The 288,358-nt window shown below is 43.6% G+C and overlaps 2 protein-coding genes and 1 long non-coding RNA gene across 7 annotated transcripts in view; 2 read left to right on the forward strand and 1 right to left on the reverse strand.

Moving 5' to 3' along the window:
* Nucleotides 1-88,458: 88,458 nt before the first annotated feature.
* On the reverse strand, nt 88,459-206,364 carry gdpd5a (glycerophosphodiester phosphodiesterase domain containing 5a). Of its 2 annotated transcripts, none has more exons than XM_084320141.1 (16): nt 206,062-206,364; nt 173,370-173,544; nt 143,577-143,680; nt 142,400-142,493; nt 142,235-142,294; nt 142,044-142,142; nt 138,229-138,322; nt 135,959-136,104; nt 134,416-134,498; nt 125,537-125,687; nt 123,166-123,387; nt 120,891-121,036; nt 92,742-92,889; nt 91,470-91,552; nt 90,175-90,287; nt 88,459-89,689 (listed from the first exon to the last, which is right to left on the reverse strand). In XM_084320141.1, the coding sequence occupies exons 2-16, from the start codon at nt 173,484-173,486 to the stop codon at nt 89,595-89,597; spliced, it is 1,755 nt and encodes a 584-aa protein (XP_084176267.1). In that variant the 5' UTR covers nt 173,487-173,544; nt 206,062-206,364; the 3' UTR covers nt 88,459-89,594. The 2 variants fall into 2 exon arrangements, with proteins under 2 accessions (XP_084176267.1, XP_084176266.1); XM_084320140.1 differs by having other exon boundaries at nt 123,148-123,387.
* A 51,586-nt stretch (nt 206,365-257,950) lies between these two features.
* On the forward strand, nt 257,951-260,977 carry LOC311233317. The gene is made up of 3 exons (XR_014620027.1): nt 257,951-258,058; nt 258,177-258,241; nt 260,750-260,977. It is a non-coding gene; the product is annotated as an uncharacterized lncRNA (long non-coding RNA).
* A 12,119-nt stretch (nt 260,978-273,096) lies between these two features.
* Nucleotides 273,097-288,358, forward strand: part of serpinh1a (serpin peptidase inhibitor, clade H (heat shock protein 47), member 1a) — a 21,425-nt gene continuing 6,163 nt past the window's right edge. The window contains exons 1-4 of one of the 4 annotated variants that reach the window (XM_084319642.1): nt 273,097-273,279; nt 284,423-284,473; nt 285,930-286,556; nt 287,106-287,204. In XM_084319642.1, coding sequence (XP_084175768.1) covers nt 285,959-286,556; nt 287,106-287,204 — 697 coding nt within the window. In that variant the 5' untranslated portion in view covers nt 273,097-273,279; nt 284,423-284,473; nt 285,930-285,958. The remainder of the gene's footprint in view (nt 273,280-284,422; nt 284,474-285,929; nt 286,557-287,105; nt 287,205-288,358) is intronic. The other 3 variants (XM_084319644.1, XM_084319641.1, XM_084319643.1) reach the window with 3 other exon arrangements.

Genomic DNA, 288,358 nt, shown 5'->3' on the forward strand with positions numbered 1-288,358 from the left:
GCGATTGTGTACCAGCGATAAATGACTGGTCACCCCAATAAGCCAATCGCCTAGCCGATTTCCCCTGGAGGACCGGCTTGCATAGGGGTTCCCACACCATATCCGGACAGAGGAGAGCGGCCATCGGACTGTCAAGCCGAGGCACGCCCTCCCCCATACCTTTGACTAACCCCGACACCCGCGTAACTGGTACGTAGGTGGGAGTTAGTCCCATGATGTTGGACACCGCCTGACCCCGACGAACATAGGCCCCCATTGAGGGGAAAAATGGGTAGACAACGTCCACCCCTCTCACTGGGTGACGCTGCCAGGGATGACCTATGAGATCATCAGGGACAGGTGCAGGCAATGGCAGCGGCAGCGGCACGCCGTTTGCGGCGGCGGCTACCGCCATGAGCTCGGGAAACAAAGCCCGCAGTTCCCCCTGCGGACTTTCCTCCACCGACCCCGCATCCCTCACATGCAGCAGGCTGCGACTGGTTAAGGAGCCACAGTCTGATGTGGCCGACAGTAGGGCATCCTGCTGATGAGGCCAAGGTGGTTCCTCGACATCCTCGAACAGGGAGCCCCATGGAGCCATTTCTCCCCCCTCCGGGGTCTCCTGAGGAGGGATACTCTCCTCCACGGGACCATCATACAAGAATCCGTCCGCCTCTTCCATGAAGTCCTCAGTTTCCATCGGAAGTCCAGAGCCGGACGCATCCTCGCTGGTCTCCAGCAGTTCCCCAAACCCAGGCCGTTGGCGTCTGCATGCTACCATCTTGCGACGTGAACGGGCAGACGCGAAAAGTTTGCGTCGCAAATCCTCTGGCTCCAAGACAACCCCCCGTTCACCAACGGACGATTCCCCGGAACCAGAAGAACCAGAGTCAAGATCAGGCCATCGCCGGAGCGACGGCACTGACTCCTCGGCTCTTCGGAGAGGCAAACTATCCATCGGCTGTCTCCTGGGCTGGGTCGGCAACCATGAAAGTGGCAACAGCCCAGCACCAAAACGCACGACGGAGGCGGGAATGGAGAACCGCTGGTGAAGAGTAGGTCTAGCGGGTCTACTCTCCGCGGAATACATTATGACCCAAACTTTTTCTTTACAACAGATGTGAGAGAAGAAAAAATTAAGCACAATGTAAACTCGTCACAACTCTTTTCAACTAACAACACGTCAAGTGGGGTACTACCGGGCACTTCCTTGTGGTGAAAGCGAGAAGGAGGAGAGCAGGTGACCACACACCTGCTTATGAAGGTAAGCTGATGAGGGGTGTGGTCAGACTAATACTGGTATTAAAGGTACATTTGTGGAATTTATTCAGTGCGCGTGCACGTACGCGAGGGAGTGCATGAGTGATGCCAAGCGGATCCCCTAATGATACAGAACTAGTCAAGCTGTAAGACATAGAATATGTATTTTAACACAGATGTATAGATAATATTCCCATAACAGGAGACAATTTATTTAACATATAGCTGTGGTTCCCTGAGTGTGGTGTGACCCCATGTTGTTTCAGACAGGCAGCTGTACTTAATTTAATTAAAGCTGAGTTGATACACTTTTCTTTATCAATCTAGTTTTAACTTAATATTAAATCAATTGGCCCTATGAATCAAAAAGTTACATCAATATAAAATCACAAACCATGTTTGCATGTTTCAACCATACATTTCCATTTATTAAAAAAAAAGAAAAAAAATTATAATCTTTTTAATTTTAATAATTTTTTTTGACCTCCTATAATAGTGGGGGTCGCGGCCTGAAAAGTTTGGGAACCCCTGCTCTACAGGGTGGACAGAACAGCTGATGGCTCTGGGAAAAACAGAGGTGGAGAGAAGCAGGAGGCAGCTTCTGTCAGACCATATATGGGAAGTTTGATTGATTGTAGCCACGCCCCCTTTGAGATGATTTATGACCCCTAAGTCCCGCCCCCTTCTCTGATTGGTCGAGGATTCAAGGAGGCAGGACTTCCGGTTTCGGAGGGGAGGGGCATCCGGTTTAGGAAGGGGAGGAGTTATAGGGGGATGGACTTCCGGTTTCATTTTTTTTTTCAAAATAAACGTTTTTTTTTTAATTGTTTTTTTTTGTCAGATATTTTCAGAATAAAGTTTCAGAATACATTTAAGAAAAATACAATGTGTATGTGTGTGTGTGTGTGTGGGGGGGAATTAAGAAAAATACAATGTGTATATGTGTGTGTGTGTGTGTGCGTGTGTGTGTGTATGTGTGTGTATGTGTGTGTGTGTGTGTGTGTGTGTATGTTTTCTTGGATAAATGCATGTTTAGGGGAATATTTTATAAGAAAAAATACATTGTCAAAATCTTTAGACACTTGTGTTCAGAAAAAGAAAAATACAATGTGTCTATCTTCAGAATAAAGTTTCAGAATAAGTGTGTGTGTGTAGAGGATTTAAGAAAAATACAATGTGTGTTGTCTTAAAACCCCATGCCTGTGTGGCATGCATGGATGTGTTAGTTTAAGCAGAAAAGGCCCAAGCGGCATTCATCTCCCCCGCTGTTTCTGTCTCCCTCTCAGTAGACTGAATATCTCTCCCTCTCTGTCACATTCAGAAACACTAGACTGTTTCTCAGTAGACTGGTTCTGAAATGACAATCCTCCAACGCTATGACACCCCCTTCGCTGTCATAGAAGGAGGAGGAGTATGAGGATAACGAATTATGCAGCTCCTGTCAGACCCCCTGGTGAGATTTATGACTTTAGAAGACAACCCCTTTTTTTCAGGGATATCCAGCTCCTGTCACTGCTAGTAGATTTACGACCGTGTCCGACTTCCCCTTTCTGGGGAAAAGCTTACGGCCCCCTAGGCGTGTGCGTGCGTGTGTGTGTGTGTGTGTGATTCTAGGGTTTCTCCTTAGTGATCAGAGGTGTCAAAGCGTGCCATGCTTGGTGATCCATAATGTTTTTACAGAAGGGTTATAGGCTTGAATGTAGCGTTAATACGGTCCGGTGAAGCGTTTTATTTAAAATAGATTCTTTTAAAAAGGTTGCATTACAGTGTTTTGTATTATTATTCACATTAATTATAAAAGTTATATGTGATAGTTTAGAGTTGTGCTGAAAATATAAAGTACAGAAAATATCTGTCTGTGAGGGTCTGTGTGTGTGTGTGGGGGGTGTGAATTGAGGCCCTCTTAGGTGTTAAAACACCCCATGGTGGCGTGAAGTTTAGGGGAGGGAAGGCATACAGAGTTAGAGTAAAACTCTGACATATTTACAGGTATCGTTCAAATACATATGGTTTATATTTTTGTAACATGAAAGTTAGTGTAGAACCATGTAGTCATATCATAATTTTTGTTCACACAATGGAAGGTGTCACATGAACACAATTTTAAACAGGTACTAGAATTAACGGATCAGATCCCAAATCCACTGTAACCTCAAGCCTACTCACAAAAGCTATGGTTAATAAAACGTTCTATTATTCTAACCTATATGGGCACTTGTACAATGGACATTCAATTCCATCCATTTAATTCACACAACATATATATATATCTGAGTTAGGGGGCTAGGGGTTAACGTTTATGAATGTAACATAAAATCATTAGAATTGTTATCGTGTAGCAATAAAACACAAAGTAGATTCATGAGAACATGCAAATTATTTATTAATTTCAGATTATTTGTCTTGTTCCAAGACCAGATGACATTCGAAGGAAATTCAAGATATTATATGAGATGTTTTTAAAAGGGGGAAGGAACTCATTTACTAGATTGAGTCAGACCGGGGTCAGAAGGTGTCCAGGGCTAGGGGTGTCTGTCTGCTGACAGTTTGGGACACAGTGCTTACAGAGATAGCTGCAGTTATTATCTCTTATTTCTTTATTAAGATATAAATAGAGCAATGCCATAGAGATATTAGAGTCTTTGACAAGGTTAAGAGGTTACAGATCAGAGAAAGACTTTTGTCTTGTTTACATCAGAGTCCCTCATTTTCAATTCATCAGGGCCTATATGACATACATGACATACAGATAGATAGTATTGCTACATCCATACATTTAGGACATAACAGATTGCAAATACACCAGTGTTTGTGATAAAAAAAAAAAAAAAAGAGTGATAACTTGTAAGTGTGTGTCTGTCCAAGCTGTTTTAACTGTTTCAATAGGGTATTTCATATGTCTTAAATTAATAAATTAAGACTTATTTCTGGATATAGATCACTTCAACGCATGAATGTCCATAGACTGTTTCAATGGTACACCTGTATTTATAAACCATTTATAGGTCAACTACCCTTTTTACTATGGTTCAAACCACAACATCACATCAAACACTATTTATATGTCACAGTATCCAGAAAATAGCACAGAGTTTTGGGGAAAAGGCCTTCTATGCTAGCTATGTCTATAAAGGACTTTTAAAAAAAAACTTTGAATATGCAGACCCTCAATACCATATATGATTTTAAAGTTCCAAATTAAGGGCATTTAAAGAATGAGACCATTCAATATAGTTTGCTTCACTACATAACGTGGTGTTATATTTTATATTTATGACCTGACCATCTCTCCCATACCAACCTCCTGCAATTCGTTACCTTCCATCCTCTTTTTACCTCCGAAAAACCCATTCAGTATAGTTTGCTATACCTCAAATGTAACCCCAGGGCCCACTTTGCCTTTTTGTATGTCTCAGACTGCTTTTTTGTGTATTTTTAGGTCTTTGTTGTTGCTGTCATTTGGAGCCAGGTCTAGCTAAGAAAGGGGTCAATGATCTCAAATGACTACTTGGTAAAAGGCATAGCATCTTTCATGCATGAATTGGAACTATATTGTGCTACACACGAGTAAATCAGACATAATATTTGCAAACACTATAGTTCTAAACAGTGTATTACAAAATCTTTGTATCTACTGTAGACAATATGCAATTATATCATTGTCACCTGAAAACATGTTACAGGATATTTAGCAGAAACTATGGTAAATGTAAAAAACATGATATCACATAATCCTATTGAATTCTGAATTTTTGTTTATTGGCTGAGGGTCAATGATACACTTAAAACAGACATAACAACCTAGTTTTTTTTTACCTGTTTACACAATGATAAGAAAAAGAGTAAAAAACAATGTGTTTCAATACAGATGTATTTTAGAAGTTTAGTACGGTGACCTTTTCAGGGCCGCCTGGGAGAAAAAAAATTCATACAGTCAACATATTCTTAAATAATAGCGCTGCCCGAGGCTGGGCATGATACAGTCAACATATAGCAAGAGAGAGAGAGAGAGAGAGAGAGAGAGAGAGAGAGAGAGAGAGAGAGAGAGAGAGAGAGAGAGAGAGAGAGAGAGAGAGAGAGAGAGAGAGAGAGAGAGAGAGAGCTCCCGTTCTACAGTCAATATACAGTGTTATCGCTTTGTAACACTGTACAAATTTCTCCACAACACACATGTACAAGTGGCAGTAATGCAGAAAATCCAGCAAGGGAAGAAGCAGTGTAGAAAACAGGTGGAGTTTTTGCCTAGCAATGGGAATGCTTTGGCTGTACTGTGTAGATAGAAGTACACACTCTAGTGTTGATGTCTTTGTTTACAAGGCTTCAGGTATGGTTGCTCTGCTACAAACACAGTAGAGCAGCCCTAGTAGGGGCTAGGAGGTAGGTAATGTTCAGAAAATATGTGTCTGTGTGGGTCTGTGTGTGTGTGTGTGGGGGTGTGAATTAGGCCCCCTTAGGTGTTAAAAACCCCACATGGTGGTGAGAAGTTTATCAGTCTAGGGGTCCTGCAGAGTTAGAGCAGAACTATGGAAGGGTTCACATAACATAATTATGTATAAAAGAAAAGGAGTTAACGTTTATGAATGTAGCATAGAACCACTAGAGTTGTTATTGTGTAACAATAATGCACAAAGTAGATTCAAGAGAACATGCAAATTATTAATAAATTTCAGACTACTAAATTTGTCCTGTTCCCTGACCATATGACAGTCGAAGGAAACTCAAGATATTGTATGAGGTGTTTTTAAAAGGGCGAATTAACTATTTTTAGTAGATAGAGTCAATAGTCAGAAGGATCTCTGCATGTAGGAGGATAATACTAATTTGTCAAGGGTTGACATATATCACCCCCATGACACCTCCCTCCTTTGTAAGGCGCCGGTTACACCTTAGTTTCGTTTTCGGTTTCTCCAGATCGCAATGCAACGGTAGCCAAGTGAGACATACGTTTGCAACCCGAGTACTTTCGTTTTGTCACCTGAGCACAGTGATGTAGTACACTGCCAAAGCAGTAGGTGGCAGTAGGTGGCGAACATGAAGGCAATTTCAACCAATCAGAACTTGAATGTGCCAATACACTTCCTGCAAAGAACATGTCAACAAGGCGGGCGCCTATGGGCGCCACCATCTTTGCCTATTTTACCCAATGCAGCAATTCTTTTTCAGCAAAGTCTAATAAAAGTGCAATAAACAAAACGGATACATTCACTGTGTGTTCTGCCTGTCATTTGTTGATGAAACAAAACTAACATCAACACAAGTGACCACCAAGAGCGGATAGTTTAGTCTAAAAAAAGATCGGTAGCTACAGTTAGCTGCATGCTAACGTCAATGGAATATGCCATTATAACAATATAGCATTGTGGCTAGAAGCTAACGTTATCTCACGCTAGTTAGCCAGCACCAAACTGATGATATCGGGAGCTATCAGTAGTTAGATAACATTAGAGACAACGCTGTGTGTATTAAACAAAGGTGAATAGATGACTGGGCCATTTTGTTTAATGCTTGTTAAGTTGAAAGAGGAGCTTTGAGCTAACAGGGTCTGATAGCTAATGCTAGCTCGTGTTAGCCAACCAATCGGTAATGCTAGCAGAATGAATGGATGTAAACTTTATTTAACATATTGCATAATGGGTACAATACAATACGGCTCAATACAAACAAATGCAGACTGTTGTAGCTTGGACTGGGGTCCTTATAACAATAATTTGACAACACATGGTAGCTGCAGCTATTTGGGACAGTCACCGGAAGGGCACGCAGATGGTATCTACTGCGCATGGGCGTTTTCGCAACAACGGCTCCGTGCAGACTACACGACTGTTGTCGGCGAGTTTTTGGCGCTACTCCAAAACGCAAACACAATTTAGCGTTTCAGCTAGGGCCACAACGTATCCGCCAAAAAACGCATTTCTGTGTAAAAGGGACATCAAACGTATTCAAAAAACGACGACAAAAACACTAGTGTAACAAGCACCTAAGACAAGCAACCTGGTGTTGTAATTACGGTGATTAGACTCGTTTGCCTGTTTTCATTTTTTATCACGATGTATGGGGATACAAAATCTATATAATAATAAGTTGTATACCAACTGTCATGCAAGAATGCAACTCTAATGTGCTACACAAGTAAAACAGACTATTTGCAAACAGCATTGTTCTAAACAGTGTATTACAAAATCTTTTTGTATCTACTATAGACAGTTTGTATTTATATCTTTGTTATATGAAAACATGTACTTTGGTAAATGTAAAAACATGATATCACATAATCCTAGTGAATTCTGATTTTTTATTGATTGTCAATGATACACCTAAATTATAAACATCTAAAATCATGAAACAGACCGATACAGTTAAAATATACGTTTACACAATGATAAGGTAAAAACAAAGTGTTTCAATACAGATGTATTTTTAGAAGTTTTAGTATGATCATGCCCCATTGGTATTTTCTTTAACCTCATCTAAGGTATATTATACAACTAGCACATTTCTGAATTACTTTGCATAACAGTGTCTAGTTAAAATAGTTTTTTAGCCACACTAAATATTTGTGTAATATACTCAATATCTCGATATGCATTAAATCCTACAGCTACACACGATAGGAGATATTCAAACAGCTCAAAGATGATAATTCTAAGGCAAATAAAAATCTAACTCACTCACCATAGTTGAGTTAGTGTGTAACATAAAGCCATTATTTATTAGAGTTGTTGATACAATACTTCACATGCAAGACAGCATACCAATAAAATATTTATTAATTTGCAGAAAAAAGCTAAATGCAGAGTATTACCGGCGGAGGTTGATTGATCCTTGTCCCGATGATTGAAGGAAATTCACTTTAAGAACCATTTAGCATGAAACATCTTAAAACAAAGATGTATTTTTATTCATTATAACCATGAAAATAATACAATGTTAGTTTTTACCGTGATTATCTTGGTCACAGATAGGAATGTATCATTCACATTCAATTATCCAAATATACAGGATGTGTCAGATGCGTGTGCGAAAGTTCCCAGCACTATGCAGGGTTTTACATAGGCTACTAACAAAAACAATTCATATTGTTTCAGTGATGGCCTGATTGATAGGTCTATTGTTGACTTGTCTTATTTCTACATGAAAGTTATGCATCGTTCACACAATAAAGATGTGTTTGTGAAAAGATTATGTATAATATCTGGATTGATTCACAGTGCCCTAGGTAGCGATACACTATACCCCGTTACAGGGGGTATAGTGGATCGATTATATTTTGTATGAAACATCTTAAAACAATGAGGCATTTCATTTATAATATCAAAACATGGAACTCTTATGTAGAATGATGTAAAAAGAGTTCTACTAATATATTTCACTTAAAAAACGTGTACATAAAGATAAATATCCGACCCCAGAGCCCCGTCTGAGTGTAAACAGGTTTTGTACAGTATATAACATGAAATCCCATATGGTCTAGCGCAGGGGTCAGCAACCTTTACTATCAAAAGAGCCACTTTTCCCCCGTCCCACAAAATAAAATGCTCAGGGAGCCGCACAACCTATTTACCCTTAAAATGAAGATAACACAGTGTATAACATTTTATATATCCCCAAGCATACCCCACATTTAGCATAAAACGCCTGACAATTGCATACCCAAAGAAATTTGCGATTTATTATACTTTATACTTATAGCACACATGTTGTTGCATTAATGGGATTATAAAGCAACAAAAAGAAAAATTTTGGCTTTTTAATTGCTCTTTTTACCTGTTATAACAAAGGAAAACCTCAAACTCTTATGAAGTGGAGAAAAAATACTGGCTGTGTAGACCTATTTTTAAATAAAACACAGAAGAGGAGACAAAACACTGGTGTCTGTAGACCGACTTTGAAATAAAACCCTGAACTATTCAGGTATATTTGAGTCCTTCCCTTATTTGTGGAACATTTATAAAATAAAAGTAGTCCACTTTGAAAAAAGACTACCATGTGTACTGTAGACCTACTCTGAAATAAAACACAGAAAAGGAGAAAAAACACTTGCATCTGTAAACCTACTTTGAAATAAAACCCTGAACTATGCAGCTCTATTAGAGTCCTTCCCTTATTTGTGGAAAATCTATAAAATAAAAAGTACATTTTTGATTGTTCGCAAATTTCGCACCACATATCAGGCATACAGGTAAGCCTTTTGTTGACTAAATATCTTAGTTGATGAAATATTTGTTCATTTCAGTGTCACAGTATGACATCGATATCCCAAAAAAAAATAAAAAATAAAATATTTTTTTATTTTTTTTTTTGGGCCAGGGAGCCGCAGCTGATTGGCTAAAGAGCCGCATGCGGCCTCGAGGCCGCAGGTTGCCGACCACTGGTCTAGCGGTAAGTATGTCCTGGTTTCAACAGGGAGGCGCGGGTTTGACTCCTGCTATGGGAATTACACCTTTTCTATACATAACAAATGTGATGGTATGTTTTATTGTAACTTTTTGACTGTTTGGTTGTTTTAGTGCAACACTGCTATCAACGACATCTAAGAAGGGAGATCCCCTTGAAAGGGTCTGAGGTACATTTTCGTCCTATTGATAGGTTTTTACATACCTTTGCAAGGATATGTATGACTGTGTTGCAGTCATTTATTTTAAATTTGGTGGACTTTATGGTATTTATGGCTTATTCATGATTTATTGTGATACTTCTTCTTGAATTGTTTAAAGAAGATGTGTTTGACCCAAGGGGACATTAATGTATGTATTGTAGGACCTTACAAATAAATATGATTTGATCAAGGTTCTAACAAATGGTTAAAATGTTTTCATGCATTACATTTACATTTAACAGACAGTGGTGACATTTTGAAGTTTTAAAGGGATCACATTAACAGAGCTGAAGATAGTTACACAACTGGATAATATTTGTATTATTACTAGGAGGAACTTAGAATCATTCAAAGCAATTATTACACCCTTGAGGTAGAAAAACGCAGTTGGGTATATTATAAAAATGTATTAAAGAATATTGCAGATCAAGTTGTAACCTTTTTTATCAATAATATAAGCGTGCATAACATCGATAATGTGATTAATATTTAAAGTTTCTAAACACTTGTGATTTTTCAGCTTAAAAGCCGTAACATCCACTATTACAGTGTATAAGCAGGTGTGTTCTGTTAAAATTACCATTCATATGATCTAAAATAGTAACTAAGCCGTTTTCAGATAGAAGACTTTCATCCTTTGAGAGTGTCTCTATCATATCATTATATAGCAAGCCTTTCTCTCTCACAAGCTTCAACATATTTTCAAAAAGCCTTAAGCGCACGCTATTGACATTCACATTTACAGTGTACAACTGGGCATCGTTGACTTTATTAGCTATAGCATGTTTTAAAAGCAATGCAATATCATAGTTTATAAAACTCGTAATACAGCTGGTAGTCATGCTGAAGAAATTCCCCATTTCCGATTATATATGCTACGATCCTGATACTTTAAACAACAGATGATACTTCAAAGTATTTGTCAAAGACTGTAAGAAATGTGGTAGTGTTATGGTTTGACACCGACCCCAAACGCAACGACACAAGAGAGTAGGATTCAGAGTTGCCAAAAACAAGGGCTTGTTTATTAGACTAAATAAACAGCACAGACTTGGAAGAGTTCAAAACAAAGACTGGAATACAAGCAAGGATGAATGTTGCTGCTCTGCAGCTTCTCCCGGGATGGTAGTCAGGGGAAGCAGACGCTGATGTCAGAGCCGCTCTGCAGACTTCTCTCGGCAGAATCTCCGAGGTGGTTGCGGGACCGAGAGAGAGAGAGGGAGCGAGTTAACTCAGAGTGCAGGTGGAACAGAGCAGGTGAACAGGAGAGGTGACTTGTACCCGAAAACAGAGTTATCCAAGTGACTGAATCTTCGGTGTAAATACACACTGTGAGTAACGTTCCAAACACAATCCCAAGTGATAGATATCTTCGGTGCAAAATAAACACTGTGAGCGAAGTCCCAAAATACAAATCCAATGTGATAATATCTTCGGTGTGTAAACACACAGTGGGAGATGTTAGGCCAAAATATTATCCCAATGAAACAATCCAAAAAAGGCTAAACGCTGGGTGAGTGACTGTCTGATAAAAAGCTGGAAATCTTCAGTGTTATATAAACACACGAAAAACGGAATTGGATCAAAGACAGTCATAAAAAACTCACCCAGGCGTTGTGCGTAAAGAGCGTTGGAACAGAATGGAGCGAGCGCGTCGCCTCGGGGAAAGGGTGTCCAAGAGGAATGCTTCTTGCATATCCTGGAGGCAAAGCACAGGGAAACAACAGCAGGCAGCAGGAACGGCGAATGCAACTGAAATATCAAAACGATCCAACAAAACTTGAATGGGGAAACGGGGTATAAATAATAAGGGAATGCTTAATTGACAAGCAGTGACAGCTGAGGGATGTGATTGATAAGCGTGTGGACGGGGGAGAACCAATCAACGACGTCTCTGGGAAGAAGCGTGTGAATAGGGGAATGCAATGATTAACAGAAAACAATTGGAAACAGAGCGAGTAGGCTTAAAGGAACAGAGCGAGTGGGAGAGCAGCGGACCAATCATCACAGTACTTCAAGAAGCCCGTGGTGGGGAAAGAACCAAACCTTACAGTACCCCCCCCTCCACGGGAGCCACCCGGCGACCCACTCGGCCCCGGCCTGCCCGGACGGGACCCAAGGAAGCCGGCGATCAGGGGCACTGGAGAGGGGGACAAAGACAGAGGCTCGGAGAGGGGGACCGGAGACGTGGACAGAGGACCGGCGAGGGAGGCCGGAGACGGGGACTGGGACCCGACAGCGGAGGCCGGGCACGGGGACTGGGACCCGACAGCGGAGGCCGGGCACGGGGACTGGGGCCCGACAGCGGAGGCCGGGCACAGGGACAGAAAACCGGCGAGGGAGGCCAGAGATGGGGACTGGGACCCGGTGAGGGGGCTGGACGGCACCCGAAGACACCGGGCATGACAGGAGGGGCTCCACCCCTTGATGGTACCGGAGGACCAGGCGATGTGGGGCTCGTGCAGCGCGAGCCAGGGCCTGCCCAGGACCACAGGGACAAGAGGAGAGCTGGTGACGAAAAACTGGAGCCTCTCAACGTGGTCACCAGCAACGGTGAGAAGGACTGGACAGGTGCGTTGAGTGACGTCAGCCAGGCGGCGATGACCCATTGCGAAGACCTCCAAGGGCCTCTCGAGGTCCTCAAGTGGAATGTTGGCCCGGGTGGCAAACCCAATGTCCATGAAACTCCCATCAGCACCAGAGTCCATGAGTGCACCCACCGTCGCCCGCTGGTCCGCCCAGGCTAGGGTGACGTCCGCCAGACGGGTGGGTGGTGCACGGGTGGGGGAACAGGAAAGACGGCTCACCAGGATCTCCCGGGGTCCCGGCGAGCTTGGTCCTCTTGGCCGGGCACGGCAATTGGAGACACGGTGTCCATCCCGGCCACAGTAGAGGCAACGGCCGGAGAAGAGCCTGGACTCCCGTTCGGCCGGGCTAAGGCGGTTGCGTCCCAGCTGCATGGGTTCCTCCTCGGTCACGGCTCGGGAGGGAACAAACCCACCAGTCACGGAGGGGGCAGGGCGGTCAGCACTGTAGAGGCGGCCGCCGGGAAAGGGAGCCCCTGAGCGGAGGTCGATGGCACAGTCGTAAGGCCGGCGAGGCGGAAAGACCTGAGCCCTGGACTCCCTGAAAACCCCCTCGAGGTCGTGGTACTCGGGGGGTACGTCTGGGGTACAGAAAACCTCCTCGAGGTCGTGGTCCTCGGGGGGTACGTCTGGGGTACTGAAATCCTCCTCGAGGTCGTGGTCCTCGGGGGGTACGTCTGGGGGTCCCCGTCGGGTTCTCTCACGTCTTCTCTCCTGGAGGCGTCCGTCGATGCGAATGGCGAGGCTGAACAGGTCCTCGAGGGAGTTAGGCTCCTCCCGGGTCGCGAGCTGGTCCTTGACTGCATCACTGAGCCCCCTCATGAAGGTTAGGCGAAGTGCTGGATCGCTCCAACCACTCTCCACCGCCGCCAGTCGAAACTCCAGGACGTAGTCAGTTACCCCACCGCTCGCCTGTCGGAAGGTACCCAACCGGGCTCCAGGGTCCAGACCACGGGCTGGATGGTGGAACACCCTGCGGAGCTCAGCCACGAAGTCTGGATAGGAGAAAACAAAATCTGCGTCCATTGCCCAGGAGGAAGTGACCCACTGGGCAGCCCGGCCTGAAAGCAAGTTTGTCATATAGGCCACTTGGGCCCCTCTAGAAGTGAATCGACTTGGTTGATGACGGAAAACCAACTCACATTGCATGATGAATGTGGCACACTCCTCGGGATTGCCGTCGAACAGCCATGGGACGGAGAGACGGGGTTCCCGAGGTGCGGGATCGGGAAGCGTGGGAACTGCTGGGGCTGCGGGGAATGCTCCTGAAGGAAGTGAGGGAAGTAAAGCGTTAACGGTGTCGCACAGCGTGTGAAGCTGAACGAGAATACCAGATTGTTGTCCTGCCAGAGCGGCCAGGGACCCTTGAATAAGCTGGACCTGCTCCCTGAGTTCCAGTACAGCTGCCGCAGCCGCATCTAGCTGTAGGCTGTGTTCCCTGGCTGACTCTAACTGGACTGCCGCTGCTGTGCTGACTCTCTTGCGGGCGCAGACCGCGCAGGCCAGTACGAACTCCTTGACGTCGCTCCTCATGGTGGGCCACCAGAATCGACGAGCCAGGAAGGAGAACGTGCGATGAACGCCCCGGGTGGCAGGCGAACCGGCTGGTATGGCCCCACTGGAGGACCCGGGACCGGACTGAGTTGGGGACAAAGAGACGATGAACCGGTACATTGCCTGGAGCGCGATGGAAGCGTAGGGCACGCCTTACCACCCCCTCGATGCCCAAGGTGACGACTCTCTCTGTGTCGGCTGGGGTCGTCATATTGGTTGGATCGTAATGTTATGGTTTGACACCGACCCCAAACGCAACGACACAAGAGAGTAGGATTCAGAGTTGCCAAAAACAAGGGCTTGTTTATTAGACTAAATAAACAGCACAGACTTGGAAGAGTTCAAAACAAAGACTGGAATACAAGCAAGGATGAATGTTGCTGCTCTGCAGCTTCTCCCGGGATGGTAGTCAGGGGAAGCAGACGCTGACGTCAGAGCCGCTCTGCAGACTTCTCTCGGCAGAATCTCCGAGGTGGTTGCGGGACCGAGAGAGAGAGAGGGAGCGAGTTAACTCAGAGTGCAGGTGGAACAGAGCAGGTGAACAGGAGAGGTGACTTGTACCCGAAAACAGAGTTATCCAAGTGACTGAATCTTCGGTGTAAATACACACTGTGAGTAACGTTCCAAACACAATCCCAAGTGATAGATATCTTCGGTGCAAAATAAACACTGTGAGCAAAGTCCCAAAATACAAATCCAATGTGATAATATCTTCGGTGTGTAAACACACAGTGGGAGATGTTAGGCCAAAATATTATCCCAATGAAACAATCCAAAAAAGGCTAAACGCTGGGTGAGTGACTGTCTGATAAAAAGCTGGAAATCTTCAGTGTTATATAAACACACGAAAAACGGAATTGGATCAAAGACAGTCATAAAAAACTCACCCAGGCGTTGTGCGTAAAGAGCGTTGGAACAGAATGGAGCGAGCGCGTCGCCTCGGGGAAAGGGTGTCCAAGAGGAATGCTTCTTGAATATCTTGGAGGCAAAGCACAGGGAAACAACAGCAGGCAGCAGGAACGGCGAATGCAACTGAAATATCAAAACGATCCAACAAAACTTGAATGGGGAAACGGGGTATAAATAATAAGGGAATGCTTAATTGACAAGCAGTGACAGCTGAGGGATGTGATTGATAAGCGTGTGGACGGGGGAGAACCAATCAACGACGTCTCTGGGAAGAAGCGTGTGAATAGGGGAATGCAATGATTAACAGAAAACAATTGGAAACAGAGCGAGTAGGCTTAAAGGAACAGAGCGAGTGGGAGAGCAGCGGACCAATCATCACAGTACTTCAAGAAGCCCGTGGTGGGGAAAGAACCAAACCTTACAGGTAGTACCATTCGCATGACGACAGGGTATGGTTATGTGGGTGTGTGTCTAGATGGATGTATTTCTGTATGGGGTGGGGGCGAAGCTGCGACGGGTCTGTATGACGCTATAGAGGGGGTATGTGTAGGATAAAAACCTATATATCTAGAGAGTTCCCTCTTAGAGAGATCCTAGAAAAAAAAAAATGGCGAGCAGTCTAGCTACATCTACTATACGCACGTCAGTCCGAGTAGCGCATTTTAAGGCCGAGTTACTTGCACCATCCAGATTTGGTAGCGAGTTTTACACCGAGATATGGCCCCTCAGGGATGGGGTCCTCGGATTCTGTTATGATGTTAAATTTGAGAGAGTTGTCTTCTACAAGACCCCTGTAGGCGCCGTAATGGAGGTCTCTTTATTATGATTCAGTATTCTAGTTTTGTTGTATTATTAGTTGTACTGTCACTTTAGGTGGTGGGCGTGCTCACGGGGGTGTGGCGCTAATGGGAGCGTCTTATGGAATTTCATTCACCTTTTCACGTTGACAGTTCACAGAGGTTGACAGTTCTCGGGGAGAGGGGGTGAGAGTTAGGAGAGGAGAGCATATTTTCTTTTGACCGCAATAACGCAATACCGCAAAGTGCAAATCGTATTTTGTTTGTCTCATGATGAAGCGAAAGAATAAATGCCTTAAAAGTATTTCCTGGACGTGGAACAGAGTTATTTCATGTCGCGCGTCAATTGTTTGAACTCCATGGCTCAGCCCCTCGGCACTATCTGTCTATGACAGTCTACTGCCGCAACATAGTCAAAAGAAATTTAAGCAAGCAAACAAAAGCGTTGATAAGAAGGAAATCAACAATATTGACATTACGGATTCCTCGAGTTGCCTCGGGGCGCTGATCTTGAGGGCATCACTGAGACGCTTGGATCATCGCTGCATTGGAGGAGCGCACCATCACTTCTGAAAGCCTGACACGCAGACCAGCAATAAGAAGCTAAGTAAATTGTTTTATTCAACTGTGAAGCCTTTCGTGTTAAAGAACACAGTGTGAATTAGTTACTTTGCTTGTCCATTGGGGATCGGTTTGTTGACTGGCTGCGTCGTCTTGCGCTCATGGACGTTGCGCGGCCTAAGCGGCAGCTAATTGATTGATGGATTGATTGTTCATTAAAGAGGACTGTGGATTATTGAATAATTGCACCTGAGCACATTGAAAAATGGCATCGGGAGGATCAACTGTTGATACTAATGGCTCATCAAAAACGGATGGGAAGAAAAGAGAAATTAAACTCGCTGCCAAAGGCATGGCCTATAAATTGAAGACACTTCATAGTGAACGTCACGCAAATGTTCGCAAAATGAAAGGTCTTATGAAGGTATTAAAGCAGCTTATGGACGATAATGACAATGCTTCACAGGTGCAGTCTGAATTGGACAATTTGAACCAAATGGTTGAAGATACCACTCTGTTACACAAATCCGTAATCTCTTTAATTTCTGAAGAGGAACATGAAAAACAAAACGAATGGTTTGAAACAATATTAAAATGCAAAAAGGGATTCATGGATGATGTAAGGCAGTGGCTTTCTGAAACTGGGAGACAAAAATACAGTACAAGTGCCAATGTTTGTGTACATGATTCCCCCATACCTGTAACACAGCAAGTAACTCCTGTTGAAATACCTGATGAACACTGTGATGTAATTAAAGCTGATGATGATGAAATCAAACCAAGTGACAGTGTGTCAAATTCTGGAAGCAGAGGTTCAGCCTATCGAAGCTCTGTTGGGCCTAGGTCTAACATCTCAACCACGTCTTCCGCACGCAAAGCTGAATCTGACATGGCCGCTCTAATTGCAAAACAAAGGCTATTAAAAGATAAGCACGCAATAGAGCAAGAGGAAGAAGAAGAAGAGGAGCTGCTAAGGAAGAAAAGGGTACTGAAGTGGATTTCCCAAGCTATTTCGGTTCTGCTCTGCTCAGAACCGGGTTGCGTTAGTACTCTGCGTTGTGATTCAATACTTTAAAGCTCTGGGAATCACTTCTCTTCTTTCAGCGGTGCAGGCAGCAGGAATTAGGAGGAAAGGTAGTATAACAGTTGTTTAATCAAAGTTTAAGAGTGTATACAAATTACAATAAGAATGCTATAGTTGTGATCAAAAACACTGTGCCGTAAGTGATACAACTAGACTAAAGAGAATGATAGTTGATTAGTTGTTGAAAGTCTTTGTTTCCTGCTGATAACAAAGAGTTGGTTTTCCCTCCAAGAAGTTCCTTTGTCCTTGCCGCCTGCTGCCTTGTGGATGAGATGGTAGAGAGGTCTTGTCGTGTCGGTTGGGTTGTTCAGAGTCCTTCTTCCCCCCATCACACCCCATTATATCCCCAAGGCCCAGTGCCTCGGAGTGATGACCTCATCACATTCTTTCCTCCAATGCCAGGCCGGCTTAGCTTGCATTTGAAAATAGGGGTTTGGCTTATAGGCCAAACCCCCTTCACATTAACCCAGATAATATTTTCCCTGTATTTTTACTTAAACACATTACTTGAATACTTTGATGAACCTCAAGATATATTGATTACATAAACACAGATATATTTCTTTATCACTAAGTCTGCTGACTTTCAGAAAATATCTAACAAATCTAATCATTCTGTTAGCTTACATCAATATTTTATAAACTGAATAGAATATAACTGAATAACAGATCAAATCAGAACTGGATAGAATAGAATACAAATCAATACCATAGATCAAGAGGATAGAACAATCAATTAATCATATTGAACATAAATGAAAACAGAACAGACACATTAACTAATTACCTAATTTAAGTATGACCAAACCTAATTATATTTTAACTTACGTCAATGACTTCAGAATTCAAGATTACAAGTACAATATACCAGGAAATAGTTAGCTTGTTTGGAGCTCAAATTAAGGATTTCAATAGTGATCTTCTCTGTGTGTGTGTGTGTATGTGTATGTGTAAATGTGTGTGTGTGAGTGTGTGTGTGTGTGTGTGAAAATGTGTGTGTGTGAGTGTGTGTGTGTGTGTGACTATGTGTGTGTGTGTGTGTGTGTGTCTATGTATGTGTGTGTGTGTATGTGAATGTGAATGTGAGTGTGTGTGTGTCTATGTGTGTGCATGTGTCTCTATGTGTGTCTGTGTGTGTGTGTGTCACAGGAGACTCCAGCCTAATAGTCTCACATTGATGCAATCACTCCCGAAAGGGGAAGAAGATTGACTTGTTCAAACAGTTTAGGTGCATGTCCTTGTGTCCCCCAGGCCATAAAGCAGCTGATAACACTTCATGGGCGCTTTGACCCTTTTAACCTCATCACCTCATTGTGTTTGCTAGGACTTCCTGTCCCACCCTAGGAACCAGATGGTTCTATTGTTATAAACATTCTACCTCAGTAAACACACATAAGTTACTACTCAGATTTTAGCTTTTACAGCCGGCTATTTTAAGTGGCCCGGGACACAATCTGTTGGGAGGATTCTTGTGTTGACTCACTCAGGCAGCTGTTATCCCTAAATATAATACCTTAGTTTGATTGCTGTTCCACTTTGACTGTTTCTTTAAGACTTTTACACCACAGTTTGATTAGATCTTTGATGATCTATTTTGGGATTTTACCACAGTTCCCCACTTGGATAGTTTACCTATCCTTAATATGTCAAACATAGATATCAATCTCTACACACTACTATCTAGATAACACTTAAGACATTTTAAATCATATTAGGATAACATATATATGGTTTGCCACACTCAGATCCTAAAATTCAAATTAGCAATTTCAGTTTTTGTGATCGTGTGTACAGTCTTTAACAACTTGTTCTCGTACCAAGATCAATTTCCATTGGTCTCAACTGTGAGTTGTCAAATTCTGACTTGGAGCATTGAGGAGGGGGGTCCATGTTTTCTAGATTTGACCCGGCCTCCTCTTTATTGCTCAGAGCTGGTGCAGTATCACGACTGCTGGGTGCAACTCCCCATTCTGGGAGGTGGAATTTAGAAAGCAAATTGCCTTTCTCATCACACTCCATCTTCTGTCGAGCACATCTTGACTCGTGTTGACCTCTATTAGGGGGTAGGACCCCCTGCTGTATTGCTGGTTCAGTTGAACCCGGAGCTCTTTCCTCGGGTGTCGCTGTCACGGCTGTGAGGAGGTCATCGCTGGCTGCCCAACCCCCGTTGACCCTCGGATTAGTGGAAGAGGTTTGTTTCTCCTCCCCTCCGCCTGGTCATTGATAGGGGCGATAGCAGCTCCCCCCCTTCGCTTGTTGACCCCCTGGTCAATAGTTGAGGCCTTGCTTCTGTTGACAGCCGGAGTTGTTGCTGAGGCCTAGCCGCCTGTCTCCTCGTTGGTTGCCTGTCGTTTCCCTCTGAAGCCTCAAGACTTGGTCACTGCGTTGGCCGAGACTCTCCCGGCCCGAGAGGTAGGCGTCTCCTGGTTCTCCGCAGTGTTGTGGTTCCCCATGGAACCGCTGGGTAGACACTAGCCAGTGTCCTGGATCAACAGTACCGATGGAGTCCTCGGTCTTCCTTGTACCACACTCTGATGACTGCTGATTCCCCAATCTCCCATCCTTATCCTGCAGTGAATATATATCGCTTCGGGGGACAGTGCAGGTCACTTCTACCACAACAATTGATTGAGAATCCTTACTTTTCCTCCCTCAGACTCTCTTTACTGGTCTGAGCTTTGACAACTTTCTTTTCCAAATCATTTATCTATATATTTCATGGCTTCTAGATCATTAAATTTCAAAATTCTGAAAAATTCACATGGCTCTCATTATATTATGCTGTCAAAACAGTATACTCCTCCACCTCTCGATGTGGAATACACATTCAAACATCGTTACCTCTGCTTTTGGACAGCTGCACCCCGGACCGGACGGTCAGCACTGACACATCCACTCTCCCAGTAACCTGTGTGTATGGCAACAAATCACAGTCCGCCTTAAACACACATCTTCCACACCACAAGCCAATTATCAATTGCACATGTTCACACCCTACACAAGACTAATTTGGCCAATAGCGACCAAACCTATTGAGCTTCATTAATGTACAGAGAATCATGCTTCCCAACACTTTCACCAATCACGACACACCCCCAGCCCCTAAAACCGGGTATTCAATGGGCGGAGAACAAAAATCCATAACTAGCTCATGTTCCTTCACTTTGTTCCCAGTCCATTTTACAGACATATACTACCCCGTCCTGATGTGTCGAGATCACTCCCAGCTTGCCAGGTACCCTAAGAAAAAATATACAGAAAGAAAGAAAACAGAAAACCAAACACACAAATAAAACGCTGCCAAACCAATAAATGAAAAAATAAACCAAACTTGTGAGCTTTTTCTTTTTTCTTCTGAGCTCATTTTTAACTAAGAAACAAAAAGGGAAATCAAATGAATAAACAAAATGTACGCTCCCGGCCTAAGTCAGGAATCGCTCGTAACACACTAGAAAAGAGAAGTAAAAATAAAAGTAAATAAACACCTATCCTATTGCTCATAACTGTTAATACGCTTCTATCAATACTATAAAATACTAGAAACAACTATGAGTCTTTTTAATTTCTTAATCATGCAGTCCACCCTTTGATCAATCTGAATGTTGACCAAGCATGGATAATTTACTGATCACTAGCTGCCGCAGTGTCACATCATCACACTGTCTAATATTGATGAACTGTTTAACATAATTTGATCCTCGTTAGTCTGATTAGTTCATGCATTTGTCAGTCACTCATACATCCGTTTTTAGTAACTTTCATTCATAATCTAATCACCTAACACCTCTATTTTTTTTTTTTTATTCTATTTTTATTCTAATCTAATTAGGAGCATATTTTATCATTCAATATATCCCACCTTTACCCTAGTCAGTTGCATATATTTTTATTCTGCCGGTGGCCTCTGCAGACATGACCTTTGAAAATGACCTTTCACTCCACAGATCCAACAACACTGGCGGTCTCCCCCAGGTTGTGAGACCCGGTGGGTCAGTCGCCTGTGACCGGATGACACTGGGGTCATCGGGCCCCGAACATGTCCTGGTGGTATGCCATCATCGCCATGGTTCCCTGGAGCCTGTTCGGAGGAGAAAGCCACGTACCTATTTGGTCCAGTCACAGTTCCTTGAGAGGGGCCCGTGGTTGGGAGGGGCCCGCCACCTGTTTCTGTACAAACACGCCCTGTTGTGGATAGATGGTCCCGCTCTGCACAGTCCCGAGAAATGTGTCCGAGGGTCCCACACGACCAACACTGCACCCGCCGCACACGGTAGCCATTCGGATTCCTGCCTCTGCCTCCACCTCTTCCTCGTGGTTGCCACCTCGTGGGTGGTCCTATTGGGGTTTGTTGTTGTTCCGGCACGGGACCCCCTTGTGGCCCCAACTGGGCCCGTCTCTGGCCATCTGGTTCTCCATTGGAACCTGTCTCCCCTCCGGGCTGTGTGGACTGGATTAGGCCTTGGAGGTATTCCACCACCTGTCTAGCCTCGGCTAGCTGTTGTTCTAGAGGGAGGTACGTCTTCCCCTCTTCCCCCACCCTGGCCCTTGCTGACTGATTCCTAGTCATCGGGCCACATCCCTCAGTTTGGTACTGATGGTGGGGGTGGAGAAAACCTGGGCACGAGACACAGGTGGGCTGTAGAAACTGTTCATGTGGTATCCCATACCTGATGTCGGTCTCCGTACGGCCAGCGTCAACTCCCTGGGACTGCTGCAACAACATCGCTCTCCTCTGTTGCTTTCTTTGTCTCTTGGTTAACTGGCAGTTAGTGTCCTGCAACGGACACTTCAGCGTGGATCGACTCGGGTAATACAGTTGTCGCTGGGTCGCTTGCTGCAACGACTCCCTGTGGCGGAGTAAAAGACATTATTTCCAGTCCCTCCGTCACACTGGACACCAGAGGGGAGTCTATCACATTCCAGTCAATCAGGTTAACGTCACCGTCCAATTCGGTCAATGTAATGTCTGCAGAGGTTATCAGCATTACCCCACTACCGACATTATTTCTTTTTATCACCTTTCGTAATCTCTTTTTCTGTTTCTTAATTTGGGTACGCATTCTATACCGGCCTCCTTTAACCACAAGGTTCTGTAATGGCCTGAATCTCTTTGGCCATTTTTTCGTCACTTTTATTGTGACATCTCCAGTCGTTGAAATAGACAGATTGTCTACCCTTTCTATGGTCAGTGCATCTAACCCTCCGGTTGCTCCTATCTGTGTATTTTCCATTCTCACCTTTCTTCAAACACTCGTAACGTCACCGTTTGGAAAGCAAGTTTCTCTGTATTCAAACTATTTTTACCAAACTTGAGTTAATTTCACTTCACACTTCTATATTGGTGTAAACAGGAATTGATAATCTCGCTCTTGTGATACTATACCCCCTGACTGTCAACAGTCTCTTTGATTTCCCTGTTGGGGTTCGGAATTGTCAGCGCTGGCCATCCGTCCTGGAGCAGCTGTGAAGAGAGAAGCAAAAAATACACTTAATTATCAGTGACATTTCCCATTCACAATCCATCATTTGTCTTTAAGCATGGAATGTCGGGCATCTCCTATACTAAGATCACTTGAGAGCATTTGTGCAATTTTCGTTTTTGATTTATCAATGACACAGCCTTAATCTTTTTCCCAGTTGTCTCCATCGGAAAACCAGACTCTCAATCCTGTTGTCATGATCCTCCTTAACACAACTCCGGGGAACTTATTTTGCATCAGCCGTTTCCTTCTGTTGGTCAATCAGAAATTTGTTATTTACAGCCTATCATTTCTAAACATCTGTATTGGACATGGTAATTTAGGTGCATAATCTCACTTTTACTCTAATTGTTCTTTGCAAATGACTATGTGTATGTGTAACTATATTTATTTCTGTCCGTGAAAGCCTAGTATGTATTTCGCTCATATTACATTATACATCTCAGTAACATACATATTTTCCATTCATAATATCTCACACAGTTACTATATCTCCCCCGTAACACCTAACCCCTTAGGTGTTAAAACGCGCTTCTCACGAGAACAGAAATCAATTTTCAGTGCCTTATGTCACTGAAGTCCCCGTGCATTTAGAACAGTGTCACACAACCCGTTCATAACCACAGGCCGCCGACACCATCCCCACATTGAAAATCCTGCCGACCAAGGCAAGCAAGGCCCCACAATCCACCGCCAGATTAAAACACAACAACCCAACCTCACTTTACCAGCACACTAACCCCCTAATGAAAACGTTCTGTGAGCAGAATCCAAACATATTCATCCTGTCCACTTCCGCCCCCTACCGCATTCCTAAATAAACTCCACCCTCCCCTTAACAATGGACGCTTGGTGCCCTCCCAAGATGGACGCCGGCGCCCCTGCTAAGATGGACGCCCCCTCGCGAGACATCCCGAGAGCCCCGTCATGCCATGACGTCAGCACAGTTAGCTTAGCTTCGCTAGCCACGTCGCGGGCCGTCAGACCGCGCACCCTTACGACGTCACAACCGGCGACCATTCTAGCCGTTAGCGCGGCTAGGTAGCATTAGCTTAGCTTCACCCATGATCCCATAAAAACGCATCCCAACGACCCATCGACCCGTCCCGCCGCGCGGGCCGTCTCCTCGCAATGTTAATATAACACCACATTCCCCACAACAGAATCCCATTTCCCTCAAAACGCCAGTGTAGTGATCTAAACAGAAATACAAAAACATAACAGCCCTCAGGCCGCCTCAAAACACTAGTTTGACCCCTCTGTCGTCACCACCGGCGAGCTTAGAACGACTTCCGGGTCCCCGTCTAGATAATCCCAATCACCTTAAACATTATACATCTATTTTATCCGCCACGAATATGAAAACTTTTAAGTGCCTTACACATCCCCGTAATCTCAAGACACTATCGATCGACCTTATACATTTGAACCTATGTCTATTTGCCCGCCGTATCCTCCGGTCACCTCAGAGGCTAATACAACAGCTAACTGCTGCTGCGTTCCACGGGCCCCGAAAAACCGGCGTTATCCTTACATTTCCCCACGGCCAATCGGTGACTTAAATTACATAATAATACAACTATACTCTCACACGTCCCACCAATCACTCCTAACCATAGCCATTCGCCAACTAACCATAGCCATTCGCCAACCATACATTCATACACGCTTCCTAACACAAATAAAAAATACAAAATCAGCATTTACGCACATTACCGTCTCTCGAACGTCGCACGGCAGCGCGACTAGTAAACACGAGACCAAACGTAATCGCACACACTTTTATACTGAATGTTTAAGCTTACCATAGCTTCATAATCGAATTCCCACTAAGTACTTATCAGTCATCTCGACCGAATTGTTTTTAAGCACATTGTTTTCGTATCACAGCGCACGTAATTCAATCAACATGCCGGTTTCGCTCAAGATTAAAAAGGGATCTCCGGACCCAATTCGATATTATACCTAAGGACGAATATATATCTTCATTTAATTCGGCCGATTGGTTCCTGCAGACACGTCCTGACTATCACGCGATCAGCCAGTAAACCATTCTATTATTGAGCCTCTTGAACACACCGGCACCCCTACCATCTATTAATTACTACGTGTTATTCCTGTAATCGCACAGACCAAGTTCCCCGATCATGCAGGGGCCAAACTCATCTTTACCATACCTGATTTGCATGTTCTAAATAACAACAGAGCTCTTCTTATACACAGCTCTCTCCCCATTCAGAACAAAAAAATCTTAATCAACCATTACCCGCGCCCTCTTCCTGAGAATAATTTTTAGGGAATTTATATACTCAGAACGCGCCCCTGTCGCACACACCAGATCGCCGCGCTTCCTAGCCAGAAAAGCCTTTTACCTGCCGTCATGCGACGCTAATCCCATTACACCATGATCAGATAGTCTGTGCACCCAATACGTCATCATATTACAACAATATGAGGTCTTTTAACTACTTCACATAATTCCACATGAAGCAATTGCTTTACCCAACCCCTTGTTGTTCGAACTGAGCAGCCCATTCTTCTTCAACACTCACCTCTCTCACAGGAACGAAGCTCACGCAGTTGTGTCCCCGTCGTCCGCTGATGAGGTCGATGAGTGAAGGAAAAAAAATTTCTCGTCCTGGGCCGCCACTTGTTCACGGGTCAAACGGCACCAAAATGAAGTGGATTTCCCAAGCTATTTCGGTTCTGCTCTGCTCAGAACCGGGTTGCGTTAGTACTCTGCGTTGTGATTCAATACTTTAAAGCTCTGGGAATCACTTCTCTTCTTTCAGCGGTGCAGGCAGCAGGAATTAGGAGGAAAGGTAGTATAACAGTTGTTTAATCAAAGTTTAAGAGTGTATACAAATTACAATAAGAATGCTATAGTTGTGATCAAAAACACTGTGCCGTAAGTGATACAACTAGACTAAAGAGAATGATAGTTGATTAGTTGTTGAAAGTCTTTGTTTCCTGCTGATAACAAAGAGTTGGTTTTCCCTCCAAGAAGTTCCTTTGTCCTTGTCGCCTGCTGCCTTGTGGATGAGATGGTAGAGAGGTCTTGTCGTGTCGGTTGGGTTGTTCAGAGTCCTTCTTCCCCCCATCACACCCCATTATATCCCCAAGGCCCAGTGCCTCGGAGTGATGACCTCATCACATTCTTTCCTCCAATGCCAGGCCGGCTTAGCTTGCATTTGAAAATAGGGGTTTGGCTTATAGGCCAAACCCCCTTCACATTAACCCAGATAATATTTTCCCTGTATTTTTACTTAAACACATTACTTGAATACTTTGATGAACCTCAAGATATATTGATTACATAAACACAGATATATTTCTTTATCACTAAGTCTGCTGACTTTCAGAAAATATCTAACAAATCTAATCATTCTGTTAGCTTACATCAATATTTTATAAACTGAATAGAATATAACTGAATAACAGATCAAATCAGAACTGGATAGAATAGAATACAAATCAATACCATAGATCAAGAGGATAGAACAATCAATTAATCATATTGAACATAAATGAAAACAGAACAGACACATTAACTAATTACCTAATTTAAGTATGACCAAACCTAATTATATTTTAACTTACTTCAATGACTTCAGAATTCAAGATTACAAGTACAATATACCAGGAAATAGTTACCTTGTTTGGAGCTCAAATTAAGGATTTCAATAGTGATCTTCTCTGTGTGTGTGTGTGTGTGTATGTGTATGTGTAAATGTGTGTGTGTGAGTGTGTGTGTGTGTGTGTGTGTGTGTGTGTGTGTGTGTGTGTGTGTGTGTGTGTGTGTGTGTGTGTGTGTGTGAAAATGTGTGTGTGTGAGTGTGTGTGTGTGTGTGTGACTATGTGTGTGTGTGTGTGTGTGTCTATGTATGTGTGTGTGTGTATGTGAATGTGAATGTGAGTGTGTGTGTGTGTCTATGTGTGTGCATGTGTCTCTATGTGTGTCTGTGTGTGTGTGTGTGTCACAGGAGACTCCAGCCTAATAGTCTCACATTGATGCAATCACTCCCGAAAGGGGAAGAAGATTGACTTGTTCAAACAGTTTAGGTGCATGTCCTTGTGTCCCCCAGGCCGTAAAGCAGCTGATAACACTTCATGGGCGCTTTGACCCTTTTAACCTCATCACCTCATTGTGTTTGCTAGGACTTCCTGTCCCACCCTAGGAACCAGATGGTTCTATTGTTATAAACATTCTACCTCAGTAAACACACATAAGTTACTACTCAGATTTTAGCTTTTACAGCCGGCTATTTTAAGTGGCCCGGGACACAATCTGTTGGGAGGATTCTTGTGTTGACTCACTCAGGCAGCTGTTATCCCTAAATATAATACCTTAGTTTGATTGCTGTTCCACTTTGACTGTTTCTTTAAGACTTTTACACCACAGTTTGATTAGATCTTTGATGATCTATTTTGGGATTTTACCACAGTTCAATTAAGAACGCAGGAAGAAGAGCAAGAGGAACAGCTAAGGAAGCAAAAGGAGCAAAGAAGGAAAGAGGAAGAAGAGCAAGAGGAACAGCTAAGGAAGAAAAAGGAGCAAAGAAGGAAAGAGGAAGAAGAGCAAGAGGAACAGCTAAGGAAGAAAAAGGAGGAACTAAGAAAGAAGAAGGAGCAACTTGAACTTGACATGGAAATAGCTTCAGCAGCGGCTAAAGTCAATGTGCTAAGAGGCTCTGGAGGATCTCGTATTTCAACTAATATGTCTGTTGTATCTGATGGCATGAGCTCTTATTTCCGAAGAGGACAAAGGAATGTTCAGACACTCAGTACTGAAGCACAAACCACTACAACCACAGATCAGAATCTACAACCACAACCCGAATTGTCAAGACACACAGGGGTCAAGGGACAAAGGACGTTACAGTGCCCTCGAGCACAGCCACGGATTCAGCACCAAAGCGTTCACCCTGCACCACAACAAGCAATCAGCAGCAGCAACATAATCACTGTTTTAGAGAAACAGAATGAAATAACAGCTTTGCTAGTCCAACAACAGTCTCTTTCATTCTTGCCTAAAAGAGACATTCAAATTTACGATGGTGACCCTTTACATTTTCACACCTTCATAAAGTCATTCGAGCACAGCATTGAACAGAAGACTGACAACCATATGGACTGCCTGTACTTCCTTGAACAGTTCACTAGGGGGCAGCCTCGTGAGCTTGTCAGAAGCTGTCAGCATATGGCTCATGACCGAGGGTATGTGAAAGCTAAGGCTTTGCTACATGAGCACTTTGGGAATGGACATAGAATTGCTTCTGCCTACATGGGAAAGGCTCTTTCATGGCCACCAATAAAATCAGAAGATGTCAGAGCTCTGCAAGCATACAGTCTCTTTTTGAGAGGATGCTGCAACGCCATGGAAGAAGTGGAAATGATGTACGAGTTGGACATGTCTGCCAACATGCTAGCCATCATTAGAAAATTACCTTACAAGCACAGGGACATATGGAGAACTGTGGCCTGTGACCTGCAGGAAAGGCGTGGCCATAGAGCTAGATTTCCTGACATTGTTGACTTCGTTGAACGACAGGTGAAAATTGCAAGTGATCCAGTGTTTGGCAATATACAGGACACACCATCAGCAGCAGCACCTAAGGATGTGAGGAAGTCCAGCAATCAACCATATACAAGGGCAAAGGAAAGTAGCTATGCTACCACCATTGCAACAATTGAAAGGAAAGAGGAACCTGGAACAAAGATGGAGAGAAGTTCATCTGGTACAAGGTCTTGTTGGTTCTGTGGAGGTGGACACACATTGGATATGTGCTTTCTATTGGAAAGGAAGGCGCATAGCGAGAAGATTGGCTTCTTGAAGAATCATAATGTGTGTTTTGGCTGTTTGTCCATTGGGCACTTGAGTAAAGAATGTAGGCAACGCCTCTATTGCAAAATATGCAATCTCAGGCACCCTAGCGTACTTCACATGTACCACAAGGAGGAGGGAACAGATCAAAGGCCAGCCAAAAGAGAATCGGAGACAGCAGTGGGCAGTGCTCCGATCTCTGTACAATCCAGTGGTCTTACAGGGGCCGGTGAGAAGGACTGTACACTCTCTATAGTACCAGTACAGGTCAAATCTAAAAAAGGACATGTTACAATGACTACCTATGCCTTCCTGGATCCCGGTAGCTCAGCATCTTTCTGCACTGAGCGGCTGATGAGCAAGCTGAACGTCACCGGAAGAAGAACAAGTATTCTCCTTAGGACTATGGGCCAGGAGAAAGTGGTTGAAAGCCACATTATTTCAGACTTGGAAGTGGCTGCGTTAGATGGTGACTGGTTTTATGAACTCCCTGACATTTACACACAGGAAAGCATGCCAGTCCACAGAGGCAACATTCCGAGACAGAAAGACCTTCGAAGATGGCCTCACTTGGAACATGTTTACATTTCTGAGATTGACTCTGGGATTGACCTGTTGATAGGAGCCAACGTTCCCAAGGCATTGGAGCCTTGGTGAGTTATACGGAGTGTGGACGAGGGTCCATACGCAGTCAAAACTGTGTTGGGTTGGACTGTGAACGGACCTCTCGGAAGAAAATTGGACAACCAGAATCGTCCAAAGAACGGGAGTTTGGCAAGAGACAAATCAAACCTAGCAGAGGACAGACAAGCTGCCACTTCAGAGAAAGAGCTACAAGAGGATTTGAACCGAAAATTGGAAAAGAAAGAAGAGCGAACAGACGATTCTGTTGCTTCCAAGAGAGCGAGGCGGCGTGACAGAAACGTAGACAATAACATTAAGTTTGAAAGCAACAATTCTGAGGACCATCACATGGATTTCAAGCCTGTGTCCCAGGAAAAATCGAAGGACAACATTGATACAGGAAAGAAATTCAGAGCTAAAAGAGAATCAAAGAAGGAAGCACTGGCAAGTCCAAAATCGAAATGGCCAGTTGAAGATTCATACACAACTGACTCTAGGGACAAAGCAAACGATGACACTACTTCTGAAATGCCCCGTGGCTATAAGAGCCAAATTAAAACGAAGAGATGTCCAAGGAAGAGGAAGCGGTGCCGGCTCAAAGACAAAAGGTTTGCCTTCAACAGGAAAGAGAGGTGAAAAGAAAAGAGAGCCGTGAGAACATCAGAAAATGAACTTCATCAGGAAGCGGAAGAGCCATGAGGACATCAGATGTTCATATTCATTGAACCCCATAGACTGACACATAGATACACACCCATAGACTGACACATAGATATACACCCATAGACTGATACATAGACATACACCCATAGACTGATACATAGATACACACCCATAGACTGACACATAGACATACACCCATAGACTGATACATAGATATACACCCATAGACTGATACATAGACATACACCCATAGACTGATACATGGAGACGTGCACCCATAGACTGATACATGGAGATATACACTCATAAACTGACTTTGCCACTTTGGATTACAGTTTTTTGTTTTTTTCTGACTTGACTGACCTAGCGATCATAAAGATCCCTCCTTAAGGCTATGTGCTAGTAACCTCTGGCCCTAGGATACGATTAAGAAAGAAGAAAAGGACATTTGCGAGAAAATTATAAAAAAAAATCGAAAAAAAAAAACTTGTCAATAATTGTGCCTTATATTTAATGTTTTTCTTGTATGCTCCTACATAATTTACAATTGTGTAGTTATTACATGTGAATAATTAGGGGCCGGTAACCAAAGAAGCTATTGTTTGAGTAATTAGGGGCCGGTAACGAAAAAGAACTATTGTTTGAATAATTTAATGTTTTTTCCTGTAGGCACCTACATATTTTACAATTGTGTAATTATTATATTTGAATAATTAGGGGCCGGTATGTAGGCGCCGTAATGGAGGTCTCTTTATTATGATTCAGTATTCTAGTTTTGTTGTATTATTAGTTGTACTGTCACTTTAGGTGGTGGGCGTGCTCACGGGGGTGTGGCGCTAATGGGAGCGTCTTATGGAATTTCATTCACCTTTTCACGTTGACAGTTCACAGAGGTTGACAGTTCTCGGGGAGAGGGGGTGAGAGTTAGGAGAGCATATTTTCTTTTGACCGCAATAACGCAATACCGCAAAGTGCAAATCGTATTTTGTTTGTCTCATGATGAAGCGAAAGAATAAATGCCTTAAAAGTATTTCCTGGACGTGGAACGGAGTTATTTCATGTCGCGCGTCAATTGTTTGAACTCCATCGCTCAGCCCCTCGGCACTATCTGTCTATGACAGTCTACTGCCGCAACAACCCCCTTGGAGAATTTCCAGGGTGCTGGAAGAAGATCTGAGATAGACCTATCGGAGAGTGAATTTTGGCAGCTAAAAAAAGCTTCGTATAAGGCTATGGATGGATTAGTGGGTAGAACGCTTAAGGATGGGCAGATATTCACCCTGGTAATAAGCTCGATAGACTACGGGTATGTGTATTACGGGCGGATATCTATAAAAAGTACTCCGGCTTTTGGTGTAGAGACTAATCTAACCATCTTCTCAAGGTTCCTTAATACAAGTCATGAGTATTTCCTCTTCTCAGTACCGGTACCGGCCTGGCTAGAATGTCTACGGACATGCGGAATGGTTACTAACGAAGGGGTTAAGGTGAGGATAGACCTGGCAGATCTTAGAAGAAGGCTCCTTCCAGCCGACGAACCAGAGGAGATGGAGTGGGAGTGACCCAGCGAGGGGCGGCGGATGGGGTGTGTCAACCCTAAATCATCCTTTTAAAAGACGTACAGTGCATTTGTACTTTTAGATAGCAATCATGGCTTTGTATATGAGACATGAGGCTGATCCTTCTAACTCTGCATTGGATACACAAACAAGCCTGTCCCCATTATATACGCCTGACAAAATTAAGACACTACCCTTTGGCGGGTATAGTTTCATGGACCCTCCTTCACAGCAACCAAACTTTGCTTTGTATGTGAGACACAGGGAAGATCCTTCTAAGCATGCATCGGATACACTAGCTCGCCTGTCTCCACTATACGCTCCAGATGAGGAAGTTGAGACATTACCCATAACCATGTATGGTTCAACTAAAACTCCTTCATTGCTAAGCCTCCTAGACACCCCTAGGACTAGTTACAGCCCTCTTTCAACGATTTGGGAGACTTCATCGCCGGATTCATCACCGCCAAACCCTGTCAGGTGTATGGATGCCTCTCCTAATAGCCCCTGGTACACCCCTCTTACATCAGAATCTGATGTATTCCACCCTGACCCGAAGAAATACCTATCGTTGATGTAACCAACAAAGCATCATCACAGCCATCCTCCGCCTGGGGTATGGTTAAGAGACTGTATCCTACTAGAAGAAAAACCCTCCAGTTCCCAATGGAAGTAGTTACTCTTAGAGCCTTAGTGACCGCAGCGGAGCTGTCAGGACAAGTGTATAGAAACATTAGATATTAATCACATTATCGATGTTATGCACGCTTATATTATTGATAAAAAAGGTTACAACTTGATCTGCAATATTCTTTAATACATTTTTATAATATACCCAACTGCGTTTTTTCTACCTCAAGGGTGTAATAATTGCTTTGAATGATTCTAAGTTCCTCCTAGTAATAATACAAATATTATCCAGTTGTGTAACTATCTTCAGCTCTGTGAATGTGATCCCTTTAAAACTTCGAAATGTCACCACTGTCTGTTAAATGTAAATGTGATGCATGAAAACATTTTACCATTTGTTAGAACCTTGATCAAATCATATTTATTTGTAAGGTCCTACAATACATACATTAATGTGCCCTTGGGTCAAACACATCTTCTTTAAACAATTCAAGAATAAGTATCACACTAAATCATGAATAAGCCATAAATACCATAAAGTCCACCAAATTTAAAATAAATGACTGCAACACAGTCATACACAGTGGTGCAGTGGCAAATTGACAGTAGGTCAAACGCTCCACGCGCGTGCGCGCGCGCATGCACAGTTTTTTTTGGCTGCTCTCGTCCTGCAGCTGGATACTATTGCCTCACAGCGCGGCCGTCAGCGCGCGGCCCAGAGAGCGCCGCTGGCTCTGCGGCTCTGCAGCTGCATGCTTCTCCGGGAGTCCGGTTGGATAATGCCATGTAAAAAGCGATTGCGCGTACTTCAGCCTCAGTGACCGAGGTATAACGCCGTTATACCGAGTTATACCAGCACTGCACCACTGGTCATACATATCCTTGCAAAGGTATGTAAAAACCTATCAATAGGACGAAAATGCACCTCAGACCCTTTCAAGGGGATCTCCCTTCTTAGATGTCGTTGATAGCAGTGTTGCACTAAAACAACCAAACAGTCAAACAGTTACAATAAAACATACCATCACATTTGTTATGTATAGAAAAGGTGTCATTCCCATAGCAGGAGTTGAACCCGCGCCTCCCTGTTGAAACCAGGACATCCTTACCGCTAGACCATATGGGATTTCATGTGGTATACTGTACAAAACCTGTTTACACTCAGACGGGGCTCCGGGGTCGGATATTTATCTTTATGTACACGTTTTTTAAGTGAAATATATTAGTAGAACTCTTTTTACATCATTCTACATAAGAGTTCCATGTTTTGATATTATAAATGAAATGCCTCATTGTTTTAAGATGTTTCATACAAAATATAATCGATCCACTATACCCCCTGTAAGTAAGGGATAATGTATGGCTACGAGGTCATTGTCGCAAAATAATTGACCGACACGTAGTTTAAAATACCGAGGCGCCGCGCCGAGGTGTTTTAAACGTCAGTGAAGGTCAATTATTTTGCGACAATGACCGAGTAGGCTATACATTATCCCGCTTATTACATGGCTAACTTACTAACAATATACCTAATTCATTTGACAAATCGCAGTTGTTCTGTGGCTCTGTCAGCCCAAATAAAGTGATTATTATTATCGCGGGCAGCCTCTGTTCTGGCTCCGCTGACACTCCGCTGTCAGTGCAGCGCTATACATTATCCCGCTTATTACATGGCTAACTTACTAACAATATACCTAATTCATTTGACAAATCGCAGTTGTTCTGTGGCTCTGTCAGCCCAAATAAAGTGATTATTATTATCGCGGGCAGCCTCTGTTCTGGCTCCGCTGTAATCTACACACACTCCGCTGTCAGTGCAGCGCGGCAGGTGTGTCTGATTTGCTGCACTGATGTGGGCTTGATTGCCAACAGCTGCGCACTGCGGTCATTATTGAAAAAACAGCGGTCATTATTGAAAAATAATGACCGCTGTCGGGGGGCTATTGACCAATCACAAGCAAGCATTTCGGCGAATGTGAAAACGCCATGTAATAACGGGGTATAGTGTATCGCTACCTAGGGCACTGTGAATCAGTCCAGATATTATACATAATTTTTTCACAAACACCATCTTTATTGTGTGAACGATGCATAACTTTCATGGAGAAATAAGACAAGTCAACAATAGACCTATCAACCAGGCCATCACTGAAACAATATGAATTGTTTTTGTTAGTAGCCTATGTAAAACCCTGCATAGTGCTGGGAACTTTCGCACACGCATCTGACACATCCTGTATATTTGGATAATTGAACGTGAATGATACATTCCTATCTGTGACCAAGATAATCACGGTAAAACCTAACATTGTATTATTTTCATGGTTATAATGAATAAAAATACATCTTTGTTTTAAGATGTTTCATGCTAAATGGTTCTTAAAGTGAATTTCCTTCAATCATCGGGACAAGGATCAATCAACCTCCGCCGGTAATACTCTGCATTTAGCTTTTTTCTGCAAATTAATAAATATTTTATTGGTATGCTGTCTTGCATGTGAAGTATTGTATCAACAACTCTAATAAATAATGGCTTTGTGTTACTTTCATACATGTTAGCCATACTACACACTAACTCAACTATGGTGAGTGAGTTAGATTTTTATTTGCCTTAGAATTATCATCTTTGAGCTGTTTGAATATCTCCTATCGTGTGTAGCTGTAGGACTTAATGCATATCGAGATATTGAGTATATTACACAAATATTTAGTGTGGCTAAAAAGCTATTTTAACTAGACACTGTTATGCAAAGTAATTCAGAAATGTGCTAGTTGTATAATATACCTTAGATCAGGTTAAAGAAAATACCTATGGGGCATGATCGTACTAAAACTTCTAAAAATACATCTGTATTGAAACACTTTGTTTTTACCTTATCATTGTGTAAACGTATATTTTAACTGTATCGGTCAGTTTCATGATTTTAGATGTTTATAATTTAGGTGTATCATTGACGATCAATAAAAAATCAGAATTCACTAGGATTATGTGATATCATGTTTTTACATTTACCAAAGTACATGTTTTCATATAACAAAGATATAAATACAAACTGTCTATAGTAGATACAAAACGATTTTGTAATACACTGTTTAGAACAATGCTGTTTGCAAATAGTCTGTTTTACTTGTGTAGCACATTAGAGTTGCATTCTTGCATGACAGTTGGTATACAACTTATTATTATATAGATTTTGTATCCCCATACATCGTGATAAAAAATGAAAACAGGCAAACGAGTCTAATAACCGTAATTACAACACCAGGTTGCTTGTCTTACAAAGGAGGGAGGTGTCATGGAGGTGATATATGTCAACCCTTGACAAATTAGTATTATCCTCCTACATGCAGAGATCCTTCTGACTATTGACTCCATCTACTAAAAATAGTTAATTCGCCCTTTTAAAAACACCTCATACAATATCTTGAGTTTCCTTCGACTGTCATATGGTCAGGGAACAGGACAAATTTAGTAGTCTGAAATTAATAAATAATTTGCATGTTCTCTTGAATCTACTTTGTGCATTATTGTTACACAATAACAACTCTAGTGTTTCTATGCTACATTCATAAACGTTAACTCCTTTTCTTTTATACATAATTATGTTATGTGAACCCTTCCATAGTTCTGCTCTAACTCTGCAGGACCCGGGCCTAGACTGATAAACTTCTCACCACCATGTGCAGGTTTTAACACCTAAGGGGGCCTAATTCACACCACCACACACACACAGACCCACACAGACACATATTTTCTGAACATTACCTACCTCCTAGCCCCTACTAACTCAGATATATATGTTGACTAAATTACATTTTATTTACCCTAGAACTGTCATCTTTGTGTTGATTGAATATTTCATGCTGTGTGTAACTGTAGGATGTAATGCAGGTCACCATACTAAACTTCTAAAATACATCTGTATTGAAACACATTGTTTTTTACCCTTTTTCTTATCATTGTGTAAACAGGTAAAAAAAACTAGGTTGTTATGTCTGTTTTAAGTGTATCATTGACCCTCAGCCAATAAACAAAAATTCAGAATTCAATAGGATTATGTGATATCATGTTTTTACATTTACCATAGTTTCTGCTAAATATCCTGTAACATGTTTTCAGGTGACAATGATATAATTGCATATTGTCTACAGTAGATACAAAGATTTTGTAATACACTGTTTAGAACTATAGTGTTTGCAAATATTATGTCTGATTTACTTGTGTGTAGCACAATATAGTTCCAATTCATGCATGAAAGATGCTATACCTTTTACCAAGTAGTCATTTGAGATAATTGACCCCTTTATTAGCTAGACCTGGCTCCAAATGACAGCAACAACAAAGACCTAAAAATATACAAAAAGCAGTCTGAGACATACAAAAAGGCAAAGTGGGCCCTGGGGTTACATTTGAGGTACAGCAAACTATATTGAATGGGGTTTTCGGAGGTAAAAAGAGGATGGAAGGTAACGAATTGCAGGAGGTTGGTATGGGAGAGATGGTCAGGTCATAAATATAAAATATAACACCACGTTATGTAGTGAAGCAAACTATATTGAATGGTCTCATTCTTTAAATGCCCTTAATTTGGAACTTTAAAATCATATATGGTATTGAGGGTCTGCATATTCAACGTTTTTTTTTAAAAGTCCTTTACAGACATAACTAGCATAGAAGGCCTTTTCCCCAAAACTCTGTGCTATTTTCTGGATACTGTGACATATAAATAGTGTTTGATGTGATGTTGTGGTTTGAACCATAGTAAAAAGGGTAGTTGACCTATAAATGGTTTATAAATACAGGTGTACCATTGAAACAGTCTATGGACATTCATGCGTTGAAGTGATCTATATCCAAAAATAAGTCTTAATTTATTAATTTAAGACATATGAAATACCCTATTGAAACAGTTAAAACAGCTTGGACAGACACACACTTACAAGTTATCACTCTTTTTGTTGTTTTGTATCACAAACACTGGTGTATTTGCAATCTGTTATGTCCTAAATGTATGGATGTAGCAATACTATCTATCTGTATGTCATGTATGTCATATAGGCCCTGATGAATTGAAAATGAGGGACTCTGATGTAAACAAGACAAAAGTCTTTCTCTGATCTGTAACCTCTTAACCTTGTCAAAGACTCTAATATCTCTATGGCATTGCTCTATTTATATCTTAATACAATGTATTAGTTTTACGAAATAAGAAATAAGAGATAATAACTGCAGCTATCTCTGTAAGCACTGTGTCCCAAACTGTCAGCAGACAGACACCCCTAGCCCTGGACACCTTCTGACCCCGGTCTGACTCAATCTAGTAAATGAGTTCCTTCCCCCTTTTAAAAACATCTCATATAATATCTTGAATTTCCTTCGAATGTCATCTGGTCTTGGAACAAGACAAATAATCTGAAATTAATAAATAATTTACATGTTCTCATGAATCTACTTTGTGTTTTATTGCTACACGATAACAATTCTAATGATTTTATGTTACATTCATAAACGTTAACCCCTAGCCCCCTAACTCAGATATATATATGTTGTGTGAATTAAATGGATGGAATTGAATGTCCATTGTACAAGTGCCCATATAGGTTAGAATAATAGAACGTTTTATTAACCATAGCCTTTGTGAGTAGGCTTGAGGTTACAGTGGATTTGGGATCTGATCCGTTAATTCTAGTACCTGTTTTAAATTGTGTTCATGTGACCCCTTCCATTGTGTGAACTAAAATTATGATATGACTATATGGTTCTACACTAACTTTCGTGTTACAAAAATATAAACCATATGTATTTGAACGATGCCTGTAAATATGTCAGAGTTTTACTCTAACTCTGTATGCCTTCCCTCCCCTAAACTTCACGCCACCATGGGGTGTTTTAACACCTAAGAGGGCCTCAATTCACACACCCCACACACACACAGACCCTCACAGACAGATATATATTTTCTGTACTTTATATTTTCAGCACAACTCTAAACTATCACATATAACTTTTATAATTAATGTGAATAATAATACAAAACACTGTAATGCAACCTTTTTAAAAGAATCTATTTTAAATAAAACGCTTCACCGGACCGTATTAACGCTACAGTCAAGCCTATAACCCTTCTGTAAAAACATTATGGATCACCAAGCATGGCACGCTTTGACACCTCTGATCACTGAGGGGAAACCCTAGAATCACACACACACACACGCACGCACACGCCTAGGGGGCCGTAAGCTTTTCCCCAGAAAGGGGAAGTCGGACACGGTCGTAAATCTACTAGCAGTGACAGGAGCTGGATATCCCTGAAAAAAAGGGGTTGTCTTCTAAAGTCATAAATCTCACCAGGGGGTCTGACAGGAGCTGCATAATTCGTTATCCTCATACTCCTTCTCCTTCTATGACAGCGAAGGGGGTGTCATAGCGTTGGATGATTGTCATTTCAGAACCAGTCTACTGAGAAACAGTCTAGTGTTTCTGAATGTGACAGAGAGGGAGAGATATTCAGTCTACTGAGAGGGAGACAGAAACAGCGGGGGAGATGCATGCCACTTGGGCCTTTTCTGCTTAAACTAACACATCCATGCATGCCACACAGGCATGGGGTTTTAAGAAAACACACATTGTATTTTTCTTAAAGGGGAACTATCTTATAAATGGCCTTTTTGAGTGTTTAGCATTGTTTCCTAGCTATGTGAACTTATATTAATATGATCTATGTCTCAAAATTCTCATATTGGCGCATTCTTCCAATTCTCCTCTCACAATATTCACCCTCACTGAACTGAGTCGTTTGAAAATGTGACTATATGTGATGTCATATAGTCACTGCTGCATGTTAATGTTGAGATAGACGACGACGCTCCGCAGTGGTTTAGGTGGCACCTGCAGCCCAGGCTCAAAACAGCTCGAAATCTTGAGGTAGAAAAATGCTGTTTTTGAGGACTTGATTAGAAATACAAAACAATAAATAAAAAAAATATATATATTACAGAGGTGTTCCATAGACTCACAGGAATTGTGTAAAAGTGCCCAAATAGTGAAAGAAATAGTAAAATAGTTCCCCTTTAAATCCTCTACACACACACACTTATTCTGAAACTTTATTCTGAAGATAGACACATTGTATTTTTCTTTTTGTCTATTTTGTGTCATCCAAGTGTCTATTTTGACAATGTATTTTTTCTTATAAAATATTCCCCTAAACATGCATTTATCCAAGAAAACATACACACACACACACACACACACACACACACACACACACACACACACACACACACACACACACACACACACACACACACACACACACACACACACACACACACACACACACACACACACACACACACACACACACACACACACACACACACACACACACACACACACGCACACACACACACACACACACATATACACATGCATTGGAGGCTTTTAATGAGGGCCGGACTGGGGAAATCATTCAGGCCAGGAAATATAGTGCAAAATATAGCCCCAGTCAGGCCACTTTTTAAGCAAGGGGTCTGGGGGTTGCCCACCAGGACATTCTTTGTTACAAAGACTTCGTTTCCTGCATTCTGGTGCAGGAATTCTTTTATTTGTACCCTTTAAATGCCAGTGTTTGTGATGGCATCACAAATTATTGTTAAAAAACAGGCTAGCGTATGATTAGCAACAACACTGATTTTGATGGATTTTCTGTTTTTTTGTAATGTCAGATTGAAAAAAATACAAGCTTTTATTCAACTTCAGCCCTGATCATAACACCACATATTCATTTTATAATTCTAACCCTTTAAATGCCAGTGTGTGTGATGGCATATATTTGCAATATATCAAATGCAAAGTAGATTTTTCTGGGGGGGATTATTACAGGCTAGCATGTGTCAATGATTAGCAACAACAGTTTTTTGTAAGGGCCCCGCCTCCACCAATCACATGCGGCTCCCCACCTAGGTTATCTAACTATTGCGCTGCTGCAACTAGAAACACTGGCCTGGCCTGCTTCTAAGTTCAGTGGCCTGACTGCATAATCATCTGGCAACCCCCCCCCCCGCGGCGGCTCGCGACCCCCACTTTGGGAACCCCTGCTGTAGAGAGTGCGGCCTGGTAGCTCAATAGCACTGTCATGAATCCCGCTAAGCCAGGATTCTGTGAAAACCATGACATTGCAATCCTTAATCCATGTATGATTGATGATCTGTAGCCGCAGTTCATCAATTTAGTTTGCCAGAGACTGCACATTGGTTAGGAATATGCTGGGTAACGATAGGGAGTGCAGTGTTACCCTAGCTTAGCTCTCAGTCCTCTGCGTGCACGCCTCTTCTATTTACGTTCTATGTTGGGGGGGGGGGGGGGGGGGGGGGCGGCGAGCCTCGCATTGTGCACGTGCCGCCATCTTGGAGACCATTACTTGAGCAAATTCAAATGAGGGCAGTTTTACAAAACATCATGTCCTCCTTTGCCTCCCTAGGACCCGTCGGAGTCTCACACGTCAACATTGAAAAGCTGGAACAGAAGGTATGGGGTTTTGGAGAGCAGAACACATCTTATTTCTGTGACTCCTCATCAGCTGGAGTGGTTAACCCTTTCACTACCACAATACCAAAGGGTTAACCCTTCATTGCGACAATACAGAAGGTTAACCGTCTGTAGTGTGGTAGTGAAAGGTTAACCTTCTGTATAGTGGTAGTGAAAGGGTTAAGTTAGTTCAAAGGTCTGACCTAACAATTGGATGTCCTTAATTAAAGCACATTATTTGGGTAAGGATAATTCCTGTTATTTCCAATCTAGACCCTTTTTTCGATCATCTGGTATCACTGATTGATTCCAATAAATATCTTGTTGACCTCAAATGAGCAAGTTGTACTATCCAACAGGGCAACTGTAAAGAGAGCTTCAATTTGTTTGCTTGTATTTTACTGTCTGGAATAAATGTTCTTTGTCTCTGTAATTTCAGGTCACATGTATCTACGTCATTGTCGGACTGTGCAACATTAGGTACAAGTTAATTTTCATATACAAACTTCCCATTTCTTTACATGTTTGAAGACTATTAGGCTCAAACTGAACGTACCTTGTATTTTTCTGTAGTTTGCTATTATCACAAGTCAAGTCCCAAGTATCTCAATGCCGAAAAAGTCCAAGTAAAATAGGAAAAAGGCAGGTTTAAGTCAAATAGAGAAAAAAGTCTAGAAAACGAAAGCTACGAGTTTTCAGTGCTTTCAAAAGGCTTTACAAGTGGATTATTACGGTGGTAATATCATGGCATTTCCATCATTATCTCCAACAGACTATGAGATGGGTTGACTGTGTGTGTGTGTGTGTGTGTGTGTGTGTGTGTGTGTGTGTGTGTGTGTGTGTGTGTGTGTGTGTGTGTGTGTGTGTGTGTGTGTGTGTGTGTGTGTGTGTGTGTGTGTGTGTGTGTGTGTGTGTGTGTGTGTGTGTGCGTGCGTGCGTGCGTGCGTGCGTGCATGCATGCGTGTGTGTGTGTCACTCAATTGTTAATCACATTAGAACTGGTTTGTGACCTGGCTGATGAAATCAGGTCCCTTCGTGGTCAGCCAGTATTGATTGGTGTGAAAGCTCCCCATCGTTGTGACATCTGAGCTCTTGCAATCGACATATTTGTCTGGTATTTTGGGCATATTGCTTTCTAATAACAATTTGTGCAGTTTACTGTTTAATAACCAATCAAAAATATACTACACTGCTTCTTTTTCTCTCCTAGCCGACCCCTCGTCTGTTGCAGACAATATTATAAACATGAATCAACATGTCTACTGGAGGTCATGCAGTAAGCAAGACTTATCTCATCAAAAGAATGGCCATAGCAAAGGTAAGGAAAGGCAAGGCCTAAATGTTTACAATGATATACCATGGTTTTCATATGCTCAGAGACCAAAACCTGGAAAGATCACTGTTGATTGTATGTATATTGTAAGGTGATGTTTATAACAACTGCCTACACTTACAATATTTGTCTATAGGGTAAATGAAAAATACAGTATGACAATTTTGTATTTCCGGTACCATATCTCAGTGTATGTAAGTAGAGAAAAATTACATTCTAGACATGTTGGAAAGTAGTAAATTCCCACTTCCTACTAAGACAAATGCAATGGAATGGCCCTAGAAGTCTAAACTCCAATTATAAAACACAGGCATGAAATTACACAATTATGGTGGCATTCAATGTGAACAGCAAACATATTTGTAATCTTTAAAATACACGTTTCACACAGCTTTGATTCTGGAATGATACCCATGTGGTAGTGGTAATGAACTTGTCTGCATAATATATCGTTAGTGCTCAGAAACTATAGTCCCAACAAACATCTGCCTCTTGTGGGTTTTCCGAGCCCGACCCATGATGCACAGAAGTTGTACTTTTGACCTCCTCCTGGCTGGAAATGTCCAACTTAGAGTGGAACGCAGCATCACTAACCTGTGTTGATTGTTTCTCCAGAGACGTGTGAAAAGTCCTCTCAGAGCAGTGTACTAACTAAGGACAACAGAATGGACCAACTGAACACTGAGATGAAGGATAAACTGTTAACTAAGGTAAAACTTCAGTATCACATCCGGTTATATATCGCATAGCTCCGCGTCTACTGCAATACTCTTCCATATCAGTATTAGCACTGAATACATTTTCACATGCACCTTTACACACCTCATCTGCCTGGCCACACCCCCATCCGCGCCTCTACATAAGCAGGGGTGTGGCCATACTAACAGCTCCTTCTTTAGTTTTCACCACGGCAAGTGCCTGTATACACCACTTTGAGACTGCTGAAATATTGAAGAAAGGAGCTACGATGCAGGAGCTATGTTGACATTCAGGGGCGTAGCTGGGGGGGGTAGCTTAGGATGATTCCAAGGGCCCAGCACTGGAAGGGGGCCCAAAAAAAAAAAAAAAAAAAAAAAAATTTGCTAGACATCACTCAGGTGTATTATTGATGCTCTCATTGATACTATGTTTGTTAAGTGTGTGTGTGTGTGTGTGTGTGTGTGTGTGTGTGTGTGTGTGTGTGTGTGTGTGTGTGTGTGTGTGTGTGTGTGTGTGTGTGTGTGTGTGTGAGATATATAGAGAGAGGGGGGGCTTTGGTAGACTATTGCATTGCATTGAAGATGAACGCAATGCGACATCCTTTACTAGGCTCACCCACCAACAGTGCAGGTGCTGAACTGCTGATCCGAACGCGCGCTCGCATTCACTGGGGGCCTACAAATACATTCGTTCATGGGGCCCAGAATCTGGAGCTACACCCCTGTTGACATTATATCTTTGTTTTCTCTCTCACTATTTTCGAGGAAATACAGCGATAATGTCTTCGCCACTGGGGTGTCTAGAAAATGATGATCATTCTGACCTCCACCGGCATTTTCGTATTAGGGGCTCGCGTCGCTGGCCTAATCCCCACCTGCATTCCTCCAAGCTGCAGCTGGACAGGTATTACCTCCGCTGCTGCAGTTGGACTTTGCTTGAGAGGCGCTCGGCTGTTGTGAGAGCTAGCTGCCTCTCCGTGTGAATGATGGTTTTGATATGCGAGCGCCAGTTGTGTTGCTATGGGGGGAATGGCTACACGACTTATGAAAGCCGGCTCCAGGCTGGTACCCTTTTTGCTGCCTCTTAGCGGCGTGGAGAGGGTTCTGGTTTGACGCCCACACTACATGAGCTCCTCATCGGGATTTCTATTTGCCTGGGACCGTGTCCGAATCTGCGGTTCAAACCCCCGGATCTCTGGACGAACGGATACTCTCTGTCACCGTGCGAGGCCCCACCTTTCAAGATGAAAGTTACCCAGCGCGAGGGAAGTGGGTTTGGTGTTTCATTATAAGAATTCCTCCACACTCTAGTCGGCTGCAGCCTATGAGGGAATTGTGCCGGCACCGCTGTGTCTGTTAATCACCGTTCTGAAGACTGTTTTGACTTCTTTCCTCTTCTCTCTTCGGATGAGGAGAGGGACAGACGGCGGCTGTCTGAAGTGTTGGCCTATATTGTGTTCTCTCGTTGTACAGTTTCGGTGATAGCTGCTTGGCTTACGTTCTAGCTGGGTTGTGCTACCTGTTAGCCAGTTAGCTGTTAGCTGAGACGCTAGCTCTGTATGCTCGCTCGGCTGGGAACGTTAGCCTGATGCTACCAGTTAGCCTGGAGTTAGCTGTTAGCTTATGCTACACTGTTGAACATTAGCCGTGAGAATAGCAGGCCATAACACTCTGACTACGACATCATCTTTGACAGAGGATGTAGTCGGCCCTGCACCATGATCGGCTGTTGGAGGGGGGCGTCTTAGCTTCTTTTGCCCCGCCAGCGAGGACCTTCGTCAACGTGGAGACCAGTGTTGCGGTCCTCTCAGCCTGCGTTCATCGGTGCAGGTAAGGGTCCTTTGGACACTTAACGCCTCTTCTTTCCTTCCCTTCTGAATGTTTTGTAATAACGATGTTTTTTTCCAAAACGTATGTTGCTTCACTACATTTGGGGATGCGACATGTGTTGTGTGTGAATTGTCTTGATCGCTGGTATAGCTTTCTCTCTACCTAGAAAACGGCGTTGTTTTTTACGTGAGTAAAAATTAACTGGTTTTGTTGTATGATGAGAAGTTGTGTGTTCATGTAACGTTAGGCAACGTAGTTGAGCTCACAACTGGCTGGGTTAATAACCCTGCAAAGCTATGCATAGTGGCATGTGATCGAGGGGTGAGTCCCTCTCTCAGCTTGTGATGACAATAAACAGGTGGCGTGTTCACATATTAACAGGGCTGTACCTGTTCAACCGAGTCGTATCAGGGGTAAGGTGGTGAGGGGTGGTTTTTCCCCCCGGTTTTCCCCTGCCCCCCCCCCCCCCCCCTCAAACATGATTTTGTTTACAATATATTGTTTCACTATGTTTGTGGGGATATGGTGTAACCCCTCAGCTTCTGCTGGGGTTGTGCTCCTGCTTAGAGAAGCAATTTTTTTCTAGAAAAGATTGTTTGGTCGCTGTGGACTTAGCAAGGCCTGTGACCAGTACTTAATCGAGGACTTGTGTCTTCTCTCGTTATGAAAAACGGCGTTCCTCTTACGGTAGTGAGAGTGTACTTTTGCCTTTTTTGTTGTGATGGAGGGTTGTGTGTGTCGTTAAGATCCACAACTGGGTTAGGTGTTGGCCTACAGAAGTCACATGTGTAAGCTCTTGTACCAGGGCCCTTAAAGGGGCCCTCTCTTGGTCTGTGTTTTTCTTCCTTTAGGAAAGGTGTACAAATTCAGATGGCAGGTTCGCACATGAGTCTATGTGAAGCTGTTAACGCTTCATGTAGCACGCTATGACTGGTGTCATGGCTCTGCTTTGTCATTGCATCGTATCAGGGGTGAGGGGTCATGAGGGGGTGAACTGGTAAAACCTTCTTCCCCTTTTTCTGATTGGTCAGGGGTCAAAACCTCCTGTCCTTCGGGCTTCCTGTCACGTTGCTGGATCAGCGCGTCACAGGGTAGGGAGGGGGGGGAGGGAGTTTCCTGGTCCCACGCCATATTGGGCGGTGGGCCACGGAATTCCCCCCGCCATAGAGTACGTCACTGGGCGCGTTTCTATTGGTTGTGAGACTTCCGTGAGTTATTCAGGCTCCATGTTGTGGACCTCTGTTACAGGGAGTTTCAGAGCCTCCTGTGAGTTTAGACCCTCCCTCTCAGTGAGGGAGCCTCCTCAGAGTTTCAGAGCCTCCTCCTCAGATTGTCAAGGTGAGTAGAACTTAAAAAGAAGTTCTGCTCTGTTGTATGTGTATTGAGCTTGGTGGGTGATGCAACGCAGTAGAGACGATTTGTTCTTCTGCTCTGCTCCCTACTAGTAGTGTGTATATTGGGTCAGAGCCTCCTCCTCAGGGAGTTTCGGAGCCTCCTCAGTGAGTTCAGAGCCTCCTCCTCAGAGAGTCCTAGTCCAATTGTTACATAGCTCAATGTTGCAATATGTCTTTTCAATTTATTGCTCACGTGGGAAGTCTCTCTGGGGGTTCCCCATCCCCTCCTTTATGGAGCAGGTTGACAGGGTATTGTTTAGGGAGTTCCCTGACTCCTCGCCTGTAATGGTCTGTTGAGTCATGGGATTCCCCCCGTCATAGGGTACGTCGCTCCCCGTCCCCTCTTTTATGGAGCATGGTTGACGGGGTGTTGTTTTCCCTCAGCCGCGTCGTATGGGACCCATGTCCATTGATATGTTTTGGGTCTCGACGTGTACATAGTGCTGGCCCTGGGTGCTTTTGATAGGAACCACACATGGGCTTGCGCGCCTTGGTTGCTCATCATTGAAACGGCATTTTTATGGGGCAACTGGGATGGAGTTTGTTTCTTCCGAGCGCCAGTGTACTAGGCTTGTCTCGACGAATTCTCGTTCATATCTGGGGGATGTTAACAGAATAGATCAAAGCATTGGTAGAGGGGTCTCACGCCCTTGGGGTGGGCCACTGGGCGCGGTACGAAGGGGACTGTCTAGGTGGCGCCCTCTATAATGTTTTGAATCGACATGCGTACCTACCCCCCTCCTGGGACTGGGGATGGCGGCGTGATTAGGGCACGGGACTGATTCTGGTTGCGCCGGACCAGGTCAGTTAACCCGTTGTCCACCGGGGCGCAGATCTGCTGTTCTGGTACCTTGAGGGACTTGTGCTTTTTTCGGGGGGGGAAATGCCGGGTCGGCTCGGGCGTTCCAGGGTTTGACGTTATGGAGATGTTCGTGGTTATGTTACTACGTGTTACCCCTCACTGTTGCTTGGTCCATGTTGTGTTGTACCTTGCGCTGTGCTGAAGGAGCCTGGTCGTTCTCCATTCTTTTTTGCCCCTCTCTTCTCCTGCTTAGGCAGGGCTGGGAGGGGGCTGTTGAGGTGGTTCTTGTAGAACTCCTCTGGCATCCCTGTGTACGTCCCGGTCCGCCGGGCCCGGGTTCGAAATAGTTTTTGTCGACCTGTTGGCCTGGGTTAACCCCTTCTTGAAAACTGAAACACTTGTACTGCGGTATAGCCAGTGTATACCCGCAGTTGTGTTTTGGAGTTTTAACATGGAGCCTCATGTTAGAACCAAGGGGGTGGTTGGTTCCCTGGTGTGTTGGTAGCGGAGTCAACTCTCGGGGTAGGCCGGGTTTGGCCCCGTCTACCTGTGAGTGTGCCCCCGTACCTTTCATGACGTCTGCCAATCATGTCAGCAGTCTGGAATGTTAACGGCCACCACACCTACTGCCATTGACACCTTGGTTGGCCGACCCTTGCGTATTGTCACCACCGGGCTGCGTGTAGCTTATTAACAGCGGAAGAGTGCGTCGCGTGCTTCCGCGTTTTCTCTGATTGGCCATGACGCCCATGTGACCGCGGCAGAGCGAGAGAGCTGCAGCGCGGAAATAGGCTGTCTATTGCCTCGCGCTGCAGCGTGGAAATAGGCTGTCTATTGCCATTCTCTAAGACAAACTCTAACCTTAACCAGCTCCTTAACAGCGCCTAAACTTAACCCTTCTAACCTTAACCAACTCCGAAACAATGCCTAACCTTAACCTTAACCATGCCTAACCTTAACCATAACCAACTCCGAAAGAATATTGCCATTCTCTAAGACAAACTCTAACCTTAACCAGCTCCTTAACAGCGCCTAAACTTAACCCTTCCAACCTTAACCAACTCCGAAACAATGCCTAACCTTAACCATAACCAACTCCGAAACAATGCTTAAAGTTAACATGCCTAAACTTAACCGGCGAAAGAATGCATGTTAAAAAAAAAAAAAAAAAAAAAATTGAAGGGAATCAAACTTGTCACCAACGGACCGCATGATCCACAGCACGGCAGCGCTGCCAGTTGAGCTAAGCGTCGAATGAAAAACATCTGGGATTACGGCTACATAATGCCGCAAGCTCTGCCGCTCCGCTCTGCGGCTGCCGCGGGGCGTGTCGCAGCCAATCAGGGAAAACGCGGAAGCACTCGGCAGCACTCTTCCGCTGTTAATAAGCTATAGGCCACCGGGCTGCAGCAGCCTACACACACAATATCGTAGCCTAGGCTGCCTATAATAATGCGCAGACTGGGTCGGCATTGCCTCCCCGTGCCTTATATACCCGCCGCCTATGCATGTAAAAGTTGCCTATGTAACACCAGCCTTACGAGGAAATCCTTTTCATTCAGTTTGGACTCTTAGCGAAGTTTGGGCCGGGCACTGTGGTCATCCCTTTGTGTCTGCCCAGAGAAATGGATCCATTCATATTCTATTTCAAGTAAAATATCTCTTTGCTCTGCTCTATTGACCATATTATTAACAGTATTAGGGCTGTACCAAATGTAATTTAAAAAAAAATTATTTAAAGCTTCTATTGAAGTATTCTGTCTTCTGTCTGTCATCATATTTTATGACGTAATGATCATATTTATTTTTAAATATCCTCAAACTAAATCCTCGATTTGAATAGAGTGATTCATCTGATTAAATTCGTATTTTTATTATTATTATTTTTTTTATCAACTTTCTTTAGTGAATATAACTTGTCAGTTTCGTCAACATAAATAATCCAATAAGGGTACGGTTGGTACGAAAGTGATGGTGACGTCTTGATGGAGTGCAGAGCGGATGCAGATAGGCTACATCATTTATGATAAATGTTTTATAAGAAATGTTATGACGAGTCATATACTATAATAATAATAATAATAGTATAATACTATAATATTAGTGTAGCCTAATCTTTATCTGCAACTGTGAAGAAAAACCCCATTGGTTTAAATAGAATGAATAGACACATAAGAAAATATATTTAAAAAAAGATTATTCAAATGTTGATTTAGAATTCGAATGTCAACGTTATGAACAAAGCTTCGAACTATTCGGTACAGCACTATTATCTATTGACCATTATTCACATGACAGCCATTTTGCTCTTACGTATGTCATATTTAGGTTGGGAACAGGGTGGAAGGAAATCCCAACCTGAGCACGACATAAGAGCAAAATGGCTGCCGTGTGAATTCAGTAAATGCATCCGTCAGGGGGAATAGTGACAGAGGTAAGGTTTTGGTCATCTCTTTCATGTGCACCCTGTGCTCTCCTAAGACACACACACAGCAGGAGGCTAACAATGTTTTTATTCGCGCGCACACACACACACACACACACACACACACACACACACACACACACACACACACACACACACACACACACACACACACACACACACACACACACACACACACACACACACACACACACACACACACACACACACACACACACACACACACACACACACACACACACACACACACACTTTCTGTTACATATGCCCCACTTGATAATCAGGCTAGTACATTAGGCCTAACTGAACCTAGGAGCTCCACCTGATCTTTAGTTTAATCTTAGCACTATCTTCTCTGGTTAAACCAATCTTAAACAGAAATATTCATTGATAATATACATATCAGGTTTTATTACAATCACCCATGGAAATTTGATGAGGGAGAAAGAGAGAATTTGCAGTCTTTGCGGTTCATTCCCACACTTTTAAAACCCCCCATTTTCCTTGACGATAAGCAAAGAAAATCGCATATACAATATAAGATAAGATAAGATAATCCTTTATTGATATATATTGCATATATCTCGCTTCAGCGTATATACACTGAATACATTTCAAAATGTACCTTTACATGCCAGCATTCATCTGGCCACACCCCCATCCGCTTACCTACATAAGCAGGGGTGGGGCCACACACTCATCTCCTTCCCAACAAATTTCACCACAATGAAAAATCAAGGGCCGCAGCGGCGTCTAGACGCTGAGCGTCACTAGCATTCACAGAACTTGGTTATATACATAACCTTACGTTCTGTTTCATGCTAGCTGCCGCTCAGCGTCATATTGCATAGCAGGAGCTGAGCGGGAGCTAGAAGCTCGACAAATGTACCCCGCTGAGGCCCCCCACAACCATCAGACCGGGGAGGACCGAGCCCCCCGACCCTCCCTAATGGAGGATACCCCCCCCTATTGGAGGTTCACAGGAGGGCGACGGATCCGACCGTGCGAAGAGGCACTCAAGCAACTCAACGCACAGGGTGAGCAGACCGTGGCTTGACCCCACGACTACACACACGCACAACCCGCATGCCACCCGGGAACGAATGGAAGGAACAACCTCGTTACTGCCCCCAGAAAACACGGGGTTAAGAGCAAACCCAACCCTGTGGCAAGGCCGTAGCAGCGGAGCGCGAAGGAAGACCCAGACCCACTGAAGGGACTGGATCCCCTGAAAAACGGGGGCCCGGAGAGGTCAATGACGCCAGGCATCAAGACCCCACCAGGTGGTCACTTAGTGACACCGCCCCCCACATCGCCAGCGTATTCGGATAAGGCCCCTCCAAGAGTGGGCCCTTTCCCCCCCAATAGCACACCGCCTGGCACACTGACCCTGCAGAACAGGCAGTCAGTATGGCCGTAAGCACACAAAAAAGGTTAACCAACGGAAGCAGGCAGCGCACGGGGAAACCAAGCAACAGGCTGTAACCTGAGCCTGGAGCACTGCGGACTAGACAGGCGCCAAAGGAGTCAGCTGAAAACAGCCGCCCCGGCGGAAGGGGCGTATGCTGGCATTGTTGATCACCATGACAAAGCCTCCATTAAAAACCCCCACCCAGAGGGGTTGAGGCAGAGAAGGCTGACATGATTGGCAGACGTCATGAACGTGCAGGGGCACACTCAACCGGGTAACCCGGGAGTTGACTCTGCTCCAACACACCAGGGAATCAACCACCCTCTCGGTACACAGACGGTGGTTGTTCCTATAACCCTTCAAGAAAAAACTATACCGCTATACCGCAGTACAAGTGTTTCAGTTTTCAACAAGGGTTATCCCAGGCCTACGGTATCAACGAAACTTTACTTCGGACCGGGCCCGGCGGCACGGGAAGCACAGGATTACCAGAGGAGGTCCAAGACCACCCCAACAGCCCTCTCTTCGCCACGCGTGAGAGAGGAGCGAAAAGAATGGAGAACCAGCCCTAAGCACACCGCACTTGGTATTCCCAGGCGGTCTCCCAACCGAGTACTAACCAGGACCGGACCTGCTTTAGCTACCGAGATCGGACGAGATCGGGCGTGTACAGGTTGGTATGGCCGTAAGCCATTACGATAGTGCAGAGTACAACATGTACCCAACAAAGGGTCTCCATAACGCCTAACCCTGTGACACCCAGACCGACCCGGCATTTTTCCCCCTGAAAAAAGCACAAGTCCCTCAGGGTACCAGAACAGCAGATCTGCATCCCCGGCGGACAACGGGTTAACTAACCTGGACCAGCGTGACCAGACCAGTCCCGTGTCCTAACCACGCCGACATGCCCACTCCAGAAGAGGGGGTAGGTATGCGTGTCGATCTAAAACATGAAAAGAGGACGCCACCCAGACGGTCCCCATTAAGACCGTCCCCAAGGGCGTGAGACCCCTCTACCTATGTTCAGATCTATTCCGTTAACATCCCCCAGATATGAACGAGAATTCATCGAGACAACCTAGTAAACTGTCGCTCGGAAGAAACAAAACTCCATCCCAGTTGCCCTATAAAAACGCTGTTTTAACAAGCAACCAAGGCGCACTTAGCCCCTGTGTGATTCTGTCACAGAAACACACCTGAGCAGCACTATGTATGCGTCGAGACCCAAACACATCAATGGATAGTCTAGCAAGACACCAAACATTGTTCCTCCAAGTCGCCTGGGAGAACGACACGGAGCCGCCGTGCTTCATGTACCTTCCTCTTTTTATTCAAAAAAGAAAGAACACAGACTGACATGAATCCCTCGTGACGCCACTGAGGGTAATTTTTTTTTACATTTTTACATCCCACCACCCTCCCATAGGGAGGAGACGGAAATCCCCAGAGAGACTTCCCACGCGAGCTGTATAGATTGAAAAGAATATATTGCAACATTGAGCCATGTAAAATTTGGGTTAGGGCTCTCCGAGGAGGAGGCACTGAACCAATACACACTCAATAATCGAATTGAATCGAATACACACAATAGAGCAGGACTCCTTTTTGAAGTTCTACTCACCTTGACAATCTGAGGAGGAGGCTCTGAACTCTGAGGAGGCTCCCTCACAGGGAAGGAGAGTCCTAACTCACAGAAGGCCCGAGTAGGAGCTTCGTGAGGAGGAGCCCTGACCACTCCCTGAAACAGATCCATCATGTGGACCTGAACAACTCACGGAAGTCTTACCAACAGAGACGCGCACAGTGACGTACTCTATGGCGGGGGAATTTCTGCGGTGCACACACCCAATCTTCCAGGGCGTGGGACCAGGAAACTCCCCCCCCCCCCCCCTTCTTACCCTGTAACGTGCCGAACAGCAACGTGACAGGAACTTTGTAGGACAGGAGGTTTTAACCCCTGCCCATCAAAAGGGGAGGAAAGGATTACCAGTTCACCCCTTTACGACCCCACACCCATGATACGATGTAATGACAAAAAAACATGAAGTGTCTAACAGCTTCACACAGCTCATGTGCTAACCCTTATCTGATTTTTACTAAGGAAAAAACACAGAATAGAGAGGGCCCCCTTAAGAGCCCCGGTACCAGACTTACACATGTGCTTCTGTGGCCAACCTAACCCAGTTATAGATCACAAGACACACACAACCCTTTATCACCACAAAAAATGGCAAGTACACTCTTGCTACAGAGGAACGCCGTTTTTCATAACGAGAGAATACATAATTCTCGATTAGTATCGGCCACAGCCCTTGCTAAGCACACACGAAAAGTGACCAAACAATCTTTTCTTTTAGGAAAATATAGTTTCTCAAGCGGTTTAGCACAACCCCAGTAACTAAGCTAAGGGTTACATCGTATCCCCACAACACAGTGACACAATATATTGTAAACAACATGTCTGAGAGGAGGGTGGGGAAGCCCCAGGGAACCGGGGGGAACACCCCTCCTACCTTACCCTTGATACGGCCCAGTTGAACAGGTAAACCTGTTAATATGTGAACACACTCTTCATTGTCATTACAGGCTGAGAAAATAATTCATTCTTCACTCATATGTCACTAAGCATAGCTTTATAGGTTAATTAACCCCCTTAGTTGTGAGTACACGGTACATGAACACACATGATGTTCTCAACACAACTAACCAGATCATTTTTACACATGTAACAACAACCCGATTTGTATGGAGAAGCTATACCAGTGACAAGACAATTCACACACAACACGCATCGTATCCTCAATGTATTGCAGCAACACCCGTTTTGGAAAACATTGTTATTACAAAACATTTAGAAGGGAAGGAAGAAGACGTGTTTAAGGTCTGGTCGGGACCTTCCTACCGTGAGCGCAGGCCAAGCGAACTGCAGTCTGGCTAACGGGGCACCGATGGTAAACACAGCATTCCTGTATTGACGACAAGGGCAGCGTCCCGCTACGGTTCTCCATGTTGACACAGTCCTCGCCGGCCGGTCTCCCGGTAGGTTCGACTAACATCCTCTGTCAAAGATGACGTCGTAGTCAGAGTGTTTAAGGCATGTTATAGTCACAGAACGTTCAACAGTGTAGCATTAAGCTAACAGCCGATCGGCTGATAGCAACAAGCTAACGTATACCAGCCTGGTAAACACAGCGAGCTAACGCCGCAGCTAACAGCTGCGCAGCTAACAGCTGACTGGCAGTAGTCCATAACTAGCACGCAAGCTAACCAGCCATCACCTGAACTGCATACAATGACATAACAAGCCACACTTCAGACAGGCCGCTGTCCCAATCCCTTCCCTAACAGGGAAAAGAAAAAGAAATGTCAGAACACAGTTGTCAACGGTGATCCAGACACACACGGGCCCTTTGAGCATGGAACTTCCGATAAAGAAGATCTTATGCCCACATTTCCTCGTTAGGGTAAACTTTCATTTGTATATGAAAGATGGGGCCTGCACGGGACAGAGAAGCATCCGCTCTAGAATCCTGGGATCACCAGAACCTAGCGCGGGCCACTAGATTAGCCATCATGGGCGTCAGGCCAAGATCCTCCGATCGCCGTTTTAAGCCGAGCAGAGGACCCTAGCCTGGGGTTGGCGTTTCGTAAATTGTTAGCTAACCCCCATAGCATCAACAACAACCAGAGCTCGCAAGCAAAACAGTACATACCCAACCTGGAAACCACCGCTTCTCACAACAGTCGGTGCGTCCTACAGTCCAGCTGTGTTGCTGGAGGGTTTTTACCCCATCCAGCCGCAGCAAGGAGGATTGTAGTTGGGAAGCATGTCAGCGGCGTGAGCTCCTAATACGAAAAAACCGGTGGAGGTTTAGAATGATCATCATCTTCCAGACACTCCAGTGACGAAGACAATATCGCCGTATTTTCTCGAAAATAGTGAGAGAGAAAATAAAGATATGATGTCAACGTATCTCCTTGTTCTTCCTTTCCTCAGACTAAATATTTTTCTCCACGTCAAGTGGGCATGTGAGCAGCACGTAGCTTGTGGATGAAATTTGAGAAGGAGATGAGTGTGTGGCCCCACCCCTGCTTATGTAGGTAAGCGGATGGGGGTGTGGCCAGATGAATGCTGGCATGTAAAGGTACATTTTGAAATGTATTCAGTGTATATACGCTGAAGCGAGATATATGCAATATGACGCTGAGCGGCAGCTAGCATGAAACAGAACCTTCTGTAGTGTGGTGGTGAAAGGGTTAACCCTTTGTCGTGTCGCAGGGAAAGTGTTAACCTTCTGTATTGTCGCAGTGAAAGGGTTAACCATTTGGTAGTGTGGTAGTGAAAGGGTTCCTTCTGTAGTGTGGTAGTGAAAGGTTAACCGTCTGTAGTGTGGTAGTGAAAGATTAACCTTCTGTAGTGTGGTGGTGAAAGGGTTAAATGTGAGAAGACTGAGTGCTGCAGTGTGGTTTCTCTCCTCTGTAGATGGCCGGAGCGCAGGTGGAGGCGACGGAGGCTCGAGGAGCTCTGAAGAAGCTGCGGAGGCTGGTGAGCGTCAAGAGAGGAGGCCACAGAGCGGCAGAGAGAGGAGAGGATGTCTCTGAGAGCGACGGTGAGCTGCTGTCTGTGAACCTCCTCGAGGACACGTGCAGAGGTGGAACGTAACTTGTAATTACATGTACTCTAGTTACCCTAACAAATGTTGTTTAAGGAAAACTACCTTTTGAGTATATTTTCGGAAGTTTATAGTATAGACTACTGCACTTCCGCGTTACATTGAGCTCATGGAGGAGAGAGCGGGGGAGAAAATGATGAGAGCCTTGACATTAAGTGGTTGCAGATACGGCTGTGGAGGTGCTGGAGACATGATCCAATAGACCTTTATACGCCTGAGTCTCCTGAACACAGAGAGACCAATCGCAAGTTGATCGGCACTTTCTCGGCCGAGCTATAGTCGCTTTCCCGCACTTACTCCCGAACTATGCATGCGCAGATTGATGAACCTAGACTCCGTGGGCAATCTGCACAAAATGAATGTGTGCAAAACCGTTTAGAGTTTTTGGATGTGTGTGAGATTATGTGCAAAATAAGTCAGCATTGTTTTATTTATTTTGGTGAAGTGCCCCTTTAAAAAGTATTTACTTTTCACCATTGTTTTATTTTGGTCATAATGTGTGCATGAAAAAAAAAACATTCTTTAGGCTCATCTCCACGTCATTCTGCAGACTTCAGAGGGGACAGTCCTGTGGTAACTTGCATTGGGCTGGCTGGATGGACAGAGAAGAAGAAGACGCAGCAGAAATCCAAGAGGTTCACTGATGGTGAAGAGGGAGGAGGAGTGTGTAGCCCTCCTGGGGTTCACGGTCATTACTGGAACCCTTCAGAATACCACCTTCCCCGGTGGGAGCCCTCCCATTGCACCTGCCAGTGCCACCCTCCTCAGAGTGATGACTGCCATGGCTTTGACTTCACCCTGCCCTGGACCACAGAATCCTGGGATCGTTTTGGGAGATTGGTCCATGAACTGAACACCAAACAGTCTGAGCATCTCCAACCTCCAATCGAGATGATCAACCCCAACTCCGATTTGGATATCTCAGAATTAACAGTAAGATATATTACACTAGTTTTCATATTGTATGTTTGTGTCGCTTTTATCTTAATTCTATCTGGAAAGCATTCAATTAGTCTGTCCTTTCAAGTGCATTCACTGTCAAAATACGGGACTGTATGGCTGCCCCCATGTTTGATGTCATTCTACAAAGTTGTGAGAAAAAAGTCAGCACACCGTCTGCAGTGTTCCCAAGTTTAATATCAAATTAAACTTGGGAACACTGCAGACGGTGTGCTGACTTTTTTTCCACAACCTTACATATCTATTTTAGTCAAGCACCCGTGACTATACTTTGGATGTGCGTGAGTCTTTTCTACTATGTCATTCTACCCCACAATGCAAAGCGTCTAACGTCCTCTTTTTCTGTTGTACTAACATTATCGTGGGGTGGGGGTGAAGGTGGGGGGGTGGGGTGGAGGAAATTTGTTGCGCTTGTTCAAGTGGAGCTGGCAAACACATTCAGGATTAACTTTACAAAAAAGATCATTGTAACTAATTATAAACTCATGAGGAGACACACACATATTTCACCATCAACACTGTATTACACATAGACCATAGTTCGTATATTTGTGACCAAAAGGACAGATTCTGAGATCGAATAACCTTGATACATACGTAAATTAGCGTTTGTAAGTTACCCGTTAACACTTTGACTGCCCAAGTTTAATTCCTTATTAGTCCCTTGAATGCCCAGCACCACTTCAATGTTAGCGTTAATAACGCCTAATCTATGTTTTAAATTATGGCTATGTGTCTAATCTGCCCGTCGCTTATCAAAGACTCATTTTCCAGTCAACATTGTCGTACCAGATTGTTTTTTTATCGGTTCATTTCCGTTTTCTACCATTCTGAAAAGCACTCGGTTTCACGGAAAAAAGAAGAGATTCCCTGATAATCGCCTTTTCCTGGAATATTCTAGAACGTTGTCATTTTTCGGCCTATTTATGAATCGTTTTCAAATAAACGCTAGATTATCGATAGTATATGTGTACGCATGCACGCTCTTGCGGCGAGCCGAAAATCGAGTCTCCTATTTCCTGACGGCGCGCACAGTCAAACAGCGATATCACATAATCACATAAAAGCTTATATATCCGTGAAAACGGGTCTGATTATCCTTAGACTGGTAACATAGATTCCTTACCTGAGATCAGATGGTATCCAAATGGATTATTCCAATTCCTGATCGCCATTCGAAAAAATCGCTCCTTTTAGGGATCCACCATGAATACTGTAAAACACATATTCCCTGCTGCTCCGAGAGTCCAGCATGAAGCTGGTAGACGCCGGTTGCATGCGTGAGAAGTAAAATGTGGAGTGTAGGTTTTTTTTTCTCATTCATTTTCATTGAGTTCAATCCAAAAGGGTGAATTACCATCTGGGAGACGATAGGGGGCGCTTTTTTCACATCTGAGCGCCTGAGGTATAGCTGAATTTCCAACGGTAGACACGGTTGATGAAATATTATTTCAGATCGCTAAAAAAAGAGAACAAATGAATATTCTCGTGATTGGGCATTCAACCCTGGGGGTAATAACCCGAATAATCTCGGGCGTGGCATGCAAAGTGTTAACGTTAGCTAGCTAACAGCTTGTTAGATTCACAATCGCAGGTGATGTTATGTCCGGTTTTCACTCAAATAACATATAGAACGTGTTCGTATTGACACAACATAACATGGACTTGTTAACTCAATCTGCGCCATCCACGTATATATACGTGTTTGCTCGCCATGCGTTGAATGCCAATCACGTATATAAAGGTTATTAGATCGATTCATCTTTTTCCTTTGATCCCCACGCTACAGACTCGCCCGGAGCGATCTGAATCATTTTGGCACAGCCACATACGGTTGAACTACAATGCCGATCGAATATAACCAGATGGCAGTATCGTCTACCATTTGAACTCGGATAGGAAGGCAGCATTATTGTCATTGAATGCATCGAGGCATCGAGACTGGCTCTGTGGGGGAGGAGCTCTTGCAAAGCAATCGCAAGCAGATCCGCTCGCCACAAAACCTAGTGTCCAGTAAACACGTGTAATTACATATAAACTTGTAATCGCGATCGCCGATGGGATCATTGTAATTATTCTTTTTTGATTACCTTCTGGCTACGGTAAGGACCCCCTATGTCTATTTTACCGAACGTGGAACATGTTTATGTAACTATCACAGTGGCTTACTTTACCAGTCATAAACCAGGCTTTTTCTAACGATCGGATTCCCCCCTCCCTACTTGATGTTTGTGAAGGTGCATATGTACATGTTATATACCTTTTGATTTGGGAGTATTTGGGGGTTCAGGGAATCAACCAGAACGATTCGGGCTTATTGCACATAAAGCGTCCTATCTCGCGATCTATGGAAAAAGACTGGATTATTTCGGTAATGGCCGATGTTCAGCGTGTAATAAACTACAAACTACAGTGTGTAGAAACTAACGCCTTTTTACATGCTGTACTGCAAATAGTTTCTGTCAAATGAGCCATACCATTTTCCCCATAGCTATAATATAGAATATACAAATAGCTCTGCAAAGATCATGAATTATCGCGAAAACAGTCATGAAAAGCCGGCCTACTAACCGCAGGATGCGTGGCCAGCGTGGCAGAGAACGAGTTAATGAATGTTACATTTGAATCAACAGTATTATGGCGTTTATACAGTTTGTTTAACCCACCTGAATTAATGAGAATAATGGACGTTAACGTTAGTCCGTGGCTTGTTTATTCTGAGGAACTGTAGCCAGAGCAGCAACCTCTAACTCCCGTTCAACTACAGCGCCATCTATAGGCTGGGTGGTGGGGTGTACTAAAATGACAAAGATCAACATGCGGACCAAAACATCAGCACGTGTCACAAATGACATGCAAATGAGATGATTTTGTCACAAATGACAAAAAGTATTTCAGATTGATTTCAAATGTCAAATTTAGCTAGAAGCCAAGGTATGGCGAGTGCCATACCTTGCCATACCAAAACGACGCCACTGCTTGGCAGGCCAAACAACCATGAATAAGATTCAGGCAACCTGAGATTTTGGAGTGGCTGAGTATAGGGCCTTGCACAGTTACAGAGAGCATTATGATTTATTGGTAGCTGTCGAGATGTAAAGATAATTTCCCCAAATATTTTCAAAATGGTTCTAAAATAAATGGCCTACTCTAGCTTTAAAGGGACAATTCACAGAACAAAATGCTGATTTATTTTGCACATAATCTCAAAACTGTAAAAATATTTTGCACACATTCATTTAGTTTTACAGTTATTGAGTCAAATAATTTGTATATCTTTTCCAGTGATGTCATCGGAGAACATTTAATCTTTATGTTGAGTTAAGTACAGTTCAATGAAAAATAGAAATTCTATTTTCATAATTTCCTTGTTGCCTCGTAAAATTGGATATGTAGATCCAATATTAAATCTCTCTACAGTATAATATAGTTTCCCAGTATTGAGGACAACAGTTCAGTCACAGTCAGTAATAGTGGGGGGCGGGACCAAGGGCCACCTATTCAAACGGCAGTCATTATGTCATGTTGGGATTCCTTTCCGCCCTGTTCGGGGTGCAGTCCTTTCTTAAATGATGCTTAATTTATTTATTATCTTACACAGGTATCATAGTACAGATCAGTATGACAGAGTTTTACCATGATTAGAAAACACTCTGGACTAATAGCCATAATATCAGAAGCCTATTATTCAATCATAAAACCAAAAGGTATAATTCCGCACAACTAATTAATATAAAAATTTTAACAATCTGGTCATAATATCTTGACATGGGCTATTCAGAAAAATCAACAACATATTAGACTTATTCAGTGTAGCCTGCATATCAGAAAAACTGGGTGTAGGCCAAGACCTTTGCGTATTGTATTGTAGAGATAAAAGATTAATAGAAACGTGTTTGCAGAAAGTGTCGCCGTGTTCACATCACGTGAAAAGTGGTGAAATAATATATGAATCTCTCATTTCACGCAGCATTCAACCGGCTTCAGGAGATCTGACACTAAGACACGCTGTTCCACTCAAATGAAACCACCAGATACTGAACAGTCTCTGGTAAGAGCAAACCCTTTCAATCTGTCAGTTATAGGGATTCAGTAGCAGTGGCAGCTGGTGAAAATTATTGGTGGGGCGGTGTAGTTATACTGTTCAGTAACTACAGTATATTATACCCCGACCTACAAACTGATAAGAGGTGAAAAAGGTGACATGTTTGTAAACCAAACCCATAGTATTTAAAAAATCGTTGTGATTTTAACATGTAAACTAAGCACTCAGAGAAGAAAATAAATGGAAGAGACAACCCGTATCTGGTCTGACAGCACTACAATTACATTTTCATAATATCATAACAGGCTGAGACTCTTTTTTTTGCTGCCGGTAGAACATCCGTATGAATTGGAAGAGCTGTCGCGCTAAACCCTTCGAGAAGCTTTGTGGTCCGGGCTTGAACTTTCCATGAATGTGTCCATAAATCCATTTAGTTAGATCCAACACTGTCTGAATGTATCTTGTGATTATTATCAATTTCCGACGACGACAACAACTATTAGCGTAATTCTGTCTCTCGAGTCCCTGCATCCATCATTGTTGTCGTCATCAGTCCGCGCACCCCCTAAAACACCAATGACTCTGCTTGGGGCGCTAGACAAATCACCCTTCATGCATCATATTTGAAGACGCTGATAGGTGCATTTATGTTGCCATGTGAATTTTTCAATTGGATGCACGCCCAGTCAGTGGGACGATATTTCTAGCGCCCCAGAAGAGAGAGGGGATGAACATGAAGCACAAACAATGATTTATATTTGATATATTACACGCTATTGTGCATTTTAAACACAAACATACTTAAAATGAGTAATTATTATTTATTTTAAAAATAAATATTATATTTTTAGTGGTCGCAATCTACTATAATAGACAAATCCAAAACCACTTTCCACCAGGGGGGAGGGGGGGGGGGGACCAGCCGCCACTGTTCAGTAGGCTCAGACTCCAAAAGTCTTGTCAAAGCAGATTTCCAAAAGAGCTACATCTTGAAGACAGTGTGAATACACTCCTTTCTCATTGAGTAGCCTACTTAAGTTATAGCATGTTCAGTGTGAGTAGAATGGGGAGGATCCTAAATGGGTTTCTGTTTTCATACCGTGTTTTATACAGGGAAAGCAGTACGGGAGCGATGATCCAACCCTAGCGAGTGGCGTAGGAAGCAAGAGGACGAGCAGGAAGCACGCTGAAACCCTGTCGGAGGGAAGGGTGAGAGCTGGAATCTGGTATCAGGCACTCTGCAGAGCTCACATCACCAGCTTGACATTCACACCTATAATGCCGTAAAGGTTATCCAGGGTCACTGACCTCTACTCAGCTGAGCAAAGCATGATATGCAAGACACATGTAGGATTTTAGTCAATTAAGACCCCTACAGTATAGCCTATAGCAGTGTACAAAGACCTACTGTACCATACAGCTTGCGTGTGACTTATCTGTCTGTTTACAAATCTGTTCCTGGTTAAATCTTCAGAGGGTCATAAAAACATATACCTGGAAGTCTCATTCACAGATGTGTGCAGATGTGCAGGAGTAAGTACTGTATTTAATAGTCCAGTCAATAGATTGAAGCTTATCAAGTCAAGTTTTCCTTTATTGATCCCCGGCCTTGGGGGAATCTAGGTGTCATAGCAGCATGGCGAATGGGGGAGGGGAGGTACAGGCAAAGAAATTTAATAAGCTAAATCCAAAACGAATATTTCACTAATAACACTTTACCCTATTGGTAAACAAACGGATTGCTGAAAATATACATGATGACTGCTGTCTTAACAGGGTTAGGGTCTTTACTCTTGGCTACATTTGGGAAAAAAACGCAACATTAATTGTAGAGATGGATTTATGACGTGACCGCTCGGGCTAAAGAGGTTAAACGTTAGCCCTACGTGTTTTATTCAGAAACGGCAATGGAATATGGAGGTGCCGAGGCGGACAAACTGGTTCCAAAAATAATAGCCTCGCGCTCTAACCGTTAGCATTGCGGCTAGCGTAAATTAGCTAATAGGGCACTGGTTTCATAGCTTCATAGCTAGCTTCGTATGTGTGTCTCGCGTTTTGATTTTATTTTATTTTATTAGGGATCCCCATTAGCTGGTGCGATAGCAACCAGCTAGTCTTCCTGGGGTCCACACACAAAAAAACACACAAAAACAATCACTATTGCAAAAAACTAAATTATTAAAAGTCAGTACACACAATGCATAATGAACCTACTGTAACAATTAATATAGCTAAAATTACATTAGTGTAAAACAAAAACAAAAAATTACTTTACAGTGTTAAAAACAATTTAAAAACAATTTAAGATTATTTTTAAACGTGAATCTACTGTAAATGCAGCAGAGGTTCCGAGGCAGGCCATTCCACAGAGTTAATGCTCTAAAAATAAAAGATCTCCCCAGAGCGCTGGTTCTAGGACCTGGCAATTCAAGCTGCCCACTACTGAAACCTCTAGTGTAATGCTCGTGCACAGTATTACTAAAAACAATCTGATTATGTATAAAAAGTCTTACTGCTCATGACCAACTTGAACAGCACAAGTATATTAAAAGACAATCTATTTTCAACGTTAAGCCAAGAGAGGCGGGCATGCATACGGCTCACATTAGACCTTAGTGAGCAGCCCAGTACCAACCGTGCTGCCCTGTTCTGGACCACCTGGAGCTTCCTGAGGTCACCACTGGCAACAGATGACCACATCGCAGAGCAATAGTCAAGATGACATAAAACTAAACTTTGCACTATCTGACATAAAAGGGGACGGGCAACAAAAGAAGCACATTTCCTGGAAATACCAATTGCTCTTCCCATTTTTTAAACAATATAATTAATATGCTGAGACCAAGACAGAGTGCAATCCAGCATCACTCCAAGGAGTTTAGTACTTTCAACTTGTTGAACTGCTGAATTACACAAGTTTAAATGAAGCTTTGGATTTGTAGATAACCTGTGCCTTGTTCCCAGCACAATACATTTAGTCTTGGAGATATTAAGGACAAGTCTATTATATACTACCCAGTCATGCACAACTTTAAGTTCTCTACTCAAAACTTCATTAAGTACATTGCATGATGGTGCCGCGTAATCAGGGCCGCCTCAGGGGGTGTGCGAGCAGTGCGGTCGCACAGGGCCTCGCGGGAAGGGGGGCCTCGCAAAATAAAAAAATAAAAAAAAATAAAAAAAAAAATATTTTTTATTTTTTATTTTTTTTATTTTTTATTTTATTTTTATTTTTTGCGAGGCCCCCCTTCCCGCGAGGCCCTTTTTCATCACAGACCTAAAATCTAGTTTTGCTTATATGCTTATATATTTCACATTAGACACGTTTGTAGAATGTGTCTGACTTGTTCCTGGGTCTGCAGGATATACTCACTATTGGAGCTCAGCCTCTGGGGTTCTGCAGCAGACATACTATTGGTTTCAACGAAGGGAGTGGTTTTACTTACATCATGTGTAGTACACTACGCCGGCGTGAGTCAGCTGCGTTTGACTATTATGCTTAGTTATGCCAGCCAAGACGAAGAAAGAGGTCGGTCATTATCAGTCGGTCGGTCACCAAGGAACGTTGACGAAAGGCGGGACAAATGGCCGGAGCCTTGTCATGATGCAGTCGGGATATAGCCATGATGATGATGTCGGCTAGTAGCTAGCTTAGCTAAAGGCTATCTAGCGTTAGCTAACCTAGAGACATGCAGCCAAGATGAAGAGGATGGTCGTTTGGCAGATGAACTTCGTCAACTCCACGCGGTTGTCTCCATCCTCTTGGACGTTTGGTGAGTTTTTAACCTATTCTATTAACTCTATTCTATTCCCGCCGTGGACATCGCTCTCTCTCTCGCTCTCTCTCTCTCTCTGGAGCTAAACTGGCCGACTAGCTATTGTAGTACTACTAGTAGCTAACGGTGTGTGCCTGGTGTCAGCACCTGGCTGTATGTAGCCGCATAGCTTGCTTCTGCGTTAGCTAATGGTTAGCGATAGCCTGGTTGAGCTAACTGTTAGCCAGTTAGCTGTTTAGCTTCGACGTTAACTGCCGGCTGCGCTCGGCTGGGAACGTTCGTTTGATGCTATCAGTTAGCCTTGAGTTAGCTGTTAGCTTGTGCTACGACCATTGACATTAGCCGTGAGAATAGCAGGGGGTTCTGGCACTCTGACTATGACATCATCTTTGACAGAAGATGTAGTCGGGCCTGCACCATGACAAGGCTCTGGCCATAGCTTATTTGTCCCGACAGCGAGAGGCCTTTCGTCAACGTGGAGACCTGTGTTGCGGCCTTTCGCCCTGCGTTCCTTGGTGCAGGTAAGATTAATGAAAATGTCATGACATTACCCCACTCTTCCTTCCTTCCCCTCCCGAATGTTTTGTTAATAACGATGTTTTTTTCCAGGCAAAACATATGCTACTTCACAACATTTGGAGATACGACATGTGCTGTGTGTGAATGTCTTGGTCGTTTGTGTAGCTTGGGTAGCGTTGGGCCATTGGCCAAAGCTGTGTGTGGCCTGGTGTCACAGTACCTGGCTAGCCTATTTAGCTGATGTCGGCCATTGGCTCCTTGCTGCTTTGGTTTCTCTGGTATAGACCCTCTTCTCTTTGGATTTAAGTGTTGATCTTTGTCCTTTTGGATCTCTCATACATGCTCTCTCTCTAACACACACACACACATGCTCTCTCTCTCTCTCTCTCTCTCTCTCTCTCTCTCTCTCATACATGCTCTCTCTCTAACACACATGCTCTCTCTCTCTCTCTCTCTCTTTCTAACACACACAGTCTGCCTATGGCGGCCTTTCTCGATGGCTAGGCTGTGCTCGCTGAGTCTGTACATAGTCAAGGATCTTCAGTCACAGTGCTCAGGTATTCTGCCACTGTGTACTCTCTGTTTAGGGCCAAATAGCATTTCAATTTCTTTCCAATGTGTCTCTCTCTCTCTCTCTCTCTCTCTCTCTCTCTCTCTTGGATTTAAGTGTTGATCTTTGTCCTTTTGGATCTCTCATACATGCGCTCTCTCTAACACACACACACATGACAAACACACATGTTCTCTCTCTCTCTCTCTCTCTTTCTAACACACACAGTCTGCCTATGGCGGCCTTTCTCGATGGCTAGGCTGTGCTCGCTGAGTCTGTACAGTCAAGGATCTTCAGTCACAGTGTTCAGGTATTCTGCCACTGTGTACTCTCTGTTTAGGGCCAAATAGCATTTCAATTTCTTTCCAATGTGTCTCTCTCTCTCTCTCTCTCTGTACACTGTATATTGACTGTAGAACGGGAGCTCTCTCTCGCTCTCTCTTTTGCTATATGTTGACTGTATCATGCCCCGCCTCGGGCAGCGCTATTATTTAAGAATATGTTGACTGTATGGAAAAAAAATATATATATATATATATTTTTTTTTTAACCTTTTGGGGGGGGGGGGGGGGGGGGGGGGGGGGGCTCGCGTTAAATCTCGCACAGGGCCTCGCATTTCTCCCAGGCGGCCCTGCGCGTAATACAATGTTGAATCATCTGCATAAAGAACTGTTGTAGCACATTTGGTAGCCCAAGATAGGTCATTCGTAAATACAGAGAAGAGCAAAGGTCCTAGGCAACTTCCTTGCGGCACGCCACACTCTAGACCTCTGCTACTGGACAGGCTGCCATTTAGATACACCTTCTGTGATCTAGAGGAAGATGAAGATGACGTCAAGTCGAGTAGGTAGTACCACCATGCAGACCTTGGAAAAGCGGCATAAGAGAATACTTCATAATGTTTCATGCAATTAAAAAGTTAATATATATTTAATACACATGATGCACACACACACACCTTTACGTAAGGTTATGTATATAACCAAGTTCTATGAATTATGGTGACGCTCAGCGTCATTCTGCACGCACTTCACTTCGTGCACGCGCACTGAATAAAAAATTCCACAATGTACCTTTACATCCCAACATTCGTCTGGCCACACCCCTATCCGCTTACCTTCATAAGCAGGTGTGTGCTCACCTACTCGCCTCCTTCCCAAACTTTCACCACAATGTGAGATCAAGGGCCGCAGCGGCGTCCTGACGCTGAGCGTCACCATAATTCATAGAACTTGGTTATATACATAACCTTACGTTCTATTTCATTATGGCTGCCGCTCAGCGTCATTCTGCACAAGAGGAGCTGAGCGGGAGCCAAAGCTCGACAAATGTACCCCGCTGAGGCCCCCCAAAACCATCAGACCGGGGAGGACCGAGCCCCCCGACCCTCCCTAATGGAGGGATACCCTCCCTATTGGAGGACGGGAGGGAGACGGATCCGACCGTGCAAAGAGGAACTCAAGCAACTCAACGCACAGGGTGAGCAGACCGTGGCTTGACCCCACGACTACGCACACACACAACCCGCATGCCACCAGGAAACGAACGGAAGGAACAACCCCCGTTACTGCCCCCAAAATTACAAATACTATTGTAATAAAACGTTCAAAACTATGTTCAACTTGTGTTTTGTTTCTTACTATAAGATTGTATTTCGCAAGCCATACCGACGTCAGGTGAGCTTGCTATCCATTAGATGGATAACGTGATATTAACGTTAGATCTAACCGACCACAATTTGATTCGAAATGTATTACATACCTCACTTTGTTGGTCTCTCACGAAAGTCTTTCTCTGGTCTGCATCCCCTTAACAATTGTGTGTATTGAGCTGTACTGTATTGTACCCATTCTGCAATCTGTTAACCGTTTTCAATCAATGTCAGACGTCCTCTATAAAAAAAAACGATTGAATTGCTCAGAATTTAAAATTATGTCCCCAATAGGACATAATAATATTAATATTATTCCCCAGTATGACACAATAAACACAGAATGAATGCTACCAAAGAGAATGCTATATGCAATTTGTGTATAAAGTGTGTATTAATCCTGTAACATGAGTCAAGGTCAGATCTAGCCTGGCATAGAGAACAGAATGTTGATTTTTTGATGTTCAAGTTTCTTTATTAGTTGTCATACAGAAGTACAGAATACTTTTATATAAAATGCTTCTTTCTGTTTTGCTCCAGAGATTGTGCTAGATAAAAATAGATAAGTATAAAATAGAAGTCAAGTACATAGACAAGTGTTCAATATATACATACAATGTACAATGCAGAGTAGAAAAGTAACTGAGTTACAATACAATATACTATACAGTACAATGCAGAAATGGGATGAGGTACAATTTACAGTAAGGTGTAATGAGGTATGGGTTGTAGTGCAAATTCTTTGCCAATAAATATAAAGTGTGTTTAGGTGTTCTAAAGTGGGTGCTGCAGTCAGTTGTTTGTTTAAAGTGAGTGTGTGCGTGTGGATGTGTGTGCTGTGAGTGCATTTGATGGTTGTTACATAGTGTTATTGTCATTTGTATGTGTGTAATGTGTAACTAGTACAGTGGCGAAGAGACTGGATCCCCTGGAAAAAGGGGGCCCGGAGAGGTCAATGACGCCAGCATCAAGACCCCACCAGGCGGTCACTTAGTGACACCGCCCCCCACATCGCCAGTGTATTCGGATAGGGCCCCTCCAAGAGCGGGCCCTTTCCCCCCAATAGTACACCGCCTGGCACACTGACCCTGCAACACAGGCAGTCAGCATGGCCGTAAAGCACTCAAAAAATGTCAACCAACGGAAGCAGGCAGTGCACCGAGGAAACCAGGCAGCAGGCTGTAGACCTGAGCCTGGAGCACTGCGGACGAGACAGGTGCCAAAGGAGTCAACTGAAAACAGCCCCCCCGGCGGAAGGGGCGTATGCTGGCGTTGTTGAGCACCATGACAAAGCCTCCATCAAAAAAAACCCACCCAGAGGGGTCGAGGCAGAGAAGGCTGACACGATTGGCAGACGTCATGAACGTGCAGGGGCACACTCAACCGGGTAACCGGGAGTTGACTCTGCTCCAACACACCAGGGAATCAACCACCCTCTCGGTACACAGACGGCGGTTGTTCCTATAACCCCTCAAGAAAAACTCCAAAACACACCTGCGGGTATACACCAGCTATACCGCAGCACAAGTGTTTCAGTTTCCAAAAAAGGCTTATCCCAGGCCTACGGTTTCAACGAAACATTACTTCGGACCGGGCCCGGCGGCTCGGGAAGCACACAGGGTTACCAGAGGAGGTCCCGAAGACCACCCCAACAGCCCCCTCTTCGCCATGCGTGAGAGAGGAGCGAAAGAAGGAGAACCAGCCCCTTACAATAGTGCCAGGTACAACATGTACCCAACAAAGGGTCTCCATAACGCCTAACCCTGTGACACCCGGGCCGACCTGGCATTCTTCCCCCTGAAAAAAGCCCAAGTCCCTCAGGGTACCAGAACAGCAGATCTGCATCCCCGGTGGACAACGGGTTAACTGACCTGGACCAGCGTGACCAGAACCAGTCCCGTGCCCTAACCACGCCGACATGCCTACTCCAGGAGAAGGGGCAGATATGCGTGTTGATCTAAAACATGAAAAGAGGGCGCCACCCAGACGGTCCTGTTTACACCGCGCTCGGTGGCCCACCCCAAGGGCGTGAGACCCCTCTACCTATGTTCCGATCTATTCCATTAACATACCCCAGATATGAACGAGAATCCATCGAGACCCAGTAACAGGCTCTCGGAAGAGGAAAAAATCCCCCATCCCAGTTGCTTTATAAAAACGCTGTTTTAATAACAAGTAACCAAGGCGTACTAGCCACCCGCAAGATTCTGAATAGAAACACCCCGAGCCAGCACTATGTATGCGTCGGGACCCAAAACATATCAATGGACAGTCTAACAGACCCCACATTGATCCTTCAAGGCGCCTGGGAGAACGACAAGAAGGTTGTCGTGCTTCACATTCTCCACACTTTTTATTAAAAAAAAGAAAGAAACACCGACTGACATGAATCCCACGTGACGCAGCCGAGGGTAAAAATTGTTTACATTTTTATATCCCGTCATCCCTACCACAGAGGAGAGACGGAACTCCTCAGAGAGACTTCCCACGTGAGCCATAGATTGAAAAGTCACGGTAACATTGAGTCATGTGACCAACCGACTCAAGTTACGTGTATATTGAGCGTAGTAGAACATTAAGTTCCTACGCTCTGCCCCGACACTTGACAACAACGGGTCTAAACTCACGGAAGTCATCGTCCAATAGCAACGTGCCTAGTGACGTGTGCTATAACGGGGGAAACCCAAGACTCAAACGCCTGTGATGGGTACAGAGTCTGGGAAACCCTTCGCCCCCCCCCTCCCTGCCAAGCCGCATAACAGCTTGGCCCTGACTGAACGAAAAAGAGAGGCCAATAAACCCCCTGACCAATCAGAAGAGGGAAGGAGGGGTTTATCCGGCACCCCCTCACAAGCCCAACCCTTGCATACAACAACAACAATAGCCATATGATACCTTTAGTAGCAATGCCAATGAATAGCGCAAGCTAATACAATGCACGCTAACCACAGACACATCTGTGAACAGGGTTTATAGCAAGACCAAGTTTTGTGTGTGTGTGAATCCTACACCGCATCCATGTTGTAACACAGAAAAACATTGATAGAGAGAGAGAGCGGCTGAGCCGCTGTACATTTTCATACGAGCATTACTGCAAACCCAACACAATAGTGTTGCAGCTCAATATCACTGTGTAAGCAACAGAGCACACAACTAACCTCTACCTTTATGTGGAGATTCAGGTCGAGGCAGAAAAAAACCTTTTTCAACCGAGTGTAGGCTGCAGGCCTTGCTTAAGCTCTAACATGAATGTAACATCTAGCCCTCCTATCAACCCATACTAGCAAAAGATTCACACGTTGCAACCCCACCATATGTTTGGTGAATAAACACACAGTTTGTTAACAAAAAATACAGTCCCCCTTTAGAGGGGACTCTTTATTTTCGAACAAAATCATAGCGGGGCCGGGAAGGGAAACAGGGGGGGACCACAGAGGGAAAAAGTCACTGGGTCTTAGCGACGCCTGCCACGAGCCGCTCGGGGCTTCCCACCCTGTGGAGCCCCGGAGGGACGGTAAACGATCGGCGGCTGGTCTCGACGATCCCTACCGTCACCTCCGGGCGTAGATGGGCCGGCTGCAGTGGCGGAGGCACCCTCTCTCCTCCTGGCCTTCTTCGCTGAAGGTCCAGCAGTGGCGGTGGTGGCAGCGCCGGCCACGGCGGAGGAACCTCGACGACGCGGCGGCCGTCTGACTCCACCGGCAACATCGGGTGGGGGGAAATGAGGCTGGAGCACGGAGCGTTCCTCCTGCATCTCCCTGCAGGTTGAGGTCATCAGCTGCAGTGCCGTCCCGAATAGTCCAGCATCGGAGAGGGGTGCCGTCAGAAGTGGAGTCCTCTTCTTCTCCGGCACACTCGCCTGCTCCAGCCAAAGGTGGCGCTGGATCAGAGTGGCCAGGGCGCGCACTTTCCCAGCGGCTATAGCCTGCGGCTGAGTCAGATGCAGGATGGCTCCTGCTGACTGGGCGAGCTGATCATGCTGTAAATCAGTCAGCTCCGTGCCGCCCGTCAATATCCCGGACATGAATCTCGCCAGCTGCGCGATGTTAGACGCGGCAGCTAGAGATTGTGTTCCGGTGATAAATGACTGGTCGCTCCAATATGCCAACCGCCTCGCCGATTTCCCTTGGGGAACCGGCTTCCGTAACGGCTCCCACACCACCTCCGGACAAAGGAGCGCCGCCATCGACCTATCAAGCCGTGGCACGCCCTCCTTCATGCCGTTGACCAAACCCGCCACCCGCGTGACTTGCACGTAGGCAGGAGTAAGGCCCATGATGTGGGAGACCACCTGGCCCTGACGGACATAGGCCGCCATTGAGGGGAAAAATGGGTAGACAACGTCCACCCCTCTCACCGGGCGACGTTGCCATAGATGACCTATGAGATCATCAGGGACAGGAACAGGCAGTGGCTGCGGCAGCGGCACGCCGTTTGCGACTGCCGCCGCCGCCATGAGCTCGGGAAACAAAGCATGCAGTTCCCCTGCATACTTTCCTCCTCCGAGCCCGCGTCCCTCACATACAGCAGACTACTGGTCAAGGAGCCACATTCTGATGTGGCTGATAGCAGGGCATCCCGCCGCCAAGTCGGAGGTTCTAACCCAACATCTACGGCGAGGAACCCCAAGGAGACATCTCCCCCCCCTCCAGTGTTACCTGGACAGGCAGGGGACACGTCCCCACCGGGCCTTCAAACAAGAACCCGTCCGCCTCTATCATGTAGTCCTCTGTCTCCATCGGGCATGTAGAGACCGACGCATCCTCATCTGGCTCCAGCAACTCACCAAAACCAGGCCGTTCGCGTCTGCAAGCCACCATCTTGCGACGGGAGCGAGCTGACGCAAAAAGTTTGCGTCTCAAATCCCCCGCAACCAAAGGAGCCGGCCGCCCAACAGCGGACGACTCCCCGGAACCAGAGCCGGAACCAGGCCATCGCACAGGAGACGGCACTGGTGCACCAGCTCCTTGGAGAGGCAAACTACCCATCGGACGCCTACCGGGCGTGGCTGCCGACCACGAGAGAGGCCTCAACCCCGCTCCAAGATGCACGACCGAGGCGGCAATGGAGAACCGCTGGTGAAGAGTGGCGTTGCGAGCGCGACCCTCCGAAGTAGACATTATGACTTAGCTTTTTTCTTTCGAATATATGAGAGAAGAAAAAAGCAAGAAAAAATTTAAACACGTCTCAACTTTCTTCAGCTAACAACCTCGTCAAGTGTGGGATCTACCGAAGGCACTTCCTTGTGGTGAAAGTGAAGAAGGAGGCGAGTAGGTGACCACACACCTGCTTATGAAGGTAAGCGGATAGGGGTATGGCCAGACGAATGTTGGGATGTAAAGGTACATTGTGGAATTTTTTATTCAGTGCGCGTGCACGAAGTGAAGTGCGTGCAGAATGACGCTGAGCGGCAGCCATAATGAAATAGAACAGTGTTTTGTTTACCAGTAGGATGTTATAACAATGCTTATTGCTGATAATAGAAATTATTATTATTTTCTCACTGTGTGTGTGTGTGTGTGTGTGTGTGTGTGTGTGTGTGTGTGTGTGTGTGTGTGTGTGTGTGTGTGTGTGTGTATTTTTGGCTAAAGTGGATCGAAAACACAGTACTGTGCCAAGGTCTTAGGCACCCAAGAGTTTTTATATAACTTGTCTTAGATGTTAATAAAAAAATGTATGTATTAGTGTGTCAGTAGACTACTCTTTTTGATTTTTAGAAACTTTATTTAATAAATTTGTAAAGCATCTTCATGGTTTAATGTAGACATATGTTGCAGGGACTATTATAATCATCATGTTGGCGTGACTGTATGCATCAAAGGGTTAAATCAAGCATTTTTAAGTGCTTTAGAGGAAATGTCAAAATATCATGATATATTGTGTATCGTGACATAGCCAAAAAATGTTGTTTGTTCATTTATTTACACATATAAAAAGTTAAACAATTCAATATATAATACAATACCCTACTGCAATGCACTGCTAGCTGGTTTAATCATAGCCATGCATGCTCCCAGTAACTCTTTTCAGATAGTGTACCTTCATTTGCCGAATGAACAATCACATCATCATGAGTCCAGATCACATCCCTGTCTGAGTCACATCCCGTCTGAAATCATTCATATTGGGCGGCGGTGGACCAATGCAGATACGTTTCAGTGTTAGAGGGGACTCTCTGGAAAGCAGAGCACAGATATATGGGGATTAGCTACACCATGAGTCTCAGCTATAAAAGGAATGGCAGCTCCCGCTGGATTAAGGACTTTACCTGCCAGAGGAACTCTCTTGTGTAAACAACGATACAGAGTTGATTCATCCCAAACAATTTAGGACTCTGACACTAGGGCTGACCTCGACTAGTCGACTAATCGATTGAAAGGAGCCGTAGTTGACTGCCAACCTCTTAGTTGAATGCAAAAAATAAAATAAAAGAAAGTATAATTAATTATATATATATATATTTTTTTTAAATCATTCTTTCCAAAAGCAAAGAGGCCTAGAAGCGTGGCTAACGCTAATGGCGCACATACCAGCGAGGCTAACTGCCTAAGAAAACGGGCACAGAGGCACTGAAAGAGGATTTCACACACTAGACATATCAAGATGTATCCATCAGTGGACCAATTGCATGCAGAGGACAAGAAGCCTTCAGTCGACTTCTTCAGACATTAAGCACTCCCCACAGCCCAAATGGAATGATCCCAACATTAAAAAATTAAAACAAATAAATTATAATAATATAATTCATTCAGGGGGGTAGTCGACTATCTGCAAATTTCGGCCAATCAAAGTCGGCTATACAAATCCTTAGTCGGGGACAGGCCTATATGACACACAGCTTTCTGATTGGAAAGGCTTTCTCTTTTGTTCCTCTCCAGTACTTGTGCTGGATAAAGCGAATAACAGGGCATGGTAAAAAAACAAGATATTTTTTTTTCACTGTGCAGAGCAAAGAGACCAAGAGGGATGGATCGGACCGGCTGGAGGTTGGTGGAGTAGGAGGAGCGTTAACGACGGGACACAGGAGGTCCAGTAACTCACTGGAGAGCCTCTACAGTCTCACCAGTGGACAAAGCTCCTCCAGTAAGCATCTTAGGCATATACCAATAACCAATAAAGCCAATAAAGCTGCACCCTCAATGACCCTGCTCACCCACTACACAACACATCCTCAATGACCCTGCTCACCCACTACACAACACATCCTCAATGACCCTACTCACCTACTACACAACACGTCCTCAATGACCCTACTCACCCACTACACAACACATCCTCAATGACCCTGCTCACCCACTACACAACACATCCTCAATGACCCTACTCACCCACTACACAACACATCCTCAATGACCCTACTCACCCACTACACAACACATCCTCAATGACCCTGCTCACCCACTACACAACACATCCTCAATGACCCTACTCACCCACTACACAACACATCCTCAATGACCCTACTCACCCACTACACAACACATCCTCAATGACTCTACTCACCCACTACACAACACATCCTCAATGACCCTGCTCACCCACTACACAACACATCCTCAATGACCCTGCTCACCCACTACACAACACATCCTCAATGACCCTGCTCACCCACTACACAACACATCCTCAATGACCCTGCTCACCCACTACACAACACATCCTCAATGACCCTGCTCACCCACTACACAACACATCCTCAATGACCCTGCTCACCCACTACACAACACATCCTCAATGACCCTACTCACCCACTACACAACACATCCTCAATGACCCTACTCACCAACTACACAACACATCCTCAATGACCCTACTCACCCACTACACAACACATCCTCAATGACCCTGCTCACCCACTACACAACACATCCTCAATGACCCTACTCACCCACTACACAACACATCCTCAATGACCCTACTCACCCACTACACAACACATCCTCAATGACTCTACTCACCCACTACACAACACATCCTCAATGACCCTGCTCACCCACTACACAACACATCCTCAATGACCCTGCTCACCCACTACACAACACATCCTCAATGACCCTGCTCACCCACTACACAACACATCCTCAATGACCCTGCTCACCCACTACACAACACATCCTCAATGACCCTGCTCACCCACTACACAACACATCCTCAATGACCCTGCTCACCCACTACACAACACATCCTCAATGACCCTGCTCACCCACTACACAACACATCCTCAATGACCCTGCTCACCCACTACACAACACATCCTCAATGACCCTGCTCACCCACTACACAACACAACAAGTCAACCAACAAACTAGATTCTTGTACCGGATCTCCTCTCTGGTAAACAAGAATACCCTGAAGACTCTGGCAGGAGCACTCATTCAAGGGTACTACGACTATGCTTGCACCTCATGGTACCAAAGCACCTCAAAGGTGCTAAAAACTAAATGACAAACATCACAAAACAAACTGGTCAGATTACTGCTTGACCTTACTCCTAGAACCCACCTCACCCCTGCCCACTTTGACAACCTAGGATGGCTTAGAGTAGACAACAGAGTACAGCAACTTGCAATGGGCCTGGTCTACAAGATACACTACACCACTAAGGTACCCATGTACATGTCAAAATACTTCCCAAAGGTCAGTGAATACCACGACCACAACATCAGAGGGAGCTCCACAAATCATGTTAAACCCAGATTCGGCTCAAACAAGGGACTAAACGCGTTTAGCAATTATGCCACATCAATGTGGAACGCCCTACCCACAGCTGTAAAGGAATGTGAATCACTACACACTTTCAAAACCACGAAACTGGCCCCTGTAAATGTCCAAACCCAACCCCCTACAATGTACAGTTCCCCCCCCCCCCCCCCCCCGGCTATCTAACCCCACCCCCACCCAACCAACAGCATAATGGCAATGATCTCTGGGCAAAGTAGTCTGCATGCATAGTTAACAGCAAAATGATTACCATTACAAATAGCCGTAGCCAATCTACTGTTAGATCCTATGGTTCTGTCACTCTTATTTAACAGTCTGATTGCTGAGGGAACAAACAACTTGCTAAATCTGTCTGTGGGTGAGCAGGGTCATTGAGGTTTGATTGAAATTGATTGATTGAAAATTTTATTAACAGATTGCAGAATGGGTACAATACAGTACGGCTCAATACACACAATTGTTAAGGGGATGCAGACCAGAAAAAGACTTTCGTCTTGTTTACATCAGGGTCCCCCATTTTAAATTCATAATGAATTGTAAGTAAGGGTGCAATTAGCACCGTGCAATCCATTCTTTGTGGATCTAGCCCTGAGTCATTCACCCTTCATTGAACCATGCTGTTGTCTATTTTCTACCTCCCAGGCAGAGTCACCAGTGGGTCAGACAGCTCCAGTAACAGAGAGATGCTGGTGGAGGAGGACCCGCCACACTCCAGACACGGCAGAGCCAGGGTCCACACAGACTTCATCCCTAGTCCTTATGACACGGAATCCCTTACTCTCAAGGTGAACACGCTGCATTATGCTACCTGCTGCTGCCCCTCGGCTCTGGAACATAAGATCACATAAGATCTGCCCAGAGCCTAGAGGCCTTTAAATCGCTGCTTAAAACATACCTTTTTCCCCTGGCCTTTGACCAGAGTTAGCCTGCCACCTGTACACTATACGTTTGCTGTTACTCTGGACTTTTTATCTATTTTTCTTGTCTCTTTTATACTGCACCTTTTCTTAGTGTACTATATCTTTCTGTAATTTTAGTGTATTTTATTTGTTACTGCATTGTATGTGTTTTTATCATGTCCTACCTGTAAAGCACTTTGGTTGGCTGTCATTGTAAATGTGCTATATAAAAAAAGCTGACTTGACTTGAAATCAAGTTTGAATATTGAATGAAATAGAGTGTGTACTAATTGTCTAATGAATGTGAATGAATATCTTTGTATTATACTAGTGGTTCTCAACTGTTTTATGTCAAACATCCCCAAATTGATACACATTAATCACTGACCCCCATTTGAGTGTTTGGATGTTAGATATGATTACAGTAAGTCCACAGTTCCATAGCTTTCTATACTGTAATGACAATTTAGTCACTCATATTCTTTCATTTCTATGAAAGAAAGAAAATTAAACTATTCCCCATTTTTCTGCAGACCTCCTTGAATTCCCTCAAGGAGCCCTGGGGGGTCCCCGAACCCCACGTTGGAAATTGATGTACTATAGTAGACAGTAGATAGTTCAAGTTGTGATTCGAGTAAAATTAAGGTGCACTTGTTCATCCAGGTGGGAGACGTGATTGACGTGATCACCAAGCCCCCCATGGGAATATGGACTGGAATGCTGAATGAAAAAACAGGAACCTTCAAATTCATCTATGTGGAGGTCCTGGTAGACCAAACCCGAACCCATAAAAGAAGATCACCGCCAAAAACTCTCCTGGAACCCCTAGAGCATCTCAGTTTGGAGGTATGTGTTTACAAAAGCATCTGCGTATACACAACAGCAACTTATTCCTTCTGTGGCCTCTATATATGCCACACACATCAGGCGGAAAGGGGAGAAGGTGATCGGTGACCCCTCTCACCCTGCTTACTGCCTCTTTAACCCCCTTCCCTCTGGTACAAGACTCCAAAGTCTCAGGTGTAGGACATCTCGTTTTAAGAATAGCACATATCCCGAGGTTGTCCGTCACTTGAACTATGAATTGAAAATGGGGGACCCTGATGTAAACAAGACAAACGTCTTCCTCTGGTCTGCATCCCCTTAACAATTGTGTGTATTGAGCCGTACTGTATTGTACCCATTCTGCAATCTGTTAAATAAAGTTTTCATTCATTCATTCAATGCACAGACACTTTGTACTATAAGGGCTAGCACTAGCCGACAGGCACTTTAAGGCAATATGCACTTTAAATGGAGCACTGAGCTCCATACTTCTACTTCAGGGATTGCATTGTATATATTCTTGTATGTTTTTATATTGTATGTTTTTATACTGTATGTTTTTTCCACTGTTTTATGATGAAATGAGCATTGCACAGAGACAAATCCCAATCAACCATGTGTTGAAATGGCAATAAAGTATCTATCTATCTATCTATCTATCTATCTATCTATCTATCTATCTATCTATCTATCTATCTATCTATCTATCTATCTATCTATCTATCTATCTATCTATCTATCTATCTTCTTATTCCCCTAAAATAATTTCCCCCCCTTCATTTGCAATAGATTTACAAGTTGCAAGGGGAAGGCTAAGAGAATTATTAAGGACTCGAGCCACCCGAACAACTGCCTCTTTGAACTGCTGCCGTCAGGCAAGCGATACAGGAGTCTCAAGGCGAGCACAGAAAGACTCAGAAGTAGCTTCTATCCCCAGGCCATCAGGCTGCTAAACGAACAATGAATGAACACTACACAACAACAACCACCAAACACACATAGCACACACATCCACACGCACACACTCACTTTAAACAAACACACTGTAGCACCCACTACACACACTTTATAGCACACACCCACTTTAAACAAACACACTGTAGCACCCACTCCCCACACTTTATATTTATGGATGAAGGATTGCACTACAACTCGTACATCTGCTTTGCACTAGATAGTACTGTACACTAGTACACTGCATAGTTGTGTATTGTATATTATATGGTAACTCAGAACATTGTACATATGTCTATACCGAACAACTGTGACCTCATTTTCTTCTTCTAAATTCATGCTATATTATGTTATTATGTTATTTGATACTATCTTGTCTAGCACAGTCTCTGGAGCGTAACAGTAAGAAGCATTTTGTATGAAAGTATTCTGTACTTCTGTATGACAACTATTAAAGAACTTGAACAACTTGAACTTGAAGTGTCATTCTATTTAATATATCAGGATTACGCCTCCGTCCTCCTGCAAAATGCTTACCACACCACAGATGACCTGACGGCACGGAGGGAGCAGCGCCCGGTGGAGCTGAGTGTGTCTCATCCAGACCCCATCAACTTACAACACAGGCCTCGCCTGCTAGCTGCTGCCGGATCCCTACAACGACTACAGGGTGAGGAATGGGAAACGTGTAAATCTCCCTTCAAACTGTGGATTTGATCCAATGACATGTGGATATTTTTGTAATGGGTAATCCTTGGAATATCATGACCACATTTTGACTCAGAGGGGATAAGAGGCAGCTGACTTCATGTCTCAAGTGGATCAGGCGGGTGATGAGCCTACGTGGGGAAAGACGGACACAGGAAGTGTTATCAGGGCCACGGGTATAAGGAGGTTAAGGATAACAGGATGACAGCAAAGAGCATCTTCTGATAATGCAAGAGGACAAGAGGAGGCTCAAGGGCTCCGTATTTGAACTATTTGCTGCAGATTGATACGTATTTGAACTCTTTGCTGATGACTGATGCACATTTGAACTCTTTGCTGCAGACATAGACAATTCAACGTTACTACAACAGCAGTACATGACTGGGTATTGTAATGAAAAGTAACGTTTTTAAATTTTTTTTACTTACCGTAATTCCTCTAATAGTAGGCCGGGCGCTTATAGCTTATCCGCAACAGTAAGTTACTTCCGGGGTAGGCCTGATTGGCCCCGACAGGCACGTGACGCGCAACTTTCTCTGCCGCGCGGCACGCTCCGCGGAGCCGAGCGGCAGAGCTTGCGGAATTACGTAACCGTCCAAATACGCCATGACTTTCATTCGGCGCTTCAGCTCACCTGGCAGAGCAGTGGTCCTGCGATCCTGCGGTCCGTTGTTGGTGAGTTCGAATCCCATCAAATCTTTTTTTTTTAACGTGATTTTTTTTTTAACGTGTATTCTTTCGCCGGTTAAGGTTAGGCATGGTTAAGGTTAAGGTTAAGGTTAGGCATTGTTTCGGAGTTGGTTATGGTTAGAACGGTTAAGTTTAGGCGCTGTTAAGGAGCTGGTTAAGGTTAGAGTTTGTCTTAGAGAATGGCAATATTCTTTCTATGGTTAAGGTTAGGCATGGTTAAGGTTAAGGTTAGGCATTGTTTCGGAGTTGGTTAAGGTTAGAACGGTTAAGTTTAGGCGCTGTTAAGGAGCTGGTTAAGGTTAGAGTTTGTGTTAGAGAATGGCAATAGACAGCCTATTTCCGCGCGACAGCTCTCAGCAGCCTCGTTGCGCGTCCTGAGTTTGCCGCGTCACGTGCCTGTCGGGGCCAATCAGGCCTACCCCGGAAGTCACTTACTGTTGCGGAACAGTTACAGGCGACCCGGGCTTGTATTTGCTTAAACTGTAGCGGGTACCAGGCTTTTATTAGGAGGAGGCATGTATAAGAGAGAGGCCTATAGTAGGCCTACTGTATGAAATAGTAAACAGTGCAATTACAGGTGGTCACTGGTAATTTCAACGTTTTCAAAGTGAAATCAAGTAACTTTACCTTAGCAGCTCAGTATGCAGCTCAGTATATTAGTAACCCGGCTTGTATTAGGAGGTCGGCTTATAATTGCTTAGCTCAAGAGCGCACCCGGCCATTAATAGAGACCCGGTTTGTAATTGAATACCGGTCACTATTAGAGGAAAATTACGGTAAGTACAATTTCAAGGTACTTGTGTATTTGCATTTTAGGAAAAATTTAAGGAAACTATTAAGACATAATCAGAATAAACCTAGCTGGACCACATGCCATTTTTTCAGAAGTCAATTTTGAATGGAGGACTTCTAGATTTACACCAGAGTATGGTTTCTATAAAGCACCTATATATATATATATATATATATATATATATATATATTAGTGCTGTCAAGCGATTAAAAAAATGTATCTAATTAATTACAGGATTTGTAATTAATTAATCTAATTAATCGCATTTTAATCGCATTACCATTTTATGCCTCATATTCTATATTCTATAATCATATTTCAAATTGCATGTGTCCGGATGGCAGAATTCAGTACTGTATCTACAAAACCTTCTGTTTAATCATCTTCCATCTATTAATTTGCTTAGATTTTTCAGGTCTGGTCAATTTGAGCATGGTGTTATTCACAGTCAAAGATAAAAAAAAATGTATTGATATTCTCATTTGGTTCATTACAATTTACTCAAAATAAAATGTTCATTCAATCAATCACCGCGCAGATTGATTGATTGAATGAAAATGTTATTAACAGATTGCAGAATGGGTACAATACAGTACGGCTCAATACACACAATTGTTAAGGGAATGCAGACCAGAGAAAGACTTTCGTCTTGTTTACATCAGGGTCCCCCATTTTCAATTCATAATGAATTGTAAGTAAGGGTGCAACTTGCACCGTGCAATCCATTCTTTGTGGATCTAGCCCACAATATTTCTGAAACTGGGAATACATTCCCTGAGATTCATAGATGTCCCTAGAATCAGATACCAAGAACATGCAAATGGACCATATTAAAAAAAAATTAAATGTGTATTCTACATGCTTATGGAATGAATGATACAAAAAAATATTATTATAAAAAAAAAAAACCTTTTTTTTGTAATTAATTTTGAGTTAATTTTCATAACGCGATTATTTGCTGTGTAATTAATTAATCTAATTAACGCGATAAACTGACAGCCCTAATATATATATATATATATATATATATATATATATATATATATATATATATATATATATATATATATATATATATATATATATATATATATATATATATATATATCAGTGTTGTAGTACTCGAGTCCAGGTGAAAATCACTCGACTTGGACTTGAGCACGGATGACTCGGACTTGGACTCGAGCATTGACTGCATTCGGACTCGGAAGGTGCAGATGAGGACGCTGACTTTTTAATTGATAAATACAGTTATTAAATTTGTTTTGTAATAGGCCCTAATCATTTGGCATAAGATATTGATGGCTATATTAACACTTTGAGTGCCAACCACGGCATAATTTGTTAGTTCATGCCAACCGCTGAGTGCCAGCTGACGAGATATCTCGTTTTTAACCGTTATTTTTTTTATTAGCGATTTCCATTCATATTTCATCAATCTAGCCACACGTTACCAGTGGGGATCTGTCTGAACTCGAATTGGAAAAATACCGCCCCCTATCGTCTCCCGGATGGTACTGCACCCTTTTGGATTGGATTGAATGAAACGCATGGGGAAAAAATTGTCCGGAATCCACATTTTACTTCTCAGGCAAGTAACCCGAGCCGATCGGACTCATTGTGGACCATCAGAACAGCGTGGAATATATATTTCCAGTACCCAGCGTTGGATCAATAAACGCGATCGATATTTGGAATGGCGATCAGGAATTGGAATAATCTTTTTGGAGAACATCTGATCTGAGGTAAGGAATCTATTTTACCAGTATTGAGATAATCAGAGCTATTTTCACCTATATATCAGCGTGTGCCATATGTGTGTGTGTGTGTGCGATCAGGAAATAAGAGAATCGATTTTTCAGCCCGCTTCTATAGCGTGCATAAGTACACATATACTATCGATAATCTAGCGTTTATTTTCATAAATAAACGATTCATAAATAGGCCGAAAAAATTACAACGTGTTTTGTGTATTCCAGTGTATTCCAGGGCGATTATCACAGAATCTTCTGAAATCTTCTGGAAGTTTCAAGAAACTAGCGTTTTTCAAAATGGTATAAAACGGAAACCGATTAAAAAACAATCCGTTTCGACAATGTTGACTGCAAACAAGTCATTGATAAGCGATGGCCATATTAGACACATAGCCATAATGTAAGATATAGTTTATGCTTTCGCAAATATGAGAGCTCTATCATTGAAGTGGGTGGCGGGATTCAACGGGGTAAATAGGAAACGGAGGCCGGCACTGAAAGTGTTAATACCGTAACATTATTTAATTATGTGCAAGGACAGACACGTGTGTTCCACCCACACGCAGATTAACATCGATACCCTTATGTTCAGTACTTTGTTTGGCTATTGTGTCACAAAGTAAATAAACTCCCTTTTGAAATGTAGACCTTTTTAAATTTGTTTTATGTCAGCTCTTTGACTGGAGTGGAGTGGACTCAACCTTGATGACTTGGACTCGGACTAGGGTAATGGGGACTCGACTCGAGGCTGTTCTTTGGTGACTCGGACTTGGACACTGGGGACTCTAGACTCGACTCAGACTTGAGATTTAGTGACTCGACTACAACACTGAGATATATATATATATATATATATATATATATATATATATATATATATATATATATATATATATATATATATATATATGTAGCACCTTTAAGTAAATTAACTGTGTACTTCTTCCACCAGTGGTTCTTGTTTATCTGTTCACCTGCTCCACATCTAAAACAAACCTTTTGAACCTTACAGCTAACAGACACTGGGAGAATGAGACGCCAGATCGGAACAACTGCCCAAGAGACTGCCACATGCCACCTGAATACTCTGGCTGCCACATGCCATCTGAATACTCTGGCTGCCACATGCCAACTGAATACTCTGGCCGCCACATGCCACCTGAATACTCTGGCTGCCACATGCCACCTGAATACTCTGGCTGCCACATGCCACCTGAATACTCTGGCCGCCACATGCCACCTGAATACTCTGGCTGCCACATGCCACCTGAATACTCTGATAACTGCAGAGGGGAGAGACTCTGATGACTGCAGAGAAGGAACTGTGGACCTCTGGCTGAGACGCCAGCTACTTGACAACAGTCCCTTCTGTCATGCCGTTTCGGATTTCTTTCCGTTTCACAGCAGCCATTTGAAAATAATTTACGCGGAAGGGATTTGTTTATTTCCTGCAGGAGTGAGATTACTAATAATGTAAAAGGCTTATCCTTAGCCTTTAATGTCACTGTTCCTAATACCGTCTCTCGTTCAGATTTGAGCTTATCGACCGAAAGTGCAATGCTACTGAATCGTTTAAAAATAATAATAATTGTGTTTGATACATTTGGAATTATCTTACAATTACCTCATTAACAGCTAATAAAATGTTTTTTTCCAACAACAATATATATCTTTGAAGAGTAATTTATACTATATAGATATATAAATCATGGCCAAATGACTGGCCTTGTATCAGTCACTAGTAGGCTAATATTAGTGACAAATACAGACAATCACTTTTTCATTTGTCTAAAGAGTGATAGCCTAAAGTTGTATTCAGGTGGGTGTACTACAGTATATTATGTTCAGGTGGGTGTACTACAGTATATTATGTTCAGGTGGGTGTACTACAGTATATTATGTTCAGGTGGGTGTACTACAGTATAGTGTTCAGGTGGGTGTACTACAGTATGTTATGTTCAGGTGGGTGTACTACAGTATATAATGTGTTCAGGTGGGTGTACTACAGTATGTTATGTTCAGGTGGGTGTACTACAGTATATTATGTGTTCAGGTGGGTGTACTACAGTATGTTGTGTTCAGGTGGGTGTACTACAGTATATTATGTTCAGGTGGGTGTACTACAGTAGTGTTCAGGTGGGTGTACTACAGTATGTTATGTTCAGGTGGGTGTACTACAGTATATAATGTGTTCAGGTGGGTGTACTACAGTATGTTATGTTCAGGTGGGTGTACTACAGTATATTATGTGTTCAGGTGGGTGTACTACAGTATGTTGTGTTCAGGTGGGTGTACTACAGTATATTATGTTCAGGTGGGTGTACTACAGTATATAATGTGTTCAGGTGGGTGTACTACAGTATGTTATGTTCAGGTGGGTGTACTACAGTATATTATGTGTTCAGGTGGGTGTACTACAGTATGTTGTGTTCAGGTGGGTGTACTACAGTATGTGTTCAGGTGGGTGTACTACAGTATATAATGTGTTCAGGCGGGTGTACTACAGTATATTATGTGTTCAGGTGGGTGTACTACAGTATATAATGTGTTCAGGTGGGTGTACTACAGTATATGTGTTCAGGTGGGTGTACTACAGTATGTGTGTTCAGGTGGGTGTACTACAGTATATAATGTGTTCAGGTGGGTGTACTACAGTATGTTATGTTCAGGTGGGTGTACTACAGTATATAATGTGTTCAGGTGGGTGTACTACAGTATATTATGTTCAGGTGGGTGTACTACAGTATGTTATGTTCAGGTGGGTGTACTACAGTATGTTATGTTCAGGTGGGTGTACTACAGTATGTTATGTTCAGGTGGGTGTACTACAGTATAATGTGTTCAGGTGGGTGTACTACAGTATGTTATGTTCAGGTGGGTGTACTACAGTATAATGTGTTCAGGTGGGTGTACTACAGTATATAATGTGTTCAGGTGGGTGTACTACAGTATGTGTTCAGGTGGGTGTACTACAGTATATAATGTGTTCAGGTGAGTGTACTACAGTATATAATGTGTTCAGGTGGGTGTACTACAGTATATAATGTGTTCAGGTGGGTGTACTACAGTATATAATGTGTTCAGGTGGGTGTACTACAGTATGTTATGTTCAGGTGGGTGTACTACAGTATATTATGTTCAGGTGGGTGTACTACAGTATATAATGTGTTCAGGTGGGTGTACTACAGTATATAATGTGTTCAGGTGGGTGTACTACAGTATGTTATGTTCAGGTGGGTGTACTACAGTATGTTATGTTCAGGTGGGTGTACTACAGTATAATGTGTTCAGGTGGGTGTACTACAGTATATTATGTTCAGGTGGGTGTACTACAGTATGTGTTCAGGTGGGTGTACTACAGTATGTGTTCAGGTGGGTGTACTACAGTATGTGTTCAGGTGGGTGTACTACAGTATGTTGTGTTCAGGTGGGTGTACTACAGTATGTGTTCAGGTGGGTGTACTACAGTATATTATGTTCAGGTGGGTGTACTACAGTATGTTGTGTTCAGGTGGTTGTACTACAGTATGTTGTGTTCAGGTGGGTGTACTACAGTATGTTGTGTTCAGGTGGTTGTACTACAGTATGTTGTGTTCAGGTGGTTGTACTACAGTATGTTGTGTTCAGGTGGTTGTACTACAGTATGTTGTGTTCAGGTGGGTGTACTACAGTATGTTGTGTTCAGGTGGGTGTACTACAGTATGTTGTGTTCAGGTGGGTGTACTACAGTATATAATGTTCAGGTGGGTGTACTACAGTATATAATGTTCAGGTGGGTGTACTACAGTATAGTGTTCAGGTGAGTGTACTACAGTATATAATGTGTTCAGGTGGGTGTACTACAGTATGTGTTCAGGTGGGTGTACTACAGTATGTTGTGTTCAGGTGGGTGTACTACAGTATGTTATGTTCAGGTGGGTGTACTACAGTATATTATGTTCAGGTGGGTGTACTACAGTATATAATGTGTTCAGGTGGGTGTACTACAGTATATTATGTGTTCAGGTGGGTGTACTACAGTATGTTGTGTTCAGGTGGGTGTACTACAGTATGTTGTGTTCAGGTGGGTGTACTACAGTATATAATGTGTTCAGGTGAGTGTACTACAGTATATAATGTGTTCAGGTGGGTGTACTACAGTATGTGTTCAGGTGGGTGTACTACAGTATATGATGTGTTCAGGTGGGTGTACTACAGTATGTGTTCAGGTGGGTGTACTACAGTATATGATGTGTTCAGGTGGGTGTACTACAGTATATAATGTGTTCAGGTGAGTGTACTACAGTATATAATGTGTTCAGGTGGGTGTACTACAGTATGTGTTCAGGTGGGTGTACTACAGTATATAATGTGTTCAGGTGGGTGTACTACAGTATATAATGTGTTCAGGTGGGTGTACTACAGTATGATGTGTTCAGGTGGGTGTACTACAGTATATAATGTGTTCAGGTGGGTGTACTACAGTATATGTATTCAGGTGGGTGTACTACAGTATATAATGTGTTCAGGTGGGTGTACTACAGTATATAATGTGTTCAGGTGGGTGTACTACAGTATGTGTGTTCAGGTGGGTGTACTACAGTATATAATGTGTTCAGGTGGGTGTACTACAGTATATAATGTGTTCAGGTGGGTGTACTACAGTATGTGTTCAGGTGGGTGTACTACAGTATATGATGTGTTCAGGTGGGTGTACTACAGTATATAATGTGTTCAGGTGGGTGTACTACAGTATGATGTGTTCAGGTGGGTGTACTACAGTATATAATGTGTTCAGGTGGGTGTACTACAGTATATAATGTGTTCAGGTGGGTGTACTACAGTATATAATGTGTTCAGGTGGGTGTACTACAGTATGTGTTCAGGTGGGTGTACTACAGTATATGATGTGTTCAGGTGGGTGTACTACAGTATATAATGTGTTCAGGTGGGTGTACTACAGTATGTTGTGTTCAGGTGGGTGTACTACAGTATGTTATGTTCAGGTGGGTGTACTACAGTATATAATGTGTTCAGGTGGGTGTACTACAGTATATAATGTGTTCAGGTGGGTGTACTACAGTATATAATGTGTTCAGGTGGGTGTACTACAGTATATGTGTTCAGGTGGGTGTACTACAGTATATAATGTGTTCAGGTGGGTGTACTACAGTATAGTGTTCAGGTGGGTGTACTACAGTATATAATGTGTTCAGGTGAGTGTACTACAGTATATAATGTGTTCAGGTGGGTGTACTACAGTATAGTGTTCAGGTGGGTGTACTACAGTATATAATGTGTTCAGGTGGTTGTACTACAGTATATTATGTTCAGGTGGGTGTACTACAGTATGTTATGTTCAGGTGGGTGTACTACAGTATATAATGTGTTCAGGTGGGTGTACTACAGTATAGTGTTCAGGTGGTTGTACTACAGTATATTATGTTCAGGTGGGTGTACTACAGTATATTATGTTCAGGTGGGTGTACTACAGTATATTATGTTCAGGTGGGTGTACTACAGTATATAATGTTCAGGTGGGTGTACTACAGTATGTGTTCAGGTGGGTGTACTACAGTATATAATGTGTTCAGGTGGGTGTACTACAGTATATTATGTTCAGGTGGGTGTACTACAGTATATAATGTGTTCAGGTGGGTGTACTACAGTATATAATGTGTTCAGGTGGGTGTACTACAGTATATAATGTATTCAGGTGGGTATACTACCTAATGTGTTCATGTCACCAAATAGGCACCTTAGCTAATGGCCTTTGACTCATTCAGCCCAGGCTGGAACAAAACTGATTTAGTTACATTACGACCTTTTAAAGACTGCAGTCCGCTTCACACATGGGTAATGGGTATGACTTGAGTATATCTGGTATCTGGCCAGCTATTCAGGTAACCAGCTATATAGGTTGACCAATTCAAAAAGAAAAAGAAATCAGCAAATGTGCTAGTCAGGGCGGCATGGTGGTGTAGTGGTTAACACAGTCGCCTCACAGCTAGGGCTAGGAGGTCCTGGGTTCGATTCCCGCTTGGGGACCAGGTTGCCGTGTTGCCAGTTACCCAGGTGGGGTATCTCCCAGGCCTTTCTGTGTGGAGTTTGCATGTTCTCCCCATGCTCCCCCCCGATAGGATAAACCCAATGGAAAAACATGCACAACAGATCGCTAAGGACGACGGAATGGGAAGTGCAGAGAACATTTCATTCAGCAACTCAGTGCATGTGTACCTGTGGGTCGCCCATCGCGTGTGTTAAAATCTGCATGACAAATAAAGACTTATTATTATTAACAAATTTTGCTCTCATCCCCCCACCTCTCCAGGTTTTCAATTTTGCTTTCAATTCTGAAAGAACATTTTGTACAGAAAGGGAAAAAGAAGTAGACACATTTTTTAAAGGGATATGTTGGTTTTATTTCAAACTTGGCTGGTCCTCAATACTCAAGTTTTAACCTATACCTCCTAATTAAAAAGACTAATATTACAAGACAAATCTTATTCTCCTAATGCTTATTCCAAAAAATCCACTGATTTCATAAAAAGGCAGCCATGTGAATGTGTAAGTAGCTAACATCCATCCACTAAAATCAATGAATCATGGCATTACAGAATAGAGGCAACACAAAATTGGAACATGGACCACAATATCATGACTATCAAATGCCCCATCAATGTGCTGATCCCCATTCAATCCTAATGCAGGAGAATAGGAAGCTTTCACTCAAGTGTCAAGATTCACAGTCATTCACACATAGGAGAGGACATAGCGGTCATAATAAGAATAAATAAAAGTCATGAAACAGCATACAATTCATAACCATGAAAATCCTCTCAGAGGGAAGATCAAAAATAAATGTAAAACAACTTATATTTACATTAATGTACAGTACAGAATGCCTTTCCTGTGTTATAAAAAGAGAAAAAAAGTAAAAAGAAAAACTCCTTCCTTCCTTTATTGCTTGAAATCAAACTACAACTCAAGTCGGTAGGATAAAGGACAAATCCACTTTTTTTCATCAGTTTTTTTATGGTTTATCTGAGAGTAGTCTAAAAAAAGAAAACTGGAATGCACGGTTTGTAATCACCACGCAAGCATCAATTAACTAATTAACTAATACATAATCTTGTAAAAACTATTTACGAATAGGAAATTAAATTCCCATTCGCTTACTGTAGCATTGGTCGAGGCAAAACCAGAAAATCAAACCGCATCCCAGTTTCACGCCATCTACGGTCTACAGACTAGATTGAGGCCAAAGAGCCATCCGAGTATCAAATGAAGAAATCAGGAATTATCTTTTAACCCTTTCACTACCACACTACAGAAGGTTAACCTTTCACTACCACACTACAGACGGTTAACCGTCTTTAGTGTGGTAGTGAAAGGGTTAACCTTCTGTAGTGTGGTTGTGAAAGGGTTAACCCTTTGGTAGTGTGGTAGTGAAAGGGTTAAGTTCCGACATGACAATAGCATCCGGGTTCAAACGTCCGACAGGAAGAGAACACTCCGTGGTTCACCAGACGTAGTGGTAGGACGTGTCTAGCGGCCGAAGCTAAGATGAGAGTAGGTGGCAAAACCGTTTTCTGGGCAGAGAGTCAGCTCCTCAGTACTGCCACTGATCCCATTGTTTAATTCTGGAAAGACAACAGAAACAAATATTATTAACTAACATCTCTCAAAATGATTATCATTTAAAAAATATATATTATTCTTTTGACTTTCTTTATCAGGGTTCCCAGACATTGCTAAATGACTTTCATTTCAGTACTTTCCTAAGCACTATTTTCAATTTTAAAAGGGCATTTAAAAGGATACAATTCACTTTTAAATGCTGTTTTTTTTATATTAAAAAAAATCTGATCCAATATTTATGGCTAAAACCAATTTCCGACAATTAGTTATACTTTAAATAAAACAATTAAATTTCTTGTTTCAGATTTTTTTTTATCATGGATGAACAAAACTTTCAATGCGAATGGTTGATTTGAATTTCAAGGACTTTTTAAGCACCTTGATAAAAATGGGCTGTTTTCAAGGAATCCCAGGCCTTGACTTTATTTTTTTTGTGCAAAAAAATCAAGCACTTTAAGCACTTCAAGGACCCTGCTTTATGTAGTACCTGAGAATATCAGCTTTTCCTTCATAACGTTGACATCGCGGCTGGGTCTCCGGGTCACAGCGCTCAGCATGATCTGCTCTGGATTGTAGTTTTGCATTTCACTCATCCTCCACCTGCCACACAGAGACAGACCATCAAAACACACATACAAACAAGCTAGACAGCTATACCTTTAAGCTACATGGATTCCGGATACTTATAGAACAAATATTACGCATGTTGTATGAAATTATATCACTGCTGTTGGGCAAAAACCTTGTCTCCTCAAAGGGTCAAACGTCAGGAAGTGGTGAAAAAGAACTTGATGTTCAGATCGACATCCATGTATTACTGAGGTTCTATGTTGGGTTTTACATGACCGACACAAAGAACCATGTCAACTTTCAACTCAAGTAAAAAACATGGAAATCACCAAAATTGGAGATGCAAAGTCTTCGCCCCAAAATCTGCGATATTACACACTGGCACCGGGTCGAGACAAAAACAACCACAAGCACAAGGAGGACAGAGTGAAGGAGGCAGCAACACAGAGTGCCGAGGAGGAGGCACGGCGGTTACCTGATCACGTGATAGCTGACAGATGACAGGGGGGCAGCGCAGGGCAGTGGCAAGCAGATCAGACAGAGCAGAGGACGTTAAGGATGAAATAAGAGAGAGGGAGAGAACAGGAAGAGAGAGAGAAAACAGGAAGAGAGTGAGAGAATGGAGTGGGACAAAAGGTGGTTAGGTGGGGAGAGAGAGACGAGGCGATGAGATGGAAAGGAGCAGGAGATTGCATTAGGCCAAGCAAGCTCAGTACACCTCAGATGACACTCATACAGACGGGTTCTTTTCACAGCAGTCTTTTGACTCGTTATAGATTGGTAAACAAAGGTGTTACCTTTATAAGATTCATTATTTTTATATATATGGTTACCCACTGTGACCAAGTCAAATGGCTGCTGTGAAAAGAGCCTCATAGACTTATGTTTATACAGCATGCATTTAGTTTAAAATGTAGTATTGAATTATACCACTAGAATTAAGACACACAGCGATGCTACAAGTGCAGACAAGCCTTACATTTTATTTTGACTTGAAATAATGTTTTTCTGTCTGTGTGTGTGTGTGTGTCTGCTTGCATGTGTGCATGCATTTATGATGGCACTCGCGCCAGGGGTAGTGAAAGGTGTGTTGCCAAAGCCTCCATAACTCCATAAATACATCTTAATGCTACAGTGCCGGTTTGAAAATAAAACAAATTAAAATGGGAAAACTGAAGTAATAAAACTATTTATTTACTAGAGAATACTTACTTTTGAAAAGAGAATATTCCTATGACTATGGCGAGGGAGACCAGATCCGAAGCGATCCAGATAAAACCATATGCGTTCCGGCTCTGCAACGAACGAAAAAGAGAGAGAGGTGGAGTACCAGCAAACACCACTAGATGTCACTGTCACCACAGAAACAACAGCAACAACAACAACAACAACAACAAAAGCAACAACAACAACCACAACAACCACAACAACGTATTCTGAATGCAACACAAGGAACCCAGACTATGAACCATGAGAAATTCTGGCTCAACTCTGCCCTCGTCTCAAACTGTGACTTTTGTCTGACATCAGTGTCTTGTCGTATACAGGTGCAGCTCAATAAATTTGAATATCGTGGAAAAGTCTATATATTTAGCTGTATTGATACAGTAATTTGTGCAAAAGCAGCACCAACCAAGAACTGAGTGAACATACATGAACATTTCAGAAGGCCGACATTTCTATATACAAAAGAAAAATACATCTATTTTAAAAATGTTATTGGTGATACAGAAGTTTGGGCTTTCATGAGCTGTAAGACATAATCATCTAAATTAAAACAAATAAAGGCTTTAAATATTTCACTTTGTGTGTAATGAATCTATAATCTACAAGAGTTTCGCTTTTTTAATTGAATTACTGAAATAAAATAACTTTTCCACGATATTCTAATTTATCAAGCTGCACCTGTATATCAAGCTCCGCGCTGTGTTCACGCGTGCTGCTGGGCTCCCTCCCACACCTCCCCCACTCCGTATGCACGTACGCACCTCCCCCGTATGCTTGCCCACTAGCCTGACTGTCCTGATTATGTATGTGTATGTATTGCTGTCTATACAGTGCTTGTCCATGTATGGAGCTTTGATTTGTCCCTGTACACTTTTTTTTTTTTATAGATGCATGAATGCCTAGTGAGTGAATGTACAGAATATGTTTTAAATGGTTTTATATTAGCTTTAATGTCCTTCTATTTTTCTGTTTCTTTCTGGCTTAAACATCTAGCACAGGGACTACAACTGAAAACTAGCAACCCTGCTAATGTTGGCATATTTACAATTTTTTATTTGTATTAATTTATAAATGTATAACTGTTGATTGATATGCACTGTCCCTGATCAAATAAACTGAGTAAACTAAACTAAACAAAAACTCCCCTTGCTCTTCGCTGTGCCCTTGTCACTCTCTCCTGTTGCGCAGCCTCTATCACCGTGCCCTTGTCTGTTGTGCACTATGCCGGGTGAAAGAAAGAGGGGCGGTGCTGATTACCATGAGCCAGATGGGGTAAGGCACCTTGCGGAGAACTTGGGGGGCGTCGGACGAGACGAAAGGCACCCCACTGCACCACAGAGTGGAGTAGAGCCAGGGCTCGTTCACCGGGTAGATCGTCACACTCAGGTTATTGGCCAGATACTCCCTGCGGAAAAAAAAATATATAATAAATAATGATTACAGGGTTCCCATAGATATTGCAAAATGTCATTTCAAGTACTTTTCTAAGCACTATTTTATTTTATTTTAAAAGGATACAATTAACTTTTAAATGCTGTTTTTTATTGAAAAGAAAATCTGATCCAATATTTATCGCTTAAAACCAATTTCCGATAATTAGTTACATGTTAGATACAAAAAAAAATATATTTCTTGATTCAGAACTATTTTATCATGGATGAACAAAACTTTCAATGCGAATGGTTGATTTGAATTTCAAGGACTTTAAGCACCTTGTTAAAAAAACTGGCTGTTTCAAGGAATTCCTGGCATCGACTTTTTTTGGACAAAAATCAAGCACTTTAAGCACTTCAAGGACCTTGTGCAAACCCTGTGATTATGTTTCCATAACTGTGATTAAATTATGATTAGCTGTAAACACTTTCTTTTTTGTGTTGCTTTGAAGTTCAAGTGATCAATCAACCTACCCTCGATGAGTCTAAAACCACAGAACTTTCAAACTCATAGCCTCCTTTGATTTCATGAACACTCGACTCTGAATGAGTAAATTTCATGATAATCTGATCTAATAAACCCTTTTTCATAAACATTGTAACTAAGGCTGACCCTGATTAGTCGAATAGTCGACTAATCGATCAAAAGGAGCCGTAGTCGACTGCCAACCTCTTAGTCTAATGCAATTTTTTATAAACACATTTCTGATGCCCAACCGTTGAGTGCCATTCACTGATTAACACGTTTCTGGATCATTATTTCTTTTATTAGATATTTCCATTCATAAACATGCAGGCAGCTGTGTGTTATCACTGGGGATGGGTCTGAGATTGCAAAAGTCCAATACTGCCGCCTGCCGCCTTGCGGCCGCTATTGCATTCCATTTGAAACGATGTGGCTTGGTGTGTGGGGAGTCTAACTAGCCGGGCAAGCCAAGCACTTATAATGCATGCATCGACGAGGGTCGGGCCCCCCCGGATCAGTACTGGAATGGCGATCAGATAATTGGAATATTCTTTTCGGGACAGATCCTGGTCAAGGTAAGAACTATATGTAAGGACTATATATATAAATATTCTGTTGATCCAAAAATTCCGTCATGCGATCGGGCCGTGTGTGTGTGGCGTGTTCCGTTGGTAGCGATCAAAGCACGGATTTCATGCATGCATGATGAAACATAATACCGATAATCTAGCATTGATTTCGGATTGATTGTTGACAGCGATACGTTGCTCATTTCAACACTGGTTGCACGCGCTTTATTGACATCACGTGCACACGCACGCATGCTCATAAATGTTCCCTCGCGTGCACACAGGATGTAATAATAAACTTATTTGTATCCGTTTTTTGCATCTTGACCGGAAGAAACTCCGGTGAGCGCGTGAGCGGCGCGGAGCGGGCGGTTTTGAAGTGAGCGACGGAGTGGGTTTTAAAATGGGTCGGCGCGACGTCCGGAGCGAGAGTTCTCCTCCGCTCCAATCCACTCCGGGCCGCTCACAGTGGTTTAACACTGATGTAATATACATGTAGTACAATGCCAAAGCAACAGATGGCGATGTACAAACATGAAGGCCATTTTCAACCAATGAGAAGGGTGAACCGTCACTCACATCATGTTAGAAAAAATATATGACGCCATTGTTGTTGTCGTTAGCTTACATGCTAACGTTAATGGCAGCGACCATAGCATTGTGGCTAGGCTAGCTATCATCGCTTAGTAGAGCTATAAACAACGTTATTTAACATTGCAGAATGGGTACAATTACAATACGGCTCAATACAAACAATTGTTAAGGGGCCCAGGGGGTGTAGACTGTTGTAGTTTGGTCAAATCAAGAACATTTACATCATGCTCCAAAAAAATAAAAATAAATCTGCTGAGCGATGTGGAGCGGGGACCGGGAAGCGCTCGATTCAAGGTGAGCGGTGAGCGAGCGGAGAGCGACTTGGGGGCGGGGTCAAGATGAGCGATTAGCGGAGCGGAACAAGCCGTCTAGAGCGAAGAGCGGATTTCTCGCCCGCGCCGATCCGCTCACGGGCCCTGACCCCCATTCATTACAGCGCTGGCACACACGGCCATACGCCCACAGCGACCTCCGACACCCAAAGTGTAAAAAAAAAAGTTGTTGTTTTGATTCTTTCCAAAAGCAAAGAGGCCTAGAAGCGTGGCTAACGCTAATGGCTTGCATACCAGCAAGGCTAACCCCTTCATTGCGACAATACAGAAAGTTAACCCTTTTCACTGCCACACGACAAAGGGTCCTTTGTCGTGTGGCAGTGAAAAGGGTTAACTTTCTGTATTGTCACAGTGAAAGGGTTAACCATTTGGTAGTGAAAGGGTTAAGTTGAAATCCTCTTTTTTTTTATCCACTTTTTTTCCCATTTTCTATATTTTCTCCCATCCCAATTTCGTAACATCCAATTCAACCCTCCCCTGTCACGAACGCTGTTTCTTGCCTCCCACAAGCCGGCTGCAATGTGGACTACCGGTAAGTCATACATAGCACAAGTCCCCTCCGGTACTTGAGGTAACAGCAGTCGCATCTTTTCACCTGCGCAGCTCGATCTCTCAGTGGCGAGAAGTAACGCGTGGGAGGCTCACGCTGCCCCCGACACTTCCTGATTCTACTGCGCAGGCGCACCAACCGACCTGTAGGAGTCGCTGTCCACAACGCCCGATCCCCACCCATCAGTTTCCCACCCCCTAATACGGCCAATGTGTATTAGTACGGACGACCAGCTAAACTGAAAGCAAATGTGGGGCGCTGGGCTCGAACAGGCAAGCCCAGCGTCTCCAGATTTCATGGCGAGCGCCTTGCCCACTACGCCACGTAGCCGCCCTAAGTTGAAATCCTCTTAACACTTTCCGTGCCACGGGTCCGGTGCCCCGGAACCCCGTTGCGTGCCACCACCCACTTCAATGATAGAGCTCTCATATTTGCGAACGCATAAACTATATCTTAAATTATGGCTATGTGTATAATATGGCCATCGCTTATCAATGACTTGTTTGCAGTCAACATTGTCGAAACGGATTTTTTCTTTTTTTTTTTTAATCAGTTAATTTTCGTTTTATACCATTTTGAAAAACGCTCGTTTTATGAAAGTTCCAGAACATTTCAGAAGATTCTGTGATAATCGCCCTTTACTGGAATATACTGGTATACACAAAAAACGTTGTAATTTCTCTGCCTATTTGTAAATACCAGTGGTAAACTAACCAAGTGTTAAATACCAGTGGTAAACTAACCCAGTGGTAAACTAACCAAGTGGTAAATACCAGTGGTAAACTAACCAAGTGTTAAATACCAGTGGTAAACTAACCAAGTGGTAAATACCAGTGGTAAACTAACCAAGTGGTAAACTAACCAAGTGTTAAATACCAGTGGTAAACTAACCAAGTGTTAAATACCAGTGGTAAACTAACCAAGTAGTAAATACCAGTGGTAAACTAACCAAGTGGTAAATACAGGTGGTAAACTAAGCAAGTGTTAAATACCAGTGGTAAACTAACCAAGTGGTAAATACCAGTGGTAAACTAACTAAGTGGTAAATACCAGTGGTAAACTAACCAAGTGGTAAATACCAGTGGTAAACTAACCAAGTGGTAAATACAGGTGGTAAACTAACCAAGTGGTAAATACAGGTGGTAAACTGTAAAGTGTCACAGCCAACTAAGTGACACTGGGTATGACATCCTGATCTTATATATGATTATGGGGAATGTCTGTAGATTCTTCCTGGACAATGGAATAGAAACACGTTATGTGTAAACACATTTTAAGTGCCACCAGTCAACGAGTGACACTTTGTATAAATGACATCCTGTTCTCTCTGTCCCTTGTATGATTTAATAGGTTTATTGTATATATCTGTTTTAAATCTAGGCATATGTTACTGTAGGTGTCTAGATGTGATATGTATTCATATATATATATATATACATATATATGTGTATACGTATATATATGCATATACGCTTTGAACAAGTATCTAGGCCTGGGCTGGTAATGCCCAGTCAGAAAGGAGTGGAGAAGAGAGGGGCCACTATAGCCGTATAAACTATTTTTCACATGTAATAATTATGGAAACATATATACTGTTGGTATAAAGGTATATATATATAATGCTATATTAATTATATGTTTCATAATTATCTGCTTAAAAAGAATGATATGCTTGGCGATGATACCTACAGAAGGTATCATAACCCTTGCCTGTTATGCCTGTTTCTCTTACTGTTAGAGTGAGTCAGAACGAGAGTGGCCCCATGCAGTAAGGGAGTGAACGGCTGGAATGTAAAGGCCATGAAGAGGGAGCTCCAGTCAGAGGGGCATTGTATTCTTATGAACTATGCATCTGTCTCTCTCCCTCCTCTCCGGCCGGCAGACGCATTAAACTGGTTAACCCTTTGTGGGGTCTGAGTGAGATGGGGAGTGAAGGGACTTTCCACAGCAGAGAACAAAGGAAGTCTGTTCCAGCGAAAATGTTACAATTACTTTCGAGTTACGGCCTAGTGGAGTAAAATGGGAGGAGAGCCAGTCCCCACGAGCCGTGCATTGACTGGCTGGTGAAATGACATCACGGTGACAGCGCTGTATTTGGACCAATAAGCAGAAGAGACCCTGGGGCCCTTTATAAGGGCCAACTGGCGAGAGCACAGGAGGATTTTTACACTGAGCTGGAGAGAGAGGAAGAGGCACAAGCCGTGCCAGATCAGACTTTTTTGAGAGATGAGAAGAATGCTGCCAGACACGGGGCACAAGCCGTGCAGAGATGAGATGTTTTGTTCTGTGCATATTTTAACTGAAATGGACACTTTTCCACTTCAGTCTCTTCTTGTAACTAGCTTTTTCTAATTAAAATTACCTCTTTATAAATATCCTTTGTATCTTTTCTTCACTCTCAGACGGCCGGGTAAGCATTGAAATGTGTTCTGCATTTGTAACTTCACCCTGTTGCATTTTTGATTAATGATAATATGTGTAAGTGGCTTTATCCCTAGCTATAATGGGGATATAACTATAACTATAGGCTTTATCAAGTAGAGTAATAGGAGACATATGATTATGTATTAATGCAAAATAGAATAAGTGGCTTTATCCCTGCATTAAGGACTAAAGGTGGATTCTGTATAATGGGATTATCAAGTAAATCCATACAGTGATAAATACGTGTAACGGATAAGGGAAATGGACCTCATCTAATTAAAGAGAGTCCGTCCCAGTGCAAATAAAATAAAAGATTCCGCAACTTCAATCACTCGACGTTAAAGGTCGATGACTGACGGGGGTCGGAACGGTGCATTCGCTGTCTCTTGTCGGTCAGTGGTAACAACAACATTTTGTAGACTCGGTTGGTTCTGCGTGTCAACCACTTCACAGGACGCTGTTTGAGGTGTAGATAGGCAGACCAATGAGTTATGAAGTTATCGATCTGACCTAAGAGCGAGCGTGGGCATTCAACATGGCGTCCCTGGCGATGTGCATTTATACTAACCAAAATAGGTGCTAAACGGCCGAAGAAGACAGGACTACTGTTAAAAGCCTCTGGAGTAAAATTAAATCACAGATTTGGCTAAAATTAAAGTAGAAAGCTCTACTGGCGACTCGAGTGGAAGGCTCTACTCGGGGATATCACAAATGAATAGAAAGCTCTATCTTGGTGATTAAAGCAACGTTTACTCACAACTAAAGGGTAACATAATGTTTATAGAGCTCTGGGGGGAGTTACAAGTGCAGCATAATTTCGTGCTTTGCCCACAGGAAGCGAACTGGCCCTACCCAAGGCGAGGGCTCCCTAGCCCAAAGACACTGTTTGTAAGGAGGAGAGAATGTATGTGAAGCGAGTCAAAACGGCCGTTCACAGAAAGGCGAGGGCTCCCTAGCCCAAAGACACTGTTTGTAAGGAGGGGAGACTGGATGTGAAGCGAAGCCAAAACGGACGTTCACAGAAAGGCGAGGGCTCCCTAGCCCAAAGACACTGTTTGTAAGGAGGGGAGACTGGATGTGAAGCGAAGCCAAAACGGCCGTTCACAGAAAGGCGAGGGCTCCCTAGCCCAAAGACACTGTTTGTAAGGAGGGGAGACTGGATGTGAAGCGAAGCCAAAACGGCCGTTCACAGAAAGGCGAGGGCTCCCTAGCCCAAAGACACTGTTTGTAAGGAGGGGAGACTGGATGTGAAGCGAAGCCAAAACGGCCGTTCACAGAAAGGCGAGGGCTCCCTAGCCCAAAGACACTGTTTGTAAGGAGGGGAGACTGGATGTGAAGCGAAGCCAAAACGGCCGTTCACAGAAAGGCGAGGGCTCCCTAGCCCAAAGACACTGTTTGTAAGGAGGGGAGACTGGATGTGAAGCGAAGTCAAAACGACCGTTCACAGAAAGGCGATGGCTCCCCTAGCCCAAAGATACTGTTTGTGAGGAGGGGAGACTACGTGACACGCAGCCAAGACGACCGTTCACTGAATGTTCCCTGGATGGCTACCTAGCCCGAGGCTACGTGACGCTAGCTAAAACGGCGTGTTCACTGGAACATGGGCTGACAAGCCAGGAGTGAACTGAATGCTAACTGGATGACAACCTCCAGCTCCAGGAGACGCTGAGGCAGCGGGAGCGGGAGCTCACGGCCCTGAAGGGGGCGCTGAAGGACGAGGTGGCCACGCACGACCGGGAGATCCGAGACCCTCAGGGAGCAGTACAGCACCGACATGGAGAGGCTGAGGAGCAGCATGGAGCAGGTGTCCCAGTCTCAGGCAGGTATCGAGGCAGAGCGGCAGCATGTGAACACCTCGGTGCGCTCCCTGCAGCAGCAGCTAGAGGACTGCAGGGACGAGAGTGCCCACTGGATGGAGCAGTTCCACACCACCAGAGACGAACTGCGAAGCACCAAACAGGAGCTGCTGCAGTCTCGTCTGGAGAAGGAGGAGTTTGAGGAGGAGCTGAAGGAGCTGCAGGAGCGAGATCACTCCCTGCAGTGCATAAGCCCAGGACCACGTGGTCACGAGGAAGTGAGGCAAGCGAGAGCAACCTATATATCTCCCCGTGGTGAACACTCAGGGGTGAGAGTGACATCTACAAGGTCTCACAGACAATCACCAAACATAACAGTCACTAACCACCCAGTCTGGACCGATAACTCTGATACACCATGGTCAATCCTCACCTTCACTGGACCGTCATTGACGAACTATGGTAGATGGGAAACAAGCATGGTAACGGCAGGAGGCTCTTACTACCGAAACCTGAGGAAACAGGTAATGGAAAAAAGGACCAAAAAGCCCCTGAAACCAGGCAAGGCAGTAATCACAGAGTGTGATTATGAGGTGTTTCACGCGGAGAAAATTGTCCATGTGACACTAAGTCAAGACCAATACAAGGAGATAGAGTCCTCACACATAAACTGGGACAGACTGGTGTCCCGTATAAAGGAACTACTGCAGAAAAGGGAAATCTATGCTGGCCACGGTACTAAGGACATGCCCTACCGACTAGCCATAAACCTGATGTGGGGCAGGTCTCGAGGATATGGCCAAAGAGGCATATGGTTGGGGAAAGCCGTAATCAGCGCGATCTCAAGCCTAAGGAGTGCAGGGCACACGGAGATCCGTCTCATGATGGAACCTAGGGACCATGAGTCAATAACCCTGGCCGTGGATAGAGCCGGGGAGGGTGAGGAAGACGAGGACGATGAGCCTGCATTGGTACCTCTCACTCCCCCTCCGAACCCTAAGGGATCGGGACCCGTACCCAGGAAAGAAAGGTCCAACTCCCAGAACTCCTCCCGAGCAGCGGAGAGAGGGAGATCATCCACACCCAGGAGACCGACAGTACCGTTCGAACCTGAAAAGGCGGAACCTGCGCGATCTCAGGCCAGGAGTATCCATAGACTTCTAGGCCGTCCCCCGGACTCAGGGGACGACCCAGCAAGTAGCGAACAGGAGTATACTGATCTAAATCAGGACTTAGGAATGGAGGGAGACCGGGATAGGTCAAGCTCCAGAGCATCCTCCAAGTCTTCATCTCGATCAAGATCTAGGGAGAGAGTTCGGTACCCGAGGGGCGAACCTCCTAGACCTCGAAACAAGAGAGCGAAACCGGTCAAACTGAGACCTATAGGCAAGGGGCCTACTCTGAAAGGCACCACCTTTCAGTCACCCTCGGGCTTGACCTGGAGCTCAGGATTGGAGGACGTCTCCGAAGAGAGTGAAGGAGACTTGGAAGGAAAGGAAACAGGGGATATTATGCCAGCATATCCCGTGAGATGGGGAACGGCTCAGGCCTTAGCCCGGTCACCCGTGGCAGAAAAAGTGTTGTCTCACCCTGGGGTAACAGAACCATACAAGCATGCACACTTACATGCAGGCTATGACATACTACGTGAACAGGTGTACAAGCTAGACAGGGCCATGGCTGAAATAGCCAGGAGAGAAAGAAACTGGTTGAACGAGGCCCCGTCCATAAGCCCAATCCGAGCCCTGAGACACAGCACAGAGGAACACCGACCGGAAGTGAGCCCTCACTCCATACTAGCCCAATCTCCCGGAGACATTTACCGACCGAGAGGAAAGAGTTCACATACAGGCAGGAGTCTGCGTGACAGCACCCAATATGGAGAAAGCAACAAAGCACAAGAATTGTTAAGCAAAACCCAAGTGCTCAAAAAACTGGCCCCAGAAATGCTTCGAGGGGAGACCCAGGCTGCTTATATCCGTAAGTGTGCTCAGATTTTCCATGGGTCACCTCTCTATGATGACCCGGAGGCCGCTCGCATTTTGAGACACCTCAAAGGACTGGAGGTCCCCGAAGGGGCTTCAATGGCCCAAATGATGGAAATGGAAGTAAGAATCCCCGGTCAAGATCCAGGGGAAAATATGGTGGAGAAACTAATCCCACAGGTGCGAGACGGGAGCTTGTCTCTCACTGTTGCAGCAGAATCAGTCATACGTGGAACGCCTAGGCGAAGATCAGGCTTACTGCTTGAAAAGCTATTCATCGGTGTACCAGGTGGTAACCGTCTTGCAGCCAAATGCGCAGCATGGTCCCGAGACCAGTTACGGACGGAATGCATGCTGTATGACCAAGTCAAAATGCTTTCTCAACACAAATACTGTAAAGATGTCCGTCTTTTCTCTAAACCAGAGTAGAGAGGACGAAAGAATTTGTAATCTATTTCATGCAAAGGGGATTTCCTGACAGCTACCATCTGGTAGGTTAGCACCTGTACCAACCATATCAGCTGCGTGAGATGTACACTCACCAGCGCCTATGGATAAAAATTGAGACTCTGCAAACTCTCATCAAGCTTAGCACCTTGACGCGGGGGGACAGAGCGAGCATCAGGGTCTCTATATCCGACGGGCCTATCAGATTTGTGGGGACTCGGAAGCTTCAGCATACAGGACGCTGTGGTGCTTGGGCGGCCAAGTCACTGGTTTATAGGTCTGTCAAAACGGATTGGAGGTTCTGGGGCTTAGAACATTCGTGAGTTGGGCTTTATGCTAATTGAATAGGTATCAAAAGCCGAAAGAATATGAACTGAAATAACTGCGGTCAGGGGCCTCTGGAGTAAAATTTATTACAGATTTGAGTTAAAACCTTACTCAAGTGTGATCTTATCAGCAAGCAATCCTCTCCAACCAAGACTCCTCCTAAGTGCTCGAGATCTGGAACAATGAGTGACGTAGAGGTCTGCAAAGCGCAGCAGACAGCCTAAGAGGTAAAAAATCTATCAGGAACAAGAGAGGGTTCATAAGAAACCACTTGAAGTGGCGTTTACTCGCGACTAATAGGGCTAGGGAGCCCTAAAGTCACTTGAACTTGAAGTAACTAAATGCTTACTTAAAGTCAGAACTTAAGTAGAAAAAACTCTACTTTGTGAATAGCAGGCTGAAATAGCCATTGCGAATAGCAGGCTGAAATAGCCATTGCGAATAGCAGGCTGAAATAGCCATTGCGAATAGCAGGCTGAAATAGCCATTGCGAATAGCAGGCTGAAATAGCCATTGCGAATAGCAGGCTGAAATAGCCATTGCGAATAGCAGGCTGAAATAGCCATTGCGAGCAGGCTGAAATAGCCATTGCGAATAGGAGCGAATAGCAGGCTAACTAGCCATTGCTAACAGGACGAGGCTACTCACATGATCAGACAGGTATATGATAACCTTGGACATGCCGGAAGTAGGAGGATGTTGGTATACCTGAGAACTAACAACATTCTCATACATAAAGCCAAACAAAGAGCGATAACAGTCCGAAAGGCCTGTGAACAATGTGCGCTGGTAAAGGTGCGCTGGTAAAGGGACAAAACCTGAACCAGTGCCGCATTCTTAGACAAGGGGGGGGGGTCCCCCGGAGTCAGCGGACGACGCAGCGAATGGCAAGAAGGAATATACTGACTCAGGTCAGAAATCGGAAATGGAGGAAGACCGGGATAGGTCAAGCTCCAGAGCATCCTCAAGGTCCTCATCTAGACCTCCCAGACCTCCCAGACCTCCCAGACCTCCCAGACCTCCTAGACCTCCCAGACCGGACAGAGAGACATCGGCCTGGACCCGGGTTACAGGGCGACGAGAGCCCTGAATGGACCTGAAAGAGAGAAAAGAAATTAGTCCTCTGTGGACTGTATCTGTGATGTCCTGCGAGGCCTACGGACAGGGTCACAAGACCAGGCCAACCACACTTCAATAGAGGACTGCTGCTACAATTCTCGGGGACCCGTGGGGGTCGCCCGAGAAGTGACAAATCAACCTGCCCCAAACTATGGGAGAGATCCAAGAGGTCAGAGGGGGTGACCCCAAGATGACCAAGGTGACCCCAAGATGACCAAGATGACCAAGATGACCAAGATGACGAAGACGACAACAACCTGGGTGCATCGGCCGGGAACAACAGATGCAAGTCTTCCCGCCGGATACCAAGCAACAACGTGACCCCTATCCTGTCGAGCCGTCCAGCCAGGGAACAACAGATGCAAGTCTTCCCGCCGGCTACCAGGGTAACAAGGTACCAAGATGGCAGAGGGGGTGTGGAGAGTCACAGCCACGTGACCCCACAATCGCCATCTCGTCCCCCAGTACAGACGCTATTAACTCTTTCAGTGCCACTCACGAGATTTCTCGTGTTTTTTTATAGGTGGTTGCTAGCCACTCACGAGATTTCTCGGATTTTTTTTATTTTAATTTTTTTTGCGATCTGAAAAATTCTTGCATCACCCGAGCCTACCCGAGTATAGCCGAGGGGCGCCGACGATCACTGTGGAAAAAAGCGCCCCCTGTCGTCTCCCAGATGACATAAGTGATTTTGGAATGGACTCAATGAAAATGAATGGGGAAAAAAATCCGGTACTCCACATTTTCCAGTTCACTGATCCAGCCGGGGTTACCACAGTTCATTCTGGAGCCTCAGATCCCCGCGGATCATAGAGATCTACTGTGTCGCGTTGGATCCATACACTTATCGATTTTTTCGAATGGTGATCAGGAATTGGAATATACCAGTTGGATACCATCTGATGTCAGGTAAGGACTCTGTGTTATCAGTGGTAGGATAATCGGAGTAAGTTTGATGAAGTTATAAGCTGTTTTGTGAAATGTCTTCTTTCGGTTTCATTGTAAAAGTCCGAGAGGAAATCAACAGGGCGATTATCAGTGCGCGGCCGTAATGTGCGTGCGTGCACGTATAATATTGATCATCTAGCGTTTATTTGAAAACGATTAATAAAAAGGCCGACGAATATCAACGTTGTGGAATATTCCACTAAAAGACGATTTTCATAGAATGCTCCAGAATGAGCTGTTTTTTATATCAAAACGGGGGCTTTTCTAACTGCTCTGAAACGGAAACGACGCGATAAAAAAAGAATCTGCCTTCACAGCACTGACTGGAAAATAGTATTTGATAATGCGATGGTCAGATTAGACACATAGCCATAATTTAAAACATAGATTAGGCGATATTAACGTTAACATTGGCGCGGATGGTGGCATTCAAGCGGTAAAACGGAAAACCAGGCATGGCATTGAAAGAGTTAAGACAATGGAAAATGACCGACCAGGATGACAGAGGGGGTGTAAAGTGTCACAGCCAACTAAGTGACACTGGGTATGACATCCTGATCTTATATATGATTATGGGGAATGTCTGTAGATTCTTCCTGGACAATGGAATAGAAACACGTTATGTGTAAACACATTTTAAGTGCCACCAGTCAACGAGTGACACTTTGTATAAATGACATCCTGTTCTCTCTGTCCCTTGTATGATTTAATAGGTTTATTGTATATATCTGTTTTAAATCTAGGCATATGTTACTGTAGGTGTCTAGATGTGATATGTATTCATATATATATATATATACATATATATGTGTATACGTATATATATGCATATACGCTTTGAACAAGTATCTAGGCCTGGGCTGGTAATGCCCAGTCAGAAAGGAGTGGAGAAGAGAGGGGCCACTATAGCCGTATAAACTATTTTTCACATGTAATAATTATGGAAACATATATACTGTTGGTATAAAGGTATATATATATAATGCTATATTAATTATATGTTTCATAATTATCTGCTTAAAAAGAATGATATGCTTGGCGATGATACCTACAGAAGGTATCATAACCCTTGCCTGTTATGCCTGTTTCTCTTACTGTTAGAGTGAGTCAGAACGAGAGTGGCCCCATGCAGTAAGGGAGTGAACGGCTGGAATGTAAAGGCCATGAAGAGGGAGCTCCAGTCAGAGGGGCATTGTATTCTTATGAACTATGCATCTGTCTCTCTCCCTCCTCTCCGGCCGGCAGACGCATTAAACTGGTTAACCCTTTGTGGGGTCTGAGTGAGATGGGGAGTGAAGGGACTTTCCACAGCAGAGAACAAAGGAAGTCTGTTCCAGCGAAAACGTTACAATTACTTTCGAGTTACGGCCTAGTGGAGTAAAATGGGAGGAGAGCCAGTCCCCACGAGCCGTGCATTGACTGGCTGGTGAAATGACATCACGGTGACAGCGCTGTATTTGGACCAATAAGCAGAAGAGACCCTGGGGCCCTTTATAAGGGCCAACTGGCGAGAGCACAGGAGGATTTTTACACTGAGCTGGAGAGAGAGGAAGAGGCACAAGCCGTGCCAGATCAGACTTTTTTGAGAGATGAGAAGAATGCTGCCAGACACGGGGCACAAGCCGTGCAGAGATGAGATGTTTTGTTCTGTGCATATTTTAACTGAAATGGACACTTTTCCACTTCAGTCTCTTCTTGTAACTAGCTTTTTCTAATTAAAATTACCTCTTTATAAATATCCTTTGTATCTTTTCTTCACTCTCAGACGGCCGGGTAAGCATTGAAATGTGTTCTGCATTTGTAACTTCACCCTGTTGCATTTTTGATTAATGATAATATGTGTAAGTGGCTTTATCCCTAGCTATAATGGGGATATAACTATAACTATAGGCTTTATCAAGTAGAGTAATAGGAGACATATGATTATGTATTAATGCAAAATAGAATAAGTGGCTTTATCCCTGCATTAAGGACTAAAGGTGGATTCTGTATAATGGGATTATCAAGTAAATCCATACAGTGATAAATACGTGTAACGGATAAGGGAAATGGACCTCATCTAATTAAAGAGAGTCCGTCCCAGTGCAAATAAAATAAAAGATTCCGCAGCTTCAATCACTCGACGTTAAAGGTCGATGACTGACGGGGGTCGGAACGGTGCATTCGCTGTCTCTTGTCGGTCAGTGGTAACAACAACATTTTGTAGACTCGGTTGGTTCTGCGTGTCAACCACTTCACAGGACGCTGTTTGAGGTGTAGATAGGCAGACCAATGAGTTATGAAGTTATCGATCTGACCTAAGAGCGAGCGTGGGCATTCAACATAAACTAACCAAGTGGTAAATACCAGTGATAAACTAACCAAGTGGTAAATACAGGTGGTAAACTAACCAAGTGGTAAATACAGGTGGTAAACTAACCAAGTGGTAAATACAGGTGGTAAACTAACCAAGTGGTAAATACCAGTGGTAAACTAACTAAGTGGTAAATACCAGTGGTAAATGTCGTGGAATATATCATCATGTCATTAGACAGCTTGACTGGTGCACTCTGACCAGCTATATAATGTGCTCAGATGTGGCAGACACTACTGTCCCTTTAAATATTTTTCTCTCCTAGCAAGGATTGTTTAGCATTCCACATAACGAACAATACCGCCTAGCCAAGGCTGGTTCTCCTTTGGGCAGAATTTGTTTACCTATCTGGGTGTCTAGTGGATGTCATTTCAATTGTGTATTTAATATACGTGTGAACAGCGCTCTTGGTCATTTTATGGCCAGAGGCTACTGTATTAACATGTGTCTCTGTCTGTAAACTGTCCTTTCATTGTGGCCACGGTGAAATAAACCTTTCTATTATTAATAATGACTCAGAATGATTAATGTAAACGGCTCATCGTTTTATATCTTAATATTTCACATTACATAAACTAAGCAAGTGGTAAATATGGGTGGTACACTAACCAAGTGGTAAATACAGGTGGTAAACTAACCAAGTGGTAAATACAGGTGGTAAACTAACCAAGTGGTAAATAGCAGTGGTAAACTAACCAAGTGGTAAATACCAGTGGTAAACTAACCAAGTGGTAAATAGTACCAGTGGTAAACTAACCAAGTGGTAAATAGTACCAGTGGTAAACTAACCAAGTGGTAAATACCAGTGGTAAACTAACCAAGTGGTAAATACCAGTGGTAAACTAACCAAGTGGTAAATACCAGTGGTGAACTAACCAAGTGGTAAATACCAGTGGTAAACTAACCAAGTGGTAAATACCAGTGGTGAACTAACCAAGTGGTAAATACCAGTGGTAAACTAACCAAGTGGTAAATACCAGTGGTAAACTTAACTGTAGCTGAGGGGCTACACAACCCTGACTGTATTTAAATAATGAGCTTGACAAATACTAAATGATTAATTAACCAATATTAAATGTACACAAAATGGCGGACACTCTATTAAATGAGAGGGGACAGGGTTGAATAATCACATTTAACACATTGTGCACCAAGAACGGCATAAATCGTTATTGCCCGCCATGCGCTGAACGCCAACAACGGCGTATCACGTGTTTGGGATCAATATTTCATTTTTTCGCCATGGCATTCATAATTCATCCAGCCTCCCTCCGGATCGCAGCCGGACCCTGTTCTGATATTGCAACACCTCAATACCGCCGCCTGGTGGACGGTCGGGCGAGTTACACTCACGCCAAACCGGAAGTGGCGATCGGTGCATCAAGGGAATTCCTCCGCCAGAGATATATTGTGGCGTGGATCAATATACACACTTGAGTGCATTTGGATCGCTTTAGAAACGCAATAATCTATATGATTTCGGCGTTTATTGCGTCATACAAACCGGAAATGGATCTAGCAGATCGACGTCAAATAATTGGGATATTTTTGCTCCAGTCTCATCAGCGAATGGTAAGAGGAAACTAACGTTACTTTCAGCTTGATTGTCCATTTCTTTGTTTGCAATCAGTCTGATCAATATATCAACCTCTACTAAATAAAGCCGTTACTGACGATCAAGGAATTATAAACGACCCCCCCCCCCCAATCGATAATCTATCATATGCTTCAGGGCCTATAACTAGCATTTTTGGAATTACAGCAGAAAAGCTTAAAAACACTTATATTTTCGACGGTATTAACACAACAATGTATGAATGAAAAAATATAACGTTCCCACATCCGGAACGATAGGTACCCGATGTTGAATGGGCCATAGTAATGCAGATATAGCTATAATATTTAAAAAGTTATAGCCCTGCAAAGAAGGTAAACATCTCCATAGGCTTACAGCGGTGGCAGAGAGGGCATAATGATGGGCACAATGCATGGCGCCCAATGTGTTAACACTATGGCGACCGCAGTCTTGCAGCGATTTAGGCCTCAGAGGACAGAGGATTGTAAACAAACCGATGTACTTTCTAAGAGATATATATATCATTTATAGTATTGCTATCTGTCCATTCTCATTGTCACTTGAGTGCATAAACCGTGCCTTCATAATGGCTTAAAGAAAATAAAAATCCATCGGTTGGTTGTCATTTTATAGCGTCGTGAATATAAGGTATATCGCGCTTTTCGTCCAGGCTTTTCTTCAGGAGGCTGCAAAAAAGGCTAAACGTTGGCGCCGTTATATCAAACGCCATTTCTGCTGTATATATACGAATGAAATAAAACAAACTGCGTAGCATCCGGACTATTACAGAGCATCTATGGATGAAATGGGGGCGGCGGGGAACGCCGATCAGTATTATTGATTAGCAATAGAGTGTGCGTTCAGGTAGCCAATGTCAGTAGTCTATCACGTTAGGTTATAAAACAATGTCCAATCCAGCTGTAATTTGGGGTAATATTATCCTACCGTCAGGCCATGTGATCGCCGGCAGCATTTCCTCACCAGTCATCGGATTCTGGTAGATCAATATGTACATTGGCTAATCATAAATCCCATTATTCCACGCTGAAAAATACGTTCGGCAAGCTGATCAAAGATGGAGGGTCTTCGTTTGGAATAAAGGCTCTATGATCCGCCCACAGGACTGTAAAAGCATTTTTTTTTTAAATACCCCCAATGATACTGCAGTGGAGCGATGGTGCCCCTAAGCGGATCTGGACGGTACTGCATGTTTCGAAAATCAAATATGTGGAAAGATCCTGCAAGTGGATCGGGGACCTAATAAGCGTTATAAATATGGAATCAAACAATAACAACTCGTCACGAGTATACTCGTGGCTCTGGACCACAACACATGGAATCGAAACACGTATATACTCGTGAACGGACACCATAGTGTTAATGTGTAACATAAACACAAATGTAAATAAATATAAACAACAACAAATATAATGGGGTTAACACTTTGATCGCCATGGTTAAATTCATAATTTACCATCCCTCGCCATCTCTATTTGTCTATGGAGAAGTTCCCCTTCTTTGCAGGGCTATAACTTTTTAAATTGTATTGCTAAATTGACATTATTATGGCCCATTCAATGTCCTATATCTATTGTTCAGGGTGTAGCAACGTTATACTTTTTCATTCTCATATTCATACTAAAATATGGTCTAAAGTATAAGTATGTTTTTATCGTTTTCTGCAGCTTTCTCCAGAACTTGATTTATAGCCCCAAATGCATTATATTGATGATCAAATACAGTTTGGTAGCGATCGGTGCCAGATAAAAAATTTCAACTGGAGGTACTTCTAGAAGTTACTACGTATCATCTGATGTTGACCGGATGGGCGGGGGGTCGTTTATAATTCCGTGGGCAACGTTGTATCATTCATCTAGTGTGGGTCATATGATCATCAGAGCAGTTTATATGGAACACGTTAGAAAATAACGCTGAAACTCACCGTGGCTTCCTCGCGCCGCTGGGGGATGAGCGTGGAACAGAATTTTTTCTATTATGGGATGGAAAAATACCGGATCCATTTCCAGGTTGTATAATAGTATATATGTCCAAATCATGTTGTTTATTGAGTTAGGGTGAGCGATCGATTATCCAGTGTGTCAAGATGGAGTCCCGGGAGCTATAGCGAGTGGTCGGACCAAATTTGGATGAGCACCAGTTTCCTGTTTCCGGTTTGCTGTTTGGGCGATCTGCCGATCGGCCACCAGATGGCGCTCTTGAACCGTTAGATAGTTTAGTGGAGCTCAGCAGTATATCTCAGGTCCCCGGAGGAGAAATATGATTTCGATCACAGATTTTTGAAATATTGATATCAAAGACGAGTTACGGCGTCTTCGGCAGAATGAGCATGGCGGGGAAAGACGAGTTCCAGCGTTTTCGGCGATTAAAGTGTTAATACAATCTTCTTATAAACAGTATCCTAATTATTATACAATTTATATATATAACAATGTCTGAATGAATTATCAAGTCAAGTCAAGTCAAGAGTTTTAATTGTCACGGCATACTATACAATGAAATGCGGGTGGTCTTGCCCGCAACGATGTGCAATACAGTGGTACAACATATAATAGAATCCAATAAAAAAAAAAACATTGTGCAATAAACAGGTAACCGGTAACATGGTGTGACATCTCGGTATCTGTACATAGTTATTTACAGAGCATATAGGACATGCTAGGTAGCTTTGGTAGTGCAATACACTGTTCCTGTTATACTAATTTAAAGTGGCCTTTCCTTTTGGCCATAAGTGTGCGTGTGTGCGGCATGAGTGTGTGCCCGCTCATGTTAAAGTGTTAAAGTGGCTGCTAGTGTGTGAGCGTGCACAGCGTGCGTGTCGTGTGTGTGCTCATGTGTGCTTATGTGTGGATAGTTCAGTGTTCTGTGGTACTCAATGTTCATTGTTCAGGACTCTGATGGCCTGGGGGAAGAAGCTAAGCCTAAGCCTCTCTGTCCTAGTAGCTGGGGTTCGCAGGCGTCTGCCTGACCTCAGCAGCTGAAACAGGCTGTTATTGGGGTGGTGGGGGTCTTTCATTATTCTGCAGGCTCTGGATTTGCACCTCTTGTTATAGAACCTGCAGGGGAGGTAGTGCAATACCCGTGGTACGCTCGGCTGAGCGCACCACTCTCTGTAGGGCCTTCTTGTCCTGTGCCGTGCCGTTTCCATACCAGGCAGTGATGTTTCCGGTCAAGATGCTCTCTACAGCCCCTGAGTAGAAGGACTGGAGTATCTTCCCCGATACTCTGAACTTCCTTAACTGTCTCAGGTGGTAGAGGCGCTGTTTCGCCTTCTTTACTACTGTGTCTATGTGTGTTGACCATGTCAGATCCTCTGAGATGTGGACCCCCAGGTACTTAAAGCTGCTCACCCTGTCCACGGTAGCCCCGTTAATCATCAGTGGTGTGTGCGTCTCCTGCTGTCCTCTCCTATAATCCACGATCAGCTCCTTGGTTTTACCAATGTTCAGGAGCAGGCTGTTGTCCTGGCATTAAATTAATGGTACCAGGCCGTTGGAGCTCTGAATGGAGGTGGTGGGGGTGGAGTGGATGATGACGTCCGGAGGAGAAAGATGAGGGTGGAGACTACGATCTCTGGAGTTCCTACTCCAGAGGCTGATGTAGACGGTTACCATGGAAGACCGTCGGGTAGTCGCTGGATATAGAGGGGGTCTCGTACGGACCGGGTTCCCACAGTCCAAAACGACCGAGCTTCGGGTAACGGTTGGTGCGTTAGCCCTTTATACTGGGGCTAACTAGTAGGGATGCCCCGATCGATCGGCCAGCGATCGGTATCGGCCGATATTCAGTATAAATATGAGATTGGTGAATTCCGATAATGCTTTATTTTCGCCGATCGTGAAAACCGATCGAAAAACATGATCCAATTCTTAGCAGAGATCTCACTCGCTGAGTTCTGTCTCAGACACATGGAGCTGCAAACTGCCACTCCGCCTCCTCCTGCCCCTCCCTTCCCCGTGTAAACAAGCTCCAGCAATAGTCTGCTCTAGTGCATGCAACCTTTGTGAGCTAACGTTAGCTACCGTTACTGTTTAAAACAAAATTACCCAGTCAACTATTCACTTTTAGTTTAATACATGAGGCATTGTTAACTGTATCTAGCCGGTTAGCTACTGAAAGCTCCTGATATCAACAAATGCTCCAGCAATAGTAGTGCATGATAGCTCACGTTAGCTCACTGTTCAAAACGAAATGTCCCATTCAACTAAATAGTTCACTGAGGCGTTGTCTTAACGTTATCTAGCCGGCTAGCAGTAGCTACAGATAGCTCCTGATATCAATGTCTTATAACATTGATTCGATGCGTATTCGAGCTGGGGCATGCTGAATGTGATCAATAGGGTCCAGCTGCAGCGCCGGAGAATCCTGGCCGTAGCTGGAGGCTACTCGAGTACACACAGACAGTGGAGCTGTTTGCAGATAGCGAGCATTTTGACTTGTTGCGTGGTGGCGATGTCTCGCAGATAATACAACTACAAGTATGATTATATTCCGGTTTAGCGTTAGAATGGAGTAGGTCGCATGTGACACAGCTGCTCACCCGTTATTTTTTTTTCCCGTTTTAAAAACATATTTATAAACCATTAATGCGTTTAAAACTTGACGCATATATCAACTGAGACTATCAACTAACTATATTGACCAAAAGAATCGAGATGAAACCAAAGAAAAACACAACTAGTCCAAAAACAGTCGTAGAGGTCCCGCCGCAGGAATCAGGATTCGTACGGCATACAGCAGAAAATATAGACTTGACAGTGGCCGCTTCAAGTTCAACCCCATCAAACACCTCCTCAGACACCGAACATATCATCCGGAAAATGGAGGAAATGGGGAAGACAATGGAGAAGAGAATGGAGGAAATGGAGAAGATAATAACCGAAAAAGTAGATGCTATTAAAGAATCTATTGAAGGAAAAATTGATGCGCTGAGAGCGGACGCCGACGCACATATTAAACGCACCGAGGCTCTGGAAACAGTAATGGAAGCCCACGAAAATAATTTCGCTCGAATCTACAACGAAGTAGAGGTTATCAACGTTGAGCTTAAGCGAATCAATGAAGAACAGAAAGCCAAAATATTCTAGATGGAATATCAAAAACGCAAGCTGAATATTCGTATAGTCGGTTTGGACGAGTCAGTGAGATGTGCTCGCCCTGAAGAGTTTGCCACAGAATTACAGAAAATCTTGGGAACAGAGATCCTTCCTAATGTACCAGAGGTGGAACAGTGCTACAGATTGGGGACCCGCTCCATTGGCAATAACGCTAAGCCCAGAGTGGTATTGGTTATCCTGCGCCAAGTCAGAATAAAAGAAATGATCATTCGTGAAACTCGCAGGATGAAAGGCAATCTGAAATACATGGATGTACCAATACACTGCTTTGAAGATTATTGTCGTGATGTAGTGGACCTGCGTGCCAAGTTCAAGACGGTGATGTCTCAACTATATCTGGAGAAATACAGACCCATATTAACATACCCCGCAATACTTCGCATTGTCGATAGAAAAGGAGCAAGGGTTTTCCTCAACTCGCCTGAAGATGCAGCCAAATACTTGTCTGCACAACACGCAGAATAGTGTATAAATGGCCTTTTAATCTCTGTTATGCAAGGTCACCATATAGTACAATCTTTAACGAACCGAGGATTTTGGACAGAGAGACCTACGTGCTCAGAGTTAGTGAATGCTTTCCCCGTCGGGTTTATAATTATTGCGGACATATTGGATTCAAGATTGGAACGCTACAGAACATACTGGAACATTCAAACAATGTAAAAACGACATATTGGAATAATCTAGAACATCTAGAGCATTCTTTGATATAGGGAACATTCTGGAATAACAGCAATACGTGGTCAGTCACTCTACCAGAAGCCCCTAGGGGGAATAATCAACAGCGTCTATATGCAGAACCACAGAACCATCATAGCAGCGGCCGCCTGAAAGATCATTCTACACAACGATCATCGCCCACCCCGGTCAGGGGAAATGCTGCATATACGTATTTAAAAACAGTTTTTTATTAATTGGAAATATTTCTACTACTTCTCCAATTTATACTTTAGATGTTTAAGCATAGCAATGCTCTTTTAAGATCTAAGTTAATGTTCTCTTCCTTTTACTTGTTTTTTTTTCATCCGTTTTCTCTGATTTATTGAGGCTCTCTCTTCAGTTCAATACCTCCATATTATTCATGGGTTACTATAAATTACACAAGTTCATATAAAATGTAAGTGATTAGGGCATGATTTATTTTTAGTTTTATCTTATTTAAATTTTTATTTTACGGGAAAGTGGCCAAGCCACAGTTGACATTCTACTTATGGTAGAATTTAGAGTGTTAGATCCTATGGTATACATAGGAATGTTAAGGATAATTGGATCATTCTGGGATATCCGGTGGTGCAAGGGAGGGAGTCATACGCAAAGGTTGTGTTCATGGAACACAATCCTGTACGACTCTCGGTGGGAGGGAAGGGTAGGGGATTTTTATTTGTATATATGTATGTTTTTAAGCTCGGCTCTCAACGGGACCTCACTAGTGGGAAGTATATCTATTACTGCCTCGCACTCTAGAAGCATTACCAAAAATTACAATACAACATGTATAGATTATGGCTAGTTTGAATATAATGATATGGAACACCGGGGGAATAAATAACCAACTCAAACGCAAAAGCGTGCTCACACGGATGAAAAAAGAACATGTGGACATTGCTCTGCTAAGCGAAACGCACATTCTAGAGAAAGACATAGATAAATTAGCGGACAACACATACCATAATATTAGTCACTCTTCTATTGGTACGAGAACTCGGGGTGTAGCCATAGTCGTTAAACGTAAGTTGAATATTGTACTAAAGGGAGTATGGTCTGATGTAGAAGGTCGGATAACTATAGCTAAGATTGAACATAAGAACAGGAAAATAGCGTTGGTAGCGGTATACGCCCCAAATTTGTACGAAGAAGATTTCTTCACTACACTAACCAATGCAATGTTAGACATTCCCGATTACTCATTTATAATAAATGCGGATTTTAATGCCATCTGGAACCCAAGGATGGACAAATCTTACCTCGCCTTTTCCAGCGAACAAAAAAACTCATCGAAGGCATTAAAGGATTGGTCGAAGATTACAGGTGTAAATGACTTATGGCGGTTACTTAATCCCACGACCCGAAAGTACTCTTGTCGATCTGCGAGACATAATACACTATCCAGAATAGATTATGTCTTTGCATCACAGAGACTATTTGATAATTATGAAGTGGAAATGATACCCAACGCACTATCAGATCACTGTTATTTACTCCTTAAAGGTACATTTGGTATACTATCCTCCCGAGCCCCAAGATGGCGATTTAACTCGTTGCTGCTTAATAACAAGGAATTCATTACACAACTCAAAGAAGCTCTTATAGTATTCCAATGGGAGAATGCAAACTCGGTGCAAGACCCCAGAATAATATGGATGTCGGTAAAGGGAAAGATCAAAGATTTCACGGATAGCTTTTCCTCCAAAATGCGCAAGAATCAATGCATAAAAAATGGCTGAGCTGGAAACGCTTTACGCAACGTTATTTAATTCTCTAAAATACAACAACTCAACTCGACTAGAGAATCAAGTTAACGTACTAAAAATAGAGATCAATGCCATATACAGACAACAATCGGAAATACAAATACGCAGCACAAGACAACAGCAGTACTCCCATGGTTCCAAACCCAGCCACCTATTAGCCATGCGATTAAGAATTAATGCAAAATTTGCAGATATAACTACCATTAGAGCACAACAAGTACTTGTAACAGATCCTGTAAAAATAAACGATACATTCAAAGAATTCTACTCCGACTTATATAAATCAGAAACGACCTTCGATCAAAACAAAATGGACACATTTCTTAATCAAATTATTCTCCCTAAACTTTCAGAGGATGACGCTAAACAGTTAGAAACACCGATCACACTAGAGGAACTCAAGAAGGCCATAAGCGCAATGCAAAGTGGTAAGGCTCCTGGAATAGACGGTTTCCCATCAGAAATGTACCTTTCTTGTTGGGACATAATTGGCCCCTTATTACTAAATATGATCTTATACTCAGTCAAGGAAGGGAACTTCCATAAGAATGACAATATTGCACTCATAACAGTCCTCCTTAAAAAAGACAAAGACCCCAACGAGTGCGGTAGTTAGACCTTTAAGCCTCCTCGGAACCGATATCAAACTGTACTCTAAGGTATTAGCCATCAGATTACAAAAGCATATGACGTCTTTAGTTCACCCGGACCAAACTGGCTTCATAGGAGGCCGCCTGATCACTGAAAACATAAGACGAATACTGCACGTACTTGATGCCGACAAGGAGGACACCATACCTAAGGCGATGCTGTCCCTGGATGCTATGAAAGCCTTTGACAGGCTGGAATGGTCGTATCTATGGGCAGTACTAGAAAGGATGGGGTTAGGAAAAGGATTCATCGATATGATTAAAGTATTATACAAAGACCCATCGGCCATGATTACAGCAGGCACAATCATCTCCAAAATCTTTCCGGTATCACGCTCAGCCAGACAGGGTTGTCCTCTTAGTCCCGGACTGTTCAATCTATCATTAGAGCCTTTAGCACAATATATAAGACAATCCCAATCCATAGAACCAATTGTAATCAAGGGCACACAACAAAAGATTAGTTTATATGCGGACGATGTAATATTGTTCATGCAAAACCCCAACACCACATTGCCTCATCTGCTCAAGTTGATTGAGGACTTTGGTGATTTATCGGGATTTAAGATAAATTGGCCGAAGTCGGCTTTCCTTCCACTTAACACCCCTGCAAAAAAAGATACAACCCTCCCAGGAGAGATACCGATGGTAAAACATTTCAGATGCTTGGGAGTGGAAATATTCCCCACCATAACGGTGAAGCACAACTACACAAAAATCCAAAACAAAATCAAAGACGACCTTGATAGATGGGCAAAACTTAAAAACACAGTACAAGCACGGATATCAATAGTTAAGATGGATGTACTACCTAGAATCAACTTCTTCAGTTCAATGCTACCGTTACCCCCTCCAGAGGGTTACTGGAAAAGATTACACTCCTCCACATACAAATTTATTTGGAATAACAAACCACCACGTATAAAAAGATCCACCGCACAGAGAAATAAAGCAGATGGTGGCATGGCATTTCCAGATTTATTCCTATATTTTAAGGCGTACACATTAAGTCCATTGACAACATGGTTTGACCCCCAAGCATTAGTATCCTGGAGAAAATTAGAAGAAAACATAGTAGCCCCACATAGACTGAAGGACATAGCATACACTAAACTACCAATCAAGCACTGTGAACGAAAATTTGGCCCCATAATTACTCATGCGATCCGGATATGGCGTGAATCACAAAAAAAAAATCCTAACCCACAAAAATGGCACAATCATACTCCCTTATTCAATAACAATGCACTCTTAATTGGAAAACGACCTATAAGATTCCCTATATGGGAAGAGCAAGGCATACACTCATTAGGGGATGTTTTTAACAAACAGGGTTTTTGTAGTGATAAAGAAATACGCAAAAAATTTAATCTCACCAAGTCCACATGGCTTTTTTACAAACAGTTAGAGCTATGTTTGAAGTCTTGATTGATTGATTGATTGAAAACTTTATTAACAGATTGCAGAATGGGTACAATACAGTACAGCTCAATACACACAATTGTTAAGGGGATGCAGACCAGAGAAAGACTTTCGTCTTGTTTACATCAGGGTCCCCCATTTTCAATTCATCTGGACATATATGACATACATGACATACAGATAGTCAGTACTGCTACATCTATACATTTATGACATACCAGATTTGCAAATACAGTACTGTTTGTGATACAGAAGGAGTCAGGAAAAGGGAGTATATACATTTGACGTAGAAACTGTACATTGGAGGAGGTTGGGTGGGGGGGGGGGGGTTGGGTACACTGGGATATTGACAACCATACTGGGTAATCTACATTGGAGGTGTTCCATTAGTGTTCCATTAGACAGACCAATTGAACACCACAGATACCACAAATTCTTCTATGAAAGAGAGACATCGAGAGGTTTTGTTTCAGAATTTTATCATCAATTACTAACGTCCTCGTATGAAACCCTCCAACTAGACTCTGTCTGGAGGAGGGATATACCAGACCTGGAAAATGACTTTGATTGGCAAGGAGCCTGGGCAAATGTCCGACTTACATCAAGGAACCCGGATCATCAACAAATCAATCTTAACTATATTCACAGGACATACTTGACTCCTATAAGACTGTGCCGAATGGGGCTTAAACAAGACTCCAAATGCTCCCAATGTACAAATGGGGACGAAGGGACATTTATGCACATGTATTGGGACTGCTCACCAGTTAAGGCATTCTGGAAAGATGTGACCCAACAAATATCAAAACTCGTATCTTGGAATATACCTGTACACCCCTCGGTATTACTATTGAATGATGTTTTTGAGTTTGCAGTGAATCCACAGCTAAAGAGATTGGTTTTATCGGGTATCACAGTAGCTAAAAAGCTGATCGCATCACGCTGGTTTCAACCGGAAAAAATGTGCCGTAAAGTTTGGTTTCTTACATATCTCGATGTAATTTACCATGACATATCTACAGCAAGAATTCTGGGTCTCAATGAATCCAAAATGTCAATGTGGTTAGAAGTGGTGGAGAGAATAAAAGCTAGCTTATAATGGTAGTGTCTGGTTAGGTGCGAGGGATAGTGGAGGTACTTCTCAAGGTGGGGTCCGGGAGGGGGGGGTTCGAGCTGGAGCATATGTGTGTAGGTTTTTTAGATAACAGGTATTAGGGGTATATCTTATATAAGACAACTAACTAAAATGTGATCTCATTGGATGTGCCCTGACAATTAATGCTTGTATATCTTATCGTGTGTTGTCATGTTTGTTTATATGTTTGTTTAAAAAATAATAAAAAAATTAAATACAAAGTATGATTATATAATATATATTTTTTATACAAATTAAAAAAATTATATAAAAATTAAATTAAATGTTTATACCAAAACGATCTATATCGATATCGGTATCGGCCGATATGGCTCAAGACGATCGGTGATTGGTATCGGTGGCAAAAAACTTGATCGGGGCATCCCTACTAACTAGCAAACAGTCTGTTGGTTGCTATATGAGTTCAACCGCAACCGAACTCAGTCTAAACGTCTCTTCTGTCTCAGTTATCCTTTGCCCGTCGCCGTCGGCAGATCGATACAGGAGTATGGTACTCCTCCTCTCCCTTGGCGACACCACAACACCGTTTCCAACTAATAGTAATAACGGCACTAACGTTGCCACCACAGCGCTGTAGCAAAACACCTCTCTCCTCACTTTTATTCTCCAACTATCCGTTCAATATGTGGTGAGTGGCTATACATAACTAACGGTAACTTTCTCTGTTCCAATGGGTGTGCGTTGTATGCGCGCGATACAAGGAGCATACAGGCGAACAATAAAACACTATCAGGTCTACAGTAAATATATATCTTATATAAATAAAACAATATATATATATAGAAAATAATAAACGTGGACTTTAGGTATTAATCTGGACCTTCAGAACACTAACCAAGTGGTAAACTAACCAAGTGGTAAATACCAGTGGTAAACTAACCAAGTGGTAAATAGTATACCAGTGGTAAACTAACCAAGTGGTAAATACCAGTGGTAAACTCGGGCAAGTTCCATGATACCCAACTTTACGAGTTGCAACATTTCACTGACTCTTCACCTTCTGTGGTTCAAACATACTTTATTATGGACATGAAACCACGAGACATCATCAGAAATATGATGTTGACATGCTGGGATTCCAAAAAATTGCTCAACAAAGAAATGTTTGAATAATCTGTCTGAATCTGCTGCCTTGCATCCGATTGGTCCTGACTTTCTGAGCCAACTAGTGCACCCGAATGCTATCACCTCTATTTACCATTCGGTCACACGCAGACAGACCAAATGCATCATGAAACGCATCTCTAGAAATCCAAACGTGGTTTGGATCAAATTTGCATTTCATTTTTGGTGTCCAGACTTTCTAAAGTCAGTCAAAAATGGGATTTGTTTTATTGCAACACTACTATCACCGACATCTAAGAAGGGAGATCCCCCCTTGAACGGCCCTTCTAAGGTTTCTTTCCTCCACATTGCCTGTGGTGCATTTTTTCATATTGCTAGGTTCTAGTGAGTTTTTCCTTACCTTCACGTGGGGTATGTCTGAGAGTGTTGCATTCATTTATTTAAAATGTTCTGGACTTCATGGTGTTTTTGCTTTGTTCTCTATTTATTGTGATGTTTCTTATTGACTTGTTTAAAGAAGACGTGTCCGGCCCATGGGGACATTAACGTGTGTTGTCGGGCCTTACAAATACATTTGATTTGACTTACTGTATGTCTTTGTGGCTGGCCTTGCTGTAATGGAGAGTGAGGCTAGTGATGCCCCTCTGTCTCATCTCCTTCATCGACAGCTTCTCATTGGTCGTCTGCTGCAGCCCACGAACCCTCCCCCTGTCCGTATCAGGGGTCCAAGTCACCTAAGGGAATCACATAACCTGTGGGTTATAATTGTAGTATGTTGCTTAAAGCCCTAATCTTTACCATGGTATGGTATGGTTTATTCTTAATGCCGAGGGGAAACATGGTTTGCCACCAGAGCGAATACAAATACACAAACAAGAAACAATTACATACAGTACAAGTTACATAACACAGTAAAAAGAAGAGAGCCTCTCAACACAGAGCTAGTGGCGTTTGTAATAAATGTTTACTGCAGCAGGAACAAAGGACCTTCTCAATCGCTCAGTAGAGCATCGAGCCATCAACAATCCCTAAATGAGCTTCATAGAGCATCAAATATATTATACAGAGGGTGGCCTTCAAAAGATAGAATGGTATTCATAAATGTGAAGAGTATGACCAGTTGATGAAAAATAGGCTTTTTGGAATGTTCTTAAAGCTGCAATAACCATTTTCTGACAGTACTACCTGTACCCCCTACCCCTACTACCTGTACCCCCCCCCTCCCCCCCATGCTGCTATGATGCCTGAATTTCCCCAAGGGGATCAATAAAGGAATATCTTACTTTTCACATTTTTCAAAACTTCTTGGTCCTACTCTGTCAACCCGCGCTACCAGCAGCCGGTCTGTTGTTATTCCAACATTACTTTTCTTTTCTTTGTTGACAAAACCCGGCCCGTGCTTTAACCCCGCCAACTTTATAAATCTATGCATTTAAAACGTTATTCCTTTTCAGCCAATCTTGTGATTACATCAATATTGTAGGCAAAGTATTTACATACCTTGTTTAACAGCCAGGAAATGCCCAAGATAAAGCTGTATGTATTGTAATTGAAATCTATAATTCATGCACACAAAAAAAACTATTCTTTTCAGCAAATTTCCTAGCTACAACAAGACTGCGCCAGCAAGGGATTTATACATGATGACAAGGTTTGTATATAGTGGCAAGTCACCTACTGGTCAAAATAGTTATTGCAGCTTTAACCCAATCGTAAAGTAGAATATACACCATATTATTAGCCATTTGTGATCCTCTTCCTCTCGGTGTCGAGACTGAAAACAGCTGTTCTCCTGTCTGCATCTTACCTGTACAACTATATAGGTTAAAGTAATGTCACATCTTACTTGTACAACTATATAGGTTAAAGTAATGTCACATCTTAGCTGTGCAACTATATAGCTTAAGGTAATGTCACATCGTACCTGTACAACTATATTAGGTTAAAGTAATGTCACATCTTAACTGTGCAACTATATAGCTTAAAGTAATGTCACATCTTAGCTGTACAACTATATAGCTTAAAGTAATGTCACATCTTACCTGTACAACTGGATAGGTTAAAGTAATGTCACATCTTACCTGTACAACTGTATAGGTTAAAGTAATGTCACATCTTACCTGTGCAACTGTATAGGTTAAAATAATATCACGTCTTACCTGTGCAACTGTATAGGTTAAAGTAATGTCACATCTTACCTGTGCAACTGTATAGGTTAAAGTAATGTCACATCTTACCTGTATAACTGTATAGGTTAAAATAATATCACATCTTACCTGTGCAACTGTATAGGTTGAAGTAATGTCACATCTTACCTGTGCAACTGTATAGGTTAAAGTAATGTCACATCTTACCTGTGCAACTGTATAGGTTAAAATAACATCTTACCTGTCTTACCTGTATAGGTTAACATGATGATGTCACACCACTTTTACATGTTTTTATGTGTCTATGTGATGTGATGTGATGTCATGTGTCTTTACGACGTCTGTATGATACATGTCTGAAGACTTCGTTCCCCTACCCCCCTACAAGGACCACAATGGAAATAGGCTCTGAGCTTTTTTGTGTCCATCCTTGCCAGTATTCCAGACTGTGCTTCTGTCACATGTTATTTATATATTGTAAAATAAAATAAATAAATCAAATCAATCAATATGATCTTCAGGAAAGGATGCAATTGTTTCACATCACGTTATTGAGGGATTTCAGGTGCAAGTTTTTTGGAATGTTTTTCGAGAATTCTATACCTCCATAGTTTTCAGTGACCGTTGTTGCCATTGTTAAATCATCATTAGAATGTTCAGCTCTTAAAAACTCTAATCTCACGCATGAGATCGTTCACCTGAATAGTCCTCCTCACCCTCTCCTGGGAGATGCCCGTCCTCTGCACAGCCCACAGCGTGTCCATGAACCAGGTGCGATAGCGCGGGTGGTCTGGGGGAGGCCTGCGGATGTTGAGCAGCACCGAGCGGTTGGTCCTGGCTGCCATACGCAGCATCTCTGTCAGGCTACACACGGTCTGATTCCCTATCCTCTTGCGATCCCTCCCCGTCAGGGTCGTGGCTGTCCAGTAGGGATCGCTCTGGAGGTAGAGGAGAAATTGAGATTTTAAAAACACTTTGAATAAGATAGTGTTTGGTTGGGGGGGGGGGGATATGGGGTTCTATTTGTTTTGCGGTAAGCACTTGTGTTTATTGTTTATTGTTTAAAAGGATCCCCATTAGCTGTCACCTAAGTGGCGAGCTAGTCTTCCTGGGGTCCACATAGAAAGACAACAGAAAACACAAAACATAACAACATGAGATACATATGACAATCACAATTAACAATGATAATCTAAAAACAGTAAAACATTGTAGACATCATTATCTAAAAACATTGTAACATTGTCTAAAAACAGTAAAACATTGTAGACATAATTATCAACATCAGAATATTTTGCTCACATATTTAAGTAGTGCATTCTCAGGTGGTATTTGAAAGACACTTTACTATTCAATTTACTTATGTTCAGTGGGCAGTTATTCCAATGATTGATGGCACGATAAACAACAGTCCTCTTTAAAGCATTTGATTTTGGACGTGGTAACATAATCTGTCCATCATCAGCTGACCTAGTAAAATAAGAATGAACCTGACTGCATTTGACAATTTGTTTGTATAAGAAAACAGGTTGAGACGAAAAGACAGTGTTCCTGAAAAATATAACTGTGTTGAAAACCAGCCTATTCTCTACCGTTAACCATGAGAGTTGCCGGTGCATAGTGATGGTGTTTGTTCTCATGGTGTTTTGTGGGTGTTACATACCATCCTTTGGTAACTCCCAGGATGTACAGCTCCCATTGTGGAGGGCGATTCCCCACATCACTAATACCATGTATACATATCTGTTAAATGCTACCCATTACATTTTATGGAAAATTGGGTTTTTGTGTTCTCAAACTTTGCCTATTTTCCCAGAGAAAAATTCATCCTCATTAACAAAGTGTTAACCTTCTGTAGTGTGGTTGTGAAAGGGTTAACCGTCTGTAGTGTGGTATTGAAAGGGGTAATGAAGCTTTCTCTGGGAAAATAGGCACAGTTTGAGAACACAAAAACACATTTGCTGTGTGGCAGTGAAAGGGTTAACCTTCTGTATTGTCGCAGTGAAGGGGTTAACCTTTAGTGCAGTAGTGAAAGGGTTAAAATGATCTCTGATTAAACACAGATGAGATAATGGCAGGGGGTCTGATGAGAGGTTATAGGGCAGGCAATATGGCAAAAACTATTTTTTATAATTTTGATGATACAGTATAGCGGTATTTCATTTTTTTATCATTTATTTTATCAAATTACTAGGTGCTATGACAAAATTCTTATGTACTTATGTTGCAATACAATTGTCACATTAGAAACATAGCTAAAGTATGGCCATTTATAAATCCAAAGGACCAGGCCATTATCTCAAGCTGACTTGACTACTGTAATGTACTCCTTAGCAGCCTCCTGAGAAAAATTTATTAAACACGAAAAGACTCATTCAGAACTCTGCAGCTAGAGATACCTCTATCAGTCCAGTATTAGCTACTCTGCACTGGCTTCCGGTAACATTTAGAATCTTCTCTTGTCAATTATGTGGCCCCAAGAACATTACAATCATCCACTAGTTTATTGAAGGTTCCCAACCACAGCCAAAAGAAAATCGAATTACGCACCAAAGCTATGGAACACCCTACCTATGGACATTAGGGAGGCTAGATCACTAAATATCTTCAAAAGCAAGCTAAAAACGTACCTATTCACAGTAGCCTCTGAGACTGTGATTCTGTACTATAGATGGGAACTATTTTATTGCACTGCACTGTTTTAATATCAATTATCTGTTCATTTTATGCCCGTCTATAATTATGACATTTTTCTCTTCACTGCTGTGAAGCACTTTGGGCTGCAATTATTGTATGAAAGGTGCTATACAAATTAAGTTTATTATTATTATTCAAAATGGTCCATTTTCTTTTACCGTTTTTAATACTGCTGAAAGAATTTTTGGTGGGATTAATTGAAGAATATAGTATATATTCGATATTTTTATACAATATAACGTTATATACATTGTTGATGACTGTAGTCATCATGGATAGTAAAAATCCATACCTTTGTATGGATCCATGACGGTATACCTTCATATTTGGTATACTGTAGGCTACCTCCCAGCCCTAAGCGTGTAATATGAAGTGAGTTACGTAAAGTACCTCCAAAAACCACTGGCCCGCGTTTAGAGAGCGAATCTCTGTCCAGTTGAAGAAGGAGGCGTCGTCGTCCTGCCTGGCTGGAAGGACCTTGCTGACGTCTGTGGTCCTCATCAAGGTGTTGTCCCGCATCAGGAAGGGAACCCCTTCCAGACTAGAGGAGGGACACAACATGTATCATGCCGCTTGCTTGTTGTACGAGGATACAGGCCTCTAGGATATAGGCCTCAAGTTATGCTATGAACGCTTCAGTACTTCAATGAATCCTTCAGACGAAAAACTATAAGTCCATTTGAGTTTTCACATGATGTTTTTAAACCTGATTATCTAAAGATGGTAAGTTGGGAGTGTTGTGTACATTTATAGTTAAAGACAGTAGAGGTTGAGTACTTTCCTCTCAAGGATTCAACTGTGGTTTAGGAAAAGCTATAGACCACCGCAACACTTCCGGGATTCTGAAATCGGGGAGGAGATAGCGGGGGGAGCAAATGAATGAATGTGGATGAGAGCCTTGATGTAAGTGGTTGCAGCTACGGCTGTGTGGGTGCTAGAGACATGATCGAATAGACTTGTATGCGCCCGAGTCTCCTGAACAAGGCGCGACCCACTCCAAATCGATCAGAACTAAATTGGCCGAGCTCTAGTCCCTTTTTCAGCACCTACTCGCCATACGCATGTGCAGATTGCCAACAGAGTCTGAACGGCGCGAGACGACGCGCAAATCAATGTTGAATGTTCCATCAGAGGGGGGAGCTTGTGCCTGCTTCGGTGGCCGGTGTCCTTTCAACCGAACAGGATAATGGAAAAATGATCCCACTCAAAGGCCAGACTCGTCTTATGACGACATCTACAACTACCTCATTGAGTCTCCAGGTAGACTAATGTTTATATTTAAGTGCAGTGGTCTATACAAGCTCCCCCCTCTGATGGAACATTCAACATTCATTAGCGCGTCGTCTCGCGCCGTTCAGACTCCGTTGGCAATCTGCGCATGCGTATGGGGAGTAGGTGCTGAAAAAGGGACTAGAGCTCGGCCGATTTAGTTCTGATCGATTTGGAGTGGGTCGCGCCGTGTTCAGGAGACTCAGGCGCATAAAAGTCTATTCGATCATGTCTCTAGCACCCCCACAGCCGTAGCTGCAAGCAACCACTTACATCAAGGCTCTCATCCACATTCATTCATTTGCTCCCCCCGCTATCTCCCCCCCGATTTCAATGTAACGCGGAAGTGCAGTGGTCTATAGTTGAAAGACTAAAGACAACATCTAGCATTATAAGACAGTATTATATAACAGTATTTGGTAACACTTCATAATAACTCAGTTATAAGACATTTATAAAGGTATTTGTAGATAATGAACTAATCATGAACAAATCATTTATATACATTCGTAAATTATTAAATCATTTATAACTATATTTGTATAACATTTACAAATTAGTTCTACATTATTTATAACTCATTATCAACATTGTTTGTACTTGATTTGTTCATCATTAAATAATGTTGTTTAATGTGTAGTAACACTGTAACTGACCGCCAAGGGTCAAGATGCCTATCATCTTTATTATCAGTAAGCTTTCATTTACATTGGTCACACATAGATGATCAACTTTTCTTTATTAGCTCAGAATATTAAGCTTTCTATTTAAGAAACCCTGGGTTAATATTTCAGTTGCCGCTTGTGCATTTTCCTTTAGTGTCCACATGGGGGCAGAGCTTGTCTTTTCTATAGTATAAAGGTCACAGCATCCTGTTTGTTCTAAAGGAGACCTGTAACTAATACAGGAAGTAACCCAGAGACAACGTCGGAGCAGACAGCAAACTATATAGAGTACAAGGACCTTACTTCAGTAATTAACACCCCTTGGTAAAGCGGAATAAGGTACGTTGAACACTAAAATGTATTATTATTATTGAAGGTCTATATTTTGCGTGTTGTAGACATGTAAAGTGGTGCACTGACTGATTCGGTTCTAATCAAGAGCACCTGCTGCCGAACAAGTAACGTTACTTATTATTATTAGTTTCCCTAAATGCCCTTTTATTATGGAAGACGAGTTCACCCTTGATATCATTCAATTAAAATGTTTGTTTGAACGCATTATGTGCTTTGTTGTGGTTCTGTGAACAATATAACTAATTGTGTATGTTTGTGTTTTGACTGTCATAGTTTTCACGGTGCAAACGGTGCAACCGTCACAACCTGTACAACCACGGTGCAACGACGACTGCAAAAGAAAAGCTACAGTGCTGCTATGCTAAAATGCAAAAGAAAAGAGAAAATGAATAAAAGCACCTGTACGAAACATAACCGCATCTTTATTTCATCACCATGCCGGGGGGCAGTTTACATTACATTTACATTTAGTCATTTAGCTGACGCTTTTATCCAAAGCGACTTACAAGTTCTGTACGACAAGCCATCAGGAAGGGCACAACTCTATCAGCTGAGCAACAATGTTCATCAAAGTGTTGAGTGCTACAGTCTAGGTTAGTTTATTAGGACAAGTGCATGACAGTACGGTTAGTTAGGGTTAGATTTTTTTTTTTATAGTTTTTTTTTTTTCAGATAATGGTTGAAGAAGTGCGTCTTTAGTCGACGGCGAAAGATTGGACGTGATTCGGCTGTCCTAACTGGGGTGGGTAGTTCATTCCACCATTGTGGGGCAAGGACTGAGAATAGGCGACTTCTCTTTGATGACCCTCCCGGAGCTTGGATAGGAGTAGGTCTGAGGCGGCCAGAAGATGCAGAGCGTAGGGGTCTTGAGGGTGTGTAGTTAGAGACCATTGACCGGAGGTAGGCGGGAGCGGTTCCCTTTGCCGCACAGTATGCTAGGTCGAGGGCCTTGAAGCGGATTCGTGCAGCAATGGGGAGCCAGTGCAGGTCCCTAAGAAGTGGGGTGACATGGGCCGACTTTGGTAGGTTTGAGATCAGGCGGGCCGCTGCGTTCTGAATGAGTTGAAGAGGCTTAGTGGCAGTGGCCGGGAGGCCAGCGAGCAGTGCATTGCAGTAGTCGAGGCGGGAGATGACTGTTGATTGGACGAGGAGTTGGGTGGCTTCTTTTGTCAGGAAGGGGCGGATCCTTCTGACGTTGCTCAGGAGGAATCGGCAGGTTCTGGTCGTCGCTGCGATGTGAGCAGAGAAGTTCAACTGGTCGTCGAGGACAACACCAAGGTTCTTGGCGGTCGGGGACGCAGTCACAGCTGCATTCTCGACTGTGATTGAAAGGTCGGTTAGGGGGGAGGATTTGGCCGGCAGGTGGAGCAATTCTGTTTTGCTTAGGTTCAGTTTGAGGTGGTTGGACGTCATCCAGGCGGAGATGTCGGACAGACAGGCCGAGATCCGCTCAGAGACGTGGATATCTGAGGGAGGGAAGGAGAGGAAGAGTTGAGTATCGTCGGCATAACAATGGTAGGAGAAGCCATGAGACGTGATAATGTTACCCAGTGATTTAGTGTAGAGGGAGAAGAGAAGGGGTCCTAAAAGCGAGCCCTGGGGGACACCAGTCCGCAGGGGGCGGGTGGCCGACAGGGTCCCTCTCCATGACACTTGGTAGGAGCGGTCATTGAGGTATGATGACAGCCATGTCAGCGCAGAGCCAGCCACTCCCATTCCTGCGAGGGCCGCAAGGAGGATCTGGTGGTTGACTGTGTCGAAGGCTGCAGATAGATCTAGGAGAATCAGGACAGAGGAGAGGCCTTTCGCTTTTGCTAAGTGAAGTGCCTCTGTGACCGCAATGAGGGCTGTCTTGGCAGTTACAGTGAAAACTTAACCACCAGTAAGTGAAAACTTACCCAACAGTGAGTAAACCATACTCTGAAGAGGATCAACAGTGAGTAAACCATACTCTGAAGAGGATCAACAGTGAGTAAACCATACTCTGAAGAGGGTCAAATGTGAGTAAATCCATACTCTGAAGAGGATAAATGTATTATGAAGACCTTATTCTGAAGTGGATAAATGTATGATGTAGACCTTACTCTGAAGAGGATAGATGTTCTGAAGAGGATGGATGTATTATGAAGACCTTATTCTGAAGTGGATAAATGTACAATGCAGACCTTACTCTGAAGAAAATACATGTATGATGAAGACCTTACTCTGAAGAAGATACATGTATGATGAAGACCTTACTCTGAAGAAAATACATGTATTATGACGACCTTATTCTGAAGAAGATACATGTATGATGACGACCTTACTCTGAAGAAAATACATGTATTATGAAGACCTTATTCTGAAGAAAATACATGTATGATGAAGACCTTATTCTGAAGAAAATACATGTATGATGAAGACCTTACTCTGAAGAAGATACATGTATGATGAAGACCTTACTCTGAAGAAAATACATGTATGATGAAGACCTTATTCTGAAGAAGATACATGTATGATGAGAAGGAAGAATGAACCTTCTGATTTAATTACTATGCTGTCTGGTATCCATCCCAGCAATACCACGGACGTGTGGCAACTCCTGTATATCTAATTAACCCCATGCTGTCTGGTATCCATCCCAGCAATACCACGGACGTGTGGCAACTCCTGTATATTTAATAACCCTGTGCTGTCTGGTATCCATCCCAGCAAGTGGAACTCTTAAATACCATCTATTTATTGACATTTTAAATTTGTGTGATCAAGCACAATGTCGGCCCAAGAAGACGATGCTGGCAACCTCTTAGAGTTGGAACAGAACAGGACAGGTGCTCGCCAAAGAACTCTAACAGAGAAAGGAAAGGAGAATCGTGAGGTGGAGGATAAGAAGAATGAGAAAGCTTTTAACAAAGCTTATCACAAGTGGAAGAAGATAGCAAAGGAAGCCAGAGGGAAACTGAGAACCTTCTGTCCGGCAGAAGAACTTGATAGACTAAAACAAGACATTCAAGCAAGGCGTGACCTAGTAAGAAGCTTGTATGAGTCCATTTTACGTAACCATGCCACAACTCCCGAGATCGCAAATAAAATGGACAGACACCCAAAAGCTTGTGCGTAGACAGCTGGAAACAAAAGAAGAAGATTTTAATGAAAGACTTGAGAAGGATAGGGTGAGAATAGCTCTGAACAAAGAGGAGTACAGGTCTGTATATGGACACACAAATACTGAAACAATTCACTCTCAACGTTCCAAGGCGTCAAGCAGGCGGAGGGAAGCTGAACTCGCGGCTAAAGTAGAAGAGGTGAAGGCCATCCAAGTGATCCAGGCTCAGCAAACCAGTCTCCTCCAACTAGAGGGGGAAGAGGCAGCCATGCTGGTGGCACATCTAGAACGCACATCTACCAAAGGTATGAGCAGGCTAAACACCTTTTTTGTTGGTAAATCTATTCCATTATTTCCGACCACAACTTATATGTTGTGTAGACGTACTTGATGTGGTGAGCGCTAACGTTACATTTGAATTATGTGTTTGTTTCTAATGTGTGCTCAGTATATTGCGGTATGTGATGATGACACGAGGGTCATAATTATTTGTATCTTCAGGCTGTATCGGCACCTATACAGCCTGAAAATAGAAATAATTATTACCCTTGTGTCATCATCACATACCGCAATATACTGAGCACACATTAGGAACAAACACATAATTCAAATGTAACGTTAGCGCCCACCACATCAAGTATAGTATTTTGGTTTGCAAAGAAAGTATGCAGTCCTTAAAAAACTAAAACTAAAATGGCCAGTTTTTGGGGCGCCAAAAACGAGTTTACTCGTTATTGCCCGCCAATCTAATAACGCCAACAACGAGTTTACTCGTTTTTATGATCGTTATTTCCTTTATTCGCTATTTGCATTCATAATTCATCCAGGAAGGGTCCGGGAGCCAGCTGGACCCTGTCTGATATTTCAATGCCTCAATACCGCCACCTGGTGGATTTCGGGCAAGTTGCACTCCACTCTAAACCAGATGTGGTGCTCTGTGCATCGGGGAAAATCCTCCGGCAGAGCTATCTTGTTATGTTGATCAAGACAAACACTCAAGTGCATTTGATCGCTTTCGAGACGCAAGAATCAATATGCTTTTGGCGTTTATTGCGTCATACAAACGGAAAATGGATCTAGCAGATCGAAATAAAATAATTGGAATATTTTTTCTCCAGACTCAACGGCCACAGGTAAGAGGAATCTAACATTAATTCCAGCTCGATTGTCCATTTATTTCATTGCAATCCATCCGATCAACGTATGATGTCGTGCTAAGGAAAGCCGTTACTGACAATCAAGGAATCATAAACGACCCCCCCCCCCCCTTTCCTTCACGCATGATGGAGCATAATGTATACCGAGCATATGCATTTGAATTTTTAATATAGCGTGTATAGCAGGGCTATTCAACTGGCGGCCCGCGGGCCAGATCCGGCCCGCCAAGCAATTTGGACCGGCCCGCGGAAGATTAAAAAAATGTAAAATAAATAAAAAAAATAACAATTTTTTTTTTTTATATATAATTATAATCGCTATGTTACGTATTTACTTATTATACCGGAAAGGTCGGAACACCGACATAGTACGTTCGCACACAGACATAATAATCATAATTCTATATACGACATGTTCACTGTTCAGCACAATAACAAATCATTCACACCAGCAAAGCGCTGGTAAAATAGCATGTTAAACATCGTCTGGGAAGGTAGGTGGCGGCGTGGCGGTATGTGCAGTGCCATGCACCCAAACGACAGAAGAAAAAGAACGCTCTGAGCTCTCCTTCCTGCACGTGAAATCAAATGAAAACAAACATTGCATCCCTCCTGGCTCGTAGTGTAGTAGTGCTGTGTAACCATGTCGCTATCAAAATTGAAAAAAAGAAAAGTTGATTCAGAAAATCACCAGTTTAATATCGAGTGGACCGAGAAATATGCATACATTGAAACTCCCGAGGGCAAACCAATGTGTTTGCTCTGCAACCAAATCAATGCTGTTGCAAAGGAATATAACCTGGATCAAAGGCCTGGCTGCACGACTGCGTGCCATCGCACCGAGGATGAAATCACTCCACAGCTTGATCCACCAGAGCGTTCTGTGCGCCCGACTCAGTGGTGAGTTGAAAGATACAATGGACTCCGTTATGGCCATGATTAACTTTGTCAGAGCGACGTCCAGTCTTCAACACAGACTGTTTCGTCAACTACTTGAGGATATGTCAGCTGATCATAGTGATTTACTGTTACATAATGACGTTCGGTGGTTAAGCAAGGGCAATGCGCTCAAGAGAGTATGTGACCTCAGGAATGAAATTATAACGTTTCACCGTGACTCCAAGCAGAAGAAAGCCAACACGTTTCTGTCGCTAATGTTGGATGATGGATCTGTGTCCAATATGTGCTTTTTAAGCGACATCTTTCATCATTTGAATCAACTTAATCTGGGACTGCAGGGTAGAAATAAAACAGTTACAGATATTGTTGAAAGTCTAACTGCATTTCAAACTAAACTAGTTCTTTTCTCATCTGATCTCACTGACAGAATGCTCCACTTTCCCACACTTTGTAACTTTATCAAGTCATCAACAAGTAAAGTCAAGCCAAAAGTCACTCAATTAATGACAGATTTCATTGATAAATTGAGGGAAAACTTTGCAAGTCGATTTGATGAATTTGACATGCCCAGAGAATTGATGCATTTTGTGAGCAACCCATTTGCCAATGTAGCTGCTATTTCCACAAAAGGACAAGAGTTCCTTGCATCACTTAACATTGATGAAGGTCTCCTGCAACTTGAAATAATTGACATGCAAGCATCATCTGCTCTGAAGCAGGCACTTGAGAATGAATCCACCACAACATTTTGGATAAAGTGTATTCATGTCAACACATTCCCCAAAATAAAAACGCTGGCAATATCTGTGCTAACAATGTTTGGCTCAATATACACCTGTGAATCCAGTTTCTCTCACATGAATGCCATTAAAACAAGCAACCGTGCCTCCTTGACAAATGAGCATTTGCATCACTGTTTGCGGGTAGCCCTCACTTCCTATGAACCCTCTTTCTCTGCCATTGCCCAGTCAAAGAAGTGCAATCTCTCTCATTAGATGTGTGTATGTAGGCTAGGCCTGTCTGCCCCCCACCCCCCCTGATGTTTGACAGTTAAGAGTAGACAATAAGTGCTAATAAGATGCTGTGATTTGCTGTTGTTGCACAGACATGAAGCACTTTTTCATAAGCTCAGCTGCACTATAAATGTGTTTTTTGTTCAAGTGTTGATGTTAGAATGTTCAGATGCACATCATGCACTTGTTTATTTTGTATTTTATTTTTATATTGAAATGTTGAAGAGGAGATGTTGCAGTTGTTGCACAGTCATAAATGAAGCACTTTTTGCAGGAGATGTTGCAGATGTGGCACATAAATGAAGCACTTTTTTTGAAAAGTATACTACTTTTGAAAGGTAGTTCAATAAAAGTTGTGAAAATGTGGTTGCGTGTTGTGTCAAGTGTACATATATTCATAGCACGGGGAGGCGCCGTGGCAGTCCAGCCCCTGGCCCCTTGGGTTTCTGACAATGTGGCCCCCTGAACAATTTAGTTGAATAGCCCTGGTGTATAGGAACGAAACGACAAATCGATTATGTATGATATGCGTCTGGGCCTATAACTCGTGTTCTACACTCCAAAAAATACTTATATTCACGACGGTACTAACACGACAATGTATGAATGGAAAAATATAACGTTCCGACATCCGGAACGATAGATACCCGATGTTGAATGGGCCATAGTAATGTCGATATAGCTATAATATTTAAAAAGTTATAGCCCTGCAAAGAAGGTGAGCGACTCCATAGGCTTACAGCACTGGCAGAGAGTGGTAGAAGATGGGCAAACTGCGTGGCACAGAGTGTGTTAAGAGCTTAACATGTAGTTATTAGTTAATAACCTGATGGTGACATCACCCTCCAAGGAGCTGACCCCCTGCTGGACGGCCCTGTTGAATGACATCAGAGTGTTTTCTGGAGCCAGCTGCAGCACAAACAGAAAATACATCCCAACTCACTACTGGAGCCAGCTGCAGCACAAAGACACAGAGAACATACATCCCAACTAACTAGGTAGTTACTCTCAAATGTGTTTGTAGTAGGTACCCTGTAGTTACTCTCAAATGTGTTAATAGTAGGAACCCTGTAGTTACTCTCAAATGTGTTCATAGTAGGTAATACCCTGTAGTACTCTCAAATGTGTTTCTAGTAGGTTCCCTGTAGTTCCTCTCAAATGTGTTCGTAGTAGGTACCCTGTAGTTACTCTCAAAATCTCAGAACAGCTGTGTATCGGATCAAAAAACAAATCTTCATCAGAATCAAAATTGTAAACAAGCCCATGTGCTCATTGTATTTTATGGGCATCACTCGAAACTTGAGGCACTAGCCTTCATCCAAATGTAAATTTAACTCCTCCCCACCACAAGAAGGAAATAGTCTCAGAACAGCATGACTTTAAACAAAGTAATATTACCTCCTTTATAGATACTATAACCGTTAGCTTTTATAGTAAACATGTTCTTAAACATTCAAACTGTGATAATATGAATTATTAAAAAAAAAAAAAAAAAAACATTGTTTTTGTTTTGCTTTTGTTTGAAACTTGATTGATACACAAACAATACTTCTAAATGTGGATATACAAGACTTTATGAAGCTTTAAGAAGTGTATTGTAGTACCGTACACTTCCTTCTCTGATGTCATTATTACCAGAGGGAACCACGTGCGGGATGTGTGGTGGGAAAGTAGCCCCGTCCACCATTTTGTGACCGACAAGTCTGAGACTAGTTTGAGACACGTCTGAGACAGCTTTCATAATAAGAATTAGTCAAACCCAAAGTTAGACGCCAAGTCCTTTTATGTGAAGTGACGTGGGCTACTGCGGGAGTTTTAGCTGGTGACCAAATTAAACTATTACCCAAATATCTTTAAGTGTGTTTTTGAGAGTTTATACCCACCCTGCCTCCTCTCTCCTACCTCACACTGAAATATCAGCACTACAATAGTCTATTTCAACTGTGCAAACACTAGGTCGGATTCTCAGAAATTCTTATTCTCAGAAAGTGTGTGCGTGCGTGTGTGTGTGTGTGTGTGTGTGTGTGTGTGTGTAAATTACTCTTGTATTTTATTATGGCTGGTGTTCAGGACCACTACTATATTTGTCCAGCTGTCAAACAATAGTTTAGATTTTTTGACCCCTGGGCCTATTTCTTACTTGCCAAAGACGGTGTTGATCAGTATAAACTGTTCCAAGCTGTTGCTCATACTAGCTGCAGCCAGTTAGCCACAAGCCAATGAAAAGTCAATGTGGTCAAGCGCCTGTCTGTACAAGTTGACATTCAGTGAGCCTCAGTCAGCTTGTACAGGCAGGAGCTTGACCCCATTGAATTTGAACTCAATCTGAACAGGATTTATTTTGAAAAGCGTTGATAAAAGACACTCACCATCGGGGCTCCACGCCGACCAATGATGTTAGGTCTGGGTTTGAGGGCATGGCGGTCCATGATGCAAGGGCAGGTGAAGGTGAGTGGCGCCAGGTAGACGGCCAGGAGGATGCAGACGTACACCAGAATTACCACCATCTGGAAATCTGAAACGGGAGGAGGCCTTCAGAGTAAGAGCAGTGTTTTTCTTATCTTCACAGTGTCTCAGTGTCTGTCAGGTAAAGAAGAAGTCTGGATTTGTTGATGAAACCATTGTTGCCTATATGGGGAAATGGGCATTTGAAAAAAATCCCTACTGCTGCACTGGACACGTCGTCTTTCAAATTTGACAAAATTGTAAAATGCAATTGCAGTCCCTTTGAGAGGAACCATAATGTGGCCTAGTCAGATTCCACTGGACCGATCTCAGACCACAGCCTCTTCTCAGACCACACCCTCTTTTCTCTAATCACAACTGTTGCTTCCCTCAGACAAACAAAGTTGTTAATTATGCAAAAGTTCTAAATAACTCATGATACCTGTACCATCTGTCTGCATGATTTGATATTACCCCACATAGGACAACAAACAAGTTTAACCCTTTCACTACCTTTCACCTTTCACACCGTCTGTTGTGTGGCAGTGAAAGGGTTAACACATCCCACGCCGGAAACGGCTTACGACGTGTTTCAAGTTCATGCGAATTCTGCCAATCCACGGCGTACGACGTTATTGAGATCATATTAAATTTTTTCACCATGTTATTCATAATTCCCTCACGGAGCCTCGTCTGATGCAGTGGGAGCATGCACAACTCTGCAACGCTTCAATACTGCCGCCTGGTGGATGATCGGCGAGTTGCCAAACCGGAAATGGACGAGTCGATATCGGTGCGTCTGGGAAATGCGTCCGGCACTCGCATATTGTTGCGGGACTGTAGACACACGTCCATGTGTAGCAATCGCTGCCATAACGCAATAATCTATACGATTTGGCCGTTTATTATGCTTATACAAACCGGAAATGGATTTAGGAGATCGCCGTCAAATAAGTGGGATGTTTTTCCTCCAGTCTCATCGTCGAACGGTAAGAGGACACTGACGTCATTTTCAGCGCGTTTGTTTATTATTATCCATGCAAACTGCTCTGATCAATATATCACCCATACTACATAAGGCATTTACCGACGATCACGGAATTATAAACGACCCCCCCCCCCCCCGTTCATCCGCGCATGATCAGTCATAACGTTTAGGATCATGTACAGTTGAAATCTTTAATATAGCGTGTATCGCCAACAAACAGCATTTGATAATCTATATGCGTTTATGCCTATATCTCACGTTCTAGGAATTACTGCAGAAAATGATAAAAACATATTTATATTCTAGATCTAGACGGTATTTTCGTATGAATCTATGAATGAAAAAGTAAAACGTTCCTACATCCTGAACGATAGATAATCGATGTTGAATGGGCCATAGTAATGTCAATTTAGCAATACAATTTAAAAAGTTATTGCCCTGCAAAGAAGGTGAACATCTCCATAGGCTTACAGTGCTGGCAGAGAGTGGTATAAGATGCTCAAATTGCGTGGCAGGGAATGTGTTAACCTTCTGTATTGTTGCGGTGAAAGGGTTAACCCTTTGGTAGTGAAAGGGTTAATGTAAACCAAAAAAGATTTATAATAAAGAACAATACAAATAATAAATAAATAAAGTACAGTAACTATCTCAGTGATGATGACGGTACATTTAGCTTGAAATATATAAAACAGCATGGCGGCTGAGTGGCGCAGTGGGCAAGGCGCTCGCCACTAATGCAGGATATGCTGGTATCGAGCCCAGCTCTCGGCGTTGCTACCGGCTTGGCCGGCCGTCATACTAACACAATTGGCAAGTGTTAGAGGGTGGGAAACCCGGTGGGTGGGGATTGGACGTTGTGGACAGCGACTCCTACAGGTCGGTTGGGTGACGCCGGTACGGCGGAAACAGGAAGTATCGGGGGCAGCGTGAGCCTCCCACGCGTTACTCCTCGCCACTGAGAGTTCGAGCTGTTGCGGTGAAAAGATGCGACAGGCTGCCTCCTCGTGTACCGGAGGGGACACGTGATGCAAGGCTTCTATCCTCACTACAGCCGACCAGTAGGAGGCATAGTCTAGCAACATTCAAGACAGGGGAGGGAAGAATTGGAAACACGAAATTGGAATGGGAGAAAAAAATTAAAAATAGGGAGAAAAAGTGGATAAAAAAAAAGAAATATGTAAAACAGACATTGAAACACAGACTTACTGGACCTCTCCTTCCGGACCACATAGTCAGCCACCAGCCAGCCAACACCTGTGACTACTGCTAGGGCTCCTATGTGCAGGAAGGGTGCTGTGGACTGGGGCCACAAACAGACAGAGATGTAGAATTATTAAGCCAAACACTATCATTAAGCAATAATATTATATATAATAATAATAATTATGTTCAAGTGAAGTACAGTTTAACCCTTTCACTACCACACTACAGAAGGTTAACCCTTTCACTACCACACTACAGACGGTTAACCGTCTGTAGTGTGGTAGTGAGGTTTAACCTTCTGTAGTGTGGTCGTGAAAGGGTTAACCCTTTGTTGTGTAGCAGTGAAAGGGTTAACCTTCTGTAATGTCGCAGTGAGCGAATTAACCATTTGGTAGTGTTGTAGTGAAAGGGTTAAAATATAAGGAGAAAACACCTCACCTTTCATAAAAAAATTTGCACCCTAGGTATTATCTAGTTCAGTGGTTCTCAAACTGTGGTATGCGTACCACTGGTGGTACTGGGGGGGGGGGGATATATATATATATATATATATAATAGCATTTACATTTTTTTTGCAGTCAGGCCACTGAACTTAGAAGCAGGCCAGGCCAGTGTTTCTAGTTGCGGTGGCGTGATAGTTAGATAACCTAAGTGGGGAACAACAAGGACTGATCACTGTGACAGAGAGTAATGCAGTCAACTCAAGTTCAGACCTATGTAACTATTACGTTAGCACTAAAAGTAAATTTTCTTCTGGAATCAGAAACTTCAGAATGTCATCTTTCAAAAGAGACCAGGCTCATGCATGTGCTATAAGTATAAAGTATGTTGTTTTGTATGCAGTCCTCAAAAACGAAAACTAAAATGACCAGGAGACTCATTGCAGGTTAACAGGCTAAACAGTCATAAATCTTTTATTCAACTTCAGCCCTGATCATAACCATTTTTATTTGTAGATTTTTTGTAATGCCAGATACAAAATTAAATACTCCCACTTTTCTGAAGAGTTGTTGTTAAATATGACATTACAAAAAACAAAAATCCATCAAAATCTGTGTTGTTGCTAATCATTGACACATGCCTAGCCTGTAATAACCCCCCCCCCCCCTGCTTATGTGCCCTGCTTATGTGAGTTGTCAATGGACAACAACATGCTGTGTGTGTGTGTGTGAGAGCGAGATAATGAAGGACAATTGCTTGCTGTGTGAGAGAGAGAGAGAGAGAGAGAGAGAGAGAGAGAGAGAGAGAGAGAGAGAGAGAGAGAGAGAGAGAGATAGAGAGAATTAAGTACATTTGCTGAAATACAGTTAATTTTCTCACTTGCTATGTGAGAATGTTAGTTATTATGTTATCAATGGCCCTTGCATTGTATGAGTTGTGTGGAAGAGTTTGCTAGTTCTAGTGCTACCCCTTTGTACATTGTGGCTGTGTCTGACAAAAGTTAACAATAAATAATGGTATTAGCAATACATTTGCCTCCTGCGTGAACTGTGCATAGCTGAATAGACTGTATTTTAACGTCGGTCATATGGTGGTACTTGGAGCCAGCTACGTTCTCAGGTGGTACTTGGTGTAAAAAGTTTGAGAACCACTGATCTAGTTACATGTACATGTTAGATTATAAAAGAAACAATACAACATGTTCATGAATCTTAATACAATAAGATAAGATATTCCTTTATTGATCCCCTTGGGGAAATTTGGGCGTTATAGCAGCATGGGGGAGGGGAGGTACAGGTATGGGCAGGGTAATAGTAGAAAGACATAAATATAGGCAATACAATTATAGTAAAGATAAAAAATAAGCAGTGTAAACAATACAATTAACTCTGAATATAAAAATATGATAAAGTAAACTGTGTAATCACAGGTGCAGATGAGGGGTCTGTATGCCCTACAAGTTATATTATACATTACAATAAATATGGGAAATAAAACGCTTAGAATCTGAATATATACTATATAAGTAAAGTAAACAGTATACACAGGTGCAGCGTATATAATGCAGCCAATGCATTCAGCTAAATGAAATAAATATACAGTATGCACTTAATGAAGTGACTTGTGAGTTCACAGCCATGAACACAAATTGGAACAGGGCCTCAGGCCACATGCAGCGGCGCCACAAACGCATTCCAGCTGTGGAAAACACCAGACGACACCCATGCTGGGCAGGCAAGCAGTAAACTGGAGTGATAACCACCCACTACACACGGACTTGGCTGAAAGAAGGAGCACGTTCAGTGTTAGACTAAGACTCCCTAGATGTAACACTGAACGGCACAGGAAGTCCTTCATTCCGACAGCCATTAACACTTTCAGTGCCAGCAGGGGGCACACGATTTAGCGCTCTATTCAATGAGAGGGTGAGCACATTTGCGAACGCATAAACTATATCTTAAATTATGGCTATGTGTCTAATACGCCGTCGCTTATCAATGACTTGTTTGCAGTCAACATTGTCGAAACGGATTGTTTTTTTTTTTAAATCAGTACATTTCCGTTTTATACCATTTTGAAAAACGCTTGTTTTTTTAAACTTCCAGGAAAAAAAAGAGATTCTGCAGGAATCGCTCTTTAGTGGAATACACAAAACACGGCCTATTTATGAATCATTTTCAAATAAACGCTAGATTATCGATAGTATATGTGTACTTATGCACGCTAGAGAAGGGGGCTGAAAGATCGATTATCCATTTCCTGATCAGCACACACACACATATGGGACACGCTGAGATATAGGTGAAAAAAACTCTGATTACCCCAAGACTGGTAAAATGTATTCCTTACCTCAGATCAGATGTTCTCCAAAAAGATTATTCCAATTCCTGATCGCCATTCCAAATATCGATCGCGTTTATTGATCCAACGCTGGGTACTGGAAACACATATTCCACGCTGTTCTGAGAGTGGGCAATGAATGGGATCGTCTCCGGTTACATGCCCGATAAGTAAAATGTGGATTCCGGAGTCTTTTTTTCCCATCCATTTCATTCAGTCCAATCCAATGGGTGCAATACCATCCGGAGAGGATAGGGGGTGGTATTTTCCCTGTTCGAGCTCAAAGCCAGTCCCAATGGTAACGTGAGGCTAGATTGATGAAAAATGAATGGAAATCGCTAATAAAAAAAATAACAATTAAAAACTAGATTTCTCGTCGTCGACTCGTCGCATGGCATGAAATAATGAGATTTCTCGTGGCTGGCACTCAAAGTGTTAATACTCTATAATGCATCACTGTGCCTCACTGCATCACTGAGCACAGGGTGACAGTACAGCCTGGCAAAATCTTCCTGGACACTTTCAAATGTTTACACTTCTCACAATCTTCCTGGACACTTTTCACTTTACATTTTCACACTTATTACATTTTACTGTATATTTTTGGCTGGATAGTTGTATATTTAAGATTTTAGAATGTATATACATACCAGAATGTAGATCCCGGACCGTATTTTATTCTTTATTCTATTTTATTCTTATTTTTAATATTATTATATTCTTATTCTTATTTGAGTCCTATTGACTACCTAAATGTTTATTGTTGTTCAATGTGAGCGATCTGTAGTGCCGAATTTCCCTCTGGATTATTAAAGGATTTCTATTATATTCTATTCTAATACTGAAGCAATTTAAGAGCAGACTTGAGCTGTAGATTCTGTCCTTAAAACACCTTACTTAGACCATCCATCTGAATAAATAATCTATTAGAATAAAATAAACAATTATAGTTTCAATGGCGTTCTGAAAAACTTTGTCATAAGAGTAAACAGCTATAAAAACCACACCACTAGTTTAAGTAGTATACACACACCAACCTGTAGAGACATAAGGATGATGTCCCACTCATCTCCCCATATATCATCCACGGAGACGACACCAGAAATAGCACTGATGGCAGTGGCCAACACTCCAATCTGTGGTGACAAAATGCATGTGCTCAAGTGACAGATTGGTTTCAGGATTGTTTGAGGAGCAAATCCTAGAATCATTTCAGTAGGTGATTTACCTTGTGCACCCAATACATGTTCATCTGCTGCCCCAATGAAATATGAAAAAGTGCTAAAATCTGCAAAGTAAACACAAACATAGTAAGTTAAATCCATCCATGCATCAAAAGCAGAACAGGAAAAAATAAAAATAAAAAAAACATGATTAATTGATTATCCATTACCAGTAAGAATGTAATGTAACTGAATCCCACAGCAGTGGTTGCAAGAATAGGGACCGTCCCATCCCTCCATTCTCCAGAGCGATTATATAATGCCCTGCAAGGAGAGACAGGAGTAAGTTAACTTTAAAGGGGAACTATCTTATAAATGGCCTTTTTGAGTGTTTAGCATTGTTTCCTAGCTATGTGAACTTATATTAATATGATCTATGTCTCAAAATTCTCATATTGGCGCATTCTTCCAATTCTCCTCTCACAATATTCACCCTCACTGAACTGAGTCATTTGAAAATGTGCGCGATATGTGATGTCAGAGAGACACCGCTGCATGATAATGTTCAGGCGACGACGCCGCTGCGCAGTGGTTTAGGAGCCCAGGCTCAAAACGGCTCGAGATCTTGAGGTAGAAAAATGCTGTTTTTGAGGACTTGATTAGAAATACAAAACAATGAATAAAAAAAATATATATATTACAGAGGTGTTCCATAGACTCACAGGAATTGTGTAAAAGTGCCCAAATAGTGAAAGAAATAGTAAAATAGTTCCCCTTTAATGAAGGTAAAACAATGTCTATGAACCTTTTGCAATCAGGTTTTAGATGCGTCCATTCAACTAAAGGTAACTCTTTTCAAAGTTGTAAATGATATAATGCCACATTCATCAGAACAAGGTTTCCGTGTTTTAGTCATAATAACCTGCATTTGATATCACTATCTGAACGTTTTAAATGTACCTTTGTAGAGTCAAATATACACTGTTATTTCTGTAGAGCACAATCATTGGGAAAAATCTAAATTTGGATTATTTACTCACAAGTTCTGACACTGCTGGATATAATTTATATGGAAATCTCTACTGCACGTGTTATTGGGGTTGGACAAGCAATCATTGAACTTTGGGTCTCAGCAGCAGAGAAAGATAAAGCCACAATCTAGCAGCGGCGTGGGGTCGGGATGTTGGTCCTGGGGAGTCCTGGGGTGGGGAGGAAATGTCTTTTGTGGTGTCTTTGATTTCGTTTTTTTATGTTCTGTATTTATTATGTTTGTTCTTTCTATTGTCATTTCTATTGTCGTTATTGTTATTACTATTATTGTCCTGTGAAGTCCTGTTTATTATTATTGTATTGTGTGTTGTATGTCTTATGTTCCATAAATAAAAAAAATAAAAAAAAATTACTCACAAGTTGAAGTCGTTGTAGTCGTTACGAGCCACCCACCAGAAGTAGACCCAGAAGGACAGCAGGAAGAAAGAGCTGCACAGGATGATGAACCATGTGCACTCATACTGTAGAGCAGGAGAAAAACAACAAACTATTTAAGAATTGAGTTGTGGTAGTCTTATGATGCATGTACTCACTCAGTGAGCTACTCCATTAACCAGCCAGTCACTGGAAGTATGGTAATTTCCAATAGAGCTGAACAACCTACAGTAGGAAACTCGACGTTAACACAGTTGACCATTTTGTCGCCCAAGAAAAAGTTTCTGAACTTTGTAGGGCTGACCTCGATTGGTAGAATAGTCGACTAATCGATCGAAAGGAGCCGTAGTCGACTGCCAACCTCTTAGTCGAATGCAAAAATCATTGTATCATTCTTTCCAAAAGCAAAGAGGCCTAGAAGCGTGGCTAACGCTAATGGCGCACATACCAGCAAAGAAAACGGGCACAGGGGCACTGAAAGAGGATTTCACACACTAGACATATCAAGATGTATCCATCAGTGGACCAATTGCATGCTTTCGCAGAGGACGAGAAGCCTTCAGTCGATTTTTTTTTTATATTTTTTTAATCTACTTTTTCTCCTCCTTTTTTTCCCTGTGATTTTTCTCCCCATCCCAATTTACCTCTCGTGCCAATTCTCCCTGTCCTGTCCTGATCGTTGCTCACATATGCCCCCCACTGGCCGGTTGTAGGATAGAAGCCTTGCATCACATGTCCCCTCCGATACATGTGGAGGCAGCCTGTCACATCTTTTCACCTGCCAGCACGGACTCTCATTTGGCGAGGAGTAATGTGTAGGAGGCAGAGCATGTGAGCGGCCCGGCGCGGGAGCGGCACGGGGAGTGGAGCGGGTGGTTTTGAAGTGAGCGGCGGAGTGGGTTTTAAAATGGGTCGGTGCGACTTCCGGAGCGTGAGTTCTCCTCCGCTCCGGGCCGCTCAGTGCACACGGCACTGCGCGCAAAATCATAGCATGCTCGGTTTCTCCCAGACCAGTAGGCAAGATCAAACCCTGACGATGTCAAAGATGTCATTGCATTTTGGAAAAAAAACTCCCAAGTCCTTTCCACGCCCGACTAAAGTTGCCCGCAAAGTGTTCAGTATTCCCAGTGGCTCTGCGAGCGCAGAGCGGGTGTTTTCCACTGCCGGTTTGATGTCAAGAAATCACTGCATGAGTTTGAAGCCTCAGACATTGGCTAAACTCGTGTTCTTGAAGGTGAACTCAAAGATAATGTAGCCGTAGGCAGTGGCACTGCATGGCAGATATAGGCACAAGACATGAGCATTGTTTTATTTTGTTTAAAATGCACAAAGTGACAAAAACGAATAGCCTATAGCCTACTTTATTGCAAAATGCAATAATTGGCCTGCCTAAAGTTAATGGCCCAAAGTTAGCAGCATTGCAGCGATGCTATTATTATTTTTAATTTCATATAGCCTATAGCCTATATTGCAAAATGCAATAGGCCTGCCTAAAGTTAATGGCCCAAAGTTAGCAGCATTGCAGCGATGCTATTATTATTTTTAATTTCATACATTTATATAAATGTAGCCTATATCCAACAGCACTTTTATATTGGTTGATTGTATTCGAGTTTTTCAAAGGCTATAGGAAACTTGCACATTGAGTATTTTGTTTGTGTTTTACTGTGAGACACTTTGTAGACAGTTATGTCGAGTTATATTTTTATTTTCATAGGCATATTAGCTATGTGATTTCCTGAGTTTGTTTGATAACAAGCCTGTTGCATTAATTGTCTTCAGTGGCTAAGCCAAGGCCTTATAGGCCTATTACGGCCTCCTCTGAGGCTCTGAATGTCATATTCGTAATTTTGTATCCGTCTTATGCTGCCCAGGCTGTCAGTGATATGTTCTACCTCCGATTGATTGGTTGATTTAATACTTTATTAACAGTATGCAAAAAGGTATAGGCCTACAGTGTAATTAAATTAGCTAAACGGATAATACAAGGTATATGCCCTGCATAATTAGTATTTTTTTTGTGGTTCTTCCGTCACTGCGTTGAACGTCTTGGTGGTGCCCGCTGGTGCAGTGGTAAATAAAAAAAAGTACCATACTTCGGTTGATAGATTTAAACTGGGTCTGTTTTCATTATTCTATGATATTTTAAATAACAAAATCAAGAATTTACGCATGTTGCTGCGGTCTGAAACGAAGGCCTTCAGGAAATCCGATGTGTTTAATTAGCCAATTCCAGGAAAACAGCACTTTCTTTATTTCCCCCGCTGTAATTTTTTTCTGCTGAGCGGGGTAGAACGGGGAGCGCTTGATGCCAAATGAAGTTGAGCGCTGAGCGGCGTGGCGGCGGGATCAACATGAGCGATTAGCGGAGCGGAACAAGCCGTCTAGAGCGAAGAGCGGATTTCTCGGCCGCGCCGCTCTGCTCACATGCTCTGGTAGGAGGCTCACACTGCCCCCGCCATTTTCCTGACTTTGCTGTGCAGGCGCCCCAACCGACCTGTAGGAGTCGCTGTTCACAACGACCAGACTACCTTCGACTTCCCACCCGCTAACTCTGCCAATTGAGTTAGTATGACGGCCGGCCCAAGCCGGAGGCAACGCCAACAGCCGGATTCGAACCCGGTGTCTCTTGCGTTGGTGACAAGCGCAATGTCCGCTGCGCCACCCAGCCGCCCTCGCCTTCAGTCGACTTCTTCAGACATTAACCACCCCCCACAGCCCAAATGGAATGACCCCCCAAAAATAATTTAAAAAAGTATATTTTTTTCTTGCATTCAGGGGGGTACTATCGGCAAATTTCGGCCAATCAAAGTCAACTATACAAATCCAAATTGGAGACAGGCCTAGAACTTTGGGTGATAATAGTCATCATCAAAGCCAAATCAGATTTCTGTGCTACATTGTTTCCCTACCAACGTGACAATAGTTCCATAAAATTTATATTCCACCTGCAGTGACCAAAATGGCTAGAATGGTAGTCTCTTATTATTCTCACCAGAAATGGAAGATACTTTGTTGATAGTTGTTAAAAAAAATGGAGCTGGTGCTCCAACACCTTTATTTGAAAGAAAACCTTTCTAAGAGCTTCCTTGGTCAAAATGAGATCACTACAAAAAACATACAATTCTCTCACTGGGCCACATCAGAATACAGTGACCCACCGATCAGGTCGCTTGCTGTGTGTTCGCCCTGTTATAGTTGTGAGAACAATGTACTGTATTTAGCGCTGTGAATATTTCCTTGAAACACAAGACATAATACCTACTAGGCCTGTCCCCGAGTAAGGATTTGTAAAGTCAACTTTGAAATAGTCGACTGTAATAATATTTTCTTGTAATCGTTCTTGGGACGCCGAGACGCTAAGTTTACACCCTGCCCTGGATGACCTATAGCATCACATGTCAACGAAGTCTTTGTAACCCCTCGTTTGTCCTCTGCCTTGACTTGTGGGCCAAAGGTACAGGATGGAAGAGTTTGTGTTCACCAGTGCCCAAGGACACTTCCCTCCAGCAATTAACTGGATTACTGGTTAAAACCATTAAGGAGAGGAAGGGGGGGGGGGGGGGGGGGGGGGTGGAAGGAAGACCTGTTGAGCATTGATCAGCTTTGCACCACATCTACTCGGCTATTATTAGAGGCAGGGAGATAATGAGACATGTGCAGCAGAGCAGGCCGCTTTCAACAGAGAGGCAGAGCAGGCCACTTTCAACTAGAGTTGTTCCGATACTGATACCAGTATCGGAAATGCCTCCAGTACAGAAACAAAATGCTAGATCGGGTATCGGCGAGTACGCAAGTCTATGCTACGATCCGATATGACATAATTTATCACGTGGTAGCTCATTTACGCTACACAGGCAAACAACACGTGCAGTGCTAGATAGATTAGCTAGCTAGATTATAAAATGAACATGTTTTTAATCGACCGCAGTGTCAATGCTGTTTGTCATTTTAACAGAAGATACTTTCTTCGTCCCTGACAAAGCGGTGTGACGGGGAGCTCGGATGTGTTTCGCTTGCTGGTGTTATTAGCATTAGCTGAAAAGCTAGCTAGTTGGAACAACATCCGCTTTAACGTTACATCAAATCAGATGATCGCCTGTCCGTTCTCGAGGACCTGACACTGGCCGTCTATCAACAATAATGCACCCACGCCACGTTGAATCGGATTCAACCGATCGGATTCAAGTAGCTACCGACTAGCATTAGTGACTAACGTTATCAAATGTCAATGTGAAGAACCTTGTGGGGAAGACAAGCTAGTAAACGAGGGTCAGCTAGCTTAGCTTGATAACGGTACCTTGGCTAAAGTTGGCCACAGTTGGGGCTATTCCTAATCCAGCAATAATAGCTGCAGACCTGCAAGCAAAGCACAGCAGGTTGGCACAGCAGTATTCCAAGGTAAATAACTTTCCCCCCAGTAACGTTACATTGTCTCACTATGAATTGAAAATGGGGGACCCTGATGTAAACAAGACAAACGTCTTTCTCTGGTCTGCATCCCCTTAACAATTGTGTGTATTGAGCCGTACTGTATTGTACCCATTCTGCAATCTGTTAAATAAAGTTTTCATTCATTCATTCAGTCTTTCCATCTAGCTCACACTACGCGACCAAGGTACCCATGTACATGTCAAAATACTTCCCAAAGGTCAGTGAATACCACGATCACAACACCAGAGGGAGCTCCACAAATCATGTTAAACCCAGATTCGGCTCAAACAAGGGACTAAACACATTTCGCAATTATGCCACATCAATGTGGAACGCCCTACCCAAAGCTGTAAAGGAATGTGAATCACTACCCACTTTCAAAAACACTCTCAAAAAACACCTACGGGAGACTGCAATTCGAAACTGGCCCCTACAAATGTCCTAACCTAGTTGTACAGTAAATGACCAAGTATGGCTTTGTCAGTATTGCAATGTACAGAGTACAATGTGTGTGTGTCCCCTACCCAACCCCCCCCCACCTCCAATGTACAGCGCCCAGCCACCCACCCAACCCCACCCAACCTCCTCCAATGTACAGTTTCTACGTCAAATGTATATACACTCTTTTTCTGGACACTTTTGTATCACAAACAGTACTGTATTTGCAAATCTGATATGTCATAAATGTATAGATGTAGCAGTACTGTCTATCTGTATGTCATGTATGTCATATGTTATGATGAATTGAAAATGGGGGACCCTGATGTAAACAAGACAAACGTCTTTCTCTGGTCTGCATCCCCTTAACAATTGTGTGTATTGAGCCGTACTGTATTGTACCCATTCTGCAATCTGTTAAATAAAGTTTTCATTCATTCATTCAGTCTTTCCATCTAGCTCACACTACGCGACCAAGGTACCCATGTACATGTCAAAATACTTCCCAAAGGTCAGTGAATACCACGATCACAACACCAGAGGGAGCTCCACAAATCATGTTAAACCCAGATTCGGCTCAAACAAGGGACTAAACACATTTCGCAATTATGCCACATCAATGTGGAACGCCCTACCCAAAGCTGTAAAGGAATGTGAATCACTACCCACTTTCAAAAACACTCTCAAAAAACACCTACGGGAGACTGCAATTCGAAACTGGCCCCTACAAATGTCCTAACCTAGTTGTACAGTAAATGACCAAGTATGGCTTTGTCAGTATTGCAATGTACAGAGTACAATGTGTGTGTGTCCCCTACCCAACCCCCCCCCCCCCCCCCCCCCACCTCCAATGTACAGCGCCCAGCCACCCACCCAACCCCACCCAACCTCCTCCAATGTACAGTTTCTACGTCAAATGTATATACACTCTTTTTCTGGACACTTTTGTATCACAAACAGTACTGTATTTGCAAATCTGATATGTCATAAATGTATAGATGTAGCAGTACTGTCTATCTGTATGTCATGTATGTCATATGTTATGATGAATTGAAAATGGGGGACCCTGATGCAGGGCTGTACGCTAAGCTTTTTCACTAGGGGCACACTTGCCCCTAAATGAGAAATTTAGGGGCAAAGAATATTTTTTAGGGGCAAATTTTTAAATAACTATTTTACCATTATAGTAGGGCTGGGCGATATGGCCTCTAAATGATATCGCGATATTTTGACATTTCCTCTAAAGCACTTAAAAATGCTTGATTTAACCCTTTGATGCATACAGTCACGCCAATATGATGATTATAATAAGTCCCTGCAACATATGTTTGCATTATTAAACCATGAAGATGCTTTAAAAAATAATTTAATGAAAATGTACTAAGAGTAGTCTACTGACACACTAATAAAAAAGATTATTTACATCTAAGACAATTTATATAAAAACTCTTGGGTGCCTTTTACACAGTACTGTGTTTTCTATCCACTTTAGCCAAACACACACACACATATATATATATATATATACACACACACTACTGTGAGAAAATAATAATCACACAGACTTAATGATTTTAGAATATTTCAGATAATGAAATTAAATGTTTATATTGTGGTGACACTTATCACGCACAATTGGTGCAGACATTCACTGGACTTGAGGAGCGGGGGAATGCTCCTTTAAGCCTGGGGATTCTGGGAACGGGTTGGGTATTTGGTGACGTATATTATGTCACCTGTCAGCTGTCAGCTGGCTGCTGTCACTTTGAAGTAATAACGTTAAACGTCTCTGCACTCGGTTTTGATGTATGTAATTTATGTTGGGAAGTAAAGGAAAGACTCGACTACCGTCTCCCGTTTCATCCTTTCTTGCGATCCCACATTGGTGACCTGAAGTACGTGAATATTACATCATTATGGACGGAGAAGTGAACATTGTCTACGCCGCTGCAATTAAGTTACCCGACTTCTGGCATCACAGCCCTCGACCCTGGTTTCAACACATTGAAGCTCAGTTCGAGTTGAGAGGAATAACACAGGATGTTACGAAATATTATCATGTGGTAGCAGCATTGGATGCCCAGACGACGGCCCGCGCTATGGGGCTGCTGGAAGCGTCAGCGTCAGCTCCCAGCGCCTGTGCGCACCGCCCTGGCCAGCTCTCCCGTCTCCTTCACCAAGGACTACCGCGCGCTGGCTGCCGAAGCGGACAGGATTTATCTCGCCAACCGGCAGCAGTTTGTGCATGCGCTGCTTCCAGCCTACCACCCACCTACCCACCTAGTGGACGCTGCGGACGCCGCTGCAGCAGTGACTGCCCGTCGCCAGGGTAACTGTAACTGAGGGGTTACAAAACCCTGACTGTATTAAAGATTGTGATATATTAAACCACTACTAGTTATGTACTTTAATTACTGGCCAACTGGAGACACTGGGTTCCCTCCGGGGTGTAAAGCCGGGAGGGGTAGAGGAATGTTCGGGTACTCCGTCTGAGTCAACGAGGAATAAAGAGGCTCCAGATACAGGAGCCGGTGCTTGTACTCCCTTGATCAGCAGACAAAAGCAATAGTTGTAATCCAAGATGCTCGACAGCATTGACGACAGCTAGCCAGCCCCTTCCACGAGGCGGGCCCGAGTGGTGATCCTCACGTGGTTAAATCCCAAATGATAGTGGAAATCAACGGTGCTCTTCTCCGGTAGTCACGGTCCCAAAGCAATATAATCCAACCAGAAATGGTTCTGCAATCGCCGGTGCCGATTCTCCTGTGCACTATACTTCACATTAAACTAGGTCGAACTTGACGTTACTTCACTAAACTCTGACACTTTTACTATTCTATTCGCACATGTTCTAAACGCTCTATTTAGACGCAAGGTTGCTCACTTCACTGCACGTTGACTCGTGGTGAATGTGGGTAAGGTACTGAACTGAATATTACGTTGAACTACTGCTGTTTACACCTGCGCCGTATTTATACTTAAGTGACAATCTAGTACCAAACCTCAGTTCTTGTCTGGTATCACTACACTGCCTCTGGGCATGTTCTGACATGCCCCAAACTCGCCCATTGCACCTGTCTGAGTGCGAGACTGCCTGGAGCCTAGGGGCGCTGTCCAATAGGAGAGCGAATATTACTCTGGTTTGGACGCAGGTAAAGGGATATTCCGTGTATATATATAAATAATATACAAGGTATATCAAACGATACATATATATATTCAGTTTAATCTGGCCCTTCACAACAGTAACAGTGGATGGTGTTATTTCCATAACCGGTTTGGCGCCAGGGCCAAACAGTGTCGCCCACCGTGCAATTACAGTGACCAGGGAAACGCCAGGGCCAATGCTCATTAACAGCCATGAGCGTTGGCGGAGGCAGCAGGCTGCTATTTATTAAGGACACCTTATTTGGCCGGCGACTACTAGTCGACTCGGGCGTGCAACGCAGCATCCTGCCTGCTACAGCTGTGGACACTATGGCTGGGGGCCACGGTCCCCCCATGGACACTGCTAATGGCACGCCTATACGTACCTACGGAACCCGGTATGTAGAGGTGTGAATGAATGAATGAATGAAAACTTTATTTAACAGATTGCAGAATGGGTACAATACAGTACGGCTCAATACATACAATTGTTAAGGGGATGCAGACCTGAGAAAGACGTTTGTCTTGTTTCCATCAGGGTCCCCCATTTTCAATTCATATAGACATATATGACATACATGACATACAGATAGTCAGTACTGCTACATCTATACATTTATGACATACCAGATTTGCAAATACAGTACTGTTTGTGATACAGAAGGAGTCAAGAAAAGGGAGTATATACATTTGACGTAGAAACTGTACATTGGAGGAGGTTGGGTGGGGGGGGTTGGGTACATTGGGATATTGACAACCATACTGGGTAATTTACATTGGAGGTGGTTGGGGGGGGGGGGGGGGGGGCCGGGGGGCACACTGTATAAACAAGTAACACTGTACATTGAGGGGGGGGGGGGGGAGGAGACACTGTACAAACAAACACAATTGTACATTGAACTATTGACAAAACCATACTAGGTAAATGACTGTACATTGGAGGGGGTTGGGTTAGGATATTTACAGGGGCCAGTGTTGAATTGCAGTCTCCCGTAGGTGTCCCTTGAGAGAGGTTTTGAAAGTGGGTAGTGATCCACATTCCTTTACAGCTTTGGGTAGGGCGTTCCACATTGATGTGGCATAATTGCGAAACGTGTTTAGTCCCTTATTTGAGCCGAATCTGGGTTTAACATGATTTGTGGAGCTCCCTCTGGTGTTGTGATCGTGGTATTCACTGACCTTTGGGAAGTATTTTGACATGTACATGGGTACCTTGGTCGTGTAGTGTATCTTGTAGACCAGGCCCATTGCAAGTTGTTGTACTCTGTCGTCTACTCTAAGCCATCCTAGGTTGTCAAAGTGGGCAGGGGTGAGGTGGGTTCTAGGAGTAAGGTCAAGCAGTAGTCTGACCAGTTTGTTTTGAGATGTTTGTAATTTTGTTTTTAGCGCCTTTGAGGTGCTTTGGTACCATGAGGTGCAAGCATAGTCGTAGTACCCCTGAATGAGTGCTCCTGCCAGAGTCTTCAGGGTGTTCTTGTTTACCAGAGAGGAGATCCGGTACAAGAATCGAGTTCGTTGGTTGACTTTTTTTATTACATTGGATGCCATTTTGTCACAGGAGAGATTAGCCTCTAGGATGGAACCCAGGTAGGTAATTTCATCTTTCCTTGTGACAATATTGTCACCCACTGTAACTGAGAAGCCGTCGGTCTTGCTGAGTTTGTTATTTGAACCGAAGAGAATGGACTCTGTTTTGCCCATGTGTAATGATAGTTTGTTATCAGCGAGCCATATGCAGATTCTGCCTAGTTCCGAGCTGAGGGTTTTTTCAACCTGTAACTTGTTCTTGTCAGAGACCAGCAGGGCTGAGTCGTCCGCAAACAGGAACAAGTTGCAGTCACAAGCTGACGACATGTCATTTGCATAAATTAGGAACAGTAGCGGTCCTAGTATGCTTCCTTGTGGAACACCACAGCTCACTGTGAGGGGGGGGGATAGGGTACCGTTTACCTCCACCATCTGTTCCCTCCCCTCAAGGTAGGATTGCATCCAGCTCACTGATAGACTATCAAAACCAATTGCTTTTAGCTTGTCAATCAGAATGGAGTGATTGACCGTGTCAAAGGCCTTTTGTAGGTCCAGCATGACCATGCCGCAGTATTTGCCTGCGTCCACCTCTTGTTTGATGTGGTCATTCAAATAGAGAAGGCATGTGTCAGTGGAGTGGGATGTTCTGAAGCCAGATTGGAATTCGTAGATTAGATTTTTTTCCGCTAGGTACTTTTCGACCTGTTCGTAGACTATTTTTTCCATGACTTTCGAGATGGAGGTGAGAATAGAAACAGGGCGGTAGTTGCCTGGGTCTAATTTGCTGCCCTTTTTGTGCAGAGGGGTCACCCTCGCAATTTTGAAGTCCTTGGGGACGTGTCCCTGTTTTATGGAGAGGTTTATTATGTGTGTGATGATTGGTGTGATGGCGGCTGCTGAGTCTCTGAGGAATTTGGAGGGGATGTTGTCATGGCCAGTGGCCTTGTTAGGTTGGAGGGCGCTCAGTTTATTGAGTACCTCATCTGTTGTTACCATTTCCAGCTTGAAGTCGTCCTTGCGGACCCCTAGGTTTTTGTAGTAAGCTACTATGTGTTCTACCCCATAAAGCCCTGAGTGGGAGGGTAGTTTGTTTACCAGTGTTGTGGCTATGTTTGTGAAGAAAATGTTTAAGTAATTGGCTACATCCAGCTTGTCTGTGATGAGCGTGTTGTCCGTTTTTATGTTTATGTTTGAGAATCTGGTTTTAAGTTTTTTACTGCATCCTAGTTGATTATTGAGTAATTTCCAAAGTTCACGTGGTTTGTTTTTGTTTTCCTCAGTTTTGTCATTGATGAAATTCTTTTTTGCAGTTTTGATCATGGAGTTTACGTCGTTTCTTAGTCTGTTTCTTTCTAGTTTGAGTTCAGTCACGTGGGCTTGGAGTTCACTGCTCGTGCTTTTAGTAAGCTTTGACTGACTTTTACGAAACTCAGAGCATTTTTTGTGTTTTGGCGGGCGCCGTTTCGGGTGGGAGTTTGTCATGGCCGCTGTGTCAGTTCCTCTCCTCGGCGCGGACTTCCTGTGTGCGTTCAGGCTGCTAGTGGACATTACAAACTGTCGCCTGATCGATGCTGTCTCCTTTGCTACCTACCCGTGCACGCTGGGAGGGCCAGGGACACTAGGTCTGTCCAACATGCTTGCTGCTGGGGATGTATATCAGCGCCTCCTAGCGGAGTTCCCTATCCTCACCACGCCTACATTTTCCTCAGCAGTCGCTAAGCATGGCGTGGAGCACTATATAGCCACTGTCGGTCCCCCGGTCTATGCACGTGCTCGGCGCCTTGACCCAGCTAAGCTCTCCATTGCCAGGGAGGAATTTGCAACCATGGAACGCCTTGGAATTGTGCGCCGTTCTGACAGTCCGTGGGCCTCCCCCCTGCATATGGTCACTAAGGCTGATGGTGGGTGGCGTCCCTGTGGCGATTTCCGACGCCTAAACAACGCCACGACCCCAGACCGGTACCCCGTCCCGCATATACAGGACTTCTCCGCCCACCTGGCGGGGACCACCATCTTTTCCAAGGTGGACTTGGTGCGGGGATACCACCAGGTACCAGTTCACCCACGGGACGTTCCCAAGACGGCGACCATCACTTCTTTTGGCCTGTTCGAGTTTCTGCGGATGCCCTTTGGCCTCAAGGGGGCAGCACAGACTTTCCAGCGACTGATGGACTCGGTGCTGCGGGATATGGCATTCATGTTCGTATACTTGGACGACATTCTCGTAGCCAGCACGTCTGCAGAGGAGTACCTGACACATCTCAGGCAGTTGTTTGAGCGGCTCAGTGCACATGGGCTCATTGTTAACCCCGCCAAGTGCCAGTTCGGCCGGTCGTCTATTGATTTCCTCGGGCACAGGGTCTCAGCAGAGGGAGCCGTTCCGCTCCCTGCCAGGGTGGACGCCGTTGCCAGCTTTCCACGCCCCCGCACCGTGAAGTCCCTGCAGGAGTTCCTAGGCATGGTGAACTTCTACAACAGGTTCATTCCCCGTGCTGCTCACCTCATGCGCCCCTTGTATGAGGCCCTGCGTGGTAAGGACCCCAAGGCCGAGGTGGACTGGTCCCCATGTACCGACGACGCTTTTTTGGGCACTAAAACTGCACTGGCCAATGCCGCATTACTGGCACACCCATTTCCTACCGCCCCTATCGCCCTCACAACTGACGCCTCAGACTACGCAGTGGGGGCAGTGTACAAACAGTGGGTGGGGGGGGGCTGGCAACCGCTTGCTTTCTTCAGTCGTCAGCTGCGGGACAATGAAAGAAAGTACAGCACCTTTGACCGGGAGCTCCTAGGCCTCTTCCTGGCCATCAGGCACTTCAGATTCCTGCTGGAGGGCCGACGGTTTACTGCCTTTGTGGACCACAAGCCACTCACCTTCGCCATGGCCAAGGCCACCGAGCCGTGGTCAGGGCGCCAGCAGTGCCAACTCTCCGCCATCTCCGAGTTTACCACGGACTTACAGCATGTCGCAGGTAAAGACAACTACGTCGCTGACTGCCTCTCCCGGACGGTGGTGGGGGCCGTCCACTTGGGACTAGACTACGCTGCCATGGCTGCCGACCAGGCCACTGACAAGGACATGCAGGCCTACCAAACAGCCGACACTGGACTAAGGTTAGAGGATGTGCAGTTTGGTATTGCCAACACCACGCTCCTCTGCGACGTCTCCACCGGTCAGCCCCGTCCGATGGTTCCCGCTGGCTGGCGGCGGCAGGTATTCGAAGCCATCCATGGCCTGTCGCACCCGGGGGTGAAGGCGTCAACTAAGCTGGTCAGTGCTAAATTCGTCTGGCATGGCCTCAGGAAGGACATCGCAGCCTGGGCCGGCTCCTGCGTGGCGTGCCAGCGTGCAAAGATACACCGTCACACCAAAGCCCCCTTGGCACCATTTCTCGTGCCGGAGAGGCGCTTTGACCATGTCAATGTGGACCTGGTGGGTCCCCTGCCCGCCTCCCACGGGTTCACTCACCTTCTCACCATGGTGGACAGAACCACTAGGTGGCCGGAGGTGGTCCCGCTGGCATCGACCACATCCGCCGAGGTGGCCCGGGCGTTCATTGGGTCCTGGGTAGCCCGTTTTGGCACACCATCTGATCTCACATCCGACCGGGGCCCACAGTTTACGTCCGGGCTCTGGACTGCAGTCGCCGAGGGCCTGGGAGTGAAGCTCCACCGCACCACAGCCTACAACCCACAGAGCAACGGCTTGTGTGAACGGTTTCACCGCTCTATGAAGGCTGCTCTGCGGGCCAGCCTTACGGACTGCAACTGGGTCGACCGGCTTCCCTGGGTCATGCTTGGCCTGCGCTCCGCCCCCAAAGAAGACCTGCAGGCCTCGGCTGCTGAGCTGGTGTACGGACAGCCGCTGCGAGTCCCTGGGGAGTTCCTCCCGGATGCCGAGGCTCCCTGGTCGGTCACCTCATCTCGGACTGTGCTCAGGGATGGCGCCGGTGCTTTCACCCCAGTCCCAACTTCCCAGCACTGCCTCCCGCAGTCCTACATGCCTAGGGATCTGCAGTCAGCCAGGTATGTTTTCATTCGCCATGACAGCCACCGTACTCCTCTGCAGCCCCCTTACGACGGCCCTTTTCGCGTCCTGGAGGCGGGGCCTAAGAACTTCATGGTGGACATTGGAGGAAGGTCAGAGCGGGTATCGGTCGACCGGCTCAAGCCTGCCCATTTGGACCTAGACAGGCCAGTTGAACTGGCCCGGCCCCCGCGGCGTGGACGACCCCCTGCCCGGCCCCTGCCAACTGCTTTTCCCTCTAGTCACCTCATATCTCCTGAATCCCCCCCACACGCCCCAATCCCCACCTATACCCCTGCACGGGTGATACGGAGTCGTTTTGGGCGCCTGATCCGCCCCCCGCCTCGTTGACTGTGGATCTTTTGGGGGGTTATTGTGAATTCTGGGGGGGCCTGTGTGGTGACACTTATCACGCACAATTGGTGCAGACATTCACTGGACTTGAGGAGCGGGGGAATGCTCCTTTAAGCCTGGGGATTCTGGGAACGGGTTGGGTATTTGGTGACGTATATTATGTCACCTGTCAGCTGTCAGCTGGCTGCTGTCACTTTGAAGTAATAACGTTAAACGTCTCTGCACTCGGTTTTGATGTATGTAATTTATGTTGGGAAGTAAAGGAAAGACTCGACTACCGTCTCCCGTTTCATCCTTTCTTGCGATCCCACAATATCATCAACTATCCAGTTAGTATTTATACTGTGTGTAACATTTGGCTACTTTAAATCATTGAATGTAGCGAGAGAGCGAGAGAGAGAGAGAGAGAGAGAGAGAGAGAGAGAGAGAGAGAGAGAGAGAGGGGGCGAGAACGAACAAGAGAGCCAGCCCCCCCCTTCGGGTTTTGTTCTAGGTTCGCGTTTTGATCGTCTAAGCTGCCGTAGGTGATGACGTCACACTCGAATGTAAACAGGAAGAGATGGAGATGGAGACACACGGAGATGGAAATTGAATGATATACAGAAATGAATAACCAATAAATATGAAGTTATGTTTAAACTTCTGTTGTCAAGCGTTGTCAATATAACCCACCCCCTTTCCTCACGAATGGAACTAGTCTTGTGGAGTCCGCTTTGACCGTTTTCCAGGGTTAGCAGAGATCGCTAGTTAGCTTAGCATAATCCTAATGGATACCTTGGTTAGCAGCTACCGTTAGCTCATTGCTCGTGTCAATTAAATTGCATGTTATTAAAGGTCCGCGCTGGTCTGTCTAATGAAATTACAACCGCAACATTATATTGCACTGTACAGCCCTGGTTGTAGGCTAATGTTTTACTACAATTTGTATGGATTAATTTAGGAGTGAAATGCGAATGAAGGGTTGAAATCACCACTCGCAAGCTTGCCCCCAGATATTATATTAAACTCGCACGGACCAAATTAGGGGGCAATTTGCGACCATATCATCGCAGTGTACAGCCCTGCCCTGATGTAAACAAGACGAAAGTCTTTCTCTGGTCTGCATCCCCTTAACAATTGTATGTATTGAGCTGTACTGTACTGTACACATTCTGCAATCTGTTAATAAACTTTTCAATCAATCAATCAATCAAACTCACGTTAACTGGCTAACTTAAGTGTTGTGACTGACCGACCTCTCACACACAGGCATGCAATTAATGACATGTTGCCGGACAGCCATACCGGTGACAATGTTTAGCTAGTCATAGTATTCCCATGATGTGTTTTGCCATACAACATGGCAAATGCCCTAACTCATTGAGCACAGTTCTCAATTAATGATACTAATCTATACAATCACCTGTTGTTGAATAAATACCATTAGTTTCTAGTTATTACTAAAAAACAGTATATGTAACAGTATCTGTAGTACTCGGTATTGGCCGATACGCAAGTTCAGGTATCGGAACATCTCTACTTTCAACAGAGAGGCAGACCAGGCCACTTTCAACAGAGAGGCAGAGCAGGTCACTTTAAACAGAGAGGCAGAGCAGGCCGCTTTAAACAGAGAGGCAGAGCAGGTCACTTTAAACAGAGAGGCAGAGTAGGTCACTTTAAACGGAGAGGCAGACCAGGTCACTTTAAACAGATAAATAAACAGAATAATTACACCAGGCATTCAAAAAAAAACAATATACCTTTTAGTAATAGATTAGTACTAACCGGTGCTTATTAACGCTTACTAACGGCTATTTCTGACCAAAATAGTCAACCTTTCTTTTTTATAATGGCAGATTCTTATTCACAGGAATTTTGTCCATTTTTCACACGCTGTAATATGGTGTCTAAAATTTATAGAAATATGATGATTATGGATATGAATATGAATTTTTTCAATAAAAACAGACTTGGTATCAAACAAACACAAATATAAGTGGTTAAAATTCGGAAATATTTGTAATTTGTTACAGATATCTTGAGATTGGGCTATTAATGTTAATCATGGGGGATTTTTTTTTTTTTTAAATGGTAAACAGTTAAAATGATATGGCTTTAAACATGATGTATCATTTCATCTCTTAAGCCCAGTGAGTGTCAAAATCCTTAGGAAGCCACAAGGGTTAAACAGAGAGGCAGAGCAGAGAGGCAGAGCAGGCCGCTTTAAACAGAGAGGCAGAGCAGGCCACTTTCAACAGAGAGGCAGAGCAGGCCACTTTCAACAGAGAGGCAGAGCAGGCCACTTTCAACAGAGAGGCTTGGGAAGAGAGGTATTGTCAAGACAGGATTTGGAACGGGAGAGAGCACGTGTCTTAAAAGGTGCTGTAAGTGGTATTTTTGGTGTGAAAATAAGTGGTCTACGACGTGTTAAAATAATAGCTCTACGCAATGACAGCCATCACTGATATAGAGTGTCTGGTCAGTAACATGGGTCTCCGAGTCCCTCCTGCTCTGCAGTAAACAGCCCAGGGTTCGAAATTAACGGGGGCTTGGGGCAAAATGCCCTCGAAAATTGACCAAATGCCCTTGATAATTAGTTAAGCGGGGCAAAAAAAGCCCCCGACAGTTTACTAATTATATATATAATTATATATATGCTCTACAGTGCGTATTTGCCCCTAATAATATGTGTGTGTGCACACCGGAAAAATCATTTACTTGCAGTGCGAGACAGACGAGTGATTGTGAAGATTACAAAACAGCTCCGCTGTTAATAGTTCAGATTGAAACTGGACTGAAATTCAGTTTTTGGGTGGAATGTTTGTTCCAAGGAGGAGGGAGGCGGGGCCCGCTGCGTGTTACAGGGAGATGCTTCCAGGCACTTGAGAGGTGCGAACACAGAGAGAGCGCTCTGCTCTCATCAAGCATTACACTGCTATCTTAACGTTAGCAAGCTAAGCATCTGCATAGCGCGACCCGTGTAACGTTAAGTAACTTGTGTTCGGCGGGGAAAGACCGTTCCATTTGTAACACAACTACAAAGAATAACATCCAAATCCGATCCCGATGCGCATTTCCTTCATTCCACAGCGCTGAGCGCGCAACGTATTTCATTGATCGATCTGGCCAGAGCCTATACTCAGAAACGTTGCGTGTGTGGGGTTTTTCATCAATTTGAAACAAGCCTCTTGACTGTTGGAATTAGGGATGTTAAAAATAAAATATCTAATAATATTATTCAATATTAGACATTCATTGATCCAGAGGCAACCGGTTATTGGTCTGCTATTTGTAGATGTATCAAGAAAACAACACAACTTGCCCTCAGGGACAATAATATTTAATCTATTTAGATAGAGTATGTATGTATTATTTACAGATAATTGAAGGTACGTACCTCAAAACATGAAACCAAGCCATGATGTCACACATCGTGTGTGTGTGTTACTTGAACAATTGTCACTGTGCTCCTAAATTTCTGTGTGCTCCTAAATTTGTATTTAGATTTTATTTATTAACATTTTATTTAGGAGCACATGTGCTCCTTGGGAAAAAGGTTAGCGTAGAGCCCTATATATGGAGACATTAACATTACGTTATCAAACATAGGGATGAAGACTGTAAAAAAAAGTGTCAACAATGTTTTATAATCTTTATGTTAATTTTCATTATAAAAATATTGTGCCCCCGAAATACAAAAAAAAGCCCCCGAAAAGCAATTAAGGGGGGAAAAAAAAGCCCTTGAAAAAAAATGTTAATTTCTAACCCTGAAACAGCCATTACTGATATAGAGTGTCTGGTCAGTAACATGGGTCTCCCAGTCCCTCCACTCTGCAGTAAACAGTCATCACTGATATAGAGTGTCTGGTCAGCAGTGATGGGAATAACAGCGTTATAAATAACGGCGTTACTAACAGCGTTAGTTTTTTCAGTAATGAGTCATCTAACGGATTACTCTTCTAATCTTAATAGCGCTGTTACCGTTACTGCCAAAAAATGTGGCGCGTTACTGTCTATGATTGAAGCTGTTTTTTTCATCAGACAGATCTCTGCGCCGAGAGGCATACTGTTCTTCTCAGCCAACCTCAGCGCGATTGGCTGAGGTTGAGTAAAATGTCATCGTAAGCCATAGGTAGAGGTGGGCGGGTGTTCGAACGCATCCAGAGTCTGACACACAGAAGTGTTGCACTTCCTGGTTTAATAGCACAGTCTTCAGGTGCTCAGAGTCAGAGATATATCTGTATGTCATGCATGTCTTAAATGTCATGATTAGATTTGTTTAGATGATTAGATTAGATTCTTATATCTGTATGTTGTGTATGTCATAAATGTCATGAATTGAAAATGGGGGACCCTGATGTAAACAAGACGAAAGTCTTTCTCTGATCTGCATCCCCTTAACAATTGTGTGTATTGAGCTGTACTGTATTGTACCCATTCTGCAATCTGTTAATAAAATGTTCAATCAATCAGTATATATTTGTTATTTATTTTTGGTATAGTGCTTAACAAGCATAATTTAATGTTGCCCAGTTGTGGCCTGTTGAGGGGCAATACATATCAAAAGTTCCAAAACATCTATTGTGTTTGTATTTGTATGATCCACTATATAATAATCTAATCATAATATCTACATACATGGCATTTGATTGGAGGCTAGTCTCACTTTGTCCCACAGCAACATTCAAATAGTTTAGATTTGTGTATGTTGTTTATGTAAAAAAAAAATCTTGAAAGTAACGCAATAGTTACTTTCTGAAGTAACTAGTTACTTTTATAATTTGTAACTGAGTAAGTAATTTAGTAACTTTTTGGAAGAAGTAACTAGTAACTATAACTAGTTACTTTTTTAAAGTAACTTGCCCAACACTGCTGGTCAGTAACATGGGTCGGTCTCCCAGTCCCTCCACTCTGCAGTAAACAGCCAGCACTGATATAGAGTGTCTGTCTGGTTAGTAACATGGGTCTCCCAGTCCCTCCACTCTGCAGTAAACAGCCATCATTCATATAGAGTGTCTGGTCAGTAACATGGGTCTCCCAGTCCCTCCGCTCTGCAGTAAACAGCCATCACTGATACAGTGTCTGGTCAGTAACATGGGTCTCCCAGTCCCTCCGCTCTGCAGTAAACAGCCATCACTGATACAGTGTCTGACCAGTAACATGGGTCTCCCAAATCACTCGTCTGAAAGACCTAATCACTCATCTGAAAGACCTAATCACTAGTCTGAAAGACCAAATCACTCGTCTGAAAGACCTAATCACTCGTCTGAAAGACCAAATCACTCGTCTGAAAGACCTAATCACTCGTCTGAAAGACCAAATCACTCATCTGAAAGACCTAATCACTCGTCTGAAAGACCAAATCACTCATCTGAAAGACCTAATCACTCGTCTGAAAGACCTAATCACTCGTCTGAAAGACCAAATCACTCATCTGAAAGACCTAATAGTCTGAAAGACCAAATCACTTATCTGAAAGACCTAATCACTCGTCTGAAAGACCAAATCACTCATCTGAAAGACCTAAACACTCATCTGAAAGACCAAATCACTCATCTGAAAGACCAAATCACTTGTCTGAAAGACCTAATCACTCATCTGAAAGACCTAATCACTCATCTGAAAGACCAAATCACTCATCTGAAAGACCAAATCACTCATCTGAAAGACATAATCACTCATCTGAAAGACCTAATCACTCGTGTGAAAGACCTAATCACTCGTCTGAAAGACCAAATCACTCGTCTGAAAGACCAAATCACTCATCTGAAAGACCTAATTACTAGTCTGAAAGACCAAATCACTTATCTGAAAGACCTAATCACTCATCTGAAAGACCAAATCACTCATCTGAAAGACCTAATCACTCGTCTGAAAGACCTAATCACTCATCTGAAATACCTAATCACTCATCTAAAAGACCAAACCACTCGTCTGAAAGACCAAATCACTCATCTGAAAGACTAAATCACTCGTCTGAAAGAACAAACCACTTGCCTGAAAGACCTAATCACTAGACCGACCACATTACTTGCCGTTATGATGCCACAACTTTTGGTATTTATTCATCTTATGATTAGTAGGCCAGAGTCCTTTAGGAATTCATAAGAAATAACCTAGAATCCAATGGGCCAATTCCTTTAAAGCCAATACAGCTCAGTTATTCTAGTTCTATGAGATTCAGAGTGAAGTTGTATTGGATCATCTGCTGTTTGCTGCAAAATCTTACAAGGATTTTCAATGAATGCCATTTACCATCATTAACACTGGATCAGTATACAAATTTAAATCCCACATTTTTAGTCAACAAATGTTTGGTTAATTGAGGATTGAAACCACACTGTTCTTTATTCGCCTGTTCCACACATCCACCAACAGAGTAAAAAGTAACCTGTTCCACACGAGGTGAAAATCCGCCTAAAATATACCTAGGTAAATGGAATATTGCTCCACTTCTACAAGGGCTATTTGCATATTCTTGGTATCTATGTACATCTATGGACCTCAGGGAATGTATTCACAGTGTCAGAAATATTGTGTCTATTACTAGGCTTGCTTAAATTGTGATGAAACTAAAGGAGAATATGAATTATGATTTTTCTTTGCATCTTTGACAGTGAATAACACCATGATAATAATGACCAAACTTAAAAAAACTGCCACTAACCTCGTTCAGTACCCTCTTGAGATCACGTGTACAAAAAAAATCGAAGGAAATTAATAAAGGGAAGATGATTAAACCGAAGGTTCTGTAGATACAGTACTGAATTCTCCCATCCGGACCAATGCAATTTGAAATATTATTATAGAATATAGAATATGATGCTTATACATTACCTTATTATAGCCAATTCGCACATTTATATATATTATCTTTCAAATGCCTGAGTTCAATTTGGATTTAGTATCACCAGGCGTGCATAAGAACAGATAATGAAATCTACTGTACTTTTTAATTTTCCCCACAGTGCAACCGTTTTGAAACTAATTTCAGATCTAATTGTTCCTACATGCTAACAATAGGGAGGGGAAACTAACTGTGTTTCAATATTTGTCAAAAACGTTACCTTTTGTGGCTTATTAATTATCGCGAATCATAACAGTTATTAATATGATTCATTCAGAACGCTGAACTTTGAAACCCCACAGTATCTGACAGGAAGTGTAGTTCAGAAAAATTCCACCGCTGGTCGACAGCTATGTACCCCCTCTACAAAATGGCTGCAAAAAAACTACAATTCCCATGGTTAAAAATGTCCATTTCCGTTTCCGTCTTGCAATAGACTTCAGAAAATCGAAAACTTAAAACTATCTAATGGCACCTTTTTTTTATCTACTTTTTTCTCCCATTTTTTTTTCTCCCATCCCAATTTCATATCGTCCAATTCTACCCTCCCCTGTCTCGAACGTTGTTAGGCCATGCCTCCCACAAGCCGGCTGCAATGTGGACTAAGCCTTACATCACGTGTCCCCTCCGGTACTCGAGGAAGCAGCAGTCGCATCTTTTCACCTGCACAGCACGATCTCTCAGCGTCGGGGGTCTGCGTTTGGAGGGCACGCCGCCCCCGTCGCTTCCTGATTCTGCTGCGCAGGCGCACCAACCGACCTGTAGGAGTCGCTGTCCACAATGTCCGATCCCCACCCATCAGCTTCCCACCCCCTAATACTGCCAATTGTATTAGTATGAACGACCAGCCAAGCTGATGGCAATGCGGAGAGCTGGGCTCGAACCCAGCGTCTCCTGCATTGGTGGTGAGCGCATTGGCCACTGCACCACCTAGCCGCCCTCTAATGGCACTTTTAACCTATTGCTAAACTAACGTATTGATGATAATATACATTCTACATGCTTTTGTGACATGTTAGTGATGTTAATACTTGAAAACGTTTGATTAAAAAATCGCAACTTAACACTTTGGCTGCCATGGGTTAAATTCATTATCAACCGTAGGTTGCCGGCTCTATTTGTCTATAGAGAAAGTCCCCTTCTTTGCAGGGCTATAACTTTTTAAATTCTATTGCTACATTGCCATTATTAGGGCCCATTCAAAGTCCTATATGTATTGTTCATTGTGTAGCAACGTTAAACTTTTTCATTCACATATTCATAGTAAAGTATGGTCTAATGTATAAGTATGTTTTCATCTCTTTCTGCAGCTTTCTCCAGAACGTGATCTATAGCCCCAAATACATTATATTGATGATGCAATACAGTTTTATGGCAATCAGCGCGATATAAAAAATTCCAACTAGACGTACTTCTAGAAGTTACTACACGTCATCTGATGTTGACCGGATGGGCTAGGGGGCGTTTATAATTCCGTGGGCAGCGTTATACCAATCATCTAATGTGGGTCAAATGTTGATAATAGCAGTTAGTATCGAAGACGGTAACTTTACACGCTAAAACTCACCCCAGTCTCCGCGCGCCGTTGGGCGATCATCGTAGAGTAGACATTTTATCATTATGGGATGTAGATTTACCCGGTCCATCTCCAGCTTGTATAATGGTATATACGTCCAAATCATGTTGTTTATCGAGTTATTGGCAATCGATCGCTGTGTATTGTGACGAGCTAGAATGCCGGGACCTATAGCGAGTGCCCGGAAGTAATACGGCCGTCCAGCACAACCTCTATGGCACTTCCTGTTAAGCGATTGCGCCGATCGGCCACCAGATGGCGCTCCTGAACCGCCAGAGAGCTCAGTGGGTCCTCCTGGTGGATCTCAGGCCAGCGGAGGGGAAATATGAATCCGGTCCCAGATTTTTGAAATATTGATATCAAAGACGCTGTAAAGCGTCTTCGGCAACTTGAGCATGGCCGGGAATGACGTGTTTAAGCGTTTCCCGGCACCCAAAGTTTTAAATGCAACACAAAATATTGATTTATGACCAGATGTAATTTGTGGGTCGGTACCGACCCCGTCGATTTTGCGTGACCGGCCGCACATATGTGACATCCTTCAACGTTGTACAGTCTTTCACAAGACCTGACCTACATCCTTTGGGGTCTCCAGAACCAAGGTGTGATCATGATAAGATTGTGTAATCTCGGTATGGGCCTCTCATGTATGGAAGGTTTAACCTTTTCACTACCACAATACCAAATGGTTAACCCTTTCACTGCCACACGGCAAAGGGTTAACCCTCAGTACCACACTACAGAAGGTTAACCCTTTCACTACCACCAGACAAATGGTTAACCCTTTCACCACCACACTACAGGATGTTAACCCTTTCACAGCAACAATACAGAAGGTTAACCCTTTCACTGCCACACGACAAAGGATTAATGGAAACAAAAGATGTAGGGTTTTAGTCCCAAATGAGATTCTAATAAATAAAAAATAAAGCACATAAGCAACCAGGCATGTAGACAGACGCCTACAATGTATGTGTGCGTGCAAATGCATACACACGCACACACACCCACACACACTAACATAGTAATCCTTAAAAAATCTGTCCCCACGATTAGACCCTGTGGCTTTGAGGCAAAGTTAGTGGAGTCATGCTGTTGACTAAAGGGTATATTTAACCCTTTCACTATCACACAACAGCCATCTGTCGTGTGGCAGTGAAAGGGTTAACCTTCTGTATTGTCATTGTGAAAGGGTTAACCCTTGTGTGGTAATGAAAGGGTTAACCATCTGTTGTGTGGTAATGAAAGGGTTAACCATCTGTAGTGTGGTATAGTGAAAGTGTTATCCTTCTGTAGTGTGGTAGTGAAAGGGTTAACCATTTGTCATGTGGCAGTGAAAAGGTTAACCATCTGTAGTGTGGTAGTGAAAGCGTTATCCTTCTGTAGTGTGGTAGTGAAATGGTTAACCATTTGTCATGTGGCACAGTGGCAGTGAAAGGTTTAACGGTTAAACCTTTCACTGCCACATGACAAATGGTTAACCTCATGTAGTGTGGTAGTGAAAGGGTTAAATGAGGCAATCCAAAGAGCCGAAGAGTTCTAAGCGTGGTTATTATCATTACAGGCTTTACAGCCAAAGTAGCATGAGTACAGACCGACTAGAATGATGGGCCCAAATCCATATAATCAAATGGAATGACATGGTGCAGCTACTATGACTAGGCTATGTCTACACCATCTCTCACCATCTCTATTTAACCTGTAATATTGGGGTGTAGGAAGAAACAGGAAGAGATCGTCGTTAACTGTCTGACATTCTGTGTAACAAATGTTATCAATTTAGAAAAAGATGTAAAGATATGTTCAGGTATGTTGGAAGGTAGGTTGGCCAGGTTAGTTATGGCAGACTAAACGAAAAGGGTTGCTGGTTACAATTTCCAATACTGCCACAGCCCAAAACTGGAAGGAACCGCTGAGCAGGGTGCGTATGTGATGTACCATGTATACTGCATATTTTGTATATAGTAATGTGTATTTGTATAACCAACATTGCTTCTGTCCTTGTAAAAAAAAGAAAACAGTAAGTAATGAGTAAATGGACTGCATTTATATAGCGCTTTTATCCAAATCGCTTTACAACTTATGCCTCATAGGCCGTATGGTGAAGGCTGAGAAGTGGCTAGAAAACGATTCTCGTTCCCACCTCAGCGAATTACACAATTTTCCCTCTGGGTGAAAGTTCGATTGGTGTAGATTTAGGAACAAAAAGTTCTCCATTGACAAAATAGCCCATTTTGCACAATCATTTTAGTAAAGTGGGGACTAGATCTTACCTCACAAACGAATATTTGGTCACCACAGAGTTTTATCTGACGTAATTGGTGCGAGTTCGGTCACGTATCTTGCGCTCGACCAATAGCAGCTCTCCTTGTTGCCAAGTTACAGACAACAAGAGATTTGTGTAAACGGTAGTAATGGAAGCAACTGAAAGGCAGTACTCATCGACGAGTACAGAAGACGACGAAAATGGAGAAAACACCTTCTAAAGTTCGCAAAAAGGTTTCGAAACAATGTTGTATGCATCTCACGTCCGTTCAGAAAGAAAGTGTACACGATTTTACACAGACACGGTGGGATAGATATAGAAACTCCGTCGAGCGGTGGCTTAAATTGCCAGGAGAGAATCGTATCATTGCAGATGCATACAAACATTGTTTAGAGATCGCGTTTGCCAATGTTCCCGGGGATGCTGGTTTTCACGCTACTTGCTATAGGTGTTTTATCGACAAAAAAACGCTTGGATACAGCTGCGAAACGGGCTATGTGTTCTGCAGCTCAAGATGTGGAAACAGGAGAGGCAGAACTTACAGCACATGGCTCTACAAGTGAAAGTCCTCTGAAGAAACTTCGATCCAGGACAGGCTTACCAGCTTTTGTCGGACCTGTACTTCCAGTCTTGTGCATCATTTGCAAGAAAAGGAACAAATAGACTGAAGGGCAAACGCAAGAGGGACCATCTATCTATGGCTGAAACATTGTCTGCAGGTATGAATTTTTTTTTATGCTGTGGCAGCTGTGCTGAGATACAGTTTAGCTGTGTTTTTATAAGATAAGATATTCCTTTATTGATCCCCTTGGGGAAATTCAGGCATCATAGCAGCATGGGGGGAGGGGGGGGTACAGGTAGTAAAAACAACACAGGCAGTGTAAACAATTATAGTTGACATAAAACTGGCATTCTAGTTTTCTTCAGATACTGTATGTAGCTTTACTACTAGTTATCTCATAGTGATGTTTAAAGTATGTTAGCTTCTGTTAACCACCTCTCTCCCCCCCCCCTCCACACACACAGGGGAGGGGTGCATGCCTGTGTCTCTTTTGTCCTTGTGTGTGTGTGTGGGGGGGGGGGTGAAGCCACAGTCTCCACAAAGTCTGCAGAGATTTAACACAGATTGACAAATAACATTTTCCTCACATTATCAAAATACAATCAAAGAAATTCTCAGTCCCAACACACACTCATGTCATTTTCCAATTTTATTTAAAGGCCTGTTGCTGAGAGCTGCCCAGGTGAAGCAGGACACCAGCCGGCTTTTGCATATCCAAATTTTTTTTTACTTCGATTTTGTTTGTTTGTTTGTTTGTTTGTTTGTTTGTTTGTTTGTTTGTTTGTTTGTTTGTGTGCGCGCGGCCATTGGGTGGGGCCGGGGGACAAATACACTGGAGGAAAGTAACCCAGCTCAGCACTGCCCAAATTATATCATATCATCACTATTGCCTGTTTGAAGGATATCATCCTCAAACACATATACACCTACATGCCTTGTAGAATTCCACACATAAGAAAGAAAGATACTGGGATGAATAAACAAAATAGGAAATAAAATGTAGAAATGCATGCAATACATAAATAAATATGAATCTCCATATATGAAATAGAACATTTAGATAAGGTGCTACTGAAATGTTTTGGTGAGTTCTTTGTTTTTTTGTGGAAGTAGCCCTTCTTAAAAATGCCTGTAGTGGAGTCTACAAGGTCTACATTGCCGGACCATGTAGAATCCGGACCTTGTAGACTGACATAATTCTGTGAATAGTTTAGTCTACACAGGCCATATTTCAAATAATCAAAATCTTACTTCATTCATCTTAAACATTCTTGATTTGGGGGATTGGTAGTTCCCATGAAATCTGAAGTTGTTCAAACGACAACAGCGATCCACCTTGAATTAAATCACACAGCCGAGTGAAACCTTGTTGGCTGCGTCACAGTCACGAAAGGGGCTACTTAATTCATTAATCCAATCCACTTTATTTATAGAGCACATTTAAAAACAACAAAGTTTACGAAAGTGCTGTACAAGTCCCACAACATAAGATAAAAAAAAATAAATTAAAATCTCGAAGCTTCGAATTAAAATCGAAGCTCGGCCCCGAAGCTTCGATTGCCAAAAAAAGCTTCGAAGGTCAGCCCTAGCTTGGATATAGCACATGGAAAGCTGTGTGACTGTGACAAACGGTTCACAAACTCTCTGTGCTGTTGATGATCTAACATGTGACCACGAGGAATGTGACACCAGGGTGTTTATACACGCACAACATGCTGCACAGATCTATCAAACTGTAGTCATCAAGAGCCCTGATACAGATGTGGCAGTGATTGCTGCAAGTCTGCAGGCAGAACTGCCATGTAGATTGTATTTTTTTCACAGGAGTTGGCAACAGCACAAGGATCATTGACATAGCTAAGGGGTCATCAGCCCTTGGCACCAATGTGTGTTCAGCACTTATTGGGATTCATACCTTCTCAGGTTGTGACTCTATAGTGCCTTTCATGGCAAGGGCAAGAGGAAAACATTTACTGTTGCCTGTGGAAAAAAGGACTACATGACTGCACTGGGTAGCAGTTTTACCCTAGACCAGTCTACCTTTGATGGTCTTAGCAAATATGTGTGCCACCTGTATGGCCAGTCATCAGCTAAGAATGTGAACGATGCAAGATATAAAGCATTCTGCATGGCATCATCGGCATCACCGACAAGTGACGCATTGTACCAACACTGCAAAAGGGCAAATTACCAAGCAGCTATAATGAGACATTCTTTGAAAGCTGTAATGTGTGCCCCTTCACCCGTTGGCAATGGGTGGCACGTCGAGGATGTGGAGTTAACAGTGACATGGATGACGACAAATGCGGCCCCTGATAGTGTGTTGCAGGTAGTCCATTGCGGTTGCAAACAAGGAAAATGTGAGACAGGAAGATGTTCATGCATGTCTGCAAAACTGCCATGTACAGATCTTTGTCAATGCCAAAACTGTGCAAATGTTTCCAAGGAAACGGAGGATAGGGCTACATTAGAGGATGACTCGGATGATAGTGGTGAGGATGTATAGGGTGAGGGGATTAGGGTTATAGTGTGATTTGTTTATTTGTTGAGATCAGTTTGACACTGATCTCTCCACACACCTCACTCTTTTTACTCTGTAGTGTATATTATGTATATTGAATATTCCTCTTCACTTACTTACTTTTTTTACTGTATGAAGCACACTCTCAGGGGCTCATACAGAACCAAGCATTTCATCGTAAACTACCTATTTTACTATTTATATTTACTATATTTTATTGTGATAAATAATAAACAAACTTGAAACTTGTGTATGTATGTGACGAATAAACCTCTTGAATCTATTTTTGTACCTGCATTCTATTTTGTCTTTAAATGGAAAATAAAAAAGGTTAATGAGTAACTTATTGATTTGTAAATTGTTTGACATTATTCCATTATTCCAAATTAATTATTAATACATTTTTGTCATTATACTATCCACTGTGGTGGCACGGTGGTGTAGTGGTTAACACTGTCGCCTCACAGCAAGAAGGTCCAGGGTTCGATTCCCGCTTGGGGACCAGGTTTCCATGATGCCAGGTACCCAGGTGAGGTATCTCCCAGGCCTTTCTGTGTGGAGTTTGCATGTTCTCCCCGTGCTCGCAAGGGTTTCCCCCCCGATAAGATAAACCCAATGGAAAAACATGCACAACAACAGATCGCTCCTGCCCGAAGACGGGCAGGAGCACTTGGATTGGTCCCCGGGCGCGGCTCACGTTGACGCCCTATCTGCTCCCGGCTGCCCATGGGGGGAAGGACGACAGGATGGGTTAGGCGCAGAGACTCAATCGCATCGGCGACTGAGAAAAAGACAATGCATGTGTGTGTGTGTGTGTGTGTGTGTGTGTGTGTGTGTGTGTGTGTGTGTGTGTGTGTGTGTGTGTGTGTGTGTGTGTGTGTGTGTGTGTGTGTGTGTGTGTGTGTGTGTGTGTGTGTGTGTGTGTGTGTGTGTGTGTGTGTGTGTGTGTGTGTGTGTGTGTGTGTGTGTGTGTGTGTGTGTGTGTGTGTGTGTGTGTGTGTATCCCGGTGTGTGTGTGCCGCTCCAATTGCATGTCCAGTTCGTTGCATGCCGAATAAAGACCCCTAAAAGAGGTCCTGCATTATTATGAACTGTCAATCTTTAGAACATTTTACCAGCATCTTTAATATTGCAGGTTGGGAATCACAAAGTAAAGTGTTTTTGATACAAATGTGCTGCATGCATCAGGATTGTCTGTTTATGGAGGTTTATTGAATAATTGCCCCGACAGGACGTCATGCATCGGTGTGTTGTTGGTGTAGATAGAAGGCGATATGATTTAAATGTACAGTATGGTTAATAACACAAACGTTATCGCCCGTTTCACAGCTGTATTCAATCGATTGCCTATATCAAGTAGCGTATATGCAAAAAAAATATTTAAACCTATTTTGCTAGCGTTAGAATGTGTTTGTTGTCCATTTGCGTCGAGATGTCCTCCATGAATGACACGATAACATCACGCAGCGGTTTACACAATCTCTTGTTGTCTGTAACTTGGCAACAAGGAGAGCCGCTATTGGTCGAGCGCAAGATACGTGACCGAACTCGCACCAATTGCATCAGATAAAACTCTGTGGTGACCAAATATCCGTTCGCGAGGAAAGATCTAGTCCCGACTTTACTCAAATGATTGCGCAAAATGGGCTATTTTGTCAATGGAGAACTTTTTGTTCCTAAATCTACACCAATCGAACTTTCACCCAAAGTGAAAATTGTGTAATTCGCCGAGGTGGGAACGGGATGAAACGATACAGCCTTCACCATACGGCCTATCACATTCACCCATTAACTCACACACTGACGGCAGAGGCAACCATGCAAGGTGCCAACCTGCTCATCAGGAGCGGTTAGGGGTTAAGTGTCTTGCTCAAGGACACTTCGACACGCTGCCGGGAGGAGCGAGAATCTAACCGGGAACCTTCTGATTACCCAACGACCAGCAAGTGACTGTAACGGTTAACCGGCCACTGTTATTATAGATCAAAAACGTGATTGAGTAAGTGACATTGCCTCTCTATGAGGTGCTTTGCAACTAATAAAAAACATAGTGTAGGATACCAGTATTGTAGATTGTCAAAATTATGTTCTTACCCTGGAGCTGTCTTCATGGGAACGCTGGTAGCGTTTCCAGCGGCAACCATAGATCCCAGTGACAAAGGACACAAGCACCTGCTTCTCATAGACCTGTAAGGGCTGGTGTTTCACCATGCTCCTTCAACCGCGACCCGCCACCAGTCCCTTTGCATCCCACACAGAACAAGGAACCCTAGAAGAAAGATAGCAGTGTCAGTGTTACAAATGGGTTCAGAACATGCTTTCCAAGATGTGTTAAGATAAATAATATTGTTCATGCAATAGGGAGGTGTAGTGGTTACATCATTGTTGTTTCTGGCCGGTCCACCTCGCTTGAAATTGTATGTATTTCCAATGGACACATTTCTAAATCATCTTGTTTAAAACAAATAAAGTATGAACATTGGCATGGTGTACCTTTCTGTGTGTATTCATCCACAATCTATAACTCAACATGAAACAATTAATCGTAAAATAATTACGTATAATTTTATTTCAACCAAAAATGCTTAAACAATGTTAGTGATAGAAGGGAACTCTTTGTGAAAAATGGAAAGCTTGTCAATGTTCATGTGGCAGATAATACATTCTCCCAATGATAAATCCCTATACGGGTGGACCGTGCGGGAAACTAAAGTGACGTCAGACTACACCACCCTATAGAGGTCTTGCACAGAATGTTTGTGTAGTTCTCTTTCTTCCAGCATGGCTGCCTGTAACCACTGGTATCCAGTAACAACTTTCAAAAGAAAATCCCTCATTTCTGTCCAGTGATAAGATTAGGTAAACCACTGGGAAAGCATGATATTACTATTCTACTGTGACTTGTTTAGATCCAGTAATAAAGACACCAAATGATTATGTTTTTGTTGATATATTTCTCATATATCAAAACTTAGCAACCATAGTTCTGCACATACTGTAGCAACCATTGTCCCTTCCATTGCCATGTACAAAACAATGGTTGCTAAGTTACAGTCAGCCATGCTGGAAGAAAGACAACTACTATATACACAACCAATCTATGCAAGTCCCATATTAAGGGTTATATATCATTTCAGGAGATGTTGTCATGGCTTATTTATGGAAAACAACGTGGACATGTTGACTTGGGTCTCGTCTTGGACCTTATTGGAACTGAGCATTCCTTCATGTTGATATCAGTTCAGGTATGAACAGGGAGCTAAATAAACGTTTTGACTCACCGGCCAGTGGCGGGTAGATGGGAAGAATCTACCCGCCAAGCATATTTCTTACCTGCCAACTTTTTTTTGATAAAAAAAAATGTATTATTATTTTATATAATTTATTTTTAATAAAATATATATATTATATAATCATACTTGTGATTGTGTTATCTGCGAGACATCGCCACCTCGCTGTCTGCAAACAGCCCCACTGTCTGTGTGTATACTCGAGTGGCCTCCAGCTCCAGCAAGGATTCTCCGGCTCTGCAGCTGGTCCCTAAACGCTACATTCAGCATGCAAAAGGATTCTCCTGAGCTACAGCTGGACCCTATTCAGCAGCCCTCACTCATGCGATGTAAGCCAGGGACTCGAATACGCATGTTGTTGTAGGACATTGATGTCAGGAGCTATCTGTAGCTACTGCTGGATGGCGTTGGGACAACGCCTCAGTGAACTATTTAGTTTACTGCAACATTTCATAGTGACTAGTGAGCTACCTAGCCAACGGAGGTATTATGCACTGGACTATTGCTGGAGCATTTGTTGATGTCGGGAGCTATCAGTAGCTAGCCGGCTGGATAACGTTACACAATGCCTCATGTATTAAACTAAGTGAATAGTTGACTGGGTCATTTTGTAACGGTAGCCAACGTTATCTCACGAAGGTCCCACACTGACTAGACTAACGTCACGGTGACTGTCGGAGGCAATAGCCTCTGTTTACATGCAGGCATACAGAAACAGGTGGGGAGGGGTAGGAGCAGCAGCAGCAGTGCGCGGTGCGCTGCATGTCTGTGCTGAGACAGCGAGTGAGAACTCCGCTAAAGAATTGGATCATGATTTTCACATGACTATTTGATTGCCCGCCACACGGCGGTCAGACCTCTCAGTGGGAGGCACCAAACGTAAAAACTGAGTGCCAATGGCGGGTGGCGCTCTCTAGTTTCAGTCCCTGGGTATGAACACCAACTATTACACTCTTTACATTCAAAATACTTCCTGCCAATTTGTCACAAGGCTCCAATTTTGTGTGGAATGGATTAAATCATGCATCAAATGCTACCTTGTGTCTTGACCTATAATAACGGTGATTCTAACTTGACCTATAATAACGGTGATTCTAGCTTGACCTATAATAACGTTGGTCTAGCTTGACCTAGAATAACAGTGGTCTAGCTTGACCTATAATAACAGTGGTCTAGCTTGACCTATAATAACGTTGGTCTAGCTTGACCTATAATAACAGTGGTCTAGCTTCACCTATAATAACAGTAGTCTAGCTACCTATAATAACGGTGGTCTAGCTTGACCCACAATAACGGTGGTCTAGCTTGACCCACAATAACGGTGTCTAGCTTGATCTATAATAACAGTGGTCTAGCTTCACCTATAATAACGGTGGTCTAGCTACCTATAATAACGGTGGTCTAGCTTGACCCACAATAACGGTGGTCTAGCTTGACCCATAATAACAGTGGTCTAGCTTGACCCATAATAACGGTGTCTAGCTTGATCTATAATAACAGTGGTGACTAGGGCTGTCGCGGTATGACATTTTCTCACTGCGGTTGTGTGTGTGGCTAATCACCGCAGGATGCGGTGGTACCGCACTTCTATTCAAAAAAAAAAAAATCTTTCTTTTTTATAATTTTTTTTTATATACCTGTATATATTTTTTTTATTATTAAGACATGAGTTTACCCGTGATCGTGATTAGAAAAAACAGCAGGTGTTGCCTGCTCCTTTAACTCATTCAACACCAGTCACGATGATAGTCGGGTTAACTCGCCATCGCTTGAGCGCCAATTAGGCCTGCCGCGATAAGCAATAAATCGATTAATTGCCGCGATAATTTAAATGAATGCAATGATTTTGACGGACGCGATTAATTGGTATTTGCGCGTTTGTTTTAATGAGGCGGAACCAGTGCCCCTTGTCAGTCACTGTCCGTGTTGGGAGGCGGGCCGCTGGCTTTACTACAGCACAGCACAGGAGCTCCGTGGGGCAACACCACATAGCTTAACTACATTTCTCAATAGTGTTGCTCCTTTTAACCAAGTAGCGTTATTTGTAGTGTAACGTTAGAATAACACAGAATAACGTTAATACAATTACATGCATCATTGTTTACAATGAACGGGTGGGGCTAGTCAAAGGACTGGACACGGGGACAAGTTAAACATGAATTAATTTATTATAACAGGTCGTTTTCGAGTCGTGCTGCAGTGCCTACGCACCACAGCTATTCTATTATAATACTGCTTTGACGCTTCCTCCTCATCGTTGATTGCCTGTAGTAGCTGCATCTAACGTTAGTAGCTAACGTTAAAACTAAAAAACACAACCGGACGAGACAAGTTGTCGGCTAGGATAATCACAACAATACTTCCGGTCCGGTCGGTGGGCTTCAAAATAAAAGTCTTAAACACCGGAAAAGACGGAGCGGTGGGCTTCAAAATAAAAGTTTTGGGAAATAAATTTCTCAAAAAAATTCTCTAACCGGTCGCAATAATATCGCTTATCGCGATATTTTCGGGGGCAATTAATCGCCCAGCAAAATGTGTTATCGTGGCAGGCCTAGCGCCAATTATGTATAGTCGGGTTTTAATCGTTATTTCTTTTATTAGCGATATCCATTCATTTTCATCCATCCATGTTATCGTTGGGAATGGGTCTGAGCTCGCAAAAGGGCAAATAACGCCCCCTACGCCTTGTATTGCACTCCACTGGGAATGGTATAGTTTTTTTTCTGGGACGATCCAAGCCGTGCAGGCGTGGTTTAAATAATCAGGCGAGGTAACCTGATTTCAACGATACATCTGCGAGGCTGCCCTACCCCCCCCCCCCCCCCCCCCCCTCATATGCAATGCAGTTGAACGTGGCATGGACCTCCGCGCCCAGTACTTCAAATGGCGATCAGATAATTGGATTATTTCTTTTGCATTACATCAGATAAAAGGTAAGAACATTATATATACATTTTATCGTTGATCTGATATGTATTTCTACCCCGATAATCGCTGTATCTGTGTGTGTATGTGTGGCTGTTTTCCGTTGGGTGCAGGAGGTGGGGGGGGGGGGGGGGGGGGGACGCGCTACGAGGGCCATTTCATGTACGCGCGAGGAAGGACAATAATGATGATCTAGCGTTGATTTTAGGAAGATTCGATAATCAGCCGAAAAATGACAACGTGTTTTGTGTATTCCACTAAAGGGCTATTATCGCGTCTTTCTCTGGAATTACTAGAAATCACCAAAACTATACTCTTATTCAAAACGGTATAAAACGGAAATGTACAGATGAAAAAACAATACGTTTTGTACATGTTGACTGCAAGCAACTCACTGATAATCGACGAGTGTATTAGACCCATAGCCATAATTTAAGATATATTTTAAGCACATTGATTAAAGCGGTGGCACTCTCGCGCAGTTAAGCGTGGCGGTCAATGAGTTAAGAGTGATGCGTTGTGGGGATATATACTTTAACTTACTTTTTTTATATATTTTTTTAAACCTTTTTTCTTTTCATGTCAACGTTCACACACACAATATACGCTTACCTAGGATTTGACTTGATTCAACAACAAAGCAGTCAGGGCAATGGCAAGCCGAAAACGGTCGAAAGTGTAGTTGTTGAATCAAGTCAAATACTAGGTAAGCATATATTGTGCGTGTGAACGTTGACATGAAAAGAAAAAAGGTTAAAAAAAATAAAAATAAAAAAATAATTATAATTTTTTTTTTGGTATCTCACTTGAATCGATACTCGGTAGTACCGACGTGTTTCGGTTTGGTACCTTAAAAGTACTGAATTCGGTACCCATCCCTAATAGACACAGACCAGCGCGGACCTTAAATTACATGCAATTGTAATTTCATTAGACACAGACCAGCACGGACCTTTAATGACATGCAATTTAATTGACGCGAGCAATGGGCTAACGTTAGCTGCTAACTAAGTTATCCCACATAACTAGGCTAAGCTAACTAGTGTTAGCTGCTAACCCTGGAAACGCTCAAAGCGGACTCCACAACACTAGTTCATTCCATTCGTGAGGAAAGGGGGTGGGGTAATATTGATGAAGCTTGACAACAGAAGTTCAAACATAACTTCATATTTATTGGTTATTCGTTTCTTCATTTCGGGCATTTAGTTCCCATCACCGTGTGTTCAACTTCCTGTGTTGACATTCGAGTGTGACATCACCTACGGCAGCTTATACGCTCAAAACGCAAACCTACTAAACCCGGGGGGGGGCTGGCTCTCTTGCGCGTTCTCGCCCTCTCGCTCTCTCGCTACATTCAATGATTTAAAGGGGACATGTACTATAAATGTCATTTTTCAGTCTCTAGCATTGTATTATAGTAATAGGAGTTAGTATCAATGTGTTTTAGTGTCTAAATACCATATTGGCGGATTGCTCTGATTCAGCTCAGATAATTTCCTTCTCCAGTAAATTAGGCCATCCTGATTTGAAGGCCTGAATGACGTTACTCAGGCTCTGGGTAGCAGACAGTGATGTGATTGGCTCTGTGGTTGTAGCTAATGCCCGCCCACAATCTACATAGACTGACTGTACACAGCGAGTGGAAAACCACTTCCTCATACTCTGAATGCACTAGTCTGGAGGGAGAGAGAGAGAGATAGAGAGCATTCAGGAGCACTTGGGGGGGGGGTGGGGGGGGGGGGACCTGCCGCTCGGAGGTCCGCGCGACACACACCTCCGAACGGGAGAGTGATAGAAAGAAAAAAAGGAAGAGAGAGGGAGGAAGGGAGGGCCCCCCCCCCCCACAAGCAGAGGCAGAGAAAAAAAGAACGGCCTCTCTCTCTCTCTCTCCCTCCCTCCCTCTCTCCCTCCCCCTCTCCCTCTCCCTCCCCCTCCCCCCCCCCTCTCTCTCTCTCTCTCTCTATCAGTCGCAGACTGTGTGGACTGACTATCACTCAAAGTGCTTATGGGCGGAGCCAGGCCATAACAGCCTGAAATCTTGAAGCTGAAAAATGATGGTTTTGAGTACTTGATTAGAAATATAAAACAATGCATTTTTTGGAAAAAAAACGTACAGATGTCTTCAATACACTCACGGGAATTGTGTAAAGTTGCCCAAATAGTGCTAGGAATAGCAGTACATGTCCCATTTAAAGTAGCCAAACGTTACAGTATAAATACTAACTGGATAGTTGATGATATACATTTAATTTCATTATCTGAAATTTTTCCTAAAATTATTAAGTCTGCTATAAGCCATTATCCCTTTGTGTGTGATTATTATTTTCTCAGTGTGTATGTGTGTGTGTGTGTTTGGCTAAAGTGGATAGAAACCACAGTACTGTGCAAAAGTCTTAGGCACCCAAGAGTTTTTATATAAATAGTCTTAGATGTAAAAAAAATTAAAAAAATAAAAAAAAATGCTTCGAAGGTCAGCCCTAATAATAATGGTGGTCTAGCTTCACCTATAATAACAGTGGCCTAGCTTCACCTATCACAACGGTTGTCTAGCTTCACCTATAATAACAGTGGCCTAGCTTCACCTATCATAACGGTGGTCTAGCTTCACCTATAACGGTGGTCTAGCTTCACCTATAATAACGGTGGTCTAGCTTGACCTATAATAACGGTGGTCTAGCTTCACCTATCATAACGGTGGTCTAGCTTGATCTATAATAACACTTTGACTGCCGGGAACCGTCTTTAGACGTCTTTGCTGGCCATGCTAAAGTTGCCGGAGGACGTGTTACGTCGTCCTTATATCAATATTTCAAAAATCTGCGATCGGATTCATATGTCCCCTCCGCTGGCCTGAGATCCACCAGCAGGACCCACTGAGCTCTCTGGCGGTTCAGGAGCGCCATCTGGTGGCCGATCGGCGCAATCGCCAAACAGGATGTTGCATAGAGGTTGTCCTAGACGTCCGTAGTACTTCCGGGCGCTCGCTATAGGTCATGGGACTCTGGCTCGTCACGCTACACGGTGATCGATTGGCAATAACTCGATAAACAACATGATTTGGACGTATATACCATTATACAAGCTGGAGATGGACCGGGTAAAAATATATCCCATAATGATAAGATTTCTACTCTACGATGATCGCCCAACGGCGCGCGGAGACTGGGGTGAGTTTCAGCGTGTAACGTTACCGTCTTCGATACTAACTGCTATTATCAACATTTGACCCACATTAGATGATTGGTATAACGCTGCCCACGGAATTATAAACGCCCCCTCGCCCATCCGGTCAACATCAGATGACGTGTAGTAACTTCTAGAAGTACGTCTAGTTGGAATTTTTTATATCACGCTGATTGCCATCAAACTGTATTTCATCATCAATATAATGCATTTGGGGCTATATATCACGTTCTGGAGAGAGCTGCAGAAAGAGATGAAAACATACTTATACATTAGACCATACTTTACTATGAATATGTGAATGAAAAAGTTTAACGTTGCTACACAATGAACAATACATATAGGACTTTGAATGGGCCCTAATAATGGCAGTGTAGCAATAGAATTTAAAAAGTTATAGCCCTGCAAAGAAGGGGACTTTCTCCATAGACAAATAGCGCTGGCAATCTATGGTATATCATGAATTTAACCTTAGGCAGCCAAAGTGATAACGGTGGTCTAGCTTGACTTATAATAACAGTGGTCTAGCTTGACCCATAACGGTGATTCTAGCTTGACCCATAACAGTGGTCTAGCGTCACCTCACCTATAATAATGGTGGTCTAGCTAGACTAATAAATGCATGCTGGTGAGTCAGACACCCCTATACGTATATATTGTGACAGATCTCCTCCCCCCTCCCATGGATATGTGAAAGATGGGAGATACTTCTGCCACAGGAGTAGAGTCAATTAGGTAGCTGATTAGTACTGATAGAATTATACACCTGCGCATAATTAGTTCACACACATCTCACGTGCACACACCCCAGATACACACATTACAAAGCCACTTGGTTAGTCAGGAGTAAGTTGAGCGGAGGAGTTGGAGTTGTGGTATTGAGAGAGAGAGAGATTGTGTATTCAGAGTTGTGACTGTGAAAGGTAGTGAGAGGTTAGAGCCATATGAAATCCGCGTTCACGGAATCGCGGACGGAATCACGGAATTGAGCAATAAAAATGGAATAAAAAAAAAAGTATATATATATATATATATATATATTTTTTTTATGTTGTGGGACTTGTACAGCACTTTGTTCAACTTTGTCAGTGCTGTAAAGTTTAAATCTTAGACAAACAAAACACTTTGCTTTCATGAAATATTGTAAGCCGTCATTTGAGGCTTTATAAAAGCAGCACAATGAACACAAATCTGTCAGTGCCGAGTCCAACCTCATCTTAAATAACAAACAGCATTGCTTGTTGTAGTTAACAAAGAGAGGCAGAGTTGATTTTGCAAAATAAAATAAAAATATATCATTTATATATATATATATTTTTTAATAATCACATTTTATTTTCATATTCGAATCCCATGCCCATCAAACGAAGCTTCGAAGCTTTGAAGTATTTAAGACAGCCCTATTAAATGGACTGTTATCTTATAAAATTGTGGACATTTATTCATTCCCACTTATTAGACACTATTTCTGATGGTAAAATGAGCGTACAAAGCAAAATACAGAATTCTGAAATATTAAAACGAAAAAAAACGGAATTTGGAAAAAAATTAAATGGAATTTGGAAAAAAAATTAACGGATTTCATATGGCTCTAGAGGTGAGGAGAAAGCGAGTAGGTGTTCTTTGTGTACTGGACCCTGGACCGGACGACTACCCTGAGTATTGAACAATCCCTTTTTCTGTCGGTGAACCCGTTTTGTGTTTTTGACCATTCTCTTGCCTATCAAACTGGATTTTTGCCTCAATCAATAAATATTCTTATTGATTGATATTGCTCGTGTGGACCTTTGAATTTGTTTGCGTTTGAACCGTGGCGAGTCTGGTCCCCACCAGGCTCGTCACAATATATATACAGTATGAATCTGCCATTTTGATAATGGAAGGAAATACACGAATTACCATTAAATACAATCAAAGAGGGACAAAGGAGAGTCTAGGTCTACTTCCTAGTGAGCCTTCCTCAATAATACATAGGGGTCCCATGTCCTCCTCTCTAAACAGACGGATTATAACAACCAAGTACACACATGTGTCCAGCTGCTGCCATGGTTTTCTGTGTTTGTTTCGAGCAACCAACTGTTTCCATGATGCGTACAGCTCAGCTCAGCTATCAGCTCTTCACACATCAAGCTAATAAAAGACTCAGAAAAAGAGTGTAGAGAGATTCTCTTTCTCCCTCTCTCTCCCTTCTGAGCAATTTGTGCTCAACACATGATAAGTAAGATGTCATTGTGTATCATAATAAAGTATACTACAGTGCCTGAGCTGTGCATCACATTTCCTTTTGTTTCTGGCCTGGGGATAGACTGGGCCATTTTGTTTAAAAAAATCCCGGACGACAACCTAAATCTATATAGCAGCTTTGATGGGACATATTTGCTTTTTTATCAATAATAATAATTCATTACATTTATATAGCGCTTTTCTAGACACTCAAAGCGCTCCCCACAATCTAGGGTGGAAATTGCCTCCTTCACCACCACTGGTAGCACCCAACCTTGGGCTACGCAGGCTCAATGGCTGCCAGCCTGCCATACACTGGCACCAGGCACACATCAAGTTCAAGTTTCTTTAATAGTTGTCATACAGAAGTACAGAATACTTTTATACAAAATGCTTCTTACTGTTGCGCTCCAGAGACTGTGCAAGACAAGATAAGTATGAAATAAAATAACATAGTAAAATTAGAAGTAAAAAAAATGAGGTCACAGTGTTCAGTTTAGACATATGTACAATGTTCGATGCAGAATAGACGTAGTTACCATACAATATAATATACAATACTGTGCAGTGTACTAATATACAATACTATATAGTGCAAGGCAGAAATGGAGAAATGGGACGAGGTGCAATTTAGGTACAATTCACAGTAGGTGTACGAGTTGTAGTGCAAATCCTTTATCAATAAATATAAAGTGTAAGTGTGTTTGTGTGATCTAAAGTGTGGAGAGTGGGTGCTGCAGTGTGTTGTTTGTTTGAGTGAGTGTGTGGGTGTGTGTGCTGTGTGCATTTGATGGTTGTTGCATAGTGATTATTGTTCGTTTAGCAGCCTGATGGCCTGGGGATAGAAGCTTCTTCTGAGTCTTTCTGTGCTCGCCTTAAGACTCCGGTATCGCTTGCCTGACCGCAGCAGTTCAAAGAGGCAGTTGTTCGGGTGGCTCGAGTCCTTAATAATTCTCTTAGCCTTCCCCTTGCACCGCTTGTTGTAAATGTTCTGGAGGGTGGGAAGCCCCCCTCCAATTGTGCGTTCGGCTGAACGTGTAACTCTTTGTAGTCTGCTACGGTCTTGTGCAGTGCTATTCCCAAACCAGGAGGTGATGTTGCCGGTCAGGATGCTCTCTATTGTACATGAGTAGAAGTTCCTAAGGATCTTCTGACTGACTTGGAACTTCCTTAGGCGCCTGAGGAAGTAGAGGCGTTGTCGTGCCTTCTTCACAACACTGTCAATGTGTGTGGTCCATGTCAAGTCCTCGGATATGTGGGCTCAGAGGTACTTGAAACATCACACTACACAATGGCTGAACGGTTCAGGAGACAGGGATTGATAGCCAATTAACACTTTGATTGCCAGCATGGGGTGGGCGATTTATCGCTTGAGTGCCAGCGCTTAAGTCAATGAGAGGGCAAGCACATTTGTGAACGCATTAAACTATATCTTAAATTATGGCTATGTGTCTAATACGCCTGTCGCTTATCAATGACTTGCTTGCAGTCAACATGTATGAAACGGATTGTTTTTTTCATCGGTACATTTCCGTTTTATACCGTTTTGAATACGAGTATAGTTTTGAAAATTTCTAGAAAAAATTAATATTCTGCAGGAATCGCCCTTTAGTGGAATACACACAACACGTTGTCATTTTCCGGCTGATTTATTAATAGTTTTCAAATAAACACTAGATTATCGATAGTATATGTGTACTTATGCACGCTAGAGAAGCGGGCTGAAAAATTGATTATCTATGTACAGTTTCTACGTCAAATGTATATACTCCCTTTTCTTGACTCCTTCTGTATCACAAACAGTACTGTATTTGCAAATCTGGTATGTCATAAATGTATAGATGTAGCAGTACTGACTATCTGTATGTCATGTATGTCATATATGTCTATATGAATTGAAAATGGGGGACCCTGATGGAAACAAGACAAACGTCTTTCTCAGGTCTGCATCCCCTTAACAATTGTATGTATTGAGCCGTACTGTATTGTACCCATTCTGCAATCTGTTAAATAAAGTTTTCATTCATTCATTCATTGGTCAGCGCTAACGTCAGACACGCACACACACAGACACAGACACGTTGTGAAATATGTGAAAAAAACATCCGATTACCCCAAAACTGGTAGATTAGATTCCTTACCTCAGATCAGATGTTCTGCAAAAAGATTATTCAAATTCCTGATCGCCATTACAAATATCGATCGCGTTTATTATCCAACATTAGACCTCGAAACAGATAATCCACGCTGCTTTCGGTTGCCCCAATGAATGCAATAGTCTCCGGTTACATGCCTGAGAAGTAAAATGTGGAATCCGGAGTTTTCTTTTCACATGCATTTTCATTGAGTCCATTCCAATGGGTGCAATACCATCCGGGAGATGATAGGGGGCGGTATTTGCCCTTTTCGAGCTCATAGACAGTCCCAATGATAACGTGAGGCTGGATTGATGAAAAATGAAGATATCGCTAATAAAAGAAATACCGATTAAATAACAAGATTTCTCGTCATTGGCACTGAACGCATGGCGGCAAACAACAAGATTTCTCGTCGTTGGCACTCAATGTGTTAAGGGGAAGGGATGATTAGGTGACCTTGATGTCAGAGACCTGATTGGGAATTTGGCCAGGAATGTCGGGGGAACCCCCTACTCTTTGCGATAAGCAAAGTTCTTTAACGACCGAATTCAGTCAGGACCTCGGTTTAGCGTCTCATCCGAAGGACGGCACTCGCAGCTGTATGGTGTCCCTATCACTGTAACAGGGGCATTGTTACTGACTAGTCCAGAGGACAGAGTGCCCCCTTCTGGACAACAACACCACTTTCCGACAACGGCCTTGAACGGGGCTCAAACCGGTGATCTTCCGATCATGAGTCCGGAGCTCTACTCATGTAGCCACGCTGCCGGACCTATGTGTAGATCTGCATCTTTCATTGTTTATTCATCGTTGTAATTGTATGGGGAACTCCCCAGCCCAAGGGACACATGTCCCAGAATACAGAGGAGACGCAGCGTGCCATTAGCAAGGACATTGGCAGTGAGCCAGCAGACACATCCTGACCCAGCACCCAAATAAGGGAAAACTTTCCCCTTTCTATAAAAATCCAGCCCAAAAATCCTGTTTCATTAAACAATATGAAATGCAGAGAGCTATTACAGCTATATGTCTGTATAATGTGTTAAAATATATTCTAGAGCAACTTTTTATTTTGTATTCCTTTTACTTATTTTTTCTCTCTTTACTTATATATTCTCATTATACATTTAGGCCGCCTTGGTCATTCTATATATACAGTATATGTATAAATTGCTGTGTGGCATTTCCGCTGCTGAAATTACCCTATTTCTCCCTAAGGATTAATGGAATGTATTATATTATTTGAAAATAATGGGTGAAGTACTAGTCCCAGACAAGTGGGCTGCTGACATTGCTAACAGCTAATGCTAGTGCACCAATTGCTAGCGTATTTCATTCATTCTGAACTTTGCGTTTAATGTATAATAGGCCTAATCTACTCAGTCACTGCCATTCAACTCTTCGTGTAATTTATTCAAGTCTCTGTCGGTCTATAATTAGACTTTTATAATAGTCTGTGGCACCTCTATCCAGGCTCCCTCCATCATTCATTCCTTACTTCATGAAAAATAGAGTTCAAGTGGCAAGTTCTTTAATAGTTGTCATACAGAAGTACAGAATACTTTCATACAAAATGCTTCTTACTGTTACGCTCCAGAGACTGTGCTAGACAAGATAGTATCAAATAACATAATAACATAATATAGCATGAATTTAGAAGAAGACAAGTGTGCATTATTCATATCTTTCAGTGAATTCTGCAAAAAAAATTAGGTTTCATTAGTGGAAGCTATGTGCTCATTAGCCACACAGAGGCAGAGAGATATGAGGACGAAATTTCTACAAGAGTAGAAATACAACCACCATTGTTTTAAACTAATACGTTTAACCAATTTCAACTTAAAAGGGCCTTTTGAAGGCAATTGTCTGACCCAGTTTTGAACCTGAATCCAGAAGACATGGGTTTCTATTAAGACAAATGGCTACACTGCGATCCTCTTCTAGTACAGCTGTTGAACCTTCTCTTGCCCTGCAATCAGCCATGCATCATCTAACAAGTTATGCAACAATCATTCATTAAAGATGATTCAAGGTGAGCCCTTAAACCTGACAAATAATAGGGAGGTGTAGTGTTTACGTCATTGGTGTTTCCCGCGCGGTCCACCCTCCTTGAAATTGCCATGTATTTCCAATGGACACATTTCTAAATCGTCTCGTTTAAAACAAATAAAGCATTCAACATTGGCATGAACAACAGACGTTCTACTGGTAAGTGTAGTTATTTTTTAACAACAAATTAAAAACCTTATTATACAAGATTCCTTTATTGCCACACAACCAGGTTGGTGGTATTTGTGATCGGTACAGAGTGTATTGAAGCTCTACAATACATAAAACTGGAACATAGATACATGTACCCCCCCCCTTCCCAGCAATGAATACATAATACAGCACAACATGACACATTAAATACATAAATACAGCACAGCACAACACAGCACAACATAACACACGGAAGACTGTCTAGTCCATCAGATCAGGAGCTTGGTTAGTGTAAGGGGGGAGGGGGGCCAAGGGAGTTCAGGGTCCGAATGGCGGTTGGGAAGAAGCTGTCCTTGAAGCGGGTGGTTTTTGAGAGGATGGACTTGAAGCGCCTACCTGAGGGCAGGGGCTGAAACAGGGGGTGTGCTGGGTCCTTTGCAATTTTTCTGGTGCGGGTGGTTGTGCGGGAGGTGAAGATTGAGTCCAGGGAGGGAAGGTCACACCCTATAATTTTACAGGCCTCGTTTATGATGCGCTGACGTTTTTGAATGGAGTGTTTTTGTGCAGAACCGTACCAGACTATGATTGATGAGGTGAGTATGCTTTGGATGATGGCAGTATATAATTAGACCAGCAGGTGGCGTTTGACCCTGTACTTCCTCAGTTGCCTGAGGAAGTACAGGCACTGCTGGGCCTTTTTCGTGATGGAGGCGATGTTGGTGTTGATGTGGGTGCCGGGGAATTTTAGTGAGTCCGTCAGGGTTATGGATTGGTCAGAGATTGATGGTGGGAGTTTGTATAGAAGCAGTGTGGAGGAGTCTGTGACATGTCATCTAAAAGCAAGTGTGGAAGAGTCTATGTCTATGACATGTCATCTAAAAGCAGTGGTCATCTAAAAGCAGTGGGGAGGAGGCCTTTGAATTTCATGGCATTTGAAAACCCCAACAGGTTTTTGGGAGGCAAATGGTGAAGCAAAGTTAAGGGTTGCGCAGCATGTTAACAGCCTTAGCCTACTGACTGTTCACTGCAACATGGCAGGAGATAGGAGAGAGAGGGGGGGGGGGGTATTAGTGGCGACCTGCCACTTAGATCCCTTTACTTCCTGTACATGGAGATTATGGCTTCCAGAAGCTCCCTTCACACTGTACACTTTACTGAAAGTCTTGCTGGTCTCCACAAGTTATTGTACTTATTTTCATCTGTATCGAGATTGACTGGAGAATGTCGTTCCCTTAGATATCACTGATTCTTGAGAGTTGGGACAAAACATGTCCTACATAGAAAAGTCTAATTTATATAAAAAAATTAAGAAATTCATAATGATTGACATACTCACAAAGTTACATCTAAAAGGTATTGTGTATACTGATTTTAGCACATGCATTTGTTTTTTGGGGGATATTTGTTTAAATGTATAATCTGTGGTTAGAAGCTCCCATGTTAATTATCTTGTCACATTATTGACCAGCCCAAAAAAGCTTGAAAGACCTCTCCACTGAAAATATACATATAAAATCAAAGATAAGGGTTATACATGTATAAAACAATGCATGCCATGAAACTCAAATAATATTTTCCATAGAAATCTACCTATCAAAGTTGTGTCCTCAGTTTATGTCAACTCTGTCAGACCTTTTCATAAACCTAATTAAATTAGGCAATAGCATGGCCAGCTCTATCCCCGAGGACAGAAGCAGTAACACAACAGTGAACACATAGTTAAGTACGACTGACAGATGCATTGCAACTATGTGTTCACTGTTGTGTTACTGCTTCTCGGCATAAGCCCCATAATAAGACCGTCCCTGGCTTCATCCAGCGGACACCAGAGCTCAGCGATGCCGCTCGCGGCAGCATATTGTCCCCGCTGGCGATCGGAGCACGGAGGGTCGTGGACCCGCAACGCAGCCGCAAAGCCGAGCCGGCGATGCAGCCCGACGAGTCGCGCGATTTTTTATTGTTTGTCATGACAAACCAATTACATAATCCATCATATGTGTAAAGAAACAACATATTCCAGTTAACGGTATATTTTTTTAATGATTCGTTACGGCGAAATCAATACTCCATTTGTATAAATTAGGTTAACTGGAGGGTAGTATTGCTGCCTGGCTGAGGGGCTTGTCACGGCTCATGCGCATGCACGCGCTCGGCCAATCAGAGCGCAAAACGGCAACGCGGAAATGGAACAGCGTTGTAGAAGGCATACACGCGTCCTGGTCTCCATTACTGTTTTTGTTGTTGGAAACAGTGCATTTTTTAATAGTTGGAAAAGGTGTATACAAAGTTTGTTGTTATTACAATTGAGTTAACAAAATGTTCAGTATAAGACAAGGAGTTATCATTGTCACTTCCATCTGTTTAAAAAATGCTCATTTATCAGAGATGCATAATATACAATTTTGTCAACTCTTGTCAGTTTCTCGTCAACACCGTCAGAACTTTGTCAACACCGCCAGATGTTTGTTTTTGTTAATTTTGGGGAAAATACAAATTCCTTCTTCAGTTTATGTTGTTTAAGTAATAAAGGAGCATCAGATCTTCATCCTCTTGTCTTATTTACTTAATGATCTTTTTTTATCATATCAAAATTAGAAACAAAGTTTGAAAATGCAAATATTTCTAAATCTGGGTTTTCAGAATAGTGTGAAATTACACCTGAGGTTTATATATTATATTTGATTGCATACCAGAGTAACTAAACACTATTCCAACATACTTCAGAACTTTAGATTCTTGTTGGACTGGAATAATTAGAATTATATACTTTTTTGTGTGTGGGGACATGTGAATTTGTTGAAAATGTTTTTCTACAGTATGTAGAGCCTGCACCTTTACATGGTTAAATAGCTCAGACCTTTCTCTACATGAATATATAACTCTAATCAATATAGTGTGCATTCTCAAAATATAATATTTAAAAAGTGTTTTGTCCCGACTCCCAAGAATCAGTGATATATATAACTAGATGGTGCAAGGCCCAGCATAGCATAGTTCACCGGCGGCCATCTTGTCACAGGCAGCACACCCACTCATAATATGAATGTCTATGGTGCATGCAATATTGAAATAACCATAGCTTGCTCAATTCTCAACCGATTTACAAACGGCTTGGTTTATTACAAACATTATTAACATGGCTATGATTCAGGATGCTTGGACATGTTGAAATTATTTTCATATGAAAGTCCATTATAGGTAGGGATGGGTATCGTTTAGGGGTGTAACGATGCATCGATTAATCGAAATGCATCGATTCTAATGCGTTCGATTCGATGCATCGATTTTAATAGGTTAGAATCGATTATAATCTAAATTAATCGAAAAAAGAAAATGTATTATTATTATTATTATTTTTTTTTTGTGTATTGTTTTTATTGACCTATAGTCCATTCATGCTGAGTGAATCAGTTCCCCCAGCCACATTTGTGTATTCAAAAAGATTTTGGGAATTAACTGATAGAAAATGTATCGAAAAATAATCGAATTTCATGATGCATTGAATCGTTGCCTGAAGAATCGTAATCGAATCGTTGTGAGGTCGAATCGTTACACCCCTATCGTTAGGATTTTATCGATACTACTACTCTTATCGATACTGCTTAACCCATTCAGTGCCAACCACGAGATTAGTCGGGTTAACTCGCCATGAGTCGAGTGCCAAGACCCGAGAAAACTCGGGTTTTAATCGTTATTTCTTTTATTAGCAATATATATATAAGAAAAAATATTTGGTCCCGGGGTTTTACTTCTCGGGCATGCAGTATCGTTATAACAGATGGACTGAGGACACTCAGAGCAGCGTGGATTATGTGTTTTGGTGCTATAAGTTCTATAACGTTGGATCAATAAACGTGATCAATATTTGGAATGGCGATCAGGAATTGGATTAATCTTTTTGCAGAACATCTGATGTGAGGTAAGGACTCTATTCTATTTACCAGTCTTGGGTTAATCAGATGTTTTTTTCTCCACCATCGCAGCGCGCACGCGCGTGTGTGTGTGTGCGTGTGCCTAACGTTAGCGCTGACCACGGCATGGATAATCGATTTTTCAGCCCGCTTCTCTAGTGTGCATAAGTACACATATACTATCGATAATCTAGCGTTTATTTGAAAACAATTCATAATCAGCCGAAAAATTACAACGTGTTTTGTGTATTCCAGTAAAGGGCGATTATCGCGGAATTTCTCTGGAATTACTATACATCTCCAAAACTATACTCGTATTCAAAGCGGTATAAAACGGAAATGTACCAAAGAAAAGCAAGTCATTGATAAGCGAGGGGTGTTTTAGACCCATAGCCATAATTTAAGATATAGTTTAAGCGTTCGCAAATGTCCTCGTCCTCCCATTGACTTCCTTATTCCTTTAGCTAGCCCTAATATGGTCAAAGGGGCATGGCTCTGAATGAGTTAACAGTTCGGTACTTCATCTATACTCATCGGTTATTTTTGATTATTTTGCAAGAAAATAAAATGTATGAACAGAATCGACATTGCTTTATTATTCTTTTATATAACTATATTACTGCACAATGCCAGGGCTGTACACTGCGAGTATCTCGTCGCAAATTGCCCCCTAATCTGGCCGGTGCGAGTGGAAAATATCATCTGGGGGCAAGCTTGCGAGTAGTGATTGCAACCCTTCATTCGCATTTCACTCCTAAATTAATCCATACAAATTGGATAAAACATTAGCCTACAACCAGGGCATAATGTTGCGGTTGTAATTTCATTAGACAGACCAGCGCGGACCTTTAATAACATGCAATTTGATTGACACGAGCAATGGGCTAACGTTAGCTGCTATCCACGGTATCCATTAGGATTATGCTAAGCTAACTAGCGTTAGCTGCTGCTAACCCTGGACACCAGTCAAAGCGGACTCCACAACACTAGTTCCATTCGGGAGGAAAGGGGGTGGGTTATATTGACAACGCTTGACAACAGAAGTTTAAAAATAACTTCATATTTATTGGTTATTCGTTTCTGTTACTGTATATCATCCACTTTCCATCTCCGTCTGTTAAACGCTTCCGTTTACATTCGAGTGTGACGTCATCACCTACGGCAGCTTAGATGATCAAAACGCGAACCTAGAACAAAACCCGGTGGGGGGGCGGAGGAGGGGCTGAGCTCTCTCATTCGTCTCTTCGCCCCCTCCACTCTCTCACTCACTACTCACTCTCTCACACATCTCGACCTCACGCTCGCAAGTCTGATGATTGAAAACTTTATTAACAGATTGCAGAATGGGTACAATACAGTACAGCTCTCTCTACATTCAATGATTTAAAGTAGCAAAACGTTACAGACAGTATAAATACTAACTGGATAGTTGATGATATAAACATTTAATTTCATTATCTGAAATATTCTAAAATCATTAAGTCTGCTATAAGCCATTATCCCTTTGTGTGTGTGATTATTATTTTCTCACAGTAGTGTGTGTGTATATATATATATGTGTGTGTGTTTTACTAAAGTGGATAGAAAACACAGTACTGTGCAAAAAAAAGGCACCCAAAAGTTTTTATATAAATGGTCTTAGATGTAAATACATTTTTTATTAGTGTGTCAGTAGACTACTCTTAGTACATTTTCATTAAATTATTTTTTAAAGCATCTTCATGGTTTAATAATGCAAACATATGTTGCAGGGACTTATTATAATCATCATATTGGCGTGACTGTATGCATCAAAGGGTTAAATCAAGCATTTCTAAGTGCTTTAGAGGAAATGTCAAAATATTGCGATATATATCGTGTATCGTGATATGGCCAAAAAATACCGCGATATCATTTAGAGGCCATATCGCCCAGCCCTACTATAAATGGTAATAGTTATTAAAAAATTTGCCCCTAAAAAATATTCTTTGCCCCTAAATTTCTCATTTAGGGGCAAGTGTGCCCCTAGTGAAAAAGCTTAGCGTACAGCCCTGAATGCACATGGCTACTTTTTTATCAAGCAGTCAGATAAATTAACTATTTTGGGACTTTCTATTATAGTTCTTAAATCAGAATGTCCCACCCAATACCCAGCTGTTAAAAACGGTTCAATACTCCATTTTGTTAGTAGAGATAATAATAATTGTTAGACTAGAAGTCTTTATTTGTCATGCAGTTCTAACACACACAGGCGAGATGGGCAAACCACAGGAACACACACACACATGCACTGAGTCGCCGATGAAATGTCTCTCTGCACTTTTCCCATCCCGTTGTCCTTCCCCCCCATGGGCAGCCGGGAGCAGATAGGGCGTCAACGTGAGCCGCGCCCCGGGGACCAATCCAAGTGCTCCTGTCCGTATTCGCCAAGGACGCCACAGCGTTAGCGATCTGTTGTGCATGTTTTTCCATTGGGTTTATCTTATCGGGGAGGAAACCCTTGCGAGCACGGGGAGAACATGCAAACTCCACACAGAAAGGCCTGGGAGATACCCCACCGGAGTACCTGGCATCATGGAAACCTGGTCCCCAAGCGGGAATCGAGGCGTGAGGCGACAGTGTTAACCACTACACCACCGTGCACCACCGTGCCGTACTTTTAGAACAATAGCCTGATGCTGTATTTTCCATGAGTTACTGGATGCATGGCCGGAGCAGAGTGTGTGTGTGTGTGTGTGTGTGTGTGTGTGTGTGTGTGTGTGTGTGTGTGTGTGTGTGTGTGTGTGTGTGTGTGTGTGTGTGTGTGTGTGTGTGTGTGTGTGTGTGTGAGAGAGCGCACGCTTTGCGTAGTGGGCGTGTCAACAGTGTCAGCTGAACTCGCACCAAACAAGGCATAGGAAAATAGTCACATCCCAAAATGATTTCATAATGCAAAGTTTCTGACGTTTGGATTAAACCAAGTTGTATGCTGTGATGAACGGTCTTTCCCCGCGGAACACAAGTTACTTAACGTTACACATGTCGTTTATGCATGCTTAGCTTGCTAACGTTAAGATAGCAGTGTAACTTAATGTTACACACGTCGCACTATGCATGCTTAGCTTGCTAACGTTAAGATAGCATGTTACACAGGTTGCGCCATGCATGCTTTTTTCGAACGTTTCGTTCTCTCCGCTATGATGAGCTCTGTGAGTGACTGTCTGTGTGCTGCTTCAGCATGGACAGCACAGCTGTCAAGTACCCGTATGTGCATGTGTAAGTGTGAGCCGAGTGTTGAGTTAAAACTCATGAGTGGAGCATGTCAAGACACCTCAGACAACTACATCTCCCAGAGTGCATCAGCTGCAAGATGGCTGCCGTTGGCTGATTGAACAGCTGTTAAAGGCTGGTGGTGGAGACACTCACAGAACAAACAAACAAAGCAAGCTGAAGGTCGACCCAAGGAGCTCTACCCCCAAAGACGCCAATGGTCGGTTATGTTCTACTTATTCTACTGTTTATTTATACTTCTGCTTAAATGTGGTTAAAATCAGGCTAATTCAATTGTGTGTTTAGTAGCTCCAACTGTTTCAGTCTACACATTCACTTGCTTGAGAGTTGGTTTTCATTTATGTTTAAAAGTATCTCTTTACAAATTAAGACCAAGTTAGAAATGTTAAAATGATTTAAGAATTTGAAAGACTAGGCCTAACAAAATTAATAGTTGGTTTCAGGTTGGTTGTCAGTTTGGCCATGGGTAGGTAGGGAATTTATTTTATTTTTTTATTTTATTCTTTCCCACGGCGACTGGATAGGGAATTTCTTTATTTAATTAAAATGTTCACAACAACATTGATGCATGTACTCTGCCAGCATGTTTAATATCCATAATACTAAATGTTTGACTAAGATTTCTATGAAACTTTATTCTTAAAAAAAAAAAAAAAAAAAAAAAAAATGTTTTTTTTTTATATTTTTTTTTTTAAAACTCATAAAATATATCTGGTCGCACCTAAATCGGCAGGGTCGGTCGGCAACCTGAAACCAACAATTATTTGTGTTAGGCCCTACTAAAAAGGTCGACAACTCATGTTTAAAGGTTTAAAATGCCTTGTTCAATCAGAGCTGATCTACAAGCTTAAAGTTTAGCTATATTTCTTCACTTATTCAATTTAAAATACCAAATGTTTACTTGACTTGAATCAAATGTTTACTAACTTGAATCATTTATTAAAGGTTACAATTCAGAAATGATTAATTGAAAATGACTTTAATAATTGGGTTAAAATGTCGACTTTATGAGTTAATTTAAGACTGTTAAAATGTCGACTTTATAAAGTAATTTAATACTTTACATTTTGGCATTCATTGTGTAAACACTATTGTTACAAAGGATCAGATTAAACCGAATATATATATTTATTTATTGATATATATTGCATAGTATTTGTATATCGTTTGATATCCCCTGTATATTCCTTGTACATATACACGGAATATCCCTTTAGCCCAGACCATAATAGTTCATTCTCCTATTGGACAGCGGTCCACCGGCGCCAGGGACCGGCCTCCGGAGCCAGGTTCAAAGTCACCGTCAAGATGTGTCTGGACATGCCCGGCCTTGCCCAGGGATACGCGACAGAAATGAGAGTGGAACTAGTTTGTTCACCGTGCGTATAAATACGGCGCAGGTGAATGTAGAAGCCCCTTACCTCCGTACCCTTCGTCCTTAGTATGTTACCGATAAGTTGAAGCCTCACCCACGATACAACGTGCGGTGAAGTATGGCCTGTTTGGCCTCAGAATAGAGCATCGAGACCACGTGCGAATTAATAACTGAATTGTCAGAGTTTGGCGCTATACCGTCGAGTGCGACATATTTCTATTAAGTCTTTAATAGTCTATTGTGTATAGTGTATCGTGCGGTTAGAATTCTACAGTGACCGGCATCTCCAACGCTTCCTCGTATTAGCTAGAGTTCTTATCCAGGCTGGGCCGACCGCATGGCGCTTTCACCCGAGGAGACCTAGACGAGAGCCGTATGGACATGTACACTGGATTAATCTACCCGACGACTACATAGCCCTTTGCGGCTGGAATATATTTGCTTTGGTCCTGTGATTTATGGAGCGGATAATCGCCGACGCCTGCACGTGTTGGATTTACCCCGAGAGGAGTCAAGTCGAGTCGGCGCCCAGAGAGCCTGAGGCCGACTAGCTTTCTTCCCTGTGGAGCTACAGTCTACAAGAGAACCAAGCTGTATTCGTCTGTGGATCAAGAGGCTACTGCACCGGCTTCTGTACCTGAAGTCTCCCTAGTCATCGTTGACCAGACGTCCTACTACCGACAGATCTTCTACCCCCCCTGCTGGCTTACAACCAGTGGGAACCCCTTCCAGTATCTCCCGCTATATTACTAGTGCACCATAGATATAATTCCCTAAGATTCAGGTTGTATAATTACCTCCTGCGTAACCAGAGAATGGACATTCGTTATTGATTTGCCTACGCATACTCCTTTGCCTTACAAGTGCATTCAAAGAATAATGTAAAGTATCCTATGTACCTTTTGCTCCATTAAATACTTGATTAATACCTTTGACTGGAACCGATTTCATTGTGGGAAGTGTTCATCATATTCATATATCGTGTACTGTATGGCCAGTAATTAAAGTACATAAAGCGGTAGTGGTTTAATGATACCATACTTATCAATACAGTCAGGGAATTGTACCCCTCAGTTACAACTATCGTTAAAAAACGTTTGATTATTTAAAATATATATTTAATGTTTAAAATCAACCATGTTTAAAAAGAACTTATTGGTTTGAAAAGATGGTTATTGTTGTTGTTTATGTTTATTGCATTGTTAAAACCTTTTTCTTTGTTTTCAAAGGTTTTCAAACTATATGAAGTTGACAAGAATCAACTGCAACTGAAACTGTTGAAAAGTTGAAAATAAAAATGTACTTGGAGTTGGAACTTGGAGTTGTTTCCTTATGTCCTTTGAAGTGGAAAGCAAGAGTTGACTTTACACCGTGTGTGTGTGTAACTAACGGCCCCGCTCCTCGTGCAGACAGAGAGAGACTGAGGCAGGAGAGATATAGAAAATGGCAAACAAGATAGTTTGCGACGTTTAAATTCCTCGGAAAAAAACTCCATAATTTCTCGAGTACCGATAGCAAAAAAAAAATTACGTCGGAGCTTATCAATACTCCGTTTCTTTCTAATTTAGTACCGGTTCCCATTCAGAACCGGGTTTCGGGGGGCATCCCTAATTATAAGTATGCAGTATGATAACTACATCTGACGTTTATAACAAACCAAACAGTTTGAAAATCGGTTGAAAATGTAGCAAGCTATGGTTATTTCAATAGTACATGCACCAAGGGCGGTTAGGTGGCCGAGCTGAGATTGCGTTCGTCACCAACCCCGGAGCTGTGAGCTGGATTCGCCTGTTCGAATCCAGCTCACAGCTCCGGGGTTGTCACCAGCTTGGCTGGCCGTCTGCACTAATACAATTGGCTGTATTAGAGGGTGGGAGAAGCTGGCGGGGTGGGTCCGGGTCGTTGTAAACAGCGACTCCTACAGTTCGGTCGGGGCGCCTGCTAAGCGCGGATAGGACTTGAGGGGGATAGTGTGGTCCTCCCACACGCTACGCCCTCTCGATGAGAAGCCGCGCTGCCAGGTGAAAAGAAGCGGTGATTGGCTGGACGTGTGTCGGAGGAAGCACGTGGTAGCCTCCACTCTCCCAGATGATCTGACTGTGGGGGGTAAGTGCGCAGCGACCAGGAAGGGACTGGGAATTGGCATACGACTAACATTGGGATGGGAGAAAATCTGAGGAAAATGGAGGGGAAAAAAGATCAATAAAAAAAAAAATAGTACATGCACCATAGACATATGAGTGGGCGTGCTGCCTGTGGCAAGATGGCCGCCATGTGGTAACGTCAGTCTCCATTGGCCAGCAGTGCGGGTGAGTCATCTAGCCTTTATACAGTGCATCCGGAAAGTATTCATACCCCTTCACTTTTTCCACATTTTGTTATGTTACAGCCGTATTCCAAAATGGATTAAACATTCCCCCCCCCTCAAATTCTACACACAATACCCAATAATGACAGTGAAAAAGTTTTTTTAGAATTTTTTTGCAAATTTATAAAAAAGAAATTTAAGAATAAACTGATAAGTACATAAGTATTCACACCCAGGGAGCTAAATAAACTTTTTGACTCACCGGCCAGTGGCGGGTAGATGGGAAGAGTCTACCCGCCAAGCATATTTCTTACCTGCCAACATTTTTTTGATTAAAAAAAATATATATATATATATTATAAAAAAAAATTTAAATAAAATATATATTATATAATCATACTTGTAGTTGTATTATCTGCGAGACATCGCCACCACGCAATAAGTCAAAATGCTTGCTATCTGCATCTGTGTGTATACTTGAGTAGCCTCCAGCTCCAGCAAGGATTCTCCGGCCCTGCAGCTAGACCCTATATTCAGCTAGACCCTACATTCAGCATGCAAGGATTCTCCGGCGATGCAGCTGGACCCTATTTATAACGTTACGGTTATTTTGTCAAATCACATTCAACATGCCCTCAACTAGAATACGCATTCAATCAATGTTATAAGACATTGATATCAGGAGCTATCTGTAGCTACTGCTAGCCCGGTAGATAACGTTAAGAATTTAGTTTACTGGGACAGATCGATTTAACGTGAGCTAGCTAACGCGAGCTAGCTAACGAGGGAACGGAGGTATTATGCAGCTCATGGAGGTCCGATCTAGACTAGAGCAGACTGCTACCATTCTGAGAGCTTAACGTTAGCACTAGAGCTGCGGGCGAGCTGCTACCATTCTGAGAGCTTAACGTTAGCACTAGAGCTGCGGGCGAGCTGCTACCATTCTGAGAGCTTAACGTTAGCAGTGGCACTAGAGCTGCGGGCCGCTCTGTGTTGATACGAGCAGAAGCCAATAGTATCGCCCGGCTGGGCGGATATGACTCAAAATAAGAATATCATACGAACCGAATGCTGCTAACTGCCGGAGCCATCGATATTATGACTCTAGCTGCGCTTGGGCCGGAAATGAGACCCGCACAGATTTTCTAAATAAGAGTATCGTTATGAACTACACGTCCACACGCCACACGGCGGGCAGGGCTCTCAGTGGCAAGCGCCAAAGGTAAAAACTGAGCGCCCCTGGCGGGCGGCGGGCTTTAATTTCGCCCCCTGTTCACACCCTTTACTCAATACTTTGTTGAAGCACCTTTGGCATCAATTACAGCCTCAAGTATTCTTGAGTATGATGTTACAAGCTTGGCACACCTATTTTTGGGCAGTTTTTCCCATTCTTCTTTGCAGATTGTCTCAAGCTCCATCCGGTTGGATGGGAGCGTCGGTGTACAGCCATTTTCATCTCTTTCCAGAGATGTTCAATCAGGTTCAAGTCTGGGCTCTGGCTGGGACACTCAAGGACATTCACAGACGTGTCCTGAAGCCACTCCTTTGTTATCCTGGCTGCGTGCTTCGGGTCGTTGTCCTGTTGGAAGGTGAACCTTCACCCCAGTCTGAGGTCCAGAGCGCTCTGGAGCAGGTTTTCATCTGATCTCTCTACATTGCTGCATTCATCTTTCTCTTGATCCTGACTAGTCTCCCAGTCCCTGCCGCTGAAAAACATCCCCACAGCATGATGCTGCCACCACCATGCTTCACTGTAGGGATGGTATTGACCAGGTGATAAGCGGTGCCTGATTTCCTCCAAACATGGAGCTTGGCATTCGGGCCAAAGAGTTCAATCTTGGTTTCATCAGACCAGACAATATTGTTTCTCATGGTCTGAGAGTCCTTTAGGTGCCTTTTGGCAAACTCCATGCAGGCTGTCATGTTCCTTTTACTGAGGAGTGGCTTCCGTCTGGCCACTCTACCATAAAGGCCTGATTGGTGGAGTGCTGCAGAGATGGTTGTCCTTCTGGAAGGTTCTCCCATCTCCACAGAGGAACACTGGAGCTCGGTCAGAGTGACCATCAGGTTCTTGGTCACCTCCCTGACCAAGGCCCTTCTCCCCCGCTGGCTCAGTTTGGCCGAGCGGCCAGCTCTAGGAAGAGCTGGTGGTTCCAAACGTCCTCCATTTGCGAATGATGCGAGTGCTCGTTGGCACTTTCAATGCTGCAGAATAATTTGTGTACCCTTCCCCAGATATGGGCTGCGATACAATCCTGTCTCGGAGGTCTACAGACCATTCCTTGGACTTCATGGCTTGGTTTGTGCTCCGACATGCACTGTCAACTGTGGGACCTTATATAGACGGGTTGTGTGCCTTTACATCATGCCCAATCAATTGAATTTACCACAGGTGGACTCCAATCACGTTGTAGAAACATCTCAATGATCAGAGGAAACAGGATGGACCTGAGCTAAATTTTTTGTGTCATAGCAAAGGGTGTGAATACTGTGATATTAAATCTTTTTATTTTTAATACATTTGCAAAAAATTCTAATTTTTTTTCTTCATTTAGTCATTATGGGGTATTGTGTGTAGAAGTTTGAGGGAAAAAATGTATTTTTAATACATTTTGGAATAAGGCTGTAACCTGTAACACAACAAAATGTGGAAAAAGTGAAGGGGTATGAATACTTTCCGGATGCACACTCAGGGTTCCCACGCTTGCCTTGAAATTTCTTTCCATACTACCTCCTGATTTTCCAGGTACCATATTAAGTGATGATCTATAGGCCCCTGAAGTTTTCCGCGCCCCCCTCCCCTCACACACAACCCCCTAGGACACCTGACTACTTACTTGATTTAAAAGATGTGCCAGTCAAGACTACATTGTAAATGCTTAGAGATTATGTCTTATTGATAATATCAATGCATGAAATAATGCAACAAGCTGTAGATGAACAACAATTTATTGAACTGGAACACATGAGCACTGGGATTGATATACGTTCTCTCTTCCACTCCTCTCCCATCTCATCCTGTCCTCTTCTCTCCACATCTCCCTTCGTGTCCGCTCCCGTCTTCTCTTCCTACTCTTCTCAACTCCTCTCGTAATCGAAATTAATCGTTGTGAGGTTGCATCGTTTCACCCCTACTACTCTTACTCTGTAAAAGCTTTTGTAAATCAAACTGGTTATCGTTATGAGAGCTAACGTTGGTAGCTACTGTACCTGGCGCTGGCTATCGTTATGAGCTAATGTTGGTAGCTACTGTACCCGGCGCTGGCTAACTGGCTATCGTTATGAGAGCTAACGTTGGTAGCTACTGTACCTGGCGCTGGCTAACTGGCTCGTTATGAGAGCTAACGTTGGCTAGCTACTGTACCTGGCTCTGGCTAACTGGCTCGTTATGAGAGCTAACATTGGCTAGCTACTGTACCTGGCGCTGGCTAACTGGCTCGTTATGAGAGCTAACGTTGGCTAGCTACTGTACCTGGCGCTGGCTAACTGGCTCGTTATGAGAGCTAACGTTGGCTAGCTACTGTACCTGGCGCTGGCTAACTGGCTCGTTATGAGAGCTAACGTTGGCTAGCTACTGTACCTGGTGCTGGCTTACTGGCTCGTTACGAGAGCTAACGTTGGCTAGCTACTGTACCTGGCGCTGGCTAACTGGCTCGTTATGAGAGCTAATGTTGGTAGCTAGTGTACCTGGCGCTGGCTAACTGCCTCGTTATGAGAGCTAACGTTGGCTAGCTACTGTACCTGGCGCTGGCTAACTGCCTCGTTATGAGAGCTAACGTTGGCTAGCTACTGTACCTGGCGCTGGCTAACTGGCTCGTTATGAGAGCTAACATTTGCTAGCTACTGTACCTGGCGCTGGCTAACTGGCTCGTTATGAGAGCTAACGTTGGCTAGCTACTGTACCTGGCGCTGGCTAACTGGCTCGTTATGAGAGCTAACGTTGGCTAGCTAGTTAGCAAGATTGCACTGCTTACTAACTAACGTTGATAAACCCAGGTGTACCACACAGTTAAAACACAGCTACTTACATTTGAGGATAAACTTGCATAAGAAGTTTCACTCAAGTTTCACTGTAGATGCCAAGGCTCCCTTGGCTCACCAAGTTGCCTGCATCAAATTCCAACATCCAATATAGGATGCCAAGAGCATGCTCTACAACATGGGATCATCCATTTCTATCTACAGTAAAAGCTGTTCACATGTAAAGGGTTTTTATAAACTCATGTTAATTCTGTGCTCAATAGTTAAATTTGATTACACATCATCCAATAAAATTTTCCAGGACAACTGTTTCTATTTCCATGTAATTGGTCACTTTTGCTCAGTTTCCATGCCTTTCCATACCTGGAAAATGAAAAAATGAATCCCATGTTTTCAATGTTTTCCAGGTACCGTGGGAACCCTGACACTGTATACGTCTATGGTTGTTCCTGTTCTCTCATTATAATGTAGGGCTGGGCAGTATGAGTCTGAGCTTCAGCCACTGCCATAGTATTCAATGTCATATTTCTACTGCTTTGTTTTAGGTTGCATTTTATTTGTGCCTACAGTTAGGGCTGGGCGATATGACTATTATATAAATATCGGGTACAGTTCATTAACGATACACTTTTTAAACGTATCGTGGATATCGTGATGTTTTGCCCAAGAGGCTTGTGTTGCGTCAATCTGGTCCACACGTTGACACTTTTGAACAGCGCCGCCCCACACACACACTACTGCATCAAAAGTTACTACTTATGATAACAAAGGCATTCGTTTTGTGGCATTGACGTTATATCGTTACACTTTCAATAACATCAGCGTATTTACATAGCAACGACCGAGGTCGACCTAGATATAGCAAGCATTAGCCGTTCATATCTCAGCCCGTGCTGACTCCGTTGTGCCCATTCTGCGGTCTGTTAATAACGTTTTCAATCAGACAGATGTATGGAAAGGCTTTTATTATAACATCCGTTGCAGTAAAATCATTATGCCTCCAGTCGTTTAGTCATTCTGCAGAGCTAAAAAGCTAAACGTCGGGCGCGGCGAGCTACCGCTGCCATTGTTGTTTTCATTGAGCTCTCCATGGCGGAAGTAAAAAATTAATACGCGCTTGCCGATTGGTGCTAAGAACAGCAGGGCGGGTGCAAGCGATGTGACGTAATTGGCAGACGCAACTGTCAATCAAAATGATTCTGTTTGCCGACTGAATGAATAAACGTTATTAACAGATTGCAGCATAGGTACAATACAGTACAGCTCAATACAACAACAGTCAACAGTGGACTGGAGGATGCAGACCAGAGAAAGACTTTCGTCTTGTTTATATCAGGGTCCCCCATTTTCAATTCATCATATTTCATATCTAAATCATATAATATCTCATTGCTAAATATATGCAATATATAATCTAATAATCCAATAATCTAAATCTAATATATAATATAAAAATGCTAAATGCATGGGTATTTTATTTTGTCTTTAATGTTAGCTTGCAAACTCAAATACTGTCTTGGTAAGCCTCATAATGAATTGTTTGGGGAAAAAAAGAAAAACATCGTGATGCGTATCGTGTATCGCCGAAAGGTCAGAAAATATCGTGATATCATATTTAGGCCATATCGCCCAGCCCTACCTACAGTACATCAGCATTAGAAACAGCTTATAGAATCAGTTCTTCTCAAGACATCGACATCATGTGACCTTTCAGAACCCACAGCTCTCATTTACCCACTGCGTTGAATGTATCGAATAGGGATGTCTAGATGTTCTGCCCCTGATCCTGATCCGAGTAATTTAATATTGAGTACCTGCCGATACAGAGTCCCAATCCGATGTTTGTATTTTCCTAGATAATACAGCTGCACAGTGCACCCCTCAAGTACCGGTATAATTAACATTAGTAAAAACCAATCCAATCTAGGTAAGATATGCTTAGTAATCGAATAGTTCTGCTTAAAGAAAATAAATTACCTACATCACAGCTTTTTTTTTATGGTTTTAATTAAAAAAAGAAAATTACAAAAAAGGATTGGAATTTGATCTGGCTTAACACATTGGGCGCCATGCATTGTGCCCATCATTATGCCCTCTCTGCCACCGCTGTAAGCCTATGGAGATGTTTACCTTCTTTGCAGGGCTATAACTTTTAAAATATTATAGCTATATCTGCATTACTATGGCCCATTCAACATCGGGTATATATCGTTCCGGATGTGGGAACGTTATATTTTTTCATTCATACATTGTTGTGTTAATACCGTCGAGAATATAAGTATGTTTTTAAGATTTTCTGCTGTAATTCCAAAAACGCTAGTTATAGGCCCTGAAGCATATGATAGATTATCGATTGGCGTTTATTTCCTATACACGCTATATTAAAAAATTCAAATGTATATGATCGGTATACATTATGCTTCATCATGCGTGAAGGAAAGGGGGGGGGTCGTTTATAATTCCTTGATCGTCAGTAACGGCTTTATTTAGTATGGGTTGATATATTGATCAGACTGATTGCAAACAAAGAAATGGACAATCAAGCTGAAAGTAACGTTAGTTTCCTCTTACCGCCGATGAGACTGGAGGAAAAATATCCCAATTATTTGACGTCGATCTGCTAGATCCTTTTCCGGTTAGTATGACGCAATAAACGCCGGAATCATATAGATTATTGCGTTTCGAAAGCGATCCAAATGCACTCGAGTGTGTATATTGATCCACACCACAATATATCTCTGGCGGAGGAATTTCCTCAATGCACCGATCGCCACTTCCGGTTAGGCGTGAGTGTAACTCGCCCGACCATCCACCAGGCGGCGGTATTGAGGCGTTACAATATCAGAACAGGGTCCGGCTGCGATCCAGAGGGAGGTTGGATGAATTATTAATGCCATGGCGAAAATTTTATATATTGATCCCAAACACGTGATACACCGTTGTTGGCGTTCAACGCATGGCGGGCAATAACGATTTATACGCCGTTCTTGGCGCACAATGTGTTAATATAGCCGATACCGATATAAATCCCGATCAATTAAAATATGCCATGATCTGCTCCGATTCCAATCTGTCCGTCCCTGGTATCAAATGGCATAAGGAAGATGATGATGAACACAAACTGTAAACATCTTAACCAGACCATAACTCAACCTTGTAGCTGCAACTGTTCAGTGAATAAATAAAAGTACACATATTCCAGAATTGCTAAACAACATATCCCAGGATAGAAGAGGACAGGATAATCCATAGATTAGATTTTACACTTTAGCTTTTAACACACTGAAACAAAAAATATCATTATTGCTACATACTCCACCAGTTAATATTTTATCACGTTTTGTACCATTGGACCTTGAAATATGATGAATCACTGTACTCATTTTCACATCATCATCCTAATATTTGTATCAAATAGTTCTGACCATTGAACTGTACATAGCCTAAGCATCCATTATAGCAATTATTCTGTGGAAATACTTTTCTTATGACATGTGATGTTTTTTTTAAGTGTGGATGAGTGCATCTGTGCATTTGTTGTCTGACAACCAGTTAATGCTCCAATCCATCTGGAAGAATTCCTGGTAGGCTACGTGTGTGTTGGTGCATAAGGTGATTTTGATTCAGTAGCCTAATGGCTTTATGATACCAAAGTCTGGTTGCTACAGTATCCATGCTATCGCACTTTGATTATGCTGAGCTTGTTAAACTGTCTGCAATATTAAATCATTGATGACGATGATGATGATGATGCATGTGGTGATGGCCATAGAAAGTAGTTTCATTAAGAGTAGAGTACTAAATGTATTTGGAACATTAATTCAAGCTATGAAGTAGGTTATGACTTTGACAGTTAAGCAAAAACCCACCCACTGAAACCGACCAGCAACAGGCTAATGTAACAGATATCAAAACACGACGACACAGTCGCAATGACAGCTCCAGTTTGTCTGCACAGATTAGCTATATGATAATCCAATAAACTGCGCAACAACACTCACCTCAACTCCACAACTGCCTATCTTCTGAAAGACGTCAACGCTTTCGTTAAAACGGTTATCATATAATGTCCATTGAATTAAATGCCGCTTCTTCGGTGTTAATCCTTATGACTTCAAATAAGTCCCCGAACTTTATTTCAGGAGGAGGAGCCGTGTAAAACCATCCAATATCAGACATTACTTTGCTATGAATGCAAAACGACAAGGTATTTCTAGTGTAGTGCCGCGCGATTCAGTCTAAAAATGATAGGATTGCTAGTCTACTTTTAGAAATTAGGCTTCACACAGAAGAGAAAAAAACGAAATCCGTCCGACGCCGTGGGTGTGGGTGGAGCTGTTGATTTAAGGTGATAGAACAACCTTTACCTCGCTCCACCCAGGATCTTCTGCACTGTGCTAGATACACCATAGAGGGCGTGCTCTACTCATATCCATAGCATGTCGTCGACCTCATTTGCACTCAGACAGATATTTAGGTCTTGAAATCTCACTATTTAACCGATATGTCTCTCTGTATGAATTTATGGATCTCTGTTTAACAGTACTGTATATTTGCATATCGTGTATGGTCACAAATTATATATCTGTATATGTTGCTTATGTCATAAATGTCATTATGAATTGAAAATGGGGGACCCTGATGTAAACAAGACTAAAGTATTTCTCTGGTCTGCATCCCCTTAACAATTGTGTGTATTGAGCCGTACTGTATTGTACCCATTCTACAATCTGTTAATAAAATGTTCAATCAATCAATGAATCAGACTAGAGGTGATGGCAGAGAGGGGGATGAGAAGGAAGCTAGCTGCTATCCTGGAGAATCCCTCCCACCCCCTCTACGATGAGCTAGTCAAATCTTCAAATCCTTCAATAGGTTTTGTGATCTGCACGGCCTCAGCCAACTAATCACCCAACCCACAAGGATATGTGAATCAACTCAGACTACCATTGACCTCATACTGACCTCTGACAAGTCCAAGATCTCCAGTAAAGGGGTTATAGCATGCGGGTTAAGTGATCATTACATGATATTCTGTACCCGCAAAAAGCTAAAACTAAAGGCTGGCTGTCACAAAACAGTCACATCTAGAGACCTCAAAACCTACTCTAGCGAGGCCTTTAACCTTGAACTGGAGAGTCTGGACTGGTCAGATGAACTCAATGGTACACTGGTTGAAGAAACTTGGCTTGGCTTCAAAACCAAATTTTCATCAATACTAAACAAAATGGCCCCCCTAAGAACCACCAGGGTAAAAAATCGCGCTGAGCCATGGATGCACACTGAAATACTGACCGCTATGAAAGCCAGAGACAAAAAATGCTCTGAGTTTCGTAAAAGTCAGTCAAAGCTTACCAAAAGCACGAGCAGTGAACTCCAAGACCACGTGACTGAACTCAAACTAGAAAGAAACAGACTAAGAAATGACGTAAACTCCATGATCAAAACTGCAAAAAAAAATTTCATCAATGACAAAACCGAGGAAAACAAAAATAAACCACGTGAACTTTGGAAATTACTCAACAATCAACTAGGCTGCAGTAAAAAACTCAAAACCAGGTTCTCAAACATAAACATAAAGACGGACAACACGCTCATCACAGACAAGCTGGATGTAGCCAATTACTTAAACACTTTCTTCACAAACATAGCCACAACACTGGTAAACAAACTACCCTCCCACTCAGGGCAGTATGGGGTAGAACACATAGTAGCATACTACATGAACCTAGGCGTCCACAAAGACGACTTCAAACTGGAAATAGTAACTACAGATGAGGTACTCAAAAAACTGAGCGCCCTCCAACCAAACAAGGCCACTGGCCATGACAACATCCCCTCCAAATTCCTCAGAGACTCAGCAGCAGCCATCACCCCAGTCATCACACACATAATAAACCTCTCCATAAAACAGGGACACGTCCCCAAGGACTTCAAAATTGCGAGAGTAACACCCCTGCACAAAAAGGGCAGCAAATTAGACCCGGGTAACTACCGCCCTGTTTCTATCCTTACATCCATCTCGAAAGTCATAGAAAAAATAGTATACGAACAGATCGAAAAATACCTCGCGGAAAAAAATCTAATCTACGAATTCCAATCTGGCTTCAGAACATCCCACTCCACTGACACATGCCTTCTCTACTTGAACGACCACATCAAACAAGAGGTGGACGCGGGCAAATACTGCGGCATGGTCATGCTGGACCTACAAAAGGCCTTCGACACTGTCAATCACACCATTCTGATTGACAAGCTAAAAGCAATTGGTTTTGATAGTTTATCAGTGAGCTGGATACAATCCTACCTGGAGGGGAGGGAACAGATGGTGGAAGTAAACGGTACCCTATCCCCCCCCCTCACAGTGAGCTGTGGTGTTCCACAAGGAAGCATACTAGGACCGCTACTATTCCTAATTTATGCTAATGACATGTCGTCAGCTTGTGACTGCAACTTGTTCCTGTTTGCGGACGACTCAGCCCTGCTGGTCTCTGACAAGAACAAGTTACAGGTTGAAAAAGCCCTCAGCTCGGAACTAGGCAAAATCTGCATATGGCTCGCCGACAACAAACTATCATTACACATGGGCAAAACAGAGTCCATTCTCTTCGGTTCAAATAACAAACTCAGCAAGACTGACGGCTTCTCGGTTACAGTGGGTGACAATATTGTCACAAGGAAAGATGAAATTACCTACCTGGGTTCCATCCTAGAGGCTAATCTTTCCTGTGACAAAATGGCATCCAATGTAATAAAAAAAGTCAACCAACGAACGCGATTCTTGTACCGGATCTCCTCTCTGGTAAACAAGAATACCCTGAAGACTCTAGCAGGAGCACTCATTCAAGGGTACTACGACTATGCTTGCACCTCATGGTACCAAAGCACCTCAAAGGCACTAAAAAACAAATTACAAACATCTCAAAACAAGCTAGTCAGACTACTACTTGACCTGACTCCTAGAACCCACCTCACCCCTGCCCACTTTGACAACCTAGGATGGCTTAGAGTAGACGACAGAGTACAGCAACTTGCAATGGGCCTGGTCTACAAGATACACTACGCGACCAAGGTACCCATGTACATGTCAAAATACTTCCCAAAGGTCAGTGAATACCACGATCACAACACCAGAGGGAGCTCCACAAATCATGTAAAACCCAGATTCGGCTCAAACAAGGGACTAAACACGTTTCGCAATTATGCCACATCAATGTGGAACGCCCTGCCTAAAGCTGTAAAGGAATGTGAATCACTACCCACCTTCAAAAACACTCTCAAAAAACACCTACGTGAGACTGCAATTCGAAACTGGCCCCTACAAATGTCCTAACCTAGTTGTACAGTAAATGACCAAGTAAGGCTTTGTCAACATTCCAATGTACAGTGTAAAATGTGTATGTGTCCCCTACCCAACCCCCCCCCCCCCCCCCCCCCCCCCACACCTCCAATGTACAGCCCTCACCCAACCCACCCAACCCCACCCCACCAACCTCCTCCAATGTACAGTTTCTACGCCAAATGTATATACACTCCTTTTCTGGACACTTTTGTATCACAAACAGTACTGCATTTGCAAATCTGATATGTCATAAATGTATAGATGTAGCAGTACTGTCTATCTGTATGTCATGTATGTCATATATGTTATGATGAATTGAAAATGGGGGACCCTGGTGGAAACAAGACGAAAGTCTTTCTCTGGTCTGCATCCCCTTAACAATTGTATGTATTGAGATGTACTGTACTGTACCCATTCTGCAATCTGTTAATAAACTTTTCAATCAATCAATCAATCAAGATGAGAAGCACGTTCAGCCACAGACTCATATCCCCCCGACACTCAACTAACCGCCTCGGAGAGTCCTTCATACCAGCGGCCATCAGGCTCCACAACAGTGGGCAGGGACTGCTGCCAGACATCCAACTAGAACTAATAGGAAGCTAAAAAGGACAATCACACTTGTTGAGGTTATGTGTTATATACGATTGCATGTAACTGCTTAACTGTTTCCACAAGAGGGCGCTATAGGCGCAAGGGGACGTAGCTATTGATGCTGACGTCAGGTAAGAGGTATAAAAGGAGTTGTTACCTCCCCCTCTATCTCTTCCTCCGTCGCCTCTCACGAGAGAAGGTCTCATGTGCATAATGATGTGTGAATAATAAACCACGCCAAAGGCTAAAGAGAAAAACCTTGTCGTCATGGCCAAATTATTGTCGCTCCCCAGGTGACTCTGTCAACAGGTTATGGGTCCAGATCACGCAGGAGCGAAATAAGCAAGGGTAGCAAGTTTAGCTGAAGTATAGGCTAGTTTAGCACCGGGAGCACCGCGTGGCTAAAGCTAGGCTAACGGGAGCTAAAGCTACATCTACCATCAAAAGAGGATGGCGACCAAAGGAAGGAGCAAATGGCCCTCGTTCAACGGAAGGGCAGAGGACTATGAGCTCTGGGAAGATTGAATGTTGTGCTGTATGCACGGAGTGGGGCTGAAGAAAACCATCTTCACAGCCCCCATGGGAGAAGTAACGGCGGCCGTGCAAGCCCTGGACACCAAGCAAAATGCTGACGCATACTGCGAGTTAGCACCACTGCTAGACGACACGAGCTTGGGACTGATATTCCACGACACGAAGGACAAAGGCAGAGAAGAGCCTGAAAGTGTTAAGAGAACACTACTCCGGAAGACCCCGGATCGTATCCCTCTACATAACTCTGACCGCGCTGAAGAAAGCGCACACCGACGACAAGATGGCGGCGTAGAGGAAGGACATAGTGGAACGGGCTCCTACACAAAAATCCTGAAAAACCTGATGTATCGAACATACTCCGCCTAACTTCAGTTTATGTCAACCCATGCTTATTAAGCACATAACCAACAAAGAAATGCCACCCAAAAGGACCGAACCGAGCAGGAAGACGGTGACATCGCCCACGTTAGCAATAGTACTAGTGAGACCGCAAGGAGCTAACGCACCGGCTAACGGGGAAGCTAATGCAGCTAACGTCGAAGCTAACGATGAAACACCGCCGATATGGTTTACTGGGGAACTGGAGAAAGTATTCGACAGAATTCAAGCCATGATGGAACTTAAGATGAACTCTCTAAGCATCTCGGTGGAAAGACTTATCAGTGACAACCAGGCACTGGGGCAACGTGTTAAGGAAATGGAGGGAGTGCAAGCTAGCTTCGGTGATAGCCTCGACTACCTACAACAAGACCTCAGCGATCATAGGAAAGACACAGAGGAGGAGATCTGCGGTCTGAGGGAAAAGCTGGACGAATTGGAAAACAGAGGGAGAAGAAAGAATCTGCGACTGGTGGGATTCCCAGAAGGTGTGGAGGGGAAAAGCTCTATCGATTTCCTACAGGAATGGCTCCCCAAAATACTGGAGCTGGACACCGGGCAAACCATTGAGATAGAGCGGGCTCACCGTACGCTCCAACGCCGTCCCGAAGAAGGCAGCCTCCCCCGAGCCATAGTGATCCAGCTACTCCGTTTCACCGATGTGACGAGAATCCTGGACGCGGCGTGGAAAAAGAAATCACTGGCATACGGTAATTCTACTATCAAGATCTTCAAGGATATGTCCACGGCCCTCTACAAGAAGAGAAAAGCCTTCATGCCGTTGAAGAAGAAGCTACACGAGAACAACGTATCCTTCAAGCTGCTCCATCCCACTAACTTGAGCGTGGAGCTACCGGAGGGCAGACGTACTTTTACTTCTCCGGGGTCGGCAGAGACGTATCTGAGTAAGCACCACCCGGCTATGCTGAAGTGATCCAGCGGTCGTCACTCGACCATAAAGGAGCGGTAAATAAAGACACATACCAGGCAATAAGCCTCATACTCTAATTACTTTTTGAAATGTTAACCGCCGGGTAATACATGTCGTTATTGGCGACACTGGACTTGAGATGTTGTTAAGCCTCACGGGACCTTTTGTTGTGAGTTCATATTACTAAGTTTAATTTCAAGACGGTTATGTGCTAATGGGTATATGTAGGTGTACATGTTTATTCATACATGTGTGCACATTACATTTATGCATTTTAAGCGTTGATATTACCCCGGAAAAAAAAAAAGATATTAAAAAAAAGAAGGGTGTGTATATATATATATATACATGTTTTGAAATGCTTAAAGGAGATGTTCGTACCCACACCTTTAATTACTTAACCTAAACCTGGTAGGGAGCCCGGCTCCGCTTGGTAGGATAGGGTATGGTACTACGCAAGATTACGGGAGGATTTATAGGCCAGGGGGATTATTTTTTTTTTTATGGGGGGGGGGGGGGCATTAAGGGGAAAAGGGAGGGGTTCAGACAGAACTGTTTTTGTGAATTGGTTTATAATGTTTACACATCTAGGTATTGTATACCATGTTTTCAGGTATCCCAGTGTCCTACTAAACAGCTATACCAACCACATGGGTGAATGACATACTCGTTTCTGAGTTGGAATATTAATGGTCTTAACCGGCAAGTTAAACGCCGTAAAGTGCTTAGCTTCATCAGAAGACATCAAATAGACGTGGCCTTCCTGCAAGAGTCTCACTTGGATGACGCAGAGCACAGTAAACTGGGGAAACAATGGCAAGGGCAAATATTTTTCTCCTCATTCACATCGTCAGCAAGGGGGGTGGCTATTCTGGTAAGAAGAGGGATCCCCTTCCAACCGAACCTAGTTGAAAAGGATAAAGGGGGAAGATATATTTTAGTCAGGGGATATATGGGAGACCAACTGGTCACTATGCTGAATGTATATGGTCCGAACCACGATGACCCTAACTTCTATGTGAACCTTTTTCTTAAAGTGACATGCGCCCTTGCATAGCCTTAACCTGGTATTAGACCCTGCTATGGACAGATCCTCCCCTACCCCTAAACCTTTGACCTCAGCGGCCAAGGCTCTTAAAAAAGAACTTATGGATCTTAATTTGTTGGATACATGGCGGGAGGGGCATGCATCTCAAAGGGAATACAGCTTCTACTCACACATGCACAACAGCTACTCTAGGATTGATACGTTCTTTATACATACAGCAAAACTCCATCTTGTTTCGTCCTGCGAATACTTAGCCATGACACACTCAGACCACGCCCCCCTTTTGACTAAAATAGCCTTAAGCGACTCTCTCACAAACTCCAAACGCTGGAGGTTTCCTAATTTTCTAAATAACGATGAGGATTTTGTCAAATTAATTAACAAACAGTTGGACTGGTATTTATTGAGTAATAGGGGCTCGGCCTCACCAGCTATAGTCTGGGAGACCCTTAAAGCTTACATAAGAGGCTACATTATTAGTTACTCTTCCTGGAAAAAGAAACAATATCAAACCAAATTACGCTCACTAGAGTCGGATATAAAAGCGCTTGAAAATCAACACTCCCTATTACAATCACAGACCTTATTGGTTCAGATAACGGCAAAAAAGGCAGAATATAACACTATCACCTCGCGAGAGGTAGAAAACGCTATGTCAAGGTTGAAACATCGCTACTATGAGCAGGGTGACAAGGCAGGGAAACTACTAGCGTGGCAAATTAGAAGGGAGGATGCCGCTAGGTGTATTCCGGCCATTAGGGTAAGCGACAAAGGGGAGTTGACCCGGAACCCACTGCTCATAAATCGGGCCTTCTCAGACTTCTACAAGTCTCTCTACTCCTCGCAGGGGGAGAAGAGACAGGAGATGTGTGAGTTCTTGGACAACCTAGACATACCTACGATAACAAAAGGCACAAGGGGGGTCCTTGACGAGGCGATAACTAAGCAAGAAATACTAGATGCCTTATCAAAACTGACGCCAGGGAAAGCTCCAGGGCCGGACGGCTTCTCCATAGACTTCTACAAGGCATTTATTAGCAAATTGATAGACCCTCTCCTAGAAATGTTCAACTACTCTATTGAGAATGACCAACTACCTGATACCCTTGAGCAAGCTCTTATTATAGTCCTGCCAAAACCAGGGAAGGACCCTACCTTATGCGGGTCGTACAGACCAATTTCGATCCTTTCCAACGAATATAAAATATTTACTAAAATCATAGCCACTCGACTTGAGAGAGTAACCTCCTCACTTATTAAAACGGACCAGACCGGTTTCATACAAAATCGCTCATTAATAGACAACGTGAGAAGATTTCTTAACTTGACGCATTGTGCCAAATCCATAGAAGACCCAGTCATAGCGATCTCGTTGGACGCGGAGAAGGCATTTGACCGAGTAGAGTGGCACTTTCTCTTCGCTGTTCTACAAAAAATGAACTTTGGCCCAAATATGCTAAGAATGATCCATATGCTGTACCTTAACCCTACAGCCAGGATACAGACCAACTCAGAGATTTCACCTTCTTTCCCTCTAAGGCGCGGTACTAGGCAGGGTTGCCCTCTTTCCCCGACACTTTTTGCGCTGGTAATCGAACCCCTGGCTATAGCAATAAGGTCACATAAAGCTATTAGTGGGATCAAGGCGGGTCCTGAGAGCCATGTCATCTCTTTATACGCGGACGACATAGTCCTGTTTCTAACCAATCTCGACTCATCCATGCCTGCCCTTATGGAAACACTGTCAAAGTATAATGTAATCTCAGGCTACAAGATTAATGCACAAAAAAGCGTGGCCATGCCACTTAACTCACTAGCCGAAAAAATGCCAAGGTCCAATTTCCCCTTCCAGTGGAACTCACAATTTTTAACATATTTGGGTCTAAAAATCCCGAACCAAATAGATACAATTTTCTTACTAAATCATGACCCACTACTTAAAAAGGTGGAGAAGGACCTAGATAGATGGATGCAGCTGCCTCTCTCGCTAATCGGACGTGTGAACTGCATTAAGATGAACATCCTACCTAAATTTCTCTATCTTTTTCAAACCCTCCCTATATCTATACATAAGAACTTCTTCAAGAAATTACAAAGGATAATATCTGCATTCATATGGAGAAGGAAGGTCCCTAGAATTAAAATTAAAACCCTATATAATTCCCCCCAGTGTGGTGGACTGAAACTCCCGGACTTCCAACGCTATTACTGGGCTGCACAGACAAGGGCTCTGTGGATTTGGCAGAATGAGTCGACTAATTCCCCTGCCTGGAGACAAATAGAACAATGCCATACGATGGACGTACCGCTGGCCGGAATTCCTTTTATCAGGAAGTACCACACCCTGAAGAATTGTTCAGATAACCCATTTATTAAACACACAGCAAGAACATGGTTTGAGATTCAGACACATCTTGGTAGCTTTATTGCATTTCACAGGAAGACTCCCTTCCACAACAATCCAGCTTTGCCAGAATCACTTAGAGATGGCATCACCAAGAAGTGGTACACTCAGGGAATTAAAACTTTTGGGGACCTATTTGATAATAACATACTTATGTCCTTTGAACAGTTACGTGCCGCCTTCCACCTTCCAACTACTAATTTCTTTAAATACCTACAGGTCAGACACTTCATAGGTACAGGTCAGGGAGGAAACTCCACTCTTCCAAAACCCCTCCTCATAGATGATATTCTAAAAGGAGTTATTCACACTAGAGGCATCCTATCATTAACATATGATAGAATCCTGACCAGTACAGAAATTATACCCCTAAATGCCAAGAACAAATGGGAGCGGGACCTGGACTGTACCTTTGATGAAGATGAATGGGAATCACTATGTGAGTCTGCACTATCTTTTTCATATAACACTCGACATAAACTTATGCAATTTAACATTCTCCATAGAACCTATTTTACGCCGGAAAGACTTCACAGGATGAATGAGGCTATCTCTGACCTTTGCCCTAGGTGCTCAACGGAAACAGGTAGCCTGCTCCACATGTTCTGGGAATGTAACAAACTGAGACCTTACTGGGGCTCAATTTGGGAGACTCTCGAAGAGGTCACAGGCCTTGAGATCCCATGTACACCTAAATTAGCATTATTAGGAGACATGTCTGACATTTCTCCAGATAAGAGAGGCAAGGTGCGGATCATTAAATTGGCCATGATTGCAGGGAACAAGTGTATTGCCATGCTGTGGAAAAGTGCTGAATCCCCCCCCATGTCTATGTGGCTTAGTGAAATCTCTTCGTACATGGCATCAGAGAAAATAATGTTCAATCTTAAGAAAAAACCACGTCTCTTTGATAAATGCTGGGCTGGGTTTAGGCAATACTTAGAACAGATTACATAGTAGGTTGATGATATAGGCTATTATTGAAGCTCCCTTTTGTCTTTATGAAGGGTATATATTGCAATGAATGATACTGTAAATGTTATTAGTTGCTCTTTGAAGAGAAAAGATGTAATGGTAGACATTTATTTGTTTGGTGTAGAAGTATAGGCACCTGTTAGACGGGTGTAACTGGGTTTACAAAACTCTCAAAATGTGTAAAAAAAAAGAAAACTGAATTTGTCGAGGTCCTAGTCTGGGGGAAGGGAGGGGGGGTCTGGCCGATTTTTTTTTTATATTTTTTTTCAGGGGGGGGGGGGGGTTAATATGCATCTATTTTTCTGTAACTCGGGGAGGGGGGGGGCAGTTGGCAGCATTTCCTTTTGTATGGTTGTTGAACTGATGCTGTTAAACTGGAAAAAAAAAGAAATACCTATAAACATATTGTTTAAAAAAAAAAGAATGAAAAGGGAACAAGGGAACTATAAAATAAATTGAAATGTAAATAAACAAGGTAAAGATAGAATTGACCGTTGAACCCATGTCACCCCCTCTCTTTTATTTTTGTTTTCTTTTTTAGTGATGCACGATATATTGGCCGCTGACATAATATTTTTTTTACACATCGGTATCGGCCCGATATCAAGATAGGGCCGATATGGGCCGATATAATTTTTTCTTTTTTTTTATTAAAATTTAATATTTTTTCTTTTTACAAAAAATTGTAAAATTGTTTCAAAATATCAGTAATTTCTGAAAATAAGTTACAAAAGTAAAAAAAAGTATGCGTTTTGGAAAGTAGCTCTTTGTTTGATTATCATAAAAAAGAGTTTTCTGTGCAGAGATGTCGACATCGGTGGATGTCGGTGCCGGCCAGAACAGCAATATTAATGTCGGTTATCGGTATCGGCCACCTTTTTCACATCGGTGCATCACTATTCTTTTTGATGTTATAATTTTTTCTTTATTGTTTCTGTCTGTTTAATTGTATTGTCTGAGATGTTTGTAAATCAAAAATGCAAATAAAAATGTAAGTTAAAAAAAAAAAAAAAGCGCACACCGAGACTGTGACCGAATACGTCATCAGAGCTGAACAGATCATTACGGCGCTTAAGAGTGCAGGAGAAGCACAGAGCGATGGACTAATGATGGCGATGGTTATGAGAGGACTACCGGAGATGTACAAACCGTTCACACTACTGGTGACACACGGTTCAGCGGACATGTCGCTGGGGGAGTTCAAGGCCAGGTTGCGAAACTTTGAGGCCTCAGAAGACACACACCCAGTCACCGTGGAGGCGGGAGAGAGGGTGCTGAAGGCCCGGGCGGCACCGAGAGATAAGACCAGACCCCCGACGGAGCTGGCGTGTTGGCGATGCGGAGAAAAGGGGCACCGGAAAGATAACTGCACAAAGACTGTTTGGTGTAGCTTCTGTAAATCCACGGGGCACACAGACAAAGTGTGCAGAAAGAAACGTGACCAGAGCGCTCGGTACGCACATGGACAAGATGGCGGCTGTTGACAAGATGGCGGCAGCGGTGGACGTGAGACAAGTCGAGACGACGACCCGGAGAGCAGCGGGACGAGAGGACTTCATCTTCGGGGCGCAGACAACGTACGTCACCCAGTCAACGCAGCAGCAGCAGGTCCAAAGGAAGGGACTGATCGTGGACACAGGTGCGTCGTCCCACATCATCAACGACAGGAACCGATTCAAGAACTTTGACAACACCTTCGAGCCGGAGAGACACAGCATGGAGCTGGCAGACGGGAAGCGCACTTTCGGGTTGGCGCAGGGGAGAGGAGACGCACGGTATGCCTCATAGACAGTGAGGGGCGCCGGTGTACAGTGACGTTAGAGAACGCTCTCTACATACCCTCGTTCCCACAAGAACTATTCTCTGTAAAATCTGCTACTGCAAATGGTGCCAAAGTGTTCTTCAATGAAGGTAAAAATGTTCTTGTAGAGCCTAACGGTACGAGATTTAAGAGTGTACAAGAGAATGTATTATCTACAAACAGAGTGTAATGATAATGATATGTGTAATGTGACTGTCAGTCATGATATCCAGACATGGCATGAGATCATGGGTCATTGTAATTACAAGGATTTACTGAAACTGCAAGCAGTGACAGAAGGCATGCACATTAACGGTGAAAAGCATAGACCGAACAAAGAATGTGAAGTGTGTATAAAGGGGAAGTTCACTCAATCGAGGAACAGACGTCCCACAGAAAAAGTAAAGGTACCACTTGAGCTAGTTAACACAGATCTAGCCGGTCCAGTAAGCCATCCATAGGTGGCTTTAAATATGTACAGTATTTTACAGATGTGTGTACAGGGGCAGTGTTTGTTTACTTTCTCAAAGCAAAGAGTGACACATTCCAGGCCACGGAGAAATTCCTTGCAGATGTAGCCCCTTATGGCAACATAAGATGCTTGAGGTCCGACAACAGAACCGAGTTCACAAATAGAGAGTTCCAATCACTGTTGAGAAGGAACAAGATAACAAGAAGGAACAAGATAAGACACAAGACGTCATGTCCTTACTCCCCGCACCAGAACGGGGTAGCAGAGAGGGAAGGACGTACTCGTGTAAGCTGATAGATGGTAACTTACCTAAGAGTCTATGGCATTATGCGGTACAAGAAGCCGCTTACACCAGAAACAGGTGTTTTAATAAGCACACGGGCACCACCCCGTATACCGCACTGACAGGGAAAAAGTGTAATCTAGCCAGAATGCAAAAATTTGGGTCAGTGTGTTATGCTTACCAGCAGGACAGAGGAAAGCTCGAGTCCAGATGTGAAAAAGGACTCTTTGTAGGGCACGACAAAGGAAGCCCCGCTTTTCTAGTCTATTATCCCGGTAAAAAGAAGAGAAGTTCCAATCACTGTTGAGAAGGAACAAGATAACAAGAAGGAACAAGATAAGACACAAGACGTCATGTCCTTACTCCCCGCACCAGAACGGGGTAGCAGAGAGGGAAGGATGTACTCGTGTAAGCTGATAGATGGTAACTTACCTAAGAGTCTATGGCATTATGCGGTACAAGAAGCCGCTTACAAAAACACAGGCTAGTCAAATTTATCACAAAGACAACATGTAAGAACGAGACACAGACAGATGAGCCAGAGCTGGACTCCAGAGTAAGGTGTGAAGAAAGACAGACACCTCAGCCTAGTGTACTGAGCACAGTCGTACAGACAGACAGTCAACAGCCCCCAGAGGATGATGACGAGGAACACCAGAGGGTGACGTCACTTGCCTCATGCAGTGGGAGGTATCCCTCACGGGAACACAAACACAAAAAAAGTATCTGAAAGACTATGCCCAGAGAGAAAGTGGCGAGGCTGACAGTACACTTACCAGCATTGATTACTGCTACAGAGTAGTGAGTGGAGTACCTCAGACCTTTAAAGAGGCCATGGTGTCCCCTGAGTCAAGAAAATGGGAGAGAGCAATGGATGAGGAGATGAGGTCCCTAGAGGACAACCACACGTGACTCCCTCGACCCCCTGCAGTTTGCATACCAGGCAAACATCGGGGTGGAGGATGCCATCATCTACATGCTCCACAGAGCGTACACGCACCTGGAAAAGCCGCGCAGCTCAGTGAGGATCATGTTCTTTGATTTTTCCAGCGCCTTCAACACCATCCAGCCGTCACTGCTAGCGGAGAAGCTCTCTGCGATGCAGCTGGAGCACGGCTTGGTGGCCTGGATCAAGGACTACCTCACTGAGAGGCCACAGTACGTCAGACTAAAGGACAGTCAGTCTGACGTACTGGTGAGCAACACCGGCGCCCCCCAGGGAACTGTGCTGTCACCCTTCCTCTTCACCCTCTACACCTCAGACTTCTGCCGCAACTCCAGCGGGTGCCACCTGCAGAAGTTCTCAGACGACTCCTCCATCGTAAGCTACATCACCGACGATGATGAGGAGGAGTACAGAGCCCTGGTGGAGAGCTTCGTGGGGTGGAGCGACAGCAACCACCTCCAACTCAACACCAGTAAGACCAAGGAGCTGGTGGTGGACTTCCGGAGGGGCAAGAAGAGGCCCCCCCCGATTCCCATCTCCATCCGAGGGGTGGATGTGGAGATGGTGGACTCATACAAGTTCCTTGGGGTACACCTGAACAATAAACTGGACTGGTCGGACAACACAGAGGCCCTCTACAGGAAGGGACAGAGCAGGCTGTTCTTCCTGAGGAGACTCAGGTCCTTCAATGTGTGCAACAAACTGCTGCAGTCTTTTTACCAGTCTGTTGTGGCCAGCATCCTCTTCTATGCTGTGGCATGCTGGGGAGGCTACATCAACTCAAGGGACACCAACAAGCTCAACAAGCTGGTGAGGAAGGCTAGCTCTGTGGTGGGAGTCGAGCTACCTAGACTTGAGGTGATGGTAGAGAAGGGGATGATAAGGAAGCTGGATGCCATCATGGAGAACCCCTACCACCCCCTCTACGACGAGCTAGTCAAGATGAGAAGCTCGTTCAGCCACAGACTCATCCCCCCCCGACACTCAACTAACCGCCTCGGACAGTCCTTCATACCAGCGGCCATCAGGCTCCACAACAGTGGGCAGCGACTAGCAGCCTCCAGGCCCCACAACAGGGGGCAGCGACAGCGACTGCTACCAGACATTGACCTGGGACTTATAGGAACCCAAGGGGGACAAAGTAGACTACCCTGGTACTTTGATTAATGTATACTCAGTAGATAGTAAATTATTATAACACTACCTCTTGCATACTGCACCTCATGTGACACTGTGAATAATGTGAATATTCCTCAGCTAGTCAGATAGTAAATTATATTGACCATATTGATCAAATTGTTTACACTGCCTGTGTTGTCTTTTACTACCTGTATACTGTGTTGTTTTACTACCTGTACCCCTCCCCCCCTCCCCCCCATGCTGCTATGATGCCTGAATTTCCCCAAGGGGATCAATAAAGGAATATCTTATCTTATCTTACACCTTTACTCTAACCAAGTTACCAGAGGGTAGACAGACAGTGGGAGGAAAATGGGTGTACTCAATCACGGAGGGTATTCCATGTTTAAATACAGAAGGAGGGTATTCCATGTTTAAATACAGAAGTGGATGATTTAATCAGATATAAAAATGTACAGAGAAGCTGTAGGTAGCCTCATTTATTTGACAACATGTACTCGCCCTGACCTATGTTTTGTAGTGAGTAAATTGTCACAGCATTTTGCTGATCCCACAGAGGAGCACTGGATTACAGCAAAACATGTTTTTCGCTATCTCAAAGGCACAGCAGATAGTTTGAACACAGACAGCTCACTGGTTTCATGGAAAACAAAGAAACAGCCCACAGTGGCACTAATGTGAAGCCGAATACATGGCTCTAGCTATGACAATACAGGGATGTATTTATCTAGAACAACTGCTCGAAGGAATGGATACCTATGTATATAAGAAAACTGTTGTTTATGAAGACAACCAGGGAACCATTGCAATTGCTAGAAACCCTGTGTGCCGACAGAGGTGTAAACATGTGGATATAAAATATCACTTCATCAGATCTGTCATCAGAGAAGAAAGGATGACACTTGTTTATTGTCCTACAGACGACATGGTAGCAAAGCCTGTCTCCAAACTGAAATTGAGAAGATTTGCAGAGGTCATGTTTGGTGTGTAAATATTGCCTGTTATGTAATATTGACTGCCATATTCTTTTTGATGTTCTGAGCTGTATTCTTTTCTTTTTTTTTTGAAAAAGTTGTACAGTATACACGACAGCCGTAAGTGGGAGTGTTGAGGTTATGTGTTATATACGATTGCATGTAACTGCTTAACTGTTTCCACAAGAGGGCGCTATAGGCGCAAGGGGACGTAGCTATTGATGCTGACGTCAGGTAAGAGGTATAAAAGGAGTTGTTACCTCCCCCTCGATCTCTTCCTCTGTTGCCTCTCACGAGAGAAGGTCTCATGTGCATAATGATGTGTGAATAATAAACCACGCCAAAGGCTAAAGAGAGGAACCTTGTCGTCATGGCCAAATTATTGTCGCTCCCTAGGTGACTCTGTCAACAACACTACCTCATGCATACTGCACCTTATGTGAATGAATGAAAGAATGCCTTTTATTTATATAGCACCCTTCACAGCACGAATGCACAGGGTGCTTTACACTACAGCTTAGTTTATAAAAACAAAATCAGAAATAAATGACAACAACAACAGACAGCAGTTAAAAAACAGTGAAACCAGATAAAAAAGTAGAATAAAATAATTTAGATAAAATCATCAGTCACTAATTAAAAAAACAAAACTATAGGAACAGTGAGAACAAGAAAGAGTACCAATGTATGACCAAAAACCTGTCTAAACAAATGTGTTTTTAGTTGTTTTTTAAAAGAGTTTTCGGAGGGGGAAGTTCGCAGGTCCAGGGGGAGAGCGTTCCAGAGCCTTGGTGCCGTCACCTCGAAGGCTCGATCATAGATCTAATATAGAACACTAGATAGCTTGCCCGCGCTGCCGGCCAATGGAGAGCGACGTCACTGAACCGCCGCCATCTTGCGGAGGTCAGCCTTGAGTGAGAGTGAGTGAGCTGCACAGACGAAAATACTTATAACTCGCTGAAATATTGACGGATTTACAAACGGTTTGGTTTATTACAAGCATTATTAACGTGGCTATGATTCAAGCGGTTTGTAAAAAAAAACATCTTTAATTTTTTTTAATAAGTATGCAGTATCATAACTACATCTTTGATGTTTATAGCAAACCAACCCGTTTGTAAATCCGTCAATATTTCAGCGAGTTATGAGTATTTTTGTCTGTGCAGCTCACTCACTCTCACTCAAGGCTGACCTCCGCAAGATGGCGGCGGTTCAGTGACGCTGGTGACTCCGCCTTAAGCTATCTAGTGTTCTATATATATCTATGGGCTCGATCACCCCTTGTTTTTAGCCTGGACCTGGGGACCACCAGGAGGTGCTGAATACTGTGATACTGTGAATACTGTATATTTAATTTCAGTTAGTTAGATAGTAAATTATATTGACTTATTTGTTTACACTGCTTGTGTTGTTTTTACTACCTGTAACTGAGGGGTACAATTCCCTGACTGTATTGATAAGTATGGTATCATTAAACCACTACCGCTTTATGTACTTTAACTACTGGCCACACAGTACATGATATAGATATGATGAACACTTTCCCACCATGAAACCAAGTCCACACAAATGTATAAATCGAATATTTAATATATAGCAAAGGGTATATACAACGTTCACTTAATGACATTTATGATTTGAATGCACTTGTAAGGCAAATGAGTATTCGTAGGCAAATCAACATTGAATGTCCAATCTCTGGTTACGCAGGAAGCAAGTATACAACCTGGTTCTTTAGGGAACTATAGCGATGGTACTTAAATGATTATAGCTGGATATACTAAAGGGGGGTTCTGCTGGTTGTAAGTCAGTAGGGGGGGGGGGGGGTTAGGAGAGCCGCTGGCGATATCCCATCTGGCCAACAATTTCTTGGGAGAATTCAGAGTGCTGAACACGGTGCCCACAGAACCTTGGTCCACAGATGAATACCGTTGGGCCCTCTTGTAGACGGTAGCTGCCGGTCCACAACGAAGAGACGTGAGGCGACCTCACTCGGGGTAGAGCGCCGTCTCACCTGGACTCCTCTCGGGGGGTAGTTCCAACACTCACCAGTGTTGGCTGTTATCCATGGCATAAATCAAAGCACCCAAAGCAAGTAGATAATCCAAGCCGTGTAGGGCTCGCCGTCGTCCGGGTAAGGTAATCCAATGTGCAGGTCCACTCGTCCTAGCCCAGAACTCCTCGGATGAAAGCACCACACGTGGTCTGCCCAGCCTGGTTAAGACTCTAGATAACGCGAGGAAACGATGGGGGTACTGCTCACTTTATAACTCTAACCGAACGATGCACCATACATAATAGACTATTATTAACTTAATAGAAATACGTCCCACTCGACGGTATAGTGCCAAACTATGACAATTCAACTATTAATCCACACGATGTCTCAATGCCATTCTGAGGCCAAGTTGACCATACTGCACCACACGTGTATCGTGGGTGAGGCTTAACGTCTTGCCACTAGGTTGGAGGGTAAAGAACTAAGGGCTAAGGGACTAAAAGAAAGTTCTACTTTACTTGCGCCATATATATATGCGCTGTGAACAAATAGTACCATTCGTATTTCGGCAGACGTATTCCTACGCGGAACCGGGGCTAGTAACGACATGTTCGTCGGCACGATTGAACTTGAACCAAGGGGCTTGGCTGCTGGCGCCAAGTTCTTGTCCAATGAGAGAATGAAACTATTATGGGCTGTTAGTAGACTAAAGGGATATTCAGTGTATATGTACAAGGAATATACAAGGGATATCAAACGATATACAAATACTATTAAATATATATCCATAAATAAATATATATATTCGGTTTAATCTGATCCTTCACAACAGCCGCCCCCTAATTAGTCCCACCTAATTAGCTAAGCAGAGACAGATTAACCGCACTGTCTACCACTCAAGGTCCGCTGTAAGGGTCAGTCAACTCACAAAGTCATGGGGTCATGGTCGTCATCGATAGTGTCTGGGAGTCTGGGCAGTTCTATTAGCCTCGCCACGGGTCGTGTGTAAGTTCGCCCTTGGACGAGCACCTCAGCTGCTCGGACCTTGCCATCGGCACCGGTGATCACTTTGCTTACGCGGCCAGCCGGCCACATAGCTCTGGGTAGTGACTGGTCGATAATCATGACGACTGTTCCTTCTGTCAAATTGTCTCTCTCTTTTACCCACTTCTGGCGGGTCTGTAGAGACGGTAGGTAGTGGAGTAGAAAGCTGTTCCAAAACTTGTCAGCTAGTACTTGACTGTACCTCCACATTCTTCGGCCGTTCGCTTCTTCAGGCCTGTACATTGTCTGGGGTAGCGCGGGGTCCAGCCGCCCCATCAAGAGTGTGTTGGGGGTGACTGGGTCGACATCTGCTATATCACTGGAGACGTAGCCGAGGGGCTTGGAGTTCAATACTCCCTCGATCTCCGTGAGGACTGTCATTAGGACTTCTTCCGCCACAGTCTGGGCCCCAAGCACGGCGTACAGGGCTGTCTTTATAGAACGTACTTCTCGTTCCCAGGTTCCACCGAAGTGGGGTGCGTTCGGGGGATTAAACTGGAAGTCAATCTGGGATGGAGCGAGGTGGGTCTTAAGTTCTGGGCCCATAGCTTGGAAGCTCTCTCTCAGCTCTCTTTCTCCGCCTTTGAAGTTTGTCCCGTGATCAGACAACAATGTAGACGGTTTTCCTTTCCGTGATGTGAATCTTCGGAAGGCCATAAGGAATGAGTCTGTGCTCATGGTTGGAAGGAGTTCGATATGTATCGCTCTGGTGGTCATGCATTTGAATACAATACCCCACCGCTTCTCGGTTCCTCTTCCTTTCTTTATATACAACGGGCCAAAACAGTCCATGCCTGTGGAGTGGAATGGCTTGTCGCCGAGTCGGAGGCGACAGGGAGGTAGGTCAGCCATCCGGGGTATGCTGGGCTGCGCGCGCCACTTTCGGCAGTCTAGACAGGTTCGCTGGAAGCGTCGCACTGCTTCTCTCCCTTGAAGTATCCAATAGCGACGTCTGATCTCCGCGAAGACTCTCTCTGCTCCTGCGTGGTGTACATCCTCGTCGTATTTCTTTATGATCAGCTCTGTGACCTTGTGTCGGCTGTTCAAGACTATCGGGTACTTAACGTCATCCGGTAGATCGGGGGCTCTCCGCAGACGACCACCCACTCTGATGAGATTATGGGCGTCGCTCTCGGGTGCCAGGTGGAGCAATCTGCTGTCTGATGGGACGGGCGTTCCTCCCTGTAGACAGTCTAGCTCGTCGGGGAACGAGTCTCTCTGGGCTCGTTGTAGTAGAAGAAGTTCTGCTTCTTCGTAGTCAGCTGCTGAAATGTCGGCAGTGGGCTGAATCTCTGGGTGGTGCCACAGGAATGTCTTTAGCTGCGCACTCTGTAGGGTAATGCAATCATCTATGTTGGGGTCTGTGGAGGCGACTGTGCTCAGTCCACAGAACATAGGTTTCTTGTTCTCAGCCTCCTCTTTACTCGCTTCCCGTGGGGTGGGCGTAGGCCACTCTTCTTCCGGGAGCTTGAGGAACTCTGGTCCGTCACTGTAGATGTTGCGACGGGTGAGGTCATCTAGGGACATTCCCCGGGTGATGATGTCAGCTGGGTTGTGTTTGGTGTCCACATACCGCCAGCTCGCTGCTTCTGTTAACTCTTGAATCTCGGTGACTCTGACTCCCACGAAGACTTTGTATCTGCATGAATCAGACTTGATCCATGTGAGTACTGTCGTGGAATCTGACCACAAGATTGTTCTGTGCACCGGAATGGTGAGTTCACGTTGGATTAACGTGGCTAGATGCGCTCCTGCTAGGGCTGCGCAGAGCTCTAGACGCGGGATAGATTGTTGCTTTCGTGGGGCTATTCTTGAGCGAGCCAGGATGAAAGCAGTGTGTATCTCTCCTCCCTTCTCTTGGGCACGCAAGTAGGCCACGATCCATAGGCTACTTCGGAGGCGTCACTGAAGACGTGTAGATCCATCTTGCATGTCTCTGGCCTCACTGTGGGTGGGAAGTAGCTGCGGCGTATATTGACGCCCTGGGAGTGAGCGGAGTTCCGTCTCCCACTCTCTCCATGTGGAGGCAAGGGGTGCGGGTATTGGGTCGTCCCAGCCCTGGTCCTTGTCCCATAGTGCTCATACAATCATCTTTGCCCTGGTGGTGTAAGGTAGAATACATCCCAACGGGTCATATTGTCTGGCGAGTGTTCTGTACACACTCCGTCTGGTGGTCGGTATCGCCGTCGACCTTCCCTGCTCCGTGGTCAGGGGTTTGTGTCTATAGTGGAGTGAGTCTGTTTTGAAGCGCCAGACTAGTCCTAGTGTCATTTCTTGGGCTTCTCCTGGGATGGTCGCCATCCAGGTCTCGCTGCTGGCAGCCTTGTCCGCGGGGGAGAGGCTGCGCAATACGTGCGGGTCGCTGCTGGCCCACTGCCTGAGATCAAAGCCGCCTTTGATCAGGGAGGCGCGTAGCTTGAGTAGGAGAACCTCGGCTTCTTCTTGAGTCGAAACGCTTTGTAAACAGTTGTCCACGTAGAAACTGTTCTTCACACTGTGTCGGACCTCTTCATCTGCTGCTGGGTCCTCTGCGACGTGTTTCTGTAGTGCAAATGTAGCACAGCACGGGCTGCATGTGGTTCTGAAGGGGAGGACTTCCCATTGGTAGATGGCTGGGTGCTCATCTCCGGTCCTCTCTCTCCATAGGAACCGCAGTAGGGGCTTATCCTCCTCCACTAGTCTCACCTGCAGGAACATCCCTTTGATATCCCCGCTGATAGCCACCTTGTCCTGGCGGAAGCGTAGTAGCACGCCTAGTAGAGAGGGGCCGAGTGTGGGGCCGGGCAAGAGCTCTTTATTCAGATTTTGGGATCCGATCTGGTAGCTGCAGTTAAACACAATGCGATCCTTGCCGTTGTGGTGGACCTTGTGGTGCGGCACGTACCATGATTCGGTCGTCTGATCGGCCTCTTTAATGTCAATCTTTGTCACGTGTCCCGCTGTGATTAGCTTCTCAATCTCAGCGCGGTACACACTCTCTTGAGCGGGGTCTTTGGCTAGGCGCCGCTCTGTGTTCAATAGATACCACTCCGTAGCGTCTTTCTTTGCGTGAAAGGTGGGCATTCCCTCTCGCCTCAGGAGTGGAGTTGCGTATCTCATCACTCCGCCGACTGTGACTCTCTTTGTCCCTTGCTCGAGGAGGTTTATGGCGTAAATGTCTTCTTTAGAACGAATGTCTTTCTTTTCGTTCTTAAAGGGCATTGTCTCTAGTGTCCATAGCCTCTCGACATGCTGCAGGAGAGTGGTGTCTTCTTCTGTCACTCTGGAGTGGAGGCAGCTAGTGGCTGCTGTTCGGTTGAGAGATTTAGCGAGGGGGCCTTGTAGTGTCCATCCTAGGCGGGTCTCGACTGCCGCAGGACAGCCTCTGGGTCCTGTATGGACCCGGTCTATCGGGACTATGAGGTCTGCATGGTCGGAGCCTATCAGCAGGGTCGGGGTGGCGCCGTCTATGAGCGGGATAGGTAGTTGACGCAGGTGCACATATTTATCCATCAGCTTGGCGATGGGGTAGGTGTACTGTGATAGTCCTATTTCTTGGCTGGTGAAAGCATTTGTAATCCTATACCGTCGCTCTGGCTGCCCGCTTGCTGCGATAGTGAAGGAGACATTCTCGCCCTTTATCGTCTTTAAATCTCTTCTTATTGTCCGAATCGTCATTTGGTTCTCGCTCCCCCGCAGTCCCAGCTGGGCCGCAGCGGACGCGAGCAGAAGGGTCTTCTCTGACCCGTCATCAAGGACGGCGTAAGTGTCCATGACTTTATCTTGGTAGCTCAATGTTACACGGACTACCTTTAAGAGCACTTGGGCGCCGCTGCTGCTGGCGGGGTCAATGTACATGACACTTGCCTTGGTGCTGCTCGATGGTGCAGGTGCAGGCTTTCTTCTGTTACTGTCGTGTAGGACATCTAGGTGGGCTCCGTCACACCGACTGCACCTCTTCTTTAGGCGGCACTCGGCTGCCATGTGACTGCGCGCACATCGGTAACAGCGCCTGTTGGACTTTATCCATTGACTCACTTCTTCTGCATTCATCTTTGTGAACAGGTCACATTGTGACAGCCAGTGTTCCTTCTCGCAGTACGGGCACACCATCTTCCACTTCTCTTTTCTCGAGGGGGTACTGTGGTTCTTACTGCTCGGTACTGATTCTGATTGGTGCATGACAGTCACCGATCTTCTTCCATCGTTTATTCTCCTGGGTCCCTCTCTGGAGCTTGGTGTGCTCCGCACGAACGTATCCAGTCGTAAGCTGCTGACTTCTCTCGCCAGGAAGTCGGCTAGATCGAGGAGGGATGGTTCGGGACCGTTAGGATCACGGTGGTCTCTCTGCCGCCTGAAGCGCTCTTGTCTGGCGGGTGGCAGCTTCTCTAAAATCCTCTCGACGTTAGAGTTGGCGTATAGCTCGTGCATACCCTTTTCTCGTTGCGCTCCCAGCATCCCTACCAGGGACTGCACTTTTATAGACAGGTCGTCTAATGAGCGATTGTCTGTTGCTGGGGGTAGGCGGTCAATATGCCTTATCTCTTGGATTACGTAATCCCATATACATCCATATCTCTGGTCCAGCGCTGCTAGAGCCGCGGTGTATGGGGTCGTAGAGGTGGCATAGGCTAGCGCTATATTGTGCGCTCGGGGTACTTTCAGGTGCTTCAGTAATATTGCATACTTGTGGCGTTCATCAGCGACATCCACCATCATTGTCTCTAAGCACATCCGGAGCTCCGTGTACTGTGCTCGATTCTCATAGGTGAAGTCTGGAAACGTCGGTGTGCCAATGTATGACGCCGTGGATGGCTGATACATCGGCGAGCGTTGGGGGAGAGGCCTCCTAGGCGAGTCTCCTCTTGCGCCTCTCTGTGGGCTGGTACCGGCAGGGTACCATGGCCCGCTGGTCCAGGTGCTATTCCTCGGGGCTGGTCGTGCGTCATGCTCACCCGTGAATAGAGTCGGGGGTCTGTAGCGCAGCGCCGCGGGGGTATAGCCTGGGCTGTACTGGACGTCCTGGTCCGGTGGAGTACTGTGCTGTCGTCGGGCTTGGTTCTCCTCCTCTCCCTCTTCTTCTTCTATCAGGTCCTCTAGATCCTGTAGTCGTTTATTTAGCTTCTCCGCAGTGTATGCCGCTCCTTCCTTGTAGCTGGGTCTCGCTTGGACCGGTCGGGGAAGGGGGTCTGCGGGTGGTATAGGCTTGGTCTGTTGGTCAAGTTCAGGGTCGCTTGCTCGGTTAGGGGATGCTGCCCTTGACTGTTGTCTCGACGAGTTCCTTGAACCCCTGGCGGAGGGAGAGGGTGTTGCCTTGGTGATCAGCTGCTCCATTAGCTGCGCTTGTAGTCTGTCGCGCTCGCCCTGTAGTCTGTCGCGCTCGGTTTCGCGCTGGATGAGAGCGAGGTCGCGCTCTGCCTCTCTTTGGGCACCGTCAGCGGCGCGCTGGGCGTCTGCTCGGTCTCTTGCCATATTCTCTTCCGTCTGAAGGCATCTCATCTCCAGGCGTATGCGCTCTTCTTCGCTCCGTTGCTGCGTCTGGAGTCGATCGCGTTCACCCTGGAGTCGATCGCGTTCGGTAGAGGCTGTCAGGCTGACGAGGAACGCCTGTGATAGCATCCTCTCCGCTTCGCTGGGGGAAGACGGTTGTAGAGGTGAGCCGCTCCTGGCTGTACTCGTTGGGGAGTCCTGGAGCTCTATCTCCTCGGCGCTCTCCTCATCTTGTTCCGTGCAGAGTTCTCTCTCTGTAGGGTTGTCTTCCTCCCGGGGCTGGTCGGGGACTACTTCTTCGGTATTGGCGGGGGGTAAAGGCATGTCAGCTCCCTCCTGGTCCCCACCGTGAGCTTGGTCAGTTACATTAGAACCCACTAGGGCCTCTGTGGTCGGGGTAACCTGGTCGTTAAGGTCAGACATAATTTTACTTTCTACTTTTACCGCGTTTACCGTTTGTAGAAGGCTAGGTAGTTGACTGACAGCGTAATCCTCTAAGTACTGAGGTGTCTGTCGTCTGCGCCGCAGGCGTTCTACGTTAGGAGGACCGTTTCGTGGAGTGTTCATCATAGGCCATTTCAATATTAATAACACTATATTAATATTACACTAGTTACCCTCCGGCTCGAAGGACCAATTGTAACTGAGGGGTACAATTCCCTGACTGTATTGATAAGTATGGTATCATTAAACCACTACCGCTTTATGTACTTTAACTACTGGCCACACAGTACATGATATAGATATGATGAACACTTTCCCACCATGAAACCAAGTCCACACAAATGTATAAATCGAATATTTAATATATAGCAAAGGGTATATACAACGTTCACTTAATGACATTTATGATTTGAATGCACTTGTAAGGCAAATGAGTATTCGTAGGCAAATCAACATTGAATGTCCAATCTCTGGTTACGCAGGAAGCAAGTATACAACCTGGTTCTTTAGGGAACTATAGCGATGGTACTTAAATGATTATAGCTGGATACACTAAAGGGGGTCCCGCTGGTTGTAAGTCAGTAGGGGGGGGGGGGGGTTAGGAGAGCCGCTGGCAATATCCCATCTGGCCAACGATTTCTTGGGAGAATTCAGAGTGCTGAACACGGTGCCCACAGAACCTTGGTCCACAGATGAATACAGCTGGGCCCTCTTGTAGACGGTAGCTGCCGGTCCACAACGAAGAGACGTGAGGCGACCTCACTCGGGGTAGAGCGCCGTCTCACCTGGACTCCTCTCGGGGGGTAGTTCCAACACTCACCAGTGTTGGCTGTTATCCATGGCATAAATCAAAGCACCCAAAGCAAGTAGATAATCCAAGCCGTGTAGGGCTCGCCGTCGTCCGGGTAAGGTAATCCAATGTGCAGGTCCACTCGTCCTGGCCCACAACTCCTCGGATGAAAGCACCACACGTGGTCTGCCCAGCCTGGTTAAGACTCTAGATAACGCGAGGAAACGATGGGGGTACTGCTCACTTTATAACTCTAACCGAACGATGCACCATACATAATAGACTATTATTAACTTAATAGAAATACGTCCCACTCGACGGTATAGTGCCAAACTATGACAATTCAACTATTAATCCACACGATGTCTCAATGCCATTCTGAGGCCAAGTTGACCATACTGCACCACACGTGTATCGTGGGTGAGGCTTAACGTCTTGCCACTAGGTTGGAGGGTAAAGAACTAAGGGCTAAGGGACTAAAAAGAAAGTTCTACTTTACTTGCGCCATATATATATGCGCTGTGAACAAATAGTACCATTCGTATTTCGGCAGACGTATTCCTACGCGGAACCGGGCTAGTAACGGCATGTTCGTCGGCACGATTGAACTTGAACCAAGGGGCTTGGCTGCTGGCGCCAAGTTCTTGTCCAATGAGAGAATGAAACTATTATGGGCTGTTAGTAGACTAAAGGGATATTCAGTGTATATGTACAAGGAATATACAAGGGATATCAAACGATATACAAATACTATTAAATATATATCCATAAATAAATATATATATTCGGTTTAATCTGATCCTTCACAACACTCCTGATTAGTCTAGCTAAAAGTCTGGTCGCTCTTGGTCCTCCTTCATAGTATGTCTGTTTCATGTACCTAGCTTTCTTCTCTATTTCTGTCAGCAGTTCTTTGTTTATCTTTCCTCTAACATATTTTACCTCTCTAAGTGTTTTTTGGTTCATTGAGTTTTGGTGTTCTTTCTCTAATTCTTTCAGTTTCTTTATCAAGTTCTGGTATGTCTCTATTCTGGCCTTCTTGAGTAATGCCGTCTTTGCTATCAATTTCCCACGTATTACTACCTTTAGTGCATCCCACAAAATGTTTGGGTCTACCTCTTCATTATCATTTTCTTCTCTGTATCTAATTATGTCTCCTTTTACTTTGTTAACCAGACCTTTGTTATTTAATACGTTCAGTCTCCAAACTGTATTTCTCTGTCTACTTTTAAGGTTCACTGTCAGATATATTGCGCTATGGTCTGATATGTCCGTTACCACTATCCTGCAGTCTTCTACCCTGTATCTGTCCCCTGTTGTCATGAGAAAATAGTCTATCCTTGAATATGTGTGTGGATGTGAATAATGTGTGTATTCTCTGTCTAGTGTGTGCATTTGAAGTCACCTAGGGTCTATGTTCTGTTCTGATTGAGATCAGAACCGGTACTCTGCGTTGTGTCTTGCCTGTCCTAAAAGCCCTGGTACTTTCAAAAGACCATAACTCTGGCCTTGTTTCAAGGCGGCTGGTGCAGAAGAAATGAAGGAGAAGTTGTACTAGCATCTGTTTAATTCAAAGTTAAAAGTGTAATCACAATGGTTCTGGTTCAATTACAATAAAGAACACTATAATATTCAAGGTACCGGAGCACTATGCCGCTCGTCCTATAAGAAAGCAGATTAAAGAATGATAGTTGTTCCGTTGTTGATGTTCTTTGTTGTCTGGCTGACAAACAAAGAATAGTCTTGTCTCCCTCCAAAAGCTCTTTTCCGTTTGTTCTCCTCTGCCCGCACCGTCCTCTGTGTGAAAAGGTGGGTGTTGTCCTGTGTCGGTTCCGTCTTTGTGTCTCTCCACCTTCCCATTTTATCCATGAGCCAGAGACCCTGGGCGTGACGTCACCAAGTGACCTCACGCATAGGATTTCCACCCAATCGCGAGCCTTCACAGAGTATTTGAAAAAGAGGGGCCGTCCCCTGAGGCCTACCAGCGGTCTCCTTTGTTTTCCAATCAAAGAATAAATACCGTCTAACTAACATAATACTTTGGTTATTGAACCCAAGATATATATATTCAAATTGAGATTGATTTCATAAACACAGAGATATCATTTTTGAATAGTTTCTCTTGATGCTAAATGAGAATCACAGTAGGTTTATAATTAAGTCCACTTCTTCTAGTTTCCTAATCATATTCTTTTAACTTAAATCAATATTTATTTTATACAGTTATTATTCAACACGTTAAGTATTTTCCAATGTAGATTCAGAAGTGGCCTAATTTCAAACTCTGTGATTCTCATTCATAAACATGGCATATTTTATATCATTAGATTCAGAATTGTTACCACAATATAACAGGATCATTTGTAGTTCATTTTAAGCTAATTTAGGTATAGAAACAGACATTTGAAAATGTACTTAGTGTTACTGAGAATGGTGATGCTTTGCTCCTCCCCTGGCAGCTGTCCTCACATGTCGTAATCAGACCAGATTGGGCTGCACCCTGTTAGGCCTTGGGGCAGGAGATAACGACTTCAAGTGATGTGGCCATGCCATTGTTTTAGCTGCTAGGCCCACATCCTGTATAAGGAAACCTGTTATCTCTTCACATTCCAACAGTTGTATGCAAATCTACTTACTGTTGAGCGCCCAAGTCTCTACAAGCACAATCTCTGAGCTAAATCACTATAGGTTAATCAGGTTTAAACTATATTTGAGTGTCAACCTATTAACCACTTATTGTTTAAGACTAAAAGTATAAAGCATTCATTTTGCACACAAATCCAGTAGTATTTTCTAATTAAATGACTTATGATTATTTACAAAGTTCCTTAACCTAGGGACAACCATCTGTTCTATTTTATTACAATGTAGCCTCAGGGCCTGGCCCCCTGTGGTTCATTACTGAAAGACATCTTTTATGACCACTCCTTATGCTTACTTAGAACCTTTTCTATTAGGAACATTTTCCAGTACGTTTAGGATTTATGATTTATCAATTATTACTACACATTTCTCTCCATATATCCATGATTCCCAATTCTGCCATTTGTATATTCATATATTTGCTAATGTTTGTCCTCCATTTCTTTGTGCTTGTCGTGTCTATGTCATAGTTCAGTACTACATTAAAATATCCTGTACAGATTAGGACCCCTTCCCCTTCCAGCGCTATGATATCAAAGATTGTTTCAAATAGATATTTCTCACTTTCTGGTGGAGCATACACATTCACTAGTGTTACCATTTGACCTTCCATTTTCCCTTTGACCATTACATACCTCCCCTCTTTATCCCTTATTTCCCTGATCATTTCAAACTTCACTGTGTTCTTAATTAGTATAGCTACTCCTCTTCTAAGGTTCTGTTTAAAAGAACTGTAAAACAAATGTTCATACCCGAATCTCTTCAGTTTTTCATGTTCTTGTCATATTAGATGTGTTTCTTGTAAGAAGATAACCTGCGCCTCTTCTTTCTTAAGTTATATATCATATTGGTCATCGCGTCTCGCTCTTTGCCATTATGAGATAACTCTTATCTCCTAGCACCTACTGTGCTCATGAACAAACAATTTGCACTCATGCACGTGACCAGGCCACGCCCCCGGGTCCTACTATATGACACCGGACATGGTCACACTCTACCTTCCTCTTTTTTTGTTTCCAACATGGACGTTGCAGTGCACTCCATGAACTAGTTGTTATGAAATACAGAGAGAAATTACACAATGTTGGGTTTTCGTCTGAGGTTCACCAGCCCCTGGAATCTTCTCGGCACATCCTAACAGCACATCGGGCCTGTCTTGGGGTTCCCTCATCTCGTGACAGCGGATCGAGGGACGTTGCGCGGCGGCTAGCTGTCGGGCTAGGTCGCGCACAGGTAGTGTTACAAAGGGTCAGATTAAACCGAATATATATATTTATTGCCTGAGATCCCATGTATAATATTTGTATATCGTTTGATATCCCTTGTGTATTCTTTGTGCATATACACTGAATGTCCCTTTAGTCTACAGGACAGACCATAATATTCGTTCTCCTATTGGAAGCGATCCCCTGGCGCCAATGACTTACCCCCTAGACCCGACTTGAAAGGTGCCGACGAACATGTCCCAACTAGCCCCGGTTCCGCGTAGGAATACGGCTACCAAAATACAAATGGTACTATTTGTCCACCGTACGTATAAATATGACCAGCAAATACAGAACTTCCTTTTTCAGTTCGCCTTCAGTTCAGTCTGGTTCCAGTTATCCAAGTCACGTCTCTCCCCACTACGCAACGTGGGCAGAGTAGGGCTCGCATCGCCCCAAGATAGAGTCTCGTGTTATCCTAATACGTTCGTTTAACGTATCGTTTGCTATTTATTAGTAAACCTTCATTACGAGTCAAAGACCACGTGAAGTGGGTAATTGTGCGTCTACATAGAGCATTTATTGCCGCGTACTAATAGGATAGTAACGTCAAGTTCAACCGTGCACTACCGCGCACCACGGAGGATTTACACCCCGCCAGCAGTGCCACTTTCCGGCAAGGATTATTATTCTTCATTGCTTTGACCAAGCTGCTGGAGCAGAGAACCGCCTACCCCACTGCTACTGTGGGATCTACACCTGCCCGTGAGACCATCACTCGAGCCCGTCTCTGTCGTACCAGAGACTCCACGGCTTCCACCTTCACCTGCCCGGCGCGCACCCTGGGACCAGGCTGCCTATCCCCGCTGACACAGGGGTGATATCGCCTCCGTGAACCATTGACTTGCATAGAGCTTTGCCTCCCTCTGCTGGCTTACAACCGGTAGTACACCCCTTGCCCAGAGTACCATAGAGATAATCCTTAATATTCATTATTGATTTGCCTGCACATTCTTTGCCTTATAAGCGCATCTAAAGTGACCAAAGTAATGTACAGGACGGTAGTAGTTTAATGATACTAGTACTTGATTAATACAGTCAGGGAATTGTACCCCTCAGTTACAGGTAGGGTCTGTGCTGCCAGGCATTAATGCTAGCATTTGTGATACTGCTCGTTGTCCCGTGAGACAGCCGTGTGATGTATTGGCGCGAGGGGCAGGATATTTGGGAAAACATGGTCATCATGACTCTGTTTTGGGTGTTTTCCCAACTATCCTAGTGCGCGCGGCTAATGCTATTGCTACAATGCTGGGTCTCCGTTCTTTGTTCCCCGCCGAGGGCTGTCTTTACTAAAAGATCTTCCCTCCTCTTAACCATTCATGCTTGTTTACCTTTTTCATGGGTGGATGGGCTGAGGCCTAGGGCTGGTGTGCTTTTTGTGAATCTATGAATTGTGTGCAGGACTGGTGTTTTTCTCTTGTCTGCATCCCATTAACATTTGTGTGTATGGGCTAGCCCATTCTGCAGTGTGTTAGTGGAGTTTTCGTTCATTTATTCATTTACCCATTCATGGGTGCACACCACAGTGGAGGTTGCTGCATTCCTACTAATGAGGCAGTGCTTCACTAGTAGTAGTCTTTTGTCTGCAGCCACCACTGGTGCTCCGTGCTTGTGAAGCAGGTGGCATCAGTCCTTTGCCTCTGACATGGTGGAACGGTGTCCCGCCCGGCCGATGCCATGAGGCAAGTCGGCCCGGCAGGTGGCTGGTGGGCTGTTAAGCCTATACCACCACGGTATAGAATTAGCAGCGTCTGACAACATTGTTCGAATTACTGTTTTTTTTGTCAAAAATGGTGTCGGTGGTGGGGCCTTAGGGCCAGCCGACATCAGAACATCGTGCAAGGTTTTGAGGTTATTAGCTTTTGACCTAGCCGCAAGCTATAACCGCAGGGAGGGCTAGGATGCTGTCAACGCTTGTTTACAGACATCTTGGTTGGATCAGTCTCCCCTTGAGGAGGAGAGAAGAGTTTTCCCTCCTCAGGGCTCCCCTCTCCACAGAGGGACTTTTGTCTTTCCGCAGGGGCGCGGGCGGTATTTGACCTAGGCCCCACACCGCCTCACACCGCGCAGCCAGAGGTGAGGGAGTGGCCCTCAGTGAAGCACGAGCGGCCCCACGTTTCGCTTCTCATGGGGACAGGGGCTGACACCCAGTTGCTGGCTAGGCCTGAGTCTGTCCGTGAGAATGGTGTGCTGTCAAGCGGCTCCTACGCCACACGTTCTGTGTCTGTGTTTGGTGAGCCTGGTGTTGTGTCTGTCAACGACAAAGGTTGTCAGCGGGGGAACTCGAGGCCCAGGGGGTCGTAGACTGTAGACTGGAAGTAGAGTTCTCCTCTTCCCAGTCAACTGGTGGAGTACTTGGGCTTTTTCTAAGCTCAAGGTCTATTTGGGCATCCCTCTCGGAGCGTCGGCGAGTGGTTGGGTTCTCGTGCGCTCGGGAGGTTCCGTCCTAGGACGGTTAACGGCTGCTGCTGGGGTCCCTCTTGGCCTCCTCTTCATGAGGAGGATGCAGAGGTGGTTTTTTCCAGTATGGAGATGGACCCGGTGTGAGACATATGGAAGCGGCTGAAGGTTCCCATGTCAGTACTGGGGGACCTCGTCTTCTGGGGAGGGTCTGGTGCCCTCACCTGCGGGGTCCCCATGAGCAGCAGGCTGTCACATGTCACGGTCTTCACCGACGCCTCCCTCATGGGATGGGGGGGGGGACGTGTCGGCCCAACGCAGTAGGGGGCAGCTGCCATGCTGCCCGGTCTGCGCTACATTCAATGTGTTGGAATTGAAGGCAGTCCTTCTGGTCCTCAAACGGCTCGACCACCTTGTGGTGGGCAAGCATGTTTTGGTCAGGACGGACAACACGACATCAGCGTTGTATATTGTCAGACAGGGTGGAGTGCGCTCCCCCCGTCTGCACCGGGCAGCGGTCGGGCTCTGGCTATGGGCGTTCTCAATCTGCTCTGCCTGAGGGCTCTCCACATCCCCGGCAGGGTGAATGTGGGTGCAGGTGTGATGTCGCGGGCGGTCCTCACTCTGACGAGTGGGGATTATGTCCAGACATAGTCGGGCAGGTCTGGGACCGATTCTGTGGCCGTCCGGGATTCTGTACGCATTCCCCCCCTTACACCTGATAGCTCAGCTGTTGGGGCGGGTACGTCGGGAGCACGGGACTTGGTCCTGGTCGCGCCGGGCCGGGGCTCAGCTGTGTGGTCCCGGGCCCTGATTCAGCTCTTGGTGGCCCCGCCGTGGCCTGTTCCGTGGTCACCGCGGGCCCTCTCTCAGGCACGCGGAACTCTGTTCTGCCTCCTGTTCTGGGGCAGCCTCTAGGCTTGGCTGCTGACAGTGTGAATCTGGTGGGGATGCGTCTTGACTATTCTGTGGTTAATGCTATCCGGTACGCGCGTGCTCCGTCCTCTACCGTGGCTTACGCTGGGAGTGGCGTATGGTCGAGTGTGGGGGCGGAACATTGTCTGTCTATTCGGCCGATAGCGGTGCGACTGAGGCCTAATCCAGTCTTCGTGCCAAAGAATATCTGGAGCTCTTTCGCTCCAGGGATATTGTGGTTCAGGCTTCGTCCGCCTCCTCACGCTAGTGAGTTGGAGGCGGGCCTTCACCTGTCGTGTCCTGTCCGTGCACTGGGGGTTTACCTCAGGACTCGGGCTCTCAGGGCTTCCGTTCAACTGTTTGTTTGTTAGGGTGGCCCTTGCGCGGGTGAGGCGCTGTCCATGCAGCACCTGTCACATTGGTTGTGCGGGGGCGTTGCCTTTTGCTGCACATTAGCTGGACAGGTCCCCCCTCGGGCTGCTGCCCTGTTAGGGGGGGCCTCGGTGGAGGACATCTGTGCTGCGGCCTCCTGGTCCTCCCCGGGTCCCTTCGTTAAGTTTTCCCTCATGGACATGACTGGGGGTTCGGTCTCCCAGGCGGTTCTGAGGTCTGGGACCTCCCCTGCGTCCCGCCAGTTGGTGGGCTAGCAGGGGTGTGTAGGTGTGTGCCACGGGGTGATGTGTCACACGTGGTCTCGCCTGTGCTGTGCGTTTTTCAGGGGTCTCTGGTTCCCCCTTTTTCGCACTTTGGTGGAGTTGACTGCCTCCCCCCCTTCGTTAGGACGGGCGGGTGGACGGGACTCCCCTCCTCCCTGGTAGTGGGGCTTACGGGCCCTCAGGGGGTACACTTGTCGGGTCACACATCCGCTCTGTCCCATATCTCATAATGGCAAAGAGCGAGACGCAATGACCAGTATGATATATAACGTTATATGAATACTGGCAGAGCGTCTCGCTGTTGGCACCCTGAGGTCCCTTGGTTGGGTTTCCAATGTTGGAAACTTTTTTTCCCGAGGAAGGTAGAGTGTGACCATGTCCGGTGTCATATAGTAGGACCCGGGGGCGTGGCCTGGTCACGTGCATGAGTGCAAATTGTTTGTTCATGAGCACAGTAGGTGCTAGGAGATAAGAGTTATCTCATAATGGCAAAGACCTAGCATACTGTGCGGCAAAGGGAACCGCTCCCGCCTACCTCCGGTCAATGGTCTCTAACTACACACCCTCAAGACCCCTACGCTCTGCATCTTCTGGCCGCCTCAGACCTACTCCTATCCAAGCTCCCGGAGGGTCATCAAAGAGAAGCCGACTATTCTCAGTCCTTGCCCCACAATGGTGGAATGAACTACCCATCCCAGTTAGGACAGCCGAATCCCGTCCAATCTTTCGCCGTCGACTAAAGACTCACTTCTTCAACCATTATCTGAAATGATAAAAAAAAAAATATATATATATCTAACCCTGACTAACCTTACTGTCATGCACTTGTCCTAATAAACTAACCTACACTGTAACACGCAACACTTTGATAAACATTGTTACTCAGCTGATAGAGTTGTACCCTTCTTGCTGTCTTGTCATACAGAACTTGTAAGTCGCTTTGGATAAAAGCGTCAGCTAAATGACTAAATGTAAATGTAAATGTAAAGAGCGAGACGCTCTGCCAGTATTCATATAACTAGGTTATAGGATAACCTTTCGTTTCGTCATCACCTTACTCCTTTTGATCGGATTATTCATACCATTCACATTCAGCGACATCATTTTGATACCCTTAACTTGTGTCATATTTCTTTTCCAGATGTTCTCCCGTTCTACCCATGTCACATAAAATAATATTTCTGGTTGTAGCCACTGCTATCCCTGTCTGATTTACATACATATAACCATAATAAACATTAACATCAACATTAACATCTGGTACTTCCATGGTAGTAGAGGGTCTCAATCGTATCAATCTTTCCCCCGCTGTCGGGTGGGGAGTAGTGGCTCTCCTAGTGAGAGGGCTCCCCCTAGTGGCTAAAAGATGCGCACTATACATGTCCAACTTGTTCTGTGTGTGACCTCCGAGCTCCCGGTCAAAGCTCTGCATTAGTCACTTTCCTGTTCCCGTCTATTTGTATTATGTGTCACGTGTAATCCTATGGTTCTTTCATGTCCGTCCAAATATATCTCTTGAATCTCCATATCCTTTTTTACAACTTTTGGTATAGTTATCTCGCATGTACTTTACCATCTTCTCATTGCACAAGTCATTTTCATGTTTACATTTACTTGTATTGTGTGTGTCACATGTATAGCCTACCAGTCCAATGTGTATTGTACTTATCCTTCCTTGGATCACCGTGTCCCCTCTCGTCTCGTCTCTGCTCCCCTTCCCGTGTTTTTTCGTCGTTCTTCTCAGTTGTTCTACTTTGAATCGGTTCAGATCTCCTTCACCTTCCCGTCTTCCTCTCCTCGTCCCTCAACCCTGGTCCATTTGCGCGCCTTCTCCAACCTCTGCATCAGCGTCTGTCTCTCTCCTTCTCCTCCCGGCACCCTCCATCCTCTCCGGTTCATGTCCCTTGTCGCTTCCCACACGTCGTTGTACACCTTGATGCCTTCTTTCCAATGGACCTTCAGTGTGGTCATTGGTGATTGAAATCTGATTCCTTTCTCTTTCAAAGTCTTTTTTATCTCAACATAGCTCCGACGTTTTACAGCCACCTCTGTTGAATAGTCATGGTCAAAGCCACCTCCATCTTTGTCTGCCAGGCTGCTCTGAGAATGTTTTCTTTGACTTCGAAATTAACTATAACTGCTCTCGGTGGTCTGTTTATCTGTGGCTTCGGCGCCTGGGCCCTGTGCACCCTTTGAATCTCTATCTTGGCGAGGTCTGACATTTCTAATTATTTTCGAATTAGGTTGTCTACATATTTGGTCATTGAGTCTCCTTCTATCCCTTCTCTCAGTCCCCATATTCGTATATTATTTCTCCTTGACCTCCCCTCCAAGTCCGTTAGTTTTTCTCATCATGTTGTCGCGGATGGGGGTATAGGGGTATCTGTATGGGGGTGTGTATGTACCTGCGGGAGCCTAAGAGGAGGACGTGTCCCGGGATGGTCTGGAAGAGGACCTAAAGGCTTACCTGGCTGATGGAACAGGCAAGTGAATATCAGCTGATGATGATATGTGAAGTGCCGTCACTGTACTGCACCATGCTGTCCCTGTTGTTTGTTTAGACAGAGTCCAGGAAGTCCTGACGGGAGCGGAGAGAGCCATCTTGGGAGGATGGTGATTTTGTGCAGAGGACGGCTACAACAGGCGAGTGCAGGACCACCAGGGGGGGGTAGCGTATATAAACGTCATACAGGCTACACATGTGTGCCCTCTTCTTCTTACGCAGCTGGGGAGCGTCGTTGGAGGGAGCGCGAGGTGATTGGCTGGCTGGCGTGACGGAGGCGGTGCCCGGAAGTGCTGGCGCTGCTGAAAGGAGAATCAATGATGGACAGTAGCAGAACGAAAACGGGAGTCGAGAGGACGGTAACAGAGGACGCGGGGCTGTAGGAGTACGAGGACACGCGACTCTTTTGTGTTTGTACTTTTCCTCCAGTGGAACCAGTTCATATCGGCGACTGCAGTGTTTCCCCCCCGCAGTGGAAACGGGTGGAGCTTCAGACCGGAGAGACATTATCGCCACACTGGGCGCCGTGAGTAAAGAACGCAAGACAGTAGAATACGTGCCTGACAAGCGAACTGTTTCCCAGAGTGGTAAATGAAGACATAGACGAACAGTGACTGCATTGGAATTAGGAATATTATTAGTAGCGTGAAGCTGAAGATTATCGGAACGGCATGCAGTAAAGCCAGTAAAAACTGTCGAAGACTTGAACCTAGTATTGTGGATTATCCATCCTCTGTGAACTACCTTTCTCTCTTTTCTAAATCATATGGAGGATATCTAATCCATTGTGCATTGTGACGAACCCGTGAACGGGGGGACCTTGCTCTTACTGACTGTGCCTTTCATTGCAGGCGGGAGGACATTATTGCACGCCTGGTGCTTGGAGTGCCTAAAACCCCCCAGTACAGACAGAACAGTTTTTAGCCTGAAGGCGGGAGGGGCTACGGGAGCGGAAGGGAGTGGCGTCCTTCCGGCCCTCACCTTCGGGCCCCGGTCATACTTAAAACCTTCGTTTTTAGTGTTTGTCAACTCAGCGCTTCCACTGCCCAAACCTAGGCTAGGGTATGAGAGGAGTATTCTAGGCCTAGGCCCTACCCCTAGCGGTGAGCAGCCCGTGCTATTTTATCCCAGCCCCCTTAGTTACTGTGTGAACACTTAGTGTGTATTTATCTACCTATATTCTCCCTAATTATTTGCCGTGGCTCCCCGAGGGATGGTGTGATATCGATACCTATTTTAGGCTGTTTACAGTGAACCGTGTGGTGTAGTGTGATTCTAAATTAACGTTTGATAGTCATAGACCCGTGTGCAGGGCAGACCCTTTTTCCTTCACGTGTGTAGTGTCTCAGGGGCGGGGATAGGTGGCGTGGGTGGGAGTAACAGTCTGGGGGTGGGTTTACGGGGCATTGAGCGCTTCCTCCTTTTAACTACCCTAGGCTTAAGAGGCGTGGGTCTTTTAAATAGGCTAACCGACCAATTATTTATATAGAAATATAACCTTGTATTAAATATCTATTTTCATGCAATAAAAGCTTTCTTACTGTTTCTCGGCGCATTCTCCCGTGTCTGTTTGTGGTCCTGGGGAAATTCATGGTGGTAGGTCAGCTGGCCTCTTTGGGAAGAGTATCCGTGCATGTGCACACCTTAGCCTTAGACCTGGATGCTTCCCGTGGGGGTCAGGTGACAATGTTTTGTTGTTCGAGCGTCGCCATTAGAATTCCTTGTATTTCTGTATTCCATTCCTCCGTTCCAGCCATCCTTTCTTCTAACATCCTTATGTCTTTCTCTTGTTCCTGTAGTTTTCCATCAATTGTCTCGAGTCTCTTATTTATTTCTTCTCTGAGCTCATCCTGACCCTTCTTTAATTCTTTTCTGAGTCTGTCGATATTGTTCTGGATGTTCTGCGTGTTAGCTTGGATGCTAGTCTGTATGCTAGCTTGTAGCTCTTCTACCCAAGTGGGCACCTCTGCTCTGTCGCCTTGCGCCATGCTAGCTTGACTTACCTCCTGCGTCACCTCCTCGTGACGATAACTTTCCTCCGGTGTTTGTACTTCTTCTGGGGTCGCTTTTCTTTTGTTTTTTCTCGTCTTCATCCTTCCTTTTCTCTTATATCATTGAATTGTCACTTTTTATTTTGTTTTAGATATTTTAACTTCCTTTTTCGTTGTTCTTTGACCGGGAGCTCTTTACAATGGCCGTCTACCCGAACATCTCAAACCGGAAGTCTCCAAGGGTCATTTTAAACAGTAACGTTAGCTAGGTAGCTAACGTTAGCTCACGGAACAACGATAGCTAGTTAGCCAACAACTGCGAAAACGAATACCAAACTGATGATATCAGACATTGATATCAGGAGCTATCAGTAGCTAGATAACATTGGACAACGCCTCATGCATTAACACTTTGATCGCCATGGTTAAATTCATAATTTGCCATCCCTAGCCAGCTCTATTTGTCTATGGAGAAGTTCCCCTTCTTTGCAGGGCTATAACCTTTTAAATTCTATTGCTAAATTGACATTATTATGGCCCATTCAATGTCCTATATATATTGTTCAGGGTGTAGCAACGTTATACTTTTTCATTCACATATTCATACTAAAATATGGTCTAAAGTATAAGTATGTTTTTATCGTTTTCTGCAGCTTTCTCCAGAACTTGATTTATAGCCCCAAATGCATTATATTGATGATCAAATACAGTTTGGTAGCGATCGGTGCCAGATAAAAAATTTCAACTGGAGGTACTTCTAGAAGTTACTACGTATCATCTGATGTTGACCGGATGGGCGGGGGGTCGTTTATAATTCCGTGGGCAACGTTATATCATTCATCTAGTGTGGGTCATATGATCATCAGAGCAGTTTATATGGAACACGTTAGAAAATAACGCTGGATCTTACCGTATCTTCCTCGCGCCATTGGACGATCAGCTTGGAGTAGACAGTTTTCGATTATGGGATGTTGATCTAGATTAACCATTTCCAGGTTGTATAATACTATATACGTCCAAATGACATTGTTTATTGAGTTAGGGCGAGCGATTGATTATCCAGTGTGTCGCGATGGAGTCCGGCTAACGATTGCGAGTGCCCGGACGAAATATGGATGAGCACTTCCTGTTTGGCGCGTCACTTCCTGTTGGCCGATCTGCCGATCGGCCACCAGATGGCGCTCTTGAACCGTTAGACAGTTGAGTGGAGCTCAGCAGTATATCTCAGGTCCCCGGAGGAGAAATATGATTTCGATCACAGATTTTTGAAATATTGATATCAAAGACGTGTTACGGCGTCTTCGGCAGAATGAGCATGGCGGGGAAAGACGAGTTCCAGCGTTTTCGGCGATTAAAGTGTTAAACTAAAGTGAATAGTTGACTGGGTCATTTTGTTTAATGCTTGTTATGTTGAAAGAGGAGCTGCACTCGACTCGACTCTTGCTGGAGCATTTGTTGACATGGGTCTGGGAGGGGGAGGGGCAAGGCGTGCAGCAGCAGCAGCTGTGTGTGCCTCAGAGAAGACAGCAAGCTAGAACTCCGCTGATAATTGGATCATGTTTTTCACGCGTGTCATCGATCTGCGAAAATAAAGCATTATCGGAATTCACCGATCTCATATTTATACTGAATATCAGCCGATACCGATCGGGGCATCCCAATAGCTGCCATACCAGTGTTTTACCCCTTCAGGAGCATTTATATAGACATTTTAAGATGCTTAACCGAAAGGTCTTCACCCCAACTCAAACCGTCTCACTCAGACGCAACCTGCCCTCCCTATCCCCCTCCACCCTCTCCTCTGACATACTATCCACTCTACCTTTGAGTGACACCTTCTCTGCTCTCTCCACAGAGATGGCAACCTCCACCCTCCTCTCAGCCCTTGCAACCTCCTTCGACAAGCTCTGTCCCCTCGTTGAGAAACCTGCCCGCCGTTCCCCACCCAGTCCATGGCTGACAGATCCAGTGAGAGAACAAAGACAGGTCCTGAGAGCAGCTGAAAGGAAGTATAGAAAGTCACGCCTCACTGCTGACATCGACACATATCACAACCTCTTGTTAACATTCTCCAAAACCATTACTAATGCCAAAGCTTTTTTCTTTCACCATAGGATCGAGGCCTCTGCCAAGAATCTTCGCAAACTGCATGCTACCATGTCCTCCCTCCTCACTCCCCCCCCACCCCCCCCTCCCTCATCTTTCTCTGCCGAAGACTTTGCGATCTTCTTTGAGGAAAAAGTGGAGAACATCCGCAGCTCCTTCTCCCAACCCCCACCCATTCCAAATGCTGAATCGAGAACCTCATCCTTCACTCTGTCATCTTTCTCTCCCATTACAGAAGCCGAGACCCTGACACTGGTAACGTCGAACCGTCCGACTACATGCCAGCTGGACCGGCTACCTTCCCCACTCCTCCAGTCCATAGCACCAGACATCCTCCCATTCCTAACTGCAACCATCAACTCCTCACTCAACTCGGGGGTGGTCCCCACCTCCCTAAAACAAGCCAGAGTCACGCCCCTCATAAAAAAACCATCCCTGAACCCTACCGTCATAGGCAACTACCGTCCTGTCTCTCTTCTCTCCTTCCTTTCTAAAACACTTGAACGTGCTGTATCCAACCAACTTACTGCTTATCTCTTACAGAATGACCTCCTAGACCCTAATCAGTCAGGCTTCAGGACTGGTCACTCCACAGAGACAGCCCTCATTGCGGTCACAGAGGCACTTCACTTAGCAAAAGCGAAAGGCCTCTCCTCTGTCCTGATTCTCCTAGATCTATCTGCAGCCTTCGACACAGTCAACCACCAGATCCTCCTCGCGGCCCTCGCAGGAATGGGAGTGGCTGGCTCTGCGCTGACATGGTTGTCATCATACCTCAATGACCGCTCCTACCAAGTGTCATGGAGAGGGACCCTGTCGGCCACCCGCCCCCTGCGGACGGGTGTCCCCCAGGGCTCGGTTTTAGGACCCCTTCTCTTCTCCCTCTACACTAAATCACTGGGTAACATTATCACGTCTCATGGCTTCTCCTACCACTGTTATGCCGACGATACTCAACTCTTCCTCTCCTTCCCTCCCTCAGATATCCACGTCTCTGAGCGGATCTCGGCCTGTCTGTCCGACATCTCCGCCTGGATGACGACCAACCACCTCAAACTGAACCTAAGCAAAACAGAATTGCTCCACCTGCCGGCCAAATCCTCCCCCCTGACCGACCTTTCCATCACAGTCGAGAATGCAGCTGTGACCGCGTCCCCGACCGCCAAGAACCTTGGTGTTGTCCTCGACGACCAGTTGAACTTCTCTGCTCACATCGCAGCGACAACCAGAACCTGCCGATTCCTCCTGAGCAACGTCAGAAGGATACGCCCCTTCCTGACAAAAGAAGCCACCCAACTCCTCGTCCAATCAACAGTCATCTCCCGCCTCGACTACTGCAACGCACTGCTCGCTGGCCTCCCGGCCACTGCCACTAAGCCTCTTCAACTCATTCAGAACGCAGCGGCCCGCCTGATCTCAAACCTACCGAAGTCGGCCCATGTCACCCCACTTCTTAGGGACCTGCACTGGCTCCCCATTGCTGCACGAATCCGCTTCAAGGCCCTTGACCTAGCATACCGTGCGGCAAAGGGAACTGCTCCCGCCTACCTCCGGTCAATGGTCTCTAACTACACACCCTCAAGACCCCTACGCTCTGCATCTTCTGGCCGCCTCAGACCTACTCCTATCCAAGCTCCGGGAGGGTCATCAAAGAGAAGTCGCCTATTCTCAGTCCTTGCCCCACAATGGTGGAATGAACTACCCACCCCAGTTAGGACAGCCGAAACACGTCCAATCTTTCGCCGTCGACTAAAGACTCACTTCTTCAACCATTATCTGAATTAAAAAAAAAAAAAAAAAAAAAAAAAAAAATCTAACCCTAACTAACCATACTGTCATGCACTTGTCCTAATAAACTAACCTACACTGTAGCACTCAACACTTTGATGAACATTGTTACTCAGCTGATAGAGTTGTGCTCTTCCTGATGGCTTGTCGTACAGAACTTGTAAGTCGCTTTGGATAAAAGCGTCAGCTAAATGACTAAATGTAAATGTAAATGTTAAGATAAATGAATATACTGTGATATATATACCGTTACCGTCTACGCTTCAAATTATACCGCGATATACATTTTAGCCCATACCGTCCAGCCCTAACCCACAGTCAACTAAATTACCCCCCACAACAATGCTAGGCCAGCAGCTAGCCATGCGACGCTTCCGGTGGCTATACCTAATAATAATAATAATAATGCATTTTATTTATAAGGCGCCTTTCAAGACACTCAAGGTCGCCGTACAACAATTTAAAAACAGTTAATTAACAGTCACAATCCATTTAAAAAATAAAATCAGACATACGCCTGCCTAAACAGTGGGTTTTAAATGGGATAATGGAGTCAATGTTCCTGATGTCAGGGGGGAGGGAGTTCCAGAGGCGGGGGGCAGAGCAGCTGAAGGCTCTTGGCCCCATGGTGGACAGACGGGCTGGGGGGACGGTCAGGTTGATGGAGGAGGCAGACAGTGGCATCATTTCAGGTGGAATTTTTTTGTCAAATCAGTTGTGCAATAGTCACTTTTGGTGAGTTGTTTCTATACAATTCACTTGTATGACATTTAGGTATGACACAGGACTACACAAGCATGTTTAATATAGAAATGTGTCAACCACAATATTTTGCATACAAATTATGCAGAATGTAATATCATAACTGTCTATTATTTTTCTTGCAATTGAGCCAATTTTCCTTAGGTACGGTTTTGAGGTGTGTGTTCAACAGAATATCAAAAACACATTCACAAAAAGTATGGGTTACTGAATGCTGAACTGCACTGTTATAATCACTAAGCCATTGTAAGACCTTACCTGTGTCCCTGTATCACTTGTCTCTGCTGCCCTCTGATTAAAAAACGTCTGTATGTCCATTTTCCCATTTTTTGGCATATTTCAGTTAGTCACAGTAAAAGTCACCTAGTAAAAGTGAGATAAGTGACATGCTAGGGTTGTAGTTCGAAGCCTCGTTCATAATGTTGACATTCGAATTCTAAATCAACATAAAAAAATTTAATACATTTGCCATACCAAAATGACGCCCCTGGAGGCAGACCTGAGGGACCGGGTGGGAATGTTGATGTGGAGGAGGTCGGACAGGTATGGAGGGGCGAGGTTGTGGATGGCCTTGAATGTATGGAGGAGGATCTTGTAATCTATGCTGTGTCTAACCACCGGTTACGACGCCGCGCTCACTGCTAGCCCCGTCGTGCTCTGTTGGTTACCGGCTGCTCCCCTCTCTGCCAGGCCCCAAGAGACGACAACCACCAAATCCCATTGGTTCCAGGTTGCTCGCGTCCTCTTGTTCCCAGACCGACAGAGAGACGCCCTCCCCAATCAGAGACGTCTTGCTTCCCACCCCACACAATGCTATGCCAGCAGCTAGCTAGCTACACCTAACCAACAGGGGTGACACTATGCTAACTGCTAGCCCCACCCCAATACCCGCTAAACACAGTAGCTAAATCCCCAAACAGTACACCGACCCACAGTTCACAGTACCCCGTACACAGTTCACAGTACCCAGTATCCACAGTTCACAGTACCCTGTACAAAGTTCACAGTACCCTGTACACAGTTCACAGTACACCGTACACAGTTCACAGTACCCCGTCAGATAGTTCCATTTCCATCATTTCCATTCGGCACATGTACTCATGCCCGCCGGGCAGGCCCCCAATGTCCTCGGCCAACCCCACGCAGTGGCTCCCTGGGTCTTCCGGTCGTTCACGCTGTCGAGCTCGCCATGTGCCATGGGCGCCGCCATCTTTGCTCACCTCCCGGGTCAACTCTGACCCCCATCCGGCGGGAAATGGCACCCCGCAAAGCCTCCGTGGAACCCTCTCGCCTCCTCATAGCTCTCAACGTCCTCGTCCATGTCTCCTGACCACCCGCACGTTCCTTTTTCCTCTCCGTCCTTGTTCGACCCGCCGCCGATATCCATGCCGCTGTGACGCCGCTAACTGCAGCTAAGCTAGGCTTCGCTAAGCTAGCACACCTCCGTCGACTTTCTTCCGGCCACTCTTCTCCGTCTTCTTCTTTCTCTCAGTCCTCTTTTGATCCGTCGCAGACATCCATGCCGCTGCGCCTAGCTAGCCAACAAACTGCAGCTAAGCTAGCACACCTCCGGCGAATCCCCTCCGATGCCGAGCGAAACGTCCTCTCCTTTCTTCTCTCCCCACTTTACTTCTGACACCAGTGTAAGTTTTGAAGTTGTAAACGTTATTCACGACTCTCGAGGCAGATGTATTTCTCAGTCTTTGGTTTATTCAACACAGGTGGTACAGGCTGCAGTACATGAGCGACTCATCTCTATACATTCCCATGCCTCAAGAGAGCACACCCTGGGTGCCATACCCTCTTATTATAGCCTTCCCAGGTCAGCGCCTGCCCCCTCCCCTCTACCAATCTGGGGCCCGCGCGACCAATAGCGTTGCCTGCCAGCCCCAGGTTGGTAGAGTGCAGAGTGGCAGCTCGACTGACCAACCACCCAAATCCCAGGCTTGCTACAATACATAATGGTTGTAAATTAACTATGTCATTACAGCAGCTATTCATCACCGATGCCAGTTCCATGTGAGGGGTTAGAACCAGGTTAGAACAAGTGAGAAACTTCTTGCAGGGAATCTAATCCAAGGCCGTCAGAGATTAACCCCTGCCTTGGGATGATTCAACTACGTCAGGTTCCTCTAATCTTGCGCAACCTACGAATTAAGTGACCAGAGGCGGTCACTAAATGTCTGACAGACGTCTTAGTAGCTTCAACTTGAAAATCATAGTGTAGTAGTAATAATAGCATTGTTGTTGTTATTATTATTAGTGGTAGTATTGTTCCTTAAAGATAACTGTAGCTCATGGTCAACCTCTAGTGGTCATAGGTTTTAATTCTACTGTTTTCCTCAAATGTTGCCTGTATTCAAGTGATATGTACTTGTCCACCCACTAGAGTGCCCTTGACTGGCATAGCTCACTTGATTCACTCAGTGGCCTGTCTCTCATTTGACTGTATTATTATCCATCAAGAAGAGGCTAGCTCTTGCTTTGGGTTCGCCCTTGCAGGAACGAAATAAAGTGGAGGAGACTGAATTACAGTAGCATTGGCAACATGGTTTGACCTCATGGTCAATGTGTCTTTGACAAAAGAACATCAAATATACATGTATTATATATTGCATTTGCATTTATATGCGTCACAGACGGGACATTCAATTTACAAAGAAAGTGATTAGCACACAAAATATTATTGGTGAATGATGAGACCTGCTGTTATGTAACAGTTACAACATGCCATAAATGTATGTACCAGATGTTCTGGACATGTTTTCTCCCATGAACATGAATGCTTCTTTCCTTTGTATCCCATGTCATGTGTCCACACCCTGCATTTGGGAGTAGACTAGGCAGCAGGAATTCAAAACGGATGCATGTCCTGTTCCACTGCCCCCCTTTTCTACAGCTTGTTTAACAGCTGTTTTCATCCTCATGCAAGAACCATTAAGATCTTAAATATTTTATTTACAATGTGCCTAAAAGCAAAGTTTAGAAACTTTACAAATGATTTAATGCATTCTTATTTCAGGTTGGTGTTGTCGAGAACATGAACATGAACCATACCCAGTGAGCAAAAGCCGTCTTTTCAACCAAGCGTTTTTCATAGCTCTCGTATAACCGGGCCAAATCGTGTTTTTTTGGAGACGTATTTTAAACTATGTACTAAGTATATTATTTCAATGCATTCACATCTGAAAATATTATCAATATGGACAGAGGCATCCTGCAAACGCACCTACAAATATATGAGCACGATATTTTCGAAGATTTTATGTGACGTCTATCCATCGCTCGCATTCAGCCCAGGATAATCTTGTCTAAGCTAAGACGTATTTTAAACTATGCACTAAGTATATTATTTCAATGCATTCATATCTGAAAATATTATCAATATGCACAGAATCTCCGAATCTCAGTGACCCAGATGTCCTGAGGGGCGTGAATTTAGCGAGGTGATTGTAATGGGGAAAGCCCGTGAGTCTGCTGTGCAGATGGCTTGCCATTTGATCAGCAGGTGGCGCTGATAGTGCACTGCTGGGAAACCTGACTGATTGAATTGATTGATTGAAAACTTTATTAACAGATTGCAGAATGGGTACAATACAGTACAGCTCAATACACACAATTGTTAAGGGGATGCAGACCAGAGAAAGACTTTCGTCTTGTTTACATCAGGGTCCCCCATGTTCAATTCATCAGGACATATATGACATACATGACATACAGATAGTCAGTACTGCTACATCTATACATTTATGACATACCAGATTTGCAAATACAGTACTGTTTGTGATACAGAAGGAGTCAGGAAAAGGGAGTATATACATTTGACGTAGAAACTGTACATTGGAGGAGGTTGGGTGGGGGGGGGTTGGGTACACTGGGATATTGACAACCATACTGGGTAATCTACATTGGAGGTGGTTGGGGGGGGGGCACACTGTATAAACAAGCAAAACTGTACATTGAGGGGGGGGGGGGGGGAGACACTGTACAAACAAACAAAATTGTACATTGGACTATTGACAAAACCATACTAGGTAAATGACTGTACATTGGCAAAACTGTACATTGAGGGGGGGGGGGGGGACACTGTACAAACAAACAAAATTGTACATTGGACTATTGACAAAACCATACTAGGTAAATGACTGTACATTGGAGGGGGTTGGGTTAGGATATTTAAAGGGGCCAGTGTTGAATTGCAGTCTCCCGTAGGTGTCCCTTGAGAGAGGTTTTGAAAATCCTGCATGATTAAATAACATGTCTGACCGTTCTTGTGTGTGTGTGTGTGTGTGTGTGTGTGTGTGTGTGTGTGTGTGTGTGTGTGTGTGTGTGTGTGTGTGTGTGTGTGTGTGTGTGTGTGTGTGTGTGTGTGTGTGTGTGTGTGTGTGTGTGTGTGTGTGTGTGTGTGTGTGTGTGTGTGTGTGTGTGTGTGTGTGTGTGTGTGTATCCATAGCTCTCATTTAGCCCAGGAGAATCTTGTCTAAGCTTAGACGTCTACCTAACTTTCACTTTTCACCCCATTTTAGACATTGTTTAAACGTCTAAGCTTAGACGTCTACCAAACTTTCACTTTTCACCCCACTTTAGACTGATTTTAGACGTCTATGTCATGACGTTGAAACAACGTCTAAGCTTAGACGTTCAAAACACGTCTAAGCTTAGACGTTCAAAACACGTCTAGAATAGACGTCTACCAAACTTTCACTTTTCACCCCACTTTAGACTGATTTTAGACGTCTATGTCATGACGTTGAAACAACGTCTAAGCTTAGACGTTGAAAACACGTCTAGAATAGACGTCTACCAAACTTTCACTTTTCACCCCATTCTAGACTGATTTTAGACGTCTATGTCATGACGTTGAAACAACGTCTAAGCTTAGACGTTCAAAACACGTCTAAGCTTAGACGCTCAAAACACGTCTAGAATAGACGTCTACCAAACTTTCACTTTTCACCCCATTCTAGACTGATTTTAGACGTCTATGTCACGACGTTGATTTGATTTGAAGTCTTTATTTCGAACATGCAATGAATACAACAAACAATAACAAAAAAGAAAAACAACTCAATCTGCATGTTCGAAAAGGAGTAGGAAGAAGTATACACTTATTTAATCCTACCCCTTTTCCACTACTCAAATGAGTGTACTATTTTAAACATAAAAAAAAAAAAAAAAAAACAACGTCTAAGCTTAGACGTTCAAAACACGTCTAAGCTTAGACGTTCAAAACACGTCTAGAATAGACGTCTACCAAACTTTCACTTTTCACCCCATTCTAGACCGAATTTAGCCTAGCCTTGATTGAAATTTTTTATTAACAGATTGCATAATGGGGACAGTACAGTACAGCTCAATACACACAATTGCTAACCCTTTCACTGCCACACTACCAAACGGTTAACCCTTTCACTGCGACAATACACAGTATGTTAACCCTTTCACTGCATATATGTAGTATCCTCAAGAATATGTGCATAATATGTGGAACGCCCTACCCACAGCTGTAAAGGAATGTGAATCACTACCCACTTTTAAAACCACTCTCAAGGAGCACCTACGGGAGACTGCAATTCGAAACTGGCCCCTGTAAATATCCTAACCCAACCCCCTCCAATGTACAGTAAATGTCCTAACCCAGTAATACACAAGACCCTCTTCTTGGACCTAGTAAGGTTTCGTCGATAATCCAATGTACAGGTACCCCCCCCCCCCCCCGCGCCTACCCACCCCCGCCCCACCCAACCACCTCCAATGTACAGTCCGCCTCCCCCACCCCACCTACCCAACCCCCCCACCCCACCTCCTATACAATGTACAGTCTCTTCGTCAAATGTATATACTCTCTTCTTTTTTTTCTTTTTTTTAACTCTTTTTGTATCACAAACAGTACTGTATTTGTAAATCTGGTATGTCATAAATCCAATCTCCCCCAATCCCATTCACTTTGCCTTTTATGTCTCTGTCTGTGTTTTGTGTATTTGTATGTTTGTTTTTGTTTTGCTGCCATTTTGGCCAGGTCTTGCTCGAAAAAGAGATCTTTGATCTCAAGTGACTACCTGGTAAAATAAAGGTAAAATAAAAAAAATGTATGTCATATCATATTATGTTATGAATTATGATGAATTGAAAATGTGGGACCCTGATGTAAACAAGATGAAAGTCTTTCTCTGGTCTGCATCCCCTTAACAATTGTGTGTATTGAGTTGTACTGTGTACCCATTCTGCAATCTGTTAATAAACTTTTCAATCAATCAATCAATCAATCAATCAATCAATGAGTGGTGCTGAGAGGGAGGGGGCAACCAACGCCGAAGTCTCGCGTAATCGCACGAGAGTTGCCCGTTTCAACACGGGTTGGAAACCCCGTTGTTCCACCCTTCGCCGAAGTTCGCGCTGTCCACACCACAAGCAAGGTAATGTCTGTCTCAGTGTCTCTATTATTTTAATAAAATGTGGCCAAGTCCATTAACTATTCCCTCTCGAAACGTAACCGGGTTGACTACTATATATCTAATGGCATGTGTAGTTGGTTCATACGAGTGTACGCGCTTGTATTTCTATAAAAAATGGTTAGATATTACATGTTGCACACACACTACGATCATTTCAGTGATGGCTGCCCCTATGCTACCGCGTTGAGGCCTGCTAGCTAGCTGCTCTTATGTAGAATAGTGTACAATTAGGAATACTGTCACGATTTTATTAAAATCTGCGCATTGTTGTGGCCATCATAGGCTGTATTATTTAGCCTCAGATTGTTTATGTTCATGGTATTAACCGCGCTAGTCTCAAAGCTAGGCTATCATGTTAGCATATGCTAACGTAAGCCCCAGTCTGACACTAGCTGTGTAACATACTGTCGCATATCTCGCCGGTAGGAATAACCATAGATATATATAGTTCTATAGATATCTATGGGAATAACGACCAAGTGGCTACGGAATAGGATATCTTGCAAGTGTACCCTCACAGTTATCTTATTTAGCCCATGTTTAGCTAACAACGTTAGTCCCTTTTATGAATCGGGAATATGTGTCGCTCACACCATGTCATTGATTGATTGAAAACTTTATTAACAGATTGCAGAATGGGTACAGTACAGCTCAATAATAATAATAATATACTTTATTTGTATAGCACGTTTCATACAGAAACTAGCTCAAAGTGCTTCACAACAGAAAAAAGACATACGGCATAAATCACAGTTTATCACATTAGGATCTAACATCCCAACAGGCCACCTTGTTTATGGTTTGATTCAGTTTTAAATAGACAACAATAAAAAGAGTAAGATAAAATAGACAGAGTAAAATAGTGCAATAGTGCAGTGCAATAAAATTGTAGAATAGAATAGATTAAAATATATCTATATTTTACAGTGCAATAAAATAGCTTTGGATTACTGTTCAACAGTTCAAAGTCGTCTTTACCTTCTCTGTTTGGTATATCCACAGTTTAAAACTTGACAGTCTTCCCTCCTGTTTGATACCCACTTTGACCCTTCGAACCTCTCACTCGGGGCACAATTGTTAAGGGGATGCAGACCAGAGAAAGACTTGCGTCTTGTTTACATCAGGGTCCCCCATTTTCAATGTCAGATATGGCAACTGCAGCTTAAATTATGCTGTGACCTGCTGCCAATATCCTGTGTAACTAAATCGAATATACTTGTATTGAGAAGACACTTGTACGTTAGTCTAGACTCTAGAGGTCAAATACTTATGTTAATCCCTATTTAAAATGTAACGCTCTGTTGCATGTGTCCAGATGCCGGGCGTCAGTGAAAGAAGTGAACCAACAGGAGTTTGTTCGTGCCCTGGCGGCCTTCCTGAAAAAGTGAGTTGACTTAATTAATTTCCTCCAAGGGTGTGACAGTCACACTATTAAAAGAATATAAAAAAGCATATTCCACAGTTATGATACATTTCTTCTGTCACCAGGTCAGGAAAGCTGAAGGTGCCAGACTGGGTGGACCTGGTCACGCTGGCTAAACACAAGGAGCTGGCCCCTAATGATGAGAACTGGTTCTACACCAGAGCTGGTAAATTGTGACATCATCCCACCATCTCTTGTTTCCACTGCTGTTGGTATTAGTTGCGTTGATTAACGCAACTAGTGTTAGCTGTAACATTTGATGGCTGACGTAGCAGCTCTAATGTTTGCAGGGCTGTACACTGCGACGAGATGATCGCAAATTGCCTATTAATTTGGCCGTTGCGAGTGAAAAATAATATCTGGGAGCAACGTTGTGAGTAGTGATTTCAACCTTCATTCGCATTTCACTCCTAAATTAATCAATACAAATTGGATAAAAAAAATTGTAAAACTTTAGCCTACAACCAAGGCTGTACAGTGCGACACAATGTCGTGGTGCTATGAAAATTGTCGTTGAGCTGAGCTCTCATCAAAATCAATGGAGGACTTTCAGGAAAGTAAAAAATGCATAGCGCTTGCCGATTGGTGCTAAGAACAGCAGGGCGGGTGCAAGCGATGTGACGTAATTGGCAGACTCGACTGTCAATCAAAATTATTCTGTTGCCGGCTGAATGATTGAATGAATGAAAACGTTATTAACGATTGCAGAATGGGTACAATACAGTACAGCTCAATACAACAACAGTGGACTGGAGGATGAAGACTAGAAAAAGACCTTCGGCTTTTTTACATAAGGGTCTTCTATTTTCAATTCATCAAAACATTTAGAGACATACAAATATACAATAGTTTCATAAAAATGCTATTTATTGATTGATTGATTTAAAACTTTATTAACATATTGCAGAATGGGTACAGTACAGCTCAATACATACAATTGTTAAGGGCATGCAGACCAGAGAAAGACTTTTGTCTTGTTTACATCAGCGTCCCCCATAAACGCACCCGTGTATTGAAGCTTCTGTAGCTTGTCACAGAAATATTCTGTACTTGTTTCAGATGTACCCCAGACAAGGCCCACTCCCAGGAGAGACAAATTTCCTCTGCCTGAAAAGACTAAGATTATAAATAGAATTTACCATATTATAAGTTATTGCTTGTGTAAACATTCTTACAGTTGGGTAAAAATGCCTAGACACTGGTGACCGTTGTTTCAACAACTAACAGTGATAAAATCTTAGCATGTAATTTGAGTTTATTCCTTTGTGAAGTATGGGAGAATACATTAAAACGCCCTCAGTCACAAACGGTTTGAGTTGTTTTGCACAATATTTGCGGTTATTTGAAGTACGGAATGTTTTCACTACATTTAACTAATAATTGTCATTTATATCAGGGTTCCAGAGAAAAGTGATGGAGACCCTCCTGGAAATCAAGGATGATATCAAAAAACTCCACAAAGAAATTCATCCGGATGGGAGGGTCGACATACACCCCTGCCAGACAGAGGAGGCGTTGAAATGGTGACTTTTAAATCTTTTCCTAGGATAGGGATTACTGACTCATATGTTCAAAGGATTTAAATTGTATTGTACATGATGTTACATTAATATACATGTCATTTGGTTTTTTCTTATTCAGATATCCACATTGACGGGGATCGGGCGAAAGAGTGTCCGCGACTGCACTAACAAGATGATGGACAGGTATTTATATGCATGTACAAAGATGCAGGTTGAGGCAGGCAGGCATGCGTTCTCACTTTCTGTGTTTATGTTTGGAAAGACCAGATGAAGTCAGACGCGTATATTATATTGATAGACCACTACACTTCCGCGTTACATTGAAATCAGGGAGGAGATTGCGGGGGGGGTCAAATGAATGGATGTGGACGAGAGCCGTGATGGAAGTGGTTGCCGATACGGCTGTGGGGGTGCTAGAGACATGATCGAATAGACGTTTATGCGCCTCGCTCTCCTGAACACGGCGTGACCCATAACTAATCGATCAGAACTAAATCGGCAGAGAAAAAGCCCATTTTAAAGCACCTATTCCGCATGGACATGCGCAGAGTGCCCATGGAGTCTGGACGACGCGAGATGACGCACGAATGAATGTGGACTGTTCCATCAGAGGGCGGAGCTTCGGTGGCCAATGTCCTTTCAGCCGAACAGGATAATGAGAAAATTATCCCACTAAATGGCCAGACGTGTCTTATGGCGACATCTACAATTACCTCATTGAGTCTACAGGTAGACTAATGTTTATATTTAAGTGCAGCGGTCTGTAGCCACTTACATGACCATCGAAGCTCCCCCCTCTGATGGAACAGTCCACATTCATTCGAGCGTCATCTCGCGTCGTCCAGACTCCATGGGCACTCTGCGCATGTCCATGCGGAATAGGTGCTTTAAAATGAGCTTTTTCTCTGCCGATTTAGTTCTGATCGATTAGTTATGGGTCACGCCGTGTTCAGGAGAGCGAGGCGCATAAACGTCTATTCGATCATGTCTCTAGCACCCCCACAGCCGTATCGGCAACCACTTACATCACGGCTCTCGTCCACATTCATTCATTTGACCCCCCCGCAATCTCCTCCCTGATTTCAGAATCCCGGAAGTGTTACGGTGGTCTATAGTAAATGTACTGAGGATGGACAGATGATGTTGACATTTAAACAAAAAATACAATGCATAATAAATGTGTTCATGATCATCATGCAACAAAAAACAATGGGAGGAAGGGGTTTTATGAAACTGGTGATACACTTGTAGTCATAGTACAGCCTTTCCCTTCAATTTGTATTTGTTTTGACTAGTCACTTGTTGAATTGCTTGAATTATTAATGTCATGACTTTCTCTTAGAGACTCATGACAAATGCAGTCATGTCCCGTTTTAATTTAAAAGGGGGTGGTCTACGAGACAAGAGGGCCTTTAAGGAGACTGCCCTCTACCGTGTATGTTGGAACGGATAACGGAATTTAAAAAATGTCTAGAGGCAGAGAGCAGAGGAGAGATAGGAGAGGTATTGTATTTCATGACTGTTGGGAACTAGGCTTAATGTAGCACCTACTTCCACGGATGAAGCTAAGCTAGGCTAACGGTCCAGGTGTTCCCTAAGCCTAATGCAATGCATGCATGTCTAACTCCAGGGAAGATGTTTAATAAGCTAATTTCCCAAAATGTTGGGAGTGTTCCTTTAAGTTGCCTTAATGTTCAAAGGCTTAACCTGTTACAGTATATTTATGTAAATATATATATAAATGTGCGAATTGGCTATAATAAGGTAATTTATACGCCTCCTATTCTATAATAATATTTCTAATGGCATTGGTCCGGATGGGAGAATTCAGTACTGTATCTACAGAACCTTCGGTTTAATCATCTTCCCTTTATTAATTTCCTTAGATTTTTTTTTGTACACATGATCTCAAGAAGGTACTGAACGAGATCAGTGGCAGTTTTTAATGTTTGGTCATTATTAGCATGGTGTTATTCACTGTCAAAGATGCAAAGAAAAATATTCTCCTTTCTTCACAATTTAAGCAAGCCTAGTAATAGACACAATATTTCTGACACTGTGATTACGTTCCCTGAGGTCCATAGATGTCACTAGATACCAAGAATATGCAAATGTCCTTGTAGAAGTGGAGCAATATTTTATTTACCTAGTTGCCTTAATGTTCAAAGGCTTAACCTGTTACAGTATATTTATGTATCTAATATATGTAAATATATATATATATATATATATATATATATATATATATATATATATATATAAATGTGCGAATTGGCTATAATAAGGTAATTTATACGCCTCCTATTCTATAATATTTCTAATGGCATTGGTCCGGATGGGAGAATTCAGTACTGTATCTACAGAACCTTCGGTTTAATCATATTCCCTTTATTAATTTCCTTAGACTTTTTTGTACACATGATCTCAAGAAGGTACTGAACGAGATCAGTGGCAGTTTTTAATGTTTGGTCATTATTAGCATGGTGTTATTCACTGTCAAAGATGCAAAGAGAAATCTTAATTCATATTCTCATTTCTTCACAATTTAAGCAAGCCTAGTAATAGACACAATATTTCCGGGGGTCATCCCTACTGCTGTAACCTACTAATGCTTACCACTTGTATCTATTGCTATGTCCGCCCATCACAATCACGTGAGTTGTATTAACGCCTGTCCTGTCTCCCTGTCAGTGGCTGTCCAGGAGTGTTGGACGTCCCGTGCTGAAGACCGGGAGGATGCGACCCCCTCTGCGCCTCTCCGGCTGTCTCGAAGTGCCGAAGACTGGGAGGATGCAACCCTCTCTGCGCCGCCCCTTAGCTCAAATAGATCCGCTATCAGCTCTATCTTTAATCTTCAAAATGTTCAGTTGCTATGTATGTGTGTTGGGCCAGCCTTTAGTATTTTAAAATAAAAAGAAATTATAAAAACGGCTAACTTTTGACTATTCCATGTTATTGATGTGTTAATGTTTAAACAATGCATTTTCAACGCTCATGCTTTAATGTAAAGTTTGGTAGACGTCCATGTCATGACGTTGAAACAACGTCTAAACATAGACGTTCAAAAAACGTCTAAGCTTAGACGTTAAAAACACGTCTGGAATAGACGTCTACCAAACTTTCACTTTTCACCCCATTCTAGACTGATTTTAGACGTCTATGTCATGACGTTGAAACAACGTCTAAACATAGACGTTCAAAACACGTCTAAGCTTAGACGTTAAAAACACGTCTGGAATAGACGTCTACCAAACTTTCACTTTTCACCCCATTCTAGACTGATTTTAGACGTCTATGTCATGACGTTGAAACAACGTCTAAACATAGACGTTCAAAACACGTCTAAGCTTAGACGTTAAAAACACGTCTGGAATAGACGTCTACCAAACTTTCACTTTTCACCCCATTCTAGACTGATTTTAGACGTCTATGTCATGACGTTGAAACAACGTCTAAACATAGACGTTCAAAAAACGTCTAAGCTTAGACGTTAAAAACACGTCTGGAATAGACGTCTACCAAACTTTCACTTTTCACCCCATTCTAGACTGATTTTAGACGTCTGTCATGACGTTGAAACAACGTCTAAACATAGACGTTCAAAACACGTCTAAGCTTAGACGTTAAAAACACGTCTGGAATAGACGTCTACCAAACTTTCACTTTTCACCCCATTCTAGACTGATTTTAGACGTCTATGTCATGACGTTGAAACAACGTCTAAACATAGACGTTCAAAACACGTCTAAGCTTAGACGTTGAAAACACGTCTGGAATAGACGTCTACCAAACTTTCACTTTTCACCCCATTCTAGACCGACTTTAGCCTAGACGTCTATGGGCCATTTAGACGTCTTTTAAACGTCTATTCAACGTAAAATTGCTCAGAGGGATATTGGCCTACATGTATTAAGAGGTGCATGGTTCTGCTACCAGACCCAGGATAGAATCCCAGTGAAATACACAGCCAAACAGGTCTTGACTAACACTGATTTACATCCTAAATTGTGTACAAATATTCAAAGGTTTTAAATGTATGAACAAAATACATAATGTAGAATTTCTATAGCATAATTTTTAAAGTAGGCCTAGTGTTCGTAACATCCTGTACTTGCTTGCATACCTTAAACTACTTGAGAAGAGCGATAGGCTGTTTTACAGATTGAAACTCTCCTAATCAATGCAACAATTACACATTCATCACATACAAATTCCAATTTGCATGCATTATTTCTACATTTTCTCATGCTTGTTTTCCCTTTGAGAACTTATAAGTGAATTAAAAGAAAATGTGTAAAGGCCACACAGTGAATAATACAGTAGAAGTGAATAAAGCATATCAATACATTGAATTTATTTATTTATACTTTGTTGATCACAGTGCAACTGAAGCTCCCCTTACATGTAACACATACTGTACACAACTATGTGAAAAGGAGGGCATTCCAAAACAGGACAGGACATGAAGAATGTGTGGGAATCGTTAGAAACACAAGATTTTATCTTCATAGTTTGTATGTATGATATGCTACAAGATCATCACACGCTGGAATGTAATACAAAAAAATTCTATAGCCTATAGGTATAAAGTTAAACAAGTTTTAGCTAGACTTTATGTCTTTTCCATATTGGGGTTGGAGATATTGGTGTGGTTTAACAGAACCACCCTGATGCTCTTAGGAATTTACCACAGGCGTTGGCATAACTAGCGTCATGTGACCTAATGTCTAAATTGATGTCACAACGACATTCAACACTGGGCTTTTGTGACATGGCGAGACTTGACACCGCTGCTTCCACTACACTACACTACACTATACTACATTTAAGAATGCAGCCTGTATCCTAGATGCCGCTTTTAAGACAAATTACCATGGATACCAACGACTCCTCAGGGCTGTGACAATAGGACCCCTATCCTACATCCCCAACTATCAATCTCTTATCTGTCTCTCAGGAGCCGTGGGTGTGACAGTTACCGAGTGGGGGAGGGGAGGAGATGATTGAGACTGTAACAAATAGAAAAGTATTAAAGCCTCAATCCAGATCTTTTACTTCATAAATAATGATATGTAACGGTTGGTACCGTGAAGCGCTGTCACAAAGGACTTCAGATGTTGTGAAGTGACTGGGGTGAGTAGCGGTTCGAAACTCCCTCGGGCATCGAAGTTTGAGGTGACGATGTCACAACCGTTACAATGGTGCCGACTGACCCGGATGCCTTGGGTGGAGTAGAGTGAGTTTAAGGAGGGTGAGTGTAACTATTACGTTACCATTGACTGAAGGAGTGCTCTGTGTCTTTGTCAATGTAACATAATGAGGAGACAGTAGCCAAAGTAACCAACAAAAGATATTTAATTTATATTTACCATGGTTTTGTAAAAGAAGAGTAACATAAATTAACGACAATCAAAACACAGAACTGTACAAACAGGATCAGCATCTCACACAGGGGAGAACAGAACAGTTATACACGAGGGGATGACGAGACAAGACACACCTTTTGCAAATGGATACACCTGGGAGGGAAACGATAAGGACTACAAGACCAGGACAGGGAACTACAACTAGACATAACACATCACACACTGGGAACACCTGATCAGGGTACAAACACACCCCACACGTATATAGTAACGAATGGTAACGTGTAGGGCTGCAACGATTAGTCGACATAATCGACGACCTCGATTATAAAAAATCGTCGACGAGAAATTGTTGCGTCGATTAGTCATTAAAAAAATAAATAAAATTTTTTTTTTTTTTTTTTTTTGCACTGCCTATCTTTGCGAGAGTGGCTTTTCAGGGTTCCAGACAACATCATAACATGATGATCCCATAGCAAATTTTGGACATTGAAAACATTGTTCCCCTGCAGGAGATGATGATCAGACTAGACACACAATACATTACACACGCACTCCTCTCACTCACACACAGCGATCAGAGTAAGACACACACATACACACTCCTCTCACTCACACACAGCGATCAGAGTAAGACACACACACATACACACTCCTCTCACTCACACACAGCGATCAGAGTAAGACACACACACATTCACACTCCTCTCTCTCACACACAGCGATCAGAGTAAGACACACACACATTCACACTCCTCTCACTCACACACAGCGATCAGAGTAAGACACACACACATACACAAATTACACAGTACACACCTCTCACTCACACAGCGATCAGAGTAAGACACGCACACAAATTACACAGTACACACACTCCTCTCACTCACACAGCGATCAGAGTAAGACACACACACATACACACACACGGACTCCTCTCACACACAGCAAACAAAAGTTATTTAAAGTACACTTCCACTTTAATTTGTATTATTTAATTTATTTATCTTGTTATGAGTGATTGCTGTATTGTTCTTCAAATACATTTTCATTTAAAGTGGCTTAAAGATCCAAATTCAAATGTTTCATGAGTCATTATTTTAATTTGCTATGGGATCATCATGTTATGATGTTGTTGTTTGGTCCTGACAAGAGTCTCAAAGTCTGGGGTGATGGTAGACAAGCAACTCTGAGGTCATGCTCAATGTCCAATCTGTTCCTCTGCTCTGTCTTCAGCTGGACCAGAGCTGAGAAGCCACTTTCACAAAGATAGGTAATTAAAAAAAAAAAAAAAAAAAAAAAAAAAATTGTTTGTTGTTGTTTACATTGGTTTTCGATTAGTCGACTAATCGAAAAAATAATCGGCAGATTAGTCGACTACCAAATTAGTCATTAGTTGCAGCCCTAGTTAACGTGAAGCGCAGTCACAAAGGACTTCAGATGTTGTGAAGTGACTGGGGTGAGTAGTGGTACTATGGGTTAAACTCACTCTCATCCTCTCACTCTCATCCTCAAAAGACACATAGACACGTTACAACACTGGACTTCCTGAGCGAAAGACCCCAGGCGGTCAGGGTGGGGGGTCAGACCTCCAACACCATCACCCTGAGCATCGGGTCCCCCCAGGGCTGTGTTCTGAGCCCCCTGCTGTACTCACTCTACACACACGATTGTGTGGCCAAGTTCAGCTCCAACTCCATAGTGAAGTTCGCAGACGACACGGTGGTGGTGGGGCTGATCTCGGACAACGACGAGAAGGCCTACCGGGAGGAGGTTGAGGTACTGGAACGCTGGTGCCAGGACAACAACCTGCTCCTGAACATTGGTAAAACCAAGGAGCTGATCGTGGATTATAGGAGAGGACAGCAGGAGACGCACACACCACTGATGATTAACGGGGCTACCGTGGACAGGGTGAGCAGCTTTAAGTACCTGGGGGTCCACATCTCAGAGGATCTGACATGGTCAACACACATAGACACAGTAGTAAAGAAGGCGAAACAGCGCCTCTACCACCTGAGACAGTTAAGGAAGTTCAGAGTATCGGGGAAGATACTCCAGTCCTTCTACTCTGTTGAGAGCATCTTGACCGGAAACATCACTGCCTGGTATGGAAACAGCACGGCACAGGACAAGAAGGCCCTTGAAATCTGACGCTAATGCACTTCTAAAGTAGCACTAAACAAACAAAAGTCTCTAAACAAACAAATATATATATATATTTGTTTAAACCCAAGAATAAAAAGTTAGATTTGTCTTACCAGTCAGCTGTGTCACATTCAGCTTTGATTCCTATAAGAACTGCTCTATGATGGCGTGACTCTCTGAAATAGATAAATCAATATTTTGTTTTTACATTAGCTTGTAGATCGGCTATTCAGGGCTAATGTTCAAATTCACTTTTAGGACCCCTGCATGATGCCTTACGTTATTGCCCTTATGCAATGAAACATACAGTTAGTAACAAAATATGTCTCTAAACAATCAAATATGCTTCTTAAATTCTCATGCACATGTGTATACATATATATTGTATATGTGTTTTCATAACCCTTAACATGTAGTAACATTTAAAGTTGGATTTATCTTACCAGTCAGCTGTGACAGCTGTGTCCCATTCAGCTTTGATTCCTGAAAGAACTGCTCCACCACCAAATAATAGGCCACACCCACTTCATCAACTAATTTAATTGGACACAGGTTTGTTTAATTTATAAAAAGGAATGTCCAAAAAGAGTGTTATAGAAATTTTAATGTGCTATTGGCTGTCTGTGTTCTTTTTGGAACATCCGCCTATAGAGGAAAATAACAAACAGTCAAAAAATATAAAAAGCTGCTCCTATGGAAAGTCTATCATATTTTAATTAACTTATATTGACCCTATGAACACTTTAAAATAGGTAAGGTTTTGCCGCCTTTTCGGTACCGATATCTCGTCCGGCCCAAGGACTACTACAGACGGGTATTGCACTACCTCCCCTGCAGGTTCTATACAACAAGAGGTGCAAATCCAGAGCCTGCAGAATAATGAAAGACCCCCACCACCCCAATAACAGCCTGTTTCAGCTGCTGAGGTCAGGCAGACGCCTGCGAACCCCAGCTACTAGGACAGAGAGGCTTAGGCTTAGCTTCTTCCCCCAGGCCATCAGAGTCCTGAACAATGAACATTGAGTACCACAGAACACTGAACTATCCACACATAAGCAGTTGTGCAGTCCTAATATGGGAACTGGTAACACGCCACGCCACGTGCACGCGCGGGTACGTGCATGCGCACAGAACTGATTTATACACACACATGCACGCACACACACACGCACACACACACACACAAGCGCATATACGCAAGTGCAATCTTTCTATCATACAAGCTCTTCTTGCTCTCTATTTGTGTGAATGTGCGCGTGGAAAGCTGGCGTGCAGCACAGACGCTTGATTCAATATCATAAGCAGGTAGACCCCCATCACGAATTCCGAGCCACATTAGTATTCACCTCCACTGCCTGTGTCACACAGAATGAAGGGGGAGATGCATTCAGATAGCCAACACCCAGACACTTAGGCTGCGGTTACACCTTTCGTATCATTTCGTATTGTTTTCTTATACGTATCGCCGCGTATCGCCGCAACGTCATGCGCCTCGAGTCACACTTTCGTTTTTTTTTCGTTTTTGTCAGCCGAGCACACTGATGTAGTACACTGCCAAAGCAGTAGGTGGCAGTAGGTGGCAAACATGAAGGCAATTTCAACCAATCAGAACGAATGTGCCAATACACTTCCTGGTGGAAGCTCCAGCAAAGAAAATGTCAATAAGGCAGGCGCCTATGCCGCGCCACCATCTTGCTTTTTTACTCAATGCAGCAATAATTTTTCAGCAAAGCCTAATAAAAGTGCAATAAACAAAACGGATACATTCACTGTGTGTTCTGCCTGTCATTTGTTGATGAAACAAAACTAACATCAACACAAGTGACCACCAAGAGCGGATAGTTTAGTCTAAAAAACGATCGGTAGCATTGTTAGCTGCATGCTAACGTCAATGGAGTATGCCATTATAACAATATAGCATTGTGGCTAGAAGCTAACGTTAGCTCACGCTACTTAACCAGCACCAAAACTGATGATATCGCGAGCTATCAGTAGTTAGATAACATTAGAGACAACGCTGTGTGTATTAAACAAAGGTGAATAGATGACTGGGCCATTTTGTTTAATGCTTGTTAAGTTGAAAGAGGAACTCTGAGCTAACAGGGTCTGAATCCTGATAGCTCACGTTAGCCAGCTGCTCATGCAATCGGTAATGCTAGCAGAATGAATGGATGTAAACTTTATTTAACATATTGCATATGGGTACAATACAATACGGCTCAATACAAACAATTGTTAAGGGAATGCAGACTGTTGTAGCTTGGACTGGGGTCCTTATAACAATAACTTGACAACACATGGTAGCTGAAGCTATTTGGGACACGGAGCTCTGTCCCAAACACACACACTGTTGTCACCGGAAGGGCACGCAGATGGTATCTACTGCGCATGGGCGTTTTCGCAACAACTGCTCCGTGCTGACTACACGCTGTTGTCGAAGCGTTTTTTTTGCGTATCTCCAAACGCAAACACAATTTTGCGTTTCAGCCGTATCCACAAAAAAACGCCAAAAAACGCATTTCTGTGTAGATAGGACATCAAACGTTGTCAAAAACGTATAAAAAAACGCCAGGAATACACTAGTCTAACCATAGCCTTAGTCTACCTGCGCTTTTTGTTATGTAAAACGGTGACCGGGTACTTAGTCACAATGAATGGATACAGCGCATTTTTGTGTGCGCGTACACGCAAGTACACATCCGTGCACGATCGCGCGTACTTCTGCCTCAGTGATCTGGTAACACGGCGTGTAACCGGGTGTGACCGCGACTGCACCACTGCACATAAGCACACAACACGCACGCTGTGCACGCTCACACACTAGCAGCCACTTTAACACTTTAACATGAGCGGGCACACACTCATGCCGCACACACGCACACTTATGGCCAAAAGGAAAGGCCACTTTAAATTAGTATAACAGGAACAGTGTATTGCACTACCAAAGCTACCTAGCATGTCCTATATGCTCTGTAAATAACTATGTACAGATACCGAGATGTCACACCATGTTACCTGTTACCTGTTTATTGCACAATGTTTTTTTTTTTTTTTATTGGATTCTATTATATGTTGTACCACTGTATTGCACATCGTTGCGGGCAAGACCACCCGCATTTCATTGTATACTTGTATGCCGTGACAATTAAAACTCTTGACTTGACTTGACTACAAAGCAGTGAATTCACCTCTTGGTATAGCGGTCTGTGCTGTTGCCCGCAGCATGGTAGACCACTAGGGTTCGAAACTCCCTCGGGCCATTGAAGTTTGAGGTGACAATGTCACAACCGTTACATATATATAATTGTTTTTGTATAATGTAGGCCTACATCATAGAGAAATACACTGTTTGGATTTTTCTTAACCCATTATTGTTGTTAACTCAGACACAGCTGTGTTTTACTTCAATGTTTACTAACATGTCACATGTAAACAAAACCTTTACAGCTCTAAAATAAAAGTGTCAGATTTAGCTGTATTATATTCCTTCTATCGAGAGTTAAGTTAAGTCATTCAGTTTGAGAAAGAATAATCACATAATTGTAATTGTAATTTGTGTTCACATAGTGACCTCCCATTCAGTATTAGTGATGGTGCAACACCCAGGGCCCCGTTCCCCGTACCTGGTTCAACTAAGTCGATCAAGATGTCATTATCCAGATTCAGTTAACCCGATGTTTGAAGCCGGGATTTTCCTGTTCCTCGAAGGTGGATTCAGTCTCGTTAACTCAAGCCAGACTTGAGACCCAGGATAAGTGCGCGCGGCCGCTCCAGTTGAAAAGCCAGCACGTATCGATAGCAGAGATCCTGATTCTCTAGCGGCATTGATTGATTAATTGATTTAAAACTTTATTAACATATTGCAGTACGGCTCAATCGCCTCGCCGACAAGTTAAATGCGTTATCTATAGGCTAATTTTAAGTCCCTCATTACCTCAATCAATCAGATTATATTTCTTTAAACTTGCCTGCTGGATTGAATAATCAAATGAGATCTTGCTAGCGAAAATAATTAGTTAAACTGTTATACAAAATAACGATACGGCTCTCTTCCCATTGATTGATGTATGGTCGATCTTTTACTTATCTCCACTGTGGTGTAACGGGTTCTTCTTTTGACTTTCACGCAGACGACCGGGGTTCGAAACCTAGTCTTTCCCTTCTTTTTGCGATGTAGGAATAATTCAATTTGGTGCACGTTGAGAGCTATATAAAGAATGACATCCTCAATGCATGTAGATTTATAATATTTTAACCTAAAACTAGGCTACTTTGGCGTATAATCATTAATATTATATTCCAAAAAATTATATTGGAAACACGGGGTTTCGAACACCAGTCGCTGGGTTGCCAGGATTGAGCACTACCGCTGCGCTACTGTGCCAGATGGGATAAATTCATTGTTTATACATTAATGAACGAGACAAGATCCACAATCCACGCATAGACACTTCAATTTTATGCTTGAATGAAACACAATCCAGGCGCTCCATTAAACATCCACAGCGGAGAATATGAAAGGAATCAGAGCCAAACGAGCGATAGGTTTCAATCATTAAAAATATCCCCGCGGGATTCACATTTGCAATGCTGCGCATTGTTAAAATAACCACATAATGTGTACATCGCACCGAGCGAGCGCCACGGTATATATAACGTGCATTATTTAGGACAAAGTGAATTTAGTATCAGCATTTTGGGTCTATTTTACATTTCAAAAGCCCCCTCTGGAAGAATGGAGCACAAAAACGTAATTCAGAATGGTATAAAGCAGATCCTAGACTGTGGGAATAATTTCAGGAAAGAGCTGTCACTTCTTTGCGGGGGCGTGGCTGTGCTTCATCCGGCTAACTTGAACCCCTGCTCTCGACCAGGCTCAAACTTTTGGATCTGTTGTCATGGTGATTTGGACAATCCAGGTACGGGGAACGGGAAAGTCCGGCTTAAGTCAGACTTAACCGAAAGTTATCCGGCTAACTCAGTTATCCAGGTACGGGGAACGGGGCCCAGGTTTGAACATAATAGGCCTATGACATCATCACTCTCTCTTTTTTTTTTTTATATATATTTTTATTTCATTTTTTGGAAGAAAAGGCACAGGTACAGGCATACAATGCACATAAAACATAAATTTTAATTATTTGCCAATTACACGCATTGGCTTGCCCCTTGCCTCATTTAAAATAAAAACTCCTACCCCCTAACCCCTGCACCAACCACCGTTGACAAAAAATAAATAAAATAATAATAATAATAATAATAATAATAATAATAATAATAATAATAATAATAATAATAATAATAATAATAATAATAATAATAGTAACCCCCCCCCCAACCCACCCCGTCATAGGCCTGAGAAGAAAAATAATTGAACAAAGATTTCAACAAAGACCAAAAAAATAAAAAATAAAAGGAATTATACAAATATAATTAGTTATGTCCTGCTAGCTATATAGTAAAGGTACTAACTTGATAGAGAATATGGTTCCAGCTATCTATTGTTTGATAGCTTGCACCATTTAATCTAGCTATAGAAAGCTCCATTGTTACAACATCAGCTAATAACTGTTTCCAGTGATTAAAGGGCAGAGAGTGTGGAGCTTGCCATCGCAGCGCCAATTTTTTTTTTTGCAGCAGTACTTCCTGCCAGCCAAAATCGTCTCTGAACAATACTTAAAGCTAAATAATCATCATCCTTAACAGTGGTGCAGTGCTGGTATAACTCGGTATAACGGCGTTATACCTCGGTCACTGAGTCTGAAGTACGCGCAATCGCTTTTTACATGGCATTATCCAACCGGACTCCCGGAGAAGCATGCAGCTGCAGAGCCGCAGAGCCAGCGGCGCTCTCTGGGCCGCGCGCTGACGGCCGCGCTGTGAGGCAATAGTATCCAGCTGCAGGACGAGAGCAGCCAAAAAAAACGGTGCATGCGCGCGCACGCGCACGCGCGTGGAGCGTTTGACCTACTGTCAATTTGCCACTGCACCACTGATCCTTAAGGAGAAGTAATTTGGGACAACAGGGAATATGTTTTTGTAATACTTTAGTTCCCAGAAACGTTTGACTGTGGGGCATTCCCACATCATATGTGTAAAAGTACATCATCACTCTCTTGATACCACGGTTTAATTCTGGTTTCTAATGTTCAGGAGAGAATTGATCATGTTTGCTGCCCTCAGGGGTGCAGTCGTAATATCAGAACTGCCTGGACGCCACGTGCACGCACGCTCCCGCGCACGCGCATACATGTTCCCTCGCTTGTGCACAGAACAGATGATAATTATGCATAAATAGTAGGAAACATGTTTGTATAGGAAATTACTAGTTTTAGTTTAGTTTTTGTAAATATTGCCTTGAAATAGAGAAGCTGAAAAAGGTAGCAGGATGTAGCCTTCAATATATAAAGAAATTATATTGTCAACAGATATGGTTGAAAAACAAACAATGTTTTAAATGTAATTGTAGTTACAATTTCTTTAATTGAATGAACTTAAACTAGAAAAGTAAATACAAACTAAATTAACAATGTAACTTAGTTTACAGAAGGACAGTTTCCTTCTGAAGCACAACTTAATGCCTCATCCTACCATTTGTCACATAGTGAGAGGTTCCACAGATCAAGCAAACCCCCACAGGGCTTGTATTTTGGTTTGGCTCTTCTCATTCTTTGTTATGCTATCGGTATCTGTACTGTACTGTACTGTACAAACAGTACTGTATTTGCAAATCTGGTATGTCATAAATGTATAGATGTAGCAGTACTGTCTATCTGTATGTCATGTATGTCATATATGTTATGATGCATTGAAAATGGGGGACCCTGATGTAAACAAGATGAAAGTCTTTCTCTGGTCTGCATCCCCTTAACAATTGTGTGTATTGAGCTGTACTGTACTGTACCCATTCTGCAATCTGTTAATAAAGTTTTCAATCAATCAATCAATCAATCAATTCAATCAATCAATATCCTATTATTATGCAAAGTCTAGGTGATAGATAAGTGCCGGTACTTGGCGCACGGCGCGACCAGTCCAGTGAAAATTGTGAACGCATTTTTGTGTGCAGAAAAAACTGCTAGGACGGCGTGGTACAGAGTGGGACCACCACTGCATCACTGGCTGCCCTAGATCATGGAATAGCACATCACTGCTGTCGAGCTAAAACATTGTATCTCCAATTTGGTAATTTTGTCTATAGTCTATAGTGCTATGTTGTTAACCCTATGGGCCATGAAATCCATTCAAAACCCAACGTATACCCTAAAAAATACACAGACCTCCTTTCAATCAGAAAATTAGGTCCTCCTTCTACTTTATTCCTGAACAAATTGGCCCTATTGGAGTATTGGAGATACAAGGTTTTCGTCTGACAACCGGCGACACGGGATTTATTCGATTTGTCAAGCAGCCTCCCAGATGTGTTGAGTGCTTCAACGAATGATCTTTATTCTCAGACTTTAGGACCTGGAGGAGAATTCCTTCCTGCTGGCGCCTGTAACCGAACACCACGGGTGGGTGGACCCAGCCGGCTCACTGGGCAATGAGAATCTCTGCGCTTAGTTCACAAACACACTATTTTTTTCATCCCACAACCTCTAGAATAGTCAACTCTTCTAGGGCTATTGATTTCTTGGAGGATCGGATCATCCAAAAACGGAGGTGGCAGACAACTTGAGGTGAACAATAGAACGTTCCCAGGGGGAGGTAAGAAAAAATAGATGATGAGAAAAAAGCGGGGGAGGGGAGGTTCTGTGGTTAACGGAAATCCTCTACTCATTCAACTTAGATGTACAGCAATCTGGGGAGTTTGTGTGGTTAAGTCTTATCCAAAGGAAACCATCTGCTCATTAAATTTAGATGTACAGCTGTCTGTCTTTGACATACAGCAACGTAGTTTTTTTTATGCGTCACTACTTTCCAGTGTGGATTGTTCAAATCAAGTCGTTGGTAAAAACTAAAAGTGTGTATAATACATCTACATAATAGAAAATTTGTTAACACATTAAGGCATCAAGTTAACACATTGGTTAGAGAGTATGATAGTAACTTATTAATATGGGGGGGGGGGGGGCGGTCGACGTGCCATTTGCTTAGTTCAGAAAAGTTTACGGTCCCACCCAGCAACAGCCCGTTGCTACCCAACTTCTGACCTCTTTTTATGTGATCATGGGGAACATCTTTTCTCCATGTTTATTTGTGCAGAAACAAATTATTTGACCTCTAAATGGAAGAATGAAAAGGAATGCATTCACAGTTAACAATACAAGATTTAAGATTTAACCACGCTTGCACATGTAGAAATCATGATGCAAGACCACTATACAAAATCATTCCATTGATTAATATTGTGGCAAATGCTGATTGGAATGAATGAATGAATGAATGAATGAATGAAAACTTTATTTAACAGATTGCTAAATGGGTACAATACAGTACGGCTCAATACACACAATTGTTAACACATCCACCGCCGTTCACAGCGTTATTGCCCGCCATGCGTTGTCTGCCAAACCACGCTGTACAGCGATATTGAGATCATATTTCATTTTTTCCGTGAGTCACATATTGTTGCGGGACTCCAGACATACACTGGCGTGCATATGGATCGCTGCCATAACTCAATAATCAATATGATTTGGGCGTTTATTGCGCCATACAAACCGGAAATGGATCTAGGAGATCGACGTCAAATAAGTGGGATCTTTTTCCTCCAGTCTCGTCGGCGAACGGTAAGAGGACGCTGACGTCATTTTCAGCCCAATTGTCTATTCATTTCACTGCAAACCGATCTGATCAATATATCACCCATACTACATAAAGCATTTACTGACGATCACGGAATTATAAACGACCCCCCCCCCTTTCATCCGTGCATGATGACGCATAACGTATACGATCATGTACAGTTGAATTTTTTAATATAGCGTGTCTAGGGAATAGAGTCAGCAATCGATAATCTATATATGCGTTTAGGCCTATAGCTCACGTTCTAGGAATTACTGCAGAAAACGATAAAAACATACTTATATTCTAGAAGGTGTTTTTGTATGAATATATGAATGAAAAAGTACAACGTTCCTACATCCTGAACGATAGATAATCGATGTTGAATGGGCCATAGTAATGTCAATTTAGCAATACAATTGAAAAAGTTATAGCCCTGCAAAGAAGGTGAACATCTCCATAGGCTTAGAGTGGTGGCAGACTGGCTATATTGATGGATATAAGTCATGGCAGGGAATGTGTTAAGGGGATGCAGACCAGAGAAAGACGTTTGTCTTGTTTACATCAGGGTCCCCCATTTGCAATTCATATTGACATTTATGACATACACAACATACATGACATTTATGGCATAGGGACATACAGGTATTTAGTACTGATACATTTGTGACAAACGGTATTCAAATATACAGTACTGTTACCCATAGATCAGGGAGGGGCAACTGAGAAGAGTTGGCAGTCAACTATGGCTCCTTTCGATCGATTAGTCGACTATTTGACTAATAGGGGTCAGCCCTAGTGTGCACATATTCAACGCTGTTGAAAGTGCCGTGCAGCAATATGGGGGTTTTGATAAACTGTCGGCTGTTGTTACCGATGGATTCGCCGGGCTTCTAAGGCAGAGTGGCGTTGATTGTCCAATACTGCACTGCATTATACATCAGGTAAGTTCGCTAACATAATTTCCATCTATTGTGCGTCACTATAATGACCAATGCGAGTCGAGTGTAGTCAAATTATATGCGAGAGTCGTTAAATCGTTTTTATTTTTTTTTTATCTGATATAGGAGGCTCTCTGTGCCAAGAAGCTTGAATACAGCCATGTTATGGATTTGGTTACCAAGGTTACCAATCTAATTCGTGGAGGCAACAGGTCACTAAACCATAGAAAGTTTGTCTCCTTTTTGGAAGAGATGGACACTGATTATGGCGACTTGCAGCTACACACAGAAATCCGATGGCTGAGCCGTCGGAAAGTACAGGAGCGACATTGAAACACTGCAAATGCAATTCAATGATCGGTTTGAAGATTTCAACGGCATGCAGTCACGGATAGCGCTGTTTGCCGGCCCCCTCACCGCTACGGTGTCAGAGCAGCCCCCACCGTTGCAGCTTGAACTGTGCGAGCTACAGTCAGATCCTTTTTTTCAAGCAAAGAGAAATGAGAGGGGAATTTCGTTTTGGAAACTGCTACCTGAGCCCCGCTTCCCACTCCTCAGGGACTTTGCCCTCTCTATGGCCAGTATGTTTGGGAGCACATACATACGTGAGAGCAATTTCTCAAACATGAAGCACATCAAGTCAAAGGAGAGAAACAGGCTGTCGGATGAAACATTATTTCATCTGATACAGATTGCATGCACAAACATTGAAGTTGACATTCCTGCTATTGTGCGCCAAATGGAGAGACCACAAGTGTCTCATTAAAGACAGGGGGGGGAGGAGATGATGAAGAGGTGTAGAGGGGGGGAAGGAGATGATGAAGAGGTGTAGAGAGGGGGGGAGAGATGATGAAGAGGTGTAGAGAGGGGGGGGAGATGATGGAGAGGTGTAGAGAGGGGACCATTATTATTATTATTATTATAACCATTATTGACCCACTGTGGGGCGAGGGTGAATGTCATGCCAGTTTGATAAAGGGTCAATGGGAGGCATGTAGTATTGCACTTTACTTTACTTGCACTTTACTTGTTTACTTTTGTAGTGTTCAGATAACACTAATAACACAAACACAAAGCAGCATTCCTGCTGCATTTCACTACAACAGTAAATCAAAAGTGCAATAATAAATGATTTTGTTAAATGTATAAACTTGTATCCTGCTACTAAACAAAACATTCCTGAGTGCTTCATATCCATAACATGCATTTCAGTGTTATAATGTTTTGTTTAGTAGCAGGATAAAAGTGTATACATTTAACAAAATCATTTATTATTGCACTTTTGATTTACTGTTGTAGTGAAATGCAGCAGGAATGCTGCTTTGTGTTTGTTGAGCAGTGGGCTTTAAGTTCATACATTTATTTTATTAGAAGCCTTAATTATAATTGATCATTTTTGTATATATTTGGGGTTACAGCAATACTTTTAAATTCAGCTGTTTATAAATTCATAAAGTTGAAATTGCATTACTAAATGCATTTGAAATGGAATAAAAACAAAGTTACAACACATTATAATTGTTTATATACCTTATTTATCACATCTGTGACTATTATGGGCTATTTGAGTGATGGGGTACTACTGGCGGGACTGCCGATAAACAATGCGGCCCCCCAGATTGATTGTGGACATTTTGTGGCCCTCACCATATACAAAGTTGCCCACCCCTGCCATAGATCCTGACAGAGTATGATGGGGAGGGGACTGTACATTAGGAGGGGGTGGGTGGGTGGGAGAGAAATATACATACGGTGGGGAGGAGACTGTCTATTAGGAGGGGGTGGGGGGTTTGGACATTTACGGTGGCCAGTTTCGAATTGCACCCTCCCGTAGGTGCTCTTTAAGCGGTTTTGGATGAGGGTAGGGATTCACATTCCTTTACAGCTTTGGGTAGGGCGTTCCACATTGATGTGGCATAATTGCGAAACGTGTTTAGTCCCTTGTTTGAGCCGAATCTGGGTTTAATATGATTTGTTGAGCTTCCTCTGGTGTTGTGGTCGTGGTATTCACTGACCTTTGGGAAGTATTTTGACATGTACATGGATAGTCACATGCCCAATGAGATGAGCCGTCTTTGCCACCATATAATGTGGCAGCTTTTTTTTTGCATACAGTGGCTTGCAAACACATCTATGGGACTAACTTGAGTGGTTTGAAATTATACATGTGATAATAAAGTAATTACAGGGCTATTACAATGATTGCAGAAGACAAAAGTATTTTTCTGGTCTGCATCCTCTTAGCAGTTTGTTTTGTATTGAGCCGTACTGTATTGTACCCATTCTGCAATCTGTTAATAAAGTTATCAATCAATCAATCAATCAATCAATCAATCAATCAATCAATCAAATGCACTGAATACACATGTATTCAGTCAAAGCATTCGCATTCTAAAACTAAAACTATCACAACTGGGGAAATGTGGTACAATGTTGTCCCTGAGTAAGAGCAGGATAGCATTGGGAATGTTAAGCTGTAGCCCTATTTTCAGAAATGTCCCCTAAAGGTACATGCCTAAGTAAATGGAAGATTGTGCCATTTCTACAAGGTCAATTAGCATGTTCTTGGTATCTACGAACATCTAGGGACCTGGGGGTATGTATTTCCAGTAGGGGTGTAACGGTACACAAAAACCACTGTTTGGTACATACCTCGGTTTTGAAGTCACGGTTCGGTACAGGTTTTCAATACAGTGGGGGAAAGTTTGGCTTTCCATGTTCCACTCAGGGGTGATGTAGTGTGCACTGTGCAGTAACTAATTGTACTTGTAGGGCTGTCAACGGATATTCTATATTAGTATATGGCATTATATTGGGGGGCGATACCAGTGCATACATTAAAAAAAAATTAAATTATATAAATTATACTTTTTTTTCTTCTTTTTTTTAATACGGCTACTGTTTTATATATACGGTTTTTTAGTAATAACTAGAAAGTAATGGTATTTATTCAACAACAGGTGATTGATTAATGATACTAATACAAATCTATACAATGAGTATGGGGCTGCAGCACTGCAGATATACCCTACTCCAATGATCCACACGGACATTACACAGTGTTGCACTCGCTACCCAGTGGCTCTGCAGATATACCCTACTCAGTCTACAATATTATGTCTTCAAATAACGCACCGGACTGCGACTTAACGTTTGATGGTTTATTTGATCCGCTCCACCAGTGCACAACACACACACATCATCTTCCGTTACCACAACACTTTACGGTATATTACAGCAGTGTCGCAACATTACCGTGCCATCTTAAAGGCCCGGTGAACACCGTTGTGATTCACATACACAACCTATTCCCCCCCCCCACAGGGAACCCCGAAGAACATCCCCATACAGTTTAATTCACATTTAATTCATACTAACAGTCCCTGCAGCCTACCTAGGTGAACCAGGTAGACTGCCAGTCACCGACATAGTCTTGTGGATTATTCTGCCACACAACAGACTATGCTCTGACTAAACTGGTCAATGAATAAATATAAATAATCTGTAACATAAATAGTCTATCTCTCAAGTAACATAGTCTCTCAAGTAGGCCGGTTTATTCCGGACGCGGACTGGCCGTGCGTCCCGGTGAACCTGGGGCTCGACTGGCAATGGCAATGGTGAGCCCCGCTGGGCGCGGTCTGGAGAGGCCTCCAGGTGAACCTGGGGCTCGGCTGGCAATGGCGGGCCCCGCTGCGGCTCATCTGGCAAAACTTAGTCCTCAATGTCCAGCTCTGAACCCTCCCTGGACTCTGGGTCCGAGATGGGGTCGTTTGCCACCTTCTTAAGCCGGTTTGCGTGCCACCGTGATCCATCGGCCAGACAAAAGGTGGCCGGGCCCAGCCGAGCCGTGACCCGTATCGGTGCCGACCAGAAGGAGAGCAGCTTGTGGTCCCGGTGGGGACGACGAATCCGGACCCAGTCTCCTTCTGTGAAGGAAGGCGCTTTCACCCTCCGCCTCCTGTCGAACCGCTGCTTCATTCGACGCTGAGCATCTGCGACCCTGGTGCCCTGGCAGGGTATCACTGCCGGCGCGATACTTGCCGGGACCCTCAGCCGATCCAGGGGAAGCTGCAACTCGCGTCCCATCATCAGGAGGGCTGGGGAACTGCCCGTAGTTGTGTGCGGCGTCGCCCTGTAGTGAAGCAGAGTGCGGAGTAAAGCGGCTGAGAACGGCAGACGCTCCGTCAGGTGCGCTCTGATGCCGTTCTTCAATGTCTGATTAAACCTCTCCACCCCCCCGTTTGCCTCCGGGTGGTAGAAGGCTGTACGGACGTGGTTAATCCCCCTGGCCTCCATGAAAGTGGCAAAGTCAGCAGAGACAAACTGCGGCCCATTGTCCGTAGTGAGGGTGTCTGGAATGCCCCACCGGGCGAACAGGGCGGAGAGGAAATCCGTGACCACACGGGTAGTCACAGACCCCGAGGCGGCCACCTCCGGCCACTTGGAATGGAGGTCATAGGCAACCAGGAGGAAACGCTGGTGGTGTGGGACACCATGGAGCTCCCCACAGATGTCCAGCTGGATGTGCTTCCAAGGTGCGGGTGGCCATGGCAAAGGCTGCAGAGGCGCTGGGGTCGGCGGCCCCGTCTTGCCGCTGAGAAGGCAGGCTGAGCAGTCCCTCACCATTGTCTCTATATCCCGGTCAATGCCCGGCCACCACACCAGATCCCTGCAGCGCTGCTTCACCCTCACGATGCCCAGGTGCCCCTCGTGCGCCATGGTCAATATGCGTGCTCTGAGGTCACTGGGGATGACTGTGCGAAGCCCCCGAGCCACACAAACACTGCTCCAGCAGGACAGCTCATCCTTGACCCGATGAAAAGGCGCCAGCACCTCCGGGACCTTCACGGGCCACCCCCCCCTGATGTAGGTGCGGAGCTGGGCGAGCGTGGCGGCGTGCTATCAGCACCGGGAGCAGAGCGGCAGACCCGGGCGAAATGGTTCTGCCTGCCACAGCGTTGACACCTCTGTCCCCTGGCTGGGCAAACTGGAGCCCGGCTGGGGTGTGATGAGGAGCCACAATTACCACACTGCCTGCCACAGCTGTTGATGCGGTCGTACCCCGGCGTGCAGCAAAATGTACCTCCAGGCTGTCCTCCGGGAAAACCGGTTCGGGAAACTCCCCGGACGGCGCCACTGTTTGAGTCAACATCAGAGGTTTGGGGAAAACATTACTGGAGGGTGCTAGCTGTGCTGCCAAACCCGCTGCCGACTCGAGATGGAAAGCAATATTAACAGCCTTTGTCAATGTCAATTCATCTGGCATCATTAATAGCTTATCCCTGAGCTTAGGGTTGTTAGTATGTTCAGCTAGCTGATCCCGTATCAGTTCATCTTCCAGCACTCCAAATTTACAGAGGCTAGCCAGGCCCCGTAGGTCAGCTACATAGTGGTGGATCGACTCACCCACTTGTTGACGTCGCTGACGGAAGACGATCCTCCGGAGCATGACGTTTTGTGGAGCAGCGAAATGTCCCGACAGCAGTGTGACACAGTCCGCATAACTCGGTGCAGCTCCGAGAGTCCTAAAGATCCGTTGTCCCTCGGTTCCTAGGTTGTGAATAAACAGAGCTCTCTTCCGAGCAGCGTCAGCGTCGGCGAGCCCGACGGCTATTATGAACGCATTAAACGCTTCCAGCCAATGAATCCACGGAACCGGTGGCTCGCCAGGCAGGGCGAGGAACGGAGAGAGAGGTGCAAGTAGGGAATCCATAATCCCATCCTCGTCGCCAATATTATGTCTTCAAATAACGCACCGGACTGCGACTTAACGTTTGACGGTTTATTTGATCCGCTCCACCAGTGCACAACACACACACATCATCTTCCGTTACCACAACGCTTTACGGTATATTACAGCAGTGTCGCAACATTACCGTGCCATCTTAAAGGCCCGGTGAACACCGTTGTGATTCACATACACAACATACAAGGCTCCGTTGAAGTAGCACAGAGGATCTGTTGTGATTTTTGCACAATAAATATTCAACATTCTCTTTTGAGACTCCGCCTCAGACTCTTATCATTTGGCACTAAAAGCTAAACATTGTCACCGATATGGCTGTCCGCAACATGTCATTAATTGTGTACGCGAGGTGGTCGATCAGTGACTACGTTAACGTGAGCTAGGTTAGCTAGCATGAGCTACCGGTAGAAAGACTGTAACGTTTCTGGTGAAAATGTGATTTACGTTGGAATACTCCTTTGCCAACTTGCTGTACTTTGCTTGCAGGTCTGCAGCCATTATTGCTGGATTATGAATAGCCCCAACTTTAGCCAAGGTAACGTTATGGCTAAACCTTTAACGTTAGTTAATGCTAGCTTTCGGTTAGCTGTTCAATGCTAATAACACCACCAAGCGAACCCATCAGAGCTCCCTGTCAACACCGCTCTGTCGGGAGGATGGCATTTAAGAAAGTATCTGCTGTTAAAATGACAAACAGCATTGACACTTTAATTCACGGTCGGTTAAACACACGTTTGTTTTATAATGCTCACAGCAGACCGCAGTGTTGTTGATAAATTACGTGGGGCCGGGGGGATTTAAGTTCTGCAAAAAAAGGTTCTGCAATCGTACGGTGCACAGCCCGTATTGTACCGGAGGACCACATTGACGCGGTACAGTACGTATCCGCGTACCGTTACACCCCTAATGGATAGGGCAAAGGCTCCTCTTTCCAATGGCAGGGTTAAATCTGGATTTAGTCATTTCCTTGTGGTTTTACGATAAAAGAGATATAATTAGCATTTGTACGATAAATTCTTATTTTCTGTAAATCTTACAAAACATCGGTAAAAATGAAAATATACACTTTGACTGCTGTTTTGATAGGGTTATGGTCTTTACTCTTGGCACAAAAAAAATTAAACTCTTACCCTTTCCCTGCCACGCATATATCCATCAATGTTTGATCACTGCCAGCTCTATTTGTCTATGGAGATGTTCACCTACTTTGCAGGGCTATAACTTTTTAAATTGTATTGCTAAATTGACATTACTATGGCCCATTCAACATCGATTAGCTATTGTTCAGGGTGTAGGAACGTTTTACTTTTTCATTCACACATTCATATAAAAATACTGTCTAGAGTATAAATATGTTTTTATCGTTTTTTTCTGCAGTAATTCCTAGAACGTGAGATATAGCCATTTATGCATATATTACATCATCAAATGCAGTTTGCTAGCGATTGACGTCAGATTAAAAATTTCAATTGTACAAGGTCCTAAACGTCATGACTCATCATCTGATGTTGACCGGAGGGGGGGGGGGGGGTCGTTTATAATGCAATGACCGACGTTAATGGGTGATATATTGATCATAGCAGTTTGTATGGATAATAATAATCAAAAACGCTGAAACTCACCCAAGTCTCCTCTTACCGTTGGGTGATGAGCGTGGAGCAAAAAGTTCGCTATTATGGGATGTTGATCTAGATTAACCATTTCCGGGTTGTATAATAATATATACGTCCAAATAACGTTGTTTATTGAGTTATGGCAACCGATCGATTATCCAGTGTGTCAAGATGGAGTCCCGGGAGCGATCGCGAGTGGCGGACGGAATAGGGGGGACACCAAGCATTTCCGGCCCCACTTACCCACTTCCGGTTTGGCGATCGGCCACCAGGTGGCGATATTGAACCGTTGGAGAGTTGAGTGGAGATCCCCAGCACCCGTCAAGGATCCGTCGGTGAAATATGATTACTATGACAGATTTTTGAAATATTGATCTCAAAGACGCTGTAAAACGTCATTGGCAGATTACGCATGGCGAGGAATGACGTCTTAACACGTCATTGGCGATTAAAGGGTTAAAATGTAAGGGCCCACATGTGGGCTCTCATGCGGACGATTCGTGATGCGCCACTTTGCCGACCTCTAGCGGCTTGGGTGTGCATTTCTTTTAATACAATATATAGATAGAATTAAAGCTCTATTTGTTGCCTGTCAATTGCCCTTTCAGGTGAAGAAATCCGTTCAGCGGTTCTTGAGTTACATGCCGATATGTGAGGCGTGCGCCAAAGTACACAATACCACCCCCGAACTCCGGGGGCTCTAGCTCCGTCAATCATTTGTCGATCTCGAAAATGTCTGGACATGGTTGTAGCCAAGGAGTGTGGCTTTCCAATGATACCCCATGATATGATAATTGGGGATCTATACGGTCTCTATTGATCAATTTATAATAAAGAAAAGCAGGGTCCCCCAATTGGGGGACATTACGGCTTGACAGGTTAAATAGTTCCAAAGATTCTAGCCCCTTTCGTGACTGCTGATGCACGCCTTGCTAAGGCATGCATCAGCAGTCACGAAAGAGGCTACAAAGATTCCAACTTGGTGGCTCATTCACTCCTCTTCTCTCAGGTCTATTGAGGTCAGACGACACGGCAGCATTTTGTTTAGACGTCATGGCTTATTGTGCGTGTTACTACTTGTCTATGCAGTCCCTTATTAGGACACGTGTTCCCCAAGAGAAGATCCTTCATTCACAAAACCTTACTGAATTGAATGCATTCTTGTTAAACCATAGCAATAAGTAAGGGATAATGTATAGCAGTGGTCACCAACCCGTCGATCTTGATCGACTGGTCGATCTTTGAGACTGTCCCTGTAGATCTTTCCATGAAAATTAAAAATTAATTTTTTTTTTTTTTTTTTAGATCTTACCCTGAGAGTCCACATTACAGTTCTACCTTTGTTTTGATGTGAAAAGTGATGCTGCACTTAGCACTGACTGAGAAAGTACACATACATTTCTACTTTTGTTTTGATGTGAAAATGATGCTGCACTTAGCACTGACTGCACTTAGCACTGACTGAGAAAGTACACATTACAGTTCTACTTTTGTTTTGATGTGAAAAGTAATGCTGCACTTAGCACTGACTGAGAAAGTACACATTACAGTTCTACTTTATAAAATGCTAATTGTAAATATGTTTGTCAATGTTAATAATATGAGAAAGTCCACATTACAGTTCTACTTTTGTTTTGATGTGAAAAGTGATGCTGCATAAGATGACTGCACTTAGCACTGACTGAGAAAGTACATAATAGTTCTACTTTGACGTTTTAATGTTGGACCAAAGCATTGCATGTAATTAGAATACAGGCAAATAAAAGTAATTTAGTTTAAAGTACAATCTTGGCTGTCTTTTTCTCTCAACGCTTCAATAGGTAGATCTTGCCTTCACCAAGAAAAAAAAAAGTGATCTTGGGCTTAAAAAGGTTGGTGACCACTGATGTATAGCTACGAGGTCATTGTCGCAAAATAATTGACCGACACAGAGTTTAAAATACCGAGCCGCCTCTGCGAGGTGTTTTAAACGTCAGTGAAGGTAAATTATTTTGCGACAATGATCGAGTATAGCTATACATTATCCCGCTTATTACATGGCTAACTTACTAACAATATACCTAATTCATTTTACATCGACTCGCAACACTGGTTCTGGCTGCGTTCTGGCTCCGCTCGTCGCTCCGCCCCCTGTCATCGCCGGCAGCAGAACACCGGCAGTGTCTAATTGCACTGAAACAGTGTGTGTCAGTGGGGCTTGATTGCGAACAGCTGCGCACAGCGGTCATTATTGTCCCACAGCGGTCATTATTGTCTGATAATGACCGTTGTCGGGGGGCTATTGACCAATCACAAGCAAGCATTTCGGCGAATGTGAAAACGCCATGTAATAATCAGATTTAGGTGTTATTACTCCCTAGTAGGAAAGCATGTGTGTATTCTTCATCCATTCATAACTACCATTTTGTTACCAAGGCATGGCCCACTCGGACATAGTTTGCCCATGTTTTAGCAGATGTGTCCTGCAGATAGATGATGACGTGGCTGTTATGTTAAAGGAACACACCAACTTTTTGGGAAATTAGCTTATTTGCCATCTACCCTGGAGTTAGACAAGCAGATACATACCATTTTCTTCTCTGTGCATGCATTAGGCTTAGGGAACAGCAGCCGCACTGTTAGCCTAGCTTAGCGCCATTCACTGGAAGTAGGTGTGCCAGTGTAGCCTAGTTCCCAACAGTCACGAAATACACTCCAAATACAACTCCAAAACTTTCCTGTAAACATGTTGTGACCTGTGTATTTACCACGTGGAGGGGAAAAAAGCAGATATATACTCGGATATTTTTTTTGCCCAACCACTGCTGCCTGGGTGCAGTGATTTCATCACCTCAAAAGCCCTGTTGTTTAAAGGTGAGCCTCCCTAAGCCTAAGGCATGCACAGAGAAGAAAATGGTATGTATCTGCTTGTCTAACTCCAGGGTAGATGGCAAATAAGCTAATTTCCCCCAAAGTTGGCGTGTTCCTGTAAGAGTCTGCCTTGAGGGATACTTGGGAGAGTCTTGATTGGCGTGGATGACTGTGCTGCTGTCCCAGCGACAGTTTGTAGCGTAAAGCTTCACTGTACACTGGATTGTAAAGTCATTATCATCACAATGTAGATTCAGAAATAGAATAATTCTTCCAGGGTAGCATCGTGTCTCTTCTCTTGGGCATAACGTCATGGCAGTAATGTGACTTCACTTAATCCTTTCACTATACCACACTACAGAAGGTTAACCTTTCACTACCACACAACAGACGGTCTGTAGTGTGGTAGTGAAAGGTTAACCTGTAGTGTGGTATAGTGAAAGGGTTAATGACTTAATTCATGTTTATTTCCCACAGGTCTTTACCACTGTTTTTGTGATAATACCATGTGGGTGATGAATCTGGTCGCCCTGGCTCTCCTGGCCACGGCAGCCTCCGCCGCCACCGCCGCCTCGCCGGACAAGGTTCTGAGTAACCACGCCACCATCCTGGCGGACAGCAGTGCCAACCTCGCCTTAAGCCTCTACCAGAACATGGCCAAGGAGAAGGGCTTGGAGAACATCCTCATCTCTCCGGTGGTGGTGGCCTCCTCCCTCGGCCTGGTGGCTCTCGGGGGCAAGGCGTCCACCGCGGCGCAGGTGAAGACCCTGCTGAACGCCGCGAAAGTCAAGGACGACCAGTTGCACGCCGGTCTGGCCGAGCTCTTGGCCGAGGTGAGCGACCCAAAGACCCGCAACGTCACCTGGAAGATCAGCAACCGTCTCTACGGGCCGAGCTCTGTCAACTTCGTCGACGCTTTTGTCAAAAGTAGCAAGAAGCACTACAACTACGACCACGCCCAGATCGACTTCAAAGACAAGAAGAGCGCTGTGGATTCCATTAATGAGTGGGCAGCCAAGTCCACCGACGGCAAACTGCCCGAGGTTACCAAGGATGTGGAGAAGACGGACGGAGCCATGATCATCAACGCTATGTTCTTCAAACGTGAGTTGACCTCAACACGTAAACATTTTTACTATACATATCCTTTATAAGGCTGAGACCACTTATCGATTTATCGATAATTATTGATAATTGCGTGAAATCGATAAGTGGCATCACTTGTGCACATGTGCAAGTATAAAAAAAGATTACATTTTATTTTAATACTTTTTTTAATACTTTATACTACCGTATACTAAAATACTAGGTCTTGTGGCATGTTTTAGTTAAAACATCCCCATTTCATGTAAATTCAGTTGAATTGCAACTCTGCACTGTGCATTCAATATGCAGTGCACTCCTCCATCACATCCAGAGACCACCGACTATAAAATGAGAAGGATCACTGTGGTAGTTTTGAATGGGGAAATCTGTAACACTAAGATGGCGGCAACGACAACGATGTTTTTTATTCTAATAAAAATATCGATATTTATCGATAATTTGGTCCCGATTTAATGATTCTTCCAAATGGCATATCGTCTCAGCCTTAATCCTTTTATCCCTTATCCTTTCACTTGATTCTAAATCCATTGATTTATTCATCAACAGCCCACTGGAACGAGCAGTTCCATCATAAGCTGGTGGACAACCGTGGCTTCCTGGTCTCCCGTAGCCACACTGTGTCGGTCCAGATGATGCATCGTACAGGTGAGTCCTTGTAGTGGAACAGCAAACTTGTAAAAAAAATGCATAAATAAACAAGCATACCAGTGCTCTATGGGGCTTGTAAGGGTGGACAGTTGATGACTATGGATAATGGATTTTGGCGAAGTCGCAGCCTGGCCAACTGTGTGAGTGAGGAAGTGATGGAGGGAATGCACACACATGCACACACACAGAGGCATTGCACGAGCCGTCCAGCCCACAGACGGCGGTGGTGATAGAGGTGCTCCATCTGAGTCTGAGCACCTTGTAGTAGTGTAGGTCCTATACAGGGCAGTTTCTAGCTTTTTGGGGGACCTATGCGAAATGTTGTTTGGGGGCCCCTATTTTGTGAAACTATGGTGGGGGATTCCAAACCCTTTAAGGTGGGCATGCATTTAACCTTTAAATCCGTCAATCTGGTGCACTTTAACACTTTGGGTGCCAAAAACGAGTTAAGTCGTTTCTGGGCCTATCGTTCAGTGCCAAAAATTACTTAAGTCGTTTCTGGGTAGTTTTTCTTTTTTTTTCGATATTCTTATTCATTATCCACCCAGGGAGCCTGTTGTTACCATATGGAATGAGTCTGAGGTCCCCAAGGTGCAATACCGGCCGCATCCCGCTAGACGGCGGTATCGAGCACCCTTTCTAACCTTGTATCTTCCCCTGTGGAGCGGCCAAAGGTCTCGGGTTTCATTTTTCCTTGTCGACCGAGGCGAACGGTGGTCCCGGTTCCATTGACGCTCGTCAAATATCTCTGCTCGATATGTTGTTGTGGATTATGCCGTGGGCCAAATGGACATTGGATGTACCAGATCGCGATCAAACAATTGGAATATTATTTTTGGAATACTCCCGATCGCAAGTAAGAACGATCTGACGTAAATGTTTGCTTGATCCTGCAATGCTTTCATACCGATCGGGCTGATAACCGTTTTTAGTGTTCAATACGAATGCCGTTACTGACAATCAAATAATCAGAAACGACCCCCCCCCCCCTTTCATGCATTCATGATGGAACATAATACCTATGATATAGTTTTGATCTCGGGATAATGGCAACGTCTATAGTGGAATCGACGTGTAGGGCTATAACTGTGTACCGCTCTAAAACCATACTTATATTCACCACGGTATAACACAGGAACGTATAGATGGAA

Source organism: Notolepis coatsorum (genome assembly GCF_963971535.1).
Source record: "Notolepis coatsorum genome assembly, chromosome: 8".
Lineage (NCBI taxonomy): Eukaryota > Metazoa > Chordata > Actinopteri > Aulopiformes > Paralepididae > Notolepis > Notolepis coatsorum.

What these genes read in the sequence shown, in the direction of transcription:
- gdpd5a (XM_084320140.1), bottom strand. Translation starts at nt 173,486, where the DNA reads ATGGTGAAACACCAGCCCTTACAGGTCTATGAGAAGCAGGTGCTTGTG. An exon ending in GACTACAACGACTTCAACTT is followed by an intron (nt 142,494 to 143,576) that starts GTGAGTAATTTT and finishes CTCTCCTTGCAG; the next exon opens with GGCATTATATAATCGCTCTG. An exon ending in ACATGTATTGGGTGCACAAG is followed by an intron (nt 142,143 to 142,234) that starts GTAAATCACCTA and finishes TTGTCACCACAG; the next exon opens with ATTGGAGTGTTGGCCACTGC.